The sequence below is a fragment of the Trichosurus vulpecula genome, chromosome 1 (assembly GCF_011100635.1).
Source record: "Trichosurus vulpecula isolate mTriVul1 chromosome 1, mTriVul1.pri, whole genome shotgun sequence".
Lineage (NCBI taxonomy): Eukaryota > Metazoa > Chordata > Mammalia > Diprotodontia > Phalangeridae > Trichosurus > Trichosurus vulpecula.
Window position 1 is genome coordinate 172,976,314 of NC_050573.1, and position 280,585 is coordinate 173,256,898.

Sequence of the window (280,585 nt, forward strand, 5' to 3'; positions counted from 1 at the left end):
AACAAATTATTAGCAAGCCTATCTTTCCACAGCCCAGCCAACATAGGCTATTGCAATTTTTTGTTGTTGTCTTTGTTAATTTTCAGGGCGTGAGGTGAAACCTCATGGTTGTTTTGATGTACATTTCTCTTATTATTAGTGATTGGGAGCATTCTTTCATGTCATCGTGAATATTTTGCAATTCTTTTGAGAACTATTCATATCCTTTGACCACTTATCTACTGGACATGGTTATTAGTCATATATATTTATTGCTTACATAACATAGATACCAAACTCTTATCAGAGAATTTTTTTCCCATTTGACCACTTCCTGTCTTATCTTATGTGCATTAATTTTGTCTATACATAAGCTTTTTAGTTTCATATAATCTAAATTATAATCTTTTGTAATTACCTGTAGCTCACATCTCTTACTCATAGCTGTGTGAGGTATATGATCTTCTCTAATTTTTTAATAGTCTGATAATTAATATTAATGTCACATATTCATTTAAAATGTATTGTGAAATATGGCATAAGGTTTAATTTCTGCCAGACTGCTTTCCAGTTTTCAGAACAGTTTTTCTTGAGTTGGACTCTTGCCCCAGTAGCAAGGATCTTTGGGTTTATCAAACACGAGGTTGCTGCGCTCTTTTGCTTCTGTATGTTGTGTGCCTAATCTGTCACATTGATCAATCTCTTTATTACCCAGTACCAAATTGTTTTGGCAATTACAGTTTTGAGGTATAGTTTGAGATCTGGTACTGCTAGGCTCCCATCTTCTCTTCCCATTTCCTCCCATTGATTCCCTTGATATTCTTTTGGCCTTCTGTTCTTCCAGATAAATTGTGTTATTTTTTCTAGGCCTATAAAGCAATTTTTTGGTAGTTTGGTATGGTATTGAATAAGTAAATTAACTTAGGTATTATTGTCATTTTTATTACATTGGCTCAGCATATTGAGGTACTATTGATAGAGCTGTGAATTGGTCTAACTATTCTGGAAAGCAATTTGGAATTATGCCCCAAAGTTTACTAAACAGTACATGCCCTTGACCCAGCTGATACCACTACTAGGCCTCCAAAGAGATCAAAGAAAGAGGAAAAGGCTCTTTATGTGCAAAAATGTTTATGGAGGCTCTTTTTGTGGTATCAAAGAATTAAAAACTAAGATGTTGACCATCAATTGGGAAATGACAAATTTATGGTATCAGCATATACTGGGATATCATTATGGGTATAATGGGATATAGAGGCAGCTAAGTGGTGCAGTAGACAGAATAGTGGGCTTGGAATGAGGAAGACTCATCTTCCTGAGTTCAAATCTAGCCTCAGACACTTACTAACTCTGTGACCCCGGGCAAGTCACTTAGCCCTGCTTACCTCAGTTTCCTCATCTGTAAAAGGAGCTGGAGAGGGAAATGGCAAACCATTCCAGTATCTTTGCCAAGAAAACCTCACATGGGATCACAACAAGCCAGACATGACTGAAATAACTCAATAACAATAACATACTGGGATATTATTGAGGGTAACCAACAGGCCTCAAATTTAATCCTGAGTTAGGGGGATATCTACCCTAAGCATGTGAAGACTTACCCTAGTGGAATGGGCAGATGAGAACAATTTTTTCCAATGACCATGCTAAAGCAGGCTCTGTGGAATGCTTAGAGCTTGATCAGACATCGAAAATGCCAAGGTCATTCACTGTATCCCGGGCCATGGCTGGTCATCTTGATTTTTTCCTGTCACTGCACTTTGATGACTCTGGAAGAAAGAGTGAGGCTAACTACTTTGTGCAACTCTGCCTCACTTAAATCCAATTCATGTCCAAGTCAAGACATCACCTCTGATGTCACAGGTCCTCCTCGAAAATGAAGGACAAACAACATTGTGCTGTAAGATATGGAGATGGTTTCAGAAAGACTTGGGAAGATTTGTCTGAATCAATGCATAGCAGAGTGAGCAGAAGCAATTTATGCCACAATATTGCAAAAATGAACAATTCCGAAAGGCTTAAGAGCTCTGATCAATGAAATGATTCCAGAGGACTACTGAACACCACCCACCATCTTACAGAGAGATAATAGATTAATATGAAAAATGAGAAGTGAATTTTTGGAGGTGGCCAGTGGGGGATATTTTGCTTGACTATATAATGCAAGGTTCCTCCTTTCTGTCATCTCTCCCTTCTTCCATCCTTCCCTTTTCTTTACTTCCTTCCACCCTTTATTCCTTCATTTCCCCCCCCCCCCCCTTCCCTTTCTTCTTCTCTCCTTCTGGTGGGGAAGGTGGGAAGGAGAGGAAGAAATAAGTGCTATTTCTGAGCCACTCTGAGGAACAGTGCCCATACTTCTGGGAACATGACCGTGATCAGAACTGCAGAACTGGTAGCTCACTTTCAACTAAATGAAAGCAGGGATCATACAATTTTTGTCTTTAAATCTCCAACACCTTGCACTGTATGTAGCACATTGTAAACATTTAATAAATGCTTGTCAATTGATTGACTCTCCCATTATTGATGTATCTGAAATAGTTCTTTGATGAGGCAGGAGATCGGTGTATTCAAGAATGCCTCGTGTGAGGTAGAGGTTCGATAATCACTTTCATAATACTAATAGCTAGCATTTATATAGCACTTTAAGGTTTGCTAAGTACTTTATGTGTTATTTGATCCTCATAACCACCCTGGGAGGTAGATGCTATTATTATCCCATTTTACAGATGAGGAAATTGAGCCTGAGGGAGGTTAAGTGACTTGCCCAGGGTCACACAGTTAAGTACCTGAGGCAAGAATTGAACTCCTTCCCTAGAAAATGTAGAATTATAAGCTGCCTCAGAAAAGTCATATAGGGTAGCATTTGCATTGTCCTTTCTTTTGAACATCTTACTCAGTAGCTTATATCTATCCAGTAACTCCAAAGAAGTTTTCAGGATCTTTGTAGTTATGACCAAAGTGTAATAAAGTGCTCTTCCCCAAACTGTACTCAGCGTGGGTTTACGTTTATTCTTGTGCGTGTCTTCTAACATTAGGAGGCCATTTCATAGTTCATTGTCATGTCACTAGGGTGACCACTAGTCTTTTAGCCTGTTGGGCATACTGGCTAGACTCAGCTGGCATTGCCAATATAGAAAATACATGCTTCCACACACCATCATGGACAAATCCCTAAAATGTAACCCTGTGTCTGAGACTCTAACATGGTTTGTTTTTTCTTGCTCCTCAACTTGACATTTTTCAATCTCAGAGAATTTCAGATATAGTATCTATTTTGGGGTGGAGATGGTACTGAGAGAAGAAGGCAATAGATAAAAAAGTGGGAGTGATTTTTCAAACTCTTCCTCTGCATCTTTACTATTAGAGCCCCATCAATGACTGTCTTAAGTGGTATTCAGTGTAATGGATGTGGGCACAGTACAAATTGGAATGAAAAAGAACCTACTACATAAAAGCTCATGCTAAGATGGAGTAAGTCTGTTTTCAGATATTATCCATAAATCCCCACTGAAATAAAATGGAAAAACTTGAATGATTTTCTCCTTGTACTGTCTTATATTAACTTTAATACATCAATATTACATATATTATTTGGGCACTTTACTATGGAAACAGTCTGTTCATGGGATGGCTGTATGACTGGCAATATTTAGTCTTCAGTTTTGGTGACTTTAAGTCTTTTCTCTTTGCTTCTAAGATATTGTATACCTATAAAAAAGGAAAAAAAGTCAGTATTTCTCGATTTCTATTTTTTTTTAAACTATCAAAGGCAGACACTGAACAGTTCACTAATTTATTATGCATGGAAATGGGCACAGTGAGAGCATGGCTGGATGATATCCCTTGTAACATAAAAACTTTCTGTTAAGGTCTTTTTCAACCTCCTTTTCTATCAGTACTTGCTAACAAGAAGCAAAATTGCTTTGAGTTTCATGACCCTAATTACCAGTTACTGGAAATATCAAAGAGCTAGAAAATGACCACATGACTGCCATGAAGATGGAAAAGGAATAGAAGACGGAACCTTGGGCAGCTCATCAACAGAATCATTAACCTCAGCAAAACTGGGTGTTGATAGGATTTGATGCTCCATCAAAATTCAATAATGAAGAAATTTTTTTTTTTACTTTTTAAAAATTATTTATTTAGCATTTTATTTTTCCCCAGTTACATGTAAAAATAATTTTAGACATTCATTTTCAAAATTTTTGGTTCTGAACTCTCTCCCTCTGTCCCCACCACCCCTTGCTGAGAGGGCAAGCAATTGGGGCCCTCTGATTCCAGATCTAACCCTCTATACTTACTCTTTCAGAGTCCAGGGTGTCAATGGTGGATGGGATGTACAATATCACTGATGCTTGCTTGTAGAGAGAATAGAGCATCCCCATCCTCCCTGGGATGGGGGGCTACACTCCCTCCCCCATCCTAACCCTTTCCTTATGGTCACCCAATTCAATGAGGAAATTTCTACTGTAGGAGGCAATATGTTGTACTGGAAAGGTCACAAGATTAGAAGTTAGGAGAGAGTGATTCTTGTTGTAGTTGGGCCTCATTTTCCTCATATCTGAAATTACATGTTGTACTTATTTCTGTGTATAGAAAATAGGCTTTTGTAGATGGACAATACCTTAGAGGTTATCTAGTCCAAAATGCTCACTGTATGGATGAAAAAACTGAAGCCCAGAGAATCTATTATGGATTGCCCACTTTGTCTTCTAACTTCCAAATGGAAATGGTTTAGTCTTATACTAAATCTAGAAATGTGCATATATTTTACTTCATTTCTCTCATTCTTGTCATACACAAAACACAAAAATAGCATATCACACTTGTGAAGAGATAGCTTTTGGATTTCTCTAGTTCCTTTGCAAGTGTATGTATTGTGTCTTTAATTAAACTGTAAACTCCTCAAGGGTAATGACCTTATTTTCTGCTTTTATTTTTGTTTCCAGCAAAAAAGTGTTGGTCACTTCAGAGACTTAATATATTTGTTTAACAAGCATAAGCTTCTATTTGAAAACATAGCTAAATATCAATTGGCTAACTCTTACTAGGATACATTTTTAAAGAATATAAAAGATACATTGGATTTGTATAATACCAAGATCATTATACTTGCTGACTAAATTTATAATATTCCTTAATTATTTAAAGAATTCAGACTACAAATACTGTAGGCTGACCTATTTTTATAGCCAGCCTGCTTATATCCAAGAAATTCAAGGGATATGAGGTATAAATATGTAGAACACTGAAAATTATTTTTAAAGTTTTTTTAAAGTATAGATTGTATAATTGATCTAATTTCTTACAAATTACACTTACAGGTACAGCATGACTATATACCAATAACTTCTACTGAAACTTCTACTGTGGAGGTAAACCTGTGTTTTTAGGAGTTGTGTGCTTAGCAGAGTACACTAAGAGCCTGCTGATATGTTGTTGCCTATTATGTTTAAGGAGCAGTCCAGTTACCATTGGGGTGCTCAGCATCCTCAAGGTAGCTACTCATTCAGTAGCAATAGCTCTAAAACATCATCTATTAAGTCCAAGAGGAATCAGTAGAAGATAATAGATTTAAAGGCAGACAGGACCTTAGATGAGGACACTGAGGCTGAGATGTTAAGTGACTTGCCCAAAGTCACACAGCTAGTAAGTGTCTAAGGCAGGACTTGACCTTGGGTCTTCCTAATGCTCCTCTGTCCACGGGCTAAGATGGAATCATGGATCCTTAATTGTAGAAGTATATGAGTATCTCAACAAATTAAATGTTCTAGGGTTGGAATTAGAAAGCTATAAAGCTAGGTTTTTTTTTTCTTAGTTAAATCTTATTTTACATTCACAAAGGTCTGCATTTACTCCCTCCTACTTTCTTTCCTCTACTCCTCCTGCCTCAATTAGAAAATAATAAAAATAAAGTCCCTGTTATAGACATGTATAGTCAAGGAAAACAAATTCCCACATTAGCCCTGTCCAATGGGGTTATATCTCAAACTGCACTCTAAGTCCATCCCCTCTCTATCAGGAAGTGGACAGCATGTTTCATTATGAGTCCTCTGGAATTGTGTTCATCAGATTTCCTAATTCTTTCAAAGTTGTGTATCTTTACAGTGTTGTTATTATTATATAAATTATCCTCCTGGTTCTGCTCACTTCGTTTTGCATCAGTTCACACAAATCTTCCCAGGTTTCTCATCCTCTTCCTCATTTCTTGCAGCATAATAGTATTTCATCATATTCATATATATCATAACTTGTTCTGTCATACCTCAAATTCATGGGTATCACCCAGCTTTCCAATTCTTTGCCACCACAAAAAGAGCTATCGTAAATATTTTTGTACACATAGATCCATTTCCTCCTTTTTTTTTTGTTTCTTTGGGATATAAAACTAGTAGTGGCTGGGTCAAAGGGTATACATAGTTTAATAGCTTTTGGAGCATAGTTCTGAATTGCCTTCTAGAATGGCTAGACCAGTTCACAATTCCACCAACAGTAATAATTAAGTTTTAAAAAATTATTAATGATAATGGGTAATCAGAATGGTTCACATCTCTTACATATACTGTGTTTCAAATGGACTTAGTTTCAATCTCTTCTTTTAATAGCTGCTAACCAGTAGTGAAATGAAATGATGTGAGATTTCTTTTCACTATTTATTCTCTGTTGAAAATGATATGAATGAAAGGGAAGAAAGATGAAGGAGGAGGAAAAAGTCAGCCATTTGAATAAACTAGATTGCTAATTCCTAAATAATAAAGAATTGGCTAAGTCATTGGATAAGAGAGCTTTTTTTAAAAAAAATTTAAATTAATTTGTTACATTTTAAGTTCTAAATTGTCTCCCTTCCTCTCTTTCCACCCCACTCTAGAGAAGACCACCATTTGATACAGATTTATAAATGTAAAAGCATATTATGTGCACTTCTATTTATCAGTTCATTGTTTGGAGGTGGATAGGATCTTCTTTCATAGGTCTAATAGGCAAGCTTTTAGAAGTTCTGGAGATTCAGCATTCCTTTCTGAGTCAGATCTAGGGCAAGGATGTTTATTCTGGACAGATATACACAGTGTCAGGAGAACTAGGAATTTCTGTGCTCCAGTGTTTGAAGAAGTGTGGCATAATGGGTAGAATGTCAGATGTGGAGTCAGGAAGACCTCTAATACTTAGCAATGGTTTGACTACTGATGATTAGTGTAAGCTCTTAACCTCAGTTTCCTGATCTGTAAAGCTGGGGGAGAAAAATAGCTGTAGTATCTATCTATCTCAGAGGGTTGTCTTGAGACTCAGGTAAGATGACATATGGAAAGACCTTTGTAAATGACATAAAAATGAGCTATTATAGTCATGAGTGGACAGAGGGGATGAAGGAGGTAAAGCTAATCATTTCCTATGGCCCTGAGTCTGAACACCTAGATTGTCTAAATAAGCCTGCTTATGATTCTTGAGCCTTACTCTCTCCTTGTAAGAGAAACCTCATTTAGTACTAAAACACCACTTAGTTTAATCACTTAAGTGAGACTGAAAAAAGTGAATTTCTACATTATGGAGATGCTATTTTTCCACAGAGACTTAGAGCTCTCATCAGAATATAACCTGGATATCTCTAGTCAAACTTTATATTTCCTACAATTTCAAGTGGAGAATTGATGCAATGCTGAATAGTTACTATTTTCTAACCACTAAATCATGTGCCAAAGCTGGAATTCCAGATACAAAGCTTGAAATATCCTTTATGACAAAACTGTGTTATAAATATTAATAATGCAGTAATACCAAGTATCAAAATGTTTTGTGATAAAAATTCAAGATGCTGGCTGGATAATAACATATTAAGACAAATTCCCTGGGCTCCTCAAAGGCAAATTCATGTCAGACCCTGAAGAAGAGCTCTCTATGAATTTACTCCAGGGGGAAAGTTTATCTTGGATCTGTGCAATTTTAGTGTTGCGGTGTGATTTCCTTAACTGTTCCTTTGTGTCCTGCACTGACCTAAAAACTGGTTTCACACAAGTGGTTTAATATAGGATAGGATAGTGACTGGTCATCTGATTTCATTGGTACAAAACTCCTGGGTAAGGAAACTTCCTCTACCAATGCAAGTCAGCCCATTCTATGTCTGTCTGTCTGTCTGTCTCCCCCTCCCTCTCCTTCCCTTCTTCTCTCTCTCTCTCTCTCTCTCTCTCTCTCTCTCTCTCTCTCTCTCTCTCTCTCTCTCTCTCTCTTTCTCTGTCTGTCTGTCTTTCACAAAACTTTAAACCTAGTTCACTCTGAAGCTCATAGATTAGACCACAATAGGTCCCTGCCCAAGCTCCACTTACTGGCTGTATTTTGGGCCCTCCTGGCTTAGAGTGAATGTCAATGGTAACTGTTTCTCTTTGTAACAGCAATCTCGAGGGTCTTTCCCTTCCAGCATGATTTTTTTTTCTTTTTTTCTAATTAAAGGGGCCATACCTTAACTCACTTCTTAAAGAGGCCTATTCGCTGAATGGGTGTTGCATCACTCAAAGTGAGAACCTGAAAAGACCTTAGCCTAAAAGGGCCGGGTCTCCCATTGCATCCTGTGTCATCTCCAGTCATCCTGAAGAATATCTGGTTACTGGATTCAGATGGTTCTGGAGGAGAAAGTGAGGCTGGTGACCTTGCATAGCCCTCCCTCACTCAAATCAAAGTCAACTGCAAGTCATGTCACCATTTGCCTGATGTCATGGTCCTCTTTGAAAACGAAGGGCAAACACAACCTGTGAGTAGACTGAGCTGTCTGAAGGGGGACTCAGCTAGTTGGGTAATCAGCTTGTTCTCTTCTCGTTCTTCTCTCCAAAGGAAGGTAAATTTTGATGGCCAGAAGCTGCCTACTTGACTTTGGGTTTACTGGCTAGATTTCATTCTTTCTTTCTTTCTCTCTGTCTTTCTTTCTCTCTGCCCTTCTCTCTTTCTCTCTTCCTTCCTTCTTTCCTTCCTTCCTTCCTTCCTTCCTTCCTTCCTTCCTTCCTTCCTTCCTTCCTTCCTTCCTTCCTTCCTTTCTTCCTTCCTTCCTTCCTTCCTTCCTTCCTTCCTTCCTTCCTTCCTTCCTTCCTTCCTTCCTTCCTTCCTTCCTTTCTCCCAGTCTTAAAGGGCAGTCTAGAGCATTCAAAATTTAGGTGACACGTCCAGGCCCACACAGCCAGAAGTGTCAGAAGTGGGACTTTAGCTCTTATCTTCCTGGCTTCAAAACCTGTTCCCTTATGCCACAGTGCCATGGAAAGCAATGGGAAAGCTATTACAGAAGACTGGGACTCATCCTAGAGCCTCCATAATTCCTGGAGCATTCATTTCCAGGGTTTCAGGTTAAGTTCAGAAAGGCTGCCACAGACCCAAGAGTTCTGTTGCAAACTCTGCCTAGTTGTTACAACAATTTGGCTAGCAGATGCAGTGCGGGGTGAAAGACCAAGACGAGCCCAACAACAAGAATGCTACCAGCACAGATTCTTTTGATCTGCTTTACTAAGGAAAGCAACGTTAAGGCGTTAACAATCTTACTTTAATACAACATATACATATAAACTCAGTTCAGGAGGAAAAGCCAGCAACCTGAACTTCAGAGCAAATACAAACAAATTACAAACATACACAACATAAACAGACCAAATCAAATCCATAGTTAGCAAAAAGTATCAACATCTGGGTTCACAAGCCGGGAGGCTCTTAACAACAGCTGGCCCAGAGTCATGTGCCACTCCTCCAGTGGCTCAGAGACTCCAGCAAACAACTCTGTTCTCTCTTTTTATACAATCTTTAGGTGTCATCACATGTCATCTGAGTGACCAGAACTTAGGTGCATACTATTGGCTCTGGTATTAGCAACTCCCCTCAGGGCCCTGGGGGCTTCCCACCTCTCTCAAACTAGTGAACTAGTTTGCTAACCAGCCTGGGGCTTTGCACCTAGTAAGACTCAATCAAAAACACTTAATTAACTTAGCATTCTAAAACAGTAAGAAAATCCCACCTTAATTACCAATACACTAGTGCAGGACTTGAATGGCATGATTTATACAGTCATATGTTCCTGTCATTTTTGGGTGCATTTCTCTGTCTGGTGTATGGTCTGGAATAGAGTTGGAGCAGAACCAGCTATGGGTTCTATAAAGAACTCTAGGAAATGCAACAAAGGCCTGGTATCCTAATCTCAAAATTTCCTCTGTTGCTTTGGTGTAGAGAAGTTTTAGTGAGCGACAACTTGAAGCCACCAATCACTGGAAGAAATCTGGTCCAGAGGACAGAATGGGAGGGGATAATGAAGAGAGAGAGGGATTTAGAGAAAACTGAGCTGACTTACTGAAATGCAGACTTTCTTAAGTGTAGGAGCTCAGATCTAATCATGGGATTGTCACATTATATGGATATTTAGTGAAATTCTTTTAAATGATAAAATAATGCATGAAAATTGCTTTGTAAATCTCAGTGCTACATACATGTCAACTAATTTTATTAATGTATTGAATAAATTACTAAAGTACTGTCAGGTATAATACTTATTAATATTATTAATAATAACATGTTGACTCACCGCAGTCATGGACTTTGGCTGTTTTTCTAAACCTTTTGTTCTGTAAGAGATAAAAAGGCAAATCACAAAGGGTTTGTAACAATGAATATAATGGAAATTTTGGCTATCACAATGCCTTGCACTAGTAGGTCCTTATTAAGTGATGTTGAACTGATTCATTTGTTGAACTTTTTTTTCTCACTTTCAAGGAAACATTCAACAGCCTATTATAAAAACACAATTTTAAATGACTAAGATAAAAAGCTTCCCTGAATAATGTGTGGCCTGGTATCACTGAAGTGAAGTACCAGTATTAAATTAGATTATCTTCACAAGTTTAGACCTTTCTGTAGATTTTTTTCTTAGGAAATGAGTAAAAGCTAAAAATATAAGGCTGTTTAAGCTTTCTTTTATCATCTGCTACCCACATTTAATATCTATGCCGCATCTATATGATCGGGTCACAGAAGCAGTGTTATAGAAATATTACAACTCATGAACCAGGTATAGTCAGAAATCTTGATCACATAATACTGTTTTCTTAAGGAAATGAGATGTTCTCTGGGTTTTTGGTTCTTTTTGTTGGGGAGGGGAGCTAGTCTTGTGCACTGTCTCTTTAGTATCATTTTGGTGTCCCCTTCATGAATTACTCCCTCAACTCATACTCCAAGGTTGAGGGTGGCTGCTATCTCAAAGTTTAAGGGTACTCTGTGGGTCTGTACTTCTAAAATTATAGTTCATAAGCCCCCATCGGTCTTATTTCCTTTTAACAGTTAGTCAGTAGACACAATTAGTTAAAAACAAAGGCATTTACTAAGATGATATCATAAGAACAACAGTAACAAAACATTGAGGCATACTCTATTTCAACTGTAGTAGGAGGGGTAGGCACACACTTAAAGAGTACATCGATGGTAGGGAATACATGTTGATAAGGCAACTCGCCTCTGGCACTGCAGGATCCTGATGTCCTTTCTTTTATGGTGAATTCATGCATCCCTTGGGCACAGCATATTTACTGGGGACATTACTTAGCTGGATTCCCAGGGTCTTTTGTTCCCCACAGCTTGATTCCTGACTGTCGGGTCTAGTTTTCCTTTGAATCCATGGTTAGCTCTCTTCTCTACTGCCAAAGGTCTCATTCCCTAGAGGCATCTCCACTGATTGTTCCTTCTGTCTGCTGGGTGAAGGGTGTTCTACTGGGAAAGTAGCTCTAATGCAGGGGTTTTTAACCTAGGGTCTGAGAACCTTGTAAAAAATATGACTACATTTCAATATAAATTTTTTTCTTTGTAATCCCATGTATTTTATGCATTTAAAAACGTTATTTGGAGAAGAGGCCTATAGGCTTTGGCAGATTGTCAAAGGGGTCTGCTTTATTTGGCCCCATGGCTTGGACTAAAGCAAATACCCAAGTTTGAAAAATTTCTGTAAAAGTTGGTACTCAGGGAAATGACACAATGATGAGCTTTATATTGTTACATGGTGCAGCAAACAGGCAAACAAAAAACATACACATTATTTATATGGAAATATAAATAGACACATTATTACCACAGAAGCAAAAAACTTACCCAATGTGAAGGGGTGGGAGACATGTCATAGAAGAAACATGCTAAAAACTGGTGTTCAGGTGGCAAGATTATATACTCTAAGAATAGGCTTGGTTGAGAACAGGTAATTGGTACCAGATATAGGAGGGATAGTTCTAATTAGATCTAGACATGGTAGAAAAGTTCTCAGGGTCTCTTATTGATACCAGGCTTAGGTGAAGCTTGGGGAGGAGAAGTTTCTTTATTGAGACTACAAACTGGTAGGAAGACTATCTAAGGCAGGCAGTCAAAGAAGAATGACTCAAGGCCCCCGCAATAGGTCAAGAGTCCCATCTAATCAAAAAGGTGCAAGCTTTATCTGCCGAAAACAGAATTAACAGTGCAAAAATACAAATTGTCTGTTTTGCCCCTATGCTGCTATAGGCATTAGAACCATTTAGCCTAAGTGACTCCATGTTAGAGTCTTATCATTATACTCTGACCTCAAACTATAACCATAACATCAAACAAAAATATCAAAAAAATGTAAATTTTATAATTATCACTGGGTCCCTAACATAAATATATTAAGAACCCTTTCTCTAGTGGGAAAGCACTGTGGTTAATGTTGGGGTCAAAGAGGGAGGAGAGGGAAAAGCAGAGAGAGCCTCTCTCAAGAGCCAGGTTCTTTCTCCACAGCTGGCTCTCCTTGGGACACCCTGGGGTCACACTTCTGGTTTGACTGTCTCCAGAGCTTGCAGGATATCTTTTTGAAGGCCACTCAGTTTGTGGCCAGTATTCATCCAGCTAATGGCAAGCTGCTCTTTCACACTTCATAACAGGTAATGGGGTAGAGATGATGTTTTTATACTTTTAACATGTTAACACTTTGTCTCTTACCTGCCCTTTCAGTGATTTCATCAACTAGGCTGGGGAGGAAATCAAGTGATCAGAATATCCCCACCAATTTCTTCCAGTTATATTGTGAATAGATTTATAGAATTGTAAGGTACTTTAAAAGGTCTTAGGACCATAGATTTAAAGTTTGAACTTTAGATGTCATCTAGTCCAACTCCATCTTTGATAAGTGAGGAAACAGGCCACGATAAATAACTTGTCCAAGGTCACATAGGTAGACAAAATGCACAGAATTGCATTTTGAACCTGGGTCTTCTCACTGCAGATTAGTGCTTTAGTACTCTTTCATGTTTTAGGCAGGAATAAATCTCTGCAAACCAGCCCAGATGTGAAAGTCTATTCCACTTTTAAAAATTTCTAGAGCAAAAGATTATACAACTTGCCCTAGCAAGCTATCTTATGTTGAATTAAAAAGTTTAAAAAAATCCTAGTTGACACATATTCTGGGGAGTATAAGAGGGATCCCTATAAGTACATTTTGGAACATTTAGTACATGACAATATGAGGTTCCACTCAATTCTAGGAGTCTGATTATATGAACCCTGCCAATGCAGAGGGACAGGTTTTCTTCTCACTCTTCCCCTTTGAGCTTTATAGGAACAAATAGGAAAAATCAACTCAGAAAAACAAGAATTGTTTTATCTTGATACAGAGCAAAAGAGCATTAGATTTGGAAAGAGGTCCTGGGTTCAGGTCTCAGCTCTATCACTTAATAGTTACTTGACTTTGGGCAAGTTATTTACCCCTTCTTGGTCTCAATTTCTTCAACTGTAAAATGAGAGGGTTGGATTAGTTGATGTGTAATATCTCCAAAACTATGGAACTCCAGGTACCTAAGAAAATGAGATTTAACCGTTTATGTCAAAACCTTATCACGAAACATCTTGCTGTCTGTTAATCTATTTTCTATACACAAAGATTTAGCTTATAATCTCTGCAATCTCCCATTGTTAAGGTTATCTTTTTTATTTGACACAAATGGAAAGCTTACCTTAAATTTGAAATTTGCACATTAGGCTTCTTAATGAAATCTTCCAACTGTCTGTTCCTCTTTTCCAAACTAAAAAAAAAAAAAAACCTGTGTCAGGTGAAATTGTGTTTCCATGTAATGTTTTGTTAGAGAAATAAAGAATATATTTTTATATGGCACTTCTTCCCATAAAGGAAACATGTGAATGTTATATACATATGACTACATATTTATATAAACCTTTGTTTATTTATATTTATGTACTTTTACATTTTGTACCTCTCACATGGTAGATAAAGTGACTGAAGAACTATGGATAGAATTTCACAATATTGTGCAGGAGGCTACTACAAAAAACATCCTAAAGAAAAAGAACAAGAAAGCAAAATGGCTATATGATGAGGCTTTACAAATAGCTAAGGAAAGAAGGAAAGGTAAAGGAGAATGGGAAAGATATTTCCACCTGGATGCAGAATTACAGAGAATAACAAGGAAAGATAAGGAGTTTTTCTTAAATGAGCAAAAGGCAAAGAAACAGAAGAAAACAACAGGATGGGAAAGACAAGAGATCTCGATGAAATTTAAGATTATTTTCATGCAAAAATGGGCACGATTAAAGACAAAAATGGTAGGGACTTAACAGAAGCAGAAGAGATTGTTAAGAAGAGGTGGCAAGAATACACAAAACTATACAAGAAAGATCTCAACATCACTGATAACCACAATGGTGTGGCTACTGGTCTACAGCCAGATATCTTGGAGAATGAAGTTGAGTGGGCCTCAGGAAGCAGTACTAACAATAAGGCTAGTGAAGTGAGGGAATTCCAGCTAAGCTATTTAAAATCCTAAAAGATGATGCTGTTAAGGTGCTGCACCCCCAACAAATTTGGAAAACTCAACACTGTTGGCCACTAGATTGGAGAAGATGAGTTTATATGTCAATCCTAAAGAAGGACAATGTCAAGGAATGTTCAAATTACAGAACAATTGCATTCATTTCACACAACAGCAAGGTTATGCTTAAGATTCTGCAAGTGAGACTTCAGCAATATGTAAACTGAGAACTATCAGAAGAGTAGGCTGGTTTTGGAAGAGGAGGAAGAACCAGAGACCAAATTGTCAACCTTTGCTGGATTGAGGAGAAAGCAAGGAAGTTCCAGAAAAATATTTACTTCTTCTTCATTGACTTCAGTGACTAAAGCTTTTGACTGTGTGGATCACAACAAAATGTGGCAAGGCCTTGAAGAGATGGAGGTACCAGATCATCTTACCTGTCTCCTGAGGAACCTGTATACAGGTCAAGAAGCAACAGTTAGAACTGAATATGGAACAATTTATTGGTTTAAGATTGGAAAAGGCTATATAGTATCACCTTATTTATTTAACTTGCATACAAAGTACATCATGTGAAATGCCAGGCTGGATGAATCAAAAGCCGCAATTAAGGCTGCAGGGAGAAATATCAACGACAGATGTGCAGATGATACCATTCTGATGGCAGAAAGTGAAGAAGAATTAAGAAGCCTCTTGATGAGGGTAAAAGAGGAGAGTGTAAAAGCTGGCTTGAAGCATGGCATTAAAAAAAACCAAACTATGATCTTGGCAACTGTTCCCATCACTTCCTGGCAACTAGAGGGAGAAGAAATGGAAGCAATATCAGATTTTACATTCTTGGGCTCAAAGATCACTGCAGATGGTGACTGCAGCCTTGAAATTAAAAAATGCTTGCTCCTTGGAAAGCTGCACCAAATCCAGATAGCACACTAAAAAGCAGAGATATCACCTTGCTGACACAGGTCTATATAGTCAAAGCTATGGGTTTTCCAGTACCAGTGTATGGCTATGAGAGTTGGACTATAAGGAAAGTTGAGTGCTGTAGAATAAATGCTTTTGAATTGTGGCGCTGGAGAAAAGCTTTGAGAGTCCCTTGGACAGCAAGGAAATACTTGAGTAAAGAAATGTTAATTGACTGTAAGTCAATACTTAAAGAAATTAATTCAGACTATTCACTGGAAGATCAAATACTGAAGCTGAAATACTGTGGCCACACAATGAGAAGATGGGACTCATTAGAAAAGACCCTGATATTGGGAAAGATTGAAGGCAAAAGGAAATGGGGACAGCAGAGGATGAAGTAGATAGATATTGTCATGGAAATCATGAACATGGTAAGGTATGATTGAATTTTGTTTCCACAGAAATATGAAAATATGATTTGAAGTCATACTGGTGGCTAATGTAGGAGGTAAAACTGCTTTTAGGGGACAGTAGAGGATGCTGACCACCTGAAAATCAGCATCTCTACTACCTTTCTTTGTTCTGAAAAGACCTTTGCTTCTCTCTCAAAAGAACTGCCAGGCCAGGTCTCATTCAGAAAGGATGAGGCCTATTAAACCACACATGGTATTAGATAATGGGACTTTTATTATTGATATCCTGGATGAGGCCTATTAAACCAGACATGGTATTAGATAATGGGACTTTTATTATTGATTATGTACAAACTCACCGATTTTAGTCAAATCTCTTAGCAATTGAGGAGCAACCTTTCTGATACAGACAAATGAGAGGAGACTAAAAATATTTTGGCTTGGCATTTCCTTTTGTAAAGAATAAAGTATATGAGGATGAGAAGGGAGGGGAGGAATTTAAATGTGGAGATGAGAAGATGTGATAGGGGATGGTTTGGGAACCCTGAAGTGCCTACCAATGGGAGGCAGGAGGAAAATTTGAGTTGGGAACAACATAAAAGGTGTTGTTGCCATTTGAGCAAGCGTAGTCTCCATTAGGGAGGTGCCCATTCACTGGGAATGTAGGATAATTGGTTAAAATAAAATGAGAACTTTCCTGGCTTCATAATGATTATTGTTTTGTTTAGAATGAGCACATTTCTCACAGAAGTTAGACTTTAAGAGATAGTGGAGGGAGGATAGAAGGGCTTGGGGTGCTATGGGCCGGATCAGATAGGACTGAATGACTGAACAACAGCATCAACAACCTCTTGTGTACTTTGGCATTCTATTTTATATGATATTTTTGTGTACATCTCCTATGTGAGAGGAGCCCTGCTATATTTTGATCTCTAAAAATAATTGAAATAAATACAAAAGCTATCACTAAAATTGACTAAAAAAAGAATATACTGAATCATTTGAGGTAGCAAGAGAGTTTTAAAAAACCCATTTGGCTAGAGGTTGGTCAGAGATTATGGTGCTCTAAGGATGGTGGTACTAGGTTCCCTCTTGTATTTACTTCCAGTGAAATATCCCTAACTATATGTTCCAATGGTACTATTGGATCTGGTTTCAAGCTTATAGAAGGGCACCCTTAGAAAGGAAGAGAAAGCTTAAGATAGGCATGTGTAAACTCCCTGAGGGCAGGGACCATTTCGTTGTCTTTGCATTCTGTGTATCTAGCACAGTTACTGAGATAATGCTTGGCGATTGGCTGATAAGACTATTTTGGCATAAACCTTGATTGATTCTGGGGCCTCAGGAAATTATACTTCCTACAACTTAGCAAAGCAGTAGTATGTGATCTCACAGATGAAGGAGGGTTGGTGTGGTAGGAAACCATATTACTGACCTAGCAGGTGGAGTGGGGTATGGCCTTCTCAAGTGTGGTGGTCAGGCTGTAGTGGTTCAGGGAAAACAATCCCTGCTGTGCCTGCGATTGATGTGTTTTCTCTGAACCTGGCCCACAGAAGTAAATCTTCAGACACATCCAAGACACCTTCTGTATGAGCTATGGTCTTGTAATGATGAAAGGGAAAATGTTTCTCACTCCTAACATTCCTTGGCATGATACAAAGAGAAATGTTGTGGTCATTGTATAAATTGTTCTCTTGGTTCTGCTTACTTTACTTTGTATATACAAGTTGGGCATGGGGGACGGCTTGTGGAAAGGCATTGAAACTTAGTGCATCAGCACCCAGAAGCCCTTCTGGTATGAGGCAAAAAAGACACCTGATCAAAGAGAAGACAGAGAATGCCTCACATCCACAGAACACACTAAGGCAGATCATGAAGTCCTTTACACAGAGAGGACAAGTGACTCAGGAAAAGGCTTCTCCTCATTACCTACTCAGTATGAAAAACAAGGTGAGAGAGAACTTTCCAGGCCCTGGCAGCTCCCTACCAGGGGTACACTGCAAGGTGGAGTCATCTGGCAGCCAGTGGGCTGGAGGGGTGGGGAAAAAGAGAGGTCTTAAGAGGGGAAGTCATCAGGGCAGGGCAGTTGACTTGTGGGTCAGGAAGGCAGCAATTGTAGCCAATAATCCTGACAGAGGCCTCCATCTCTTTTCCCTCTGAGGCTGCCATCTATGGTCAGTTTATAAAACATACTCAAGGCAAGACTTCTGGACTGAGGTTCTGAAACTAGACCTTAACTACCATGTTAACAGGGAGGAGAATGAGAACACTGGGGGAAGAATCTGCAGCAGAAAAGTGAAGGCCTAGGAAGTCAGGGTGGTGATCCGGTTGTCATTGCCTGTCTGTATGCGCCTTACTATGCTGTGTTTCCTAAGAAAGTGAGCAGCGTTATGAGCTGCTGGAGGACCTATGCCCAGGCTACAAGAGGGCTGGACAGTGATGCTGCTGTGGCACAAGCTAACAGCTCCCCATTCTAGGTCCCTGACAATACTTTCTGAGCCCTGACCTTTTCTTTCAGGCAGGTCTGTGCCAAAAGTCTCAGGGCCCTGGTATTCAGATCTAGCTATGCTCTGACATATGCCTATGAAATGGAAGGATGGGGCACATCATGCTGTGTAGCCTGGTCCTCCAACCACAGTACACAGGTAAAATCAGGTCATGTCAAAGGAAACTTTATGAACTCTGTATTGACTTTTTCATTGCCTACAAGGCCCAGCCCAGTCTGTTGCAGTTTCAACTCTGCCAACCCAGGTATGAGATTTAGACTCTGCCCACTCAGTTCAGCTTCCTTTTAGTGTTATTTTCATTGACATTATCATAATCATTACATGGTATTGTTCTCTTGGTTCCACCTAACATCATTACATCAATTCTTACAAGTCATCTCATGTTTCCTCCTATTCATTGTTTCTTGCAATGCACTCAGATGACAACCATGAAACCAGTGCAGATGCCCAGCACTCATGATACGACAGAGTGTATGTAGAGAAGTAATACCCAACAGAAACAATACAACACCCAGAAGAGAGCAGAGATGCATTGCCTGACCCAATGTCCAGCAAAGGATACTGGCAGCCCTGCTGCACAGTAGGTGTATGCTGGCCTGGCCATTTGTACTCCATATATATGCCCTGGCCACATGAGTTCCTAGTGTGTGTCCTCTTGGGTATATTTCCTAGCCATATTATTCCCATATGCTTGTCCTCCAGGAGCGCTTCCTGGTCACAAGAATTCTCTGTTCCCTGCCCCACTGGAATTATGGTAGGTAACTTGTGGGAGAGATACCCCATGCATGCACAAAGTAATCCCATTTGTATTGTCTCTGTCTGTTATTCTCTGTTGGGCTTCAGCTATTCAGTCTTTTTAGGGCCACCTGTTACTCTCTGCTATCATCTTCTAAGTTTGCAGTAGCTAATAAGCCTCTCCCCACACCAGGAGGCAACTACAACTTGTTAAATGCGTGGTTTAAGATTATGAGTACACACCCAGCCAGGTGACCAGCAAAAGCTAGCAGAAAATGCCAGTCTAAAACGAAGTCTATTCTTTTGATCTTTTTCTACTGGTACTGAATTAGACAACTATCTGACTTAGGGTTAGGCAATTTCTTTAACAACTGTTAAATCCCTTATTGCCAGTCTGCATCCTCAAAACCCATTTTGGGACTCCACCCCAAAAATCTCCACCTCCTTCCCTCTCCCTCAACCCCAGAAGCAATAAGGGGACTGTGATGAAAATCTGCCCCACATGATTGATATACAAACAAATCTAGGGATAAGAACAGAAGATCAAAGCAAAGCCACTGGCTGTTCCACATTTCCTGCCATTTCTGCCTCATCTGTCAACAATAAAAGCTCCAACTTTTTGAAACATTCCATCTAATCTTCCTACACTGGTTTAGTTTCTTCCAAACCTTAGATAGACCACAATCCTATTCTAAAATATGGTGCATTTCCTCTTTTAAAGAGTGTAAGAAAACTAACTCATCAGCAACTGAATGATCTAAAGGTATTAGTGACTACTTAAAACAGCAAAACTTAAATTTGTTTTGTCAACTTACTGTGCAATCTGGAAGTGAGACATCTCAAGCCTTTGGTCAGCACACTCTATGATCTCCTCATATGATGTTACCTTTAAAAAAATAAAGTTTAATATTAAAAAACAAGCCAAAGGTAGTAGAAATTTAGGCAGACTTAGAGAACTAAAGCAAACACATTTGTTGTTTGATAATTGTTAATTTGGTTATTATAGTTTGTTGAATGCTAAGGATATTTTGTAAGATTTTATTTATTTTAGTTGATTATGTTTGTTGATGGTTAAAAAAATAAATTAACGGGTTTCTTGCTGGATCCTAGTAAATATTTCCAGAAAAAGTGTTAACAAAGGGGTTTGAATACATACCTCCTCCTCACTCTCCCTCTCATTATTTTTTTTTCTCCATATCACACTCCTAGTTATAGGATTTGGACTGTGGTATCTGCTTACAGCCATTATCTGCCTCCTCAGATCTGGCACCTTGGTTATAGAATCATAGACTCTTGGGAGAGAAGAAACTTCAGAGGGCATCACCTAGTTCAACCCATACTTTGACAGAAATCTTCTGTCTCTGGCAAAAGGTAATCAAACTCTGAAGACCTCCAGTGATAGACACTACACTCCCTTCCCAGTATGTCCAGTCCAGTTTTGAGACAGCTCTACTTGCTAGGGAGTTTGTTCTTACAGTGAACTGAAATCTGTCCCTTTTTTTTGCAGATTCCTTTTATGGTCCCTAGTTCACCCAGTCATACAACAAACAGTTATTAAGTACTTGACACATGATGCTGGAGAGGCAAAGATGCTGGACAGATGCTGGAGAGGCAAAGACAAAAAAATCCCAAACTGTCTTTGCCCTCAGGGAGTTTCCATTCTATTTGGATAAACAACATGTATGTAGAAAATTAGGTTTACAAATATACAAAGTAGCTTTCTTGTGGGGAGAGGGAGGGCACTTAAGCTGGACTCTGAAGAAAACTAAAGATTTTATGAGGGAGAGGTGAGAAGCAAATGCATTCCAGGTACTGCAAAAGCACTGAAGATAGGAGATAGAATGGGACAAATTAAAAAACAAATAGCCTGGTCATAATCAGTGACATAGTGAAATTTGATGGAACTAGATGTAACACTACCAAGATGAATTCTCAAGCTATGAGGTAAATTATCTGCAGGATATTTTTTTGCATGGCACACCTGCATGGTGGCCATACTAATATCTTAAAGGATTCACAGCTTTAAGAGCCTAACTCCTGAAGAATCCCATTCTTTTAGTATTTATGAAATCTCCACTAATAGGGAGGGGGAACACTAGAAAGGAGACCAATTAGGAAGAGATTATTGCAAGAATCTGGAAGAGGAAGGATGAAGACCTGAACTATGGGGGTAGCTGTGTGAGTAGAGGGAAGGGCACAGATATAAGATACACTGTGGAGATAGAATTTGTAATTGATTGATTGTGAAGGGTAAGGGAGAGGGAAGAGTCCAGGATAATCCAAGGGAATTGGAAGGATGGTGGTATCCTCAACAGAAATAGAGAAGTTAGGAAGAAAGGAAGGTTTGGGAGAGGAGGTGGGGAAGATAATTATGTACTTTAGATTCAAGGAGAATGAATCTAATGTCTCATGTCCAGACTTCAAATCATAGAATCTTAGAGATGCAAAGGCTGTGAAGTACTTAAAAACAGCCATCAGGCCACCCCTTGTCTTCTCCATGCTAAAACATCCTCAGTTCTTCTAATCAGTCCTCATGGAATTGTCTCCATCCCACTCACCACCCTGGTCATCCTCCCCCAGGATGTGTTCTAACTTTTCAGTGTTGTTTCTAAAATGTGCCTAGAACGAAATATAATACTCTAGATGTACTGTAGGACTATCACCTCCCTTGTTCTGAACATCTGGCCTCCCTTAAGGCAGCCTAAGAATGCACTCCCTTTGTTTCCTGCAATATTGCCTTGGGATGGGCAGGCATGGATGGGCCATCATTTGTATAACTGAAGGGAACTCCCAAATAGTCCATTTGAGCCTCAGAATATGTTGCACTGTTGATTTATGTTGAGCTTCCAGTCTATTATGATTCCCAGATGATTTTCAAGAGGATTATCCCTTTGCTTGATTGATCCCTGATCCACTGATTCTCCAAACAAGTTTGTGGGACAGGATCAGGACTTCTCAGGATTTCTTGAATGACTAGGAAAGCTTCAACCTGGGGAATTTTTTCAAACCAGTTACAATCATACTAGTTCCAAAAGAGTTTGATGATAATCCAGCTCACAGGAGATTACCAGTAAGCTCCCCAAGAGAGACCCCTTTTTGTAGAGTTCCTGGAGGAATTCTAGCAAACTTTTAACAAAACTCCTCCAAAACGAAGATGGCAACTGGTGGAACAGAAAGCTTTTGGAAGTGTACAGGGCCAGCTTATCTTAGATACTTAGTCAATACTGGCCTGGAACAAGCTGGCATTTTTTTTTTTCAGTTTGTGGAAGGCTTGGTCACTTGGATTCACTCTGGAATGAACTCATGTAGGTAGAATAAGTTGGACAAAGCTGATCCAGCATGTCCATGGACTGAAGGCCTCCAGGCATTCAGAAGTGAATGGCTGTTTGAGAAAACAATGTCTGAAAATAAAATTTGGAAAGACAGCCTTCTGGAAAGGACAGAGCATACCTACCAAAGGTTGTTAGAATGTGTTTTCCTGAAGTCTTGCCAATTTTATTTTAAAAACATTTTAAACTGAAAAGGGAGGGAGAGGAAGAAAAATGGCTATGTATGTCAACCAAGGTAGATACCATAGGTTGTTGTTGTTCATCCTTTGTTTTCAAAAAGGACCAATGACATCAGGAGGCTGATATCTTGACTTGCAAGTTAATTGGATTTAAGTAAGGCAGAGCTGTGCAAAGTCATCAGGCTTGGTCTCTCCTCCAGAGTCATCGGAGTCTTGTGGCAAGACATAGGTCAAGGTGATTGGTGATGGCCCAAAGACACCACAAAGAAGCAACCATGGGAGACTAGCATTATACCAGACGTCCACTAGAGATAAAATTTAAGAATGGAGCCTGTCATAAAACTCATAGTCTTAAATAGCTATATGAAATTTCATAAAGTATAAGTAACAAGCAAGGTGAACCATATTCTAAAGGCACACTTGACTTCATAGGTATTGCTAAGATTTGGAGAGAAAAGACCTATGACTGGAATATGGCACTGTAAGAGTATAGCTTATTGAAAAGGAACAGAATAGGTAAAAGGTAGGACAGTAGATATATAATGATAGATGGATGTATATGCATGTGTGTGTGTGTGTGTGTGTATTATATCTCCCCAGGACAGACTCCTTTTTTGAGAGTTCCTGGAGGAATTCTAGTAAACTTTTGACAAACCTCTCCAAACTGATGGGTGGACTAGGTTAGTTTGTCTTAGATCCTTAGTCAATACTGGCCTAAAACAAGCTGGTCAGTATTGGCTATTACACAGACACAGATATAAACATGTATGCTTGGGTATGTATGTGTGGGCGCATGTGAGCGCATATGTATATAATGTGTATATGTATACATGCATGTACATACATTTATAACTTAAGAGTTGCAGAGATATGTATAAGGCTAGGAGAGGTTAACATGCTCATGTTCACGCAGATCATGTCAGTAGTGGGACTTGAACCTAAGTCTTGACTCCAGATTCATCATGTTATTGCTTCACTATGCCCTTCTCTAGAACTATGTATTAAAAAGGGACACTTGTGTTCTGGAATCCAGGAACCAGAAAGGGGAAGATGGCAAGCATTTGGGTGAAAATCAAGGGAGAAAGAAGCAGAAGCAATATTACTTTGGAATTCTCAACAGGAATTTCCTGGACAGGAAAAAGAAATCTATGAGGAGCTTGGGAAATAGACTCCAAGCTTGACTCAGAGGAATGATGGGGTACTTCAGTTATCCAAACCATGCTGGAGCTCTGTCCTCAGCAGAGCAGATTATAAATTCTTGGTTTTCCATAATGATAATTTGATCATTCAAAAGTTGAAGTAACCAATAAGGGGGATATCTATTCTGGATATGATTCTCACCAAAAAAGAGGACTTGACTGCTGGAGTGGAAATGATGGAAATTCTGGGGATCAGTGACCACTTCATCTTAGCATTTGTGAAAGAGTAGGAAAGGAATGCTGAGCATAGTCTCATATGCACCATAGTGTTTAGGAGAGCAGATTTCAAAAAGTTTGAAGACAAGATAGGGAGGATCCCATGGCCTAGAGGAAGTCAGTGTAGGAAGTCAGTGCAGGAGGACTGGGAAGTGCTCCGAAATGAAATTCTGAAGACACAAAGAGCATCAGTTCCCCAGTGCATGGTGGAGTGAAAAAGAAAACAAGGTTTGGGGCCAGAAGGCCTAGCACCAAGTCCTAGCTCTGCTATCCATGAGGCCTTGGGCAAGTAGCTTAACTACCCTGAACTTGTTTTTTTTCCTGTACTTAATGAGGGACTAGATGCTTCTGAGGCCCCTCCAGTTCTAAATCTATAAAACTATGAAAAGGTCTGGTTGGCTGTAGAGGAGGAGGAAACTATGAAGAAGAGCAGTTAGACTTGTTTGGTTTTGCTCTAGCATTCAGACTAGGAGCAATGGGTGGAAATGGCAAAGACATAAATTTAGCTGACATTGAGAAGAACTTCCTAACAATCAGAGTTGTCCCAAAGTGGAATGGATTGTACTCAAGAGCAGATAGCTACCCTTAATGGGGGCATTCAAACAAGAGCTGGAGGACCACTTGCCAGATATGCTGTGGAAGGGAGTCTTCTTCAAGAATGGGTTGGAATTAATGGCCTCTGTGGTCTCTTCCAATCCCAAGGTTATATGTGAAAAGGAAGACATGTCTTGAGACATGTGGATGTGGATGCCCAGGGAACTCATTGACCTACTTAGATTGTTAAAAGGAAGATGAAAGCAAGGTCAGGGGGTACTATATGAAAACAAAAGTATGGTTTAGTGCTGTAAGAACAGAGTTAGGTCATGATCAATCTGTAAATTTGTTTCGCTTGATTGAATTGTTTCTTACAAGGGTTTTCTTTTTCTTTTCTAGTATGTGTTTGTGTGTGGGGAGGGAAAGAGGGAAGAGGGAGGAAAAAATAAAGGTTTTATATTTGAAAAAAACTAATTGAAAAAAGAAGTGTTAGGAGTGCTAAAGCTGAGAATGAATTGAGGAAATTCCTCTGGGGAAAGAGGAACTAGGAAAGGATAGGGTACCTTCTCAGGGTGGATGGGACAAAGATAACAAAGAAATGAAAAAAGGTAGAACTTATCTCCAATTTTACTAATTTTCTTTGCCAAGGAGAATGATTTCTGGTTTAAAAAGGATAAAGCAAAAAATGTCTAAAAGGGAGCTGGTATCTTAGATAAGTTGGGAGATGGTAAGAGATTACCTAGTAGGCCCTTGATAAGTTCAAATCCCCAGGCTCAGTTAACTATATCCTAGGGTTCTAAGAGATTCAGCAGCTGTGATTTCTGAGCCACTGTCAGTGGTCTATGAATAATCATGGAAAACAGGAGAATAACTGTCCAGCCTCTGACACATACTGGCTAGGTGACCCTGGGCAAGGTCACTTAAACTTTTGATGCCACAGGCAGTTTTCTTAGACCATAAACCACAAATTTGCTTTAGGAAGGGAAATTCTTTATCAGTATAAGAAGACTGGAGCAAGAAGTGTGTGTGGTTGGGGGTTGGCAAGGGTTAGGTTGGGGGTGAGGGAGTTATGATGGTAGGTTATAAAGGACTTTGAATGCTGAACAGGATTTTGTATTTGGTCATGAAGGTAATAGGGAGACACTGGAGTTTATTGAGTTTGGGAATGACATGGTCAGACCCATGCTTTGGGAAAATCACTTTGGCAGCTGAATGGAGGATAGGACTAATATTTCAGTGATTACCAGCTCCCTTGGATCTGGAAACTCCTAGGCCACTGAGTTCAAATGTTTGTTTTCTCTGAAGCTTCCTGAAACTTCACTGGACATCACCTTTGTGTAGGGAGACTGAATCCTGTTTCTCCCCAAGCTGTCTCCATAGTTATGCAAAACACTGATGGCAATCTTTGACAGACAGGAGATGTGACACATACAACCTATTTTTTTTTCCAGATCTAATCAGACCACACCATGAACAATTCACCTTGGACATGATCTGTTCTCCTCTATCCTTGGTTGTCCTAGGGTTTAGTGTTGGTAAGTTGGCATTCCATAGCTCTAGGATTGCATTAAACCACCAGGAACTGGCCTTCTCACCTTCATAATGCACCCAGCACTACTTCAATCTGGTGTCACTCACAGCCAGGCTCCTCTTGAAGACTGTCTAGGTCTCCCTGGTAATACTAGGACATCTAAGATGGTTTTAGTTCCTTGGAGGCCCAGGCCCTGCCTCCCTAGTGCTGGCAAAATTATGTGATTGAGCAAGTTTGGGGTGCCCAGATTCCCACCAAATGCCTGCACTACTCCCTAACCATGAAAGAACCGAGCCCTTCAGGAACTTCTCAGTACTAACCTGTGCTGGGGGTTCATCTGGCCATCCTTGTTCTCTGGGGGAACCCTGGTCCTATTTATTAAAAAAAAAAACAAAAAAAAGGGGGACTAAGAGTCTAGCATGATTACAGGGCACTAATCACCATCAGAGTGTGAGACTGGGTATTTCCTTCTGAGCCCACGTTTACTGTTCATTTATGAGATAACAAGTTTTCACAAAACCTGAACTTTGTTGATCTGCCACTCATATAAGTCATGGGTACAGGTGGAAAACAGTTAAAAACCCAACACAATTTCAGTATACTATGATACCCTCTAGCCTGTGTAACACTCCCACAGCCTTCCAGTGTTTCATGAACTCCACGGTTCATAACCTGTGTGTTCCTTAAGGATGTTTCCTGCTAGGGCCTGTCTACATACCTCAGTTCAGACCATGGATCCTACTTTATTTTCCATTTTTGGTCAGAAGGCAAAGTCATCTGTTGCGATGACATACTTAAATACTTTGGATATCTTGAACGGTCCATTCACTTCATCTAAACCAATTTAGCTCATCTGTAGCACCATCATATCTTTGCTAATGTAGAAAAAGGCCAGTTTGACTGGGAGGAGATGAGACTTTTGTAGCACATTGTCAAGTGTCAGGAAGCAGACCTAGACCCTCAGGCCAAACCTTTGAGTAGAAGATCCCAACAAGCCCCAAATCCTGGGACTTAGGGGATAATATTAAAGATTTGTCTTAGTACTTTTTCAACTTGACAAGCATCCTTATGGACTTGCTAAAGAAATAGTGCTGTTTCTGAAGGTCTCTGGAAGCTGAGGAGTTATTGGTGGGGCTCAAATTCCTTTTTATTCCAGCTCTGACTTGCCCCAACTAGTTCTGGCAGCCTCTCATATGTTAGTATGGGCCATCCTCTTACAATTATTTCAGCTGTGGCCACTCCATACATTAATAAAATATGTTTTCAGACATATTGTAGATGATTTAGATGTTCCCTACTAAAACAGGAGGTTAAGGCAGCTAGATGGTGCAGTAGAGTGCCAGGCCAGGAGTCAGGAAGACCTGTTCAAATCCGACTTCAGACACTAACTAGCTGTGTGACCCTGAGTAAGTCACTTAACCTCTCTTTGCCTCAGTTTCCTTATCTGTGAAATAATAGCACTTACCTCCCAGGGCTGTTGTGAAGCTCAAATGAGACAATAATTTTATAGTGCTTAGCACAGTGTCACATAGTGAGCACTATATAAATGTTAGCTATTAGTATTATTATTATTAATTGTCTGAAGTGAGATCATGAATAACTCCATGGCAATCTACGAAGCATTTTATGTTCATAGATTAAAAGATTTTTAAAAAATCTACCTGCTAAGTTACTTCCTGGGGATAATGTGTTCCATGTCGTGAGATTAAAGAAGCCAATGTAATACATAGCATAATTTATAGGAGATTAAGGATTTTATATATTAAAAAAGACCATACCTTATTTGTTAGGTTTCCTAAATGTTTTTGATACTCATCATTTTCTTCAATGAGTTTGTTGCACTGGTCTTCTTTAGACTCCAATAGATTTCCCAATTTGCTAATCTAAAGAAACATCAGTAGAAATTCTGAATTGAAAACCATATGTGATTATTAAAAATAAGAATAGCAAAATGCTTATCGTTCTGTCTCACAAACTGAGATATACCACCCAGGTTGTGTTTGTCCTTCGTTTTTGAAGAGGACCATGACATCACCCAGTTATTGAAATAGCAGTAGAAGCTTTTAAAAAAAAGCAGGAATAAAAGATAAAGATGCTTTTATTTTACTTCATTTAGGAGATAAAGAAATTGGCTGAATAAACTAATGGAGTGTGGTTTTATTTACCCCCTTTTTATGGTTCAGAATGAATGAGGCTAAAACGGAAATTCACTGAGGCTCAGCGTCAAAATATTCTGACAATGTGGAAAACATCAGGGGAAAAAAAAACTTCTCTAAAATGTATGTGGAATCATTTAGTGAATAAGTCCTCACTGGAACCAACAATTCAATTTAACATAGCTTTTAAGCACCTACTAAGTACAAATCCTCATGTGCAAAAAGCCATTTTCCACAAGGGATCCTCTTTCTGGGAAATTCTGTGATAGGCAAAGACATCCTGGATGATAGCAATTAGTTATTGGTATTAAGGTATAAATAAGCAGAAACTCTCTTCTCTTCAAAAATAACTACTTCCACCTCCATCTTTTTCTTGATGTTCATACCATGAAATCACTTTGCAGAGAGATTTTTAAAAGTCAGTCATTCCATAACAGAGAAGCATCAGGTAGCAGAGAGAGGGGTGGCCAAGAAGCCCTGGTTTCTGCCTGGCTTCTTATACAAATGTATCAGCTTGAACGAGAACGAAACCCTTAGTCTCTCAGTGCCCCCAAGCAACTCTTCCAAGACTTTAAATTACCAATGATCTGCAAAGGTGGAGGGAATTTCTAAACACCAAGAGTTTAGGAGTTGAATATCTAGATCAAAACCAAAAAAATTCCATAAACATGAAAAAAAACCCATCAGACCAAATGATGAGAATCTGGACAAAGTTGGTAGTGGTGGAAGATGGGATTTGAGAGCTATTGAGGAGCCAGAATCAATGGAATTTAGGAAATGATTTGATATAGTGGGTAATGAAAAAGAATGAGTAAAAGAGATTGGGTCAGGATATACATAAAGGGAAAGTATAGGTTTTGGGGGAAAGATGACAAATTAGGTTTTATATAATGTGTCCCACATAACCAATGGGGGTTCTTTTGGTGTTTTTGGCCAGTCTGTGTGTTGCTCCCTTTCAGGACCTCAGGCAGTTAAAGCCATTTCCCCCTTAGCTCGCTGCAGTGGGAAGTTCTTGGTTTTGTGTCTAGGGAATGTGTGTTAGTGTTTCCAGCAAACAGATCATTTACCTATCTGGATGCTCTCCCTTACACTAACAACTTCCATTTGTTAGATGCACGACTGTGCATAACTGATTCATCTCTAACAAATTCATTAGTTTATATAGCATATAATCATATTACACGAAGGTTGTAAAAGTGGAAGCATTATTCACATGTAACATAGACATAAAATATACATTCTTTTGGATCTCTGGACTCATCCCCTTCCAAAGACAGATAGCCTTTCTGTCTGTGTCCTCAACCCCAATTACTGCCACTTGTGTTGAGCTCTGGGGCTCAGAACAATAGGGATCCGTATCTGTTCAGAATTATCTTAGCTTCTTGTAAACCTGAAGCTGGATGTGTGTGCTTAATTACAGGATGATCAAAAGTGTTATAAAAACTTGGGGTTCCTTTCCTGGTTGCAACTATATGGACAAACAGGATGCTGTAGGGTGGGGGTCCCTGGTGGCTGTCACAAGTCTTGACTCATGTTCATATTAGTCTTCTCTTTTGATCTGTGTAGCCCCAGGAACAGTCTTATCCGATCTCTCCATGAGGGAATAGCTGTTTGCTGTTGTCAGTCCCATGAGTTCAATGATAATTTCTATGCAGATGACTTCCAAATCCCAGATCAAGTCTCATCCTAAACTTCTGGCCTATCGGACACTCAGGCTGTGATTCCAACCCTATGTTCTACTGGATAGCCAAATCTACCACACTTTCAAACTTCCCTATTTCTGTTGAACACACCATCATCCTACGTTTGAGCCATTCTTAATCTTCCCTCTCATTCAACAGTCCCATATCCAATCATTTGCCAAGACTTGTCAATTCTACCTCCACAACATTTCTCATATCCTTCTCTTTACTCATATAGCTACAACCCTAGTTCAAGTTCTCATCACTCCTTACTTCAGTGGTCTCCTCATTGGACTTCTGGCTTCTAGTCTGTCCCTCCTTCCTACTCACTGTCCCAAGGCAGCTAAGTGTCTACTGTGTGCTACGTGCTTTAAAAATATCTTGTTTGATCCTCACAACAGCTCTGAGAAAGTAAGTGCTGTTGTTGTCCCCATCTTACAGTTGATGATATTGAGGCAAATATAGATAAGTGAATAGGGACACACACACACACACACACACGCACACGCACGTGCACGCACACCTCCAGTATTTGAGGCTGGATTTGAACTCAAGTCTTCCTGACTTGAGGCTCAGCACCTAAAAATGCTTACTCCTTTCCCCGTACCCCCTCTCCTATGCCAAAGTAATCATCCTAAACCATAACTGACCCTTGGCCTCAGACACTTCATAGCTGCGTGACCCCAGACAAATCATTTCACCTGTTTGTTTCCTCAGCTGTACAATGGGTATAACAATAGGATCACATAAGGTAATATCTACAAAGGACTTGGAACGTTGCCTTGGCACATAAGCTAATCAATGCTCATTCCCTGCCTCCTTCCCTCCTTCCGTCACTTCCTTCCTTGTCACCCCCTCCTCCCACTTCTTTTCAAGAACCTTCAGTAACTCCCTGTTGCCTCTAGGAAACGCTTTGGCTTGGCATTTAGATCCCTTCACAATATGGCTCCAGCCTAGCTTTCCAAGTTTACTGCCTTCATTCCTTACTCTCCATTCCAGTCAAGCTAACCTCGACATTCCATCTCTGCCCTTCATCTCTCCGCACAAGCTGCCCTCCATTCCTGTCCTTTCTTCTGCCTCTTAGATTCCCTGCTTCCCTTCTGCTCCTATACTAACTTCCTGCAGGGAGCTTGTGCTTATCCCCCTACTCCAAATGTCAGTGCTCTCTCTCCCCCCTCCTCAAATGATTAGGCATATACTTATTCTCTAGGCCCAGGCAACACAGGGCATTTTTATTCCACTGTTTCTAGTACAATATCCATGAGGAGCTGGGACCATTTGCACTCTTACTCAAGCTGCTGAAAAGTCCTGGAGGAAGTCATATAGACATGCTGACTTGGTACGCTAGAATTTCATATTATGTAATCTCATTTGGAACCTCATTGCTAGAAGAAAACAATTTTTTTTCATGACTGACTCATGATCCCTGCAGTTGCAAACTTTCATTTCCAAGCCTTGAGTTCTTTGTGTCATCCCCAAGCCCTTCTCAGACAACATGACTGCCTCCCCTCCCAACAGAGAAAATGAGGGCTATCTACTGTGAGATCTTTCTTCTGTCCTGTTCCACACATTGGAGCCCCCACATCATTTCCTATTCCAGCTTTGTTCTGTACTTTAAGAAAGAGGGGCCTCTTCTTGCCAAGGCTATCCCTTTTAGTTTTGCCTTTCAATTAATGTCCTATTCTGACCATCATCCATCTCCAGGCCCCTCAGCATTAGTGGGAATCCCTTAAGGTTTTGTTCTGGGCTTTCATCTCTCCCTATACTTTCTCCTTGTGTGACCTTATCAGCTGCCATGATTTCAATTATCTATATATATATATAACTCGCACATCTATATATTCAGAATACTCTCTCCCCTGAAATCTTGTTTCATATCACCAACTGCCTCTTGTACATCTCTACCTCCATGTCTCATCAATAGCTCAAATGCATAATGTCTAAAACAGAACTCACCCTCTTCCCATAACCCTGTCTCCTTGCTAAACTTCTCTATTTTTATTAAGGGCTTCTTTACCTTCCAAGTCACCCAGGTTCATTAACCTTGGGAGTCAACTTTGACTCTTCCCTTTCATATAAACCCTTCCCCACCCCATGCAATTATTTATCCATCTTACTGATGGATCCATACATCTCCTGCATCTGTCTTCTCTCCACTCACAAATTCACAATGCTAGTTCAAACCTGTGTGCCAGTTCCCTCCTCTCTCTAATCCATTCTTTACACAGCTGCCAAAACATTCTTCCTAAGGCACAGGTCTAGCATATCATTCCAAATGCTCAAAAACTTTCAGTTACTCTGTTTCCTTTAGGATGAGACCATGATTTCATTGGAATAAGACTTCCCAAATGAGGAAATCCCTTATACAAAACAGATTAGCACTTTCTCTTCAATTTGGTCACAGAATGTTGCTTAGAGCACTCTACCTCTAGATCAGAGGTTCTTAATCTTTTTTTGTATCCTGGACTCTTTTGGGAGTCTGGTGGAGTCCACAGATTCCTCACAATAATGTTGTTTTTTAAAAAATCATAACTTAAGGAAATTCTAAATTTCAGTTTGAGGTTAGGGAAAATAAAAATGTATTTCCCCCCCCATCCAAGTTTACAGACTCCCTGAACTATATCTACAATCCTGAGGCCCCTAGGTTTAGAACTTCTAAAGATCTGAGATTCTAGAATAAAATACAAATGCCTCAGCTTGACTTTTAAGGCCCTTCATGACCTCTGTATATAACCTACCTTTCTAGTCTTATTTTACATTATTACCTTCCATATACTCTACATTCTAGCCCAAACTGCACTATTACTTCTTTCTTGTGCTCAGCACTCCTTCCATTTCCCTCCTTTATTCATTCCCATCATCCCTCCATGCCTGGGATTCACTCCCTTGTCATCGCTACCATTCAGAATCCTCATGTTTTTTAAGGCTCAGTTCAAGTACTACACCCTCCTTGCAGCTTTACCTGATTTCCCTCAGTTGTTAGTGTTCTTTTTCTCCCTCCTCAAATTCTTTTGTGTTAATTTATACAGATATTCTCTTCACCTCCTCTACAGACCCACCCCAAACCCATGTAAACTCCTTAAAGGTAAAAATATTTAATTTTTTTCTTTGTATCTCAACATCTAGAATAGTGCCTTGTACACAATTGATGCCTAATAAATATCTATTGAGTTGAATTGGATTGGATCTTCTGTTCATTTCCCCCACCCCTTACTAGCCCAGCATTTTAATCAATATAGTAGTCTGTTTTTAACACTTTTGAGTGAAGCTTGTATCCGTGACGTTAAGATTTCAGCAGACTACTACTGATTTTTAAGCTCTCTTGTTCTGTTAAGTGTTGACAGAGGGGAGAGGCTAAGATGATTATTAAGAAATGCAGCTGTCTAGATGTGGCTTACAGAGAGGCAAGAATAGATATCTCTAGCATCTCCTCCCCCCACTCTTCTCCAAGAGAGACTTAGATTCCTGTCAAGAAATGGAGGAGGTTGAGGACACCAGAGGCCGACCCTCTACTCTCTTCAGACAGAGTGGGATACCAGGCTAGAATTATATCTGTCTGCTCCCTTATAGATTGTTAGCCTAGGGGATATAATTTTTTAGGTTCAAGCTGTCTGATTACTGTTCCCTTAATAGGAAAGGAGGGCCCTAAGCTTTATATTGAAGGATTGACTTCCTTCCTACCACATACCATTTGAACACACATACACACACGCACAGAACAAAGAGCAAAGAAACCCATTTATCCAAGTTGATAACAAAGTGGAAATCAGATAAAGTTTACATGTTAGCATATACACCAGATAATAGGGATTGAAGGAGGCCCTCTGTCAGAAGTGAGTATCTCAGCATAACCAAAAGAGAGAGTCACAGATCTCACCTAAAGGGAAATTCCCCTTAGTCTCTAGTGTAGTAAGCTAAGGCTAGGGACATGATGGAGATCGTTGGCTTCTTTCTAGTCTTTTTCTTCCTTCAGCGATCTGAAGAGAGGGTAGCATTGCACATCCCTCTCAAAGCTGGAAGCCAGAGGAGCCCAAAAAGATGCAAGAGACTGGATGTCCCTTCTCTTCCATTCTCACCAACCCTGCCTCACCCATCATGCAAGCACAAGGCACTGATGATCTTCACAGAGGAGGAGGGTTTGATATCAGTGGGCTTTGGTATCTGTAGTGCTGCTTGAGCTATATTTCTATCTGAGGGTGAAGGACTTCTTGACTCCTACAATGTGGTAAGAGGTGAGGGCCTGAGGGCCACCTGTTTTCCCCTTCCCTCACCCTCGGGCTTTGTGGCCTGAGAGATGGGCCTGGGGTTTTGGCCTTTTAGTTTGTGCTTTTCCTTTCCTCCAGTCAATCCAACAGCAATATCCTATGGAGCACAAGTGAGGACTCCCTAGGTAGTGTTGGCTTTGCATGTGAACTTGGTGGGACTGATGCTATATAGGAACTGAACTCAACTGTAAGCCTAATTTTCTTCCCCTCTCAGAGACAGAGTTAAAATAAAGGACTAGTGCAGAATCTAATATGCTTCAGTGGAAGTAAAAGAGGTAGGGGTAACAATCATGATCTCTGACAAAATAAAAGCAAAAAGTATTTGCCCTCGAGGTACAGAAAGAAACTTTTGTTTGTTCTTGCTATATCTTTTAAGTAAACATTCCTTTATAAAGCCTAATATGTTTTTAGGTGGCTAAATGGGACTCAGATACTAAATGATGGGCCTCTCAAAATGGGGTAGGGATATAGTTGGTGTGGGCTGAAGCCAATGGTTGAGGAGAAAGATCTTCCCAACTCCTTAAAGGTACTGGAGAACTCTGGAGGTGGGGAAAGGAAATGTATCAGACCTGGGCTAAAATCAATTAGGATGAAATATTTAATCTTTATCTCATTCTTTTAATTTTTTGTTCTATGATGAATATAATTATTAGTACATGTACATAATTTATGAATAAGTAAATATATATACTCGGGGATGTGTGTTAAGAGTTTGAAGACCACTGTCCTAGAGAGGATGCTACGACTGGTGTGAGGGAGCCATTCAGACGAAGTTCAATGAGAAGCAGCTGGAAGACCATGCAGGCGTGGCACCACCAGGCTTTTAAAAAAAACCATGCTCATCTCTGCAGAAAAACCAAGTTTGACCAATTATGTGCACTCGGCAGCCTCAAATTAAAACACATCAGCCTCTCACCCAAACCACAGTCCTCTTCTCCTCAGGCTCTGTTTGATGCTTCTAAGGCAGACTGCATCTTCAGCCTCGGCCTCTTGGTAGATCCTGGAAGTCCTTTGGCTGCAGCTTTTTCTCCCACCCCAGGCCTGGAGACTTCATGAAGTGATGTAAGTCTCATTCTATGGACAGCCCATCCCTGGACCCACCCATGGGTGGAATCAGGAAAAAGAATACACTAAGTAGATTTTTTGAGATTTCTTGCACTGATGATTCTTGTGGTCATTTTGGTGGTCTTTCTCCCCTTGGTTGTCTTACACTGAATTAAAAAACAGCATCAGCTTTTCTTTCATAGAGTTAGAGCTGAAAGGGCCTTAGAGATTGTCTAGTCCCATTTCCTTCATTTTGATTCATTTATTGTCATTGCTGATATTTCTAGATAATAATCAGATTGCCCCAAAAGGGAAGGGGCAAACTAATATTAAGGGACTACTGCATAACTCCTTTTTAAATTGTTAACACTTAGTCATCTTCATAAAGAAATCTTTATGTGTAACTATTTTTAACATATGTGCCTATTTGTAGGGGCTACTCTGAAGGAATTATGAAGCCAAGACAGCAAAAACAATGTAGTTCCCATAACCAGATGGATAGGTGTTCCCAAAGCAGCAGTACCTAGCCATTGTGGGAGAAAGGGACACAGCTTTATTAAATGTTGATAATCCTTATTTCTCTGGAATGCTGGGATAGAGCCTCAATCGACTGTCAGGTAAGAATCAAGAACAAAGATGAATAAAAAGAGAAGGCTTTAAGCTTAAGGAAAAAAGAACTGAGTATACACTGTATACATAAGAGGAAATGGAAGGAAAAATGGATGGACAAAGAATCTTGATAAGGATAGATATATATTATATGTTGAAATTAGTTGGGATAAAAATAGCTGCCAAGTTACTGAGTTTACTTGGTTGTATGGATGTTCAATGTTGTTTTAAAAACATTTAGCTAAAAACAAAGGGCTTAATAAATTTTACTAAAAATTACATTCATTACCCATTTCTGAGCAAAGCGCTGTACTAAGGGTTGGCAATGCAAAAATGAAAAAGATAGTTTTTTTCCTTAAGGAACTTACAGTCTAGTAGGGAATATAAGCTTCATGCACAAATATTTATTATGTGCATGCACATTATATGTGTATTATTTTATGTACAAATGTAAAAATGCTTTTAAGAGGTACAAAGAGCCACATGAGATTCCTAGAAAGGAAAAATGATCCAAAGAAGTCAGGGTGTCTGAGAGTCAGAATGAGAGCAGGAACATAGCTTTTAATAATTTCTTTGATATTTCTTAAAGCTAGGCTCATAGCAAGGACTGAAGAAATATTTGTAGACTGACCACAGTGGTTTAATAAGGCATCATGTTATTTCATTAATGTGCATGGCTGAATAGTGTACAGTTTACACATACATACACACATTCACACAAATATATTCTCTCTCTATGTAAATATACACATATAATTCTAATCTTATCTTTACATGATAGATTTATTAAAAACAAAAACATCTGGTCAATTCTCATTTTCCATCTCTCATATCAGATTGTTCAACATATTCTAGATGACTTTGTGCTTTCTAAGGACAACACAACTCCTTTCTATCACCAGAGTAGAATTTTTCTGTTAGCTAATCTCCAATAGAACTAATAGTAAAAGATTTCCTAATTTATGGAAAAGGTAATATTTACTTTAGGGACAAAGCAAATAATTATTGCCTTTAAGTCCAAAGATTAAGAACGACTCTTAAAAGTTAGTTTCCTGTAATAGAACAAAGAGCACAATACAAATCTCTTTGAAGAAATTAATTTTAGAAATCTTCTATTCTACAAAATAGAAATGATTTTGTGGTAAAATTAGAACTGATTAAAATTAAATCACTGGGGTTAGAAGCAAAATAGACTTTTGAGGAGGGACAGGATGAAAAGAGAGGGAGAGAGAAGAAGAAACAGAAAATAATGGAGGGAAATACACAGTTAGTAATCATAACTGTGAATGGGATAAGCTCACCCATAAAATGGAAGTATATAGCAGAATGCATTAGAAGCTAGAATCCAACAAGATATGGTTAAGAAGAGACACACTTGAAAGAGGAAGACACGCACAGAGTTAAAATAAAGGGCTAGAGCAGAATCTAATATGCTTCCGTGGAAGTAAAAAAGGTAGGGGTAACGATCATGATCTCTGACAAAACAAAAGCAAAAACAGCCCTAATTAAGAGATAATCAGGGAAACTACATTTTGCTAAAAGGTACTATAGACAATGAAGTAATATCAAAAAAAATTTATAGCAAGTTACTTTGGTAAAGGCCTCATTTCTCAAATATATACTGAGTACAGAACTGAGTCAAATTTATAAAAATAAGAGCCATTTCCCAACTGATAAATGGTCAAAGTATATAAACAGGCAGTTTTCAGAAGAAATTAAAGCTATCTATAGTCACATGAAAAAATGCTATAAATCACTATTGATTAGAGAAATGCGAATTTAATAAAACAACCTCACGTCTGTCAGAAATGTCAAATGATGGAGAGGATGAGGGAAAAACAGGTACCCTAATGAAATGCTCCTGGAGCAGTGAACTGGTCCAACCATTCTGGAGAATAATTTGGAGCAATGCCCAAAGGGTTATAAAACTGTGCATACCCTTTGACCTAGCAATACCACTACTAGGTCGGTATCCCGAAGAGATCAAAGGAAAAGGAAAAGCACCTACATCTATGAAAATATTTATAGTAGCTCTTTTTGTGGTGGCAAAGAATTGGAAATTGAAGAGATGCTCACCAATTGGGAAATGGCTGAACAAGTTATGGCATACGATTGTGATAAGAGTACTATTGTGCTATAAGAAATGATGAGAGGAATGGTTTCAGAAAAACATGGCAAGACACATAGGAACTGATACAAAGGGAAGTGAGAAGAACCAAAGATCACTGGGCATAGTAACAGCAATGTTGTAATGGTGATCAACTGTGAAGGATAGCTACTCTGATCAATACAACGATCCAAGACAATTTCAAAGGGCTCATGATGAAAAAATTCTGTCTGCCGTCAGAGACAGAACTGATGAACTCTGAATGCAAATTGAAATATAATTTTCTCATTTTATTTTTCTTGCTTTTTAAAAAAAATATGCCTAATATGGAAATGTTTTGCATGATTTCACATGTATAACTGATATAATATAGTTTGCCTTCTCAGTGGCTGAGTTCAAAAAAATTTTATTTATATTTTTAATATTTTATTTTTTCCAATTACATGTAAAAACAATTTTAACATTCATTTTTTAAGATTCTGAGTTCCAAATTCTTTCTCCTTTCCAACTTTACCCCCTCCCTAAGACAGCAAGCAGTTTGATATGTTATACAAGTGCAGTTATGCAAATCATATTTCCATATTAGTCATGCTATGAAAGAAAACAGGCCCCCCTCCCCCAAAAAACCCCAGTAACAAAATTTAAAAACAGTATGCTTTGATTTGCATTCAGTTCTTTCTCTGAAGGTAGATAGCATTTTTCATCTTAAGTCCTTTGGAAGTGTCACGGATCTTTCTATTGCTGAGAATAGCTAAGTCATTAAAAAGAAAAGAATATTAAAAATAAATAATTTTTAAAAATGAAATCACCGAAAGCAACCCGTATTTGGATAAAAATATAATGAAGCAGAGCCTATGTATAACAGACATACTTTTACTTGAATTAGGGTAACCTCCAGCTTAATAACAAAATCAGATTTATCAGGGACATACCAATATGTTGCCACCATATAAAACCAACAACACTATTTACAGTAGTAGTGAAGGTTAGGGAAAAAAAAAAAACAATCCCAAGTTGAAAGAGTAACTTTCACTAATTAGAAGGTAACTATTCAATTCTATGAGATCTGTTAGCAAAACAAAAAAAGGCAAAAAAACCCCAAACAGAGCCCAAAAACTTGAGTTTGGGGGCTTTTTTTGGTTTGCTAACCAGATTTCACATAATTGAACATGCTGACTTTACTATTTAGTTTTTCTAGAAGAAAAAATAAAAGGAAGCAGGTGACTTGAGAAAGCAAAATGTATTGACATTAAACAAAGCAGCCCAAACCTTGAACATCACTGGAAAAATAAACACAAAACTCAATTTTCCATTTGCTTAAAATAATCTAGGTTACTGAAGAAGCTAATGTTCTTCATGTTAAAATGGTTTGAATGTTATTTTCCTATTGACTTCCTACAGAGCTATCCAACCCTGCTTTGGCTGTACATATGGGAGTTTGTTCTTTTGTTCTTGTGAAAAAAATAGGTGGAATCTTCTAGAGATCACCTTTGACTGAAATATAATTCTGAGTGTTTTACATTGACATCTGACAAACTTTCTAAATTTAAAAATACTTTATTTACTGGCTTGAGCCTGCCTTTAGAATTTCTGCTTAGTTTTCTGGTTCTTAGTTTATATGTTATAACTGTGGTTAGAGGGATGGATGTTCAACACTGCTCTCTGACAACATACTGCCCGTGTGACCCTAGGCAAATCACTTAACTTAGAAGGGTTCTCAGCAACTAAGACTGAATTGCAGAGTAAATGCTAATCTGTCCTGTAGAGGGAATTTCCTCACCTGGGAGTCCCCTATGCCACCAGAATCATAAATTTAATCCTCATCCTAGAATTTGGGTCAGGAGATTAACCCATCAACAACACTAAAGAAGTACCTGATAAGCACAGCTGTTTTCCTAGTGAAAGAGTGCAGGATTTAGGAGAAGGGAACCTGTGCTCTTTTTCTGGTTTTGCCACTAGCCACTCAAATGATTTTGATGAAGTCGTTTTCCTGGCTTCAAACTTAAGTTTCCTCAGTCTGTAAATTGAATCGTGATGCTGATGAGCTGTATCAAGGTTTAGCTGTAGGAGAAGGGAGGCCTATAGCCCAGAGTCAGGCCCCTGCACCAGGGAGCTAAGGAGGAAGGTGGGGCTAGAGGGAGATGCCGTGGCAATGGGCCACCAGAGACTAGAGTTATGCTATGTGGTGGCCTTTAGCCTGCAGACCACCAGGTAGGGTTGGGGACAGCGGCTGCCTGAGGATGAAGTGCAATACCTTGAAGAGGACTCCTGTCTTTTTGCCTCCCCCTCCCACTTTCACCCCTTCCGCCGAGGAAGACTCAATTACTTCTCAATAGTTTAAAGCCCTGTCTTGGGATCCAAGTTTAATCTAGTACTGAAATTCTATGATTTACTTTGATTGCAATCAATATTTAAATAAAGCTATCTGATTACAAGAGGAGAGATCAATGAAGCCTCAGGATACACAGTATTTTTTTTCTTTTAAAGATTAACATAAAGCATATTTTTTTAAAATATAGTATAGTAGTACACTAGGTAGTAGATGGAAATCTGGTGCTTTCTACTTATTCAATAACATTCCAATAGTCAATTTTTCTAACAATGTTCACAATCAGTTGTGAGCTTTATAGCTATAACTTCTCTGAACCTGAGGCTCTGGGATTATATAGACCTGGGTCAATCTTGGAACTTTTCAAAAATCATACTTATTTTGCTCATGCCCCTACCCAGAGTTGCTCCTGAGGACATAAGACTTTAGCTCATGTCTTAGTTTATATGAAAAAGGAAAGGGCCTCTCAGTTCTAATGCAAATATTTAGGCTAACATATCATTGAATATAGGACTGGCCTTATTTAATCAACAAAAAAATGCAAAAAGTCACACTTGAATCCTATAAAGAGTCAAGGCAACTCCCATAATCTCTCTACTAGATTTCCATCTCTTGCAGGGACAAAAATAGTACATTTAAATTATAGTTCTGCCCAGGGGTGGGGATGGGGTAGGGGTGTGTGAGGTGTAAAGCATTGAGGTTTGCAAAACAGTCCATCTGTCTTTCTGAATCTGCCACAGGTTGAATTGTTCCTATATATTGTAATCTGTTTCTTGCTTTTCCTTGGCTATAGATCCTATTTGGTCCAGAAACTCCCCTGCCTCCTCCATGTCTCTGTCACTGACATTCCACTGATGCTAGTATCCTTGCAGCTCTTGGTAGGGTCCATGAAGTTCATACTGTTCCACCACTGCCTCTGTCTGCTGACATTTCTTGGGTTACCTGGTTCTCTGGTTGGCTTTAACACAGAACTGAGTCCTAATCTCTATGAATAATCCTCATTTCTCCCTCCCTCATCAGCTCTCTGGCACCATCTGTTGTCCCCTTTTCCTCCCTCTTAAAAACCAAATTTGAGGATACAGTCCATTTATTAAACACCTAATATGTGTCAGGCACTGTGCTAAGCATTGGGGATACAAAAAGAGGCAAAAATCCCTGCCCTCCAGGAACTCACAATCAAATGGGGGAAGATAACATGAAACCACATTATACAAAGCAAGCTATATACAGGATAAATTGGAAATGATTAATAGAGAGAAGGCACTAGAATAAAGAATAATATAGGGAAGTCTCTTTAAACATATTTATTACACATCTGTTATGTGCAAGGCGCTGTGTTAGTATGGAAGCACATTTAAATAACATAGAACAATAAAGGGAAGGTTTTCAACAAAAGATGAGATTTTACTTGGGAAGCCAGGAAGTCAGTAGGTGTAGATGAAGAAGAAGAGCATTTCAGGCATGGGGGACAGTCAGAGAGAATGTCTGGAGCCAAGAGATGAAGTGTCTTGTTTGTGAAACAGCCAGGAGGCCAGTGTAGGTGGATCAAAAAGTATGTTTTGGGAAGTAAGGTGTTAAGAAAACTGGAAAGGGAGGTTGGGGTTAGGTTATAAAGGGCTTTGAATGCTAACCAGAGCATTTTTTTATTTGCTCCCAGATACAATAGGGAGCCACTGAAGTTTATTAAGGTGACATTGTTAGACCCGAGTTTTAAGAAAATCGCTTTAATGGCTGGATGGAGGATGGACTGCAGTAGGGACATGCCTGAGGCAGGCAGACCTACCAGTAGGCTATTACAAGAATCCAGGCATGGTGATGGGGACCTGTACTTGAGTGGTGGCAGTGCCAGAGGACAGAAGGGAGCATGTTGGAGGGAAGTCGCAAAGATGAAATTAGCAGGCCTTGGCAACAGATTGCATATGGAGGATGAGAGATCATGAGGAGTCCAGGATGATTCCAGGTTGTGAGCTTGAAGGACTGGGAGGCTAACAGAGAAGGTAGTGTTTCAACAATCTGGCTAGCAGTTGTTGTGGGGGTGAAAGACCAACACAAGCCCAACAACAAGAATGCTGCCAGCATAGGTTCTTTTGATCTGCTTTACTAAGGAAAGCAACATTAAGGGGTTAACAATCTTATTTCAATCCAACATACAAACATCACTCACTTAGTTCAGGGGGAAAAGCCAGCACTCTGAACTTCAGAGCAAAATACAAACAAATTACAAACATCAACAGACAGACCTTATCTGATTCAAATCCCAATACATAGTTACCAGAGTTTAACAAAGTCCCAACATCCGGTTTATGAGCTGCCTGGAGTCTCAGCATCAGCAAACCACCAAGAGTGAGAGCCCTGAGCAAATAGTTCTGTCTTCTCTTCTTATACCATTTCAGACATCATCAAACATCATCTGAATGACCAGAACTTAGGCTGCTATGATTGGCTCTGGAGTTAGCAACTCCCCTTAGGACCCTGGAAGCTTCACACCCACATAGGCTTAGCACCTAGTAATTAGGGGTTTGGGGCAAACTTAGGAGCAAAGATCTAATCAGGCCTCCCTTAGTTAGCCCCACCTTGGGCCCCACCTTAGTTACCAATCCACACCCACATAGGTTTAGCACCTAATAGGGGTTTGGGCTTGGGGCTTAGCACCTAGTAAGACTCAATGAAATACACTGAATTAATCAAAGGAAACAAAAGCCAAACTCTTCAAGGATCCCCAATATAGGTAGGAGGGTTTAGGAGAAAAAATAATGACATGTTGAATTTAGGATGTCTACTGGATATTCAGTTGAAGATGTCTGAAAGGCAGTTGGAGATGTGAGGCTGGAGGTCAGCACAGAGGTTGGGGCAGGAAAGGTAGACTTGAGAGTCATCAGCATAGAGAGGGTAATTCAATCCATGGGAGCTCACGAGAACACCAAGTGAAGGAGTACAGAGGGAGAAGAGGGCCCAGGACAGAGCCCTGTGGGACACCTATGGTTAGAAGGCATGATCTGTATGAGGATCCAGGAAAGGAGACAGAGAAGGAACAGTTATTTCCCATGGTATTTGATGCTTATTATATTCAGTGTGCTCCAATTCTCTTGCAAAAGGTATTTATGATACCTGTGTATGAGGCTTTGGTGTAGTCCAAAGTCTGGCCTCTTTAATTTCTTAACCCTGAGCCATATTTTCTCTCTTCTTTTTCAACACCAGGTCTTCCTATTTTACCCAGGCTGGAAGTACAGTGGCCACTAATGGGCCCCATCCCACTGCTGATTGGCATGGAAGCCTTAACCAATTCTGTTTATGGCCTAGGATGGTTCCCCTCTCCTAGGCAGCATGATGCCACCCTCTTCCCTACTCCTGGACATAACACCCTAGATACGCTTTAGCCTTTCTGCAGCTCAGAACTCAAGTAATCCACCAGCCTCAGCCTCTCCCACTAGTAGAACTACAGGTCTATGCCACCTCTCTGGGTCCAAGCCATGTTTTCAAACATTTTTCATTGAACTTCGTTGTGTCCACCTTTGGTTTGAAGTCACTGAAGATAAGTAATAATAAAAGCTAAACATGCAAACTTCAGTGTTTTTCTTCTTTAGGCTAATGAGACTTGTTGCTATTAAACTTGTCACCATCATGACATTGATAAATATGGATTGAATTAATAGAATTTTGGAGAAACAGAAAACATATTGGAGTTGATAATTTTTTTTTTAAGATTTGTTACTCTATAACAAGGGTAGGGAACCTGCTGCCTCAAAGACCACATGTAGCCCTCTAGGTCCTCAAGTGTGACCCTCTGAACAAAAAGGATTTGTTCTGTGAAGTTTGAATTCAGTCAAGGGGCCACACTTGAGGACCTAGAGGTCTTGAGGCAGCAGGTTCCCCACCTCTGCTCTATAATGCTTAAATGATAGTAACATGTAGTTTTTCTTACCAGGGAATTAAGCTCTCCATTTAGATTATGGTACTGATCTAGTTTGGTGCTTAGTAAGTCAGGAACATTTGTATAATTTTCGAATTCTTCTGAATCAGTATCTCTGTCCTAAAAATAAATATATTAATGTTCAGTCACAATATTTCTTTCTTTCAGCAAATTCTATTTAGTTTAAACATATTTATTAAACAACCACTGTATGTACTGTGTTAGTTTGGAAGCATATTTAAAAAAACTCCTTTTTGGTTTCTCCAGAAATAGGAATAAATGTTTCTACAGTCTAAAAACCTTTCTGTGCTCATCCCTTTAGTAAGTGGATAGTAGGTCAAGGAAAAAAAAAGTCTTTCCTGTGGAAACTATCAAGGGTAGTCATCAAAAATCAGGACCTAAAAATACCTCTTATGAAGGTGCTTTATCAGTACCTTCTCTGAAGTGACAGTATAATGATCCACCTTTCTCCATTTAGAAAAGATTACATATTGATCAGAGAATAGTCCCTTTGATTTCTCCAGGAGAACACTTGAGGGGAGTAGTCAAGCAGGAATGGAGCAGTTCTAGTCAAAGATTAAGTGACTATTCTTAATATTGTTCTAGAATGTTAACCTCACCCCCAAACATATTTTAACACTGTGACTTTTTTCTTCAAGATTTCTAAAAATGTTCCCTCCAACTGTCTTGGGGTAGAGAGAGGGCCAGTTTGGACATTTCACTCTTTAAGTTAGAAATGCTTGGAATTAGAATAATGATAAGCTAAATAAAATTATTTCTAGCAGTCTTCTACCTACAACATGATATATAGTATTAATATTTTTGACATTGGAGATACAAAGTTGAAAAACCCCTTTTACATGAATTTTTGCCCAGCTATGTATCTGCCAGTCTGTGACTGAGATCTCTATTCAACAATCACCTACTATGTGAAAGGCAATGGTACTGGATATGCAAAGACAGATAAAATTAGACCGTGCTCTCAAAGAATTTGTAATCAAAGATGAGGAAAAAAGGCAAATGACTAAGGCAGTACGGTATAGGGAAAGGAAAGGTTCAGGTAAAGTGCCATCATCAACATCACAGCAGCTGACATTTATATAATGCTCACTATGTGTCAGGCACTGTGCTAAGTGCTTTACAATTATTATCTTATTTGATCCTCAAAACCTCCCTGGGAGGTGGGTGCTACTATTATTTTTATTTTATAGGTTAAGGAAACTGAGGAAGACAGAGGTTAAGTGACTTGCCCAGGGTCAAACAGCTAACAAATATTTGAGGTGACAGGTGATACAGTGGATAGTGCACTGGGATTGGAATTAGGAAGACCTGAGTTCAAATCCAGCCTCAGATACTTACTAGCTGAGTGACCCTGGGCAAGTCACTTAACGCTATTTGCCTCAATTTTCTCATCTATAAAGTAAGCTGAGAAAAAAATGGCAAACCACTCCAGTATCTTTGCCAAGAAAACCCCAACTGGGGTCACAAAAAATCAGACACGACTAAAAGGATCCAACAAAAACAATTTCCTGACTCCAGGCCTAGTGGTCCAACCACTGCATCCCTAAGCTGCCCCATAAGAATAAAAGCTATAGAGCTATTCATACCTTTTGACCCAATGACCCCATTACTATGATGAGACTATAAAGATGTTAACAAAAAGGAGTGGGAGGGGAACACTTTCCTTACAACCTAATACTTCTTGTATCTTTTAACCTTGCTTCTAGTTTTGTGACATCCCTGTGAGCACCCGAAGGCAAGCTCTCACTTCTCTTTTACACCCAACTGCTCCCTCTATGGTATGCTCTCCAAGTATCCAGCTATGCTCCTCAGGTGGGACACACTTTGGCTCATCTGCTTTTCCTAAAAGGTGATTCTCAGAACTGAACCCCAAACTCAAAGTACAGCCTGACTAGGGCAGAGTACAGCAAGAGTGCATTACTTCTCTCCTCCTAGACATTACACCTTTCTTACTAGAGCCTAGGAGAGCGCTAGGTGTTCTGGTTTTGGCTACAGCATCTTAACACTGACTCATACTGAGATTGTAGTCCATTAAGAGGCAGCATGGGGGAGGGTAGTGGATAAAGTGTTGGGCTTGGAATCAGGGAGACCTCACTTCAGGTCTAGCCTCAGAGACTTTGTAGCTGTGTGATCCTGGGCAAGTCACTCAACTTCTGTTTGCCTCATTTTCTCCATCCATAAAATAAGGATAGCACCTGTGCAGGACTGTTGTGAGGATTAAATGAGATAATTTGTAAAAGGCTTAGCAGAGTTTCTGGCACCCTGTCTCCTCACTCTCCCTCTGACCCCAACAGGAATGAATTTTTTTCACAGAAAATATTGTTTAGCTATGTCTTCTACCATCCTGTGCTTTTGAAGTCAGTATTTTGAATGTAAATATGATGTTTTATGCCTCTTGAATTTAATCTTATTCAATTCAGCCCAGTGTTTTAGTCCAGTGGTGTCAGATTCAAATAGAAATCAATCCCTGTGGGTTGTACAGTGACTTAGAAAACCATAACTTAACATTATCTATGTTGAACTGTATTTGTATTTATTTTGTTAGACATCTCCCAATTACATTTTAGTCTGGTTCTAGTGTACTCAAGAGTTTTGTGGACTGCAGTGAGTTGGACATCTCTGTTCCAGTCTATCTAGATCTTTTTGGATCTAGACTCTCATATAATGTTATGGGGTCCTGATTGGGGAAGAGGCCATAAAACACAATAAGAAGTGAAAGCCATAAGCTAAAACTCTGTGAAAGGTGGAAGCCCAGACATGGTGACTTGTTAAAAATCATAATTCAGATCCTGGGTCATAACTTAGTGTGACCAGGCAATAACCATAACATGGACACAGAGTGATCACTTCATGAACAGCAAATGTGACTAGTACACAAACCTGTGTTTGGGCATTTGCCCAATAACATTGGCTTAACGCCCAACCTTGGAAATGAGCTCATTAATAAGCAGAAACCCAAAATATCCACTAATCAGTAGCAATGTGCTTTATAGCTCCACCTCCCCTTAAATGATTTCTATAACTGCCACTGGGCTTTCCAGGGGTCTTTGCAGGGAATCAATTCATTATTGAGACTGTTTTCATTTGGCAGCCACCCGAGACTGGCCCCTATTGTAAGTAATCCATTATGATTATTAAAACCATTTATTAAACTCTGTATTTCATCATAATTGAGCCCTTGGCCTCTTTTTCTGGTACCAAATCAGCTCCTCTGATTGGAGAAGCCGAGAACATCCCAGTGCAGGGGGGCATCAGCCCTTGGAAAGGATGAGAGCTCCCCAGTCCTACAATACGTATTAGCTATCCATTCATGCTTCATGTTGTCTGCAAGTTGAATAAACATGCCATCTGTGTCTGCATACAAGTCTTTGATTAAAAGGTTGAATAACATAAGGCTAAATACAGATCCCTGGAGCATACCCCTAGAGACCATTTTCCAAGCTAACACTGACCTATAAATAACTATTCTGTGTCATTCAATGCAAACCCAGATCTACGTCTCTATCACCCAGTTGTATCTCTCCAACTTACATATGGGCATACAATAAAAAACACTGTCAAATGCTTTGCTGAAATTTAAGTATAATACAGCATCTCTCCACCCCCACCCCCTTTCCCACCTTCTTATTACTTCTTGATAAAAAATGAGGTTAGTCTGACATAGTTTGTCCTTGATGAATCCATGCTACCACTCTGAGATCACTGCTTCCTTAGGTACTCACAAACCATTACCTTAATAATGTGTTCTAGAACTTTCCCAGGAAGAGAAGTTAAACTCCCTCAGCTATGAAGCTTGTAGAATCTACCCTTTCCCATTTCTAAAAAAAATTGGGACAATATTTACCCATTTCTAGTCTTGTAATAGCTGTCCCATTTTCCAAGAGATGTCTAAGTCTACCAAGAGTGGTTCAGCAATCACACTTGTTAATACTCCTTAAGATATACTTTGTGCCTAGTAACTTGAACACACTGATCCTATCTCATTCACCTTATGTTTCCACTACCTCCTTTCCATTTTTGTCCTAGTCTTTCCACTGATCACTCTCTTTAGGAGAGAAAACAGAAATGAAATAAAAGGTAGGTCGATTGGTCATTATAGTTCTCTTGAACATTAGCCCCATTCTTTTATTTAATCTTTTTATAATCAACAAAGGTAAAAAAAAAATCCCTTTCTTTGTTCAAGTATTGAGCACCACCTCCACTCATTCTGGGATTCACAATTCTTTTTTTTAAAATTTATTTATTTAATATATTTTGTTTTCAGCATTGATTTTCACAAGAGTTTGAATTACAAATTTTCTCCCCATTTCTACCCTCCCCCCCACTCCAAGATGGTGTATATTCTGGTTGCCCTTTTCCCCAGTCAGCCCTCCCTTCTGTTACCCCACTCCCCTCCCATCCCCTTTTCCCTTCCTTTCTTGTAGGGCAAGATAAATTTCTAGGCCCCATTGCCTGTGTATCTTATTTTCTAGTTGCATGCAAAAACTTTTTTTTTGTTGTTTTTGAACATCTGTTTTTAAAACTTTGAGTTCCAAATTCTCTCCCCTCTTCCCTTCCCACCCACCCTCCCTAAGAAGTCAAGCAATTCAACATAGGCCACATGGGTATCATTATGTATAACCCTTCCACAATACTTATGTTGTGAAAGACTAACTATATTTTGCTCCTTCCCAACCCATCCCCCTTTATTGAATTTTCTCCCTTAACTTCGAAAGTGTTTGTTTTTGATTACCTCCACCCCCATCTGTCCTCCCCTCCATTCTATCCCCATTCTATCTCTCCCTATCTCCCTCTCTCAATATATTTCTCTCTCATCCCTTAATTTGATTTTCTTTTAGATATCTTCCCTTCATCTTCAACTCACCCTGTGTCCTCTCTCTCTCTCCACATACATATATACATACATACACATTCACTTATATAAACATATATATATATATATATATATATATATATACATAAACACACACACACACACACACACATGCATATTCCCTTCAGCTACCCTAATACTGAGGTCTCATGAATCATACACATCATTTTTCCATGTAGGAATGTACACAAAACAGTTCAACTTTAGTAAGTCCCTTGCAATTTCTGTTTCTTGATTACCTTTTCATGCTTCTTTTGATTCTTGTGTTTGAAAGTCAAATTTTCTATTCAGTTCTGGTCTTTTCACTGTGAAAGCTTGAAAGTCCTCTATTTTATTGAAAATCCATATTTTGCCTTGGAGCATGATACTCAGTTTTGCTGGGTAGGTGATTCTTGGTTTTAATCCTAGCTCCATTGACCTCTGGAATATCGTATTCCAAGCCCTTCGATCTCTTAATGTAGAGGCTGCCAGATCTGGGGTTATTCTGATTGTGTTTCCACAATACTCAAATTGTTTCTTTCTGGCTGCTTGCAGTATTTTCTCCTTGATCTGGGAGCTCTGGAATTTGGTGACAATATTCCTAGGAGATTACTTTTTGGGATCTATTTGGAGGCAATCGATGGATTCTTTCAATTTCTATTTTGCCCTGTGGCTCTAGAATATCAGGGCAGTTCTCCTTGATAATTTCTTGGAAGATGATATCTAGGGGGATTCACAATTCTTACAGGACTGGGATATTCTTTGGTATTCATCCTCCATGTTCTTTATAGAAGTTTTTGAAATGTGGATTTGTTCACGAGTTCCCTGTGTCTACATAATGGACTCTTTAGGTAGTTAATTTTTTTTTTCTCTCTCATCCGATTATTTCTGCTTATGTCTTTAGAATTTAATTCTTGAGGGCTTCCCATTCCTCGAGTCAACTACCTCTTCAAAATATTAAACCATTTGATCTCTCTACCTCCTCTGAATCCTTTGATGTATGCTCTCCTCAAATCTAAGTGACATCAGATTATGCAGTTTTCCTTTCTTCTATATCAAGACTTCTAGGATAGGTTCCACAACATGGCCAGAATCAAGTCCAAAATAGCAGTTAATTTTAAAAAATTCTTCCACCTTTTGAAGGATGAAATCATCATTAAAGTATGTCACAAGGTGAACAGCTGCTATTGTTATACCAAGAGCGAGTGAGACACACTACAGAGTATAAGTTTTAAATGGAGAATTTATTAGCTGGTGACCATTTGGGGTTCCATCCAAATCAGAATGGCCCCGAGTTGGGGTGAAGAAATAGTATTTATAGAAAATACAGGGTACAATGGTTAATTATCTCTTGAAATTTTCGGGCCAGGTCACAGGGTGGTGGGTGGTCCGGGGAAACAGGAACAAAGGTCCTGACAGATCAAATATTTTGACAGGCTATTGTTAAGTGGGATAATCTTATCTATTGACATTCCTTGGTGGAGTCACAGAGCCCCAGGGACATTTGCTAAATGCCAAAAGGTCTGAGTCCATTCTTTATTATGCAAACTGGGGTTTCTCAGGGGTCTCCTTAGCAATAACTGATTTTCCCAGTACCACACTATGATTTTGGCAGTGGTATTAGATATCCAGATAATTCTGCCCCTCCCCCATACACTACAGTGTTTCCATAGCAGGTTTGTGATGTTTCCTGAACTCCCCATCTAATTCCTCCTTTTTGTCCTGATAGTTTACAGTGTACTCCTAACAATAATACTGCTTCTTTTTCCAGGTCTTTTGATTCTTATCCAAAGGCTCTCCACCATGTTCCCCCCTCTCAAGTTCTTGGATTTCTTTACATGATTAAAAATTTTTAATAGAAAATGTTATTCCTCCACCTCTTCTTAATATATTCTGTTCCTAGACTTACACGAGCTGATGCAAAGTGAAGTGAGCAGAACCAGGAGAATATTGTTCACAGTAACAGCAATATTGCATAATGAAGAAGTGTGAATGACTTTGTTATTCTCAGGAATACAATACTCCAGGACAGTCCCAAAAGGTTCTCGAGGAAACATGCTATCTACCTTCAGAGAAAAAGACTGATACTGTCTGAATATAGACTGAAGCATGCTATTTTTCCTCTCTTTCTTTCCTTCCTTCCTTCCCTTCCTTTCTTTCTTCTGGTTCAAGTCTTGTACAAAATGACTAATAAGGAAATGTTTTAATGATTGTACATGTATAACCTATATGAGATTGCTTACTGTCTCAGGAAGTGGGGAGGGGAAAGAGGGAGGGAAGGATAGATTTTGGAACTCTAAATTTTAAAACAAATTGTAAAAAAAAATGGTTTTAACATGTAATTGGGGGAAATATTATTTAAAAAATAAAGTGAAATAATATACGATATATAGTTCCTTTTAAAAAAATTCAACATTTTGTTTTCTGATTCACATTCTCTCCCTTCTGTCTTTCCTCATTCCCACTGAGAAAACAAACCTCCTTCCTCACCAGTCTCCCAGTGGTACAGTGAATCTGTATACTGAGTCCATCACCTCTCTATTTAGAGGTCTGTATCAATTTCATTGTGAGTCCTGTAGAACTGTAGTTGGTTATTGTGTTGATCAGAGTTCTTAAGTCTTTCCAAGTTATCTTTATTTGTGTTATTGTATAAATTGTTCTCCTGGTTCTGTTCACTTCACTCTGCATCAGTTCATACAAGTCTTTCCAGGTTTCTCTGAAACCATTCCTCTTCATTTCTTATGGCATGATAGTATTTTATCACATTAATATCCCTACTACAACATGTTCAGCCATTCCCTAATTGATGGGCATGCCCTCATCTTCCATTTTTTTGCCACCACATAAAGAGCAGCCATTTTTTATTGCTTCTTGGAGTGTCTTCTGTGAATTATTAACCTTCTGCTTTACTATGTTTCTTTTTATGCTATACCTTTTTGTTACCCCTCTGTAGTACTAGGATTGTCAGATCTATGTGGCTGTTTTCTCTCTCTTCCTTCCTTTTTAATATAAAGTTCTCTTGAAGAGATTTACAAGAAACCAGGAAAATATTTTTGCTGGCATTTGTCTGGGTATATTTGATCCCTTTTTAAAAAATTGTCATCCCTATATTTTAAGCTGTGGTCTAGAAATCCAAATCCTGTTCTCAAACATCATATTTTAAATCCATTGTTCATTTCCCAAATATGGCTTTTTACCTCTTTGGAATCCCATATCTTTAATAACAAACACTGATGAAAACACCACTGGTGCTCTTGCAGGCTTCAGTTTTTTGTCCATGACTCTATGATCCTTAACAATACTTTGTTACGCTCTACTGCTGGTATCATTTGTTCTCACATGAATCACTAGAAATGGGTGGCAGCCATCAGGTTTGGCAGTTCTTGGGAGGGACGTCATCATATTCAGACATAGAAGAGAGCAAATGTCTCTGTTACTTATGTCAGGTGAACAAATACTCTTCAGCAGGAAGTAATCAAACACTGATGTTTCTTCTTTTTCTTTTGGCCATTATTGGACTTCTCACATTGTGGTACCTGTGGATCCACAGTCTTATTCTGTGAAATATAAGAACCTACTTCCTATGGAGAGGAGCCCAGCTTCCCTTATCACAAAAAGACCGTCATGCTGGAAATGTTCAATGTTTCTTTTTCATGGGGGCAAACTGCCTATTTGTGAGACATGAAGCTGTCCAGTACTTCATGGAGGAGGATGCAATATTTTGGGCTTTGAATAAAAAAGAGAGGAACTTCAAATAGATGGAGATGTTGGGGTACAGAGATGGGAGGTGGGAGTAGAAATCAATTCGTACAAGGTTTATCAGTGGAGTCATTTTTGAAAATGTGCGAGACAGAACATAAGTATTAGACATACCTCAAAAAACTTCTCTTGAAAAGCTTTTTCATTAGCAATTAACTGTCTAAAGGTTGAGATTCTTTCCTTATGTTTCAGTAGCTAGGAAGAATTAGAGACAATTTATATTATAAAAGGAAGAGAAATAAAAATCATTCTATGTTCTTATTATCTTTACTGTACACTACCGGATGTCACAGGAAGAATCTTTAAGTATCTATGATTAAAGATAACATAAGTGTCTCCATGAAAGATGAGATTATATTTTTAAAGTAAATTCATGAGAGGTCAATAAGGATCTCTGAATATAATATTAAAACAGGCTTAATTCAAAATTATTACCTTCAATATTTGGAATCCCAATTAATTCTAATGGCATAAAGTTTTATCAAAATTAAATCAATATATGCAAAATTACTTTTATTATCTCACTAGTCTTAGTGAGCCTGAACTAGGCTTCTGAACTAGCCTGAACTAGGCTTCTCTCTCCATTCAGACCAATCTGAGAAGGACGATTTCTCTGAAATCCCATGTTTTCTCCTCTAAGCCCTTTCTTTCTATATTTCAGTTACAAGACACAAAAAACTGCCCCAGAATTCCAGGCATATGTCTTCTCTTTTTCTCAATTCAGATCATTCATTTTCCTTTGGTGAAGGGCCCAACTGTCATGAATCTAAGTACCCAACTTGAATATATTTAGGCAGTGTTGTGGCCCACATTCCTTGCTATATATTTTATCAGTAAGGCAATAAACACAATATCAATGGTAATTGTGAATATGCCTATGCAGTTCTGTATCGCAAAGTATGAGAGACTCTCCATAAAGAAGGTAGAAGAAGTATAACATTTATTCGGATACCAGAGAACCATATCCCATAGCCAAATGTTCAGCTCCCACAGCCAGTTAACCCACTTCATCATAACAGCAAGGAACCCAAAACACGATATCACAACCTGGAACCTTGCCATCCCAAAACCTCTCCAACCCCCTGCTGGGGTCTTCCCAAAGACAAACTCACAGTACAGCTAAGTCTGCCTGTTCAGTTTTAACCATCACAATGGTAGCCATTAGAAGCCATAACTGCTCTCTCTCTCTCTCTCCATTTCCTGTCACATAACTTCCTTTTCCTGTCAGGAAGCTCCTCCCACCACATGTGACTTAGGCTTCCTGTGACATAAGCAGGTCACATGGTCTATTAATGACTGGGAAATATCTTCAAATCTAAATTACTACTACATGTATGTACCTCAGATTCAAAATGATGCATCTCTCAGATCTACCTCTCCAGTGTTATAATTCTATAATGCTCATTTTGAACATATACTTCTGTCAGGAGGCAGAAGGCACTACTTCACATAGTGATTCCCTTGACTCTACCCTCAAATCTCTGCTTTTGTCAACTGAAGAATGCTTGACTGTCAAACCAAAAACATAGACATTGATGAAATAACTGTGTTGGCAACCAAAAATGGGCTCCTTAGCACTTAGTCAACAAGTGCCCTTGACTAATTTGGCTTTTTCCCCTGAACTGAATACTGTTTGTATGTTGGACTGGAGTAAGCTTGTCGGCCCCTTCACCTTGCTTCCCTTGCTTAAGCTGATGGAAAGAACCTGTGCTTTCCCGGTCAACCCCTTCACCTTGCTTAGGCTGATGGAAAGAACCTGTGCTTTCCCGGTCAACCCCTTCACCTTGCTTAGGCTGATGGAAAGAACCTGTGCTTTCCTGGTCAACCCCTTCACCTTGCTTAAGCAGATTGAAAGAACCTGTGCTTTCCCCGGCGTACCTTACCCCCCCCCCCCCCCCCCCCTGCAGAAGCCGGATGGTTAAAAGCAGCTCCCGTTGGAGCCAGAGGCTGCTATAGCCACAGCCACAGCCACAGCTGAAGCAGGAGCTGCCAGTGGCAGAGCTGACCTACGGGAGGAAGCTGAACAAAGACTTCAGGCCAGTGGGTAATCTTTTTACCATAGAGGGGGAAGCATGATTTTGCTTTACGCAATCATGCTTCTCTGTAGCCTCCTGGTTACTCTTTCAAGGCGTACTTATTGGGCCTGGAAGCTTTTGATCAATATATCAAAATGGGGTTGCTGGTTCATGGGTTGGTTACTGTGGAGCCTAAATAAATGTTTTGATTCTTCTGCCTTCTACTTTGAGAGTTTCTTATATCCGGCGGTTCCGAACCTTTCAGACATGTTTATGATCCTCTTTGAGATTATAAACTCTGCCCTCCTAATACAATAAGTGTAGTAGATGAAGTTACCTTGTACTTATAAGAAGTAGATTTAATATTACTTAAATGGGTGAGGTTTTTGAATCAATAAACACTCTTGTAAAGGGCCTAGGAAAGCTCTAGAGTTCTAAGAATTACTTCTTTGAAAACAAAAATTATTCAAATATTAGTGTCTCTTCATGCCTTTATATATGGCCTTATTCTTTGACTAAACAAGAGGGTTATTATTGCTAAAGTTTAAGTCACCATACCTCTTTTTCCAAACTTTTTTTCTTAAAGTTGAAACACTTCATTTTTTTGTAAACATTCTCACTGTCCTGCAAATGTTCAATATTAGGACTATCTGTATCCTGAGAAGAATAACAAGATTAAAATTGGAGAAGCTAGACCAACTAGAGTTTTCAATAAAAACCAACTTCAGCCACTTATCCTAAGGCATCTCAGAAAGTGTTGTGTGGAAGGAATTCATATGGCTTTATATTTATAAACTAGTCCTTGGAGGGAAGTAGAGACTCACCCAAAATGCAACAGGGAGATATACATGGTGGACATAAACAGTCTGCAATGCATTACAAACAAGAAGTGGGGTAAAGGATGTCACTGAAGAATGATTTAGAATGTAAGATTGAAAAAAAAGATAGAGAGGATGGGTTAGTCACATGGAAAGGCTAGGTGGCACAGTGGCTAGAATGCTAGGCTTGGAGCCATGAAAACTCATCTTCCTGAGTTCAAATCTGGCCTTAGACACATACTAGCCGTGTGACCCTGGGCAAGTTGCTTAACCTTGGTTGCCTCAGTTTCCTCATCTGTAAAGTGAGCTGGAGAAGAAAATGGCAAACCACCCCAGTACCTATTCCAAGAAAACCCCAGATGGAGTCGGACATGACCGAAGTAGCTGTACAAAATCATACAAAGTAAAAAAAGAAGAAAAAAGGAATTTGGTTACACTGTAAGCAGGAACAATTTGACATCTCTATCTATTCTGTAATTGCTATTTCAATAGCAGAGGCATGCCAGGGTATTTAAAGGCTTCAGAACAAAATCCAACGTGGAGCACTTGGGCCTGGCCACACCAGGACGTTCATCTCTATTCTCTTCTCCTAATTACTTGCATTATTATATACCTCACAACCATTTGGGGCCTCATAAATATAAAGTTCTAGCACAAGAGCCTAGGGACAGATCAAAATGAATTTATTGGTACCAAAGAGTTGTGGCTCACAACAGTCTGTTGTAATTACAATAGATAGTGTTAATGAACAAGGAAATGTGCAGGAAAGTAAAGGAATAGAGGAAAAGGGGACCGGGTTAATCCACACCCTACTTAATCAGTCCATTAAAAATTGACTGTTGTCATTAGAGGGGTAATGACCTAAGGCCAAGAAATATTAGACAGTGGGAGAGCTTTAAGTAATTCTGGAATCTGAAGATATTTAATGTAAGTTTTAGGCATTACATCTGGTTATATTTTTGCCAGTCTTTTTCTCTGCCTTACCATGCTTGGTTTTTGCAAACTTTCTGAATGTTTTATTTACCTCACAGGTAAGCAGTCCCATCATCAGAGCCATTAAATCGTGCATCTTCGATACAAACTGAGAAGTTTTTTTCATATATGGTGAATTCAAACTTTCTTCTTCAAAAGGTGGGCAGTTCAGGAACACATTTGAGTGCATTATTTTCATGTCCTGTGGTGGACACATTCAAATTTGTCTTGTTAAAAGCTGAGAGCCTGCTTTTTTTTTTTTTAATGAAAGTCCTAAATTTTAAAAAAGCAAATCACCTAAAAATGCAGGGTTAAAAAAGAGAAACTAAAAGCAGCTTCTCTTTGGCAATGAAATTTTTGGTTAGCCAGCAGAGGTCAGAATTAAGCTCTAGTTTTCTCTAAACAAACAAACAAAGAACCAAAGAGAAAATTATATAGTGTACTTCTATAGAAAAAAGCTTCATTCATTCAAAATTGGTCACTTAACCAAGTTTGCCTTAGTTTCCTCATCTGTAAAATGAGCTAGAGAAGAAAATGGCACACCACTCTATTTAGTATCTTTGCCAAGAAAAAAAAACCCCCAAACCCAAACAAGGTCATGAAGAGTCAGATATGACTGAAAAATAACTTAAAAACAACAGTATTACTGAGACTCATAAATGCTGGCCTGGTCTGGGGTTATGGTACAAATTTTGGAGCAAAATTGAGGAATTTATGTCTGTTTTCATACTGAAATATCACAATTAATAAGTATTTGATATTATATATGTATCATATTACATATATATCTATATATACACATATAAATTTCTTACTTAACTTTTTTTTTTTATTTTTCCCAATTGCATGTAAAAACAATTTTTAACATTTGTTTTTTTTTAATTTGAGTTTCAAATTCTCTCCCTTTCTCTTTCCCCTACTCCCTCCCTGAGATGGTAAGCAATTTGATATAGGTTATACATGTGCAATCATGCAAGACATATTTTCACATTAATCATGTTATGAAAGAAAACACAGACACCCCCCACAAAAAATAAAGTAAAAAATAGTATGCTTCAATCTGCATTCAGACTCCATTGGTTCTTTTTCTGGAGGTAGATAGCACTTTTCATCATGAGTCCTTTGGAATTATCTTGGATCATTGTATTGCTGAGAATAGCTAAGTCTTATTTAACATTTTAGAGATGAAAATTGCTAGCATCAACATTTTTTCACAAAACCCCTATTCACACTACATGGAACACCAAGATTCCACAGAACAGTTTGTGAAACATTAATCTATTTTTAAAAAATTAAAAGTTGAACTGATGCCAGCTACTATAGATACTAAAAAGTAATTAAGTCACATACACACATATTAAACTATATCCATTTAGGGAGTTGGAGTTGTAATTTTCCAATACAGATAAACAAGTAGTCTTTAACTTATAATATTTTAATAGACTCACCAGTGGCATTGAGAAATTAAGCAACTTGCCCACCATCACACAGACATATCAGAGGCAAAATTTGAACCAAACCCTTTCTGACTTTAAGGATTACCCTCTAACTATATTCTCTCTCTAATATAACCTATTTGGTAGCTATGTAACAAGAATGGTCAAGGAAATCCTCTAATCCACTAGATTGGGTCCGAGCTGCAATGATTCAGACTTAGCAAAGTTTTTGGTAGTGTTTGATTCTTCTGTGGTCATGAAGACTCAGACACAATATACCATGAATTGTCTCCAAAATTCTAAAAATTAAGTTTGGTTTGCAATATTTCATGGTACTGATAATTCTGAAAAACTGATACAGGGTGTTAATTTCATCTTGCCTTACCAACAACTTCATCACTTAATTTTATTGTTAAAAAATGTGGGCAGCTAGGTGGTGCAGTGAGTAGAGCACTGGCCCTGGAGTCAGGAGTACCTGAGTTCAAATCCAGCCTCAGACACTTGACACATTTACTAGCTGTGTGACCTTGGCCAAGTCACTTAACCCCAATTGCCTTGCCTTCCCCCCTGCAAAAAATAAAAATGTGGTTGTCCTGTGTACGTGCTGCTCCTCCCCATTCCTCCCACCTCAGGACAGAAGTTCCATGAGAGTGGGGATTGCTTCCTTTTTGTCTTTGTGATCCTAGGGCCAAAGCAGCATGCCTTGCCCACTGTGTTTAATAAAGACTTTATAAGTCAATGTGATAAGGGATGAAAAACAGAACTACTGGTTTAAAATACAACAACAAACTTTCTCAAAAGCACTCTAAGTTACTGGAGGTGACTCAATCATGAAAATTCCAATTTCTTTGGGTTAAATATATCAATGGAAATAAGCCTGGGATCATGAAAGGCTCTTCTCTTAACATAGGTGCCCACATACCTGAAGAAACCTCCCCAACATGTGTATCTTCCATTCTAATTCTCTTTCTTTTTTCTTTAATACTTCTTTCTGCAAACAAATGCATCTGTTAGTTTCATGTCATTTGGTATTACTGATATGTTCTAGAATTTTCCCAGGAATTAAAGTCAAATTCATTGGCCTATAGTTTGCAGAATCTTCTTCCTTTTCTATGTGATTCTGAGATTTTTGAATATGGGAACAATGATTCCATTTATAGAAATAGATAAATCAGAAAAAAGAGAAGAGTTAGGGGAAAAGTTTAACTTTAGGCAAAAAGTTTAACTTTAGGCAAAAAGTTTAACTTTTTTGCAAGACTGCAAAAGTATAACCTACATCAAACTTGAGTTTGAGATGTTGCTAGACTATACAAGTAGAGATGCTCATCAAGTAATCAGAAGTGCAAATCTGAAGCTTAGGAGAGGGGTTGGGGCTAGAGCTATGGATTTGGGACTTACCCATAATGAAGTAATAGCTGAAGCTGGAGGAGCATCACTGGTTGCCAAGGAAGAAAGTGTAGAGACCTTTAGGGAGTGGCAGGGGAATGAGGAACAAAAGAAGACAGAGAGGAGGAGGAGACCCAGGAAAGAGTGGTGTCAGATGTCAAGTAGGTTAAGAATTTGAAAACACTCAGACAAGTCAAGGAGGAGGACTGACAAAAGGCTACTGGATTGGTGAGAAAGTAAGGTTGGGGCTAGGGGGAAACCAGATACAGTAATGGGTCAAAGGAACAGAGTTCTAAGATGAAATGGCCCACCAAAGGATACAGCCTAGGTCAGGAGATAAATGAGGCAAGGAAAGGGATGATGGACTGGAATGGAGATCACAAGGAGGGTGAAGACCAAGTTCAGCAGGGAGTGGTCTAAATGGAGAAGTAGAGGTCTTGGTAGCAGAGAAAAGAAATTCAGAATTCCAGAATTAAAACAATAGTTCCAAGTGATGATGAGGTCCAGGGTATGACAGTGCTGTAGTGGAGCGAAAGCAAAGATCACCAGAATTAAAGATTGAGAAACTGAGGCCAGCATATTGGCCAGGTTGATGTAGAGTCATACCAAGAAATGGGGTGAAAAGTAGAACTGTGAACTACATGCTAAAGTCACCGAGAGAGGCGGGAATGTTGTCATTGTTGGTTTTGGTTGTTCAGTCATGTGCAACTCTATGTGACTCCACCGATTTTTGTCCATGGGGTTTTCTTGGCAAAGATACTGGAGTGGTTTGCTATTTCCTTCTCCAATGTGCCCCATTTTACAGATGAGGAACTGAGTCAAACAGAGGTTAAGTGACTTGCCTAGGGTCACACAGCTAATAAATGTCTGAGGCTAGACTGGAATTCAGATCTTCCTGACTCCAAGTCCGATGCTCTATCTACTACAGCACCTAGCTATCAATGTTGGTAGACAATGGCAAACTAATAATAATACTAAAGAAAAGGTGGTATGGACATAGAATTCACAAAATATGAGGTGACTGGGTAATATATGTCAAATAACTACCTGGAAATAACAAGATGCATGCTGATTTCCATTCTTCTCTCATCTGGGTTAGGGAGTGGAAGTTGAAACAACCTCTACTAATGAGGATAACAAGGAAGGTGACATCATCAGGAGAAATACAGGATTTTATTAAGCTAAGACACAGAAATCCTATTTCTGGAAAAGGCTGAAACTGCGATGTATTTTGCCTATAATAGAATGGACATTCTATAGGTCACAATTAAAGATCAAAAGAGGGTTAAAATAGGTCTGAAGAGGAGTAGGACTGATTGTGGAATTAAAAATTCAAAGCTAAGAACTATGAAGCCATTTATATGAAACTACTCATATGAAGGAGATGCGTGACAAAATCTAAAGAATAATCAGCTGGTATTCTGTGAGGCCTACCTCACAGTGAGGCTGATATATTGCTATTAAAACTATAACATGTAATGCTTTATACACAAATAAAATCTTATATGATTGAAGCATGAATGACATCAAACTATGAGTAATCCTATTTCAATTTTATGATAACCAATAATGTTCCTGCAGGCTCTGATTACCTATAAGCAGTTGAAAACTCATGAATTTTGGCATTAGGAATTTTGAACTTAGACCAATACCTTTGCAAAGTCTGACTCCATTATTTCCTCCAGCTGTTGCTTCCACTGAGCGGTCTCAAGTTTCCAGTTATAATTTTGCTCCTCACTCCTTGCAATTTGCTGCTGAAGTTTTGCATTCTCATTTTTTACCTTATTGATCTGCTGCTGTAACATGGCATTCTTAGCCCTTTCATTCTCAGAACTTGACTGCAAAACTTTAACTTGAGCAACCAATTTGCTAAGACTGCACTTCAGTTCCTGCCTTTCTTGCATCTTGATCTCCTCGTGTCTCTGGAATTCTATTTGGAGTAATTCCCTAGTGGAAGTTGCTTTGTCCAGTTCTCCTCTGAGACTCTGTAACCTCCCAATTTCTTCTTTCTTGTTTAAGGTTTTGTCCATTTCCAAACAATAATTTATGGATTTATTCTTTAGCTCTAATTCATTCTTATGTTTCTCCTGAAGAACAACATAATCTTTTTTCATCTTTTTAAGCTCTAATATTAAAGTGTTCTTTTCAAACACAGATTCCTCAAGCTGTTTTTGTATTTCATTTGAAACCTTCTGCAAATTCTTCAAGGAGTTTTCAATATCATTTTTTTCTAGGATAACTCTGTACTTGTCTTCAATAAGCTCTTCAACATTCTTCTTCAGTTTATTTATGATGTCAACAAATAACTGTTGTTTGGAAATTTTCATTTGTAGCTCTTTGACATTATTCTCTAAGTGGAAGTTACTATACTCTAATTCTGTTATTTTACTTTGCTGCTTATGGTTATCTTGTTTTAATGTATTTATGACATCATTCAAATCTATATGCTCCTCCTCTAGGGGCTGCAGACTTTCAAAACCATGCTTTGTATCTTGGGGACTAAAGTCTTCCACGGATGCCTCACTCCAAGTGCTGGTGTCAGTGAAATAAATTAGGAAATTCTCATGGCGGTTTGGAGACTCTGCCCTTACTTCCTTCGGACAAATGTTTGACTTCTCAGGAGCTTCCCTAGCATTCTGGGATTCCCTTGGATTAACGAAAATCTATTTTTAATTGAGAAAGCAAGAGAGAAAAAGTGAAACAATCACTATCTCCATTAATATCCTACTACTCAAAATGGAAAGATTTTAGCTGAAAGATCATTAGTTTTATGCATTAGTGTGCAAATGTTTGTCACTACCATTTAATATGAGAGAGACTGTGCATTTAGCACTCGTACCTTCATCTCTAAGATCCAGGAGATCAATATTGCCTGAAGAGTAAAATTATCTGTTTTACAGGAGCACTGCTAACTGTTCACATCCCCATAATTTCTCAGGACATACAGCCTTTCAGACTCTGCTGTTTTTCTTGTCTTCAAATAAATTAAATTAATTTACCAATCAATAAATCTACTAATAAAAAATAAAAAACATGAAAAAAGTTATCTTTTAAAAAACTGCCAATTAAAACTATTGGGTCCCTATGTCAGGATAATATCACTACTCTAATTTTATCATTATTAGAGTGTCACAGGATTTGAAGACCTTGAAAGACTGTAGCTATAACATAAAATATTCAAATAAAAACAGCATAGGCTGATGCAGTTAAAAAAGAACCTGGAGATCTTTGTAAAAGATGTATGAAGAAAAATAGTGCTGTATGACTGTATAGGGTTTGGTGGGTCTCAGCCCTTCATTTAACAGATAGGGAGACTGAGTTATTAAGAGACAGTTAATTCTGAAGGGATTAACACCAGTCCTAAACAGGCACATGTAACAGGCTTTGTCTTATACAATTCAACAAAAAGCACCTTAAAAAATACACCACTGGGGGAAAAAAGTTAAATCAAAGCTTTCCTTGGCCTGCCATTGGTGAAAATGAAAGACTGCTTACATTTCTAACTTGAAGGCGGTTGCTGTGATTTTCCCCATCTAACTGATGACGAATAATGTTACTCATTCTGTTTTTTTGGTCACATCTATTTGACTGCATCAGATCTTGAACAAAGTCTTTGGTTTTGTCCAGAGGGAATGGCAGTTGTAGAGTGCTGTTATCTCCTGAGTTCTTTGTGTGTTCAACATATTTCTCAGCATCAATCTGTTGGGATGGATGGAGAGATTAGGAACTTTCATGGAAAAAACACACAATAAAACAGCTATTTTGCCTGGCACATAGGTAGTAAAGGTCTAAAGGTAACAGATAAATCTTATTCTTTTCTTTAAAGATGTTGGCTTTATTAAAGCAAGTTAATTTCTCCCTGTGAAGTGCTACATTTTATAAATTTCAGGGTCAACTCTAGGAAGATAGATTTTTCTTCTTCTTTTTCTTTTCCAGGTACCCTGAGACATCAACAAATACTAACTAATAATATTAATAATAAGGTTGCCCCTACGTTGAATCTTGATTTTGGTGGCATTATGGCATCCAGTTGGAGGTTAAGATATCCATTCTAAAATGCTAAGATTTCAGAAGGGCCATTTCTCTTTACAAAAATGTATCCTACCCTCCAGAGTTATCCTCTTTTTAATATCTTAAGGTGTCCAATGCTTACTTGGTCCAATTTAATAAAAGTACCAATTTCTACTGCACGGTACCATACACAACTATGTAAATTAGCATGGCAACTTAGAATTAAGGTTGAAAAGAAACTAAACTGAGTCTGAAACAAATGAAGCTATAGACAAGAAATAAGCTCGATAAAAACAGAAAATACCATCCATAACACCAGTAGGGATATTCACTGTCATCACTATGACAAAGAGAGGGGTGGTGAACATCTGGGATTTGTTAGAACAGTAAGTTCCATAGAGGAAGAGAGTAGCTGAGTCTGTGTTTAAGACATTTATTTTTTTTTTACCATTCCTGTGATTATAATGACATAATACTACTTATATTGTTGTACTGTAAACCTATACATAAAAACAAACGATAAATGTTTTAGTAATTTGTTGCTTTTATTTTCTACATCATTAATCTTATCACCTTGGCTTTGTGAATAGCAGTCTGGTCAAACCCTTCTTTAAGAAGTGATTCCCCAACCTCTGTGCACACGTTTTTCTCATACAAGAAGCTCAAGGTTTTCTTGAGGTTTATGGAGGTGTCTTTAATAATACTGTCAAACAATGACTCTTCTGTTATTGGGAGAGGCACTGCAAATTCATCGTAGACTTTCAGAAGTGGACTTTTGGGAGAGTTTACCAGAGTTTCTTCGGTATACACATCTTTTTTGATAAAAAATGTTAATACGTCATTTTGCTCTGGATTTTTTTCCTTTTTTACACTGCTGTGACTGGCAGAATCACAACATTGGCTTTGTAGTGCTGGTTGCCTTGTAGAAGATAACTGTTCACCATCATCTTGAAGTGGTTCACTTTCATTATTTAGAGCTTCTGTCCGATGGAATTTGCAAACAGATTCAAATCCTCCTTGAGTGATAGTTTTGGTATTGTTTGGAGATATTAGTACAGTCTGTAAATGGTCTTCAAGACTGTTACCTTATTGAAATGGGAAAAAGAGGGAAAAAATCAGAATCATCCCATTGATTGAAATAGATTTTCTTTTAGAGTTAGAAGTAACATTAGCACTTCGTTGTCATTGTTGTAGTGCATGTTCATGTACTGCTTCACAGTTTACAAAGTGCTTTCCTCACAACAATCCTGTTAAGTAGAGCTAGGATTATCCTATATTAACTCATATCAAGGAATAAAACGTGTTAGGGGTTTGAGAGCTACGTATTATTTTAGCTAAATTAATGGTCAATTTGTGTCATGATAGTTTTTTTTAGTGCAGCTCAAAATGCCAAATGATATGTCACAGGAGAGCTGGCCACATTGGACAGATCAAATTCCATTAGACACAAAAAAGGATCATCCATGTTCTTTTTGTCATTTTGGAGTTCAGTTGCTTTCTTAGACAAGGAGACAATCTGACTTCATAGTATCATTGAGACTTAGTGGGATGTAATGCAAGCATTTATTAAGCACATACCCATGTGCCATGCTGGGGATGAAAAGCGAAAACAAAATAGTCCTTGTCCTCAAGGAAACATGAACATAGATAAATGAGTACAAAATATATTCAAGGTAAATACAAAGTAATTTTGGGCAGGTGGGGAGCAGGGCATGAACAATCTGGAATGAGGATGGGCCTAGCTTGAGTGGCACCATAGAGGAAGCTCAGGCTTCTAAGAAATGAAGATGAGGAGGGAATATATTCCAGGCACAGGGGACAGTTTATGCAAAGGCATGGTTGTTGTGTTGTGTTTGTACTTCATTCTTGAAGAGGACCATGATGTCAGGGGGATGATGACATGACTTGCAGTTGACTTTGATTTGAGTGAGGGAGGGCTGTGCAAGGTCACCAGCCTCACTTTCTCCTCCAGAGTCATCTGGGTCCAGCGGCTCGATATTCACCAGGATGACTGGAGATGGCCCAGGATGTGATGGGAGATCATGCAAAGGCATGGAAGTAGGAAGTGGAATGTAGAGAAAATGGCCAAGTAGCCAGTTGTGTTGGAATGTGGAATGTGTGAAGGACAGTGATTTGCAGCCAATCTGGAAAGGTAAGTTGGAGACAAATTATAAAGAACTTTAAATTCCAAAGAGAGGCATTTGTGTTTTATTCTGGGGGAAACTGGGAGTCACTGGGGCTCCCAGAGTAGTAGCGATGTGGTGGGACCTGGACTTTAAAAGGAGGATCAATCTGGCAGCTGGGTGGAAGACGAATTAGAGAAGAAAGAGAATGGAGGCAGGGATTAGTGTATTCAGCTAGAGCAGGGCTGTCCAAAATGTAGCCGTGGTGTGATTTATGCGGCCCGCCTACAAGCATAGAAATTTATATTAATGCTTTAGTAAATGAAGCCGAGCTACCGCAGAGCTCTCACCAAAATGGCAAATCAAAATATATTGTCTATTGTTTCAATAAAAACCTAAGGTTGGACAGCCCTGAGCAAGAGGATAGGTGACGAGGTCTTGAACTAGGGTGGTTATGACGTTAGTGAGGAGAAGGGGACAGACTGAAGGAGTAGAGGTGGAGTCAAAAAGGTTCAGCAACTGATAGGGTACAAAGTGAGGGAGAATGAACTATGTCTATGGAATTTGTTGTTTAGTCATTCGGTTGTGTCAGACTTTTTATGACCCCTTGTGGGCTTTTTTTTTTTGGAGGGGGGAAGGCAGGGCAATTGGAGTTAAATGACTTGCCCAAGGTCACACAGCTAGTAAGTGTCAAGTGTCTGAGGCTAGATTTGAACTCAGGACCTTCTGACTCCAGGGCCAGTGCTCTACTGACTGCACCACCTAGCTGCCCCCTTGTGGGATTTTCTTGGCAAAGATACTGGAGTGGTTTGCCATTTCCTTCTCCAGCTCATTTTATAGATGAGGAAACTGAGGCTAACAGGGTTAAGTGACTTGCTCAGGGCTAGGGTTAGTAGACAGCTAGTAAGTGTCTGAGGTCAGATTTTGAACCCAGGAAGATGAGTCTTCCTGACTGCAGGTCCAGTGCCCTATCCACTGCCTATTGCTGAGGAGTATGCCATATTAAAAACAGAACAGATGAAGTGGGGGAAAAGCAACATTGAAAATTATGAAGATATACTCAGTTGAGGAAAACCAGGACTCATAGGTAAAGATTAATGGAAATAGGTTATAGGAGTATATTATAGAACAAGAAAATAGGTGAGGAGTTTTGAAATAGGTCACAAGACTGGTACTGAAGTGTAACATGATAATAATGGGACACTTCAATCATACAGACATCTTTTGGAGTTCTCCATCAATGGCATGGCAGCTGATACATTTTGAATTCCCATAATAATTTTATTCTCCAAAAAGAAGAGACAAGTGACAAGAACTAACAATTTGGACCTGATTATAACCAACAAGGAAAAGCTGCTTTAGTAGAAGTGATGGAAATCTTGGGCACAGCGTTGGGGGAGTGGAAGAAAGTGACCACTTTATTCTAGGATTTGTGACAAGAGGAGAGTGAAGCTGGACATGGTCTGACATGTACCCCAGATATGGGGAAAACAGATTTCAAAGGATTAAGAGAAAGGAGAGGTAGGATCTAATGGTCCCAAATTACACATCCCAAGTCAGCCCAAGAGGAAGTGGGAAGTAATTGAAAGAATTGGTAGATATGATTGCTTGAGGACTCCAAAGAATCATAATCTGAAAAGATCAGGACAGGAAAGATTAGCGGGCTAAATCTAACAAGATCATTTTAATAGAGAAGAGTATAAGGCGCTACACTTGGATCCAACAAGCACAAGGAGGGAAAGGCATAGTTTGATCACAAGACATCTGAAAAAGACCTGGGGGTTTTAAGTGAACTACAAGCTTAATATGAGTCACTAGTGACTCGCACATACTAAGTGCTTAATAAATGTTATTGACTAATGACTGCCTGGCCAAAAAAGCTTATGTGAACACAGCCTACATTAAGATACAAAGCAGCCATAACTAGGGAAGTGACGGTCTCATTGTACTCTGTGCTGTTCAGATCATATGTGGATCAACTGTCTCAAATTATAGTTGCCACATATGATGAGCTATCCGGAGTAGAGTGAGAAGGATGGAGAGAGGTCTATAGAGTAGTGGTATCAAAATCAGAAACAGGGGCCACTAAACCACAAGCAAGGATTCCTGCAGGCGCATACTAACTTAGAAAACCACATATTAACATCATCTATGTTTTATTTATTTTGTTAAATATTTCCAAATGCTGAGGCAGCCAACACTTGGGAGTGCTGCAGACTACAATTTGCCTGCATTCCATGACACTTCTGCTCTAGAGCATGCCATCATTTCCAACCCACCTGCCCTCCTAGACTTGCCACATATTCTAGAATCTTATCATCCTATAAGATGACAACATCTTTGAAACTCCTGTTTCCTCTGCCCCTAGGGCCCCTCCTTCCTTCTGACTGGAGAGGATGGAGGGTTGAAAGTGAGGACTTCCTCCCAGATCCTCCATTTAAGGAGGGTGCTCTAGACAACCATCTCATCATTTCCACTCCTCTGGACATCATTTTGCCCTTCATCATACCCTTCACCTCCATTTTTCTGCTTCTTTTGAGTGTTGTCTTCTATCTTTAGAACATGGACTATCATTTGTCTTTCTTTGTATCCTCAATGCTTAGCAAAAGTGCCTGGCACATATTAGGCACTTAATAAATGTTTACTGACTGACTGACAGGAGTAGTACTAACATGGTAGAAGGAACCAAGAACCAAGAAGAAAAGATTCAAGGTGCACAGGATTGTGTCCTTCAAGTATGTAATAGGTAACCACATGGAAAAGAGATCAGCCTTATTTGTCTAGTGCCTAGAGTAAAGAGCTAAGAGTGATAAAAAGAAATTGTAGAGGTCCAGATTTTGTACAAAAAAGAACTCCAACAATTAGAGCTATCTACATTATAATGGACTGCCATTGGAAGGTGGTAGGTTCCCCCTTATTAAGAGTTCTCCCAGCAAGGGTTTGATAACAACTTGACAGGATGGTGTTGAGGGAATTTTTGATCATATGAGAGTTAGGTTAGATGACTTCTGAGGTCCTTTCCAACTCTGAGATTCTGTGAGCTCCCTCTGTTTTATTTCTAACCCCGACCCCCATGCCCCAATTTAACACAACCTATTTCTATAAACATAAGCTTTGCATATTAAGGACTTCTAGCATTAAGTGGAGGTCAGATCAATATTCATCCCTGAAGTTGCTTTATCCAACATCTCCTAGGCTTTTGCCTCATATCTAACAAAACCCCTAAAGAAACATGGGCATGCATATGAAGGGGTGTGTGTGCATGCACATGCACACACAGACAGTTCTAACTCTAGCATGTCCCCTTTTCAGGTTGGTTCAGTCATCTGTCATGGGAAGATCTATATGTAAGTCTTGACTCTCAAGCCAACACCTTGATTATATCCCAACATTGACATGTGCTATAAGAAATGAAAATTTATGGATGAGACCACATGAAAACACTATGTAATCCATAAGGCCCTACACAAATATAAAGAATTATAATTATTATGACCAACATATATCATGATGTGACTAGTACCCGAAGAGTGATAAATGATAAAATAGTGAAGAAAAATAAAAATGGAATAATTTCATTTGCCTATATAAAAAAGTAGGTAGAGGAAATGTTTCATTAAATCTATTAATGTCCATTAAAACACTTAAAACACCATATATGTGAGCTGTCTCAGAGTAAGGGACATCAGAGTTTTTCTGCTTTTTATATCATTACTGAAGATATATATACCTACCATGTTTTAAGTTGTCTAGTGTGGCGTAATCATCTTTGTAAACTGTATACGTGGGGTCTTTTTCCCTGTGTACTTTGTTTATTTCATCCTATAAGCACAAAAAACAGGAACTAATAAAGATTCTTCCAAAAAAAAACCCCACCGAAAAAACACTGTCATCACCATCACACCCTAAAAATACCTATAGTTTTCTGTTTTTCAGTCTGTAGGAGATTAGAGTGAGTTATCCCTACAGGAGAGTGGGTTATCCAGGCCACAGCCATAAGATGACATATTTTAAATCCCTTTTAACAGAGCCAATTCTATATATGTTGTGACATTAAACAGAAAAACCCAATGCCAAAGACCTTGAAATACTATTAATTTAGTTCTGCAGGTCAAACTATGTGGCCATGAGTACAGACATACAGCAATGAACAATAAGGGTGCCTTTATACACTAGAGCAGATATGGTTGTCCTTTTTTGTCCAACATCAGCAATTTAATAGGTGAAAGGCTACATGATGTCATGGAGAAAAACTCCCCTGAACTTGGAGCTAGAAGACATGAGTTCAAATTCTACCTCTGCCATTTATTAGGCATGTGACTTTGGGCAAGGCACTTAATTAAGCCCATTTTCTCTTCTGAGGTGTATCAATGAGGACGATAACAATTGTAGTAACCACTTCACAGGGTTGCTATGAGTAAAATACCATGAAAACTTAAAGTGCTACATAAATGAGAGAGAGAGAGAGAGAGAGAGAGAGAGAGAGAGAGAGAGAGAGAGAAAGACTATTCTAGAGTAAAACCTGATTTTACTACATTGAAATTTGTGATGATTAATATAAGTACTGGACTCTTTTTTCATACTCTCTTTGAAGAAAGCAAATTAAGAGCATAAGTAAGACTAAAAGAGAAATGTATAAAGTAGTTAAGAGAGAACGCTGTTTTGGGGCACCCTAATGTATTTTAAAAACAATAATTCATTTATCAAAATTGATATGCTGGTCTTATATATCTGAGCTTCGTTCATTAAAGTAGTCTACTAAGGGCCTGTAGTAGGTAATATAGTTTTAGTTAATTGTTTTTGTTTTCATTTTTCAGTACTGTCCAACTCTTCATGACTGCTTGTAGGGTTTTCTTGGCAGGGATATTGGAATGCTTTGCCATTTCCTTCTCCAGTTTACTTTATAATGAGGAAATTGAGGCAAACAGGGGTAAGTGAATTGCCCAGGGTCATGTGGTTAATAAGTGTCTGAGGCCAGATTTGAACTCAGGAAGATGACTATTCCTGACTCCAAGCCCAGGACTCTATCCACCATGCCACCTAGCTACCCTACACAATAACACTAGTCTTAGTCTAGTGCTAGTTAACTGTAGTTACTTAACTTTATAAACCCACATTTTATTTTTTAAGATCTACAATTTAGGCCTCATGCTAATTTAGAACAGTGTTCCTCCTAATAAGACCAAGTCAGTAATATCTTGCCATGTCTTATTTTACAAAATATAGCAAACATAATAGATGTTCAGCGTTGACTTGTAAAGGCCTGTTTTACACAAATTGTTTGGAAATCTGTTTCTCAAGGTCTTCTTCATTCAATTAAAATTTGTATTTCTGTTCTTTTGGCCACTAAGTTCATCACACTTAAATACTTCAAGGATCCCTGATTTTGCTGGTATAAGTGTCCCTCCAACGAGGCAGACTACAACATTTCCACAATTTTGTAGATCATTTTTGAGAGTTGCTATGGACTAGAAATTGATCACTTCAAAGTCAACCTTGTGATGGGCTTCTCCAATCTTAGCTTGTCTGGTCCTCAGGCAACAAGACATACATAACGTCTATTAATGGGCCAGAGGGCTTCTCCAATCTTAGCTTGTCTGGTCCTCAGGCAACAAGACATATATAACGTCTATTAATGGGCCAGAAGCCTTCCTAGCTAGGTAGGGTCTGTGAAAGCTTGCATTCTGCTGGCAAGGCTCACATGAGCTAATGTAGACAAAGTGTTTTATAATCTTAAAGGGTTATATAAATGTCAGCTGTTAACAGTCTTCAGAAACTCAAGGTAACCTCCATACTAGTAGGAGACACTGGAGAGGACCTTGGTTGAGGTGATGCTGCATTTTCAAGGCTTAACTAGCAGGATATGAGTTCCTCATAATGGAAAATGACTGAATTATGAAGTTCAGAAGACCTCCTCTAGATGGAAAGGACTTTTATAAATTCGAACCTAGTACACTGCGCCTTTGAACTTGACACTTCTGCTTGACAACCAAACATATTCTGAATAACAATCATGAAGCTCTTTTGATATTAACATAAATTTTTTTGAATGAGAAAACTCAAACTAGAAACTAGGAATTTCCTGAAGGATAAAAATGGAATCATTTACACTCAGAATTCTCCTAGCATTAGAATGGAATAATTTCTATATTAATTATGGTTTAGACTGGATAATTTATTACTTATTTAGCTTTTGTCTCTTAAGATGCTGCACTCTAAATGAAAGGTGAACTCATCAATGAACACACCGATGATGATTCTGCAGTGAGATAGAATGCTGAGATTAGAGTCAGGATACAACTGGGTGAGAATCGTGACTCTTAACACTTAGAAAGCTGTGCGATCACTGGTTCTCAGTCTCCCTCATCTGTAAAATGCAGATAATACCATCTGTAGTACCTATTTCACAAGATTATTGTGAAGAGCAAGTGAGATAATGTTTGTGAAATGATGTGTAAGCCTTAAAGCCCTACACTAATCATTTTTCTGCCACTAACTAGCTGTGTGAACATGGGCAATTCACTTGATCTGACACTCAGACTTATCCCTGCATTCCCTTTCTTTTCTTCTATTGTGTCTTTGAGGATGATTTCATGTGTAAAACAGCTGTCAGTTCAGTATGAATTTGCATCCACCGGAATTCATGAGTGATGCACACCTGAGTTAAGTCTGAAGTTATAGAATTGCTTTCCAAACACAAATAAGAATCTGAGTGGGTTAAGTCTTCAGAAAGAGTGCGGATGTTAGTGTCATCTGCTTCTGATGGGATTTCTAGTTGCTCATTAGGAGTATCCTCTTCAAAATATTCAGCCTCTGTAGGTAATGACCAATATTTTCGATTGTCATCATTTCTAAGTGTTGAACGACGGAAGGCCCCTAAAGTAACATGATATAATATTTTAATGCCAACTAGCATTAGCATATACCAAATATAGTAGAAAGAAGCTAATCTTCCCATCTTTCCAGTGGTGGGATTCAGCTGCTTCACACTGGTTTGGTAGAACTGGTACCTAATTTTAGGCTGAGTTCTGCGAACCAGTTGTTAGCTGGTGGCAGGGCCTGCGCTTACCACATCAGCAGCAGGGGTGGTGCCTCAGCTGGGTTCTGTAGAGAACCAGTTGTTAATTCATTTGAATCCCACCACTGCATCTTTCCTACACATTAAGAAAGCAGCAAATGGCACATTTTTGGGATATGTCATTTAGACAAAGTAGTTGACAAAGTTAAATGCTATTTCTAAAAACAAATTTCTCTTTACATACGTATGTGTATATAGCATAGTAATCACATATGATGGTAAAATTTGTTTGGACACAATCTTCAATAAAAAAGATTACAGGCATAGCAGTTAATTAGTCAAGTGGCTCCTATAAGCTTTGGGGGCCTTGGAAATTGAGGGCAAGCCAAAAGACCAGACCAGATGTCACATAGTAGAGGTCTCTTTTTGTTCTGCTACTTCAACAAAGGATATTTACAGAATCTTATCAGAGATACCGAAGGCTCCATAAAATACCAATTCTGGCTATTTCTATTTAGATACCTCAACCTCAGTGTGTCCAAAACCAACTTCCCATTTCTCCCCTAAAAATAACACTTAACCCTCCCAACTTCCCTATCTTTGTCAATGGCAATACCATTCATTCTTCCAGTTACCTGGGCTTGAAAACTTAAGAGGGAGTGTTTACTATTTTTCCATTACACATCTGTTGTTTGTTGTTCACTTGTTTCAGTCATGTCCAACTCGTTGTGACCCCATTTGAGGTTTTCTTGGCAAAGCTATTAGAGTGGTTTGCCATTTCCTTCTCCAGCTCGTTTTACAGATGAAGAAACAGGTAAACAGGGTTAAGCGACTTGCCCAGGGTCACAAAGCTAGTAAGTATCTGAGGCCAATTTGAACTCTGGAAGATGAATACTCCTGACTCCAGACCTGGCACTCTATCCACTGCACCACCTAGCATGTATTTATTTAGTCACAAATTCCTGTTAGCTATTCTTTAAAAACAGCAATTCTTTTAAAATAGTTCCTTTATTTATACAACTATGCCTCCTTAGTCTCCCTTCCATCCCACTAATCTACAATCTAATCATCATATGCCCAGATTACTGCAACAGGGTACTTTAATTTAGGTTTTCCTCCCATCCCAACCTGTCCCACACCATTTCCACACTTGTCATTGTATTCTAAGAGGGGTAGACTAGTCCTATGGGGGCAGTCCTTGGAGCATGAACAGATATTCTTGGCCTACTTCCAGCTATCTTGAGGAACTTTAGGAAGTTACTTCTACCTGGATAGGCCAGTTTACCCCCATCACACTTAAATACCACTTAATAGGTGGTATTATCCCCTACTCAAAAACTGACAGTGGCTTCTGATTTCCTACCATGGTACCACATATCTCCCTGGCCTGGTTTTTAAGCCCTCCTAACTGGCCAACTCAACTTCTCATTATGCTCCAACACATATCTCTGCTCTTTCACAAAAGAGCTTCCTTGGTGTTCTATTAATAGAATATGTCCTGGTCATCCTTGCCTCCAGGACTTTCTTAGCTCATGTTATAGGATATCCTGGGAAAGTCTCTTCTTTTTCATATACCCATTCCTTGAAGCCTATTTCAGTCTCTTTCACCTTTATGAAGATTTTCCTGCCTATTTACTTCTTCCTTAAGTCTTCCGCCTCTGGAATTCTATAATGTGTATACTCTGTGCCACACAATCTAAAGGTTAATTAATACTCTTTTATACTGATCAGAGTCCAAGTTGTAAAGTATCTCAGTGGCCATCAAGTCCAATCTACAAATGAGAATGGCTTTTAATAAATAAAAGCATTTATATGGTACTTCACATTTTGCAAAGCTCTTTACAAATCTTTCCCCATCTTATTCTCACAATAACCCTGGGGGGTAGGTTCTATTATTTCAGTTTTATAGTTGAAGAAACTGTGGCAGATAAAAATGAAATGATTTGTTCAGGTTCACACAGCTAGTAAATGGCTGGGGCTAAATTTGAACTCTAGAGTCTGACTCCAGGTCCAGCTTTCTATCCAAAAAGCAAACACCCCACTCATTGTGATATATCTGACAAGTGATCATCTAACCTTTGCTTGAAGACCACAAAGAAGGGGGGCAGGACATTATCTCAAGGCAGCCCATTCTACTCCTGAACACCTCTAGTTTTTCCTGTCATTAAACCTAGAGTTTTCTCTTTGAAACTACCCCCACTCACTGCTCTTGGTTCTGCCCTTGACAGTCAAACAGAATACAGCCCTTCCTTCATATACTTGAAGACAGCGGATGATGCAGAGTGCCTGACACTTGATAAACTAATGAGGGAACACATAATTGATACTCACATACAAAGGCAGAAGCCCCTTGCCCTCAGGGGTTGATAGCCCGATGGGAGAGTTAATGCATGGAGAAGGGCAAAAGCAAGGGAGGATATTTTGGTCTGAGAAATAAGAGGAATAATGACAGAACCACTACCGACAAGCCCATTCCTGAAGAAACAGCAGCATCCACTGATTTTCCCCGGGCTTTTCCATCAATCAATCAATAATCTATTATTGCTAGGCACTGTGCTAAGCAAGTACTTTTGCTCCCATCCTGCCTTAACCAGGGCCTTGCCCTGCATCTTTAATCCTTCGCTGTGCTAGTTTTTTCTTATCTGCTCTAAATCATGTTCAGATCTCCCAATCCTAAAAACAAACAACCTTGACCCTTCTCCCCCATCTAATCTATTTACTAAATTTTCATTTCATTAAAAATATTTTCTGAATCTGCCTCTTCCACTTCTCTATCCTATCCCTACCTTTCCTCAACCTGTGCAATTCAGTGTCTAACTTCTACTAAACCTGTTCTCTCAAAATTCACCAAATAATCACCAAGTCAGACAAACAGCTTTTGTCTTCATCTTCTTTCACCTTCTGCAGTGCTGGATACTGCTGCAGTCCCTGCCTTTTTTCTCCCTTGATTTCTCCAGACTTCATATTCTCTTCATTTCTTCTCCTGCTTTTTTAACCGCTCCTTCTTTGTCTCCTTTGCTGGTTATCCTCTTCCTGACCCTTTACCATGGGTGTTCTCAAAGGTTCTGTCCTTGGCACCTCTCTTCCCTTACACCCTTTCCCTTAGCAATTTCACTCACCCCCATAACTTTATCATATCTAAGCAAATGAACCCCAAATCTAAATCTCAATCCTTGACCTTTCTTCCTAGCATTAGAAGTATTATTTACTAGGACACCTCCATCAAGAAACCTACTAATACCTCAAACTCAACACGTTCCAAACAGAGCTTTTTATTTCTTTCTAAAAACTGTTTCTCCTCTGACTTCATTCTCCTCCATATTTAAAAACTTTAGTTCTGAATGATAGCTCATTAATTTCCCCCTACTGCTCACCTGCAAAAGATTCCTAACTGGTCTTCTACTTTCATTTCTCCTCCAGTTGGTCCTTTAATTTAAAAGATTTATTAAGTACTTACTTCACTATCATTCTAACAAATGGCTCATTCCCGGCCGCCTACAAACTGGTTTTCCCCATTCTTAAAAAACAACAGTCCTCACGTGATCCTTACTACCATTCCCGCCACTTACCTTCCTTTATCTTTTCTCCTTTACACAAACTCCAAAAAAAAAAAAAGTCTATCTTTTGGCTTCCAACTTTGATGCTCAACTGAAACCAGTCTCCAAAATTACCAATGATTTTTTTCTGATTATATTAAATTTTATTTATTAATTTTTCAATAACATTTTATTTTTCCCTAGTTACATGCAAAAGCAATCCTCAACATTGGTTTTTAAAACTTTTGAGTTCCAAATTCTCTCCCCTCCTCCCTCCCTAACCGCACCCCCCCCATGAGAAGGCAAGCAATTTGATATAGGTTATACATGTGTAGTCATGCAAAACATATCCATAATAGTCATGTTGTGAAAGAAAACATAGTCAAAAAAACCTCAAGAAAAATAAAGTAAAAAAAGTATGCTTCAATGTGTATTCAGACACTATTAGTTCTTTTTCTGGGGATGGATAGCATCATAAGTACTTCAGAGTTGTCTTGGATAGCTATATTGCTGAGAATAGCTAAGTCACTCACAGCAGATCATCTGACAATATATTGCTGTTATTTTGTACACAGGACATTTCACTTTGCATCAGCCTATGCAAATCTTTCCAGGTTTTTCTGAGAGCAGCCTGTTCATCATTTCCTATAGTACAATAGTATCCCATTATAATCATTCACCACAACTTGTTCAGCCATTTACAAATTGATAGGCTTCCCCTCAATTTCTAATTCTTGGCCCCCAGAAAAGAGCTGCTATAAATATTTTTGTACATATAGGTCCTTTTCCTTTTTGTTTTTTTTAATCTCTTTTGAGATACAGACCTAATAGTGGCATTGCTAGGTCAAAGGGTATTCATGGTTTTATAGCCCTTTGGGCATAATTCCAATTTATTCTACAGAATTGTTGAGTCAGTTCACAACTCCACCAACCATGCATTAATGTCTCATTTTTCCCATATCCCCTCCAACATTTGTCATTTTTCTTTGTCTTATTTGCCAATCTAATAGGTATGAGGTAGTACATTAAAATTGTTTTAATTTGCATTTCTTCAATCAATCATGAGAGTATTTTTCATTTGGCTACAGATAGCTTTACTTCATTTAAAAACTGATATCTTTTGATCATTTATCAATTGGGGAATGGCTCCCATTTTTATAAATTTGACTCAGTTCTCTATATGTTTGAGAAATGAAGCCTTTATCAGAGAAACTTGCTTCAAAATTTTTTTCAGTTACTACTGCTAACTGTATTTCCCTCCATCCTATTCCTCCTCTCGTCTATTCTATTCCCTCATTTTTCACCCTGTCCCTCCTTGAAAGTGTTTTGCTTCTGACTATCCCTCTCCCAATCTGCTCTCCCTTCTATCACCCCCCTCCACTTCCCTTCTTCTCTTCCTACTTTTCTGCAGGGTAAGATAGATTTCTAGATCCAATTGAGTGTGTGTGTTATTCCCTCTTTGAGCTAATTTTGATGAGAGTTTGATGAGTTCACTCACTCTCCCTTGCCTCCCCCCTCTTTCTCTCCAATATAAAAGATTTTTCATGCCTCTTTTATGTGAGATAATTTACCCCATTCCACATCTCTTTCTCTTTCTCCCAGTACATTCTGGGGCAACCCCCACTACTCTCCAGCTATCTGTAAGGGGAATTTGACCTTTAGTAAAGAGTCCCATAATATCAAAACTTAATTCTATGACTGTTTTATTTCATTTCCATAAAGATGTATTTCCTATTGTAACTTATCTACTATTGAATCTCATTAAAATATCTATTCACTAAATCTATAAGTAATTTAGGCTTAAGGGAACATTTATGCTAGCTTAACTCTTCCTAAGGAAACTTAATCCTTCAGTCAAACTAAGATAAATCAAAGTAATCAATATTCACTGATTTAGAGGTCATCTTTTTCATGGGTTTTTGTGGTAATGATTTCTCCTGATTCTCTTTCTCCCTGTATGACCAGCCCTTCTCAATCTCTTTTTCTTGATCATCATCCATCTTCTCATTCCCTAACTCTGGGTATAACAGAAAGCTTAATCCTGTCCCCTCTTTTCTTTTATTCTCTCTTTACATGCCGTACATATGACTTGACTTCATCAGCTCCCAGGGCATTAATTATCATCTTTATGCAAATGCCTCTCAAATCTACATATCCAGTTCTAATCTCTTTCTCTACTTGTCCTATATCAACAGCTCCCTAAAAAACTTTTCAAGCTGTATATGTCATAAGTATCTTAAAGTCACCATGTCCAAAACAAAACTCCTTTTCTCCCAAATCCATGCCTCTTTTGAACTTCTTTATTTCTATTGAGGGTATCACCATCCTTCTAGTCACACCCAGGTTTGCAAACTCAGCATCACCCTTGACTCCTTATGGTACCAAATCCTACATATCCACTGACTTGCCCTCTACATGTCTTGCTCTGGCCACTTTACTCACATCACTACCCTCCTCCACTCACCACATCATCTCTTGCATCCTGAGTTATCGTGTGCCTTGGGTCCCTTCCCTCTTTCAAACCCATTCTCCACTGTGCTGCCAGAGTGCTTTCCTTAAGCACAAGTCTGATGCTGTCACACTCCCAATAAATGAACTCCAGTTACTCCCTATCACCTCTAATATGAATTGCTTTGTCTAGTATTTAAAGCCCTTAACAGCCTAGCTCCACCCTCCCTTGCTGGCCTTGTTACACATAACACTCCTTTTATGCATTCTATGGTCCAGCCAAACAGGCCTTCTTGGTGCTCCTCACACAAGACATTCCATCTCCTCTGTACTTACACTATTTCTCATAACCATGAATGACAACATCAACAATAACAATAATAGCTAACATTCCTAAAGCACCTTAAGGTTTTCAAAGCAATGTCTATGTTAACTCATTGGAACTCCCTCCTCACTTTGACCTCTTTGGCATCTCTTGAGCAAATGCAAGAAGGCAGAAGTTGGGATGACAATTTGGGGAACAGTCCAATTAGATCTGAACATCAAGTACATGAAAGGGAGTAATGTTGAATAGGATGGAAAGGTGGGTTGGAGTCAGATTTTGGAAGGCTAGGATCCCATGCCAAGGCCATCCCACTCTTTTTACTGGTAGTGATGGGGTGCTTAGGTGATCATGCTTGGGCCCCAATTCCAAGATCACATTTCTCCCTAGCTTCAAAACACTATCCCTGAGAGTTTTCTCCTCAGCCCAAGGACACTATGCCTAGCAATAACTCATGAGTGGGCCCCAGTAAGACACACTACCTTTCCCACAACTACTTCTGAGTAGGCCCCAGTAAAACAAACTACCTTTCCCCATCACAAAAACAAACCAACCTCTGAAGAAATTCTCTTGTAAAAACAAGACTATCTTGTAACCACAGAATTCTCATGTGTTGATTCCCAAAGTTATCATATTCAATCCAGAGGTCAAGCTATAGACATCAACCCTCAAAACTATCTTGCTGCAGACATAACAGACCAAAAATACACCCCTGAGAAACCCCCTCCCCTAGTTTCCAGTAGTGAATGATGCCTATGACCAAGATTGTAAATTATCACCTAATTAGCATATCTGCCAGATAATCCGCTACTTTTCCTATATAAGCTTTAGCATCATTCTTGTTAAATGGCAAGTTCCTTAGGGAGCTCTGCCCACCATATTGGCATAACAATAAACAATAACAATAAACCTTTGCCACCTTGACTTCAAGAATGCTGGAGTCTGTGAATTCATTCCAAATGACCCTCTCCTGCACTTCAGTCCTTGAGAGGTCCCCTGAACCCCTTAAATTGCATCATTAGGAGACATCCTCTTTTCCAGAATTTAGGCCCAGGAAGCAAGCTGTGCCCTGAGCTTGGCATAGCAACAATCCTTTGTGCTCACCCTCTGGATGAACTCAGCCTCAGCAAAATCCCAGAGTTGTTTCATACCAGCACCAGGTGGTGTCTGAGCTCAGACAAGCACCTGGAGTACACATGTTCTAATCATGAAGTCCTGCTATGAGTCAAACTTGTCTGGTTGTTGCTGTCAGGGCTGCAGCTCACTGAGTAGCCACTAGTATGTGTATTGAGATTTGTTCACACTAAAGCAGGTCTCCAATAGAGGAGCCCCGCCCCCTGCCCCCCGCCCTGGCACATTTCTAGTTTCTTTCTTTCAACAGCATAAAGAAAGCTTTTTGCTTATAACCACTGTTAGCTCTCTGGTTTTACTTTATTTTGGTTTTTAGAGTTAACTGTGGTTTTGATAACTTGTATGAGCTGTCTGGTTTTTGTCTTTTTTTTTTTTTTTAGAGTTAACAGCAGTTGCAGAGCTGCTGTGGCTCTTTGGTCATTTGTCATCAAAGGGTTGACAGCTGGTGTCAGAAGTGGGATCAGAAAGGGTTAATTTTTCCTGCCCTACCCCAGTTCTACCCGTACAAGGCTTATAGGAGCCCTTTGAGCTCCACTTGATTTTCACTTGGAGGGTGGCAATGAGTAATTTTTCCTTCTTTGATTCCTGAGCTCCTGCCTGTTCCCTCGGAGGACTGAAACTCCGGTTGTCACAACCAAAGAGATGATTTGTCCAATCTCTTCTTGGTGAAGTCTTTTGGTTTCTTGGCTTTTGTTTCTCTTTGGCTGTAATATGGAAAACCTGGTAACTAAGAGTGGACCATCAAGAAATACTATGGCTGTAGGGCATACGCATTTAGTTCATGGAACAGACAGTAATTGGCATCATTCGACATTGTTGGCCAACTTGGGGTTTCTATGATCGGGTTTTAACAAATGGCTACTGGAAACCACCAAATAAGATGCTTTTTGTAACTTAGATTCCCTTAAGAAAAGCTTAGATAGAATTATCCTGTCTATATGTCTGTCTTAACATTTTGTTTGTGTTTGGGTAAATGTAGGAAAATCTTTGTCTGTGTTGTTCATATATTATGTTACCTTGAAAGATTTAAAATGTAGCCAGCCAGAAAAACTGCCAAGGGTGGTAGCCAAAGAGTTCAGAACGCTGGGAGAGATTAATGAACTTTCATACTTGTAGCAATTGTCCCAGTAAGTAACTCCCACTTGAGGCTTTCCAAGGAAGATTAGGTTATGAGGTAAAAAAAAAAGAGAAAGAAAAAAAGAAAAAAAACCCGCAAAACACTTTTTATGTCATTTCAACTTTGGCCTTGTTGGAATTACAGAAATAGTTAGATAATCAAAGTTTGTAGAATTGTTAAAAACATTTAAGCAGATTAAGGAGTTTAGAGATTAATCATTTTAAGATGGCTGGGGAGAACTCCTGGGATTTTGGGTAATTCCAGAAACTCACTACCTTCTAAAATATCCTAGTAAGTTCTGGGGTACCACTCTAGAATTTAAGAAAAAATAAGAATTAAATTTTATGTTTTTAAAATAAAATGGCACTTAGATAATTCCCCTCTCCCCGCCCCCCCCCATTAAGGTGAACAGCCTCATTGTTACAAGGTAATGAAGGAAGGCAGTTAGTTTGGAAGTAATCCCAGAGGAAAGAAAAAAAAAAATAGGTAAATGGTTTGCACTTTGTGGCAAACTCTTGTTAACCCTTCCTTAACCACTAAAAGAGAAAGGATTGCTTAAATGAAAGATCTCTTGTGACTCCCCCAGTTCAGAAACTCTTTCCCTCTCTTTGTTAATCCTTGTCATCTCAGATCAGGTTCCCAAATAAAAGTATTGAAAGAAAAAAATGCTGGAAAAATGTAAGGAAACTTCAATTATGTTCCACTTGTAGAAATTTATTAGCTGTGTAATCTTAAGCAAGTTATCTTATCTCTGTTTTCCCCAGTTTCCTGATCTGTAAAGAGAAAAGTAATAATGTTATCCACTTTCCAGGGTTGTTGTGAGGATCAAAATAATATAATGATTATAAAGTGCTTAACACAGTGACTAGCATGTTCTAAGCACTATATTTTTATTATTATTGAATGTAATTATTCTATAACAGAACTCTAAAGTGGGTTAAAATGTCAAAGGTGATAAGATTAATGATTTTTATATGCAATAATTTAGAAACACAATTGATACCATCTGAAGATTTGTTTCATATTTTAAATAAATGATATTGTTTGTGACATTATTGTATTTCCAAATTCTCTTCTATTGTGAAATTTGAGAGACCAATGTAACAGAAATGCTGTTAAACAAAACAAAATTCCTTTTAATCTGGATGTTGTTAGATTATGAATTGGGCTTTTAAAAGGATGTGATAAAAATTAGATATTAGAAAACTGTTAAATATTTAATAAGGTATATTTTGTTATAAAACATTAATAATAATGTTTATTATAATAGTGAGTTTTTTTGGAAAATTCTTGGCTATTATGAAGGTATATAGGGTGGTTTAAAGATGTAGCTTCAACGTATTAATGATGAGTCAATTATTAGGTATTTGCTGTATGTCTGAAGCTCTAGAATGTGGGCAATTTTAATTTATAAGTAAAGGATGAATGAAATATTAAATGTTAGGGAAACATCAGGAAAGATATTCAAGGCCTAAGTTGTAAATTTTGCTATTTAAGGTAAAAATTCTTGGGACTGTAATTTACTTTTGTTTTGAACTTTGATTACAGGGATGGCTGTCTGAATTGTCACGAAGCCAATGTAGAAATGCCATGTACTGCATGTGCTGCACTCTGGAAACTGCTGGATGTCTGTGCCTGAGAAAAGTTTGGGGGATAATAGTTCATTTGCAGTAACCAGAGCTTCAATCCCCCAAGGGAGCAGAGCTTGACCAAAAGACAAGAGCTCAGGAATCAGAGAAGGAAAGATTACCCGCTGTCACTCTCCAAAGTTTGGCCTGGTCTAAGGCGGCTCCTCCTGACTTTATTTCCCCATTGTGCTATTTCCTTTCTGAAAAGGAAATCTCCCCACCTGGCTAATCCTGAGCCTTGCTTTTATCGCTCCATGACCACATGACTGGCTGTCAAATATGACTCATGTCTGGAATCAAACAGAGCTAAGGAAGTTTTTCCTAATTATATATGACATTGTTATAACTATGTCCCTCCTTTTCCTTTTATAGCAAATTTCTATAATCAAGAAGTTTTGTAAGAACAATATTAAATTTATTAAATAACAGAGTGATAATGGAACATCTCTGAGTTACTATTATAGGATCCAAGTATGAACATCCTAAAATTTTAACCTGTATTTGTGGTCAAATTATAATACAGGGATGATATTCTCCTAAAGTGGAAATGATTAGACAAATAAGACAAAGATGTAAAAGTTTTCTAAATAAATGGAATAGTAAAATTTGAGAAAGCAACATGATTAGATTGTTTTCTCTAAGAACTATATACAGATGTATATGACTAGCTTCCAAATATATTTATTATGGAAATTCAGGCGTTGAGTATGCTTTTAGTAATAAGTTCTCAAAATTGGATGAAGGATTTTATACATAAATTGGTACAGAAAGTGAAATTATTTTCCCATTCTAAAGTATTTGATAATTTTAAAAAGGCAGAAGAATTCATTTTATGGTTGGACGCTTACACATTAAAAAAAAGATTCTTATATCTTACTTCAGGTACAGGATTTAGATAAGGATAAAAATGGGGTGTAGGGTATGTTCAGAGAAGACTAGTACCTCTGGTGTGATGGCTGCCAAGCCCTTTTCAGGGATGCTTTCCACCTTTGGTGTCCACCTGTTCTACCCATCTCTCACCTGTGGCTCCAAGAAGCAGGTGCAGTGGCCACACCCTAGCAAACCATTTCAGCAGACAGTTAAACCAGGGGTTTCAAACCCACTGGTGAATTAGGGCAGTATCTACCCCAAGCATGTGAAGACTTCTCCTAGTAGAGTGGGTGGATGAGAACAATTTGTTTCAACGGCCACAAAGGCAGCTGAAGCAGGCACTGTGGAACGCTTGGAGCTTGGTTAGACATCGAAGATGCCAAGGTCATCCGCTGCATCTTGACTCATCACCAGTTGTCTTGATTCTGTCCTGCCACTGGACTGTGATGACTTTGGAGGAGAGAGGGAGGCTGATGAAGCAGCAGTGGGATTCGGCAGCCCCCAGGTGTCCGAGCAGCCTTTTAAGGATCACGCTGCTCACCTCCTGGCGTGAGGAAGGGGCTAGAAAAGGTGCCCTAAAAATTGTCTGCTTACCCAACCCTGGTCTGACTACTGTGGCAGGCAGGGAATCCCACTCTGCAGTCGAAACACACAAAAAAAATGTCCAAAAATGTCTGTGAAGATGATTCCATTTACCATTGGCACACGGAATGTGTGTACACTTATAGACAAAACAAAATCCAGTAGACCTGAAAGACAAACAGCTCTTGTTGTAAGAGAACTCAGCAGATATCACATCCAAACAGCCCTGAGTGAAACAAGGCTGGCAAATGAAGGCCAGCTTGCTGAATTTGGAGCTGGATACATGTTTTTCTGGAGTGGATGCAGTAAAGGGGAGCATTCGTGAAACTGGTGTAGGTTTTGCAATTAAAACTAATCTAGTCAACAAGGTTGTATGCCTACCAAAAGGAGTGAATGACAGGCTGATGACAATGAGATTGCCACTTGCACAAAAACATATCACCATCATCAGTGCCTATGCTGCCACCATGTCGAACCCTGATGAGGCCAAAGAAAAATTTTATGAAGACCTTAGACCCTTATCATCAATGTGCCAAAAGGAGATAAGCTTGTAATTCTGGGTGACTTTAATGCTATTGTAGGCTCAGACTATCAGACTTGGCAGGGAGGAATGGAATTGAAAATAGCAACAGCAATGGTCACTTACAACTTAAGACCTGTGCACCCCATGACCCTCTCATTATGAACACTGTCTTCCATTTACCTAAACGCAATAAAACTTCGTGGATGCACCCTTGCTGCAAACATTGGCATTTCATAGACTATGTGATTGTGAGGAGAAGAAACAGGATGTGAGAGTGATGAAGGCAAAGTATGGTGCAGAGTGCTGGACTGATCACAGACTTATTCTTTCCAAGTTAAATATTTGCATTCAACAAAAGCGGCAACCCCAACGCAAAATGACCAGAAGAATCAATGTCAACAAATTAGAGCTCTTCTCTGAGTGGGAACAGTTTGTTGCTAACTTGGAGGGAAAGTTGAGCGAACACACAGTTGGCAACAGTGGCACAGAAAAGGAGTGGGCAGCTTTCAGAGATTTGGTATATAACACTGCATTTGCTCCTCTGGGTCAGAACACTGGCAAACACCAAGACTGATTTGATGAAAATGATGGGGAAATTCGGAAGCTGCTAAATAAAAAAAAACGAGAACTCCACAGAGCTTACCAGCAGGATAGTTCATCCATCTCTAAGAAGGCAGCATTTAATTCCATCAAAAGTAAAGTACAAACAAAGCTTAGAGAGATGCAGGATTCTTGGCTCAGCGAAGGCAGATGAAATTCAGTTTTATGCTGATAGTAACAATCCAAAGCACTTTTATGATGCCCCAAAGGCTATTCATGGGCCAAAGACCTATGGTGCATCTCAACTACTCAGTGCTGACAAAGCCACATTGATTAGTGATAAGGATATGATCCTAGAGAGATGGGCTGCACAATTCCATATTGTTCTCAACAGACCATCACTAATCAATGCTGAGGCCACTGACTGTTTACCTCAGGTTGAAGTCAATCCTTCCCTGGTTGAAGCTTCAACTGAAGAAGAGGTTTTGAATGCCAGCAGGCTCCTTTCATGTGGCAAAGCACCTGGCGCTGATTCTATTTCAGCTGAGATTTACAAGGTAGGGGGTCTGTTGCTCATACAAAAGCTGACTGAAATTTTCCAGATTATATGGCAAGAGGAGGTTATCCTCCAGGAGTTCAAGGATGTCTCCACTGTCCACCTCTATAGAGGTAAAAGAAATAGATCGTCTTGTGACAATCACAGGGAGGTCTCTCTCTTAGTCATTGCTGGCAAGATTCTTGCCAGAGTTCTCCTTAATAGGCTGATCCTTCCTCTGGAAGATAATCATCTACCTGAGAGCCAGTGTGGTTCAGAAAGGGCTGAGGAGCAGTCGATATGGTCTTTGCTGCCTGACAACTCCAGGAGAATGCCAGGAGCTGACAGAGGTCTGTATATGACGTTTGTATATCTGACCAAGGCCTTTGATACTATTAGTTGTGAGGGCTTATGGAAAATTATATCAAAATTTGGTTGCCCAGAGAAGTTGACCAGCATTGTATGTCAATTTCATGACAGCATGTTTGCCCGGGTTCCAGATAATGGACAATGCTCTCATGCCTTCCCAGTCACCAGTGGAGCGAAACAAGGCTGTATGCTTGCTCCCATGTTTTTTAGCTGATGTTTTTAGCCATGTTTTCAAATGCTTTCAATGAGGATGAACATGGCATCAAGGTCACCTACTGTACTGATGGTTAATTCTTCAACTTGTAAAGGCTACAAGCCAAGACCAAAGTGTTGGAGGGAGTGTTGGTGCATGACTTTGTTTACAGATGATTGTGCCCTCAATGCAGCCTCTGAAGGTGAGACGCAACAAAGTATGGATCACTTCTCTGCTGCTTGTGCTAATTTTGGCCTAACAATTAACACCAAGAAAACTCAGGTGCTCCATCAGTCACCACCACACCATCCATATGTGGAACCATCAGTTACAGTAAATGGAGAAGTTTTAAATACTGTGGATAAGTTCACTTACCTTGGTAGTGTACTTTCCAGGGATGTACACATTCATAATGAGGTTGGCACATACATTATCAGAGCTAGCTCAGTGTTTAGGAGGGCACCGAAAGTATTTGAGAGAAGAAGTATTGGACCGACTACCAAACTGAAAGTCTACAGAGCTGTGGTACTGACCTCATTGTTCTATGCCTGTGAAACCTGGCCAATATACCAGCACCATTCCCGGAAACTGAATCGCTTCCATTTGAAATGTCTTAGGAAGATTCTGATGATCACCTGGCAGGATAAGGTACCAGACATTGAGGTCCTTACTCGAATTAAACTGCCAAGCATTCAAATTCTGCTTCAGAGAGTGCAACTACAATGGCCTAGCCACACTGTTAAAATGCAAAATATATGCTTGCTAAAAAGACTTTTATGGAGAACTCACATAGGCAAGTGTTCACGTGGTAGTCAGAAGAAGCGATACAAAGACACTCTCAAGGTCTCTCTTAAGAACTTTGGAATTGATTATGTAACATGGGAGACACTGGCACAGGACCGCTCAGCATGGTATGCCCACATCAGAGAAAGTGCTGTGCTCTATGAGCAAAGCAAAACTGAAACAGCTCAAAGGAAATGCAGGATGTGCAAATTTAGAGAATCCATCCTTAATGTTCACATGGACTATTTGTGCCCAACCTGTGGTAGAGCATCCCGAGCTCTTACTTGTCTGATCAGCCACAGTTGAACACATTGAAGCTTGACTCTAGCATAGCGATGTCATTTTGGTCCTTTTCAAGAACAAAGGACAACGACCAACCAACCAAGGACAGAAACAGCAAATGGCATATAAATTGAAATTCTCTGAAGTTTCAAAATTGGAGAACCAAATTTATGTTATTATATTAAATTATATTATGTCAGAATTATCTAGGAAACTCTAAATTTGGAACTGGAGAAGCCAAGCCCCCTCCAGAGCTATCCTGAGAATAAAACCTACTCTCTAAGAAAAGATATATAGGGACTAGATAACTATATGAGACATCTGGGACTCAAATGTGCTGATTAAATGGATACTGCGAATGGGTCACTAGGATACAAGGAGACTTGATGTTAGTTAATATTGGTGATAATTATTGTATGCTTTGATCTTTTGTTTCATGATGTTTTTAAGTTTTCTTGGTTATCCTGTTGACACATGAATCTCTTCAAAACTAATCCATTGTGAGCTCTCTAAATAGTCTGATCTGTAACCTGACTTAATGTAATTATGATTATGAATTATGAAAAACTTTATAGATTTAACTTATAGTAGATTGAGGGGATTGGGACAGCAAGTGATTAATAGTGAGAATTGAGTGAACCACACTGACTCCATCTTGTGACTCAATCCTGTAACTAACTTAGTACCTATTCAATTATGGGTCTAATCCAACTTGTCTTGTGAAAAAACTTTATTAAATTGTGGCAATTGGCAGAAAACTTTATTGCACTGTTTGAAAATAGCCCTGCACGGCTGGGAAATTGGACCATCTCTATGTGCTGTTTAGAGACCCTTAACCAAGGATCTATGTTATGCTGACCAGAAACTCAGATCCAAAGGTTGAAACAAGGAATTATCTCACAGTTGTACATCTCAACCAACCCATATGTCTTATCTGAAAACTGGCCCCATACTGGTCAATCAATCATTACTTCTAAGGGACCCTATCAGGTCCTTCTGACTACTCCCACAGCTGCCAAACTTGTGGGAGCAAACTCCTGTTTCAACAATTCATCTAGCAGCTACTGTGACTGTGTAAAACCAACAACAACCAGCACACAGAATGCTGCAAGCCCAGGTTCTTTTGATCTGCTTTACTAAGGAAAGCAAAGTTAAGGGGTTAACAATCTTACTTTAATCCAGCATACAAATATCATTCATTTAGTTCAGGGGAAAAAGCCAGCACCCTGAACTTCAGAGCAAACACAGATTACAAACATCAGCAGAGAGATCTTGTCTGATTCAAATCTCAATGTACAGTTACCAGTTTAACAAAGTCTGAACATTGGGGTTTTCTTCAAAGTCGGGGAGCTCATAACGACGGCTTGCCCAGAGTCACGCACCATTACTGCTGTGGCTCAGAGCTCTGAAAAAAGAAAGCCAATCTCTGGTTTTATATATCTTGTTCAGGGTCAAAGGTGAGTAACACATGCGATGCATCCACGTGACCTAAAACCGTCACAAAAATGCGACTTAAACCCATGTGGTCTAAAAGCCTCTGATATCACAAACATGTCACTCAAACCCATGTAAACTAGGCTTTCCCTTGAGGCAAGGAGGTCATCAAAGACTCCTAATTTAATCAAGGAAACACAGGCCAAACTCTTCAAGGGCACTTGGTTGAATAAGTGCTAAGAGCCCATCTTGATCTCCAACACAACTCCTAGATCACCTGAAGAATGCCCCTGCTCCTTACTGGATGGCAGAACCTCTGGAGACCTCAAGGCTCATTTAGTATGGCTCTAGAAGTAGCCAACACCCAGATGAGACAGCTGTCCCAAGAATCCACAGAAGGGCTGAGTATACTATCCTAGTTTTTTCTTTTCCCTTTTGTTATGTGTCCAACCACCAAGGCCCTGACTTACGTGTGTGTTGGCATTTTCTCTCTCTACATTCTTGGCCCTCCTTCCTGGGGCACACATCCCCAATAGATCCCCCTCAAGGAACTAAACTGAGATAAAAATGCTGTTCCATCATTGCTAAGGGGAGGGGCTAACAAATGTTGGATTTGCCACCTTAAGCCCTAAGCTCACCAACCTAAGCCTACAGCTGTCCCTCAACTCAACATCTCCTCCTGGCCCAACTGGCCTCTTGTGACATCTGGGCTTATACCTGCCTCTCCTTTATTGGCCAGACCCCCTCCCTTTGGCCAAAAGGGGAAAATGTCAGGATCCCCATGCTAAGCCCACCCCTCTCTTCTTACTATTAGGAGACACCTGGTTTTCCAGAGCTAAGGCCCAGCGAGCAAGCTGTGCCCTGAGCTTGGCATAACAACAACCCTTTGTGCTCACCCTCTGGATGAACTCAGCCACAGCAAAATCCCAGAGTTGTTTCACACCAGATGGTGTCTGAACTCAGACAAGCACCTGGAGTACACATGTTCTAATCATGAAGTCCTGCTATGAGTCAAACTTGTCTGGTTGTTGCTGTCAGGGCTGCAGCTCACTGAGTAGCCACTATTGTGTGTATTGAGATTTGTTCACACTAAAGCTGGTCTCCAATAGAGGAGACCCCCCAACAATGTGTCTAATTTCTTTTTTTCAACAGCATAAAGAAAGTTTTTTGCTTATAACCATTGTCAGCTCTTTGATTTTATTTTGTTTTTAGTTAGCCGTGGTTTTGATAACCTGTGTGAGCTCTCTGATTTTTTTAGAGTTAATAGCAGTTGCAGACCAGCTTTGGCTCTTTGGTCATTTGTTATCAGGGTTGAAATCTTGAACTTCAAGCTAAGGGGCTTGTGTTTTATAAGCAATCCTGTATCTTCAAGATATTTTGCCCTCTTGGGCAAAATCCTCCCCAGCCTGGCACTGTTTTCTATCTCCAGTCTTATCACAACTTTATGGTCACTGTACTCCATCCAAACTTGGCTACTGACTACTCCTACCTCCCAAAATGCTAACTTCCTGCAGTCTTCACTTTTGCTGAAGCTATTCCCCACTCCTAGAAAGGATACACAACTCCCCACCTCTGCTTTCTCACTTCCCGTTTGCATCCCCCAAGCACCCACAGTACTTACTTGGCACTTCTCTTGGGCATTTAATTCATACGTAATATCCTATTAGTTATTTGTGTAGCTATCTTATTTAAATGTTTTACTGTTGTTTGCTAGTTAGTGGGCTCCATGAGGCTGAAGCTTATCTCATTTAGTCTTTTTATCTATCCTTTTTATCTGATCAAATAAGATCAATCAGCAAACATTTATTATGCTTGTATGACATGCTAAGCACTGTGCTAGACATAGGGATATAAAGACAAAAAAAGAAGAGAAAGAAACAACTTCTGTCTTCAAGAAGCTTACAATCTCCCAGGGGTGACAATATGTACAAATATAAGTATACATTAAACATATACAGAATAAACAAAAAATAAACACAAGTTGGTTAAATACAAGGTAGGTAGGTAGAGCAACAGAACTTGGTGGGACAGCAGAATCAGCAAAGGCTTTGTGCAGAAGGTAGTGCTTGAGTTATATCTTGGTGGGAGTGAGGGATTCTACAAGGCAAAGGTAAGGGTGGAGTGCCAATGCAAAGGGAGAGATGGGATCTAGAGTACCATGTGTGATGGACAGACAGAAGGCCAGCTTAGCTGTACCTCAGAGGGCAGGAAGGGAAGTAATAGATAAGAAGTCTGGAAAAAGAGGTTGGATACAGGTTCTAAAAAGTATTCAAAGCCAGATAATTTTATATTTTATTCTAAAGGCAACAAATAGAGAACTTTTGGAGTTTATTGAGGAGAGCAACATGTTTAGAGCTTCACTTTTAAAAAAATCAGTTTGGAAGTTGCACGGAAAATGGATTGGCCTAAGGAGAGACTAAGGCAGGGAGACCAATCAGGACATCATTCCAAAGGTTCAGGCATATGGTGGAAAGCCTTAAATAAGGTGGTGTCTGTGTAAGAAGAAAGAACGGGATGGATACAAAAGATATCATGGAGATAAAAATGTTAAGACTTGGCAAATGACTGATATGTAGGATGAAACAGAGAAGTTGAGGATAACATCAACATTATAAACCTGTATGACTGGAAGAATGGCAGTAACTAGAACTGGCGAATTTAGTGGACCAATGAGTTCAAGGACAAAGATGATGAATTTTGTTTTGGACATGATGAAGATACTTAAAGGACATTCCTTTGGAAATATCCAATAGGCAGTTGGTGATTGCAAACTAGACCTCAGGGGGCAGCTAGGTGGCACAGTGAGTAGAGCACTGGCCCTGGAGTCAAGAGGAACTGAGTTCAAATCTGGCCTCAGACACCTGACACACTTAATAGGTGTGTGGCCTTGGGCAAGTCACTTAACCCCCAATGCCTTTCCTTCTCCCCTCCAAAAAAACAAACAAAAAAACTACGCCTCAGAAGAAAACCTAGGGCTTGATCTATAGATCTAGGAGTCAAACAATCAATCAACATTTATTAAGCCCCTACTATATGCCAGACACTGCTCAGTACTGGGCAAAAGGGAAAAAGATTGTCCCTATCCTCAAGGACTTACAATCTCACGGGAGAGACAACATAAAAAAAATATACAAAGCAAGTACAAAGTACAAAAGTAAAAAGCATATGCAGGTGTCAGGACTGCCAAGCCAACACCATTCCTCTTCTTTTTTTTTTTTTTTGAATTTATTTTTAGTTTTCAACATTCATTTCCACAAGATTTTAAGCTACAAATTTTCTCCCCAAGGTGGCATGTACTCTGATTGCCCCTTTCCCCAGTCTGCCCTCCCTTCTATCACCCCACTCCTCCCCCCCTTATCCCCTTACTTTCTTGTAGGGAAAGATAGATTTCTAAACCCCATTGCCTGTATATCTTATTTCCCAGTTGCATGTAAAAACAATTTTTTCTAACATTTGTTTTATTTAAAACTTTTGAGTTCCAAATTTTCTCCCTTCTTCCCTCCCCAACCCTCCTTGAGAAGGCAAGCAATTCAATATAGGTTATACACATATCATTATGCAAAACACTTCCATAATAGTCATGCTGTAAAAGACTAACTGTATTTTCCTCCATCCTATCCTGTCCCCCTTTTATTCAATTTTCTCCCTTGACCCTGTCCCTTTTCAAAAGTGTTTGCTTTTGACTACCTCCTTCCCCAATCTGCCCTCCCTTCTATCACCCCCCCCCCTTCTTATCTCCTTCCCCTCTACTTTCCTGTAGGGTAAGATACCCTATTGAGTGTGTATGTTATTTCCTCCTTAAGTCAAATCTGAAGAGAGCAAGATTCACTCATTCCCTTTCACCTGTCCCCTCTTCTCTTCCATTATAACAGCTTTTTCTTGCCACTTTTATGTGAGATAATTTACCCCATTCTATCTCTCCCTTTCTCCTTCTCCCAATATATTCCTCTCTCACCCCTTAATTTTATTTTTTTAGATATCATCCCTTCATATTCAACTCACCCTGTGCCCTCTGTGTGTATATATATATATATATGTATATTCCCTTCAATTACCCTAATATTGAGAAAGGTCTCATGAGTTACAAATGTCATCCTTCCATGTAGGAATATAAACAAAACAGTTCAATATTAGTAAGTTCCTTATGATTTCTCTTTCCTGTTTACCTTTTCATCCTTCTCTTGATTCTTGTATTTGAAAGTCAAATGTTCTATTCAGCTCTGTTTTTTTCATCAAGAATGCTTGAAAGTCTTCTATTTCATTGAAAACTCATATATTGCCTTGAAGTATTATGCTCAGTTTTGCTGGGTAGGTGATTCTTGATTTTAATCCTAGCTCCTTTGACCTCTGGAATATCATATGCTGATCCCTTAATGTAGAAACTGCTAGATCTTGTGTTATCCTAATTGTGTTTCCACAGTACTAGAATTGTTTCTTTCTGGCTGCTTGCAATAGTTTCTCCTTGACCTAGGAGCTTTGGAATTTGACTACAATATTCCTAGGAGTTTTCTTTTTGGGATCTTTTTCAGGAGGTGATCAGTGGATTCTTTCAATTTGTATTTTACCCTCTGGTTCTAGAATATTAGGGCAATTTTTCTTGATAATTTCTTGAAAGATGATGTCTAGGTTCTTTTTTTTTTTTGATCATGGCTTTCAGGTAGTCCAATAATTTTAAAATTATCTCTCCTGGATCTATCCTCCAGGTCAGTGGTTTTTCCAACAAGATATTTCACATTGTTTTCCATTTTTTCATTCTTTTGGTTCTGTTTTATGATTTCTTGCTTTCTCATAAAGTCACATGCTTCCACTTGCTCCATTTTAATTTTTAAGGCAGCATTTTCTTCAGTGATCTTTTGGACCTCCTTTTCCATTTGGCTAATTCTGCCTTTTAAGGCATTCTTCTCCTCATTGGCTTTTTGGAGCTCTTTTTGGCATTTGAGTTAGTCTATTTTTTAAGACGTTATTTTCTTCAGTATTTGGGGGGGGGTCTCCTTCAACAAGGTGTTGATTCATTTTTCATGATTTTCTTGTATCACCCTCATTTCTCATCCCAATTTTTCCTCTACTTCTCTTACTTGCTTTTCCAAATCCTTTTCGAGCTTCCATGACCTGAGACCAATTCATATTTTTTTTTGGAGGCTTTTGATGTAGGATCTTTGACTTTGTTGACTTCTTCTAGCTGTATGTTTTGATTTTCTTTGTCATCAAAGTAAGATTCTATAGCTTGAGTTCTTTTATGTTGTCTGCTCATTTTTCCAGCCAATTACTTGACTTTTGTGCTTTTGTCAGGGTATAACTGCTTTCAGAATAGAGAGTGCTTTGTCCCAAGCTTCAGGGGTTTTGCACTGCTATTTTCAGAGCTACTTCTATTCTGAGGTGGTATGATACTCCTCTCCTGGCCTGTGCTCTGGTCTGTGAGTGTAAGTACTCCTTTTTGCCATGTAACTACTAGGACTCCCTCTCCACAGGGACCACAAGCTCTGCCACCCCAGCGCTCCTCCTCCCCCAAAGAACTGCCAACCAGGACTGATACTCAGATCCAAGCAGGGCAAAGCAAGAGATCCCTGCAGTCCTGCTCCGATCAGCTGCTTAATTCCCCCCACCATCTGTGGGGATGGAACTTTGGAAGCAGCCGCTGCAGCTGCAGACACCTCCCTCGCTCTAGGGCTGAGGCCAGACCTCTCACTTCTCTCACCCAGGTCTAACAGTTTTCCTACTGACCTGCTCAGTTGTCTTTGGTGTTTGTGGGTTGAGGAGTCTAGAAACTGCCAGAGCTGCCAGTGATTCAGGGCCCTGAGGCCTGCTCCACCAAGTCTACTCTGCTTCCCTCTACACCCTTCCCAGTGACCATCCAAGCCGTCTTCGGCTGGAGACTTGTTTCACTCTGTCATTTCATGGGTTCTGTAGCTCTAGAATTTGTTCAGAGTCATTTTTCACCAGTGTTTGGAGGGATTTGGGGGAGAGCTCAAGCAAGTCTCTCTTTTCACATCGCCATCCTGCCTCCGCCCTCCCTTTCTTACTATTAGGAGAAACCTTGTTTTCCAGATCTAAGGCCCAGCAAGCAATCTATGCCCTGAGTTTGGCACAACAAGAATCCTTTGTGTTTGTCCTCTGGATGAAATCTGTTGCAGCTAAATCACAGAACTGGATCAAACCAGCCCCAGGTGGTCTCTGAGCTCAGACAAGCACCTGCATGAACCACACTCTGTTCATGAAGCCCTACAATGCATAGACTTTTCGCTACTAGGCAAACTTGCCTCACTGCTTAGGTTACACCTCATTGCCTGGTTCTCTGTCTAGCCATAACTATACGTATCAAGATGGCTTAGCGTTGATCCCTTGGGTCTCCTCAATCTTAGAGGAGACCCTGGCATGCATGTTTAGTTTCCCTCCTCCAATTAAAGAAGGCTTTTTGCTTATAGCCTTTCTGAGCACTTTCATTTTATTTATCAGAGTCAGTAGTTGGTGTATAACCTCCATGAGCTCTTTGGTATTTTCAGAATTAACAGTTGATTTGTAACCTTTGTGGCTCTTTGGTCATTTTCAGGTGATACAGGATAAATAGGAAATAATTAACAGAGATGGGGGGAGGCACTGGAATCAAGATGAGTTGGGGAAGGTTTCTGGTAAGAGGTGTGATTTTACTTGGGTCTTAAAGGAACTCAGGGAGGTCAGGAGTTGGAATAGAGGAGAGAGAGTGTTCCAGGTATGGGGGACAGTCAGAGAAATACCTGGAGCTGAAAGGTGGAGCCAGGAGGTCAATGTCATTGGATCAAAGAGTACATGGTGGGGAATAAAGTGTAAGAAGACTGGAAGGTAGGAGGGGACTAGGTTACGAATGGCTTTAAATGCCAAAAAGAACATTTGTTATTTGCTCTTGGAGGTAATAGGAAGGCACTGGAGTTTACTGAGTTGGTCAGTCAGATCTCCACTTTAGGAAATTTACTTGGGTAGCTGAATGGAGAACAGATTGGAGCAGGGAGACACTTGAGGCAGGTAGACCCACCAACAGGCTACTGCAATGATCAAGGCATGAGGTGATGAGAGCCTGTACCAGAGTGGCAGTGTCAGAGGAGAGAAGGGGGTTTATTTGAAAGATGTTGTGAGAAGGCCTTGGCAACAACTTGGATGTGGAAGGCGAGAGATAGTGAGGAATCCAGGATAATCCCTAGTTTGTGTGTAGGGGCCTGTAACCTTGTGTTCTTGAGTTGTCCTATTTTACAGAGATTAAGGCCCCCTGAACAAACATAACAGTGATTTTTTGCAATTGGACTTTGTTAAGCTCTCAGTGTGCCCTTGAAGCTGAGTCAGCTACAAACCTGGCTCCAATCAATCTAACCCAGACTGATAAACTGTTTGTGCAGCTTAGACCCATTCAGATAAGCAGAATATCCTCTTTCCATGAGGAGACGGGGAGGTTGAGCTTATGCCATTCTGCTCCCTTTTCCTACTGCCCCCTTTCCCCTCCTATGTAACTATCCTTTGAGAGGTGATTGCCTTTCTCTCCTCCCATGAGACCTCCTCTTTCTGCTGTAACCCTTACACACCCAAAGCCTTGCCTGCCTCCTTTGAACTCTGTACAAGAAGGGACCCAGCATGAGTGTTTCTGCTTTCCCTTGTAAAAAAATATGTTACAATTTGTCTTTTAGGGTTTTGACTATAGGTGAACAGTTGTGAGCCTAAGGCATTGTGAAGGTGTTGCCCTCTATAATAATAGGGAAGGCAGTAGGAAGGCAAATAAGCTGCATAGTAGATATGAGTGCTGGGCCTAGAGTCAGTCAGCTGAATCTTCCTGAATTCAATTCTGACCTCAGAAACTTACTATCTGTGTGACCCTGGGCAAGTCACTTAACTGTTTGCCTCAGTTTCCTCATCTGCAAATGAGCTGGAGAGAGAAATGGCAAACCACCCCAATATCTTTGCCAAGAAAACTCCAAATGGGGTCACACAGAGCTGGACATGAATGAACAACCAAGGAGAGCAGGGTTTAGGGAGAAGAAAATGAATTCTGTTTTGGATACATTGAATTTAAAATGTCTACTGGAATCCAATATTAGATGTCTGAAAAGCAGTTGGAAATGCAAGACTGGAGAACATCAAAGAGATTTAGGAAAGTTGGGTAAATTTGAGAATCATCAGCATAGGAATTGTAATTAAATTCATAGGAACTGATGAGCTCTCCAATAATTAAGCTCATGAGAGCTAATGATGTCACCAAGCAAGAAAAGAGAAAAAAGCCAAGCCCAAACATTATCATAGTTAGGAGTATATGCACTTTTCAGAATTTGGACATAGCTGATAATTCAGCAAAGGAAGTGGTGGTCAGGTGAGTAACATGTAGGAGAACCGGGAGGAAGCAGTGCCTTGAAAACTAAGAAAAGAGAGAATATATAGGAACATAAGAGGGTCAACACACTCCAAATGCATCTGACAGGTCAAGAAGAATGGAGAGTGAGGGAACATCACAATTAACATTGGCAGCTTTGGAGACAGCAGCTTTGATTGGGAGATGAGGCTCAAAACTAGATTGCAAAGGGTAAGATAATGCATGTGAAACACTCAGCACTGGCCCCTTAAACCTGTATCAAGGTGAGTGAGGCATTCAAAGCTTGCTGAATTTTTTAAAAGTGTTCTAGTCTAACAATTTTGCTTGAGGACCCAAATTTTTAGTTACCCTCGGCATCTGTCCACTCTTCACAGTGCAGCAAGCCACACACACTCTTTCTTCCTCTCTCTCCCAACCTGATCAAAACTCTTAAAACAAACTATAGAGCCTGAGTTAGGCTTACTTCCCCTCCCCCTGCCCCATTTTCTGTTTCCGTTTTATTTCCTGAGCTTCAGTAACACATTCCTCCCAACCCTGCCTTTTTTTTTTTTTACCAGTTATATATCTGAATTCATTTACTCCAACACTCTTCTTTTAAAAATCCAAACGTTACATTAATGCTTCTTTAAGAAAATAAATGTGCATCTCCCCCCCCCGCCCCGCCTCCCCTTAACTCTCCTCTATCCCTCAATCTGTCCTTCGAGGTAAACAACGTACAGTTAATTTAAAAAAACAAACAGACCCAACATAATTGGCCACGACGGAGAACTTTGCAATAAACCGCATTCGGCACCGGTAGCACACCACCCCTTTCCGGAGAGGCGAAATACATCCCTGCTCTTAACGTAGAGTTAAAGAGGTGGCTCTGCACTTACAGGAAAACACTAGAAGATTCATTTCATTTTTCAAAGCTCTTTCACATTTCTCTTTTGTTGGTCACCAAAGCCCCCCAACAGTTTTTAAAAATGCTCATGTGCTCACTTTTGGGCTCCATTGAGCGTTCCTGGGTCTGCGGCCCGGGTCTAGAGCTTCGTTCCTCCCGCACGGCCTCCCGTGTGGGGGAAGAGATACGAGGGAGCTCTTACTCCCACAGATGGCTTTGGGAAATGAAGGCGGTTGGGAGCCAGGCAGAACGAACGTTCCATTGTTGTGACGTCTACCCGCGTTTAGCCAATCCCAGAGGAGAGAACAAGCCTTAGGCAGTCAGTCTAGCCCCTGCCCCTCTCTCCGCGGGTCTCCCGAAGCCGAGGGCGTGGATTGGTTGCAGCTGTACGGGAAGGGGGCGGAGCAAACGGCCGGGCTTGTCTACGTAGGGATATTCCACACGTGCTAATTTATTTGCTCCTGCCGAGGTTACTTAAGTAGCTAACTTCCCGTCAGCAAGGACTTGCCCCAAAGCTGGACGTAGTTAAAGGAATTGTCGTTTATCTTCGCTATCAGTAGCTAACCCGTGGCGTTGTTTCGGGGCTTTACCGTTTGTCCCTTCCGGCTCACCGTACTTCGTGAGTTCCAGCCGTTCTGCTCTACGTGGGGAGGACGCGGCCTGCGTGAAAGAGTCGGATGAGCCGGCGACCACGTGGGCCGTGGGGTGTTCTCGGGGTGTGGTGCCCGGGAGGAGTGGCTCGAGGACCCTCGGAACCCGGAGCAACTGCAACCTCCTGTCTCACCCCCATCCAGGCCCGTTGGGCGTGCACGTCCAGCTTCCGCCATGAATTACCGGGAGCTGCTCATGAGCCGGGCCGTCCCGGGACAGTTCGATGATGCAGACTCCTCTGACAGGTAAGAGGACCCCTGCGGCGTGCGTGCGTGGGGCTTGGGCCCCATTTTCCCCCCGCTTCGCGCCTTCAGCAGCTGTGAGTATCTAGATGCAGCCTCGCTACCCACCCCGCTTTGAGCTCTTTCACAGCCCGGGGTCCTGTCAACCTACCCTCTTGAGTTCTTGGGAACTGGTAGTGTCTTTGTGATCAAAGCACATCATTTCAAGTGTTTCACTGAGTTAATTTATTTTAATTAAGTTTCTTCGAGGAGGAAAAATCTATTTTTCACTTCGTCCCATCCTTCTGCCCCCCAACAAAATAAAGACATCTGCATAGTCAAGCAAAACAACTTCTGCATTGGACTTGTCCAAAATAAATACAGGCTGTCCCAAAAGTCTTCGTGCAGTTTTAAAACTTTGGAATATCCTGTATATTCATTCATTTTGCACCCTAATTTCATTCCCTCTCTTTCAGGAGATAAGCAGCATATTTCATCATGAGGCCTCTGACATTGTTTCACTTTTTTTTTTTTTTGCATGACCCTCAAGTGCAATTTTCAAAGACTACATTGGTATTTCATTGATGTGCCTAGGATTGCAGTGTTGTCATAAGCACAATAGCGTGTATGTACATTGATTCTAAATGTCTCAAAATATAGCATATCGTGCCCTTTTTTAAACAACATTAAAGTTTTCAGTTAACAATAAATCTTTGTTTTTCTTTCACCTACCTCCCCTCCCCCATGAGGGAAAAAACCCCAGAACCTTTGTGATAAATATGCATAGTGAAACAAAGTAAATCCCTTTCTTGGCCAGAAATATGCGTCTTACTCTGCATCCTGAGTTAAGCTTACAGTTTAAGTTTAGTTGTTCTTTTAAAAAATTAACTTTGATCAAGTTTTTGTTTCTTTGTATTAAATATCGCTTATTAAATGGAAGTACAAATGCCTTAAATTTCCTAATTACTTGAGATTCACACACCTGTGGCATTTTTGAGGTGTTACCTTAGATTGCATGTAATGCTACCTGAAAAATTATTGTTTTTAGTGGAAGTATGGCCAGCATGGAAACAAACCAAGAGGAGGAAGATGCATCTAAAAATTCTCACCAGACTTTGAATGAGGTTGATGAAGAAATTCAGGAAGATGATTATGAAGATTATGATGATGATGATGATGATGATTGGGACTGGGATGATGAAGTTGGGAAAATTACTAAGGGCTCTTCTTCAACTGGAGGGAGTAACCCACAGGTATTTTACAAATGAGTTTTTGACACCTTTCTAGTATGTACCTATTTCCTCTTAATACCAGCTTTCGGATCTACTATATTGCTCTAAAACAAGATCAGTTAGCCTTTTTTTTTTCTGTCATGGTCCACTTTGACAGTCAGGTGAAGTCTGGATCCCTTTTCAGAATAATGTTTGGTTGCCTACAGTCATAATCAGAGGAAATGATAAAATTCAGTTAAAAGGTTAGTGAAAATAAAGATGTAATTTTCTTCCCATCCAAATTCACTGACCCTCTGAAATGTAGATTCTGCTCTAGAACTTAAAAAGATTGTCTTAGAGTGATCTTCTCTTCTTGCTAATTCATTTTTCTCCATATCTGTATTTTGTTTTTTAACGTTCCATTCATTTACAAATACAGCCTTCCCTTGAAACAAAGAAGAGAAGGGAAAAAAAAAAACAGTTCAGCAAAGCCACCTTATTTACAGTGTATGACAGAATATGCAAGCTTTCACACCCACAGCCCCCTACCTTTCCCACATTGTTTGGTTTTCATGCTGATTTTTGAAAGGTGAGGTGTTACGTACTTTGGATTATAGATCTGCAACTGGAAGGAGCCCATCTATTTAAGACGCCTTGTTTTACAAGAGGTAAAGTCTCGCTCGAGGTCATTCAAGCAGCAAATCTAGATGATGACGATGGTGAACTTAGAGAGCCCAATCCAATGTTCTTGCTACTGGACTGCACTACCTCCATTTATGGCATGTAGTGGTGAAGGTCTAGAAAAATAAGGGATTCCATGTACTTAATTTGTGTAAATTAAAATCTGATGTTTATGGAGCTATAAAAGGAGAACTTAATCTAAAACTACACCTTATTTGCAGAAGTAGGGAACTGTAATTGTATGCTTTTCTTTTTTTCTTTTATTCTCTGTGACAAGAGATGGCTTTCTGGTAATTGGGGAGAAACATTTGGAAATCAAGACATGTAAAAAAATCTAAAGGAAAATTAAAAGTAAGATTTCTGTAACAGAGTAGGAAAAAATAATCTTACCTATGCAGTATGGTATAATAGAAAGAGGTCAGGACTTGGAATCTGGAGAGACTTGGATTAGAATACTGCCTCTGTGATCATGGGCAAAGTCCTTAATTTGACTCTGAGCCTCAGTTTTGTCAACTGTGAAATGGAAATAATTCCTGTAGTGCATTCCTTATAGCATTGTTAAGAAGATATGCACACGCACTCACACTCTTTTAATAATCTTAAAAGTGCTTATGTAAATGTCAATTATAAAAATAACTTGGGCTAAGCAGAGTTGAGTACTTAACCAGGATAATTTATTATTATACATGTGGTTACAGTTGATAAGTTTGTGCTTATATTTGTTAATTGTAGAAGTTTCAGGCCCAAAACTCTCCTTTTTAACTTTTTTCTCTGTTCATTTGTGACATATATGTTTCGTGTGATGTTTTTCCTCTTCAGGGCATCATTTCCTTCAATTTTTATTGGATACTTAGTAAGTGCTTAGTGTGTCAGCGTTGAGGAAACAAAGGAAGGTGAAATGGTCTCTTTGCTCTAGGAGCTCACATTTCAGTGGCTGAGATATATCCCCACCAGTCTATGTGATACATAATGTTTTTCCTCTTTGGGGCATTGTTTCATTTTTATTGGATAGTTTGTAAGCTCTTATTACGTGTTTTCTCTGTGCTGGGTACTGGGAGAAAACAAAGGAAGGAAAATTAGTCTCTGTGCTGTAGGAGTTCATATTCTAATGACTAAGATAATATAAATAATTAGGTCCATACAACATATATACAGAGTAGATGGGATACAGTCTGACTAAGGAGGATGTTAGCATCTGGGAGAGATGAGGAAAGACCTCTTGCAGAAGGTGAGATTTGAGTTGAGTCTTGAAGGAAAAACCGGGGAAACTAAGAGGTGAGGTGAGGTGGGATGGGGGTAGAGGGCAGTACAGTAGCACAGAGATGAAAGTGGAAGTGTAAGTGGGCCAGTGTTTGAGCCACTGAGTATATGAAGTGGGGTAAAGTGTAGGAAAAAGGCAGCTTATGAAGGGCTTTAGATGCTGGAGGAGCTTGTTATTGGATCCTGGAAGCAATAGGGAGCCATTGGAGCTCATGGAGCAGGGGGATCAACATGATCACATCTATGCTTTAGAAGGATCACCTTGGCTGCTGAGTGGAGAATAGATTGGGATGGGGAGGGACCTGAGGCAGGGAGACAGATTAAAAAAAATATTGCAGAGGTGAGGGAGAGGTGGTGAAGGCCTGAGCTAGGGTTATAATTGTGAGTGGGGAGAATGGGCTGTCTGAGAGATTTTGAAGGTAGAAGTAACCAGATTTGGCAATAGATTGTGTTCCAGAGGGATACAAAAGTGAAGAGTCAAAGATGAAGCCAAGGTTGTAATTGAGAGGATGGTGGCACCCTTAACAGTAACGGGGGAGTGTGGAAGGGGTATTTTGGGGGGGGGGGTGTCTCTTTTGACCATGTTGACATTAAGAGAACTACAGGACATCAAGTTCTAAATGTCCAAGATGCAATTAGTGATGAGGGTCTGTAGCTTATGAGAGAGACTAGGGGCCGGACATACATGTATTGGGGAATCATCTGCATAGAGATAATTAAGCGTGTGAAAGCTGATAGGTCACCATGGGTGGCATAGAGCAAAAAAAAAGAGGACCGGTGATTGAGCCTTGGAACAGAGGTCATCCACAGTTAGTGGGCATGACCTAGGCAAAGAAACCAGCAGAGGAGCCAGGAGAACTGTAAGAGAACAGTGTCATAAGCATCTAGAAGGGAGAGAGAATCGAGGAGGTCATCAACAACGTCAGATGCTACAGAGGGGTTAAGAAGAATGAGATTTGAGAAGATTTGGCCATTATGAGCTTAGTGGCAACTTTAAAGAGGGCAACTTCAGTTGAATGATGAGGAAACAGCTAGCATCTATATAGTTTTAAGGTTTGCAAAGTGCTTTCTATGTGTTACCTCATTTAATCATCACAATTACTCTGGTGAGTTAGGTTGTTGCTCTTATCACCATTTATAGAAGAGGAAACAGATGCTAGAAGATGCTAAATGATTTGCCTAGGGTCACACTACTAGTCAGTGCTTGAGGTCAGAAACCAGATTGCATAGGGCCTAGAAGAGAATGAGAGAAGAGGAATGGGAAGTGAGATGCAGGACAATGGCTAGAGTGACGGTTGGATTAAGCAATGCTTTTTTTTTAAAGGATGAGAGACAGGAGTATTTTTGTAGCTGGCTGGGAAGCAGCTAGTAGATCTGGGTGGAGGGGGAGGGGAGGGGAGGAAGAGGAAGGATTAACAGGAGAGGTTGAGGTCAAAAGTGCCCAGAGAAGAGTTGGCCTTCGAAAGGAGCAAGGCCACAGTGAAGCAGAAAATAGTTAAAGGGAATGCTGAATGATGTTACATGAGGAGGAGGAGAAAGGGACTCTAGGTAGATGGCCTCAATCTTTTGGTGGTGTGAGAGGGTTGAAGGGATGTGGGGTTTGGAATAGTTGTTGTGGAAAGTGGGGTACTGAATGAATTAAGAAGAATGGAATGGTGTTTTGCTGCAGCCAAGAGCCAGTTGAGATTATGTAACAAATTTGTAGCAAGCTCAGCCAACACAGATTTCATGCTCTGCTCCACCTCTGTTTGGCAGTATGTGAATAGGAGGAAAGGAATGATGGAAGTGATCCGTGGTGGGGTTTGGTAAGGCACGAATGGTAGAAGGAGAGCGTGGAAGAAGCGGTGGGAAGTGAGAAGTATTCCCACTTTCAACGACTTGTTTAAGGAATTCAGAGTTAAATTGTTCGTTGGTCATATCTCTTTATTATTCATTCCCAGTGCTTCATCCCATCCCTCAACCCCTCATCCCAAATTCTAATTTTAGCTCTGAGTTAGTGGTCTGACTGTACACAGCAGATTCAGTAATGATTCTCACATGAATAACTCACCTTTTCCTTTCTACTAAAATGCGTGTTTCATTTGTATGGTGTCATTTGGTACTTACCATATCTAGTATCTTTCCCCCAAAGAATATGTTCATGGATTTAGAGGCATGAGGCTTCTGTGTAGTCTGTAAGTCTCTAGCCTCTCATTTCTTTTTTCCTGAACTGTGCATTCCCATATTTTTCCCCAGCCTCGTCTTTCCCTATTTTTTTGGGAAGTCCCCAAATATCAGTATATGTTGATTTGACTTGGAAGGTCCTATCAACTCTTTTGTAGAATCTCTACCATTCCTCCTTAATAACCAATATTGGTACATAAACTGATACTATTTTCATAGGTGTCTGCTGCAAATACATGATGGCCAAGTGTCTGATGAAAGTGTTTCTTGTATTTAGGTATATGCTAAAATTTACTCCACCAGCTCCTTTCTTTGACTTGGCAAGGAATACCAATGATCCCTCCTTCCATTTAGCTGCAGCTTCTTTCTTTTGGTTTTGTTTATAGCAAGAATATCAAAATTGATGTGATTCAGTTCCTCCAGAAAAAAATATATCTACTTGTTGATCATTGGATAAGGATATCACACTTTGTGAGGTTGAAGTTTGGTGATCCCCAAACTGTAATTCTTAGCACCCTCTACTTGCTTCCTCTTACCACTGTACCACCATTACAGAATTAGAACAGGGCTAAATAGGACTGGGGGCCATTTTTAATATTTCTTTGACTCACAGACAATAGAAATGGTATAAACACCAATTATAATAATTTCATCAAGGAATTTAATCAATGTAAATTAATACAGTAGTGAGACCAAGAGAGCCTCTGTCTGCAAGTCTCTGAGTTGTCAATTGGAGATAGATGGCTATGAAAGGCAACATCAGGTTAGAATATAAATCCATCTTATAAATCCATACAAAGAAGGATGACAAACAGTTATGAGCAGTGTCATCTTAAAAAGCAGAGAGAAGCAACAGGTAACAACCATTTTAAAGAAAACTTGGCAAGATGTCCAATTAAGCAATCATCCGAAGGCCATTCAGGAAAGAAAATTAAAGGAGGACTACCAATAAAAATAAAATGCAAAAGATTTGCAGAAACAGTTTTAATGAAGTTCTCCATCGAGGAAAATGAAGCTACTGCATTTGGACCCCAATATCAATCCCTGAGGTGCTTGCAGGGGAGATAGAGAGAGCACCAGAAGACAGTAAAAACACAAAAAGTATTTGGAATGGATCAAGTACATAAAGAGGCAGTACAATTGTGAGTCAGTCAAAAAACTAAGTGCTGGGGATACAAAGAAAAGCAAAAAAAAAAATGCGTGTGTGTATCACACACATACCTGCTCATAAAAGAGCTCATAGTCTAATGGAGGAGACAATATTTAAATAAATATGTTTAAATGAGATAGATAGAGGATAAATATAGGAGAAAGTCTCAGAGGGAAGGGACTAAGATTGAGAAGGACTGGGAAAAGTTTCTTATGGAAGGTGGGACTATAGATAAAATTTGAAGGAAGCCACGGCAGCCTGGAGGTGGTGGAGATGAGGAGGGAGAGAATCCTAGGCATGGGGGGGATAGCCAAAGAAAATACTTTGAATCGGCAATCTACTGTTTGATTAACCCAGAGACTCCAGCTTCTGGGATAAGAACTCACTGACAAAAACTTCTGAGAAAACTGGAAAATAGTATGGCAGAAACTGGGCATAGACCAATGTCTGACACTGTATACCAGAATAAAGTCCAAACGGGTACACTATCTAGGTATAAAGGCTGATGCTATAAACAGATTAGGGGAGCAAGGAATAGTTTATCTGTCAGATTTATGGGTAATGGAGAAATTTATGACCAAACAAGAGTTAGAGAACATTATAAAATGCAAAATGGATAGTTTTGATTACATTAAATTGAAAAGTTTTTATATAAACAAAGCCAATGCAACCAAGATTAGGAGGGAAGCAGAAAACTGGGGAAGAATTTTTACAACTAGTATCTCTGATAAAGGCCTCATTTCTAAAATATATAGAGAACTGAGTCAAATTTACAAGATACAAGTCATTCCCCAGTTGATAAAAGGTTAAAGGATATGAACAGGCAGTTTTCAGAGGAGGATAAAGAGAGGATAAAGCTATCTATAGTCATATGAAAAAATGCTCTAAATCACTATTGATTAAAGAAATGCAAATCAAAACTCTGAGGTACCACATCACACTTATCAGATTGGCTAACATGACAAAACAGGAAAATGGTAAATGCTGGAGATGTGGGAAAATCGGAACACTAATGCATTGTTGGTAGAGTCGTGAACTGATTCAACCATTCTGGAGAGCAATTTGGAATTATGCCCAAAGGGCTATAAAAATGTGCATACCCTTACCCTTTGACCCAGCAGTAGCACTAACAGGACTGTATCCCAAAGAGATCATAAAAATGGGAAAAGGTCTCACATGTACAAAAATATTTATAGCAGCTCTTTGTGGTGGCCAATAACTGGAAATCAAGGGGATGCCCATCAATTGGGGAATGGCGGAACAAGTTGTGCAGTTAGACTTCAGAAAAACCTGCAAAGACTTATACGAACTGATGCTGAGTGAAGTCAGCAGAACCAGGAGAACATTGTGCACAATAACAGCCACACTGTTCAAGGACTGATTTTGATAGACTTAGCCCTTCTTAGCAATTCGAGGACCTAAAACTTTTTCAAAGGACTCATGATGGAAAATGCCATTCACAGCCAGAGAAAGAACTGTGGAGTCAGAATGCAGAGTGAAGCAGACTCTTTTCTCTTGTTTTCTTTCTCATGGTTTCTCCTATTTGTTATTATTGTATGCGGCATGACTGATGAATAGGAACATATGTATAGAGCACATATTGGATTGCATGCCTTCTTGGGGAGTGAGGGGGAGAAAATTTAGAACTTGTGGAACTGAATGTAGAAAACTGAAAATAAGTGTAAAAAAATACTTTGAATTCGGATATGGTATATCTTGTGTGAGGAGCAGCAAGGAAGAAGGCAGTGAGGTGTGAGACTAGGAAGGTATGAATGGACCAGGTTATGAATGGCTTTGGAAGCCAAATTGAGATTTTTATATTTGGTATGCAAATAATAGGGATGTGTCTAAAAGAGAGGGAAGTTAGAAGGTATCTGAAAGGAGTGATGATACCAAAGACATAAACCTTGAATCGTGTTAATACTGGAAAAGGTAACCAAGAAAACATCAGTTAAGTACTGACCTATATTCCTACTCTCCCATCTATGGAAAATCTTTGAGAGTTTTATATGAATATATAGACATATACATAGCTGTATATGTACACACATAAATTAAGAACTTCTTTAACGAAGGTATTATTAGGAAACAAAACAGGCATTTTCAAGTGACGATCAACATTCAACCACATCTTTGCTATCTCATAGTTAACTGAAATGTAAGGAATGTATCAGCCAACTGTGCTATTTGTTAACTATGAAAAAACATTTGATTTGGTAGAACACATACACCATCATATTAGTTTTTCTACAGAAAAATGTCTCTTAGTCTTACATTATGATTCAGGTTTCCTTGGAAATTGTGATAACAGTAATAACTTTTCAATGAGAAGATGTCAGCTGAAGCATAAAACAGTGAGGTGTATTCTTACCAAAGATTCCCCACTGTAATGATGGGAAGAGATAAAAGTGCAGTATCCATCTCTGATGATGAGGTGTCCCAGATGGTCCTGTTTGCAGATGGCATTGGGCTGACCGCATCATCCCCCAGGGTATTGCAAAGCCTCCTGAAAGAGATCTGTAATCAGTGGAAGAAGTTTGGCCTTGTCGATACATACAGGAAAGACTAAGTTGATGAAGAATGTCTTTTTGAAGAATGAACGAAGAATGCTCAGAATAAAGAATTTCAGCAACTCTATAGAAATTGCCCAGCAGTGTGTATGTAGTCAGATAGACGGTGGAATCAGATTTGAAAAGGAGGGGAAGAGAGGACTGAATGACTTCTAGGGAACTGGAAGCTTTTTTAGTAACCCCAAGCTTCATAAAAAAGCAAAGACCCACCTTTTTGGTATTCATATTTTATTGGCATTGCTTTATGGCAGCATTGAGTTATGGAACCACACCACTGTCTCCAAAGAACTAAAGATGAGTATCAGAGTGATGCGATACTGACAGGCAGGCTGTTATACATAACCAGTAGTAACTTCAAAGAGGAACAGGAATAGAGGGTGTCAGAGGAATTGTATGGTAAGAAAATGAGATGGGTTGGTCACAAGATGAAAGCAAGAGATAAATGGGTAAACAACCAAAGTACTTCACTGATACTGATATTTCAGCATGATGTTGAAAAAAAGCAAGAAAGGCCCTTGGCATGGTAAGATTCTGTTTCCTGTGGTGAACTTTTAGTTCAACATGGATAAGACTTTCACAGACTAGGTTGCCATCAATAGGTTGTGATCTGCATTGATGAAACTTACTCCTGAATTGGTGAGCTCATAGATGCATTTGAATATTTACTGTTCTGGGCTCTATTTAGGGAATTTCCCTCAGGAAAGATGAGATGGCAGAAAATCAGTTTTACTTGAGAATTTCAGAAAGAGTTTGTGCTGAGAGAAGGTTGAAGCGTTTGGCGTAGCCCTGGTGGCATTCTACAAAATGGTGTTTCTGAGATGCTCATTGTCTAATGAATTAAGCTGATCCATCTTTGTCATTTGGGATAAATGCTCTTTTCTAAAAGTTTAGCTAGATAAGCCCATCAAGTAAGAAAAAAATTTGCTGAAATTGAATTCAACTCCTTCATGGTAGTAGGGAAATACTATGACATGGATAGCTGAAAGCCTCTGATTATCTAAAAATCCTCATTACACATTAGTTTCAACCTCCTCCTCGTTCTTTAAAGATTCTTAAGGAAAGTTCACTGATGGTTCGCTACCCTTTCCATATATATATGCCACAAAATGTAGGTACAGATATAAGTCCTAATAAATGAATATTCCACTCTACTAGTGTTATGAGCAAGTTTTCCACATCTCTTCTAGGCTAACCGACAGCCCAGTCACTTCAGCTCAGCAAAAATGTCAACTCCAGCGGACAAGGCCTTAAGAAAATTTGAGAATAAAATTAACCTAGGTGAGTTTGTAAATGCCTGAGAGATGAATTCAAATGACACTAACTGGTTACACAGAAATAAGACATTATAATTAAGGACAGACAGAAAGAATTTCCACCCTTTTCTGTTTCCTCAGATATGATAGAAACATGTAGTTTTGAAATAATAAAGCTTCACCTATTATAGTTAGTCTGTACGTGTAAAAGGGTCTGATTTAATGGAGTAGTAATAAGGGCTTAACCTTTTGCAACTGAATTGAGAATGCAAGAATGTTAGAATTCAGTTTTTATTATCTTTCATGTCTGTTTTTCCTCAAACATTAGGCTGATTAGCAGTATTTAATTAAACATCACAATTACCTGTTGAACTTCTCACTGTCTCAGATGCTAACTAGAACTCTTAGATTGTTTTCTATCTTTTAAAAATGCCATATGATCTTGCTCATTGCTCAGAAATAGATTAATAGAGTTTCCTTTGGCTAGTCCTTTGGTTTTAGCATTGAGTGGAAGTTGAAGTTCTTCCTAGAAATCAGACTGTTATGTTGATTTATTTATGTTTGTGGTCTGATTTGAAGCAGCTTTAGTTTAACTTATGGAAGTCTAGTGATTCAGATACAGATAAGATCATTGGCTAGGTATCTTGGATTGTTTGACCAGTTTCAGACACAGGGACAAAATAGAAAAGTCACTTGTTTTTTTCTAAATTAAAACTTTTTTGTGTGTGCTCACCTCTCATTTTTCTTTTAGATAAACTTAATCTTGCTGATTCTGTTATAAATAAGGTCACTGAAAAGACTAGACAAAAGGAGGCAGATATGTAAGTAGTATTTTGAGAACTTTCTAATTTATTGTAATAGATTCAAGCTTTTGAGTTTCTGAAATGCTTTCCTTTTGTTGGCTTAGGGGTAATCAATCTTCCCTTCCCATCTCTTCCTTTCCCCCAGAATATATTGTTTAATTACAAGATAAGACTCCACTTTTCCCATTCTTCATGTTACCATTTCAAAATAGACTACCTTAAGATTATGTGTAAAAATGCTATATATGGATATAGATAGACATAGATACATACTAATCTCTCTCTATATATATGTATATATATTGATGTCAGAAAAACTCAAACTTTTATTTTGTCCAACTAGGAAGAACTATTAGCAAATTCATCAGTTAGGATAATATTTGTAGTTCAGTTATAAAGGATATGACCTTACTAGCTTAAATAAACGGATCATAAATTCTTTGATGCCAGGCAAATAAATATTTTGCCTAGAACCCAGCCCAGTATTTGTGAATATAAGTTATGTGCTTAGTTAATTTTTTAAAGTTTGAATAAGACTTTGACATTTCATAAGGCTATCATGTGAAAAGTGTTGAATAAGGGCCAGGAAATGCATACGATCTGTGTATTCATACACAATTGTTGTATATTCTTAATTACATGTAATAATCATAGGTCTAGAGTTGGAAGGATGTCAGTGTTCATCTAGTATACCTCCGTGATAATAGCTAGCATTAATTAGCCTTCTAAGATTTGGAAAGCACTTAACCTGTGTTCTTTCATTTGATCCTCACACCCAATCCTGTGAGGTGGGTGATATTATCTCTACTTTACACTTAAGGCAACTGAGGCTGAGAGAGGTTGAGATCTGCCCAGGGTCACACAGCTAATAAGTGCTTGAGGCAGAATTTGGATTCTGAGACCACCAAACTCAGGCTCCACCTGGCTACCTCCACTTACCTGTGTGATCTTGGACAAGTCACATAAATTTCCTGGGCCTTAGTTTCTTCTTCCATAAAATGAGGCAGCTGGGGGAACATATGAATGATCACAAGTTTGTACTAACCAATCATTACAGTTAGTGATAGAAGCAGTTTTCTAGCTAGAAGAGTGTAAGAAAGGCCCTTTTAATTCCATTTGCTAATTGTTGTTTCCTTTTTCGTACTTCAGCGTGAGTTTGTTTCATACGCGTGCCATGTGCATGGGTAAAGTCAATGGGTATGCTGGATTGGAAAGAATAGAGATTTTAGAGTCAGAAAACCTGATTTTTAGTCAGTCAGTAACCATTATGAAGGGCCAACCGTGTGCCAGGTACTCCCAAGCCCTGGGGATACCAATGGGCATATGCCCTCCAGCTGCTCACAGTCTTAACCTGTATGACCATCACCTCTTTGGGCTTCAGTTTTGTTGTCAGTATGATGAGGTTGAACAAGATGATCTATAAAAGCCCTTTTCTGCTCTAAGAACCCTTGTACTCTTAGGACTAAAGACTGGATAGTATCTTGGCTAGGAAGAATATTTACATCTTGTTTCTATAACTAGTTGTTACAAGAAGTTCAACCCTGATTTAGGATCATGGGTTTCTAGTGAAATGTCGTAATGTTTGTCATAAATGTTTGAATTTCACAAAGGAGATCTAGTTGACACTTGAATTTATTTTATAAATCCTGTTATTCATTAAATTACCATGACAATAATTGACATGGAACATTTTATAGTTATGAAGGTATTTGTACACACTATTATTTTGGATCTGCATAATAAACTCAAAAGGTAGAAGAAGTATCAGCATCTTTGTTTTACAGATGACAAAGCCTAACAGAGATTAAGGGACTGAAAGAAGAGTGTGGCATGCCACTACTTAGCAGCAGACCTGGGGTGTGGAGGCAGGCTTTCTGAGTTGAAGTCCCTGTGTTCTTCCTACTCTGCAAATCAAAGTATTTTTTTTAAGTAGGAAGTGAAACTAAGAGACTGACGTCCAAGATTGTTGTTCATCCTTTGTTCTCAAAGAGGACCAATGATATCAGAAGGGTGATGTCTTGACTTGCAAGTGAATTGAATTTAAGTGAGGCAAGACTGTGCAGAGTCATCAGCCTCGGTCTCTCCTCCAGAGTTGTCTGAGTCCGGTGGCAAGACATAGGTCTGGGTGACTGGCAATGGCCCAGGATGCAGTAGGGGACCTTGGTCTTTTTAAGCTAAGGTCTTTCCCAGGTCTCAGTTTGTCTGAGGGTACACCCATTCCATGAACTGAAATGGAAAAAAGTGGAGTTTTTCTGTCCCCTTATTGAGTCCTACAGCCATGAAATAAAAACATTCTGTGAATTAAATGATAGTGTTGACATTGATGGAACACCTCAGAATTTACAGAGCACCATATCTCACTTTGAACCTAATAGAGGAATTATGCCCATTTTATAGATAAGAAAAGTAGATTCAATGAGTTAAATGATTGTAAGGGTTAGTGGCAGGTTTTGAGCTTGGTAACTTCAAGTCTAGTACTGTATCTCCTGCAGGCGAACACTTTTTAAAATCACCTGCTCTTAATAATGTTATGTACTATTTGTAAAAAGCCCTGATGTTTCTACAAGTTCTAGCTACTTGATTTCCTTAAAGCTTTTTGCTTTAAGGAAGATGAGTCAGGATTTCTCTTGGCTGTGGGGTGAGCTTTTTTCTTTTTTCTCAGAATTCCTGCCTTTGTGGGCTTCTAAGATTCCATCTAGAGCTGGAGAGGACCGTAGAGACCATCCATTTCAACCATTTTGCTTAGAAGTGATGAGACCAAGTCACAGAGAACTGAAGTGACTTGCCCGAAGTTACATAGGGGACAAGTGACAAAGCTGGGATTAGAACTAGGGTCCTGTGACTCAAAGTTCAGTCCTTTCCCTCTGCTCCTTGTAAGAGAGTGATGGTGAAGGGAAGTATTAGAAGGCAAACTGAAGGTAGGTAGACATGTACAAACTGAGCTAAGAATAAGAGAAATAGGAGGTCAGTATCCTGGGAGGAGGAGAACTTGGAAATAAGAGAAACGAGTCTGCCTATGGATAAGGACGCTGCTTGGGTTTTTTAGTGAAGTAATGTAGTCATTTGTGCTTCTGTTTTATTTAGGTTTTATTTCATTAAAATATACAACTATTTATGACATCACATGTATGTTCATGTATCTCTTTTGCTTTTGGCTAGGTATCGGGTTAAAGATAAGGCTGACAGAGCAACTGTGGAACAGGTATATTTTAAAAATGTTTTTAATGAATATTTCTGCTATTTTCTTTTTTGAAATAAATTTTTATTGATAGTTTTTTAAAAAAAATCACTAACATTTTTCCTAGTATTCCTTTTCCTCCCCTCCTAGAGGACTAGGCTACCCTATATGACAAATGATGTTTTTTAAAGAAAAAAATCAGCAAAACTAATCAGTATATCACAGAATTCTGAAAATATATGCAATGTGTCCCATACTTGTATACCTCCCACTTCTGCCAAGAGGTGGGGTAGAAATGTCTTGCATGTTTTCTTTGGAGCCATGCCTGTTCTTTGCAATTTTGTAACATTCACTTTTGATGTGTGCGTGTGTGTGTGTGTGTGTGTGTGTGTGTGTGTGTGTGGGGTGGTTCTTAACATTCACGTTGTAATCATTGTTTTCGTGACTTTGCTTATTTCACACTTTCTATGTTAAATCATGTTCGTCACAGCACAGTGATATTTCATTATATTCACGTACCATGATTTGCTTAGGCATCCACCAGTCAGTGGACATTTTTGTTTCTAATTTTTGTTATCACCAAGAGTGTCACTGTAAATATTTTGGGAATTTCTTATCAATGGCCTCTTTTGGTATGAGCCTATTAGCGGAATCTCTGGCCAAATGGCATGAACGTTTTACTTACGTTATTTGCATAATTCCAGTTGCTTTCCAAAATGGTTGTGCTGATTCATAGCTCCACCAAGAGTGGAATGGTATGCCTGTCTTATTCTAACGTTGACTCTTCCCCATCTTTTGCCAGTAGAATCAATTTTCAGGGAATGGGTTGAGACCTCAGTTGTTTTGATTTGCATTGCGCTTGTTAATGATTTGGAATATTCTTTGAGAACTGTTTGTTCATACCCTTTGATCATTTACATCTTGGGAAGTGAGTTTTGGTTTTATGGTTTACACATACACATCTCTGTGCAGTTTTAAGCTCTAGTGGCTTAAAACCACACTAAGATTTTGGGACATCCTGTATACTCACATACATATATATGTTAAAGGTTTGGTACTCAAGATACACAAATAATTACTCAGAAAAAAAGATTCAAATTTTTTTTCTCATTTCACCACTTCTCTTCTTATCCATTATTTTTTTCCAGAAGCTTCCTCATTTACATGTGATCATTTATCTATTTTATCTTTTGCGATACTCTTTATCCTTTATTTGGTTAAAACTGTATTTCCTACCCATTGCTGTGAAAGATATATGCTCTATTTCTCTTTCGATTTTGTTCTTTATGACATCCTTAATGTTAACGACATGTATCCATTTAAAATATATTGGGGAATGTGGTATAACGTAGAGTCAGCTAGGTGGCTCGGTGGATAGAGTGCTGAGCCTGGAGTTAGGAAGACCTGAATTCAAATGCAGCCTCAGGTACTTAGTAGCTGTGTATGCAAGTCACTTAATCTCTGTTAGCCTTAATCCCCTGAAGAAGAAAATGGCAAAGCACTCCAGTATCTTTGCAGAGAAAACCCCATTCAGGGTCATGAGGAGCCAGACAACCGAATGACTAAACAACAACAACAGTTGATCTAAGCCTAATTTTTGCTATCCAGCTTACCTAGTATTTTTTCTCAAATAATTCTTTAAGTAATGTTTTCTGGTTATTGAACAGTGTGTTATTGAGCTACATTGTTTCCAATTCTACCTGGTTTAATCTGTTCTATTGATATTGATCTCTTTAACCAGTGCCAATGGTCTTGGTGGGAGATGATTTATAATATGGCTTGAGGTCTGGAAGAGATATTTCCCCCTTCATCCTTACATCTCTCTATTATCTCCCTTGATATCCTGTAACTTTTAATTTTCCAAATGAATTTTATGATTGTTTTATTGAGTTCTATAAAGTGTCCCTTTGATAATTTGATTGGTATAGTAGTAAAAGTGTAAATTAATTTTGGTAGTATTGTAATTTTTATTATATTTTCACCACCTTCCAACCATCAAAAGATTTCCCTTTTTCTTTCCCTCACTTTGCCTCCATATTCATTCTCCTATAGGCCTTCTTCCTGAGAGAACACAGGAGTCGTTTTCCCTTCATTATTAACCACTGACTTGATTAGGGTCCATAACATTTCCCTTTATCATCTTTCCCCTCCCCTCTCCTTTTATGTGTTCTCCCATTTTTCAGGTTAGTCACACACACACACACACACACACACACACACACACACACACACACAAATTGATTTCACTTGTAGGTGGGATGTTGAGACATAGTCTATGATGTTTCCTACAGTTACCACTTTATATTTGACTTAGCTCTTACCCTTGTTCACTTGTGTATTTTTACAAAGAAATCTTTCAATGGTTTCCCTTTATTTTATTGTTTTTGTAGTTAACTCCACAGCTGTCTTTGTCTTCTTACTATTTATCCCTTGGGGATGTAATTAACTTTGTTGCCTCGGTTGTTGTATTAATTTACTTTTCTTGTTTTTCTGTTTTCTGGAATGTTTGCAAAGCAATCTGGTTTTCTTGTACCGTTATTACACATTCTTCTTTTTTTATTGAACTTTCACTATTCACTAATGAATTGGCTCAGGTTTTCTGGGTATGTCACTCTGCATTTCATCTTAAGTTCCTTTGCTCTTTGGAACACGCTCCATTCCTTCCTGCTGTTTCTGGTTGGTACAGTGTAGTCTTGTCATAGTCAAATTTCCTTTCCTTTATATTTGAAGAGTTGCTCTTGATTGCTTGCAGAATTTATCATTGAAATGATTAAATTTAATCAGAATATTCAGCATATTTATTTTCTAGAGACAATCTGTAGATTCTTTTGATTGGTACTGTGTTTCTTGGTTTCTGCATTCAGAAGTTATGGACATTTTTCTTGTATTTCTTGCATGTTCAAGTTTTTTGACTTGTGTGCTTGTAAGAGATGAATGATGCTTCAGTTGTTCTTAAGTATCCTATCTTCTAGGTCAATATGTTTTGCTCGTATAGAGATCATGTTTTCTTTTATCATTTTTGCTTTTTGCCTTTCTTCCTAATTGCTTTTCACTTTTGTGTATTGGCATTCTCTATCCACTGCGCTCTCATTTTGTTTGTTTGGTGAGGTTTGCCAGTGTGGATTCAAATTTTTCTATTCTACCAATTATTTTTCTTGTATATATCGTAAATTCTGCTTTTATAATTCTTATTTCTCTTTTAAGCAGTTTGGGAATATCCTTTTGTGTGTCTATGCTTTCTTGGGAATTCACTAGGTCCTCCTTGATATTGATATATTTTCTTGTCTTGTAATATTTTTTCAAAGATGTTAATACTCATTTAGGTGATGTGGAGGCCATCTTCCTTGCTGTTAATGTTGTTCCTTTTGGTATATCTGCTTTTGCTCATGGTCTTCCTCCTTTCTTCCTCCTGAGATCTTTGGTAATTGTTTTTTGATTTATATTCTTCTATTCCTCACGTTATGGTTCCTTCCTCTTTGTCATCAAAGCCTTCTGAGTGTTGATGTTGGGCCTCTAAGCTGTCTCAGCCTCTTCCTGCGCTTGGGCAGTTCACATTTCATTGGCTTTTGGTCTCTGGCCCAGTGACTTGTGGGGGATAGAACTTTTGTCGTTGTTGCTCAGTTGTGACTGACTCTTCATGACCCTATCTATGGCTCATAGCATGCCAGGCCCTTCTGTCCTCCATTATGTCTTAAAGTCTGTCCAAGTTCATGTTCATTCTTTCCATAACACTATTTCTCCGTCTCATCCTCTGTTATCCCCCTTTTCCTTTTGCCTTCAATCTTTCCCAAGATCAGGGTCTTTTCTAGTGAATCCCATCTTCTCATTATGTGGCCACAGTATTTAAGCTTCAGCTTCAGTATTTGACCTTCCAGTAAATAGCCTGAAATAATTTCTTTAAGTATTGATCTTCCTGTCTAAGGGACTCTCAGGTCTTCCCCAGAGCCACAATTCAAAAGCGTCAGATCTGCAGCACTCAGCTTTCCTTATATCCCAACTCTCACAGCTATACTTTGCTACTGAAAAAACTATAGTTTTGACTATATAGACCTTTTGATGTCTCTGTTTTTTAGTATGCTTTCCTGATTTGCTATAGCTTTCCTTCCAAGGGGCAAGCCTCTTCATTTCATGGCTGCAGTTTCTGTCTGCAGTGATCTTTGAGCCTAAGAATATGAAATCTGACACTACTTCCATTTCTTTTCCCTCTATTTGCCAGGAAGTAATGGGACCAGTTGCCAAGATCTTCATTTTTTTTTTTTTTAACATTAAGCTTCAAGCCAGCTTTTACACTTTACTCTTTCACCCTTATTAAGAGGCTTCTCAATTCTTCACTTTCTGCCACCAGAGTGATATCATCTTTGTATCTGAGATTGTTGACATTTCTCCCTGTCATTTTAATTCTGGCTTCTGATTCACCCAGTCTAGCATTTCATATGATGTACTGTGCATATAAGTTAAGTAAATAGGGTAACAATACACAGGCTTGTTGTTCTCCTTTTCCAATCCTAAACCATTCAGTTGTTCTGTGTTTGGTTCTAACTGTTACTTCTCTGCCTGAATACAAGTTGTACAGGAGACAGATAAGATGATCTGATACTTGAGGGATAGAACTAATTCAGTTCAATTCATTAAACCTTTATTAAGTGCCTACCATGAGTCAGGCCCTGTACTAAGCCCTGGGGATACAAATTAAAAAAAAGTAAAGATAGTTTCTGCCCTCAGGGAGTTTACAATATAATAGGGAAAGATAACCAAAAAAAGGAAGCTGAAAAATGGGGGAGGTGGGGAGCCACCAGGAGGTTCCCAGCATTGGGGCAGTGATGATTCATGGAGTACAAAATCAAACAGAGCTGCTGATTGAAAGTGAAGTTACCTGGAAAGTTCTGAAAGTCCAGAGCCCTCTAAGAAGGAATGCTTTGGGAGTTGTTTACTATTGTACCTTAGAGCCCTCCAGTCAGAGAGGAGAGGCTACTGGGGGAGCTTGAAAGGTGAATTGGCCCATTTAATGACAGTCCTCTTTGCTTCTAGTCTGGTGGATCCACACCCATACTGGCATCCTGCTTCACTTTCCTCTGTTCCTAAATTTTTTGAGCACTGTTGTAGTACAGACCACTGCTGTGCTGCAGATTCCAACCAGACCTGCTGTGGGTAGGGGGGTGCTAAGTGAGTGGGTTAAGGATTAGCCTTCTGCTTCTGTATTTTTGTTGGAATTCTAACACTGTAGAGACAGCTGAAATTGCTTTATCTCCTGTGCTTAAGTCTTATTTTGGAGAGGTGTGAGGATCAGAGTCTGATCCTCCATCTTCTTGGTTACATAAACACATTACCTGGAAATCCTCTCCAGTTTTCTTTAGGTTTCACTTAGATTTTCTTCTGCTTGATGCAATAAAATTGCAATTTGTTTTTATAGTTCTGTAAGGAGATGGTAACTAGGTGGGGATGTGGTGGCTCAATCTGGAAATGAGGGATGTCTGATCTTTCCCCAAGTGGAAGTTCTTTGGAAGAACTCATTAATGAGAGCAGGGCCGCCCAGGAATGAAGTCAGGAGGGAGTTGAAGTATAGTGACTAAGTCTGAAGAATCAGATTTGCCTAGTCTGGGGCTCTTCCCAAAAATGGAGATTCTGGGAAGAATTTATCAGTGGGAAAAAGAACCCACAGGAGTGGAGTCGGGAGGCAGCTGAGAAAGGGTGTTTAAGACTACAGAATCAGAGATGGCTTATCTAGGGTCCTTCCCGAAAATGAAGGTTCTGGGGAGACCTCACCATAATGACAGACAAACTGATTAAATCACAATGGCCATAGAACATTGTGCACGTTAATATTTGTTGAGTAAATGCATAGAAAGTATTTGACTATAATAGTTGCCTAGAGGGATGATGGGGGAGGGGCAGATTAGGCAAAGGTGCCTCTGAGTTCTCTCCGGCTGTCCTGGGCACTCTGATTTTATGGAAAAGCCCTATATCTGCCCACCCGATTTCCTAGTTTCACCTTATCAACTCCTTTGATGAATGGATAAATTTTGATCTCTATGACTGAATAGGAACATTCACTTTCTGATTATTCTGGTCCTGGCCTCACTTTATATCTAGATAAATTTGAGGAAGTAAAGGTGGTGTAAGAATTAATCTTATTTTATTTTCCCAGTATAGAAATATGGTTTATTTCAGTTCTTCATGCAGTTTTAACAACATGATATTTGAGCCTAGGTAAATACAGTGTTTTTGATGTCTTAATTTTCTCCATTTTTTCTTGAAGGTGCTAGATTCAAGAACTCGAATAACTTTGTTCAAGATGTTAAGCAGAGGAGTCATATCACAGATCAATGGTTGCATCAGCACAGGAAAAGAAGTAAGCTTTGTCTTTGGAAAGTTAAATGTTAATGTAGTTTTTTCCCCGTGGAAACTGAATGAACTTTGTTTTTAGGATGAAATGTTTATTTACCAAGTGGCAAAAATTGGCCTCATTGATAGGTACAAGCAGAGAGACAGCTGTACACATGAATGATGCTCTTATGCTGCCCCAGTCACCATTCCAAAATAAGGTGCTGATCGGGTAGCCAACCCTTCAAAGTGTCATATACTCGTTGCTGTCATCTGACTGACAAACACCTAAGTACCTGATTCCTACTCAAGCCATCTACTAGGGGATAGGAATTAGAATATTTCCCATGAGGGACTTTCTTCTCCCTTTTTCTGCACATATGAGAGGAAGCAAAGTCATAATTTTTGTCCTTTTTTTAAAAGGATAAAACTACTTCTCTGGGGAAGTAGCTCACAATGAAATTTGTTTTGCAAGTCTACTGTAGGAATGTCTGTTGATGATAAAAGCTCTTTTGGATTCAACATGTAAAGGAAATAAGCCACCTCTAAGCATTTATGCAAGTTGAATGTTATCTAGTTGAATGAGGAGGTGGGGTGGGTATATTAGTTCCTTTTTAGAAAGTATAATATTTTACTCTATTTTAATTTCCCTCCATTTTCGTAAATTCACTGTACATTTAGTTCCCACTATGGTACCCAGGGACAAGACAAAGTGAAATACTCATGCCCTTTGTAAACTAGGGATAGATTTGGAAATACCAACCTGGACAGAAAAGCAAAGCTCTTTATTAATAACTGTAAAACAAATCAGTGCATTTCAGGTGGGATCCACATTTCTAGCTCCTAGTTGCCATTATCGTACTGAATTTTCATGAGACCCTATATGTTTGTTTATTCTGCCTCCAGGAAGTCAGTTTAAGTATTTGAATGCCCTGTCTGTGCTTAGTCCCGTGCTAGGTGTCATAGGACTTGAGAAAGAAGCGTGAGACCTGCCATTACTGTCAAGGAGCTTATCTTCTTTTCAGGAAAAAATGTAGACTTATAGAACAAAGAATAAAAGAGATGCCATGCATAATAAAGTTCTAAACGTTATTTGATAGCATTGTTTGGGATGGATAATGAGGACTTTGAATGGTCAAGAAGAGGTGAGTCACAGAAAAGGAAATATTCTTATTTCTCATTAAGTTAATCCCTCTACTGATGCTATTCATCCTGTTCTGCTTATGTCCAGGATCTTGTTTCAGCAGTCCTCCCCTTTATCAAAGATTCTTTTCAACTCTAAATATATGTTCCTACAATTGTTTATGTCTCCCTCTCCATTGACTTCTTTCCATTTATAGACCCATTCAGGTCTTCCTAACCCTAAAAAAAAAAGCCCTTACCTTCTATCCCATCCAGATAGTTCTTTCCTTTTCTTTACTGGTTAACTCCTTTAAAAATTGTTTTCACCTGGAACATCTATAATATCAGTCTCTCACCCCTTTGCAAACTGTCTTCCACTTTTAGCATTCCTATGTTTTTGTTGTTTGCTTATTTTTTTTATTCTGAACTTTACACTAAGCAAGATGAGCCTTTCCCTGTAGGAAGCAGAAGAGGATTGTACATGATGCTGTAGGTCTTTTTGATGAACAACTTTCAAGTATATAATAAATTCAACATTTTATTTTCAAAGTTTTCCTGCTTGTGTGTGTTTCCTACAGACCTTCATTCTATTCCTCTTCTGTGCATTTCTTTAACTGCTTCAATGAGCTTCATACTTTTTCTTTCTCTTTTTTTTTCATTTTGGTAACTGACCTCTCTTCTTTCTCCTTCTCCCAGTCAAAATGAAAACAAAACTTTTGAACAAAATGAATACCTATATCGGCCATGTTTAAAAATGTCTAATTCTGTACTTTGAATTTATAACCTTGTTGTCATGATGTAGGTGATATATTTGACCACTGGGCCTTTGGAATTGTGGTTAGTCATTGCATTTATTGGCGTTAAGTCTTTAAAAGTTTTTTTCCTTTTCAATGTTGTTTTTATTGTATAAATAGTTCTCCAGGTTTCTGTTCATGTCGCTGCATTGGTTCGCACAAACCTTCCTGGGTTTGTCTGAAATCAGTCTCTTTTGTCATTTCGTATGGTACCATACCATAGCATACATTCATATACCTTAATTTATTCTGCCTTTCCCCAGTCATTGGGCTTACTTTCTAGTTCTTTGCTATGAGCTGCTATAAATTTTTTTTTAAACATAATGAGTTCTTTGACTTTTCCTTTGATTTCTTTGAGGAGTAGGCTCAATGGTATCACTTGATCAAAGGCTATGTACAGTTGAGTGATGGGTTTTTTTTTTTTTAGTATAGTTCCACATTTCTTCCTAGAATGGCTAGACCATTTCACAGCTCTATCAATAATATATTGATGTGTCTTTTTTACCTTAGTCCCTCCAAAAATTACATCTTTTCTCTTATTTCTCTATCTGATGGGTAAGAGGTAGAACCTCAGATTTGTTTTAATATGCAGTTTTTAAAATTGAGACTTGGAGCAATTTTTATATAACTTTTCATAATTTCTTCCTATGAGAATTGCCTACTCATATCTTTTGACCATTTACCCATTGGGAAATGGGCATCATTCTTATAGATTTGAATCCATTTTTTATGTCTTGGATATTAGACCTTTATCAGAAAAACTTGGTATAGAGATTTTTTTTCCAGTTAACTTTGCATTCTGATTTTAATTACATTGATTTTGTTTGTACAAAAACTTTTATATAATCAAAGTTGCCCATTTTATTTTCTGTGATCCTTTCTATATACTGGTCATGAATTTTTCTCCTGTCTGCATTTGGAAAAAGCATTTCCTTCTTTGCTTCTCTAATTTGTTTATGATATGACCTTTTATATCTAGGTCAGGTGCCATTTGGAGATGTGAGATGTTGGTCTAAACTCAGTTTCTGCTGGGCTGCTTTCCAGTTTTCCCAACAGTTCTTGTCTGGTTGTGAATCTGTTGATTTTTTTCTCCTGTCCCTTTTCTCTCTGCTTTGTTCCTAGTGCTGTCACCTAGGATAGTCCTTCATTATCACCTTCCTGGATTATTTTGCAGTATTTTCTTGGCATTTGTTTCCATTTCTACTCTACCTTTTCTAATCCATCCCTCTATTGCTCCAAGAGTAATCTTTCTCAGGTACCAACTAGTTGTCACTCCTCTGCTCCTTAGTGCCCACCAAATAAAATGTAAACTCCTTTGCTTGGCGTTTAAGGCCTTCCTTCTCTCATTACCAGCCAAACTGAGTTCCTGCCCTCTTTTGAATGTGCCTTATGTTTTCTCAGTACTTTGCCTTTGTTTATGCTGTCTCCTATGACTGGAATGCTCTTCTTTCTCCCTCTTTGCCTCTCAAGTTCCTCTGCATTTTTTAAAACATAAGTCATTATCACCTCCTCCATAAACCTTCCACAATCGTCCTTGTTGATAATGACCACCGCCTTCAGCCTTTGCTTTGTTTTTACATCTAATTCATTTATTTGGTAATGTGGTTTTATTATAGTCATTTGTATTTTTTTTCCATGAAGTCAGGGTCTGCGTCTTAACCTCAGATGATATTCCTTTTGAGATCCCAGCACAATGCCCTGCACAACTAGATGCCTAATTTTAGAATGAATGAGCAAATAGATTTAAATGTCTTTTTATCATATATTCCAATTTAAATGTCAGTAGGTGTAATAATGCATGTTCGTTTTTAAATGGTACAGTTTATATTTGCATATTGAATTTCTACACCATATTCCAAAAGAGTTAATTATTTTCCATCTTTGAGAGCAGAGTATTCACAAAACATTTAAGTGTTCTCAGTTATTTCACACAGAATCTCAATCATGTACGTTTTGCTTTGGATTACATTAGGCTAATGTGTATCATGCCAGCACAACAGATGGAGAGAACAGAGCAATCAAGATTTATAAAACTTCAATTTTGGTGTTCAAAGATAGGGATAAGTATGTAAGTGGGGAATTCAGGTGAGTTTTAATTACAGTTTATTTCATTTTGGTTGTGTACATCAAATATCGGAATGTGCCTATACATTTTAAGATGGAACTGTTTTGAGTTAGTTATATTTTTCAGGTTTCGTCATGGCTATTGTAAAGGAAACCCCAGGAAAATGGTGCAAACTTGGGCAGAAAAGGAAATGAGGAATTTAATAAGGTAACAGTTTTATTTCTTGTGTTTATCACTTGTGCATAGCTATATATATATATATATATATATATATATATATATATATATATATCCATGTGTGAGAATCTGCCCATACCTTTTTACAAATGAACATTTTGACCCAGATACAGAGAATATTTCAAGACCATTAAGAACAGTTAGATCCATTGACTATGCTCAGTAAAGTGATCTTTGACTAAACGGGAAGTAATGTTGCTGTGTCTCAAACTTTCAGACTTTCAGAGCCATCAGAGTAAAGGTTTCATGGTCTGAATGTGTCAAGTGCTTTCTAATGAGTTTAATTTAATTTGCTTGTCAGAGGGCCACATTTCCATGACCTCATTTGAGGTCGTTGGTATTTGAGTTTGTAGACTTAGCAACAGGAGACTCAGTGAGAGACAACTTACTTTATTTATTATCCATGGCAGTGAAGAGGAACATTAGCATGGATGATTAAAAACTTGGATAAAGTCAAACCTTAACCCCAATTCAGCCAAAGGAGAAGAGAACCTGTTTATCTTTTTTTTTTTTTTTTAATAAAGACTAGTCTGTCGGGTTCTTTTGTCTAACAGTTGGCCTCACTTTACGTAATTGCTACCAGGTGAGACTGGTACCTGACGTAGATGGTATACGCCTAGTGTTCAGCTTTTCTTGACAAGTTAAGATTTCAGTCCTAATGAAAGCTCTGAATTATGCTTACATTAAAAATATACTTGTAATTATAAACATCTGGACAGAAACTAAATTACCATACTTTCTAGGATCCTAGGATCATAGAGTTAGAGCTGGAAGGAGCCTCAAAAGTCATCTCATACCCTTTCCTCATTTAGAGATAAACTGAGGCCCGGAAAAGTTAAGTGACTTGTTTGAGGTCACACGGCTAGTAAGTAACAGAGCTAGAGTTTTTACACAGGTCCCCTGACAAAATCCGTGTTCTTTCCACATAGTCATCAAGAAATAGCAATGAATAGTTGAGTGCTGAGGCTTGGAGTCAGGAAGGCCGAGATTCACATCTTGCCTCTGACACTTAAGCTTTGTGACCATGGACATGCTTGACCTCTCAGACCTTCACCTGTAGTAGCCACTACACAGGGTTACTATGAGGGTCAGGGGAGGAATTACCGTTAGAAGAAGAGTTGGGAAAAGTTGGCCGTAAGATTATAAAGCTGGGTGACTAAAAGAAATTTGGAGTAACCATTGGTTTTGAGGGGGTAAGGACAAGAAGTCCTATCTTAAACCTGTGAAGTCTGGCATACTTATGGGAGGTCCAGGTAGTGATATCCAGCAGGCAATTGGAGGTGCTAGAATCAAGCTCAGGAAGAAATGAGTGCTGGGGATATGTGAAATTTGAAGTCATCTGCATGAGATAATTAGACCTATGAGGGCTGATGAAATCACCCAGAGAGAGAAAAGAAGCAGGGCCATGGTAGAGTGCCAAGGTATATTGAGAAGGATCAGTCAGGCAGGGGAGAGTAGAAATCGGGGAAGAACACTGGCCCATAAACTCAGGGAAGAGAGGTTATCCAGACAGTCTCCAGGGTTGAGTGCTATGGAGCAGTCAAAGAGAATGAAGACTTGGAAAAGGCCATAAGATTTGGCAATAAGAGATCATTAACCTAAGAGAGGTGCATTTAATCGATGATCTATACTTAAGTTTCTAATTTAAAAGTAATTTTTGAACATTACTGGATTATTAATTTTCAAAATTTTTATATTTAGATGGTATAGTCTTTCATATCTGTTTAAGCTAAGAGTTCTTAACCTGGGGTCCATGAATTAAAAAAAAAAAGTTTATAACTGTATTCCATTTACTTATAACTGTATTCTTTTATAATCCTGTGTATTTTATTTTACACATTTTTATAACACTACTCAGAAGGGATCCGTAGGTTTTATTAGACAGCCATTGGAGTCCATGACACACAAAAAAATTAAGGACCCCTTTATAATTGTATAGTATAGCATAATTGTATGGTAGCAAAGTTAATTAAATTTGCTTTTAAGAGATCAGTGCCTGAAAAAGCAGTTTGTCCAGTGATGGGGTTGGAAGCCTGGTTGCAAGGAGTTAAAGAGTGACGGTGAGAAATTAAAGCTATGGAAAGCTCTTCCCCTCCTCTCCCCTCCTCAAGTTGGATGTGAGAGAGAGGTAAGGTATAGGGTGATAATTTGAGAGAAGTTCAGGATCAGATGAAGGTTTTTTTTGGTGGTTTTTTTTTGCTGTTTGGCAGGGCAGTCGGGGTTAAGTGACTTGCCCAAGGTCACACAGCTGGTAAGTGTGTGTCAAGTGTCTGAGGCTGGGTTTGAACTCAGGTCCTCCTGACTCCAGGGCCGGTGCTCTACTCACTGAGCCACCTAACTGCCCCGAAAGTTTTTTTTTAAGGATTGGGGTGATCTGGGCATGTTTATAAGTAACAGGAAGGAGCAATGGGAAATTAGGGAGAAAATAGATTATTGCAGGGGCCGACTGTTGGATGAGGGGAGAGGGGATGGGATAAAGGACACCAGCGGAGGGATTGGCTTTTGAATAGAAAAGGGCCACCTCTTCCTCTCTAAGACTGATGCAAGTGAGCTAAGAATGAAGAATAATTTTGAGGAGATTTGAAGTATAGAACTGGGAAGAAGAAATAAGTTTGAGATTTCAGATTTCATTTTAAAGTAAAGAATGTGGCAAATCCACTTATTGAGAGGGAGGAAAGTGGGAAGAAAAGAAGGGTTATGGGGGCATAAGGAGAGAAGAGGTTTGGAATAGATGTTGAGGAGAATTTGATAGTTTATCAAGAAAAGTAAGTGTATAGTTCTCTAACAGCTCTTTGACTCAGAATGGAGAAAACATTCTTTTTATTAAAGGATCTATTATGTAGTTCTCTTTCCTTATTGCTTACTTTCTTCTTCCATAATAACCAATTTTTGCCCAGTAAAACAATCTAAAATTCAAACAGATGCCATACCTTACTTAAGGCATGACTCTTGGTTGAACTCTTGGTTCAACTCAGTTGAAAAACCAAACAAACTTTTTCATAATACTACACTTCCGTTTTTATATACAGGGTGGTGGCTATTAGAAACATATAACATTGGATCCTCTCCTCTTGAGGGTGAAATAAGCCTTTATTGGTATCTTATTGGTCTACAGTATTTGACCTTAAGATCATTCTAAAATCTTCCATCCTCTAGATAGTATTTATTCACTAGGTACAAATCCTACCATTTGTAGAAACATTTCCCCAAACTTGGAAAACCGAATATACTGATTTCCAATTATATCTAATATAATTTGTGATGATAGCTGGGAGAGGAACTGGGCTGTAGTGGAAAGCTTGTTGTAATTGTAATCAGGAAGACCTAGGCTCAGATAAAACTAGAGGACATTGACCTTGAGCTTCTTTTCACCATAGAGCCCTTCCTAATGCTCAAAAACTCCTGGCATCATCCTTCATTCTCTCTTCATTTATTCTGTTCTCTGGTAAAGAGATGGTCCTTCCCTCACTAGAACAAACCCTTGATTCCTTTCCCTCTCATCTCTTGTGTTAGATTATTCCCCACAATCAAAAAAATTCCTGTTACGGATAGCCCAGATCAGCATGTGCTGTCCCCAGTTTCTGCCAGCCTTCTTATTCTCCTTTGCTAACTTGGAAATCTGGCTCACTGCCTCTTGGACATTTCAAATTTCAAGGGATCTTAAACTCAACATGTTCAGAACATAGTTCATTTCTTTTCCTCTTCAACCTACCCTTCTTCCTAAACTCCCTATTTATGTTGAAGGTACTGCCATCCTCCTAGTGATTCATGATTGAAACCCAAGACTCGTTCTTCACTCTTTTAGTCTCCCTTACCCCTTCATGTCCAGTTCATTGCCAAATCTTACCAGTTCTGTCTGGCCTCTCTCATTTCATCCCCTTCTCTTCACTCAACACAGCCACTGCACTAGTTCAGGGCCTCATCTCCTCTTGCTTGGACTGTTGCATCAGCTTAACTGGTCTCACCACAGCTCATCTTTCCCTTCTCCACACCGCGGTCAACGTGATCTACGTGTGCCACAGCAGAGGCCTGGCCATGTCAACCTCCTGTTTGAAAGGCACACCCCTCCTCCCTCCCTCTTCAACCCCTCACCCCCTCTCCATTGCCTCCAAGATCCAATACAAACTCGTCTTTGGCATTTACTGTTCTTCACCGTCTGGTGCCTGCCTTCTGTCTCAGACTCCTCTAACTTCATGTCGTCTGCAGTCTGGCCAGACTGGCTTGCTTACTGGCTGTGCCTTGTATGAGACACACTATTTCCTGTTCTGTTTTCATGCATTTGCATAGACTGCCTCCTGTGCCTGCAAAGAACTCACCGTCACTTCTTAGAAATCCTTGAGGTTCATCTCCAACGTGAAGCTCTCCCCTGATTTCTGTACTTTCTTCTCCCATCACCCTTTGCAAAATTACTTTATATTAACTTTGTATACATTTTGAGTGTACTTCCAGGAAGTTCTCTTTCACCCCCTTCCCTTGCACTACCCCCCCGGCCAATGTCTGGCAGAGACGGTCTAATTTTTTGGCTTTGTATCCCTGGTTCCTGTCAGTGCCAGATTTAGTCAGTCCCATTTCTGACACTACCGATGTGAACATGGTTAAGTTACTTATCTCTCCATGTTTGTAAAAGGGGAATAGTAATAATCTGGATAGTACTTAATCTATAGGGTTGTCCTAAGGATCAAACAGGGGGAGGTATGTAAACACTTTGCAAATGTGTTATACAGGCCAGCTGTTACTATTATTAGCTACTGATAGTGTTTCTCTATAAGTAAACAAATACTCAATTTTTCTGGCCAACTAACCCATGTGTGGGTTATTTACTGTATATTTAAATTTTCAACTTAGTATTCTTTGATCTGTTATAATGTTACAGATTAAACACAGCAAAGATACCTTGCCCAGAACCTATCATGCTAAAACATCATGTTCTTGTTATGAGCTTCATTGGTAAAGACGACATGTAAGTATACTTAAAACCAGCATTTATGTATTTCAGACATTTCAAAAAACACTTAACTTCCCAGTTGATAAGTACTTATTGTCATTTTTACGTTTAAATGGTATTGTGTTCTTTTAAATCTCTTTAAAACAGGTGTTCTTAACCTGGCATCTTTGTCCTTTTTTTAAAAAAATATTTTGATCACTGTATTTCAGCATTATTGATTTTTTTAAAATCCTATTATACATTTAAAACCATTATTCTGAGAATGGATCCATAGGATTTCTGGGGAGGTCCATGACACACGGAGTTGAGACCCTCTACTTTAAGTTATGAATTCAAGAATTGTTCTATGGTAACAAAGATAATTCTGTCTTTAAAAATGCAACTTATAATGTACCAAATTTTGTGAATATAGCTCCTGTTGGTGGAAGCAATTTATTTTTTTGAGCAGGTTGTAGTTATTATAAGATGAATTCTTATGATAGAGAAGACTCACTGAAATAATGTCATTGATCTGTGATGGTGTCTTATGTCTTTTTTTTTTTAATTGAGGCCTGCTCCGCTTTTGAAAAATGCCCAGTTATCAGAATCCAAGGCTCGGGAGTTATATCTTCAAGTTATTCAGTACATGAGGAGAATGTATCAGGATGCCAGGCTTGTCCATGCAGATCTCAGTGAATTTAACATGCTGTAAGTTGTATCCCTTAAACTATTGTGACTTAAGGCTTTGTTTGTGGAGGTGGTCTCTTATGATATATGAAGCTTGGAAGTCTCATTCATTCTTCAAGCTTCACTTCAGTCAGACAGGTATTGATTTAAAAACTTGCTGTCTGTCAATAAACAATCATTCATTAAGAATCTACATATACAGAGAACTGGAGACACAGATGCAAAGAATTAAAATCCCTCCTTTCTGGAACATTACATTATAATGGGAGACATAACCACATATACAAGTACATAGCGAATGTATACAACATAACTAAATACAAGCTGAAGCAGGCACTCACAAATGGGGCTCAGGCAGGGCTTCACATAAAGGATAGTGTTTGAGTGGTGTATTAAAGGGAGGGATTCTGTGAGGTAAAGTTGAGGAGGGAGGGCGTACATGTTAGGCATGAATAGCCAATGAAAAGGCATGGTGGGCAATGGAGTGACATCTTTGAGAAACAGAGAAAGCCTGTTTGGCTGAATTAGAGAGTGTGAGTGAGGGAATAAGGTACACCGAAGCTAGAAAGATAGGTAAGGGCCTTGTTGTAAATGGCTTTAAAAACTGAATCAAGTTTACATTTTGTCACAAAGGCAAGGTACCGGAATGGAATTAGGGAAGTGACATGGTTAGATTTGTGCTAAGGAAAATCACTTTGGCAGTGGTGTGGTGCCGAGACGTCAAAACTTAAAGGCTTTAAGCAGCAGGCACAACTCCCACTCCTGTGTCTGAACCAGATTAAAATGTAATTGGGAAATTTCTATTGAATTTGGCACCACTGATGTGGAAGATGGATTGGAATGGGCAGAGAGACCACTTGGGAGGTTCTTACAGTAGTCTAGTCAAGAGGTGTTGAAAGGCCTGAATTAAGGTGGGCACTGTATGAGAAACAAGAAGGGGGCGGGGATGGAGTTGAGGGATGCTGTGAGGTAGAAATTGCAACACATACCACCTGATGGAGGAGTTGAAGATAACACCAAGGCTATGAATCTTGGAGATGAGAAGAGGGATAGGTTTTAGGGGAAAGATTAATGAGTGGTGTTTTGGGACATCTTGAATTTTATATATCTCTGGGATTTCCAGTTTGAAATGGCCAGTAGGCAATTAGTGATGGAGGACTGCAACTCCAGAGAGACTTCAGCTGAAGGCTGGAGATATGTAGGTGTAGGGGTCATCTGCATATGATGATCAAACCATAGTTGCTGATAAGGTTACCTAGAGAAAATGGAATGAGGGAAAAGAAAAGGCCCCAGGACAGCGCCTTGGAGAATACCCACAGTCAGAGAATTTGATATGGATGACACTTTGGCAGCTACCTCTTCCCTCTGAGACAAAAAAAAAAAAACCAAACAAAAAAGCCCCCACCACTCCACTAGATGCTAACATCCCCACTCAAATATCATCCTACGGCCCTCAGCCAAACTCAGAAAAAGTAGCCCTCACTCACTGCTCCTACCTCCTTTCCTCTCACAATCACTTTTCAACCCTTTGCAAACTGTCTAGAAAAGACCGAAAAGGAGATATCAGGAGGAAAAACAGGAGAGAGAGTGTCATTAAAAGCCCAGAAAGGAGACAGTATCCAGGAGCAGGTGATCAGTTGTGAGGTCAAGAAGGATGTGGACAGCGAAGACGCTCAAAGTTGTTTATTAAGAAATTGTTGTTAATTTTGGAAAGAATAGTTTCAGTTGAGTGAGGTCTGAAGACAGCTTGCAAAGGGTTGAAAAGTGATTGTGAGAGGAAAGGAGGTAGCAGTGAGTGAGTTTGGCTGAGAGCCGTAGGATGATATTTGAGTGGGGATGTTAGCGTCTAGTGGAGTGGTGTGGGCTTTTTGGTTTTTTTTGTCTCAGAGGGAAGAGGCAGCTGCCAAAGGCTTTTGAGCAGGTGAATGATGTGGTCATACTTATGTCATAGGAAAATTTCTGGCAGTAGTATATATGGAAGATGTACTACAGAGAGGAGAGATTGTGATCAATTGGGACTATTGCAGTAGGCCAGAGAAGAGCTAAGAAAGGTCCAGTTAGATTGGTGATGTTGTTGTGAGTGAAGAGGAGGAGTGTCTTCTGTGGAAGTAGAATTGACAGTTCTTGGAAATTGAGAGCATATGGGAGGTATAAGAGAAGAGGGATGGTTGAGCCTAGGATGACTTCAGACCTGGATGAACTTAATTGTTAATACCCTCAGGTAAAGCAGAGTTTGAAGAAGGACTGAGTTTGGGAGAAAAGATGTTTGGTTTCGGACACGTGTTTGAAATTCTGATTGGACATCTCTATAGAGATGTCAAGAAGGCAGTTGACAGTTTGGATCTGAAGTTCAGAAGATAGATTAGGGATAGATTTATAGATTTGTGAATCATACTAAATAGCACTTTAGTATCTGGAAAGATGCATAGAAAAACCTACAGCTAGAAAAATCACGCGATTCCTTCCTATGTTTCTATTCCCTTTGATCCCTAAGGTACCGAAATGGAGAAGTATACATCATTGATGTATCCCAGTCTGTGGAGCATGATCACCCACATGCCTTGGAATTCCTGAGGAAAGACTGTGCCAATGTCAATGGTAAGTGGAAATTGGAATTTTCTGTTTTCTTGGCTCTCCCCATGTGGGAATAAAACTCTACCACTAGGGTATGGGGGAAAGAATGTTTTGAGTGATGATGCTTAAGTTTCTTTTTCTGGGAGATCATTACATTTCTATACATGAATGGGTAGAGTAATTTAAGTATCTTGTGTCTTTGTTTCTCCTGAAGATAGTTACTAAGTTTTTTTCTTTCCAAAGATTTTTTTTTTAAACATGGTGTTGCTGTGATGACCGTACGGGAGCTCTTTGAATTTATCACAGATCCTTCTATCACAAAGGACAACATGGATGATTACCTCTTAAAGGCAAGTTGTAGGAAATTGTCTGGAAGTTTAAAAAAAAAGTTAGAATTTGCCTAGTACTTATTATGTAGCCAGAGGTGGTCTGTGCATGTTTAATTCCTTCTTTTATAAAGAAAATGACAACTTCCTAAATAATCTCAAAAATGAGTAATCAAATGTAGTAAGAAATAGATGTATATAATTGTAACTTTGAAACTTACTATTTCCAACATCTAGACACCATTCACAGGCATTGTCAAACTCGATTTCACATACAGGGAAACCAAGGTACTCTGTAGCACAACTGGTGAGTGGGAGAGAGAGATCTGCTAACCGATCATTTAGGCAGATGGAGCTGGAAGAGAAGTTTCATTTGCCATTTTGTACACGGAATTAATATAATAATAATGTAATACTCATCATTCTGTGATGGAGAGGTGTTCACTACCACTAGGGGTCACTAAATCCTTTGATTCTGAAGGCCAAAGTATTTTACCTATTTGGCCTCTGGTTCAGAGGGAAAAAGAGTGAAGAGAGAAATGATATTGGAATTAGCAAGTTGGAGTACAAAGGAGTCATTTTTGCATATGTTTTGAAAGGCCATGGAAATAGCAGCCCAAAGGACAGAGGAACAAAGATCCAATCAAGATCATGTGGATGAAGAAGTAAGCTTTTTAATTTATCATCTTGTCTTCACCTTAGAAAATATTAGATTTGAAAAAAAAAGAAAATATTAGATTTGAAATAATCTTCATTATTTAAGATATATAAATTTAGCAGATAAGAAGTTGTACTTTGAATTTTGGCATCACTTGGAACTTTAAAACTCCAGAAGTAATGTTTCTTTTGCATTTAAAGTACTTATAAACTTAAACAGTTGTTTTTAATGTGCTGTGCGATATAATTGGTTATGCTATTCCCAGCAGCGACATAAGGCCATAATCAAACTTTGCAGATGGCAGATAATAACTGGCATGTTAGGTGTATGTGATTCAGGTGGGGGAGAGGGGAACATGGTGGTGGGAAATGTGAATTTAGAAGAATTCTTTAAATTTCCACTTGAATATTGGATATTACACTATGTGCAACTTTAGAATATTTAGGTAACCCTCCTTTTTTCTTTTACTAAGCTTTAACATTATGGAAATATGGTAAGGACACTTCCAGTTGCCTAAAAAGAGAATGATACATACTTATGCCAGACTGAAACACCTACATAGTATAGTTTAATGAACAAGGGTTCTAAGGTCACTCTGTGATGAATAACATTCATGGTTTTGTTTTCTCTTTATTGTGACCAGGTATTTAAGCGAGCTTATATTCCTAGAACCTTGAATGAAGTTAAAAATTATGAAAGGGATGTGGATATAATGATGAAGATGAAAGAAGAAGACATGGCCTTGAATGTACAGCAGGATAATGTAAGTAGGCAGGATGGCAGCTCACAGGACAGGGACTTAGAATTCCAGGACTGTAACATTGATATTGGGATCAAGTTTAGCATTTATGTTACAGACTTTCTGTTACATTAAGACATGTACAAGATGCTTTAGTAGACACAGACAAGGTAGTGTGCCCTCTATAGAATCTATAACAGTGGAACCTTTGTCTTTAATGGTCTTTCACTAGGTCTGGTAATGAATCCATTTGTTCTTATTAACCTCTTTTCTTCCAATTACAAATTTCATAAGGGCAAGCACTACATTGTCTTCTTATTGCATTGTGCTCCTTCTCCCTCCATGTTTAGGACACAATAGTGATCAATGAATGTTTTGTATGATGAAAGAAAAAAAGCCCATTGATTTTAATTTAAGATGAATTTGGACCAGATAAAGAGCAGTAAGGTTAAACCACAATTTAGCATTTAATTATATGTTATATACCTTGCTCATCATATTTACCATGTATGTTAGTCTTGTATACTCATCTCCTGTAAATTCCTTGAGGGGCAGAGATTATTATAGAAGAATAGGACTCCCCTTCATTCAGACTACCCTCTCCCTGCATCATGAATCCCTTCCACAACATTTCTGACAAATAGTCATCAAATTCCTTCTTAAAGTTACCCCCTAGACAAGCATATTTGGATAACCATAATTGTTAAGAAATTTTTCCCTGTGCTGTGCCAGAAGCTGCTTCCCTGTAGCTTCAACCCGTTGATCTAGCTTTCCAGGGATTAATGGATCTAATTCCCATCACTTTTCAAGTGTCTGAAAACTGTTGTTTCTCTCTTAAGTCTTCTTTTTCAGTTCGTCTAGCTCTTCTTGTGGTAGGATTTTTAATACCTTTGCCATTTGGATTTCTCTTTCCTGGTTGCTTGTCTTTTTTATAAAATGTAACACCAAAACTGGGCATGCTACTTTAGATATGATCTAGCCAAGAAAAAATATGGTGGTACCGTGAATCACTTCCCTCAATAAGGGCACTGCTTTTACATTTTGGCTACCACTTCATTGCTAATTCATATGAAGGCTGTGGTCTTCTAAAATCCATAGGGTTTTTCTGTATGAAATATTTTCTAGCCATAGTTTTCAAGTCTTGTACTTGTCCAGTTGGGTAGATGAAATTACACTTACCACTATTAAATTTCACCTCAGCTTTAACCAACTATTTCAGATTGTTGAGGTTCTTTTAGATTCTTGCATTCAGTGCATTTGCTGTTCTTCCCAGATTTGTGTTATTTGAGAATTTGAGAAGTATTTTGTCTCTCCCTACATTCAAATCTTTGTTTAGCATATACTACTTCATAGTATCCCATGATATCTTTCACATAGGTGCTCCATAAATACTTATTGTTTGGTTGATTTGAAAAAAATAGGGTAGGTTTATTTATTGGGACAGATAAATGTATTTTCACTTCCATGGTTTAGAGCAGAGATGTCAAACCAGAGGCAGCTGCTATAAATGGGTTAAAATGTAATGGAGAAATATTTATCAAAATAAATAAAAATGCAATAGAATATAATGTTAACGTGTGGTTTTCTAGGTCAATATGCAGCCTACAAGGGTCCTTATGTAAGGTCTAGAGGCCCCAGTTTCTGTCTGAGTTTGACATCTTTGATTTTAGATAATGCTTTGGAGGAGATAAACAGCTGTTTTATGCTTCTGTTGATTTATCTTAACTTTTTCCATTGAATTACCATTGCTTTTTTTTCTTCTGCCAGATTTTGTATCAGACTGTGACAGGATTGAAGAAAGACTTGTCAGGAGTTCAGAAGGTAAGAATATGTACTGCTTTTTATACATGTGAAAGTCCTTTGAAGTGTATAAAACATTACAGATTTGTTAGAATCATTACAGAATTTATGTACAGAATTTAGTAGAATTAGTCAATGTGATAATTAGAGAACTCCACTGGAAATTTAAAATTAAATTAAAATTTAAAAATTATTAAACTAAAAAATTTTTAAAAATAAAATTAAAATTGAAATTTTAAATTATAAATACTTTCTAAGTCTTCAGACCTTTCAGGAAAGGCAACCAAAAATGTCTGTTCCTTTTTTCTTGTATTAAGATTCTTCCTAGAACTGAAAGGTGGGGATTTCTGAATTTGTAGTTTCCCTGTCCCTGAATTGTTTTGTGAACAATTTACTTTCTGTGCCTCTGTTTTCTGTGAAGTGGAAATAGCAGTGGCAGTTAACCTTATAGATCAGTTTATTCTTCCACTGAAGTCCTCTTTTGATGCCTTATCATAGCAAAGAAGGATTTGAGGGAGGGGAGGAGGCAGACCTTGGGTTCTCAAAAGCTATACCAGCAGACAACAAACTCTGGTGAACCCTAACCAAGTTGGAAAGACTTATTCCTCACCAGAAGGTTGGTATAGGATGGTGAATGTTTATAGCCATGGCAACCTACCAAGACCATGTGTTGGGGGGTCTATATCAGTGGAGGGAACCCCACATGGATTAAAAAAAACAAACCCTGTATCCTTGAGGTATCATCTTGTTACCTTTTGTAGTGTCATTGCAGATTTTAAAGTTTGTTAACATAAAAAGATTGTTGAAATCTGTAGACTCAAACCAGGATGCACTTGCCAGTGTGGACAGGTGTGAACTTGCCTAAGGGGGGGTAGTGGTGGAGTTGAGCTCATTGGCTGGCCATGGGTGGTTCTCTGTTGCTCTGGGGAGCCTCTCATCCTTCCCATGGAAAACAGAGCCCGTGGCTTGGCTTCGCTCTTTAGGAGGGCTGGAATTAAGTAATTCTAATTTGTGTATTTTAGCCCAGAATAAAAGCAGTCTAGATGTCTTTTTATCTCCTTAATTAGAGGCCTACCATGGACATTGTAAGATTTCCTTCCTGGAAATCTAGCAGGGTGTTGCTGATTTTTCTTTTAAACTTCAGTATGGGAAAAGGTGAATGAGCGATTCCAAGGTGCTGCATTCTGAGGCCACAAAGAGCTAGTTCTCTAGGCAAGATGGGCTTTGCATTCCAAAGCATGTTAGGTTTTGTTGCAGTGATGGGGAAAACCACTAAGGTATTTTGTGATCAGTTCTTTCATAATCAGAAAGTACCCTTACAGTTTTTTTATGCATTAAAAAGGAAATATTAATAGCAATGTAAAACTTCCTCATGTAATAAATCATTTTTTTTTAAAAATGGTTTGATTTTGACATTGCCTTCTTTTTCTCAACCCCAAATATCTGTAGAATTGTTTTCACAAAAATGTAAATTTTCTGACTATTAATAACTGCTCTTTGGAGATGGTTGTTTATTTATCTTTTTATATTTCTGAAGTGTGCTTGCATTTGCGACCTCCACCTGAGGATAGTTACTGTCCAAGGATGTCTTAGTTACCACTGATAGTCCAGAGAAGTCCTCAGGTTATCTAGAGTTTCTGGCAGTAATAAAAAATAGCAACCACCTCATTGACTTTTCTTTAAAAAAAAAATAGTATCAGCTTTCCAGAAATTGTGTGTGTGTGTGTGTGTGTGTGTGTGTGTGTGTGTGTGAGAGAGAGAGAGAGAGAGAGAGAGAGAGAGAGTGTGTGTGTAATTATTTACTCATTTTATTTTTTCCTCTAGTGAGTGGGTTCCAGGACAGTGACATCGGGGAGATAGTTGAGAACCACTGTAGAGTGAAGAGAGTATCTTCTGAAATTTTTTTGATGGTTTGTCTTCTCACCTTTATCACACATGATATAAAAGGCAGTACCCAGCCCCATTGTATGTGTCTTTGAGCCTGACTCTAATGGGTACCTTCCCAGCTTCCTTCCAGATTTCATGTTTTCAGAATTGGAACAAAGGCAAAGAAAGGCAAATGTTCAGAGTATGCTTGTAAAATTGTTTGTTTTAAATTCCATAATTTCTTTTGCACCAACATATCTCTGATGTGAACATGGAATAATTTGTCTTAGTGTAACTTGATTCTATGATGCCATCAAGGTCCCTGCACTCCTGGAAAAGCAAAGCAAGGAGGAGGTGGATTCTGATTCAGATGATGCTAGTAGTTCTGAAGATGCTGACTCTGAAGGGCACGGAGATCAGCCTCATCCCAGGAATCATTCCACTGACCCTGAAATGGACAAAAAGGTCAGTTTGTGGCTTTTCCTCTCTACAGGTCTGCAGTCTGATGATTTGAGCAATTTGTTCAGGTCCAGGATGGGTGGTATAAATAAAAAAGCCCTAGACTTGGAGTCAGGAAACCTGGATTCAGATCTTGGCTGTAGTACTTAGCAGCTGTGAGATCTTGGGCAAGCCTTGTCATTTCCCTGTGTCTCAATTCCCCCCTTTCTAAAACATAATGGCCCTTGTCCTGCTTTGATGGGCTGTGTGACATGATTTGTCATTCAGGCTTTGTGATGAGTTTGTGAAAGCAGGTTGCTTCTTTTTTTGCCTCACAGATATCGTATGGTATTTTTGTTTCATTGGTCATGGAATATTGTGCATTATAGTTATTTGTCTGTGCATTAGCCCTCTACTAGACTGAAGCTCAAGGAGATTGGCCTCTCTCAGCACAGAGTTCCGATCAGTTATTATGGGAATGTTAATCAGTGTTTGTTGAATTGAAACTCTTGACAAGTAGGTTTTATCCTTGTTCCAGTCCATAAATGTGGCCTTTGCTTTAGGTGTCAGTGTTATTTATAGATTCCTCTTCTGCCAGGACCTTCCTGGGCATTGCTTGAAGATAGCTCACAGTCACCGTAAAGTATGGCGTACACCTATTTAAGATACTCAACTTGCTAATAGTACATGTTACCAAAATGAAAAATATATTTTGTTTTGCAACTTTGAGTTTTTGTGAGGAAGTACAACTTGGAGGGGTATAATTTGTAAGTCTTTAATAAATAAGAATTTTTATTACAAAAACTGCTTGTAACCAATTTTAAATGGCTTTTACAGGAAAGAAAGAAGATGGTCAAGGAGGCTCAGAGAGAGAAGAGAAAAAACAAAATCCCCAAGCATGTGAAAAAACGCAAAGAGAAGATAGCCAAGATGAAGAAAGGCAGATAGAAGCCCGGCCTTGTTACTGAAGCCATGGACCTCCACCTGCTCTGCTTCTTGCCAGATTCTGACGTAGGATGGAGTTCGAAGAGGAACTGTTAATTTTATAACATTCTGAACCAAGCAGGATTGATGGCAGTTTCTTGGAAGAGTCATTAGTGTGGGGTTTTCGTGTAATTATGTAAAAAGTTTTTGGCTGCATTGTCTAGGCTTGGTCTCTGGCTTTTGGAGTTGACAAAAGAATTATTTAAGCTGGTATTTTAATAAAGAAACTGTATTTAAAAATTTTTTATGATTTTCTTTAAAAATAAAGTTTTAGAAGGTCAATCAAGATTTTTAAAAAGTAGTAAACCAAGGGGCAGCATCAGATCTGAGTAGCCTCAGAGTTCAGAAGATCTGGGTTCAATTGCTGAATGACACATTACCTGTCTGTGTGACTCTGGACAAGTCGCTTAACCTTTTATTGCATCTGGCAATTCCCAAAGACTATAGTTGTAGAACATTTGCCAGTCTGCATTGGGGAAGGGAATTCCCTTATCAGGAATTCCTTCCAACAAAGATATCATAGAATTAGACCTCCAAAGCAGTACTCTTTAACATTTTTTTTCAAAATAGGACCATGCTGGCTAGTTCATTGGGATACTAGTTAGCCTACCAAGAAGAACTCTCTACTGAGTCTTTATAATCTGGATTTTCTTACTTTGCCCAGTTTTTGGTGAGGAAGTTGGGTTTCTTGATGACTTTCAGGGAAAAGAGATTGTGGAGACTGGAGAAATGTCTTTCCTGTTGTGTCCAGCATATTACACACTGGGAAGAGTACTCAGCTATGCCAGAAATTAAACACTTTGGGAAGTAATATTAAACCAACTATTAATGGTTTATAGAGTTCAAAGAAAAGTTAATGTGTTTTAGGCTGTCCTTCAGAGGTTTTGTTTTACTCTACTTCCAAGCTAATTGTTAATTACCTGGTTCATTTCTGCTTCTCCAGTGTTAGGGGCTTTTGCACTCAGTTTGATCTGTGATTAAGGCTACATAAGCTATGAGGTAAGGAATGGCCTCTTTTACCTAGTTCAAAAAAAAATCTATCTGGGAGGGGAAGATCCTCAGGATTCCTGGCCAAAACAAGAACGAATTGCTATTTACACTCACTCTCAACCATCAGGGCCCAAACAATGACCAAGCAAGGCTTGGACTGGGAACTATTGTTGGTCAATCCATGAGAAGCCAGAGTGATTTGGGTTTAAGGTGTGGTCCTTGAGAAAGATATCTAGCCGTAAACCCCAAGGTATCTTGCGAGGTTTCAGTGATCAAAATGAACATTCCTTTAGGCAGAGCACCTGCTGGTAAAGATATGATACCCCATGTGGGCAGAGGTCCCAGGTCCTTAGACGAAGCCATTGTTTGTCTCATTTCTTATCTAGCCTTAATCACTGGGCCATGCCTCAGTCAAATTGAGACCTGAGAATGACCTTAAAAAGGCCAAGGTCTCCCACTGCATCCAGGGCCATCTCCAGTCGTCCTGATCTATATCTTGCCACTGGACCCAGATGTCTCTGGAGGAGAGGGTGAGGCTGGTGACTGTGTACGATCCTCTGTCACTTAAATTCAATTTACCTGCAAGTCACAGTATCACCCTCCTGATGCCATCGGTCTTCTTTGAGAACAAAGGATAAACAACAACTTTTGCGCTCAAATTGTTCTGCCTCTTGGACACTTTATTGTTGCATTTAGAACTTCTGATAATTTTAGACTTCAGTACCAAAAGCAGTCAAGCATTTATTAAATACTTGCTACATGCCAGACATTATAGTCATGTGCTGATGATGCACAGACAAAAGGAAAATTGTGTATCTGTGTGTGAGATGTACACAGACAGAAAGATACAAGGTAATTTGAGTGGAAGGTCACTGGCTGCAAGGGTAGGATCAGTGGAGCCTTGAAGGAAACTAAATTTTAAAAGGTGGAGGTGAGTACGAAGTATTCCAGGCATTCATTCAGTAAACATTTATTAAGCCCCTGCTATCTGCCAAGGCTGGTGCTAAGTGCTGAAGAAACAAGGAGTCAGACAGTCCGTGCCCTCAAGGAGCTTCCAGTCTAATGGAAGAGGCATGCAAACATATACAAAGCAAGCTATGTACAGGATAAATAGGAAATAATTTACAGAGGGAAGGCACTGGAATTAAGAGGGGCTGGAGGAGGCTTCCTGTAGCAGGTGAAATTTTAGTTAGGACTTTCAGTTAGAAAGGTCTAGTCAGAATGCAAGAGGGAAGAGTATTCTGGTGATATTCATGGTGATAGCCAGAGAAAATAGCTGTACCGAAGAGATAAGTATCACTGGATGGAAGAGTATGTGTTGGGGGAGTAAGGTGTAAGAAGACTAGAAAGACTGGAGGGGGTTAGGCATGGAGAGAGCAAGTTTTGTATATGAGGAACACTTAAGAATGAATGCAGTGTGGCTAGACCCTAGTGTATGTGAAGTAATGTGGAGTAATGTATAATAAGGCTGGAAAGGTAGATTGGCTCAGATTGCGAAGGATTTTAAATGTCAAATAGAATTTTTTATTTTTAAGAGTGCGAAGGCAGGGCAACTGGAGTTAAGTGACTTGCCCAATGTCACACAGCTAGTAAGCAAATAGAATTTTACATTTGATTCTTTTTGTAATTGGGAACTACTAGAATATGAGTAGGGGAATGATACAGATAGGCACTTTAGGAAAAATCACTTTAGCAGCTGGGTAGAATTGGATATGAGAGGCTTGAGGCAGGAAGTCCATTTGCCTTCCAACTGCCACCTACTGGGCAGTCAAGCCATCCTACCTAAAGCAGCAAGGTGCCCTGAGGGAGACAGGTAGCATATGCCAGGCAAGTAGCATTCCTCACCCCCACCCCCAATATTTTTCTATAAATAGGTCATTTTCCCCTTTGATTTCTTTGGGATGCAGACTTCGTAGTGGTATTTCTGGGTTGAAAGGTATGCACAGTTTAAAGCCCTTTGGATATATAATTCCAAATTGTTCTCCAGAGTGGTTGGACTAGTTCACAACTCCACCCAGTGGTTCATTAGTGTCCCTTTTCTTTCATATTGTCCCCATCGTGTGTTATTTCCCTTTTTGGTCATGTTAACCAATCTGATAGGTGTGAGGTTGGTATCTCAGAGATGTTTTAATTTGCATTTGTCTAATCGTTGTGAAGGGCAGTGAGGTAGCACAATGGACAGAGTTGATGGACCTGGAATTAGGAAGACTCATTTTCCTGAGTTCAAATGTGACCTCAGATACTTATTAGCTGGATGACTCTAGGTAAGTCACTTAACCCTGTTTGCCTCAGTTTCCTTATCTGTAAAATGAGCTGGAGAAGGAAATGGCAAACCATTCCAATAGCTTTGCCAAAGAAAACCCCAAATGGGGCCATGAAGAGTTGGTGAAAATTCAAAAACAACAACAAAATCAATAGTGATTTAGAGCATTTTTTTTTTTTTTGCTTTTTGGCAGGGCAATTGGGGTTAAGTGACTTGCCCAAGGTCACACAGCTAGTACTTGTGTCAAGTGTCTGAGGCCAGATTTGAACTCAGGTCCTCCTGACTCCAGGGCCGGTGCTCTACTGACTGCGCCACCTAGCTGCCCCTAGAGCATTTTTTTATATGACTTGATACATTTGGTTTCTTTTTCTGAAAACTCCCTATTGATAACCTTTGACCATTTGTCAACTGGGGAAAGGCTCTTATTTTCATAAATTTGGCTCAGTTCCCTATGTTTTTGAGAACCAAGACCTTTATCACAAAAACTTGCTGTATTTTTTTCTCAGTTTCCTGTTTTCCTTCTAATTTTGGCTGCATTAGTTTTGTTTGTGCAAAAGCTTTTTGATTTTATGTAATCAAAATTATCCATTTTAATTCCCGTAATCCTCTCTATCTCTTGTTTCATCACAAACTATTCCCTATCCATAGATCTGATGTGTACATTGTTCCATGCTTCCCCTAATTTACTTTCATATTACCTTTTATGTCTAAATCATTTGTCCATTTTGACCTTATATTGGCATGAGTCTATGCCTAGTTTCTGCCAAACTGATTTCCAGTTTACACAGCAATTTTTGTCAAATGTTGAGTTCTCACCCTAAAAGCTTGGATCTTTGGGTTTATCAAATACTAGATTACTATAGTCATTTACTACTGTATATTGTACACTTATCTATTCTACTGATCCATCACTCTATTATTTAGCCAGTACCAAATTGTTTTGATGATTACCACTTTGTAATATACTTTGAAATCTGGAACTGCTAGGCTGCCTTCCTTTTCATCTGGTCCTGGGGATTTTTTCTTAGGGAGTTCATTGATGGCTTGTTCCATTTCTTAGTTTCTAAAACAGGGTTATTTAAGTATTCTATTTCCTCTTCTGTTAATCTGGGCAGTTTATATTTTTGTAAATATTCATCCATTTCATTCAATAGTAGTTTTACTGGTATATAATTGAGCAAAATAACTGCTAATAATTGCTTTAATTTCATCTTCATTGGCGGTGCATTTACCCTTCTCATTTTTGATACTACTCATTTGGTTTTCCTTTTTTGTTAATCATATTACCCCCTTTTTTTTTGTATTTTATTGATTTTTTTCTTAAAACTAGCTCCTAGTCTTATTTTTTAAAAATTTGTTTATTTTTAGTTTTCAACATTTACTTCCATAAGATTTTGAGTTCCAGATTCTCTCCGTCTCTACTTTCTCCCCTCCCCAAGACAGCCTGTAATTTGATATAGGCTCCACATATACATTCATATTGAACCTCTTTGCATATTAGTTGTGTTGCAAAGAAGGATTAGAAGCAATGAGAGAAACCACAAGAAAAAAGGAACGAGAGAGCAAATACCCTCAAAAAAAAAAAGAGCAAATAATATGCTTTGATCTACATTCAGACTCCATAGTTCTTTTTCTGGATGTGGACAGCATTTTCAGTCATGAGTCTTTTGGAGTTGTCTTAGATCTTTGCATTGCTTAGAAGAGCTAAGTGTATCAAAGTCAGTCATCTCACAATGTGGCTGTTACTGTGTACAATGTTCTCCTGTTTCTGCTCACTTCACTCAGCATCAGTTTATTCAAGTCTTTCCAGGTTTTTCTAAAGTATGCCTGCTCATCATTTCTTATAGCACAATAGTATTTCATTATCTTCATATACCACAACTTGCTCAGCCATTTCCCCAACTGATTGGCAGCCCCTCAATTTCCAATTCTTTGCCACCACAAAAAGAGCTGCCATAAATATTTTTGTACATGTGGGTCCTTTTCCCATTTGTATGATCTCTTTAGGATACAGCCCTAGAAGTGCTATTGCTGGATCAAAGGGTATGCAAATTTTTATAGCCCTTTGGGCATAATTCCAAATTGCTCTCCAGAATGGTTGAATCAGTTCATGACTCTACCAACAATTCATTACTGTTCCAATTTTCCCACATCTCCAGCATTTATCATTTTCCTGTTTTGTCATGTTAGCCAATCTGATAAGTGTGACGTGGTACCTAGGAGTTGTTTTGATTTGCATTTCGCTAATCAATAGTGATTTAGAGCATTTTTTCATGACTATAGATAGCTTTAATTTCTTCATCTGAAAACTGTCCGTATCCTTTGACCATTTATCAATTGGGGAATGACTTGTATTCTCATAAATTTAACTCAGTTCTCTATATATTTTAGAAATGAGGCTTTATCAGAGATGGTGATTTTAAAAATTCTTTTCCAGTTTTCTGCTTCCCTCCTAATCTTGGTTGCATTGGCTTCGTGCAAAACCTTTTCAATTTAATGTAATCAAAATTATCCATTTTGCATTTCATAATGTTTTCTATCCTTTGATCATAAATTCTTCTATTCTCCATAAATCTGACAGGTAAACTATTCCTTGCTCTCCTAATTTGCTTTATAGTATCAGCCTTTGTATCTAAATCATTTTGACCTTATTTTGGCATACGATTTATTTTGGGATAAGATGTTGGTCTATACCTAGTTTCTGCCATACTATTTTCCAGTTTTCCCAGCATTTTTTGTCAAATAGTGAGTTCTTTTTTTTTTAATTAATTTTTTTGAGGGGGGAAGGCAGGGCAGTTGGGGTTAAGTGACTTGCCCAAGATCGTACAGCTAGTAAGTGTGTCAAGTGTCTGAGGCTAGATTTGAACTCAGATCCTCCTGACTCCAGGGCCGGTGCTCCGAATAGTGAGTTATTATCCCAGAAGTAGGAGTCTTTGGGTTTATCAAATAGTAGGTTACTGTTGTCATTGACTACTGTGTCTTGTGTACCTAACCTATTCCACTGATCCACCACTTTGTTTCTTAGCCAGCACCAAGTAGTTTTGATGATTGCTGCTTTATAATACAGTTTATGGTGAGGCTACCTTCTCTAGCATTTCTTTTCATTAACTCCTTTGATATTCTGAACCTTTTGTTCTTCCAGATGAATTTTGTTATTATTTTTTCTAGCTGCATAAAATAATTTTTGGTAGTTTGGTATGGTATTGAATAAGTAAATTAATTTAGATAGAATTGTCATTTTTATTATATTAGCTCAGCCCACCCATGAGCAACTGATGTTTTTCCAATTAAAGTGTTTTGTAATTGTGTTCAGATAGTTCCTGCATAACAAGTTTTATTTATTAGTGCAGTGGCTTGTTTACTTTCAATTTTATTAATCTCTCACTTGATTTTTGGAATTTCCATTTTGGTGTTTGGGGATTTAAAATTTGTGCTTTTCCCAGTTCTTTTAGTTGCATGCCCAATTCATTGATTGACTCTTTTTCTCTTTTATTGATGTAAGTGTTTAGAGGTATAAATTTTCACCTAAGTACTGCTTTGGCTGCATCCCACAAATTTTGGAATGTTGTCTCGTTGTTGTCATTCTCTTTAATGAAACTTATTATTTCTGTAATTTGTTCTTTGACCCACTCATTCTTTAAGATAGATTATTTAGTTTCCAGTTAACTTTTAATCTCTGCTTTCATGGCCCTTTATTAATGTAATTTTTTTTATTGCATTAAGGTATAAAAAGGTGCATTTAATATTTCTGCTTTTCTGCATTTGCTTGTGTTGGTTTTATGCCCTAATACATGGTTAATTTTTGCGAAGGTGCTATGTACAGTTGGGGAAAAGGCATACTTCTTTATACTCCTTTCTGTTCCCATTTAGTTTTCTCCAGTGGTCTGTCATTTCTAACTTTTCTAAGATTCTATTCATCTCCTTCACTTCCTTCTTATTCTTATGGTTAGATTTATCTAGCTCTGAAAGGGGAAAGTTGAGGTCTACCACTAGTATAGTTTTACTGGTTTTTTCCTCCAGAAATTCATTTAACTTTTCTCTTAAGAATTTGGATGCTCTGCCATTTGGTGCAGATGTGCATAATAATAATATTACTTCACCATCTATGGTTCTTTTTATCAAGATGTGGTTTCTTGGCTTAGCTCTTTTAATTAGGACTATTTTTGCTTTTGCTTTGAGATTGTGATTGCTACCCCTATCTTTTTTACTTTTGCTGAAGCATAATAGATTTTGATGTAACCCCTTGTTTTAACTCTGTGTGCGTGTGTGTGTGTGTGTGTGTTTCAAGTGTGTTTTTTGTAAATAACTTTATTGGATTCTGGTTTCTAATCCACTCTGCTATTGAACTTCCATTTTATAAGTGAGCTTCTCCCATCCCCATTCCCAGTTATGTTTACTAACTATGCATTTTCCTCCATCCTATTTTCTTCTGTTTATCTTTCTCTCTTTTTATCTTGTCTGTCCTCTAAAGTTTGGCTTCTGATCACCATATTTTTTTTTATCTGCCCTCCCTTTAATCATGTGCCTCGCCTCTCCTCGCGTGCCGCCCCCCTCCCCCCGCCTTCTTCTTCTCTGTTGGGTAAGATAGATTTCTTTACCAATGGAATATATATACACACATATATATGTATATACACATATATACATATATATACACACATATATGTATGTGTGTGTATATATATGTATACATATATATTTTTTCCTTTTTTGAACCAATTAATATGTGAATAAAGTTCAAGCATTGCCTGTCCCTGTTTCAATAATCCACCTAGCAGCTGTGGGGTTGAAAGACCAACACAAGGCCAACAACAAGCACACTACCAGCACACTGCAAACACCCGGGTTCTTTTTATCTGCTTTACTAAGGAAAGCAACATTAAGGCATTGACAAGTTTACTTTAATTCAGCATACAAATATCATTCACTTAGTTCAGGGAAAAAAGTCAGCACCCTGAACTTCAGAGCAAAATACAAACAAATTACAAACATCAACAGACAGACCCAATATAATTCATAGTTACCAACATCTAGGTTCAGCCTGGGAGCTCATAACAAGGGCTGGCCCAGAGTCACGCAGGCCACCACTGCTGTGGGTAAGAGCTCCAAAAAAGAGGAAGCGAACCCCTGGTTTTATATCTTTTTCAGGGTCAGGGGTGAGTCACTCATGTGACTCACCCATGTGACCTAGAATCGTCACAGCGACTTAAACCCACGTGGTCTAAAAGCCTCTGATGTCCCAAATGTGTCATTCAAACTCATGTAAACTAGGCCTTCCCCTGAGGCAAGGAGGCCACCAAGGACTCCCAAATCTAATGAAGGAAACAAAGGCCAAACTCTTCAAGTGCAGTTGGGTGAACTGAGTGCTAAGAACCCATTTTGTTAACCAACGTGGTCCCCCTAATCCCCACCGTTTCCCCCTCCACTGGAAAAGCTCTTGTTGTGTGTCTCTTTCATGTGAGATAAATTTGCCTATTCTTCTCCCTTCCCCCTTTTCTCAGGGCATCCCTCTTTCTTGCCTATCCATTTTTTAACATTCCAACATAATCAACTCATTCCTGTACCCTCTTTCTATGTAGAATCCTTTTAGCTGTCCTAATAACGATAAAGTTCTTAGAATATACGTGTATCATCTTTCCATATAGAAAGGTAAACAGTTTAAAGTTATTAAGTCCCTGATGATTTCCCTTTCCTGTTTACCTTTTTATGCTTCTCTTGAGTCTTGTATTTGAAAGTCACATTTTCTATTCAGCTCTGGTCTATTCATCAGAAATGCTTGAAAGTCCTCTATTTCATTGAATATCCATTTTCCCTCTGAAGGATTATGGTTAGTTTTGCTGATTATGCTTAGGTTTTTCTTGGTTGTAATCCTAGCTCTTTTGCCCTCCAGAATACCATATTCCAAGCCCTCCAATCCTTTAATTTAGAAACTACAAAATCTTGTGTTATCCTGACCGTGGCTCCATAATATTTGAATTGTTTCTTTTGGCCGCTTGCAATATTTTCTCCTTGACCCAGGAGCTCTGGAATTTGGTTATAATATTCTTGGGAGTTTTTATTTTGGGATCTCTTTAAGGAGGTGATTGGTGGATTCTTTCAGTTTCCATTTTACCCTCTGGTTCTATAATATCAGGGCAGTTTTCTTTGATAATTTCTTGAAAGATGCTGTCTAGTGCTGAGTGAAGTGAGCAGAACCAGGAGGACATAGTACATAGTAACAGGAACATTGTGTGATGATCAACTTTGATAGACTTAGCTCTTCTCAGCAATACAGTGATGTAAGACAATTCCAAAAGACTCGTGATGGAAAATGCTATCCACATCCAGAGAAAGAACTATGGAATCTGAATGTAGATCAAAGAATACTATTTTCTCTTTTTTTCTTTCTTGTGGTTTTTCCCTTTTGTTCTGATCCTTCTTTCACAACATGACTAATATAGAAATATGTTTAATGTGATTGTACATGTATAGCATATATCAGATTGCTTGCCATCTTGGGGAGGGGACGAGGGAGGGGGGGAGGGCACGAGGGAGGGAGGGAGGGAGAAAAAAATTTGAAACTTAAAATCTTATAAAAGTGAATGCTTAAAACTATATTTACATGTAAGTGGAAAAAATAAGATACTGTTAAGTGGGTAAAAAAATTTAAAAAAAAGATATTGTCTAGCCTTGTTTTTTTGTTGTTGTTGTTAATAGCTGTCATGTAGTCCAATAATTCTTAAATTATCTCTCCTTGATCTGTTTTCCAGGTCAGTTGTTTTTCTAATGAGATATTTCACATTTTCTTCTATTTTGTTCATTTTTTTTCAATTTTGTTTTATTGTTTCTTGATATCTCATGGAGTCATTAGCTTCCATTTGCCCAATTCTAATTTTTAAGGAATTTTTTTTCAACATACTTTTCCTTTTCCAATTGGCCAATTCTACTTTTTAAGGAGTTCTTTTCTTCAGTTAATTTTTGTACCTCTTTTTCCATCTATCCAATTCTGCTTTTTAAGGAGTTATCTTCAGTGGATTTTTGTGCCTTTTTTTTTTAACCATTTGGCCTATTCTCTTTTTTAAGGTGTTATTTATTTACTTCAGTATTAGTTGTTGACTTTTTTCATGATTTTCTTGTGTCATTCTCATCTCTTCCCAATTTTCTCTCTACCTCTCTTACTTGATTTTCAGAATCGTTTTTGAGCTCTTCCATGGCCTGAGATCAATTCATATTTTGCTTTGAGGCTTTAGACGTAGGAGTTTTGACTTTGTTATCTTCTTCTGAGTTTGTGTTTTGATCTTCCCTGTTGCCATAGTAACTTTCTATAGTCAGGACATTTTTCTAATGTTTTCTCATTTTCCCAGCCTTTCTTGGACTTTTAACTCCATGCTAAAGTGAGGTTCTGCTTCCAGAGTGGAGAGGCCACTGTCTGAAGCTTCAGGTTTTTTTGTATAGCTGTTTTCAGAGATAATTCTGGAGACTTGTAAGTTTTCGGTTTTTCCAAGGTAGTATGATCTAGGGAGAGGTGCGTTTGCTACTCTCGTGGTCTGTGCTCTGGTCTGTGAGTGAACATAAGCACTCTTTTCCACCCTGAAACTGTGACCAGGGTCCAGGGTTGCAAGTTCTGGTGTACTAGTGCTCCTCCTTGCCCTGGGACTGAGACCCAAGACTGCAACCCAGATCCAAGTATGGACAATGCAGCAGTCATGCTTCCAGTGACAGCAAAGGGACTCCTGTAATCTTCTGACCAGTTGTATGATCCCCTTACCATCTTTGGCTTGAGAGCTTATTTCTCCAATTTTCTTGTTTGTCTTTTAACAAATTGTTAATTGTCTTTTCATATTTTCTTCCTTTGCTTGTATTTCTTGATCTAATTTTTCCCCTACCACCTTTATTCGATTTTGAAAAGCATTTTTTTTTAGCTCTTCCAGCAATTCTTGTTAGGCTTGTGTCAGATTCACATTTTTCTTTGAGACTTTGCTTGTAGGGTTTTTTTTTTTAATTTCATTGTCTTCTACCAGAATAAAGTCAAAATGGGTTCATGATTTAGGAGTAAAAGCTGATACTATAAGTAATTTGGGAGAGCAAGGAATAGTTTACTTATCAGATTTGTGGAAAAGAAAAGAATTCATGACCCAACAAGAGATAGAGAGCATTACAAAATGCAAAATGGATAATTTTGATTATGTTAAATTGAAATATTTTTGTACAAAAAAGCCAATGCAACAAAAATTAGGAGGGAAGCAGAAAATTGGGAGAAAATCTTTGCAACTAGTATCTCTGATAAAGGCCTCATTTCTAAAATATACAGGGAACTGAGCCAAATATATAGGAATACAAGCCATTCCCCAATTGAGAAATGGTCAAAGGATATGAACAGGCAGTTTTCAGAGGAAGAAATTGAAGCTATCTATAGGCATATGAAAAAATGCTCTGGATCACTACTGATTAGAGAAATGCAAATCAAAACAACTCTTAGATACCACATCTCTCCTGTAAGATTGGCTAAAATAACAAAGCAGGAGGATGATAAATGCTGGAGAGGATGTGGGAAAATTGGAACATTGTTACATTGCTGGTGGAGTTGTGAGATGATCCAGCCATTTTGGAGAGTAATTTGGAGCTACACCCAAAGAGCCATAGGAATGTTCATACCCTTTGACCCAGCAATACCACTTCTAGGGTTGTATCCCAAAGAAATCACACAAGAGGGGAAGGGACCCATATGTACAAAGATATTTATAGCGGCTCTTTTTGTGGTAGCCAAGAATTGGAAATCAAAGGGATGCCCATCAATTGGGGAATGGCCGAACAAGCTGTGGTATATGAAGGTAATGGAATACTATTGTGCCATAAGAAATGGGGATGATACGGACTTCATAACAACCTGGAAAAACCTACACGACATAATGCTGAGTGAGCGGAGCAGAGCCAGGAGAACATTGAACACAGCCACAGATATATGGATTCCGTGAGGACCAACCCTGACAGACTTTGCTCTTCTCAGCAACACAAGGTGCAAGGACAACTCCAAGGAACTCACAATGGAGAATGATATCTACACCCAGAGAAAGAACTGTGAAGTTTGAATGCAGATTGAGGCACACTACATGCTCGCCTTTTTTCTTCTCTTTTGTTTTTGTTTTTGGGTTTTTTTTTTTTTGGTTCTGTTTCTTCTTTCTCATGATTCATTACATTGGTCATAATTCTTCTCCACAACTTGACTAGTGTATAAATTAATTCAATGCGAAGTTATACATGGTAGTTATATGAGATTCCATGCCGTCTTGGGGAGGGAGGGGCGAAAATCTGGAACTCAAAATTATATAGAACCATGTGTTGTAAACTAAAAATAAAAAAAAAATAAAAAAAAATTTCATTGGATTCTGAGTTTGTGCCTTGATCACCAAAGTAGCTTTTTATGATCAGTTTCTTTTCTTTTCCTTTATTCTATGTTTGTTTCCTCATATTTCTAGCCTATTTCTTGATTTGGAGCTCTGTGTTAATGTTGGGCCCTGTTCCTGACATGAGGGGTTGGAGGACACTGTCTCACATGTCAGGCTTTTTTGCACTACAGTTTTTAGAGCTAGTTTTGGGGGTTCAGGAGTTTTCCATGCTGCCAATGCAGATCTGGGGAGATGTATGGTTTTTTTGGTCTCCACTCTAGTCCAAGAAGGGCCCCTGATCCCTTGGGATTGCACTAGATACTGATCCTGATGGTCCTCCTCCCTTGGGATTGGAAACAATACTCTTCCTCAGAGTACTCAGACTCAGCCCCTGATCTCTTGGGGCTGGAAGTGATACTGCCCCTCAGGACTTCCACTCCCTCTTGACCAAAAGTAAACTTTTGACCCAGAAGTGGAGTAACCCAGGTAGTGGAGTTGCCAATCAGCATCTCATCATGCGTCCAGTGTTAGCACAGGAATTACCTGTAATCTCTTCTGACCAGTTGCCAGATCCCCTTACTATCTCTGGCTTGAGAGTTTCTGAAGCTGCTGCTTCTGTCATGAACACCTAGTTCCATCATCCATGTAGGCTACAGCCCAGCCTCCACCCCCATGTCACAGATCTCTTTTTGACCTCCTAAGTTTGGCTTGAGCTGGAAGAATGTCTCAGTCTGACCTTTGGTTGGCTCTGCCACTCCAGAATTTGATATGAGGCATTATTTCAAAGTTGTTTGGAGGGGAATGTTGGGACAGCTCAGCTAAGTACTTTCTCTACTTTGCCATCTTGGCTCCACCCCTGGAATTTTACCACTTGCTTTTTGAAAAAACAAAGTATATCACGAATTCCATACTTTAATTTCAGAACAATTCTGCTCTTCTGTGCTTCCTTTGGTACACTTCTGTGCATGTAGAAAAATAGTTTGATGACCTTTTTGCATCACTATTTTGCCCCTCCACCATGTCCAGAAGTGTGGCATTGTCTCTGTCAGGAGATGAGTAATATTTCATCAGAGGTCCTCTGGAGACTGTAATGCCAAGCAGGGTGGGACTTTTTGCTGTTTTTTTGTTATGTGCTTCTCAGCACTGAGGTAATCAAGTGCCTTTGACTGAATCTTGACTTTGTTTGAATCAAGAGCCTTTGATTGAATTAGAAGTCTTTGATGACCTGTTTAAATCACAGGAAGGCCTAGGTCACATGGGTTTGAGTCACATGGTTGTGATTCCCTCTGACCCTAAAGAAGTGTATATATACTCCGAGGTTAGCATTTTTGGGGGGTGTTTCACTCACTGGAAGAGTGGCCGCATGGTTTGGCCAGACAAGACTCTGGGTAGCCGTTGAGAGCCCCCTTGGCTTTGAAAACCCAGATGTTGGTGCTTCTCTCTCTGGTAACTACGTACCCTGATTTGGTCAGACAGAAAGAAGCCTGTTTGTTGGTTTCTGTTATTCTCTCTGCTCGTAGCTCCTGTTTGTAATTTCTGTTTGTGTTTTCTCTGAAGTTCAGGGTGCTGACTTTTTCCCCTGAACTAAGTGAATGATTATATTAGGAAGGCAGAATTTATGATTTCAAAGAGAATCTCATATGTGCCTAAAAGGTCCGGAACCGCAAGATATAAGGAATTCTCTAGGCAGAAGGCAGGAGAACTAAAGCATGTATTTACACTCCACAATAACAAGCCCACAAACCAGCATCCCCATTTTGATATTTTCATCAAAAGCTTCCAGGCCCAATAAGTCCGCCTTATAAGAGTAACCAAAAGGCCACAGAGAAGCGAGATGGTATAAGGCAAAATCGTATACATGCTTCCCCTCTACGGTAAGAAGATTACCCACTAGCCTCTAGTCAGCTCTGCTACCGGCAGCTCAGCTTCGGCTGTAGGTGTCTCTGGCTCCAACCGGAAAAGGAAAGGAGGATCTTCAAGCTGTCCTCTCCCCTCTTATAGAGTTTTTGACATCATCAAGCGCCGCCTGAACGACCAGGGCCGATTGGTTCTTGACTTGGCCCCTCCCCCAGCGTAGACCACGTTAACACACCTCCCCTCAGCCAGCGCCACGACTCATCACACAGGAAGCTCTGGTCCTGCCCCGGAAGAGCAAGCCCCAGAGTCCAGGGAAGCTCAACGAGGCGAGCTGAGTCATTCAAAGAAAACAAAGTCCATTCTGGCTACACTCCACCCCTCACAATGTTCTAGGATGCACAATCCAATCATAATTCAAATTAAATTATATATCCTAGAACATTGTGATCCAATTATGCAGGAAACTAAAACATATCATTCACAATAAAGCAAAACATATCATTCAGTGACATTCCCAAATATTGGTTTACGATTCAAATGTGATCCACCCCTAGATCCCAGCCAGATAATCTCTTCAATCAATCATCCCAAAATAATTATTAATAATTCAAATGTCCACCCCTAGATCTTCGTATCCATTACATAGGATCAATAATATCATAACAATAAAACAATATAGCAAGGATAACACAAAATAAGTACACAGAACACTATCATCATCCCCCCCCTCAAACAATTGGGGCTCAAAATCTTGGGGTAAGGGGTGAAGGTCTCATTTTCCATAGCTTCTTCTTGCTGAAATTGGATGTAGAGGTGTCCCTGCCCCAAAGAGTCCAATTCCAGAGTTCAGTTCTTTAGCGAGCTGGCAGGAATTCCAAGAATGCTATGTGCTTAGGCAGTCACCGGAAACTGCAGGGTGCTTAAACCTGCAGGAGACAGAACTAGCGACAAGGTTAACTAAAACAGAGAACAAAAAGAGTAGGCAAGTATGGGCTATTATCCTTTAAATAAAATCATCTCCAGTTTAGTTGAAATTTCGGTTATGCAGAGATCCAATATCAGAGCCAAACTCAGATGGGAAATGTTTCTTTTTAAACGGAACACAATGAGGAAACTAAGCCAAGAAGATCCCACCCTAGATGGAGACCAGGATTGTCCTCCCAGCCGTTCCCCAGATGTACAAGGGAAACCAGGAGGATCCCATCCTAGATAGACTAGGATTGTTCTCCCAGCCTTTCCCCAGATGTACAAGCTTTCATCCATTAATCACACAAAGTCACCTTCCCTCTGAGTGGCTTGTGTCAATTACCAGCATCAGCCATACCTGTGGGGACCATGAATCCAATATTATAGCCCTATTCACAGTAAAATATATGGTTCAGGGGCACAATTTGGTAATTATCTTCCCCTGAATAGACAACTGTTACAGTGTTGTTCTTCCCATGGGCTATGACTTCTGCAGCCTTTGGAATATCATCTGGCTTCCGTTTTACCCATACCTTAGCTCCCAACTTTATTCTATCAATGGAGCAAGCCCCTTTTGCCCCTCTAGTAGTTATTTTGGGAGGAGGGTCAGTTTGCACAAAGGGTATTTTTTCACAGGGGATAATAATCACTTGAACTATCCTATCATTCCTACCAAATTGTACAGGTTTTTCACCCAAATTCTGGAGTGTCACAACAATTTCTTTTTGATAATTCGAATCTATCACTCCAGCCAATACATGTACTCCTTGAGCTGCTAATCCTGGTTTAGGTAATATCTGTCCAAAATGATTCTTGGGGATTCTCATACATACTCCAGTAGGGGTTTTTCTTATCTCTTTCCTATTCAACCTAAAATTCTCTATACAATGTAAATCATATCCTGCCGAACCAGGTGTTCCTGGACATGGTAGGGGAACATCTTCCCTCACAGTCCAAAATTCAATATTTTGGATCTCACATGTTTGCTGTTCTCTAATCTGCAAATTTGGGGTCATCATTCTGGCTAGAGGTGTACTCCCCCCTAAGGGCCTATTATTCAAATTACGTAAGGCAATAGACAAATTATCCTTCCAATGTCGATATGAATTATTAGAGCTTAATTTTCTCAGCTGTTCTTTCAACAATCCATTCATTCTTTCAATCAGCCCAGATGCTTGTGGGTAATATGGAATATGATATATCCATTCTATATTGTTCAACACACAATATCTTTTCACTTCTTTGCCCTTGAAATGTGACCCATTGTCACTTTGAATCTGCATTGGGGTTCCATAGTATAAACTTACAATATCTAGGGTTTTACAGGTGTTTTTCTGAGTTGCGTCCTTATAAGGACAAGCCACTAGTACACCTGAATAGGTGTCAACACACGTACATACATATTTACATCCTTTATCCTGGGGTAGTGGGCCAATATAATCTATCTGCCAAATTTGGGCTGGAACTTTTCCCCTTGCTATTTCTCCAGTTACTATCCTAGGAAGAGTTCGTTCTTTTTCTAATTGACATATACAACACCCCTCTGTTATTTGTTTTAACAACGCATGAGAGATACTGATACCCCGATCCTGTGCCCATCGGTGGGTGGCCTGGACCCCTAAATGGCCGGCGGTCTGGTGGACCCATCTTGCTAAGGCTGAGTCATCAGTTGGAGTTGGAGTAGGGACAATACATTCAGTGGCAATCTTTGCTAGTCGATCCGCGTGTGCATTGTACTCACGCTCTGGTGTGGTCAGGGTCGCGTGAGCATCAACATGAAAAACTGACAAATCCGTAACCAAAGACATGTCCCATATATTTTCCCATAACTCTTTACCCCAAACTTGTTTGCCATGAATCTCCCAATTCTGATTCCTCCATATAGGCATCCAAGTAGCTAATCTGTTAGCTACCACCCATGAATCAGTAAATATATGACACTGTCCTCCCTTCTCCATTCTGATGGCCTGATGTACTGCCATCAGTTCAGCATATTGGCTACTTCCCCCTATCCCAGAACTTTCCAGAGTTCGCCTAGTACAGGGGTTATAGGCTACTGCTTTCCAATGTCTCTTCTGTCCTAAATATTTTGCTGTCCCGTCAGTAAACCAAGCGTGTTTCTTCTGTTCTACACTTAGTCCATCATACCCATTATTCCATTTCACTAAGGATGGCACCATCTGTTGCTTAGATTCAATGGGTTTTTCATTTCTCTCAGTGCCAATGTTTGCCACCGATTCATGTAAAGCAGAAACTCCACTTTTGCCTGCTCTGGACCTATTCTGAATATACCACTTCCATTTGATTATGCTTGCCTCTTGTGCATGTCCAATTCTGTGAGAAGCTGGGGTACTCATTACCCAAGTCATAATTGGAATTCCAGGCCTTAATATCACTTCATGACCCAGGGTTAGTTGCTCAGTTTCTACTAAAGCCCAATATGCAGCTAACAGCTGCTTCTCAAAAGGTGTATACTGCACTCCAGATGAGGGCAGTTTCCTTGACCAAAAGCCTAAAGGTACACTTCGGCTCTGTTGTTTTTGCCACAGACTCCAATTTGCATAGTCATCTTGTACAGTCACTTGTAACTCCACTGGCCCATTTTGCATAGGCCATAAGTCTAGAGCTAATTGTATAGCAGCCTTTGCTTCCTCAAAAGCTCTACTTTGTTCAAGGCCCCAATCGAATTCATATTTCTTTCTGGTGACTTTATACAAGGGTTTTAAAATCTGTCCCAAATGTGGGATGTGGTGTCTCCAATAACCAAATAGCCCTATGAACTTTTGGGCCTCTTTCTTATTAGTAGGGGTGGGAAAATCCTGAATTTTTTGTCGAGCTTGTGGGAGAATTTCTCGCAATCCTCTATTCCACTGTATCCCCAAGAATTTTACAGTTTGAGCTGGCCCCTGAACCTTTGCGGGGTTGATTTTGCATCCTTTGCTTTTCATATGGTCAATTAATAATGCTAAACTCTCCTCCACCTCCTTTATATTCTCTCCCTGTATCATGATGTCATCTATGTAATGTGTAAGCTGTACACCAGGTAGCTTTAATTCATCCAAATGCTCAGCTACAATCCTGTGGCAAATAGTTGGGCTATGAATATATCCTTGTGGCAGGCGTGTAAATGTATACTGTCGGCCTTGCCAAGTAAAAGCAAACTGGTTCCATTGCTTGGGGTCTATTGGGATCATAAAGAAGGCATTGGCCAAATCAATAACTGCATACCAAGTCCCTTCATGTTTTTGTATTCTCTCTATTAAAGTAACCGTGTCTGGAACAGCAGCATACAAGGGAGGAGTCACTTTGTTCAGCTGTCTATAATCTACTGTCATCCTCCATGTCCCATCTGACTTTCGGACTGGCCAGACAGGGTTGTTCCATTGAGTAGTTGTAGGGACTAACACTCCTGCCTCAACACATTCTCTTATAGTGTTGGCAATTTCATCTTGCCCACCTGGCACACGATATTGCCTCAAAGTAATTACTTCAGAAGGTTTGGGCAAAGTGATTGGATCCATCTTGATTTTCCCCACTAAGACTGCATTAATGCCTATTTTCCTCACAGCAAATTGGTATTTCCCTTCAGGTAAATTTAAAGTCATACCCTTCAAAATGTCTATTCCAATGATGTATTCAGGAATAGGCACAATAACCACACTATATTCTTTCTTGGGCAACTGTCCAATTTTCATCATCAATTTAACTTGTCTGGCTGATATTTCAGTCCCTCCTAGTCCTGTGATGGTAATAGGAGTTCCATGGCTGAATTTGTCTGGATTCCCATAGATAAGGGTGGCCTCGGCCCCAGTGTCTATTAATGCCCTAGTTACTGTACTTGACCCATTTTTCCAATATATGGTCAAGTTAATGTGAGGTCTGCAATCCAGCTTACGTATTTCCTTAATTTGGGCTGGGGCCTGGCCTGTTTCCTAGTATTTCCTAGCATGTGATTCACTTGGGTATGAAGGTTCAACATCTGTAGCATTTGCAGGAGCAGTTCTGATTTCCCTATCTCTCCTGTTATCGAGTCCTTTATCTCGGTACATCCTGTACAATTCATTGGTTGGAATGCCGTCTATCATTTCAAAACCTACCCCTGCTCTCAATAGAGCAGTGAACATTTCTTTTCTTGTCACTCCAGTTTGGCGCCAAGTTTGCTGGCTGTTCACCCTTCTCTCTCGAGGAGATCTGTCCCTTCCCCAGTCTCCTAAGTCATGTAACTGTAAAATCTTATTTATCACCTCTGTAAGATGGGTCCCTACTTCCCCAAGTAACAGATTCAAAATTAGTTGTTTATAAGCAGGGGGAGCTGTCCTAATTATTAAATTCCTATGAGGGATTCCTATGGGATCATTGTAATATTTGTCTGCAGTTCCTGTCATAATAGCAGTCTTCATTACCTCCTCCTTTAGTCTCATGATACAATCTTTAAGTGAATACCAGGGTCTGTGCTCAGTGGGCCACATAGAATCATTAGTATATCTCTTATTGCATCCCGCAGCAGCTAATGCCAACAGGGTTGTCCTGCTAGCATCATCTCCTCGCTGATGATGTTCCCTAAAAGCTTGCTGAACTAGAGGATCGTGGCTGATACCTATGAATCTCATACAGTCCCTCTTATCTACTAATATTCCACCGGCCCCTTGATCACTGAGCCTTACCATCCAAGATATTAATGGTTCTCCTACTCTTTGGCTGAATCTGCTCAAAATATCTGTGACCTCTTGTGGTGAGAAATCTTCCTGAAATTCCCTCGTAACTAAATTGCCACCTCTGGTTTCTGTCCTCCTCCTCTCTACGGGACAAACGCTTGTCTGAGTATTTAACCATCTCCCATTCTCTGTGCAAGGGATGTCCTGAACCCTAGTAGCGTTTTCTGTCTCAGCCCCTAACACTGTCTCATTTTCCCCCCACTCGCTTCCCCTGCCACCATGGCAAGGACAAAGCAGGTAGTCAGGCTTGGTCTGGGCTGAGTTGGGATGCACTCTTGGCTTATTTGGCCTCCTGTTGCTCCTAGCCACATTAATAGAAAAGTTCTCATCTGAGTCAGTGGGTTCTTGAGCAGCAATTTGTTCTCCTGCTATCTGAGATTCCCCTTCTTGCTGTGGGGTAGGAGTGCCCCCATCTCTTTCACTTAATCTCAATCTTTCATATACTAGCCGGTAGGCTGATAACACTATCCAGCTTTGCCTAGATAGTGATGCCCCTGACTGAATCCCAACCTCTTGTAAACACCTTTCCAAATCCTTAGGATCTCTTCTCTGTAGCCTTGGTTCCCAGTTTTCACAGGGTCCGGCTTTTTTAGCCAATTCCTTTGCTAAGGAGGAATAAAATGGATCCTCCCACCCTGGGATATTCATCTCTTCCTCTGAAGTTCTTCTGCTTCTGAACAGAGATCTTATATCTAGCGATCCCATCCACCTCGTCACCAAATATATTAGGAAGGCAGAATTTATGATTTCAAAGAGAATCTCATATGTGCCTAAAAGGTCCGGAACCGCAAGATATAAGGAATTCTCTAGGCAGAAGGCACGTATTTACACTCCACAATAACAAGCCCACAAACCAGCGTCCCCATTTTGATATTTTCATCAAAAGCTTCCAGGCCCAATAAGTCCGCCTTATAAGGGTAACCAAAAGGCCACATAGAAGCGAGATGGTATAAGGCAAAATCGTATACATGCTTCCCCTCTACGGTAAGAAGATTACCCACTAGCCTCTAGTCAGCTCTGCTACCGGCAGCTCAGCTTCGGCTGTAGGTGTCTCTGGCTCCAACCGGAAAAGGAAAGGAGGATCTTCAAGCTGTCCTCTCCCCTCTTATAGAGTTTTTGACATCATCAAGCGCCGCCTGAACGACCAGGGCCGGTTGGTTCTTGACTCGGCCCCTCCCCCAGCGTAGACCACGTTAACACACCTCCCCTCAGCCAGCGCCACGACTCATCACACAGGAAGCTCTGGTCCTGCCCCGGAAGAGCAAACCCCAGAGTCCAGGGAAGCTCAACGAGGCGAGCTGAGTCATTCAAAGAAAACAAAGTCCATTCTGGCTACAATGATATATGTATGTTTAATTAAAGTAAGATTGTAAACCCCTTAAAGTTGTTTTCTTTAGAAAAGCAGATCAAAGAACCTGTGCTAGCAGCCCTCCTGTGTGCTGGTATTATTGGTCTCACACAGCCACAGTAGTGGCAGGTAGCATTGATGTTACAGAGACATAGCTGGTTATTAAAGTGAGAGTTTGCGCATCTTTCAAAGTTGTTTTTCTTTACAATGTCCTTGCATAAATTGATGTTTCTGCTTCCTTCATTCTGCATCATAATATTCAATTACATACCACAATTTGTTAAGTTATTCCCCAATTGATGGGCACCCCATTAAGTTCTCTACCTTCTAATACTTTCCACTCTCTCCTCCTTTTCTTCCCTACTACCTCCACCCTACCTTTCCAAATTTAGTTCCCACCAACCAACATGTACCCTGCCTTCTGGTTAGACAAGTATTCACTTTTATAGCCCCTTGACATTTTATCCAGTATGTTGTGAGGGTTATAAGAGTTGCTCAGGGTGAAAAAAATGGTAGCTCCCTGAAAAGCATGAAGCAGCCTGCCAGTAAGGGCTACAGAACCAGCTTAATCAGACAACAGTAAGACTGATTGTGCTTCGCAGCTCTACAAAATTGTTTTGCTTAAAGAATGGAAAAACGAGCTTTGACAGGCCTGTAGTTGCACAACTGTGCTTCTTAGCATCTATCCTGAATTTTAAAACCACACCTATGGTGCTTTTAAACTAAGAAAGTCTTTTTGACTTCAGAGTCATGTCAGAAAGACAAGCAAGAAAATTGAGCAATGTAAAATGCTTTAAGGTGTTTAGGACCCCTAATATGAAGGTCACCAAATGCTTTCCTGTGTTATACTGTTGTCGAGTCATTCTTCAGCTGTATCCTACTCTTCCCGGATCCACTTGGGCTTTTCTTGGCAAAGACACTGGAGTGGTTTGCCATTTCCTTCTCCAGCTTATTTTACAGATGAGGAAACTGAGGCAAACAGGGTTAAGTGGTTTGCCCAGGGTCACATAGCTAGTATGTATCTGAGGCCGGATTTGAACTTGGGAAGATGAATCTTCCTGACTCTAAGCTAGCTACTCTTTCCCAGCTTAGTTGTCCCAAGGCTAAATGTTAAGTATCTCTAAATGAGTTCCACTCTGGTGTAATGGAGACCCAGTGGATCTGGAGTCAGAGGGCCTAGGTTCAAATTCTGAATTTGCTGCTTGGAATCCCTGTGGCCATTTTACCACTTTGGGCTTCCATTTCCTCACCTGTAAAGTAAGAGCTTTAGGAGAGATGATCTCTGAGGCTTCTTCCAGCTGCAAATCCTGTCATCTTGACAGATGCAATGACAGAAGAGGGGAGAAGGAGAGGAAGAACAGGACAAGGAGGAGATAAAGAGAAATGAAAACTGGTACAGGTTGTTAGAAGACTATTGGTACCAATTGCTACTAAAGACAAAATGAGGACTGAGTCACACAGAAGACTCGAGGCTGGGCTCTTCTACAATGGCTTCTAATAACTTACTGCCCTCCCACCCAAGTGTTCTGATCTAGAGACACTGGGCTTCCTACTGTTCCTGGAACAAAGACACTCCATCTACTTTTGTTGTTTTATTGTTCAGTCATGTCAAACTCTCTGTAACCCCATTTGGGGTTTTCTTGGCAAAGATACTGGAGTGGTTTGCCATTTCTTTCTTCAGCTCATTTTACAGATGAGTAAACTGAGGCAAACAGGGTTACATGATATGCCCAGGGTCACATAGCTGGTAAGTGACTGAGGTCAGATTTGAACTCGGGAAGATGAGTTTTCCTGACTTCTTGCCCGGCACTCTATCTACTGAGCCATGTAGCTGCCCATCCATCTACTAACTGAGCATTTTAACTGGCTCAAAAATGTGAAGTTCAGAATGTTAAGTAATGGAATCCTAAGGAAAGTCTGTAAAATGGGAGCATCTAACCAGCGAACAGAACCCACCAGTACAGGAGGGACAGCAAGGTCTACTCTGGCAGTTTCAGTCCTAACAAGAATAGGAAGGCATGGCATCAACAGTGTCACTGCATGCCTGGAACTCTCTCCCTCATCTCCCCTTTCTATCTTCCCTGGCTTCAGTGTTCAGGGAGGACTGGCACATCTGGTGTGAGGGACGCTCATCTACCTTTGGTGTCCACCTTCACCCACCTCTCATCTGGGGTTCCAAGAAGCTGTAACGTGCACAGCAGCTACATGGTAAAACCTTTTCTGCAGGCAGTATAAACCAGGCTAAACCAACAGGACTCAAACCCATTGGTGAATTATGGGGGTGTCTGCCCCAAGCATGTGAAGACTCCCCACCATGGAATGAATAGATGAAAACAATTTGTTCCAGTGGCCGTAAAGGCGGCTGAAGCAGGCAGTGGAGTAGGTGCGTAGAGCTTGGGCAGACATCAAAGATGCCAAGGTCATAACCTGCATCTGGGTCACCTTGACTTTTGACTTGCCACTGGACTTTCATGACTCAAGAAGAGAGATTGAGTCTGATAACTGTGCACTCTGCCTCACTTAAATCCAATTTGTGCACAAGTCAAGACATCACCCCATAATATCACTGGTCCTCTTTGAAATGAAGGATGAACAGCAAAGTCCTACTTTTTGCAAGAAACCTTTCCCTGGCCTTCATCTTAGTGGTCTCCTCTCTGAGACTCCCAAATTTATGTTTTTTTGTACCTAGTTGTTTGCATGTTGTCTTCCCCATTAGACTGTAAGCTCTTTGAGAGTAGGGACATTTATTTACTCATTCATTCATTCATTCATTGCCTTTCTTTGTATCCCCTGCATTTAGCATAGTGTCAGACCTAAGATACTGGCTTCATTAGCCACAGTGCTCTTTCCAAATGACCCTACCATTTAAAAACAAATAATGACAAATAAAGACAAACACATAATGGGAAAAAATTCAATGGCCTTTACCTTAAAATATGGGAAAGATAGTTCATATGTGCTTTGCAATTATTGTAGGCCTCCTGTGCTGGACCACAGTGCTTAACAAGAGGGAATACTGAACCATGAATCATACATTCAAAACCAAACATCACTGGAAGATGAAAATACCAGAGGACTTTTAAGTCAGCAGCATGTGTTTGCAAACATCAATATTTTCTAAAAATCCCACCCATGCCTGTTTATACTGTAGGAGTCCTCCACAATGTGCTGGGGGAGTTGATCTTTTGGCATTGCATGGATACCAATGGCACCTACATGCTAGCCATCATTTCTTCACTTTTGCTATGTAGCTAGCCTCTTCCTTTTTCCTAACTTTCTTTGATGACATTCTTTATACTACTTCTGTGAAATTCCTGAGTGGGTTGAATAAGCATAGGTTGAGATAGTGACAATTTCCAGCAGCATCCAGAATATAAACTGTTCTAAGAAGTTGGTAGGATTTTTTTCCCATAATGCAGATCTGTCCTGACAGTGTCCCTAGTGCTGGTGAAGGGTTTACTTTTGCAGTTTTGGGGTTTGATGTTACCCAATACTCACTCCAACACCAATGGGGAATATTTAAATCTCCCTTAGATGTTCACTTAACATCTATAGGCAATTGAAAGATGGGTAACCAGACACTTTAATCAGGAAGTCACCAGCACTGAATGATGACACAGCTTGCTGTGGATTCTCTCAAGCAGTCAAGATTCTGTTTTCCTTATTTTGCACTGTTGATGGAATGATTTAAAAGAAACCTCTCCAGCTCTGTGTGATCCTCTTGTCATCAGTTTTCTGAGGGGAATATTCTTATGTTGACTAGTGAATTTGAAGCAGTAATTATTTAAAAAGTCATAGACTCCCTTAGAAAAGAAGCAGAGAAGGCTTCTATGAGAAGAACCAGTTTTTTTCAGTATACCCTTTATTTTGTCTTGAGCAATTTTATGATCTTGCAGTGATTTTTAGTCCTCTAGAGGGCAATGTTCTTTGAGGTTTCATAATCCATTTATCTTGCAAGGACGTGTGAATGGTAGTGTGTGATCTGTTACTAGAGTTTTAAGTCTACATAAGGATCTATCTAGTGTTGTCCTTAGAACTAGACAGGATTTTTTTTGTTTCTCTTCTTGTGTATTGTCCTTGACTTCTGTGTATTTGTATTCTCAGTTCATTGTTCTCTCTTGTTTCTTTGGTGAAACTTGTAGATCCAAGTTTTTCTATTCTGTTAATTATTTTTGCTGTGCAGATAGTAAATTCCACCCATATCTTTCTCATTTCTATTTTAAACCATTCAGGATCAGCATGTTGTGGTTTCATGTTCTCAAATACCACAGGGTTCTCCATCTTGTTAAGTATTGAGTCATTTTCCTTGGTTTTGCAATATTTATTCATTGATGCTTCAACTCAGCTTACTAGCTCTGGAAGCCATATTTCCTTCTGCTGTTACTGTCTTTCCTCTTGATTTAGGTGCTAAAGTTAAAAATCTTTGAATTTTCTTCTTCCTGAAATCTTTGGTAATTTCACTTTCTCTTCCCCGCCCCTCTTATTCCCCCACCCCCATTACTCCGATGGTGGTTTCCCTAGGGGTTGGCTCTTAAAATGTCACAGCCTCCTGCCACTCTGTTCTTTGGTTCTCTTGGCATCGCACAGCTACAAATGGAGCCTACAATCTATCCATCAGCTCTCCACTTTTGCTATACAACTAGCCCCTCTTTTTCTGGTCCTAACTTTCCTAGATGACATCCTTTACCCCACTTCTCCTGTGAAATCCCTGAGCGAGTTGAATAAGCATAGATTGAGATAGTGACAATTTCCAGACAAGTATCCCAAATATAAACTATGGTTCATAGTTTACCAGATTAGATCTCTGCTTGAAGTAACTTTTGGAGGGACAGAACTGGCCCCAGCTGGATGCTGGGCTCTTTCCCTCAGGCTTAGTGGAGTGCCAAACAGCATTTCCCCTCACCCCCAACACACACACACCTGGTATCTCAGTTCCATGTCCTGTACTGCTCCTTCTGTTCCTCAGCTCTCTGTTCGGCACCAGCAGTTTAAGGAACTGCCGAGCTGGTGCCATGGAGGTTGATTTCTGTAGTTTGGGTCTCTGAAGCTCTGGGAGGAAGGACAGGTGGGGATGGGGTTGAGCCCTATTTCAAAGTCAGACAGGTGTCTTTACTCTTTCCCTGTGTACCTCCACTCCCCTGCAAAGATCTGTTGCAGCGCAGAACATTGTGGCTGAGGCCCTGGCTGTCTGTTGTGGTCCCAGCAATCCTTAGTAGCCTGGAGCCAAGATCTCCATGGCACTGGAAAGAGGGTGGCACCACCAGCGTGTTCTGCCTTTATGTCCAGTCCTTGAGTCAGTTAGTATAGCCATGCTGCCAGACACATGATGGGAGATGGGGGAGGGGTTGTTGAACGAGCTCAAGGCAGGTCATGGTTTGTTGTTTGTTTTTTTCTTACCTTTTTTGGATTCTGTGTGTCCTAGACCATGGTGTCAGCTAAAGTTGCTTTATCTTTGGTGCCTAATTTTTGGTTTGGAGAGGTTAGAGCAGTTTGGGGCATCAGAGAAAATGTCTAGTTTTCCGTCTTGTTGATCACACAAGTCAGAAGTCCTAGACAGGAAGGACTGCACTGAGTCACCCTGAACAGATGGAGTTGGTTCTATTTATTCCTCAGTAACACTTTCTAGTAGGTCATATCCAGTGTAATCAGAAGGCACCAACTCAAATTCCTCTTGCTGTAATTCAAACCAATCGATTCTAAGGAGAAATAGTGAATGGTTCTGCATTATGGCAGATTGGAAAGGGCAGTGTCAGAGGACCTGGGTTTGAATCCTCCCTCTAACACTTAATATTTGCTTGACTTTGGGTAAAATCATTTAATCTCCTCAGGCCTCAGTTTCTTCATATATAGAATAAAGAGTTTAGTTTACATGGGTTCAAAGGCTCCTTTAGATCTATTAGGCCCCTCCAAGAGTAGAAATAATTTCATTCTTTCTCTTTGTATTTCCATCCCCCAGCACAGTACTTTGAGCTTAATAATTGTTTTTTTTTTGACTAATTTTCCCCATGATCATTTTTTAAAATTGAAGCTTTATTTTCATCCATCTTTGTTCCTGACCGAAACAAGTTTAGCTACGAGTTTGCCTAGGGCCTTGCTTTTTTTTTTAAGCTTTTAGTCATTTTCATGGGTTTTTATATCTCATTTAAAATATGAAATTAATAATTATACTAATCTGAGACTGCTGAATATGATGGAAATGAACTTGGAATTCCTCCTACTTGTATATAACTTCATATATGATTCTTGACCAAAAGGGATGGGAAGAAGATAAATTCTATTTAAAAAAATCTCATATTACACTGTGCACTCAGTGATTTATAGGAGGATGTGTACAAGGATCCTGCAGGATGGCAGGCATGGATGGTTTGTTGATTCTGTACCCTGTTGGAGGAAATAGCCAAAGAGTCCATTGGAGCGTTTGAATACTCCGAGCCCACTGTCTCAGAGAATTCCCCAAAGAGAGTTCTTCCCTTCCCTTTAAAGGAGTTTATTCTTTCTCTTCCTTCCCTGACCCCTTAAAACCCCCAAACATATACCCTTCATTCCAGTGTTTCTTATACCTAAGACAGGAGATGGTAAAACAGTCAGAAGACAGAAACTACTTGTGTCTATCCTAGTCAGTCTCTTGCAGGATGCCATTTTTATTTCCAAGAACTCCATTCCAGGAGGCTATAAGCAGCAGAAGAGGAATTCCTAGCCAAATTTGTTTAAAGACAAAGAAGGCACAAAGAAGTTACCATGGGGGAAAGCTGAGCTTTTTAAAAGAATCAGCTTTTTAATTAAATGAGACAACTTGTACAACTTTTTGCAAATCTTAAAGGGCCATGTAAATGTTAGCTATTGTTAAATGGCTGGGTTTTCCTGCAGCATTTAGATTCCTTTTGCATTTTCAGTTTTGATTTCATTTCTAATTAACATAGTTATGCCAGTGCATTCCTAATGAAGAGGAAGTTACTGAGGGGGTTGTTTTCAGTCTTTGGGAAATTGTGTTGACTATATTTGGAAAGAATAAGTTGTGAAAGTGCAGCGTTGCCCTGGTACTGCTGAAATGTGCCTGAACTACTGTTTTAACTGCATTTCTCATTATATTTCAGTTGCATTTATACATGTGAGCAACAGATTGCTTTCTTTTAGGATTAGATGAGCAACCACTTAAATGGGAGAAAATTGGCTAGAATTTGACAATCTAGACTCCCAGGGCCTGGTTGTCCTTATGCCCGACATGATTTGTTATTTGGTGGCCCTCTAGAGGGCATAACTGTCTCCCAAAATATATTCCCTACCTAGGCTGTACTTTAACACATGAAAAAGATTTTTGTCACATAATGGGAAAACCCAAAGAACTCAGTAGCACTGAAGCTTGGGGGATTTTCAGAAAACTATATGATTGAGACCCAAACCAGTTCTGCTACTGAGTCAGAGATGTGGGAGGAGTGTACCTAGTTTAAGAAACCACTACCTATTTTGCTCACCAACTTGTGAGGCCAGGCTAATGTAGATCACACCCAGAAGTATCTAGGACCTAAAGAGATCTCATCTTTCCCAGTCTGGGTGGAAGGTGCTAGGTGACTGCTACTTTTGCCTCTTGAGTATTTATTGGGGATGATACTCTCTAGTCGACCCTTAAGGAGCTCTCTTTCCATCCAGGAGGGAAGGTAGGTAGGGCCGAGGTTGTGCAACTGAGGTCCTTTTGAGGGCCTGTTAAAGATCTTGAGGTATGAAGAGCAATCAAAGGCCAAGGATTCTTATATGGGGCTGTTCAAATGCCAAGACAATCAACCACTTTATGTGCAGTCTTTCTATTCAGGGACAAACGCAGTTATCTACCTCCCTGCTATTAAGATGTATAAATCTTCTTTGGCCAGTATGGACATGTGGTCACTGACCTGATTATTTCCCTGGAAATAACTTCCACGCTTTCTCGACGGATTGTTGTTCAGTCATTCAGTCCTGTCTGACTCTTTGTGACCCCATGGACCGTAACACACTAATACTGTCCATAGGGTTTTCTTGGCGAAGATACTGGAATGGTTTTGCCATTTGCTTCTCTAATGGATTCCTTCTAGATGGATTAGGGAAAGGGCAACAATATGTGCCTTTTGAATTCTGATTAGCCAGTGAAAAAACCACCGTCACCAAAATTTCGGGAAACAGACACTGGACAATAATTAGATTTCTCTAGTGTTTGCCTAAAATGCCTTTGGCTCTCTGTGAATCTGAAATCATAGGACAGTTGATTTCGAACTAGAAGGGGCCCTAGAGGTCATCTAGTCCAACCCTCTCATCTTATAGAAAAGTGAGACCCAGATGAAGGAATTGAGTTTCCTTGGGTCAGGGATTCTTTTTTTTTTTTTGGAGGGGGGAAGGCAAGGCAGTTGGGGTTAAGTGACTTACCCAAGGTCACACAGCTAGTGGGTCATGTGTCTGAGGTTGGATTTGAACTCAGATCCTCCTGACTCCAAGACAGGTGCTCTATTCACTGCACCACCTAGTTGCCCCTAGGTCAGGGATTCTTAAACATGACATGGACCTCTTTGGTAATCTAGAGAAACCCTTCTAAAATAATGTTTTTAAATGCATAAAATAGATAGGGTTTCCAAAGGAAACAAATCATATTGAAGTGGTTAATCAAAATATTTTTAAAATACAAGTTCATAGACCTTAAGTTAAGACCCCCTGCCCTGGGTCAAAAATGCCCAGTCTAAGATCCAGGTTACCTGACGCCAAATCCAAAATTCTGTCCTGTGTACCAAATGGTCTAGGGTGGAATGCTGTCCCCCATAGGTGGTGAGGGCAAAAGGAACAGGAGTACTGGAACATAAAGAGGGGATTTTGTTGGGGGCAGGGGGGAAGAGAGACAGTCTTCCACAATCTAGCAAAACTTCCATGGAAGTTACCACAGGAAAACTGGCTCAGAGGAAACTGGGCCCCAGAGAAGTAGGGGAGCCAACCCTTTCACCACAGCAAGGGATAATAACCAAATAACATGAACAGTCATGCAGAAGAGATGGCCCCATAAATTAAAATCCATACCTGGGATCTAGGATGGTGAAACAATAAACAGAAAGGAAAAACAAAATCCAGAGTGAGTCTCTAGGACAAGATAAGGCATCTTGGTAATATGGAAAGAACAATGGATTTGGAGTCTGAGCTGGTTGTTCTCTCGTGTCTGACTATTCATGACCCACTTGGGTTTTTCTTGGCAAAGATACTAGAGCAGCTTGCCATTTCTTCTCCAGCTCATTTTACAGACAAGAAACTGAGGCAAACAGGGTTAAGTGACTTGCCTAACGTCACAGCCGGTAAATATTTGAAGCCAGATTTGAACTTAAGAAGATGGCTCACCCCAGTCCCAGTACTCTAGCTACTGCGTCACCTAGCTGCCCAGAATCTGAGGATCTGGGTTCAAATCCTAGCTGTGTGACCTTGAAAAAGTCATTTAACCTCTGTTAGTTTCTTCATCACTAAAATGGGGGAGTGAGAACTAGGTGTTTGATAGTAGGTTTCTTCCAGCTTATTCAAAGAAGAGAGCTCAGTATTTGTCTTGTTGGTGAGGTATTTCAGCAGCCTCCATTTTCCCAACTGAAGGGGGACTTCTGTCTTTTGGGGCCCTCTCCTTTCCACCTCTCTACCTTTTGTGCCAACCCTGAGCACTACTCAACATGAACACAACTAGAAGTCTGTTTGCTCAGGTTCACTTTTCCTTTTGGGAAGAGTATGAGACTTGGCATGTTTAGAGAGTCCTTTGGATCCTGGAGTCTGGGTATGGGGTGGGGCTCCTGTTTCGGCTGACTAGGACGCCTGAGGCACTGTTTGCAGCTGGCTACAGCTGAAATCATCACCCAGCAGCTGCTTTGCAATGGAAAAACTATGTGTCTCAAAACAATAAAGCCTCATAAAGACAGAAGAGAGGTCAGGCTGGCTGACCGGGCTGAGTGTGAATGGGGGTGGGAACTTGGTTCGGTTGTTCCCAGTGGCTTCCAGGAATGTTGATGGGCCAGTGCCAGCCTATGGCTTTCCCTATGAGAGAAGGGCATTGCAACAAGCCCCGGCTAGCTTGGGGTTGCCCACTAAGTGGGTAGGGGTTGAGACGTGATGAAGTCAGTTTGCTCTTGAATTTGGCAGTCTGGCCACACTCTCTGCTTCAGAACAACTCCATGAAGCAACTAAACATTTTTTCGTAGAGCCTAAAGGTACCTTTGTTCATACTGTTGCCTCCACTTGGGGGATAATAATATGAATAACCGGCATTTCCATAGCCCTTGAAGGTTTGCAAAATGCTTCACAGATATTTCACTTGAACCTCACAAGAACCCTAGGAGGTAGGTGCCATTATCATTCCAATTTTTCAGATGGGGAAATTGAGGCAGACTTGAACGGGATCGCCTAGCTAATGTCTGAATCTGCATTTGAGTTCAGGTCTTCCTGACTCCAGGTACAACACTCTGTCTGTCTACTGTATTATACGGCTGCCCTGTGTGTATGGGTGTCAGGGAAGACTAGCACCACCACTGTGAGGGCTGCCGAACGCTTTTCCGGGCTGCTTTCTACCTTTGGTGTCCACCTGTCACCCAGCTCTCACACGTGGCTTCAAGAAGCTGTCGAATGCTCGTCAGCCATGCCCAGGTAAACTGTGTAGGAGCAAGCTAGAATTTCAGTAGCTAAAAGAAACATGAGATGCACAAATTCAGACATTTCCATTTCAAATGTTCGTACAAACTATTTGTACCCGACCTGTGACAGCGCCTTCTGAGCTCCTACTGGTCTGATCAGCCGCGATTGGACACACTAACCTTTGACCTCGATGTAGTGACGTCATTTTGGTCCTCTTGGAGAATGAAAGATAGCAATCAACCCAGCTGGTCCGGATGGGGACTGGACCAGTGCTCTAATCTGAATAGGGAATTCCCGGAAAAGAAATTTCCTCTACCATTGCAGATTCTAGTCTTAAAGCATAGCTTGGGGCATTAAGAGTTTAAATGACCTGCTTAAGGGACCAGCATGAATCTGGAGGACTAGAATTCCAATCTCCTAGGCTCTAAGACCAGATCTCTATCCACTTCACTGGGTTGTGTTAAAATAATTGGAAGGGGGGAGGGAGATGCATATGAGCCCACCCTCCCCAAGGTAGCCATTTATGGGCTTGTTTGCAACACAATCACGCCTACTCTTCTATCTCAACATTTCTCTACTCTACCCCCAGTCCTAGGGTCTAAGCTCCTAATCTTCCCTACCCCACCCCCCAGCCAGGTGTTAACCCCTCAGGGCAGTTATGACCTAACCCCTACCAGAGTACCTACCCACAGCAACACAGGGCAGGTGCCTTTGGGAAAATCCACCTCCCATTTCAAGATACCCACACCTTTGCCCCAAAGGAATGAATGAATAAATGCATGTGAGTGAATGAAAAAGTATTTCTTTAACACTATATGCTTAGCGCCATGCTAAGATCTGTATACACAAATAGGAAAATAAGACAGTCTCTAATGGGGGAGGCAACTCATATGGGACATTTCAGGTGTAAGTTAGATGTAAAGTTCCCAATGGTTCTCGGGGTGCTGCAGCAAAGTGTATGGTAAGGCATTTTTAAAAATATCATTTCCATGAATAAAGTCACATCCGTTTTTGACACTGAACCATCTGACAGTCCTGAAGACTTTGTTTTCTGGGTCTTTATTAGTGGGGGCTGCTGAGGAAGTGGGAGCGGTAGCACCTGCAGAGGCAGTTGCCAGGTCTCCCCAAGAGTCACCTCATGGCTGTAGTAATTGCCCCTCAGAAGGCAGACTCTTTGATCTGGGGTAGTGACTGATAAGTAAGAGCCTCGCCTCCCCGATTTTTATTTTGGTGGGAGAGAATGACTCACACAGGATGCGGAGAGTTGGATGGGTGATTACGACATTATGTTACAGTGTCCCCCAAACCCACCTCTCTTCCAAACTTCCCTATTATCACTGAGGGCATCGCCATCCTTCCAGGCACTCAGATTCACAACCCAGGTATCATCCTTAACTCCTTTATCCTAATATACCGTCAATTGCCAAATCTCGTTTCTATCTCGACATTTCTTGGATCAGTCCCTTCTCTTACTCACGTAGCCAGGCTTCCATCTTCTCTCACCTGGACAATTGCAATGGACTTCTAACTTTTCTCCAGGCCTAAAGCCTTTCTCCTGTCCTATCTATCCTGTCTATACAACTGCCAAAGTGATTTTCTTAAAGCTCAGGTCTGACCGTCTTTATCACATCCTCATGACTACTTTTGTGTACATTTTATGATGTCCATAGTTATTAGTATAGGGTAGCTAGGAGGTGCAGACTACTGGACTTAGAATCAGGAAGTCTGATCTTTATGAGTTCAAATCTGGCCTCAGGCACTTATGAGCTGTGTGACCCTGGGCAAGTCACTTAATCCTGTTTGCCTCAGTTTCTTCATCTGTAAAATGAACCAGAGAAGGAAATGGCAAGGCACTTCAGTTTCTTTGCCAAGATGATCCCAAATGGGGTCATGAAGGGGCAAAAATGACTGAAAAACAACTGAAATATTAGAGATGGAGCTAGTCTTTTGTTATTTCTCTAACTTACCTTGCTTTGGAATTATTTTGTTCCTTAAGAATTTATGATCAGTATATAGTTGGATAGAAAAGATGTAATAAATGCTGAAACCATACCCGAGAAGTAATAAAAATCTTGGCACCTGGGCTGTCTTAAACCCTCCTAATGCAGCGTTAAGCTTTGCCAAGAAAGAACAAATAAATTTTATGAATTGGCGTGTTTTTCTACAAGAATTTGGAAATTCATCAAATGTAGACTTGGATGACAGGTAAGCTAAGGAGCCGGTCTTGTATCGTAGGAAGTATGAATGGTACTTTGTAAGTCTGTTGGCAGACCCACTAGTTAAGGGAAGGGAAAGATTAATCTTTTAAGTTTTATCGTAACAATAATGATGCCTGTGGGCTGCTAGGTGGCCCAGTGGATGGAGTGCCGGGCCCGGGGCCAGGAAGACTCATCTTCCCAAGTTCAAATCTGGCCTCAGACACTTACTAGCTGTGTGACCCTGGGCAAGTCACTTAACCCTGTTGGTCTCAGTCTCCTCATCTTTAAAATGAGCTAGAAAAGGAAATGGCAAACCTCTCCAGGATCTTTGCCAAGAAAACCCCAAAATGGCATCACAAAGAGTTGGACGAGACTAAAGGACTGAATAACAACAATGCTGCTTATAGGAAATTGCCTTGAAGGTACAGATGAAGACTGAGAATGGAACACGTAGAGGAGAGGGATGAAAATAAGTCGTGGGAGAAGGTAAGAGAGGCTCAGGCAAGAGAGATTTTGCCGGGGGTGTCTGTGTGAAGGGGAACCCCTGACTCATCAAGAAGCACTTCAAATCCCAAACCCATTCTGGCACATGGATTTTATTTGGGGTGTAACCCGGTTATTTAGAACAATTGCCTTTGGCTTCTTAGAGGTGGAAATGGTAGAAAACAGCTTTGATGTTTGGTTCTCATCTTATTCCAGTAATGTGGCCTAATTAATGATTTGTAGCTCTCTCTCAAATTCCTGGTTTGATAAATTCTCATGGGTTAGAAGATCTGCTTTCTCTATTGCCTTTAAAATTACTTTTTTTAAAAACCTGATCAGTATAGGTTGATTTTTGGGAAAGTTATCTTACGAAGTTCAAGATGTATTTTGGTGCCAATTTTATTCTTCTAAATACATTTAAAGGTAGTCATTAAAAAATGAGTCATCGTTGTATAGAAAAGAATACTGGATTTGTGATCAGAAGACCTAGGTTTGAATTGCCGTTCATACAGTTACTACCCATGTGAAGGTAATATTTACCTTATCTATCTAGTAAGAGTTTTTGTGTAGAAAGGACTTTGTAAACTGTAAAGTGCCATCTGTGAGTAGGTATTGAATTGTTTTTCCTAGAAAGGAACCTCCATCTCCAGAGATTGTGTTTCATCCATTTTTTTGTTTCTCTCCTGGCATCTATTATCCATATAAATGCTTCTGTACGTACGTTTTTGTTGTTGTTCAGTTATATCAAACTCTTCATGACCCAGTGGACCATCGCCTCCAATGCGGTCCGTGAGGTTGCCGTGAGGCAAAGATACTGGAGCAGTTTGCCATTTCCTTCTCCATCTATACATACAGAAGGTGTTTAATAAACGCTTATTGAGTTGGATTACTGTATTGTTTTAAGATGCCAAAATACCATTCCAGTTCTAGAATTAGCATTGGTAGAAAGCAGGCTTTATTTATAGATGCTTTTTTCACATTTTCTACCATCACCATTTCACATAATTATAGTAAAGTTTCCAAGAAGCATTTACTGGACAAATTCAATACATGGATAAAATGAATCTTTCTAGAAAAGCAGTGGCTTAGAAATGCTATTTTTTGGTTTATAGACTATCTAAATTTCATATTTGCATACTACTATATTTTGGGACCAAATACAATGCAAAGTTTAACAGAATTAGTTTGTTGCAGTTAAGACAACACGAATTCACTGCTCAAGAGAACTTGTATTTCCTTGGCATATGTAAAGATTATGTCTCCACCACTTCTACAACATTGGTTCAAGTCCCACACTTCTCTGGGCATAACATGCTATCTTCTTAATTGATGAGGGAAAAAAGGAAAGTGCCAAATTTTAGTTTTCTTTATGCCCTATACTTCATCCTTTCTTAGGGATGAGAGATATCTTTTTTTTTCTTTTGTTAAAAAAATTCCTCATTTTTATTATGAAATAAACAAACATGGACATTTCAATACAAATAATAACAGCTGGTATTTATATGCTTTACAAATATCTTGTTTTAGCCTAACAACAATCCTGGCAGGTAGGTGATATTATTTCTCCCATTTTGTAGTTGAGGAAACTGAGGTAGGCAGACATGATGAGAACTGTCCAAGGTCACACGACTTAGCAAATATCTGAGGCCACACTTGAACTCCAGACCTTCCTGACTCCAAGTCCAGTGCTCTACCCAATGCGCAGCCTAGCTTCCTTTTTCTATTACAGAAAAAAAGGATGGTATATGAAACTATGAATTTCTGTACAGTTTTAAAAGTATTTTTAAATTTAAAGACAGCTAGGTGGTGTAGTGAATAGAGCACTGGGCCTGGAGGCAGGAAGACTCATCTTCCTGAGTTCAAATCTGGCCTCAGACACTTACTAGCTATGTGACCCGGGGCAAGTCATGTAACCTTATTTGCCTCAGTTTCTGCATCTGTAAAATAAGCTGGAGAAGGAAATGGCAAACCACTGGTGTCTTTGCCAAGAAAATCCCCAAAAATGGGTCACAAAGAGTTAGACATGACTGAACAACAAAATATTAAATTTTACAGAATAGTAACAAAACTGCCCTGCATATCTATAGCTACCCCCCATCCCCCTTTATTCTTCTATGTCTCCTTTTGAACTTCCTTCTGGAAAGACAATATTTTTTTCTGATGCAGAAGTCAGATGAGTATGTTGGTGTTGGATGATGACATAGCACCAACTTTTTTATTCATTTAAGAAGCAATTGAAAACTGTAAAAAAAGAAATGGGGATGCCTGTTAATTGGAGAATGGCTGAGCAAGTTGTGGTATATGATTGTGATGGAATTCTGCTGTGCTGTAAGAAATGATGAGCTCACTGATCTTTGAAAAAACATGGATAGACTTGCAGGAGATAATGAAGAATGAAATGAGCAAAACCAAGAAAATGTTGTTTGCAGTCACAGCAGTATTGTTTCAAGAACAACTTTAGGTGACTAAATCATTTTGGCTATTATGAATACCCAAATTAACCACAAAGGACCTATGAAAGAAGATGCTATCTTCATTCAAAGAACTGATAAATAGAAGCATATATACAATGATTATGTGTATATTTGTATACTACACATAAATGCATATTTGTGCATGGACACATGCACGTGTGAGTATACATATTATATATATATATATACACACACATATACATATACATATAGACACGTACTTGTATGTGTCTAATGGTAGCCATCTCTAGGGCAGGAATAGGGGGTGGGGGAGGGAAAAAAAGGGAAAAAAGAAATTTACATGATAATTTTGTTATACATTTAAAAGGAATAGTGAGTTGTACATGACAAATTTGCAGTTTCATGTGCAATTATCTTTTTAAAAAAATATACCATGCTATGGAAATGTTTGTTTTATTCCATAAATTTTAAAAATTTTAAAAAGAAAACTCAAAGGGACTCAGAGATCTTCATTTTCACAGATGAACAAGTCACTGGAAGAAAGGATTCCTCAGAGATCTCAGGTGTCTATGAATGATAGATGGAAGGAGTTTTGCTGAAGGAGGGAAGTACCCATTTCAGTTTTGAGTTGGAGGGAGAGGCTTCTTTCCAGGTGAATTTTCTCAGAGGCAGTGAATGTAATGGACTTGACATTGGAAGAGCTATTTCTACTTTTGTGGGACTTTCCCCCTCGATCCTGGGAACTGAAAGTGCACTTCAAACACCAGCCCATTAATTCACTCACTGGAGGTGCTATCTATTCAATTCATTACCAAAGCATTCCAGTGAAGGAGATGACTGTTACCTATGTGACAAGATAAATTGAGGCTGAGGCTTGCTGAAATGGTTCAAGAATCAGGTACATTCATTACCAGTCTAGTCTTGGCGACCAAACAGGGCTTACAGCTGGATTTAGTGAAAATTTTCCTTTTCCCCCTTTTTTCTGTAAACGTCATTTTGTTGTTCAGTCATTTTCAGTGGTGTCTGAAGTGGTTTGCTATTTCCTTCTTCAGCTCATTTTATAGATGAAGAAATTGAGGCAAACAAGGTTTAGTGACTTGCCCAGAGTGACATGGTTAGTGTCTGAGGCCAGATTTGAACTCAGGAAGATGAGTCTTCTTGATTCCAGGCCCAGGACTATATCCTAGTTTTTTTCCAGTCATGTCCTACTCTTTATGACCCCATTTGGGTTTTCTTGGCAAAGATACTGGAGTGGTCTGCCATTTCCTTCTCCAGCTCATTTTACAGATGAGAAAACTGAGGCAAACAGGGTGAAGTGATTTGCCCAGGGCCACACAGCTAGTAAGTGTCTGAGGCCAGATTTGAACTCAGGAAGATGACTCCATGTCTGGCACTCTACTGTATCACCCAGCTGCCGTCCATTTCGCCTATTAAAAGTCATTCCCCATTCAAATCTTCTAGGCAGTCTCCACCCAGAGACAACCCCACCCCTTCTAGTAGAATGGACACCTTCCATTCTCCACTGAGACATGCTGGGAGCGTGGTCTGGATTCCCTGGAGGGGAAGGCAGGACAAGCAAAACTGTGTATCTCTGTCAATTGTCCTTAATCCTGCTGTACTTTCCTCCCAGCTCAGCAGCTTTTCTCTCTTGTAGGGAAAGCCTGAGGGCTGCTTGGGGCACAGGTGTAGCCCTACAAGCTGCCTTAATTGCTGAGCGAGAAGTTGCCTGGGGAATCCTGGGACCTGGTTGGAGAGGTGCCTGGCCTCCCTGAGAAGAGCTGGACTCTGAGCCGTGCATTACTTTGCACATTGTGTTGGATTTATTATGTATGCATACACCCAGCTCAGGGTGAATCATCTAAAAAGACAAAGAGAGAAGCTTCCCGTAGAATAGGAACCTTTGCTCCCTCACCCACCTGCATTTTAATTTGTTTTAATTGGGAAATCAAACACCTATGCTAGGGAAGAATGCTATAAAACTCTACCCTGTACTGAAAAGTGTGTTTCAACAGTCTTTCTGTAGCAATCAACAGCATTTATAAGGCACTGGGGATACAGAGACCGAGACAAAACTCCTGCCCTCAGGAGTTTCCATTCTGTTGAGAGAAACCAAGTATGTGTCTACATGTATATACATGTATGGGTGTGAATATATACTTATGAACACATTCACATACATGTGCAAAATACATATATACAGAACGAATACAACTATACGTGGGGTGGTCGTTGTGCAGTCGTGTCTGACTCTTTGTGACCCCATGGACCGTATCTCACCAATGCTGTCCATGGAGTTTTCTCGGCAAAGATACTGGAGTGGTTTGCCACTTCCTTCTCCAGTGGCTTAAGGCAAATAGAAGTTCAGTGACTTCTGACAAGATCATCATGTTACTGCTCCATCTGGAACTCAAAAGTTGACAATGTAAGTTTGAAGTGAAAGTGAAATGTCAGCACAGTAGTCCCACAAAGTACTTTTACCTTTGGGAGAGACTATAATTATGGTGATGGGTTATTGTTTTATGTTTTAAGTATTTGTTAATGTGCCGTTAATGAATCTTTTGGGTTTTTTTTAAGCATTACTTTTGTGGTACAGAAAATTAATAGCCACTGGTATGCAAGAACCATCTCCTACCGGTTCTAGGGAGCTAATTCTTACATTTTCAATGTAAGTATTTGATACCTCTGAAATCAGCTAATGCAACATATCAGGGCTTGACTTATTATTTTGTTGATTGTTTAGACTTAAGAAAGTGAAGGAAAAAGATATTAATAATGCACAACCTTAAAAGTATGCCTGGGTACATTTTTCCCTCTCTGGAGAACAGATTGTTAAACATTTACACAGCACATCCCTGTAAATAGCTGTCCTATACTTGATATCTGATCAGTTGTTCATCCTTCATTTTTGAAGAGGACCAATGGCATCATGGTGTTGGTGTCAGGATACAGAGTGTTCGGCTGTGGCTGATCAGTCCAACATGAGTTCGAAGGGCTCTACCACAGGTCAAGCAAAATAGTCCATTAGAACATTTGGGATACAGATGTCTCTGGATCTGTGTAGTTCACACCCTTTGTGCTACTACAATTCTGCTTTGCTCAGGGAGTCCGTTACCTTCTTTGATTCAGGCACACCGTACTGGGTGGTCCTGTGCCAGAGTCTCCCATGTCTCATAATTGATATTAAAGTTCTTCAGAAAGACTTGTGAGAGTGTCCTTGTACAGCTTCTTCTGACCACTGTGTGAGTGCTTGCTTTGTGGGAGTTCTCCATAAATAGTCTTTTAAATAAGTGTTTATATGGCATTCAAACAACATGGCCAGCCCATCAGAGTAGTGGTCACTGCATTAGAGTTTGAATGCTTCACAGTTCAGCTCTAGAGAGGACTTCAGTGTCTGATACCTTATCATGCCAGGTAATCTTCAGAATCTTCCTAAGACAATTCAGGTGGAAGTTTTTTCAACCATCATCATCATCAGACCATCATCAATCAATGCTGAAGCCAATGCTGTATGCCTCAGGTTGTAGTCAACCCCTCTCTAGATGAACTTCCAACTGAAGAGATATTGATCAGTCTCCTGCTGAGTGGCAAAGTACCTGGTGTTTATTCCATCCCAGCAGAGATCTACAAGGCAGGGGGTCCACTGCAGAAGCTGACTGAAATCTTCCAGATTGTGTGGCAAAAGGAAGTTATCATCCAGGAGATCAAGGATCCCTCCATTGTCCTTCCCTATAAAGGAAAAGGAAACAGGCTGTCATTTGACAATCACAGGAGGCATTTCTTTCTTAGTCATTGCTGGAAAGATTCTTGCCAGAGTCCTCATTAATTGGCTGATCCTTTACCTGGAAGATGATCATCTGCCCAAGGGCCAGTGTGGCTTCAGAAAGGGCTGAGGAATGGTTGATATGGTGTTTGCTGCCTGACAACTCCAGGAGAAATGCCAGGAGCAGATCAGAGGTCTGTACACAACTTTCGTTGACCTGACCAAGGTTGTCTGGAGAAGTTCATTAGTATTGTAAGCCAGACATGTTCACACTGGTTCTGGATGAAGGATGATGATCGCATGCTTTCCCAATAACCAATGGAGTGAAGCAGAGCTGTGTGCCTAGTCCCATGCTTTTTAGCATGGTATTTTCCACAATCTTGTCAGATGCCTTCAAGGAGGACAAGCACATTATCAACATCAGCGGGAGGGAGAGTTGGTGTGTGACTTTCTGTTCAAAGATGATTATGCACTCAGTGCAGTTTCTGAGGTTGAAATGCAAGAGAGTATGGATTGATTCTCTGCCCCTTGTGCTAACCAACACCAAGAAAACTTGAAGTCTATTTTGCATAGTGAGCATCTTATCCAGAACGGGTCCTGTTAATCCATTTTGGGGAGACAATAACATGAACTATATCTAAACTTTGTTTTATCAATTTTCTCTGGAATTCTACTTTGAGATAGAGGCACAATAAGCTAGAGAATGTGAGAAAATCCTGACTTTCATCTTTGAGACCAGACTGCCCCCAAATCCTTTGTGAGTCCAGAGCCTGAGATCTTTGTGGGAGGAGAGCCACTCAGGCCATAGGTCCACAGTTTGGGAGCTTGTCTGGAATTTGACAGGTTTATTCCAATCAACCACCAGAGTTTAATCTCCATAGGGGGATGAGGGGAGTCCTAATTGTGTTCAGGGCTCATCTGGGTTGGTTTAATTTCTTTTTGATCTAGCTTACTTATCCTATGAATTCAGACCTCCATTTGAGGTCTGTAAAAGCCTAATGCTTGGAGAGAACTATGAGTGGCAGGGAGTCCTAGAGAGATTTGTTTTTTTAACCTTCAGTTGGATTGCTATACAAAGTCGATTCACTGGAGAAATGAATGAGCTTCTCTATGTGCTGGAGGTACCCATGGAAGGAATTATCACCCAGAAAGGTGGCATTCTCATTTGAGGTTGTGGGGGTGACCTCAAGTCAACCAGAGGTTCCCTAATACCTGTTGGGAGCACAGTTGGGACCTGCCTGTTTTCCTGGTTGATTGTGATGTTTCTCTACAACAAACCCTTTATGTGTGAGTTCAACTCTCCTTTGTCCAGGTCCAAAGACAATGAGATTCATGTGTGAGCTCACTTCCCCGCCCCTTCCTTCAAATTTGTATAGCCTTTTTCTTAAGCATTCTGATTATGTGAAATATTGTTTCATTCCCTTCTTCCCTTTTCTCCCCTAGTGTTTTCCCTTTTTTCCCTCCTGTTTGTTTCTTCACTTTAGGTCATCAAAGCAGAACAAAACCACCACCAGGCCTTCTCTTTGATATATTTAATTCCCTCTATAACCCTTGAAGACGTAGGGCTTCTGAGGAATACTTATTTCTCTTCCCTCTTTTATAATGCGAACATTTCCTCCTCACAAAAAGTTTCTTCCAATTACTCCCATGTATTTACTTTTCTGGGTTTCTCTTGATTCTTGTTTTTGAATTCCAAAGATTTTGTCCAGTTTATGTGCAAGTATGAGAAATACTTTTTGTTATTCAGTCATGTCTGACTCTTAGTGACCCCTTTTGGGGTTTTCTTGGCAAAGACACTGGAGTGGTTTGCCATTTCCTTCTCCAGCTCTTTTTACACATGAGGAAACTGAGGCAAACAGGATTAAGTGACTTGTCCAGGGTCACACAGCTAGTAAATCTCTGAGGCTGGATTTGAACTCAAGAAGATGAGTATTCCTGATTCCCAGCCCGGTGCTCTGTCTACTGAGCCACCCAACTGCTGTTGGCTGGGATAGCGGGCCCCTATTTGGTCTCAGTTTGTACTCTGCCTGGGCTCTACTCCTTAGTGGTCATCGTCTTCTGGGTGTCTCCTTCTGCCTGTCTGGGTTGGATGAAGGCATGCGCGCGTGCGCGCACACACACACCCACACACACACACACATGCTGTAGTTATTCTCTTCATTTCTCAACCATCATGTGATTGTTTTCTCTTTTATGAAGTACACGTGGATCTGGGCAGTTCTGCTTCTGCTCACTCTACCATCTTGAAGGGAAGTCTCCCTTCAGCTCTTATCCAAGATTCTGTTTTTATTTTAGCCTAAGAAAGGCAGCAGGGTTCAGAAGAACTGAGTGCTAGATTTGGAGGGAGAGGCCCCAGATTCAAATCCCTGTTCTTCTACTCATTGCCTGGGTGACTTTAGGTAGGTCATTTCACTTCTCAGCTATAAAAGAACAGGTTTGGCCTTCATGGCCTCTAAATTCTCTTCTTGCTCTAAATCTGTGAGTTTTAATTCTCATGTTACTCATGTCTCAGCATCTTGATGAAGAACCCCCGTGAAGCCTGGACGCAGACAGGGCAGCTGCCTTATCTTTTGTTTGAGCAATTCTGGTTTTGTTTACTTGGAGAGCAAGGAAAAGTTCCCTAGAGAGAATTTTTTTTTTTAAATTTATGTGTGCCTGTGGGAGTGTGCTTTTTATAACTTCCTGCCTCCTTTTTCTCCAGATTTGGCCTGCCAGGCCAAAACACTGTCCAGTTGCTGATCATTCTAATAACTATTCTCTCTGCTGCCTATAGGAAAAGGAGCATTCAAATACAGCTGCAGCTGCCAGTTTCATATTTTTTTTTTCAGGAGGAATTATTTACCTTTAAGGTAATACATCATGTATCAGTAATACAGAGGCAGAAGGAAAGAAAAAAGGTGGAAAGGGTTGGAATGAGTGGGTAGAAAATAGATGATCAACAAAAGAGAGAGGAGGAATGATTTGGGGAAGGGGGCAGGGAGCAAAGAGGTGTGTTCATTACAGCAAATCTGCAAGAGAAGGAAAGATGGAACAATAGCAAATGAGAATCCAATTAAAATGTAAAGACTCTCATGATGATGGAATGGGATGGAAAAGGAAAAAATACTTGGCAAATGCTTTTGCTTTTTACTTTAGGGTCAGGGTTTTATAGATCTGTGTTTCATATGTTTAAGGTATATGAATAGTAGTCATGTAAAATGTCTCCCTCTCCTTCCCACATATCATCTTTCTTCTTTTCCACTTATTCTTTACCTCTCGTGGATGCCTTTTTCTTTCCTTAGCCCTCGGTTTTTGGGAGGCTCATCTGTTATTGGGAGGCTCATCACTCGATGTGTTAGCCAGCCTTGGAACAATAATGATATTGATAATGATATTAGCTAGCATTTATATAACACTTGAAGGTTGGCAAAGTACTTTACGAATATGATCTCATATTATCCTCACAGCAACCTTGGGAGGTAAGCGCTATCATGATCTCCATTATACAGTTGAGAAAACTGAGGCTGACAGCGGTTAAGTGACTTGTTCACGGTCACACAACTAGTATCTGAGGTGGGATTTGAACTTGAGTTTTCCTGACTCTAGGTCTAGCACTCTATCCACTATACTACCTAATCAGTGTGATTGCAAATATTGCATTTCTACGTTTTTATTCAACAAGCATTATTAAGCACCTACTCTATGCTTTGGCAATGTGCTGGGTGCTGAGAGGGGCAAGAATTTAGTAAGCACCTACTATATGCCTGGCATTGTGTGCTAAGAACTTTACAAATATTATCCCTTTTTACCTTCACAGTCACCCTGGGAGATTCAAGTGCCTGGGATTCAAAGACAAGCAGGAAACTGTCCTTGCCCTCAAGGAGCTTATATTCTACTGGAAGGAAACAGCATGTATACATATAAGTAAATATGATACAGATTAAGGGGTGGTAAGAATGCCAGCAATGGGATGAATCAAGAAAAATTTTCTCACCTTTGGGTCTTTACTATGTGTGGGGCAGCCCTAGAACTTGGTGGTGTTGGAAGTTTTCAACTTCCAGGATCCTGAGACATTTTTAAGCGCTTTATTTGAAGCAACTAATTAGGTTCTGATCTACTTTTTGCTTCCCTGCAAGTTTTAACCTGCATTTCTTTGATTATTGTAGAAGTTGAGCATTTTTGGAAGTGATTATTAATAGATTATGTTTTCTGCAGATTAAAATAATTTGTACCAAATACCACCTCATACACCATCAGATTGGCTAAGTTGATAAAAAAAAGGAAATGACAAATGCTGGAGGGGCTGGAGGAAAAAAGGTATATTAATGCATGTTTGGTGAAGCTGTGAACTAGTCCAATCATTCTGGAAAGAAATTTGGAACTTTGAACAACAAGCTATTAAACTGAGCATAACCTCTGTCCCAATGATAGCTATACTATGTCTATACCCCATATGGAAAAGAACCCTTACGGATAAAATTTTTTCTAGCAGTTTTTTGTGGTAACAAAGAATTAGAAACTTAGGAGATGCTTAGCAATTGGGTAATCAGTTGGCTGCACAAGTTATGATACATGAATATGGTAGAATACTGTTGTCCTGTAAGAAATGATGAAAGAGATGATTTCAGAAAAATATGTATGGGATAGAGGATTGTGGGAAGATGGCAGAATAAGGCAGGAAATTACCTGGCTCTTCCCAATTCTCCTCCCTTCCCCAGTAACTTAAAATAGCTCCTCAAGATGAATTTGAGAGTGGCAGAAATAATTAAAAGATGGAATAAAGCAGTTGTTCAGCCTAAGACATGATGGGAGGTATTAGGAAAGATCTGAACTATTGGGGTGGTGGTCTGCCTCCACTCTTGGGAGTGAAGTGCTAATGCTACAGTGCTCTATGTGGGGTCCACACAAATTGGCTCAACACTGTGCCAGGCTGTGGCTACAGGCAAGGAAGAGAAAGCACAGGCTGCTGGTGAGTGTGGAGGCCCTTCTGGTTCTGGTCACTGGCAGGAGAGCAAAGTCCCTGGTTTCTGTTCCAGGGCAGAGGGGCTTACTTACAGCTGCTGGAGCTCAGTGGTGTATTCTGGGAAGCAGGGAGTGAGAGGCTTTGCAGTGCATGGCAGCATTGCTGGGCACCCTGGTCATTGTTCAGAACAGAGAGAAGTACCTGAGGTCACTCATAGACCAAAGCATGAGTGGGAGGATCAGTGACCACACTCGGCCTTGGATCATAGCACATTAGAAGAACCAAAAAATCAAAGACCCTGAGATAGAGCTCAGAAAACAGCATGGAAAATCTGAAGCCTAAGACACTATCCCCCACACCCCAGGAGTAGAGCCCAACTCTAACAAAAATTAACAGCCAAGAAATAGAACATTAAAAAAGAGTAAATGACAGAGAAATAACTTGACCACAGATAGTTACTATGATGAGAGAGGAGATCAGAGTTCAAAGTCAGAAGAAGAAAATGAAATCAAATGAACTGCTTGTAAAGCTTCAGAGAAAAATGCAAAATGGTCACAAGCCCAAAACAAGTTGTTGGAAGAGCTAAAAAGGACTTTAAAAATCAATAAGAGAGGTAGAAGAAAAATTGGGAAAAGAAATAAAAGTAATGGAGGAAAATTGTGAAAAGAAAGCCAACCAATTAGAAAAAGATCCAAAAACTTATGGAGAAAATAACTCCATAAAAATTAGAATTGAACAAGGGGAAGCTAATGACTTCATAAGACATCAAAAATAAAACAAAATCAAAAGAATAAAAAAGAAATAGAAGAGAACATGAAATATCTCATGGAAACACAACTGAATTGGAAAACAGATCAAGAAGAAATAATCTAAGAATTATTGGACTACTGAAAGTCATGATCAAAAAAGAGTCTAGACATCATATTTTAAGAAATTATTAGGGAAAATTTCCCAGAAGTTTTAGAACTAGAGTGTAAAATGAAAATTGAAAAAACTCTACCAATCACCACCTGAAAAATCTCAAAGTGAAAACTCGTAGAAGCATTTCAAAGGCTCCCAGGTCAAAGAGAAAATATTACAAGCAATACTTTTAGCAAAGGTTATATGAAATAAACCCACACAAACCATCAGCATTTCTATATATCACCACCAAAGCCCTGCAAGAAGAGATATTTCATTTAAAATAACCATAGACAATATAAAATATTTGGGAGTACAGCTGCCAAGACAAATCCAGGAACTATATGGACATAATTATAAAGCACTTTTTATATAAATTCAGATTGAAATAGTTGGAGAAATATTAATTGTTCACAGGTGAGGTCAGCCAATGTAATAAAAATGACAATTCTACCTAACCTATTTATTGAGTGCCATTCTAATTAAACTACCAAGAATTATTTTGTTAAGCTAGAAAAAATCATAAATAAATGTCATTTGGAACAACAAAAGGCCAAGAATATCAAAAGAATTAATAAAAATGTAAAGGAAGGAGTCTAGCAGTACTAGATCTCAAATTGCTATTATCAAAACTATCTGGTATTGGCTAAGAAATAGAATGGTGGATCAACGGAATAGATTAGATACACAATACACAGTAGTAAATGGCCATAGTAATCTAGTGTTTGATAGACCCAAGCTTTTGGAACAAGAACTTGGTAAGAATTTGGTAAAAATTGCTGGGAAAACTGGAAAGCAGTCTGGCAGAGACTTGGTATAGACCAATACCTTATACCGTTTACCAAGATAAAATCAAAAGTGATACATGACCTGGATGTAAAGGGAGATAGCATAAGTAAATTAGAAGATCATGGAACATATGACCTAGCAGATTTATGGATAGGAGAAAAATTTGTAAGAGGTAGAGAGCATTGTGGGATGTAAAATGGATGATTTTGATTACATTAAATGAAAAGGTTTTTGTATAAATAAAACCAACATAGGCAAGATTAGAAGAAAAGCAGAAAATTGGTGAAAAAAATTTTATAGACAGTTTCTCAGATAAAGGTCTCCTACCTCAAATATATAGAGAACTGAGTCAAATTTATAAGAATATGAGTCATTCCCCAATTGATCAATGGTCAAAGGATACGAACAGGCAGTTTTTGGAATAAGAAAGCAAAGCTTTCTTTGCTTTCACATGAAAACGTGAACTAGATCATTATTGATTGGAGAAATGCAAATTAAGGCAACTTTAAGATACCATCTCAAACCTATCAGATTGGCTAAAATGATAGAAGGAGAAAATGACAAATGTTGGAGGGGATGTGGAAAAATTGGGAAATTGTTGGTGGAACTGAAGTGATCCAAGCAGTCTGGAGAGCAATTTGGAATTATGCCCAAAGAGTTATAAAACTGAGTATACTTTTTGGCCTAGCAATACCAATATTAGGTCTGTTTCCCCAAGGTGATAAGGAAAATAACCAATATATTCAAAAATATTTATAGCGACTCTCTTTGTAGTAGCAAAGAACTGGAAATTGAGGGGATGCCCATCAATATTGGGGAGAATGGCTGAATAAGTTGTAGTATATTATTGTGATGGAATACTACTGTGATGTAAGGAAAATGAGCAGTTTGATTTTAGAAAAACATAGAAAGACTTGAATGAAATAATGAAGAATAAAATGAGCAGAACCATGAGAACACTGTATACAGTAATAGCAATCTTTTTTTTTTGGAGGGGGGAAAGCAGGGCAATTGGGGTTAGGTGACTTGCCCAAGGTCACACAGCTAGTAAGTGTGTCAAGTGTCTGAGGCCGAATTTGAACTCAGGTCCTCCTGACTCCAGGGCTGGTGCTCTACTCACTTCAGCACCTTGCTGCCCCAGTAATGGCAATCTTGTTTGAAGAGTAAATGTAATGACTAAACTATTCTGAATAATATGAATATTTAAATCAACTATGAAGGAAAATGTTTTCCACCTCCAGAGAAAGAACTGATATGTGGAAGTATGCATCGTGTGGTTCCACATGTTGTTATCATTGTTTGTTCTTGATGGCTTGGAATGCAATGGATGCCCTTGACACCTTGGATGTCTGATCAAGCTGTAAGCTCTCTATAGCACCTACTTCAGCTGCCTTCATGAAAGCTGGGACAAATCATTCTCATCTGCCCATTCTGGCCGAGGGAAGTCTTTACATGATTGGGGCACACATCCCCCTGATTCACTGATGGGTTTGAGGCCTCTTGGTTACCTTCAACCTGGTTTAGCCAAGATGGTTTTACTGGGCTGTGGCCATTCAGCATGTTACAGCTTCTTGAAGTCACAGGTGGGAGTTGGGTGATGAGTGGACACCAAAGATGAATGAACAGCTCTGAAAAGAGCTCAGCAGGTCCTCACACCAGAGGTGCTGGTCCTCCTTGAACACCCCATACATTCCACATATATTATTCAGAACCAAAAAATATATATTTTTAGAAATTTGTATGAACTTATACAGAGTGAAGTGAGAAGAACCAGGAGAACAATTTATTCAATAACAACCATATTGTAAGGACAGTGAACTCTGAAAGACTTAGGAGCTCTGATCAACAAAATGACCTACCACAGTTCCAAAGGACTCACAATGAAACATGTTATACATCTCCATATGGAGAAGTGACAGACTCAGAGTACAAGTCAAAGAACATGTCCCCTTCCTTCCTTCCTTCCTCCCTCCCTCCCTTCCTTCCTTCCTTCCTTCCTTCCTTCCTTCCTTCCTTCCTTCCTTCTTTCCTCCTTTCCTTCCTCCCCCCCCCCCCCTTTTCAAGGCTAATGAGGGAGTTCATTTTGAAATACTATGCATATTTGTAATGGCCTTTTTTTGGGAGGTCTTCTTAATGGGTAAAGGAAGGAGAAAGGGAGGAGAACTGAGAATAAAATAAAATTGAAACTTAAAAAACCTCCCAGGCAACTTGTGTTTTTCCTTTTAAAAATTGTCAATTCATATCCTTTGACAGATCTATTGGAGTCTGGAAGTTGAGTTTGTATATTTTTAACAGTTTATATATATTATATAATATTTGCCATAAATATTTCCCCAGCCTATTTTTTTATTACATTGCTTTTATGTTACACTGAAATTTTTAATTTTTTATGTTTTGTGAGAAATAATTTCTCTCCCTCTGATCCTAGACGCCTATTCTGGAAGCAACCAATAGGCTGACATGCCACTTTCACTTACCTTTTGGAGATCTTTCAAGAAGCAACCTGGGGATAATTTGTATAACCTGTCCCACATTGTGGAAGAAGACAGGGGTCAGAAAAGCAAATGGAACAGGACAGTACCCCCTCTGAACTCCATAGTCTTAGTCAGGAGAGCCAATGTGAGCATAAGTTTTAATATATAGATTCTGGGGTGGGAGGAGACAGTCTACAAGAAGTAGAAAACAAGGACCTTTTTGAGCATATCAAGGAAGATGTGTTCCTATAACCATCTGAAGAGATTCTTTGTACCAGTTTGAGGAATAAGGCATGAAACAAAAGAAGGTTTAATTAAACCAAAAGGAGGCTCAGCCTATAGAACTTGAGCTCAAGGGATCTATCAGCCTCACTCTTCCCTTCCTATTAGCAGGGATAATAGGCCATCGCATCTGGTTCATTTGTTTTTCTATATAAATGTTATTATTATTTGAACCTATGTTCTTTGTGCTTCATTTTTGAAGAGGACCAATGACATCACAGGGTTTGTCTTGATTTGTGTGTGAATTGCATTGAAGTGAGGCAGAGTCACACAGAGTCATCAGCCTTACTCTCTCTTCCTGAGATATCAAAGTCCAGTGGCAAGACAAAAGTCAGGATGACTTGCAATATCTCAGGATGCAGTGGATGACCTTGGCCTCTTTGATGTCTGACCAAGCTCTGAGAACTCCACAGTGCCTGCTTCAGCTGCCTTCATGGCTGTTAGAACAAATTGTTCTTATCTGCCCATTTCATGGGGGAAGTCTTCACGTGTTTGGGGTAGACACCCCTCTAACTCAAGGACGGTTTAGAGGCCTGTGGGTTACCCTGAACCTGATTTAGCCTATCTGCCCAGACAGTTTTACCAGCGTGTGGCTGCTGCTCATGTTACAGCTTCTTGGAGCCACAGGTGAGAGCTGGGTGACAGGTGGGCATCAAAGGCAAATGAGCAGCCCTGAAAAAGGCTCAGTACACCTTCACATCAGAGCTGCTAGTCCTCCCTGAATGCCCTATATACACCATGATTTGATCCAATCCCATTAAGAAATGCCTTGGTATTCTGATTAGTATTCTACTAAATATGTAAATTTATTTTGGGACCATTGCCATTTTTACTCTTTTTAATCAGACCCATCCACAAATATTGAATGTTCCTATGATTATTTAGGTCTTTCTTTTTTGCAGGCATTATAGTTTTACAATTTTCCTTATAAAGTCAAGTGTACATGTAGTTAAATTAACAATGTTTATTGCTTCCTCGCTACTGTCTTCCCTTCTCCCCACCCCCAACCCCACTTAACAAAACAAAAACAAACAACTTATTTGCAGTCTATTCACTGAAGCCATGATTATTAACTTGTTGGTTGAGGATATATACCAGAGCATGCATTTCTCTTGATACTCAAAGAAATCACAAAATCTCAGAGCTGGAAGGGATTTCAGAGGTCTTCTAGTCCAACTTATACTTGAGCAGAAATCTGTAAACTATCCCTAACCAGTTTACCATACTGGTTCCTTGAGAAGCATCAGGGATAAGGGACTTTATAGCTCCCGAAAAGTCCGTTATATGTGTGGACAGCTCTAATTCATACAGAAATACTTTGAGTAACACTCTGGGATCCAGTAGGAGATTTATAGAATCTCAGATCTTATGGCTTTTTAAAAAAAATTCTAGATTATTTTTTTAAATTTTGGAGGGGGGAAGGCAGGGCAATCAGGGTTAAGTGACTTGCCCAAGGTCACACAGCTAGTAAGTGTGTCAAGTGTCTGAGGCCGGATTTGAGCTCAGGTCCTCCTGCCTCCAGGGCCGGTGCTCTAGTCACTGCACCACCTAGCTGCCCCAGTGGGCAACCATTTAATAAAGGTATGATTCTTTAAAGGAAACAGCTCATTCAGCTTGGATTTGAAATCCCTCAAATCTCCCACGGCCTTTTCATCTTATAGAAGTGAACAACAGGGCTATCAGAGCCTTTCTCCTCCAGACACTACTGTATTAATTGACAAGAAACATTATCAGGAGACTGGGTACATTCCTTTCTGATGCTCCCATTGCCTTTATCTACTGGCCTTTCTCTAAGCACCTCTGGGGTTACAGCTTTCCTCATCATGATTTTCCCCAGGGCAATAGAAGAAGAGTGGTTCCAAAGGAACACCCCCTTAATTTCTGCATTTCAACTATGTCAAAGTTTACTTGTACAACTGGGATAGTGTCTATAGTGTTAGACTCATCTTCAGGAAGTCCTGAGTTTAAATATTCAAATCCTTCCTCAGACTCTTACCAGTTGTGTGACCTTGAAGAAGTCACTTAATCTCTCTTGGCTTTAATTTCTTTATCTGTAAAATAATATAATGATAATAATAATAGCACCTAGCTTCATCTACATTAATGTTAGTTATTATTACTAGTTCTTCAGGCATAAAAGGTCCATCATAAATGATATCTGAAACAGAATGAAATTAACTCGGGAATATGGAATAATTATGAAGGTCGACAAAGTCCCCATTGTTCTCATTTCTGAAAACCAACCTTTGACTTTTTATTTTTATTTTTTAATTTTTTTAAAGAACTGAGAGGATTTATTTGAGAACAGAGGATCAATTGAATTTGTAGGGCATTGGTATCCCTCACCTCATTTTCCTGTAACTCTTTTTTTAATTTATTTTTTATTTTTGGTTTACAACACTCAGTTCCACAAGTTTTTGAGTTTCAAATTTTCTCCCCCACTCTCCCCACTCTTCCCCCCCAAGATGGCATGGAATCCGATATAAGTTCTACATATACCTTTGTATTAACATATTTACACAATAGTCAAGTTGTAAAGAAGAATAACCTTTTGCTTTTTTTTTTTTTACAATTTTATCATTTTTATTTAATATTTTAGTTTTCAACACTGATATCCACAAGATTTTGAGTTACAAATTTTCTCCCCATTTCTACCCTCCCCCCATTCCAAGATGGCATATATTCTGATTGTCTCATTCCCCATTCAGCCCTACCTTCTGTTACCCCATTCCCCCCCATCCCCTTTCCCCTTACTTTCTTGTAGGGCAGGATAGATGTCTATGCCCCGTTCCCTATATATCTTGTTTCCCAGTTGCATGCCAAAACAACTTTTTTTTTTGAGCATCTGCTTTTAAAAATTTGTGTTCTAAATTCTCTCCCCTCTTCCCTTCCCTCCCACCCTCCCTAGGAAGGCAAGCAATTCAACACAGGTCACACATGTATCATTATATAAAACACTTCCACAATACTCATGTCATGAAAGGTTAACTATATTTCCTTCCATCCTACCCCATCTCCCTTTATTCAATTTTCTCCCTTGACCCTGTCCCTTTTCAAAAGTGTTTGCTTTTGATTACCTCTTCCCCCTATCTGCCCTCCCTTCTATCATCCCCCCTTTTTTTATCCCCTTCCCCTTACTTTCCGGTGGAGTAAGATACCCAATTGAGTGTGTATGTTATTCCCTCCTCAAGTCGAATCCAATGAGAGCAAGATTCACTCACTGCCCCTCACATGCCCCCTTTTCCATTCCAACAGAACTGCTTTTTCTTGCCATTTTTATGTGAGATAATTTACCCCATTCTATTTCTCCCTTTCTCCCTCTCTCAATATATTCCTCTCTCACTGCTTAATTTTATTTTATTTTTTAGATATCATCCCTTCATATTTAACTCACCCTGTGCCCTCTGTCTACGTATATGTATATTCCCTTCAACTACCCTAATACTGAGAAAAGTCTCATGAATTACACACATCATCTTTCCATGTAGGAATGTAAGCAAAACAGTTCCACTTTAGTAAGTCCCTTATGATTTCTCTTTCTTGTTTACCTTTTCATGCTTCTCTTGATTCTTGTATTTGAAAGTCAAATTTTCTATTCAGCTTTGGTCTTTTCATTGAGAAAGCTTGGAAGTCTTCTACTTTATTGAAAATCCGTATTTTGCCTTGGAGCATTATATTCAGTTTTGCTGGGTAGGTTGATTCTTGGTTTTAATCCTAGCTCCTTTGATCTCCAGAATATTATATTCCAAGCTCTTCAGTCCCTTAATGTAGAAGCTGCTAGATCTTGTGTTATCCTGATTGTGTTTCCACAATACTCAAATTGTTTCTTTCTGGCTGCTTTCAGTATTTTCTCCTTGACCTGGAAACTCTGGAATTTGGCAAAATATTCCTAGGAGTTTTCTTTTGGGGATCTTTTTCAGGAGGCTATCGGTGGATTCTTTCAAGTTCTATTTTACCCTCCGGTTCTAAAATATCAGGGCAGTTTTCCTTGATAATTTCTTGAAAGATGATATCTAAGCTCTTTTTGTGATCATGGCTTTCAGGTAATCCAATAATTTTAAAATTATCTCTCCTGGATGTATTTTCCAGGTCAGTGTTTTTTCCAATGAGATATTTTACATTGTCTTCCATTTTTTCATTCCTTTGATTTTGTTTTATAATATCTTGATTTCTCATCAAGTCACTAGCTTCCACTTGCTCCAATCTAATTTTTAAGGTAGTATTTTCTTCAGTGGTCTTTTGGACCTCCTTTTCCATTTGGCTAATTCTGCCTTTCAAGGCATTCTTCTCATTGGCTTTTTGGAGCTCTTTTGCCATTTGAGTTAGTCTATTTTTTAAGGTGTTATTTTCTTCAGTATTTTTTTGGGTCTCCTTTAGCAAGTCATTGACTTGTTTTTCATGGTTTTCTTGCATCACTCTCATTTCTCATCCCAATTTTTCCTCTACTTCTCTAACTTGCTTTTCCACATCCTTTTTGAGCTCTTCCATGGCCTAAGACCAATTCATATTTTTCTTAGAGGCTTTTGATGTACGCTTTTTGACTTTGTTGACTTCTTCTGGCTGTATGTTTTGATCTTCTTTGTCAACAAAAAAGGAATCTAGAGTTCGAGTTTGAGTCTGAGTTTGTTTTCACTGCCTGTTCATGTTCCCAGCCAACTACTTGACCCTTGAGCTTTTCATCAGGGTATGACTGGTTGTAGAGTAGAGAGTACTTTGTCCCAAGCTTTAGGGTCCAAGCACTGCTGTTTTCAGAGCTACTTCTACTCCACCATCACCCCAGGCTCTGTCACAACAGTGCTCCTCCTCTCCCAAGAACCAGCAACCAGGACCACAATCCAGATCCAAGCAGGACACAGCAAGAGAATCTGCCTCTGTGCCCACAAAGCACTCCTTGCACTCCCACTCTGATTCGCAGGTAGATTCCTCCCAGTGTGTGAGTCAGGGACTCGGGAAGCAGCTGACATTGTAGCTCTGGAAGCAGCCTCAGGAACTTCCTGCTGCTGCCACCACCACCACTGTACCACCTCCGCCACCCCCAGGGCTGGTGACTGGACCACTGTAAACTCGATTCCACAGTTTCCCACTAACCTACTCTTTGGCATTTGTGTGTTGAGAAGTCTAGTAACTGCCACAGCTCAATCATTCATGGCCCTAAGACCTGTTCCGGCAGCTGACTCCAGGTCTGGTCTGTCCTGGCATGGCCCACGCTGGGCTGTGCTCCGCTCTCAGCACCATGCAATAGACCCTTCCCAGCAACCATCCAGGCTCTCCTGGGCTGGAAACCTGTTTCGCTCTGGTATTTCATGGGTTCTGTAGCTTTAGAATTTGTTCAGAGCCACTTTTTACAGGTGTTGGGAGGCATTTGGGGGAGAGCTTAAGCAAGTCCCTGCTTTCCAGCTGCCATCTTGGCTCCGCCCCCCAACCTTTTGCTTTTCAAAAGCAAATCATGATGGAAACTTCAGAGCTATGAGGCCTGCTAATGTGAGCATCAGGAGTTCACAGAACTAGCTCTGATGCTCAGATGCTGGTGTCCCACTTAAGTAGTTCATATATTTTGCAGTTGGAATGGGACAAGTTACTTTATATCATCTGTTTTGAATTATTGTAGAAGAGAGGGATGTTTTTAAAGGATCAATATGTGGTAATGGAGAAAAAAGATGGAAATAGTCAATGGTGAAGGGTCATCTAGAAGGCAGGGATGTTAATATGCATGGGGTGTTCTAGGAGGACTAGCACCTCTGGTGTGAGGACTTGCTTCGCCCTTTTCAGGGCTGCTCATCTACCTGTGGTGTCCACTCATCACCCAGCTCTCACCTGTGGCTCCCAGGAGCTGTAGCATGTGCAGTGATCATGCTCTGGTAAAGTCTCAGCCACACAGGCTAAGCCAGGTTGAGGGAAACTGACAGGCCTCAGTTTGTGAGGTAGAGGGATATCTACCCCAAGCATGTGAAGACTTCCCCCAGTGGAATGCGGAAATGAGAACAGCTTATTCCAAAGACCATGAAGGTGGCTGAAGTAGGCGCTGTGGAGAGCTTAGAGCTTGGTCAGATATCAAAGATGCCAAGGTTATCCACAGTATCTGAGGCCATCACCAGTCCTCTTGGCTTTTGTTTTGATACTGGACTTTGATGACTCTGGAAGAGAGTGAAACTGGCGACTTCATGCAACTCTGACTCACTTAAAACCAACTCATGAGAAAGTCTGATGATGTCACTGGTCCTCTTACAAATGAAGGACAAACAACACCATAGAACCACTGTGCATTGGTCCAACCATTTTGGAAAACAATTTAGAATTATGTGGGAAAAGTGGCTGCCCTTTGATTCTGAGGTCCCATTCCTGCAAGGAGATCAAAGACAGAAAGAAAGGTCCCATGTGGTCCCATATATTCATAGCAGCACCCTTTTTGTGGTTTGAAAACAACTGGAGATAAAATGGATGGCTCTCCATTGTGGAAAGTTCTAAATCAAATCATGGTACATGTATGTAATGTACATTAATGCAACAGAATTATTATTATGCTGTAAGAAACAATGACTATCAGGAATTCAGAGAAACATGGGAAGATTTATATTAGTTGCTACAAAGTAAAGTAAGCAGGACATAATATGTACAATAACTATAAGATATAAATGAAAAAAGTGATATAATTAAATAATATTTGTAAAGCACTTTGCAATAGTAAGTGCTAAGTAGCTGCTACTGCTGCTGAGGATAATGATGAAACTGAACCTTACATATTTATAATGCCCAATTTTGGCCCCCTGGAGAATACATGACAAAATATACCTCCTTTTTCATAATGATATGGGGGACTATGAGTGTGGAATGTTGCGTTTTTGCCAGGCATGCTACATGTATTGATTTTATTTATTTATTTATTTTTTGCAGAACTGGTTTCCCCTCCCCCCCAATATTTGTTACAAGGAAAGGTTCATCATGGAAGGGAGAAGCGGGGATATTTTTGGAAATGAGTGTGATATAAAATAAAAAGGCATAAATAAAACTTCTAAAAACTCATTACAGCAAAATCTGAATTTGTATAGCAAATTAGGTGAAGGTGTACAAGTATATCTGTTCAATTTTCCAGATAGTCTGGGATACTTTTAACTTGACAGCACTGTGTTGGATCTGGCATTCCAGAGAAAAGAAACCCTAGCTGCTTATCAGGGATTCCAGGGCAATGTGTGTGAAGGGGATGTGGGGGAGGGAGAGAGTGAGGAGGAATAGCATTGCAGAGGTGAAAGGTCATGACACACTATGATAAGTATGTAAGGTAAAACCTTTCACGTGCCTGGAATGTGTACTTGAGAATAGTTACTCATTGGCTGGTTGGTTCCCTCATCATCCACAAATAACCCCTATTGATCTCTCTTTGTTTAAGCCATTGCTTTGGAATGTCACTTAGCAAATGGTTACTCCATGCTGCCCTTTAAAGGAATAGTCTACATTCACTCTGCTTACTCTAATGAGAAGTGATAAATTTTCTCTGACCTATATAGGTCTTTTAAACAACCACAAACTAGGAAACTGGAATGATGTCACAACATTTGTGTAGTTTTCAAATTAGTCTGTAAGACAGAAGTGAGATATGTCTGTTATCTTTTGAGAACAATTGATTTCTGGAAACTCTTATCCATAGCAGCACAGCTTTTAGAAAGATGAAATTCTTCTAGGAAGGGGTTAAATAAAAGAGAAAATTTCTTGTGAAAATTTCTAAATCCTATTTAGAGGATAAAAGATTTAGAAATGTAGGATTTAGAACCTTCAACATTCTTCATTCCAACTTTCTTATTTTACAGCTGAGGCAATCGATAGCCTGAGAAGTTAAAGTGACTTATCTCAAGTCACATGGAGTGGAAAGGAGGAGAGCTAAGATTTTAGCCCAGTTCCCATCAGTCTATAGCTAGAGCTCCCTCCCCTACACTGCAATACCTCTTCTGAATGTCCTTGAGCTGGTTAGAAGCATAAACACTATATTACTGGATTACTATTTTAACACTTTTTGCCAAAAGTGTTGCTTCCATGTCCCTAATAAGAGTTAGATCTGGGGAGCCTGAAGAAAGGGAGGAGAGGACAGAAAAAGGAAGAATGAGTCTCAAAGAGTCTTAAATTTTAATTGCATTGATGATTTATTTGACCTTCCTGGTATTTTAGTCTCTTCAAATTTGAAATGGCCATACCTGATCTTTCATGAAGATTTATGAGTTAGTGCTTATAAAGTGCTTTGAGATCCATAGATAAAAGGCCTTGGGCAAGCCCCAAATGTTATCATGCTGTTTGTTCTGTGCTTAGTGTGTGTGTGTGTGCTTAGTGTGTATGTGTCTGTATGGGTGTTGTGGGGGGTGGGGGGAATGGGGGAGTTGGTTCCCTGATTCAGCTGAACTACAGCCAAGCACACTACCTTCTTTTATCTCAGTCCTGGCTTTTTTGCGTTTATATGGAGGAAGAGACAGGGAGGGAACAAGGGTGGGGAGGCTGAGATAAAGCAGGTTTGTTTAGGGAATGAGTCAGAGGAAGCTCAGCTAGAGTGTTTTATTTGGGGCTGAAGGATAAATTGCTCATCAGGACTTCAAGTTACTCCCACTGAGAAGGGCATGAGTTTCTCACAACTTATCCAATCTGTGAAGTTAGTTATCAGTGGGGAACAGGGAACCCCTAATCACTTGAAGCTCCGTTTTGAAATGTCTAATTGATTATTGCGTTATTGATTAGCAAGCCAGCTATTCAAAAAGTGGTCATTTTTAATGGTAAAGGTATCTTTTTATTTTTATATTTTAGTTCCAAATTTTCTCCCTCCATCCTACCCCTTCCCTCTCCCTGAGAAGGCAAGCATTTTAATAAAGACTGTACATGTACAATCATGCAAAACATATTTTCATATTAGCCATGTTGCTAAAGAAAACACAGATAGAAAAAAACCAATCCAAAAAAATAAAGAAAATAACAAAAGTATGCTTTAATTTGCATTCAGACCACATCAGTTCTTTCTCTAGAGGTAGATAGCATTTTTCATCATAAGTCCTTCAGAATTGTCTTAGATCATTGTATAGCTGAGAATAGCTAAGTCATCATACAATGTTGCTGTTACTGTGTACAATGTTCTGGTTCTGCTCACTTCACTTTGCGTCAGTTTATATGAGACTTTCCAAGTTTTTCTGGAAAAAAATGGCAAAGGTATCACAGCTGTATCTCAATTACATTTTGAACTTTGAACTGCATCGCAAACTAGAAATGTGGATAATTGAGCAACTGCCTCCAGTCCCTTTATGAAAAAGTGGTTAACAGAGTATAGCCCTCTGAGCAAAAAATGTCAAATCATATGAAATAACTTAGGTATAGTATTGTGCAAACATTAAAGTGCTATATAAATATTAGTTTTTACTATAATTATAGGTATGCACTACTTTAGGAAAACCAAACAAGCAAAAATCTGAACTTAAAAAATAGATGAAAAATATCGAGAGTTTTGCTTTTCAAAAGGTATCATCACCTCCCCCACTCTAACTAGCAGCAATTTAAATTTAATTCCATTCACAAAAGATCAATTTCTACCAAATATTTTAGGATTGCATCTCTTGTATAAAGTGAAATATGTCTTTGGTATTCATTGAAAGTCAATCTTCTACTCTGTCCTTTGTTAGGTAGCTATATCTCTGGTAAAGAGGTTAGTAAACCAGAATTATTACTTGAGGTCCCCTAGAATTCATATTCTCATATTTTGATAACAGCCTTCCAAAATTTCCCAACCTAAGATTTTACAGCTAGGGTAACTTTTATTGTTTTCTAGTACACCAGCTTCCCTAGCAAGTGGAGATCTAATTTCTCTCTAATTGTGTAAAGAAGTAGAAAATGTCTCAAATACAGCTTGGAATGTGGAGCAACAATCCCTCAATAAATAAATAAATAATTGGCGAAAGAATAGGAATGATAAGTTTTCAAAAGAAATGTTATGTATCAACAGCCATTTGAAAGATTGTTCCAAATCACTACTAATAAGAGAAATGAACATTAAAACAACTCTGAACTATCACTTTACATATCCAGCAAATTGACAAAGATGACAAAAAGAAGAAATGTTGAGCTTGGAGGGGCAGCAGGACCTGTACGCTAATAAACTGGACCATTTTATAGCTCTACCAATAACCATATTTTGGAAAACAATTTAAAAGTATGCAACAAAAGTCAACAAACTGTTTTTTTGTCCTTTGACCCAGAGATCCCACTGCTGGGCTATATTTCTTGGAGTTCAAAGACAAAAAACAAGGGTTCCATATATGCTAAAAGATTCATAGCAGCACTTTTTATATTAGAGACAAAGAAGGTACCCATGGATTGAAGAAAGGCTGAACACACTGGTATATTAGTGTAATGGATTACTTAAGAAATAATGAAATAAGAAATAATGAATATAGTGAATTCAAAGAAATATGAATGAAAAAACATGTGTTAAACCCTAATTATGAGGCAAACATTATGCTAAGTACTGGAGATACAAATAGAAAAAGAGAGGCCTTCAAGGAGATTACATTCTAATGGGGGAGATAGAAACACACACACACACACACACACACACACACACACACACAGAGCTATGGTGGCCAGGGAAAGCCACCTTGGTCCAGAAAATTATAGAGATGGTGAGTGGGAACATAATGGAGTAGATTGACAGAACCCATCCAGGTAAATGGCAAAGTTGAGCTTATCATAGTTCATGGTTCCAGAATTGGAGGATGGTAGGGCTGGAGGATAGGCAGTTGTTAAGGTATGGAAGAAGATACCAAAAAGGAGGGATTGAAGTGAAGCATGGTGGTGCCTTTCCTAAAATAGTAGTCAGGAGAGCAGGGATCCAGTGTAAAAGTTCCTCCAGGGATTGTTCTCTGGTATTGCTACAAGGTGATTGGTGAAGAGTTTATGGAGGAGGTGGCCAGAGAGGAGGGAGTGAAATGAAGTAGGTTGGGGATATTATGCCATAGTGGTCTGAGAGGTAGTCACCAATCAGAAGAGCTGGGTCCAGGGCAGAAGTTCTTCCAGGGCACAGTTTCTGGTATAAGCAACCTGATAGTTGGTGAGGTTATGAAGGGGGGCAGGGGTAGCTAGGAAGGAGGGAAGACATATCAGCTGATGCAGAAGGAAGTAAGCAAATCCAGGAAAATAGAATACATAATGACTACAACAATGTTAATTTTTAAAAATTAAGCTGTATATCAAAATGAATGATCTTGGACCTGGAAAAGAGATAAAGAACTCCTTTTCTTGAAGAAGTGAGAGACTTTGGGTGAGACATTTTGTTTAAGTTGTCAGACAAAGTTGTTTTGTTAATTGGTTTTGCTTAATTGTTTTCTCTGTTACAAGATAAGGCTCACTGTATGTTATCTCAAAATTACTATAGTGTAAAAACAAAAGACATTAATAAAAATCCTTTAAAAATATGAAAAACTGTCTCAAATTACTTCTAATAAATGAACCACAAACTTAAACAACTCTGAATGTTCACTTCACACACCTTAAAGTGGCAAAGATGTCATACTTTTTGACTAGTTACATGATTTTTGCTGTTAAAGGGAGCTCCTGATAAGAAACTTGACCACTCTTTCTTTCTGTAACTTGCTGTCTTAAGTTGTCTGGGGAACTAAGACTTTAAGTGACCTGTCTGGTTCACACAGTCTGTATGACACATTAGGAGCCAGGTCTTCCTGATTCTAAGGCTAGCTTTCTAGCCACTATGAGCCACTGCTTTTCAGGATAAATGATAAATAATAGAAATGGTCAATGTTGGAGAAGTTGTGGAAAGAAAGACACAACACGTTTTTGGTGGAGCTGTGAACTGTCATTAAACTGTACATACCCTTTGTCCCAGTGATCCAACAACTGGGTATATGCCACAAAGAGGACAACCAAATGACAAACCTCATATATACCTGGATGTTCCTAGTAATATTTTGTAGTAAAAAAAGAGAAAAAGGAAGGAAGGAAGGAAGGAAGGAAGAAGGTATGAAGGAAGGAAGGAAGGAAAGAAGGAAGGAAGACTGTCCCCAAAACTAACAACTACAAGAAAACTGAGATGAAACTCTCCCTCTGCCCAGAAGTGCTGAACCCATCATCCTAGGGGCATCTGACTCAGTTACAAGGTGAGGTGGGTTGTGGGTATGCCTGGAGTGGGGATGATGTAGAAATGAGTGTACCTGGGGTGGGAGGGATTTTCCCAATAGTACCGATTCAGAGGCTTCTATGAATGCCTGGGTAGCAAATTAGGTTATAACTATCTTGAGAGACCCAAGCTTAGAAAGGGGAAGCTGGGAGCTTGCATAGCTATGTAGGGAGAATAGTGTGGCTTTGTTGAATTTTAAAGGTAGCTGTGGTTGTGTTGGAAATAAACCCCAAGATGGACGATTTCAGGGAGGACGCAGCAACTCAAGCTTCTTACCTATTGATTGGTTGATCCCTCCTCTCCCCAAACCCTGCCCCCTCTTCTACTTTAGGGACCACTGCTCCAATAAATGATGAATATAAGGAATTCAGAGAAACGTACAAAGGCATGTGGAACTAATAAAGAACAAAGTGAGTAGAATAAGAAGGCCCAATCTTTAAGTAAATAAATAAGGCAAAAGAAAATAAAAAGAAAGTGGAGCACTTCTGAGCAGTAATGTGTGAGCAAGAGTCCCATTTCCTGGTTTTGTTGTGGTTGTTACTGTTTTGGGACTCACAGAGTGTCTCACAAGATGCAAAGGCAGAGATGGGTTTTCATTTTCAGTATAGATCTCATTGCCTTATCTCTCTCCCCAAAGCCACCCTTCTTCCCAACTTCTCTCTTAGTGTTAAGTACACCACCATTTTTCCATCACTTGGTTTCTTAGCCTTAGCAAATGGCTGTTATGGAAGAAGCCAGTGGGAGATGTTGGATTCTGTGTCTCACTATAATTATAGACTGGCTGTATGAATTTGGGCAAGCCCCATTCTCTATTGGTAAAATGCTCCCTGTTTCACCTGAATGAGGTATTCTTCATGTAAAAACACTTGGAGCTCCCACCAGTGAAGAACCCATAAAATTATTAGTAAGTATTATCATCACTAATGTCATTAGAAGTACCTCTAGACAACTTTGGGTAAATTGAATGAGAAGCATAAAATTCATTCTAATTTGCTGAAGTTCATCTTTACTCCAGGCAAAGGATGACCAAGTCCTCCTGGGTCTACAACTACACCACATGAATGAACTGCTTGCTATGGTTCATTTCACCTGGTCATAGTCTGGGTCACAATTTGATTACTGTTGTCATTATCTCTACTTGAAGTGTGGAATGTTTTCTGGTAATTTGGCATAACATTGCTCAAAGGTCCATTGACACTGCTTTTTAATTGGGTGATAATAACAGGTTTTGTTATTACTATCATTGTCATCTTTGCTGAATCACAGAATGTCAGAGCTGGAAGGGACATTGGAGATCATCTAGTTCAACCTTGTTTTATTCCGTATTCCTCTGCCCCCATCCCTAGGAAACAGACAGAGGGAGCTTAGCTGGTACAGTTTAGAAAGGTAGTGCTAGGCAGGATCTGGCCACAGCTTTATCACTGCTTTATTTCTTTTATATTTATTTCATTTGTTTTTTTTTTTTGTTACATTTTGAGTGTATGGTGGCCAGGGAAGCCACTTTGGTCCAGAAAATTATAGAGATGGTGAGTAGGAACATAATGGAGTAGATTGACACAGCCCATCCAGGCACAATGGCAAAGTTGTTTCCTTCCCTTCCTCCCAACCCCACATTAGATGATATCTGCTTCTATGTAGCAGTTCTGTCTCTGGAGGTGGATAGCATTTTCCTTCCTAAGTTCTTTGTAGTTGATTGAATGTTCGTACTACTTAGAATAGCTTAGTCATTCATGGTTACTCCCCCTCCCTCCCCTTCCCTATCCCCAAGAAGGCATGCATTCTGATATAGGCTCTACATAAACATTCACATCAAACATATTTTCACATTAGTCATGTTGCAAAGAAGAATTATAATCAATGGAATGAACCACGAGAAAGAAGAAACAAAACAAAACAAAAAAAGAGAGAGCAAATAGTGTGCTTCAATCTGCATTGACACTCTGTAGTTCTTTCTCTGGATGTAGATAACGTTTTCCATCATGAGCCTTTTGGAGTTGTCTGAGAACCTTGCATTGCTGAGAAGAGCCAATTCTATTAAAGTTAGTCTTCCCACGATATGGCTGTAACTATGTACAAAGTTCTCCTGGCTCTACTCCCCTCACTCCTGCTCGTCTTTTCTTACAGCACAGTGGTATTCTATCACCATCATATACCACAACCTATTCAGCAATTCTCCCACTGATGGACATCCCCTCAATTTCCAGTTCTTTGCCACTACAAAAAGAGCTGCTGTGAATATTTGAGAACATATAGGTTCTTTTCCTTTTTCCCTGATCACCTTAGAAAACCGACCTCATAGTGGTATTGCTAGGTCAAAGGGTATAATTGTTCTCCAATCACTCTTAATTTTTCATTTCTGGTGTATAATGTATTCACAGGGCTTGGAGCAGAACAAGCTGATGCTCCAGACTAACAGAGAAAACTGAGGACACCTCCATGTACTACAAAACTGATACAGAGGGAGGCTACCAAGGACTATAGACCATGGACACCAAAGCTGTACTTTTGTTCCTAACCTCATTTGGTCTGTCTACAGCTCTCACATACACACTCAACTCAATTCTCATGACAAGGACACTTTTTTCACCATTATTTCCATAGACTCTCACCAGATGATTTCTTACCACCAAGAACAAGCCAGTTTGATCCAAGATTTGTATGGGCTACCTTTCTATGGTCTAGCTACCTTGAATAATCTGCACTCATTTCAAGTGTTTCCTTAGTCCTGGAGAACATCCCAGGAAAATCTCCCATGCCCAGCAAAAGACGTCACCTGTTTTTTCTTAAACATCTTCTTTTGGTGTCACATTCTCCCAACTAGACTACCATATTTGAATAATGAGGAAACTGAGGCCCTTTGTTAATAATGACTTTTTATTGTGCTCTCCTGATAATATAACTCTCTATTTAGATTTGTTTTTTAAAGGGATGCTTTTCCTTTTTCTGAGTTTTTGGGTGCATTAGAGATTGTAGAGTAAAGAAAGCATATATATATACATACACTATATATGTATATATAATATATATATATGTATGTGTATATATTTTTTTCTGAAGGAAGCAGCATGGTTTGGAGATAATTAAAACTAAAGTCAAAATATCTTGGGCATAAATCCTACCTCCACCATTTTGTGACCCTAGATATGTGACAACTTCTCTGGGCCTCTGCTTCCTCGTCTATAAGGTAAGGGAAATAATACTTTGAAGAGTAAGTCTGGCATAGTGAATGGCTGAATGGCATAGTGAAAAAGCTGGCTTCAGAGGGAGGAAGACTTAAGTTGAAGTCCTTTCTCTCATATATCCAGTAGGGATGTGTGACCCTGGGCAAGTCACTTAACATTTCACTGTCCCAGGCAGCTCTCTAAGACTATAAATTGCAGAGTTGGTGCTGAGATCTGTACTAGTAAAGGAAGTTTCTTCATTGGGAATTCCCTATAATAATGAAATCACAGGCGCAGTCCAATAAAATGAACACATAATTCTATCAGTACTATCAGTATTACCTACTACATGGGGTTGTTGTGAGGGCAAAAAGAGATAATGTAAATAAAAAGCTTTGTAGCTGTTTAAATATATTATTTTATTATTGCAATACAAGTAATTGACAGATGGCAAAATCTTCACATGTGCTGATTTGATAAAACTGACGTTTGCTAATGAGAGGGATTCCAATGGCATATTTGTTTTTTGGAGGCAATCAGGGTTAAGTGGCTTGCCTAGGGTCAGACAGGTAGTAAGTGTCTGAGGTCACATTTGAACTCGTCTTCCTGACTCCAGGGCCGATGCTCTATCCACTGTGCCACCCAGCTGCCTTGTCATGAGTATTTTTAAAAAAGGAACAATTCCTGTACCATAGCCACAGATAATTATTCTCGGTTTCCCCAGATATCTTATTTTCTGTACCTTCTTCAGCTGTGAATTAATCTGCTTGTTAAACACAAGCAGCTGTCCTATGGAAAAATGTAATCCAGGACAGAGTCCTCACAAGGGAGCGCTTATGAATGAGGTTCCATTCGATGGCTTACCTTCTTCGAGTGTGGTGGGAAGTGTAGAACACTGTAGCCCCATTTGGGAAAGATGGATCCTGGGGAAGGGAGAAAGGCTTGTGCATGGATTGGAGCAACAGGAGAGAATGAGGACATCTAAGAGAGCAAAATTCAGCTGTAGGGAAAGAAAGGGGCCCAGACTTAGAATGAGGCTTCTGTAACTCCCATGATTCAGTAGTTCTGATTTTCCATGGCCTTATAATTTTACCTTATCCTCAAGTTTCATTAGAGATTAGAGTTTACAGTTGTTTGTTTTTAGACACAGGGAATGGTCATAGGCAGCAAGGCTTGTCACCAAATGTTTGTACTTTGAAGAAAGAAAGAGTGTTGTTCCTTCATTCTCAAAGAGAACTAATGACATCACCAGGGTGATGTCTTGACTTGTGTGTGAGAGAAAGAGTGTACTCCTAAGACAAAACCTCAGGATTCATCATAAGTGGCCCTTTTCTCCCAGGCACTGGAAAGCTTGTCTTAGTTTTCTGCGACCTTCCAGAATGAAACTAATGTCTTCTGGAATTTCAGTATTTTCTCCACAAACATAAATAACTCAATAAGTTTGTCATCTTTTAAAAAGGACCTGGAGGGGCAGCTAGATGGCACAGTGAGTAGAGCACCGGCCCTGGAGTCAGGAGGATTTGAGTTCAAATTCGGCCTCAGACACTTGACACACTTACTAGCTGTGTGACCTTGGGCAAGTCATTTAACACCAATTGCCCTGCCTTCCCCCCTCCAAAACAAACAAATAAAATGGATCGGAAAATCCTAGACACTGACAATCCTGACACCAGGAGCCCTCTGGAAGGAGAGATGAAATTGCTGATTTTGTGGAAAGTGTGAACAAAACAGGGGACATGGAGTTGGTAGACTGGCTTTCTGATCTGATTTTTAGAGCTGTAACTTTTAGTCTACTAAATTTGTGTGTGTTTGTGCATGCGTGCATGCATGTGTGTGTGTGTGTGTGTGTGTAGATCCTTATATAGTCAAGCATTTATTGATTGCTTACTATGTACCAAGCACTGTGCTAATTCATCTTTGATTACAGCCACAGGAGGGCAGAGAGACTTGAGGGAAAGAACATTACATCATGCCAGGTCTCCTGCCTATTCTTCAAATGAGGGGTGGGAGTGGGGAAGAGGAGGAGAAACACCATTCCATTGAACACCTTTGTTCTCTCAAGTCCCTTTCCTTTTCTTTTATCACTGAACTTGCCCTGCCAAGCTTCAGCTTTGGATTTCTCCTTCCTTCTGCTACCCTTTCTCCTACTCATGTGCTGCTTGTACACATGGTCATAGAGTACCAAAGCAAACATTCCAGTGCCTCCGAGAAATGGGCCACTTCTGTTGCATGTGAAGCTGGAGAAAATAATGAAAGCATGCTGACTGGGACCACCATAAAGTAATTACATAATCTCAACTGGGCCTTCACTGCAGCAAGGCAATCTTTCTATACTTCCCTAATTAATTTACTATCCCACTGTCCTCAGTGGCTCTTCCAAACCTTTTCATCCCTCTTCAAACCTCCCATGGTACTCCCTCCCCTCACTCTCTCAACTGAGAGCTTTGCCTCATTTTTCACTGAAAAAATATTCTTCTCTCTTTCCCTTCTTTTTCATCTCGCATCCTCCCTTATGCCTTCTGACATAATCTCCTTTGCCCCTGTCTTATATGAAGATGCAGCCTTTCTCTTTACCCAGGCAAACCCTGGGTAAGGTAACAAACAATCCCATTCTATCTCATGTCCTCCAACAAATTTCCACCTCTGTCATCCCCACTCTTTCACTAATGTTCAATTTCTTCTTGTCTATTGCTTCATTCCTTACTGCCTTCAAATATGTCCTTGTCTCCTCCATCCTCAACAAAGCCCTCCCTAGATCCATCCACCCCCATTAGCTATCATCCCATTATCTCTTCTCCATTTTAAGCTAGATTCCCTGAGAAGGCCATCTGCAGAGGTGCTTCTTCTTCCTTCCCTCTCATTCTCTTCTTAATTCTCTGCCATCTTCCTTCCAATCTCATCATTCAACACGAACCGTTCTCTTCAAAGTTACCGATGGTCTCTTGTTGCTGGATTTAATGGCTTTTTTTTCAGTCTTCATCCTTCTTGACCTCTTGAAAGGCTTCAATTACACCCTTTTTCTTGTTACTCCCTTTTCTCTAGTTTTTCATGACTCTTCTGATTCTCCTCCTTCCACCTGACTACTCTTCAGTTTCCTGGAGTCTGGATCTTTGTCCAGTTTACACCAACTAAAGGTGGGTGTCCTTCAGAGGTCTGTCCTGAGCCCTATTCTCTTCTATCTCTATACTATGTTGCTTGTTCATCTCATCAGTTCCCATGGCTGTGATTATCATCTGTATGCTAATGATTCTACTTATTCAGCCCTAACTTTTCTTCTGATTTCCAGTCTTACAGCTCCAGCTGACTATTGGCATCTCAAACTGAATGTCCTATAGAAATCTTAAACTCAACATGTCTAAAACTGAACTATTCATCTTCCCCCCCATTCCAAACCTTCCTCTCTTCTTAACTTCCCTATTACTATTGAGGGTGCCACTATCTTCCCAGGAGATGTCATCTTTGACTCCTCAGTCTCTCTCACCTCCTACATCCAATTGGTTGCCAATGCCTGATTTTATCTTCCTAACAGCTCTTTCATATCTTTCTCCTTTCTGACATTGCCACCACTTTATCACCTCACACCTGGATTATTGTAATAGTCTGCTGGCTTGGTTTTCCTGCCTCAAATCTTTCCCCATTCTAGTCCATCCTTCACTAGGCTGTCAAAATAATCTTCCTAAGTCACAGGCCTTATCATGTGCCTCCCCTTCCCCATTCAATAAACTCCCATGACTCCTTAATACCTCCATGACCAAATATGAAGTCTTCTGTTTGGCATTCAAAGCCCTTCACAACCTGGCCCCCTCCTACCTTTCCAGCCTTCATATATCTCATTCCCTTCCCCCACACTTGCCTTTTATACTCTGTAATCCAATGATGCTGGCCTCTTTTTTGTTTCTCAAACAAGACCCTCCCTCTCCACTCAGGGGATTTTTACTGGTTGTCCCCCATGTCTGGAATTCTCTCCCTCCTCATCTCTGCTTCCTGATTTCCCTGGCTTCCTTCAAGTCGCTGCTAAAATCCCACCTTCTATAAGAAACCTTTCCTGATTTCCTTTTAATTTAGAGCTTTCCTTCTGTTGATTATCTCTAATTAACCTGTATATATTTTGTTGTTGGGATTTGTTCTGTAAGTTTGGATTCAGTCAAAAGGCTGCACTTGAGAACCTAGAGGGTTACATGTGACCTTGAGGCCATAGATTCTCCACCCCTGGTAAGGAATGGGGGAGGTGAAGGTAGAGGTGAAGGTATTGAAGGTATTGTGGATTATCTACCTACCTTAAATTTGGTGCTTCCCTTTAATCTTTGTCCTAAGCCTTTGCTTACTTTTCCTTGCTCTGAAATGTGATAAAACTTGATTAACAGAAACCCAAATTGTCTGTTGTATTTTTACTTAATGCTCACCTATATAGATAAGAGAGACATGTAAATTTACTGGTTTTGAGAGATGAGGCATTTGGTTCAGACACGAGAGGCTAAACATGTAGTTTGGAGCCAATAGATCAAAGTGGGGGGCTCATATTGGACTACTGCAAAAAGTGCCCAAAGTATGTCCAACTAAGATATCCCTAGAAATTCTCCTTTTCTTTAATTGAATAAAAGCAAATCATGAGTCCAGAAGCAGACTGAGGGCTGGAAGGGAACAGCACTTTTAGTCTGAGAAGCAGTTTGCTCCTTTAATGGGCTTCAAAAGAAAGCTAAACTCTGCATGTGGAGGGAGAACAGAGGGAGAACAGACTGATGGCTCCAACAGAGCATGTGCAGTTGGCCTGGTGGTGGCACAATGACAACCCAACTGTGTCACCAGGTCCTAATCTCCCTCATGAACTTCCCCGGATGGCTAGGCTTGAATTATGGAGAGTAGCACCCTTTAAGTGTTCCTCTTATTATTTTGAATAAAAGCCAAAGCCAAAGGCTTTGATTTGAAGCCTGCATCAATCAGTCTTTATAGAATAATGGAAGGAAATGTGAAATACTGCTTGTATCTTTAGGAATGTGGGATGATCAGGTTTGATTACTGTATTGGTTGCCTGGCTTAGAAAGCATTCTGATGAATGTTGTCATTCATCCTTTTTTAAGAGAGCAATGAGAGTAAATAACAGACCTATGAGTTTTTTTCCTTTTCAGGTCATCCTGAGTTTTGTATAAACTTCAGTTTGGTGCAAGAGGGTTTGGAGGTCTAGTGGGGCAACTTAGTGTTTGGTCAAGTAATCAGTCATTGTGAATACTGAGGAGAGGGAGAATAGAGACCAAGAATTAGTGTGGGCAAAAGCCTTGATTTGCAATGCAGCATATTATTTGCAAATTCAGATGTCAGAAGGAAAGCAATCCAATTATCCTGCTGGGACAAGGTAAAGCAGTGGATATAGATTCCATCTGTTCTTCATTTGGGGGTGATGAGCCAAAGATCTTTCCTTGGAGGACAAAAAAAACAGGCATGTCAGAACCATGATATCCCTGAGTGCCATGAATCCTGGCACCTCACATGCCAGGTTGTTAAGCACACCCCTTACCTAGTAGGTTCGTGCCTGCTCTTGCAGCACTGCTGATTCCCTATCTGCCAAGAGAACATTGGGCCACCCATGCTTGTGCATATGTCCATGATAGACTTCTTGGAAGCAGGCCTGGTAATAAAATAGCTTCACCCAGCAGTAAAACCAGAATGGAGAGGTACCTGTAGCTTTATCAGGTAGTAGGTACTACAAGAAGCAAGAGATAGTTTATATCCTTTACTGTCGATCTTTGAATAGCTGATTACTTCAGCTCCTTGAAATCATCATAGGGCATGAGAACTGAATTTGGATTGTATTTGTACCATGATCATCTTATAGGACTAGAATCCAAAGGGCATTGTTATCCCAGCAGCAATGGGTGATTTCCCCTGTCTCTTTCTCTTATGTGTACTTGTGTGTTCTAAACATAGCTAGGGACTTCAGGCCTAGCTCAGGACTGGGTTGTCTTTCTGCCCACAGTTCTTAGAGACAAACACACTATTGTTGAGCGCCATTCATCTATGTTTGCTCTTGGTGCGGACTGTATCTGGGGTTGAAGGGTAGTCTTGTATTAATGGACATGCCAACAACTTGTTGGTCTGTGTAAAGGTTTGGTTCACAAACTGGTTTGAAGCATAGAAATCTGAAACCTTGCCTTTACTTGATAATAGGTAAGATCAAAATGGGGGAACCAATCACCTGTAACCCATACAAATTGGAGGCCCTAGTCATGAACAACTTGGACTAGCAGTCTACTAATTCAGATTGTTTCAAATAGGGAGAGGTAAAGAATCTCAGTGGATAAAGAGGAGGATGATGGTCATTAAAAATAAGATTTATTATATCTGTTGTTTTTATATCACAGTCACTTCTGGATATACCCTCCCCCTCCCCCTGAATCCTCCCTTGTAAGAAAGAAAAACAGTTAAGCAAAAACAACTGATACTGTGCCTGTCTGAGATTGTGCTCAATATTCTGCTGCTGGGGTCTTCAGTGGTATAATTCATCATATCCTTTTCAGGATTAAGTGGTTATTACAATGAATCAAATTTTGGCTTCCTTTACATGACTGTAGTCATTGTATATCTTGTTCTGCTTATTTTTTTCTGTAATTAGTTCATATAGATTTTCCTATATTTCTCTAAATTCTTTATACTCATTTCTAACTGCACAAAATGTTCAATCATATTTAGCTATCAATTTATTTAGCCATTCCCTAATTGATAGGTACCATTTTTGTGTCTAGTTCTTTGTTACCTTAAAAATTGATGCATTGAATATTTTGGTATATGTTAGATATTTCTGCCCTTACCTTTCTTGAAATCTATATGTAGTAATAGGATTTCTGAGTCAAACGGTTTTTAATAATTACATTACCTTTTTTCTTTTTTATATTTTATTTCACTAAATATTTCCTAAATATATGTAAAAATTTTAACATTCATTTAAAAATTTTGAGTTTCAAATTATCTCCCTCCCTCCCATCTTTGAGAAGGTAAGCAACATGATGTAGATTATACATGTGAAGTCACACAAAACATATTTCCAGATCAGCCTTGTTGCAAAAGAAAACACACACACACACACACACACACACACACACACATACACACACAAATAAAGAAAAATAAAGAAAGTTTTAAAAAAGTATGCTTCAATCTGCACTCAGAGTTCATCAGTTCTCTCTCTGAAGGCAGATAGCATTTTTCATCATGGGTACTTTGGAACTGTCTTGGATCATTGCCTTGATCAAAGCAGCTAAATCTTTCACAGTTGATCATCCTTACAATATTGCTGTTACTGTGAACAATGTTCTCTTGGTTCTGCTCATTTCATTCTACATCAGTTCATATAAGTCTTCCCAGGCTTTTTGGAAACCACCTCCCTAATCATATCTTATAGCACAACAGTAGTCCAGTTAGGTGGCTCAGCGGATAAAGTACTGGGCTTGGAGTCAGGAAGACTCATCTTGAGTTCAAATCCAGCCACAGAGAGTTATTAGCTGTGTGATCCTGAGTAAGTCACTTAACCCTTGTTTGCCTCAGTTCCTCATCTGTAAAAATAAGCTGGAGAAGGAAATGGCAAACCACTGCAGTATCTTTGCCAAGAAAACACCCAAAAGGAGTCACAAAGAGTCAGACATGACTAAAAATGACTGAATAACAACAAATTCCATCACAATCATGTATCATAACTTGTTCAGCCATCCACCAATTGATGGACATCTCTTCAATTTCCAATTCTTTGTCACCACACAAAGAACTGCTATAAATATTTTGTACAAAAATAGTCCTTTTGCTTTTTCTTTGATCTCTTTGGGATACAGACCTTGTAGTGATATCACTGGGTCAAAGGATATGTATAGTTTTATAGCCTTTTCGGCATAGTTCCAAAGTGTTCTCAAGAATGGGTGGATTAGTTCACAGTATAGTTGCAAATGGAATGGATTATATGTATATATATATGTATGCATATATATATGTATATATATATATTTTTTTCTGAAATTGACCTCTCAAAGGTCAACTTAGATGATCTAGTTTTGAACCCAGGTCTTCCCAACTGGAAACAGCCAGGTTGTTTCTTACCATCATATAGTGCCACTCAAATTTGTTATAATTTTTTTTTTACCTCTCCTTCACTCTCTCCTTCCTTGGCTTCCATGATGCCACACTCTCGTGGTTCTCTTTTTGCCTTTCTTACTGCTTATTCTCTGCCTCATACAGTAACTCCGTTATCTCCTCCTGCAATCAACCAACCAATCAATAAACATTTATTAATCACCTACTATGTACCAGGCATGTGCTAAGTGCTGAGGATACAAAGAAGCAAAAGACAGTCCCTGCCCTCAAGGAACTCACAGTGAAATGAGGGAGACTATATAATACCTACTATGTGCCAGGTACTGTGCTAAGCATTTTTACAAATATTATCTCATTTGATCCTCACAACAAAAGACATGTCCTAAAGCATTCTACCAACCGTTTTTTTCCTTTAAATACTTTCTCCCTCAGGAATCTCATCTATTTTCATGGCTCTGCATCTCGCCTCTACATAGCTGACTCCCAAATCTATATTTCCAGCTCTATTCTCATCCTTTAGTTCCATTTACCATTTTCTGTTTACTCAGCATTGTTACTACTTCAAACTTAGGATGTCCAACATTGAACTCATCATCTTCCCTTCAAAATCTGCCTTTTCTCCTAATATTCCTGTTTCTGTTGACAGTGCGATGGCACTTCTTCCAGTCATCCAGGTGTGAAACCAAAGTATGTTTTTATCTCTACGTTCTCCTTCATCCCCAGCATCCCAACAGTTGCCTAGTCCTATGGATTTTCACCTCTCTACTGTCTTTTATAGTTGTCTACCCACATCTGTTCCAGATGCCATTATAGTTCTGGTCCTCATTATCTCTAGTCTAGATTAACAGGTCTCTTTGCTTATACCTAAATCTGAAATATTATTTTAGCCTCTCTCCTCTCCAAACCATCCCTCATACATCTGCCCAAGAAATTTTCCTACTGTCCAGTTCTGCTCATGATATTCTTCTACTCAAAAAACCTTTAATGGCTTCCTTGTTGCTCATCAGGAAAAGTACAGGATCTTAAACTTGTTATTCAAGAACCTTCACATCTGACTGCAATCTACTTTTCAAACCTTTACTTACAATGTTTCCAGAAATGTGCTGGTAAATGTTTAACAAAAGTCTCTCTGGGAAAAAAAATGTACCCGTGATATAACCTTCAAGTTTAGACAGCATTATTAACATTTTCTCCATGACTGTTTAAGTCTAGACAGTCAACAAAAATAATAAATTAAGCCCTAATTTCTAAGGTGTGAATGCTCACACTGATAATTTATAAATTCTCTCTCTCTCCCCTCTCTTTCTATCTCCTCTCTCTCTCTCCCTCCCCCTCTCTCTCCCTCCTCCTCTCCAAAATAATTTAATCAAACACCTCATTTTACAAATGAGGAAACTGAGGCACTGAGGGGGAAGTGACCTGCCTAAGTTCACAAAGCTTTCATCTTTTTTTACTCTACCCTATAGAAACTGTGTAAAGCCTTGAAATCCTTTAGAAAATGGTAAAAATGTAAGGACAAAGTAATTCAACAAATAAAATTAAATTTAACAGTCATTAAATACCTACTATATTCAAGGTACTTGGGGATAGGGTTTGGACCTGTAATTTCCCTGGTATGGGGAACTCCCTTTACCAAAGCAGAGTAGCACTTTTACCTAGACCATTGAGAGGTTAAAAACCCAGGGCCACATAGCTAATACTTGTGAAAATCAGGACTTGAACTCAGGTCTTCCTGACTCTAAGTTCAGTTTTCTCCCCACTATACCTTGCTACTTCTCAACATAGGAATACAACAACAAAAACCCTTAACAGTCCCATGTTAGTGACAGTAAACCTCAATTAATAGATCGTTCTCATCTTGGTCATCACTATATTGATGTTAGAAAATATAGGGTAGCTGATAAGAACTTACTTTTACATTAAAGATAAAGTCAGTATGTGAATTATAGGTGAAAAGATTGAATTTTAAGAAAATCCCTATTGGGCTAGTCGTATTTTCAATTTTTGTTGAATTAAATTGTGTGATGGGACAGGTAGGAATTGGGAAGGAGAAAGAAAGCTTCCGTATGATCTGTCCTTGTTTTTAATATGATCATTATGTGATAACCCCATAAAAAGATCTGTGGTATTCTATGAACAACTGGACTAAGTGTTAATTATCTTTCACCAATCTTCTTTAACAAAATGAACCAAGTATTCATACTGCAAGTAGCTGCTTGTGCTGGCAAGTATAGGATTACATTGTCATTGATGGGGAAAGGAGGTTTGCCTGCTTTCCACACCCATTCCTGAGTTACAAGACAGGAAAAAAAACCAAAAAAACTATTCTGGAAGTCTTCCATAAGACATTAAGGAAATGTCCTTTCCTGGGAGAGAGGCGGGTCCCTTTAAGACCAAGGTCTGATGAAACCTTAAAAAGGATAATTGAGGGATTAATTGCCCTGCAGGCATTTTCCTAGGTGGACTGGATCAGCAACTGTCAGGACTGTCAAGATATGTTTATATAAATACACATACCCAGGCATACACATGGTGAAAGTCTCAGAAACTCAGTTGCTGACAAAGCATTTTGTAGACTCCCTCAACCAGATGGGGCTGCAGAGCACCAAACACACCAGAAGGGAAACCTCTGGGATTGTTGTTCATTTTCACATGTGTCTGATTCTTCATGACCCCATTTGGGATTTTCTTGGCAAAGATACTGGAGTGGTTTACTATACCTTTCTCCAGCTTGTATTACAGATGAGGAAATGAGGCAGAATTAAGTCACTTATCCAGGGTTACACAGCTAATAAGTGTCTGAGGCTGGATTTGAACTCAAGAAGATGAGTCTTCCTGACTCCAGGTCCAGCACTTTATCCACAGCACCGCCTAGCTGCTCCAAACCTCTGGGGATGTCTTGTGTTTTCGTAGCCATCTGGGATTGGGGGATTGGGTCCTCTTTTCCAAGCATGTTGTATTTTTCAGAATCACCTAATCAATGATACTTCCAGCTTTAACATGTGGGTGTGGAATACTTTCTTGATTCAGAAATACCTCCCTGAAATGTATTCAACATCTCCTGTGGGTCTTATTGAAATTTTCCTCTCCATATAGCTAATCCAGATACCTTTCTGTAGGCGTATGGGCTAAATGGGCAGAACTAATGTAACATTCTGAACAGTGGATCTCTGAGCCATACTTCCACAGCCTCAGAAAATATTGGGCAGTGTAGGGTGCTGTGAAAATAATAGGGTGGTGTCATGCATGGTCTTGGGCTAGTCTCTGTTTTCAGGCATCTCTTTGGGTGGAGTGAAGTGTATGGCACAGCTTAGTTGTGTTCTCATGTGGATTTTCCAGGATTACTGTATTTTAAAAGGGTACACATATGTACTAAGCCAACCAAGGCATTGCCAATGAAAGTATTTACCTACATGGGGCTTTTCATAATTAGGTGCACTTTAAGTAAAGAGAATATTGCATTCTGCTACAGTCAGATGACATACATGGGGGAATATTTTTCCACTTTTGAGCACCATATTTGAAAAAAAAACACATATTAAAAAATGGAAGATCCAACCCAAGGTGTTAGAGCTAGAAGGAGAGTTAGAGCTCATCTTAAGGTCTTATCCTTTCATTTTGCAAATGAAGAAACTGAGGCACAAAGTGTTTAGGTGACTTTCCTAAGCTCATTAAGCACTTGCTTGTGAGAATGCAGAGGTGAGAGATGGAATGTTGAGGGAAACAGTGTTTGAATGGAATGTAAAGTGGGCTACATAATGTGAAATAAGGCTGTGAATGGGTAGGTTGGAGATAGATTCTGAAGGCTTTTAAATACTAGACTAAGAAGTTTCCATTTTATCTAAGAAGCAATAGGGAGCCACTAAAGTTTTCTCAGGCAGCTAGGTGATGCAGTAGATAGAATGCCAGGCATAGAGTCAGGAAGCCTCATTTCCCTGAGTTCAAATCCAGCTTCAGACATTTCCTAGCTGTGTGACCCTGGGCAAGTCACTGAACCCTGTTTGCCTCCACTTCCTCATCTGTAAAATGGGCTGGAGAAGGAAATGGCAAACCACTCCAGTATCTTTGTCAAGAAAACCTCCAAAAAGGTCAGAAAGAGCGGGAAGTGACTCAACAACAACAACAACAACAACGAAAGTTCCTGAGCAAAGGAATGCCGTGGACATTGTGACTTTGGGTGATTTTTTTGGAAGTCGTGCGGAAGTGCTGTTAAAAAGAGGGAAGACTAGATACCCATTAGGAGACTATTCTAATAACCAAGAGAATAGGTAATAAGTTCCTGAACTAGGGCAGTGGCTATGTGAATGCAGAAGAGGGGGTGGATGTGAATGAAATTGTGGCCATCAGTCAATGGAATCGGCAACTTATTGATATGGATGAAAGACTCATGGAGAGGGAAGAATCAAAATAAGTAAGATTGGAAGAAGGGTGATTTTTAGCAAGGGAGAGAACACGTATGGTTTTAAACATACTGAGTTTGAGATTTTTGAAAAGATTCAGGGGGAAACAGGTAGAAATGTCCACCAGTCAGTTAGTATTGTGGGAATGGAGTTCAGGAGAGAGATTAGAGCTGGTTCTGCAAAAGCAAGAGTGTGATTGGAGTACGCTCCATGGACCAAATGTGAGGATGGGCCTGCCTTCCCATGGGTCAGGCACCCAGGTTCCCTAGCCTCTTCTGAGCGCATGTGCTCATCCTGAAGGGTGTGGCATTTTTGAACAACATAGCAATCCCTTATTCCCTAAGAAGCAGGGGGAGGGATAGTCTGAAAAGGGATTGTTCACTGAACAGAAAGAATTGCCCACCCAGGACACTTTAAAGGAAGAAAAAACTTTCTCCCCAACTCAGACCAGTTTGTGAGGGCTCCATGAACCTTTTTCTCTTGGACATCCTTTTCTGAAACAGTCATAGCATAAGTGAAACAGTTTGAGTCTCTTCTATATCAGCAGGGTGTGGATCAACCTGAAGAAGAAGAGGGAATGAATGGTGGCTCTCTCCACGGGTACCTATGGCTGCTGGGATGCTAGAACATGCAAGCATCGAGGGGAGCCTAGGTTGGAATCTCAAGGCCCTAGATGCGCTTTTGCTTCATGTTTCTTTCCCTAAACATAAGGGAGGAGTTCATGAGAGATGGACTTTTTAGGGAATGGCTAGGATGACCACTTCATAAGAGGATGAACTCCAGTCTTGGCTTGGCTTACCAGAAAACATGTATGTACTTTGAGAGAGTTACTCAGATATTTCTGAGCTGAGGCAAAAGTGAAATGCCATTCAACCATAGCATTAAGTGTTCTGTTTTTTAAGTATCAATCCTCTGAAGGAGTATAAGAGGAGTTATAGATTACTGTTTTAAATTTTGATCAATGCACAATTAACTCCCTTTTGTGTTTTAAGTATTTCTTTTGTAATGGAGGAAATAAATAGCTGTCCTAGAGAGGCAACATGGAACAGTGAATAGAGAGCTGGCCTTGGAACCCAGAAGGAAGTGGCAGGAGGGGGGGGGGGGTCTGGAGCAAAGAATATACTAGAGATAGAAAGGTCTCCTAGCCAAAACTCTGGAAAGGGACAAATGGGCCTCTCTAGAACGGGAAAAAAAGCCAAGAAGAGTTTCTCCCTAAGGAGGGCTATAGCCCTCAACAGTCGCCACTGGATTGGCTATAGCAAATCTGGACAGCATCCTAAAAAGCGGAGACCTCACCTTGCTGACAAAGGTCTGTATAATCAAAGCTATGGTTTTTTCAGTAGCAATGTATGGCTATGAGAGCTGAACTATAAGGAAAACTGAGCTCTGCAGAATCAATGCTTTTGAATGGTGGTGCCAGAGAAGATTTTTGAGGGTCCCTTGGACAGCAAAGAGATCAAATCAGTCAATATTTAAAGAAATTAATTCAGGCTATTCACTGGAAAGTCAAACACTGAAACTGAAGCTTAAATACCTTGGCACACAATGAGAAGATGGGATTCATTAGAAAAGCCCCTGATGTTGGGAAAGAGTGAAGGCAAAAGGAAAAGGGTGATGAGGATGAGAAAAGAGGATGAGATGGATAGATAGTATCTTGGAAATAATGAGCATGAACTTGTACAGACTTCGGGAGATAGTGGAGGATAGAAGGACTTGGTGTGCTATGGTCCATTGGTTCACCAAGAGTCAGCCACGATTGAACAACTGAACAACAAAAAGGAGGCTACAGCTGGTCAGATGACTCAAGCAAATGTTTGCTTTAACTCTGGGCATCCAAAGATGAAAATGAAAGAGTCCCTGGCCTCAAGAAGATTGCACTCTATCCAAGGAGTCAACCTAGAAACATATATGTATAAACGTCATATATAGTAGGTAATATCAGGAGGCCACTAAAAGATGGGAGCAGGATTAAGAGAGATCTTAAGTAACACAGGAGGAGAATTTTGAAGAAAATTATAGATTCTGAAAGGTAGAGGTAAGGAGGGACCACACATCAGACACAGGAGACAACTTCTGGCAAGGCACAGATAAAGGAGATGAAGTGTTGTATGTGAGGAATGGACAGAAAGGAGAACAGTTTGTTTGGCTATAGACTACACAAAGGAGAGGAATATGTAATCAGCCTCGAAAGACAGACTGGAGCCTGATTGTAAAGTTGTTTTTTTTTAATGAGAGGAGTTTGTATTTTATCCTAGAAATAATAGAGAGCTACTGGAAATTATTGGGTGGGGAAGTGAAATGGTCAGGCCTATACTTCAGGAAAATCATTTGGCAGCTAGGTGGCATATGTATTTGAGAGGAGAAAGATTTGAGTCAAAGGGACCAATTTGGAGGGTACTGCAACAGTACCGTGAAAGGAGATGAGGGTCTGAATCAGCGTGATGGAATATGAGTATGAAGAAGGGAAAGATACAAGAGATGTTGTAGAGATAGAATAAACAAGACTTGGCAATGTATTGGCCGTGGGGAGATCAGGAAGAGTGAGGAGTAAGGATGACTCTGAGGTAATCGATATGAGTGACTGGAAGGACAGGTAGTTCCTTGAATAGAAATAAGGAAATCTGCAAGAGGAATGGATTTTGCTGTAGGGGTAAGGAGCAGGGGAGGGGAAGGATGATGCGTTCTGTTTGAACATGTTGAGTTTGAGTCACCTGTTAGACATCCAGTTTGAAACGTCCAAGAACAATAGCTAACGTTTATAAGGCACTTACTATGTGCCAGGCACTGTGCTAAGCACTTTACAAATATTGTGGTAGTTGATCCTCATTACAACCCTGAGAGGTAGGTGCTATTATTATCCCCATTCTACAGTTGAGGAAAATGAGGCAGAGAGCACTTAAGCGACTCATCCAAAGTTGCACAGCTAGTAAGTGTCTGAGTCTAGGTTAGAACTCAGGTCTTCCTAACTCCAGGACTGGTGTTCTATCCACTGTGACACAAAGCTATCCCCAATGAATAATATGTACGTATGCATGCATGTAGGGGTGTATATACACATAATAACCTATGCATATAAGTGTATATTTACACACAATACATATGCCCATATATCTGTATGGGAGTCATGTGCAGAGAGGATCACTGAACCCATGGGAGCTGATGAAGTCACCATGACAGATGGACAGCCCAAGTATTTCACCTATATCCACAAAATAGTAAGATACCAAGACAAAAGCTTTCCTAGGACAGAGGCCTGAGGTCTACCCACAGCAAAGGATACTGCTAAGAAGCAGTCAAACAGGTAGGAAAACCAAGAAGGAGCAGGAGCTCATGAAACTCAAGAGAGGAGACAGTATCCAGGAAGAGAACGTGGTCAATGGTGTTAAATACTTCAGAGATGTCAAGAACAGGGAGAACCTTTTTCTGCATTGTAAAGGATATACATACATACATACATATATAATATATTATATATGTATATATTATATGTATATATATATATATATAATATATATATATACCAACTCTTTGACTTTGAGCTAAAATAACATGGCAGATCACATTCTTCTCACAGGGAATAAAATAGCATGATTGTCAAGGACTTCAGCTAAAGCAGAAGCTGGAAGCAGAAATGAGCTCCAGACCCACGTGCCCAGTGAGGCTCACCTGGCAGTGCCCCACAGAGTATATGCAGCCAGAAGAGCAGCTCTTAATGGAGCAACATCCAGTAGATATGTCCAGTGGAGATCTAGCATATGCAGGAGAGACCAGTGGAGAGCAAGCCTGGCAAGAGCAGCTCAGTGACATCCCTAGAAGAGACCATCAGGGCTGTGAGTTGCCCCAGCCATATATATTTCCTATAAGTGTCCACACCTCCCACTGATGGTGTTTGTACTTGTGGAAAAGAGGTCTATGGGGCAAATATTTTATTGTTATTTTTCTTACCACTTCATTAAAGGCTTTTGCTTTGACCTAATTGTGGCAGCTAAGCAGTGCAGTAGATAGAAGGCTGAACCCAGAGTCAGGAAAACCCCAGTTCATATCCAGTCTCTGACTCTTACGACCTGTATGACCTTGGATAAACCACTTAATCACTATCTGCTTCAGTTTCTGCAACTGTAATATGGGGATAATAACAGCACCTACTCCCCAGGGTTGTTGTGAGGTTTAAATGAGATAATATTTGTAAACTGCTTAGCATGGTGCCTGGCACCTAGTAGATACTTAATAAGTGCTAGTGATGATGATGATGATGATGATGATGGTGATGATGATATCCTTTGTCTGACTGTTGAAAGTGTATACATCAGGGTAGGCTTGTGAGCTATGATTTTTAGTGCAAATTCACAGAACACATTGAACCTGAGGGAACTTTCTTTAGAGGAAACTTGAGAATTGGGAGAAGGTGCCGCAGTACTACAAAAGGATGGAAGGTGGTACATAGCTAAACCAATTATAGCTTCAAGACTATTGAAGAGAGAGGTGAGTGAGGGCAGAGCAGAAATGATGAATTGAGGAAACAGAGAGGGATGGAAGAACTGGAGGTGAAAAAAGTGATAGCTTTGAAATGAGTGAGTCAGAAGGAAAGATAGTAAGGCCAGAAGCTGTTCATCAGAAAGAGGAATAGGTGTATTCCCTGCTTTAGAGACCAAGTAGCTAGAGTCCCCAAGAAGCAACAGTGGGAAGAAGGGATAGCTATGATTATTGCAACTAAAAAAGATATAAGATACTCATATATATATATAGCATGGTTTTCCAGAAGTTGGTTTCCTTGCAATAGCCGCCCACCCAAACACATTTCCATCCCCCTTTTTTGTGAAATCTCCTATCCTTGTTTTCAATCTGTTCTTGATAATCATTTCAACAATAGTTCACTTGTATAAATGTAAACCTGGGAATTGATGAATCAATCATCTTATCTCATTTAAAGTAACTGACAAGATGTTTAGTCCATATATCTTTATCCAGTTGGTTGGTTGTTGTCCTTTCTCAACAAGAACCAAAAATAATATTACTGTATGTAAGGTTAAAGGGGAATAAGATCTTCCCTGTCCATCAATAGGCCTCATGTGGAGCCCATTAAGGGAAACTTGCTTGTAGGAAGGCTTATACACCTTTTGCTAATTAGGCACTGAGTCAGGAGGGTTGTGATGCCTTCTGGCTCTGAGCCTATTAGTTGAAAGAGTGTATATTCTGAGAGGTGAGCTTTTGCTTTGGGGGCTCACTTACAAGAAAGATCTTGTAATTCCCTGGTCGAGACTCTGGTAGCATGTTCAGAGCTCCCCAACTGCTCAGAGGTAAAGGCTCTTTTGATTCAGTGGTGGACGTAAAGTATATATAGCAGTATTATTTTGATTCAGGCAGTAGAGCCCTGTCTATTATGAATTTTAAGGGGTGGAAGATTTTCAACTTCTAATGGGTGTCCTAGCAGTATCCCTAGCACAGCAATGGCTGATAGTAGCATTCGCATCAGGAATCAAGGAGACAAACTAGACACAGTCAGAAATGGTAGCTTTAGGACTTTATGAGGAACCCAGCAGAAGAGTGAATATCATGAAGACTTCCACAAAAGGAGAAAAGAACTTCCATCCAATCAGGAGCTTTGAGTCACCCCTTTGTCACATGTCCCTTGTAAGCTTAAACTTACTTTCCTTTGGACTCTGTTATGTACTTATGGGATAGTGTGTTCCAGGCTTTTAGGGGACATTTTGTTCCAATTGTACATAGAATTGTATATACTACCTTAAGAAAAACTCTTTTATAAAAGTTAATTCATTCCAATTGGCTAATTGATGTAAACTAATAAACAATGGGAGTATATACCATAAAAGTTTGTAAGCAATAATATTTGAAAGAGAACCTAACACCTCAGTAAGTGGTCAGTATAAGAGTTCTAGGGTTACCCTAGAATCTTGAGGGGAGAATTAGCCAGCCACCATCAAGGGACCCAACCTGCTAGGGCAAATTAAATTTTAGGTTAGTAGTACCAAAACCAACACTCCATAAAAATTCTGGAAAGCAAGAGATACAGGATAATTTTCTTTTTATTTATTTCTTTTTAAGGTTTTCTAACCTTAATTATTTAAATAATTTAAGTTTTAAAATAATTTTAAAATATTTTAAAATAATATTTTGAATAAATATTTAAAATAATGTTTTATTTTTCCCAATTACACATAAAAACAATTTTTAATATTCACTTTTTAAAATTTTGAGTTCCAAATTTTTTTCCTCCCTCCCCATCCCACTCCCTGAAATGGTAAGCAATTGGATATAGCTTATACATGTGCAATCATGCAAAACATATTTCCATATTAGTCATGTAGTTAAAGAAGACACAGACCAAAAAAAAAGCTATGAAAAAAATAAAGTGAAAGATTGTATGTTTTGATCTGCGTTCAGACTCCATCAGTTCTTTCTCTGGATGTAGAGAGCATTTTTCATCACGAGTCCTTTGTGATTGTCTTAGATCGTTGTATTGTTGAGAACAGCTGAGTAACTCACAGTCGATCATTGTACAATATTGCTGCTACGGTGTACAATATTCTTCTAGATCCATTCACTTCATTTTGCATCAGTTCATGTAATTCTTTCCAGGTTTTTTGACGTGGGGTAATTTTCCCCAGGCTTAAAAAGACCCCAAAATAGCTGGCTTTGATGATGGTAAAAGTAGTTTGTAAATTGCATCCTATGAGGAAAGTGCCAACACTTCTGTTTGTCTGCCCTAAAGTTGAGAAGGCTTAAGAGTGCACCATTATAGCTATGTTCAAATATGTAGAGGGCTACTATATTAAAGAGTAAAGATATTTTTCTAGCATTGTTCCATAAGGCTTGTTCAGAACCAATGGGTAGAAGATGAATAGAGACAGGTTTCAGCTCAACATAAGATTGACAGCATAGAGAAGAGGAAAGAATGCTGAATCTAGAATCACATTTCCAAGTTTGCTCCACTACTTGTTATCTATTTGACATTGGACAAGTCATTTAACCTCTCTAAGCCTCAGTTTCCTTATCTGTAAAGTGAGGTGGTTGGACAAGATGACTTCTAAAGTCATCTTCCAGCTCTAAACCTACCATCTTATGATCCTTAGAGCTAGCTACTGAATAGAGTGCTCTCTAATGCAATAGATTACCCAGGTAGATCACGACTTCCCAATCTCTCTAGGTATTTGAGGACAGTCTGAATGGCCAACTGTCATGGATACTCTAGAAGAGTTTCCTCAATAAGTGGGAATTTGGATTAAATGAGGTGTAAGTTCCCCTCTGGTTCTAAGATTCTATAAGATAGCAAATGAGTTGAGAGCATGGACACTATAACATTCTTGGAGCGAGGCTGAGAATCTGGATGTATTCAGCATGTGCTTTCTCCTAAGGCTAGGTACCCACTACCAAAAGGGCATCTAAAAAATTAACGTGATTATCTATACAATTCAAAGCAAAAGTCTTCTCTGGCCTGCATTTTTCCAAATGCCATGGTTTGATGATTAAATTACCCTAAACAAGTATCCTAATTTTCTTACTTCTCACTGGAGACCCTTGCTCTACATTCCTTTGGTTGCTATAATTTGTTGCTCCCTTAAGAAAAGCCTTATGTTTTTAAAAATGAATATGAAATCTTTGCTTGTCCTTGTTCTCTCATTCTGTTTGGATATTCTTCCTGTTATCATTCAAGTCTAACATCCCAGGATTGAAGCCATTAGATCGACTCACAGCAGTGGTCACATGTACTATAATTCATGTCATAGCCTGCCTATTCACATGTTTTAGTGAGACTTTGATTTTAACTAATAGAGTGTTATATGAGACATTACAGCTCTATTTGATTAAGATGGTGCCAAGTTTCTAAGCCCTTTTCTTTTGCTAAATACCGAAGCAGTGATTCTCTGGGATGGAACACAAGGCTGGGATTCTGAAGTTCCTAGCTTCAATCCAGTCTCAGTGATGCCACTGATGTATTACAAGGCCTAGAAGGACACCACTTCCTAGATTTCAAGTTAGTCACCTGCAAATTAAAGGTAATTATACTCTTTCCCAAAGAAATATGTATGCATTAACTCAATAATGGGGGCAGAGGAGAACATTGTACACAGTAGCAGCAACATTATGCAATGATCAGCTCTGATCACTTTATTGCATTGTAGGATCCTGGAGGGCAGCTACTGTCTTTTGCCTCTTTTTTTATCCCTAGCACTTAGCACGTGCCTGGCACATGGTAGGCATTTAATACATGTTTATTGATTGATTACTCTCACTATTCTTCAAACTCTCCCTATCTATTGGGAGATTCCTACTGCCTATTAACACTCTTATGCTTTCTCTGTCCTCACTTGATCCATCTGTCACTGCTAGCTATCATCCTATATCTCTCTTCCTTTTTGTGGCTAAACTCCTGGAGAAGGCTGTCTAAAATAGTGGCCTCCACTTTTCTTCCTCTCACTGTCTGTAGTCTGTCTTCTGACTTTATCATTCAACCAAAATTGCTCTCACCAAAGTCACCAATGATCTCTTAGTCACCAAATCTAATGGCTTTTTCTCAATCCTCATCCTTCTTGACCTCTCTGCAGCCTCTGACACTGTGGGTCATCCTCTTCTTTATACTCTCTCCTCTTCAGATTTTAATGATATTTCTCTCTCCTGGTTCTCATCCTACCTGTGTATTCCTTTTCACTTTCGTTGGCTGGATCTTTGTTCAGGTAGCACCTTGTTAGTAAGTATCTGAGGCTAGATTTGAACTCAGGTCTTCCTGACTACAGGTCTAATGCTCCATCCACTGCACCACCTATTGCACTACTCATTCTTTTATTGGACAAGGATCTGAGTGGATTCAATTAAATTCAATAGATAGTTATGAAGGTACTTTGCCAGGTGCTGGGGATACAAGTACAAAAATAAAACTCTGATTATCCTCAAATAAATTACATTTTATTGGGGGACACAGTGGTTACTAAAATAGAAGCGTATATATATTTCATTAAATACTAATTATCTATGTTGCTTATCAAACTTAAGCAAAAATAACACAGAACAACATTTAAAGACATATAAGCAATTATACATAGATTTATGCCTTCTCTCAAATTCTACTTTTTACTAATATTTGCTTTGCTAAAGCTAGCCTTTCCCTTCTATTTCCTCACATAAAAATCAAGGAAATAAACTTTTAAATGGAAACCTAGCCTTTCTAATGTCTGAGATGATCTTCAATAGTGACTGATTCTCTCCAAACTGTAAGTCCTTTAATTCCAGAGCAGGTTTACTCTCTATAATATTTTACAATAAAACTTGACAAAAATGAACCTCAAAGATTCAGTGTGAGGAGGCTGAAATCCTTAGTCTGGTAACAGATCAGACTACCAAGACCTTAATTAATTCTTTTAAATAAATAAATTTGTATTTTATTGATCATAATAATCTCACCAAGCTATCCTCCATTACTTGCTGTCTCCATCTCATCCCCTTCCATCTGCTATAGAAGGTTATCTCTTTGATTACCCCCTTGCTGTGTATTACAGACTTAAGACCATTTTCTAGAAGCCATGGAATCCATGTGCGGCAGTATAGGGTAGAAGAAGGCAATATGTTGTAGGTTTTTAGCTTGCAAACTATAGACTTTTACAGAATTATAGCAAATGGTCCACAAATCCATTTGTGCAATGAGGCTTGTTGCTGTTCTATTTGGACCTCCCAAAATATGCAGCATTTCTCAGTATAACAAACAAATGTACCTCCTATAGATTGAATATTTCACATATACACACTGTATTTCACCGCATAATCATTGCAGATTTTATGCCAAATTTTTGCAAAAAATTGGGGCACGACTATTATGTGAAGCTTTTAAAAAATTGTGCTGGTATTACTTAAAATCATTTATTACTAAACTGTATCTCTGGCAGATGAACTGTATAGTTTAGCTAGTGCAGGAAGATGCGGGTCTTAGCATATCATGGGACTTAGTCACGGCAGCTTCGCCTGCCCACCTGCTCCCCTTGTGCCTTTGGCTCTTCATTGGGTTGAGTGACAATACTGTTAGTACTGCAGCCCTCTAAACAAACCATGCAAGTCGGCTTTCAGAAATATACTGACAATTTGTGTGTGCTGAGAATTCTAGGCTCAGGACCTAGAGATAAATATCCTAGAGAGGGCGTGAGAGATAAATGTGTATCCATATGCTACTGGTGAATACATACTACAGTGTTTACCTTTTAAGCATCATGACACACAGAATTATACCATGTGACAATTATATGATGAAAGGTTATAAACTATTTTTTGGATTGAAATACCAGGGTGCGACGATTATGCAGTGGCGATGATTATGTGGAGAAATACAGTATATATAAATTTTTCTAATGTAAAAGAAATGAGCAGAGAAAATGTTTGACTGGAAAAGAAAATAGGCTAGTCACGTAGTGAGAGACTGAGGGACGGACAGTCTATGTACTCCATTGGTGCCTATGTAATATCAAGAAATCTCAAAGACGGCCCCCAGCTGCCACCAAGAGAAAATTACTAGGAGGATGTGGACAATAGTAACACAGGATGTGAAAGCATGGATGGTTTTCAATGTAAAGGTTGGAGGGAGTACAGGCATTGATAAGACCACAGATTTGATGAAATATCAAATTTTCTTTCAAAAATAAGAATTCCAATTGTGCTAGGAAGGCAATTTCACCAATATAAGAAGTCCCTCCATACTCCCTCCAATTTAGATTATAGCCTTTTTATTGCTTAACATATAAGTCCTATGGAGCTATTTAAGGCACAGAAGGGTTAAGTGACTTACTTGGGGTCACAGAGGACATAAATGTCAAAGCTCTGTCTTGAATATAGTTACTTTTTTTTTTACTTTAAGCCTGGAACTCTCCCTTTGACATCAGAGATGTCAAATTCAAAGCCTAACAAAATAAATAAAAATACAAAAAGACATAGATAATGTGAGTGTCTGGTTTTCTAAGTCAATATGCAGCTCACAAGGATCCATTTCTATTTGAGTTTGATACCGCTGCACATCATACCATGCCTCCTCCCTCCATACCATATTCCTTCCTTCAGATCCATACCTTCTAGAAAATGGCCTTACAGCCATAGGACATAATAAAGATGTAGCTGGGAGAGTGCTTTGTACATAGTGGGTGCTCAATCACTGCTTAATGAATTGAATTGGTGAACATTTGTGAAGACATAATAATAATAGCTAGCATTTATATAGGGCTTTAAGGCTTGCAAAACACTCTACATATTTTTTGTCTCCTTTTATCCTCCCAACAACCTTAGGGGTTAGGTGCTATTATTTTCTGCATTTACAGATGAGGAAACTGAGGTTAGGTAACCTGCCCAGGGCCACACATAGCTAATAAGTGTCTGGGAAGTGTTTGAACTCTGGTCTTCCTGAGTCTAGGCCCAGATCTCTATCTACTTCACCACCTGGCTGCTACAATATAAAAGTATTTCTATTGTAATGTTCTAAAGCTAAATTTTCCAACCAAGAAAATTTAGTTTTTTTAATAGATATTTTGGAAGAATCCAGGACTTTACTTTCCTTTTTTATGGAATTGTAGAACCTTATAGTTCTAGGCAGCTAGGATGGAATGCTGGACCTGGAGTCAGGAAAACAAGAGTTTAAGTCCAGTCTCAGAAATACAGAGTTCGTAATTATAAGTGTGAAAAAATTTTACAAAAACTTTCTCTGATAAAGGCCTCATTTCTCAATATATAGGGAACTGAGCCAAATTTATAAAAAAAAAAGTAACAGCCATCTCCCAATAGATAAATGGTTAAAAGATATGAACAGGCAGTTTTCAGAAGAAGTAAGCAAAGCTATTATAGTCATATGAAAAATCCTCCAAATCACTACTGATTAGAGAAATGCAAATTAAAACAACTCCATGGTACTACATCATACCTATCAAATTGGCTAATATGACAGAAAAGGAAAATGACAAATGTTGGAGGGGGGTGTGGGAAAATTGAGACACTAATGCACTGTTGGTAGAGTTGTGAACTGATTCAATCATTCTGAAGAGCAATTTGGAACTATGCCCCAAAGGGCTATACCCTATACTATGCATACCCTTTAATCCAGCAATATTGATATTAGGTCTGTATCCCAAAGAGATAAAGACAAAAAAGAAAAAGAACCTGTGTATACAAAAATATTTATAGTAGCAATATAAGTGGTAGCAAAGAATTGGAAATTGAGGGGATGCCCATCTATTGGGTAATGGTGGAACAAGTTTTAGTATATGATTGTGATGGAATACCTTTGTCCTATATAAGTAATGATAAGCAGGAAGCTCTCAGAAAAGCCTGGAAAGACTTACAGAACTGATGCAAACTGAAGTGAGCAGAACCAGGAGAACATTGTACATAATAACTGCAATACTGTACGATCAATTGTGAATGACTTAGCTATTCTCAGCAATACAATGATCCAAGACAATTCTGAAAGACTTATGATGAAAAATCTATCCATCTCCAGAGAAAGAAGTGATGGAATCTGAATGCAGATCAAAACATACTTTTTAAAAACGTTCTTTATTTTTATTTTTGAGTCTCTGTTTTCTTTAACAACATGACTAATATGGAAATACATTTTGCATGACTGCACATATATGACCTATATCAAATTGCTTGCTGTTTCAGGGAGGGGGGAGGAAAAGGAGGGAAGGAAAGAACTTGGAACTCAAAATTTTAAAAAGTGAATGTTAAAAATTGTTTTTGGGGCAGCTGGGTGGCACAGTGAGTAGAGCACCAGCCCTGAAGTCAGGAGTACCTGAGTTCAAAACCAACCTCAGACACTTGACACATTTACTAGCTGTGTGACCTTGGGCAAGTCTCTTGACCCCAATTGCCCTGCCTTCCCCTCTGCAAAAAAAAATTGTTTTTACATGTAATTGAGGAGAAAAGAAAATATTAAATAAAAAATTTTTAAAAAATTCAACCTCAGACGCTTACTAGCATTACATAGCACTAGTAATCTTGGGCAAGTCACTTAACCACTATTTACCTCAGTTTCTTCAATTGTGAATGGGGATAATAATAACACCTACTTTGCATGGTTGTTGTAAGAATCAAAGAGATAGTATCAGTAAAGCAGTTAGCCAGGAGACTAACACATTCATTGCTGTTGTTGTTTTCCAGTTGTTCAGTCTTATCTAACTCCTCCAGACCTTGTCAGATACTAGAGTGGTTTGCCATTTCCTTCTCCAGTGGAGTAAGACAAGCAGAGGTCAAGTGACTTGCCCAGGGTCACACAGCTAAGGTGTATCTGAGGCTGGATTTGAACCAGGTCTTCCTAACTCCAGGCCCAGCACTCTGGCTGCCTTGCCTGGCACATAGTAGATGCTTAATAAAGACTTGTTCTCTTCCCCTTTCCCCCTTCACTTACAGTTGAGAGGAACATCAGAATATTCATCTAGTCTGACTTCCTGTCTAATGCTGGAATCTTATCCACAACATTCCCAACAAATTGCCATTTACTTGCCTGAAGACTTTCACTGATGGGCACTTCTTACCCCTTGAGTCAGCCTAATTCACAGCCTCCCTCACAGGGTTGTTGTGGAGATCAAATGAGGCAATATTTGTAAAGCACTCTGCAAAACTCTATATTAGTTCTAGTTATTGAAAAGATGCAAACAATGAAAAAATGCAGTCAAAAGGGCTTCACTCATCCCAGAGTTTTGTGAGGTTTGCTCTTTGTATTTGATAGTTCTTGCCAAGATTCAACCAGGGTGATAGTTTAGATTCAGTCAAAGGACTACACTTGAGGACCTAGAGGGCCTCACATGGCCTCAAGGCTGCAGGTTCCCCACCCCTGGATGGGAGTATATTTGGAAATGACTGTAATATAAAAACAAAAGTCTGGAGCATGAAAAATTCTAATTAGATGGAGGAGGAGGGAAAGTTGGAAATTCTGACTGGGACTCAGCATCTCCAAAGGGGACAATCCCCAAGTGTTCCACCATGGTAATGGGCCTAGATACCATTCCCTTTACGGTTATTAAGTTGGGGAAGGAGGTAATGAAAAAGAACAAGGAATAAACTTTGAGTATGGTATAGTGGAGAAACATTGTGTTAGCCATTCACTTATTCATTTAGACAGGTCTCTTCCATGCCTGAGATGGCTGTGGCTGTCTCTGAACCACTTTAAGCTTGCTAGTGCCACATTATCAGAGATAGTGTACAATTAAATAATATACAATGAATAAAATTTATTAAGCACCTACTGTATGCAAAGCACTATTCTGTCTGATGAATAGGATGCAAAATTAAGACATGGCCCATGCTCTCATGGAATATGTATTCTAGTATAGGGATGTGACATCTACATAAATTATTTTAATATGGAATAAATGCATTGAAGAAGAAATGCAGGGTGATTATCTAAGACATAAGTTCTACTCTGCTGCCTTAGTGTGGTATGGAGGTGACCCTAGAGTTGTTAAGGGCTAAATCAGCAGAGTGCAATCTTTATCAAGTCCTACCAAATTAGATAGGCTGCAATATTTGTTCGGACTTTCTATCTGTTTATCTTCAGAGGATCTGCCTAGCGAGGACCGAAGAGTTTTGTTGCCAGGTTGGAAGCAAGGCGAGCAAATTTTCTATCCATAGCAACTCCAGAAGATAATCTCCTCAGCCATGGAGGGGCCTCAGTCTAAAGAATTGAAGTAAGTGTATGAGATGCAAACAAAACACTACATTAAAACCTAGAGAGAGAAGTTGATACTGACCTTGCCGATCTGGGAGGACTTGAAGAGCCACATTTGAGTTCGGCTTTATAGGGTAGTTTGAGGCATTCTAAAATGAATAATAAGAGTAAAGGAATGGAGATGGGAACATGTACGACATGTAGGAGGAGAGAGTATTTGGAGGAGATTATGGAGCACAATCTTACCTCCTTTCTCCAATCAGACCATGTCCTACAATGGTCCATACTTTTCCCATTTTATAATTAAATGAAAGATGGAAAAAATAAGAGAACTCTGTTTATTGTTTGATGATTGTAAAAAAGCATTTAATTTGAGAAAGCAAGTTCTCTTCCAACAAGTTTCTCCCATATATACGTCAATAGCATTTAAGATTCTTTCAAAGACATTACAATAGAAACAATGCCGTTTCATGAGTTAAAAACATGGGTAAAAGATGTCATCATGGAAATGTATGCTTGGAGTACACTATAGATTAGTCACGTAGCAGGGGCAAGGGATCTTAGATGTTACAATGGTATTCTTGCTTTGTCAAGAGAAAGTAAGGAAAGCCTCCTGCATGCTGGGTGGACCCCTCTGGCAATTTTATGGGAAAACATGAGCAGACCTGGATGAGTTATTATCTGCATCGTTGGAAGGAATATCCAAGTTGATAAGATCACAAATACATTTGAGTATCTGAATATCAGTGTCATCATTTTGTGTACTTTGTGCATAGCCAAATCCATGAATATTTATTTTATCTCCCTTATTTATTAAAGAACAATTTTCTAATCATATAAATCTTTGAGATATCTTGTTAGTTTATCTTCCAGTTACTTTATTAATTTTGTAGTTAACTTGAATATAATTTTTCACATTTTCCCCTTTTTTGTTAGTACTGTATAGAAATGCTACTGTTTTACGGCTGTTGTATCTACTTTGCTATAAATATTGTCTCAATTTTTTCCCTGATTCTCTGGGATTTTCTAACTACATCAGTATTTTATCTTTTGTCTCCTCTTTCCTGATGTTTATAACTTTTGTTTTGTTCTTTTGTCTTATTATTATAATTAGTACTTCTAGAAGTAGATGAAATAATAGTGAGAAATGGAGCATCCTTGCTCTACCCCTGTTTGTACTGAGGAAGTTTCTCCACTGCAGAGAATGCTAGCTTTTGGTTTTAAATATATACTTTTAATCCTGTTAATGATGCTCCATTCCTTCATTCCTATAAGTTTTAGTAGAAATGAGTGCCTTTTCTGGGGAAATTCACAAATAGCAATTATAATTTTGAATGTAAAAGAGATGTTTATATCACTTCTCTTTGTGGTAGCAAAGAACTAGAAATTGCAGGCCTTTTTTTGATCAAACACTTTCTATATCTATTTGAAATAATTGTGGGTTTTTACTTGGTTGTTTACGTGAATAATTATTATGCATACTTAATGTTGAGCTATCCTTGCATCCCTAGCATGAATTCAACTTGATTATAGTGGATTATTTTCTGAAATGTTTCTGTAGTTTCTTTACAATGTTTTATTTAAATTTATAAAAATTAATATTTATTAGTGAAATTAATCTAAGGAAAATAGCCTTATCAGCTCTGTCTCTTCCTAGTGTGGATATCAGGGCTATATACATAGAAGGAGTTTGATAGGGTGCCTTCAGTCTCTATTTTTAAGAATAATTTTTGTAGTATAAGTATTAATTGCTCTTTAAATGTTTGACAGAATTCACTTATATGTCTATCTGGCATAAGACTATTCTTCCAACCCTTTTGGCAATTTGTTTATGATTTGCTTTGATTTCTTTTTTACAAGTATTAGGGTACTTAAAAGTTTTTAAAATTGTATTATTAGTTTGAGTATTTCATATTTTTGTAGACCTTTATTATTTTCCTTTGAATTCTCAGTCTTGCTGGTATAGAAATCTATATAGTAATTTCTGATAATTCTTTTTACTTTTTCTATATGAGATCACCTTGCTATTTTTTATTTGGTAGTTTGATTTTTCTCTCTTTTTTCCTTGATCAGGTTGGCTAATGGTTAATTGATTTTGTCTTTAAAAACCAATCTTTGTTTTATTAATTCTTTATTTTTTTATTTTTGAGTTTCTCTATTTTCTTTTGTATTTGTCGGTTTGTTTATTTGTTTGCTTCTAGTCTTTTAAATTGAAGGCTCAGTTCATCGGTCCCCTCTTTTTCTATTTTGCTGATCTAAATTTTCGGAGATACAATTTTTTTCTCTGTCAGTAATGTATTCATTATATTCCCAAAGTTTTGGTATTTTTTTCTAGTCATCATTGTCCTTAACATAATGATTTCTTTTTAGGCACATCATTTTTCAAGTTGTCAATACTTTCTAATTACCTACTTTAATCAGAATATCCCCTTCCATGCACTGATACTCAGTGTAGACTCATTTGCCAATGAGAAGATGTTACATATCCCTCTTATTCCCCATGTCAGTGATACTGGGCTCCTGTTTACAAACCTCTTCCCCAAGCTTGCTATTGTTTGCTCTCTCCTTCCCATCCATCTCAACTCTACCTAAGTATCCCATTTCCATTCTGCCCATCCCTTCTACTGTGTCCCATGGAATTCCTGGTCTATAACAAACTTCCATTCCTTTTAGACATCTTTCATCTTCCATCTATCTTCTTGCACTCATTGAGATCTGACTCTCCTTATATGATGCTGCCTCCTTGGCCATCTTTATCAGTATTGATTGCTCCTTCTCTTATATGCCAGACTCATTGATCCTAGTGTGGAGAAGAAGGAAGGTGGGAATATCCCTTGCTCCCCATTGCCACTTTCAGCTTTACCACCAACATTCAGCAATCTCTCTTCCTTTAAGGTTCACTCTATTCAAACATACTTCCCAATTCAGAGCCTGCTGGCTATTGTCTATCAGGAACCTTACATTCTCACTCCTTTCTCAATGAGTTAAGTGCCTGGCTCCTAGTGTCTCCCTCCACCCTAGCTCCTGATCTCATCCTAGGGGAAATCAATATATGTGTTGATGTTCTCTCAAATATCCTAGCCTCCTACTTCCTCAAACTACTCAACATTCATGACCTACTCCCCTTCTCTATCTTAGCTACATACAAGGGATGGTCATACCCTTGGTCTTGTCATCTCCTACGAGTGTTCCACTTCCATGTTCAAGAACTCTTAAATTCTTTTATTTGCTAGTAATCACCTATCATTCCACCTCTCCTCATGCCTTACTAATCCTTAGAGTGTCTTCCAAACCTTTGCCCCTCAGTACTTTTCCCCAGTCATCATCCCTGCTCTGAGTAGAGGTAAAGCACCCTGGCAACTGGTGAGACTGGGAGACCCATCAGAGCCATCAAATGTTCCATCAGCAACTGGACCCCTAATGCTGGTGACAGTATCAGTAAGGTCCATCAAGGGGCCAGCCCTGAGGAGTAACCTGATTGACTTATCCCTGTAAGGAGCCAGCCTAACTGAGAATGGGTAGACTTAACCACAGGCTCTGCCACACCCGGAAGAGAACTTCATGGAGAATCTGTAAAGCAAAAAAGGACTCCCAGGATCAGGAATTACCCTCACTTCCACGTGTGAGGGGGTGTTTTATAGCAACCACTTTAAGTTTGAATCCATTCTTCCCAGGGATTGAGTGCATGTTTAGAGGGGAGAGTTCACTTCTTGGTTTAGGAACATGATGTTGTCCTTTGGTCCTCGCTATACCTTTTCAACAAATATCACTTTGTAAAAGCTAATTGATGTTAATTGGTTAATTGATGTTGGGGAGATGTTAACTGGTTACATGGTATTGGGAAGCACCTTGATGGGGGATCATGAGCAATAGTACCAGAAAAACCCTGAGTCTCTTGGAATTATTCTTAGGACCCTGAGGGGAGCAGTAGTTATTCCCTCTGGGAATCTATCCAAGTGGGAGTTGGGAAGTCTCCCAGAGTTGTGGGGCATCTCTATATGTTCTCGCTTTGTGCCTTTATTAGCTCCAATGGATTCAATTATCTTCTCTATATGGATGACTCCAACATCTACGTCTTTCTCCAGATCCAAAGTCCTGCATCACAAACTGCTTACTAACCATTTTGAACAGGTTTGTAGGCAACTCATACACAAAATGTCCAAAACAGAACTCATTATCAAAACCAACCCCCTTTCTGAGATTTCCTATTATTATTGAGGGCACCACCATCCCCCGTTTACAACTTCAGTGTCTTCCTCTACTCCTCTTTCTCATTCCACCTGTCTAATCAGATGCTAAATTTTGTCATTGTTTTCTCTCCAACAACTTTCCCTCCATTTCCATAGCTACCGCCTTAGTTAAGGTCCTCCCCATCTTCTTTGTACTCTTGCAATAACCTGCTAATTGCCCTGCCTGACTAAAGTCTTTACCCACTCCAAACCATCTTCTCTATAGCTGCCAAAGTAATTTTCCTAAAAGGCAAGTCAGACCATGTTACTCTCATAGTTAACAAATCCTAGTGGCTTCCTATTACCTCTAGAATCAAACATAAACTTCCTTCTTTGGTATTTAAGCTCTTTACAACCTGGCTTCTTCCTACTTTTCCATTCCGTTCAACATTATTCCCCTGTATACTCTATAAGGAGCAGCCATATTAGCTTATTTGTCATTCCTTACACACTCCCATCTCTAAGCCTTTGCTCCTGCTATCCCCTGTGCCTGGAATGCTCTCTTGACACACCTCAGCCTCCTGGACATCCTGGTTTCCTTCAAGACTTAGTTCAAAAACTACTTACTACTGGAGATCTTTACTAGTTCATCCAGCTACTAGTGCCTTTCCCTCCAAGGTCACCTCATATATGCTTTGTCCATGTCTTATAAATACCTATCAATATATCTGTTGTCTCCTCTGTTAATGTAAGATCTTAAAGGGAAAGGGTCATTTTACTTTCCTCTTTGAATCCCTAGCATTTAGCACAGTGTCTAACACATAGCAGGCATTTAATGAATGGTGATTGAGTGATAGGCAAGAGAGACTATAGAAGTGGAGTAATGACAATAATGATGAGGATAATTCACATTTAAAAAGTGCTTTAAGGTTTGTAAAAAGCTTTATATGTAGATCTCATTTAATCCTAATAATAACCTTATAACATAGATGCTACAGATGAAAAAACTAAGGGTCAGAGAGGTTAAATGACTTGCCCAAGGTCTTACAGCTATAAGTATTAAACCCAAGTCATCTGGGTTTTAAGTCCAACTCCTTACCCACTATGACAAGCTGGGTATCACTTTTCTTTCCTGCTTTGAGGAACAAGCATCCATCATCATCGTCATCATCATCATCGTCAGCCATTTGTTAAGTGTCTATTATGTATAAATTGTGATGGATTTAAAGAGTGCTGATTGAGCTGCTTAGAAAGATGTCACTTGTTCTCTCTTGATTTAGTCTATAAAGTGAACTTACAAACAATGTGCTTTTCTCATAAAGATGTAGATCTATTTCCACAGAGGGTAGAGGAAGACCATTCACTCAAAAATGTTATCCCTCACAGGGAGTCCCCAAGCCTTTCCCCCAAGGGGAAAGCTTCCTCTTGAGAAGTAGGGCTATGCAACAATACCATAAATCTCTTCCTGATATTGCTATCATTAGGTTTTCAATGGCTGGAGCACTGTGGAACAGGTAAGACAGGACAGCAAACCACAGTGTCAAAGAGATATGTGCAGATCTGTGGCAGGAAAATAAGTACTTACCAGCAGAGGCAGTGTTGTAACTAGAGCAAGGCAATTAGGACCTTACTCCATGGGGCCAAAATCTGGCAGGGTAGTGTTGTCCAATATGATAGCCTACCACAATCTGGAGACCGCTGTTCCCATGCCTCATGCCTTGTGCTATTCCTGGCCTGTATTATGTGGTACAGCCTCACTGCCCTCAGCTGCCATCCACTAAAGTCTCATCTCTGTACTATCCTTCTCCTAAGAACCATCTTCTCTCAGTTAGTGAGAGGACAGGAACAAAATTCTCCAGTGAACAAGATCCCCTTCTCCTAGCACAACTGGAAGTGTGCTTGGGCTGTCCAAGTATTAGCTCTACCCTCCTGGCTCCACTCCAAACTGTTTTTGTCCCAGTCAAAAGATTCTTAGTTATGACTTTGATCAGTGCCCATCTTTTTTTTTTTTAGTTTTCAACATTAATGTTTATAAGATTTTGAGTTCCAAATTTTTCTGCTCCCTCTTCTTCCCCTCCCCATGATGGCATGCAATCTGATATAGGCTATACATGTACAATCATATTAAACATATTTCCATATTAGTCATGTTGTAAAAGAAGAATCAGAACATAAGAGAAAAACCACAAGAAAGAGGAAAAAAAGAGAATACAGCATGTTTCGATCTGCTTTCAGACTCCATAGTTCTTTCTCTGGATATGGATAGCATTTTCCATCATGAGTCTTTTGGAATTGTCTTACATAGTTGCATTGCTGAGAAGACTAAGTCTATCATAATTGATCCTCACACAATGTTGCTGTTATTGTGTACACTCTTCTCCTGGTTCTGCTCACTTCACTTTGCATCAGTCCATGTAAGTCTTTCCAGGTTTTTCTGAAATCAACCTGCTCATCATTTCTTATACAACACTAGTATTCCATTACATTCATATACTACAACCTGTTCAGCCATTCCCCAATGGATGAGCATCCCTCAATTTTCAATTCTTTGCTACCACAAAAAGAGCTGCTATAAAGATTTTTGTAAATGTGGGTCCTTTTCCCTTTTTTACGATCTCTTTGGGAGACAGACCTAGTAGCTCTATGAGCAGTGTCCATCTTGTAAGAATATTACAAGGTACTTCTGTTGCAAGAGCATAACTAATTTAGGCGAAATGTACCCTAGAAGATGAATTCATTCCTCTCATCTCTGTTATCTATCTTCTTACTGCTGTGGCTTTTGATTCATCTACTGCCTTCTATACATCCTTACCACTCGTGTCAACATTGTCACTTCAAACCCAACTCTGTCTCCGAGGATAAATGAATACAGGAACCACTCCCATGCCTGGATATGTAGCTACTTTCAATTTCAGCTTTTTCTCCCAGGATCCCTTACTCTTTCCTTCATTTGCTACTTATTCATTGACCTCATTTAAATGGGTCACAGCATCTGTCACATGACCTCAGTCATATTTCCACCCAAGACCTTCACCAGTCCTGTGCCTCCTACATCTCCAGATAAAGGTTGAAATTTCACCGTATTGGCCCCTGCTACTACTGGTAGGGACAGTCCACTCTAGGTGTTAAAGCACACTGAAACTCCTTGGAGGAAAAAATATAGATTTCCTGGACTTAATTTAAAAAAATAAAAAGGAGCCTAAGTTCAAAACTGACAGCCCCTCAATAGGTTAGGACTCTACTTGCAGGATTGTAGCAAAGAAAATGATACCCTTTTGGGAATACTCCCAGAAAAGCTAGTAAAATTTCTGAAAGTCTTTGTTTATCTACAGGATGGCCTGATGCCAGAAAATGAATAATTATATATTCAAGTAATATAGTGTATCATTAAAGATATGATGCTAATTGAATTTAGTTTGTTCTCTGCTAAGGCAGTCCCTTAGCAATTAATATCTGGAACCAGCTGTTTGTAAGTATAATGTGGCACACTATTAGACCAAGCCTGCACTTATGCAGAAGTGGGGCACTGTGGACCCTTTACCCCAGAGTTCCTTTTAATTTATAACTAATCTGCTTTACTAATCACATTTTGGCATTGGCCATTTAGTGAAGCACTTCCAGATCTCCAAGTGCAAAAGGATGTCTGTGGAGGCACTGGGTTTACTGGCAGCATGCAATGAGCAGTCACTCATGAGAACCAGTTAGTTTTCTATCCCTACCACAGGAGTAGAAGCATGCAAATAAAATTGCACTCACTATCAGAGAGAGCCAAGTAGGTTTGAAATAAAAATGGAGGCCCTATCCCTTTTTCCTTGTAACTTCTCTCCAAATGTGGAAATTGAACTCAAAGCTTTTCTAAATTTCTATTTCTAAATCTATTTCTCAAATGCCTTTCCTCCTTAACTGACCTCACTACATTCCATTCTCTGATAGGGTCCTAGGATCAAAGATTTAAAGGTGGAAGGAACTTTTGAGATCGATCATCCGGTCCAACCTCTCACTGGACTGATGAGGTCCAGGGATGGGAAATAGCCTTGCCTAACATCACAGAGGGAGTAAGGAGCAGGGGTAGGATTCGTACTTAGGTCCTCTGACTCCAAATCCAGTGCTCTTTCCACGGTACCATCTATCTTCCATTTGGTCTTTTTTTCTTTCTTTTTTATTTTTTTGTGAGGCAAACAGGGTTAAGTGACTTGCTCATGGTCACACAGTGAGTAAGTGCCAAGTATCTGAGACCAGATTTGAACTCAGGTTCTCCTGACTCCAGGGCTAGTGTGTCACCTAACTGTCACCCATTGTGTCATCTAACTGCCCCCTCTTTGGTCTTGCATTATTTTATGGATCAAGCTCCCAAATACCGGAGCATTTCAAAAGCTTTGTATTGGTAACTACTGAACAGAGAACCCAGCTCTTAAGTTAATTCCCAAAGACATCTGGGGGAGGGATCTAGGGTGGAGGTGTGAGAAAAGAAGGATGAATCAATGAAGCTTTGTCTGAGGACAATGGAAGGCTGAACTCATCTCAAGAGTTAGTGAACTGGCTTTTCAGCCTTATCCTAAATAATAAATTAGAAAGTTAAGTGAAGTATGGAACCTCTATTTCTAGAGAAGCTTTTCTTCAGTTCAATGGAGGATAATAGAACTGAGTGGGACTTTCATAGAATAGCAAGTCCTTGGGTTTATGTCAGTTGAGACAAGTAAATAAATACACATATGTATATATCAATATACATAGATTCACTTATATGTATATGAGTAAGTATACATATAGGACCAAAATTTTGATACTGGAGAGAAAGGAAGTGACATAAAATCATTGAATGTTAGAGCTAGAAATAACTTTAGAGTATGGTTCTCAAACTTTTTGGACCTTTTAATCTTCTTAAAAAGAATTGAGGACCCCTCCCCAAGAACTTTTGTTTATATGGTTTCTTTCTATTGATATTTGCTATATTTGAAGTGAAAATGTCTTAGTACTTTTATGAAAGGGTCTTAAGTACTCTTAAAGGACCTGGGACCACAAGTTGAGAACTGTTGCTGTCTTAGATATTCTTGGCATCCTGGTATATCTCAGGAGGCTGGGTAGCTAAGGTAAGACTGTCAGATCTATTGTGTTTCCTATAGTAAGCGCGACTACATTTTATTTTAGCATATTTACAATGAGGAAGCCTTCCCATTCCCTCCCCGCCCAGATCAATCCTGCATTAGGTCTCTATCTTGATTCACTGTCAGTGATCAACTGTTCAACCAACAGGTATTTTTTCTGCACTTCCCATGTGGGATGCAATATAGTCAGCCCTAGGATTACAAAGTCAAAAACAAAGCAGTCCCTACCCTCAAGGCTCTTACTTACTAGTGGGGGAAGCAATACATATACATATGAATATGTATCAAATATATACAAATGACTAAAGGTGGTTTTGAGAGAGCGGCTGAAGGGACCAGGAAAAGCTTCATGAAGAACCTAGTACTTGAGCTGAGTCTTGAAGGATGCTGGGGAGTCCCAGATGTAGAAGGGAGAAGGGAAAGCATTCTCCAGGCATAGGGGACAGCTAGCACAAAGGCAGGAGAGTTCGGAGACAGGGTACTGTATGTGAGTGGAACCCTAAGGATGCTGGTATGACTGAAACTCAGAATTTGAGGAGGAGAGTAAGGTGTAAAAAGACTGGAAAGGTAGGAAGGGGCCAGGTTATAAGGAGCTTTAAATGTCAAACTGAGGATTTTATATTGGATCCTGGAATCACTGGAATTGATTGAATAAAGTTCAGGCGAATTCACACCTTTGTTTTAGGAAAATCATTTTGGCCGGAGGAAGGCAAAGCTTACTACTCATTTTCCCAACAGCTACTTATCTTTTCCAAGAGAACCCCGAAATGGGGTCACAGAGAGATGGATGAGACTGAAATGACTCAACAACAACAACAAGAACTTATTCATTTTCCTCTCCTTGATAATGTGTTTCATCATCTCCTCCGACCTCTTCCTATAGGCTCTCTCTGGAAGCTGTTTTTCTCCTCAAAGGCCAAGCTGGCGCCTCCTGAGCCACTAGCAGCAGGCCCAGCCAGCCCAGCCCCATCTACAGTCAGGCTCTGCATCTGATCTGTATCACCCATCCTTATCCTACATACCTCTCAGGCACTTTAATAATAGCTTTGGCAGCAGACTGCCAGCAGTGTGGTCCAGGGATCCCTTTTATCTCCAGCAGCTCTACGGGGATTTCTTCCAACCCTCTGTTCCCACCAGCGTGGAATCCTCCTGAAGGGCAAAAACGTCTTTGCATTAAAAGGGACTGCAAGTGGTGATAGTGGGAAAAGTAGAAGTGAAAGAGAGTAATTGAGGCTGTAAACCAACAATCCTCTCTGTAGATTGAGAACAGGTGTGTGCTGGTCAATGTTTAACAATTGGCTCTCCAAGTGCACAATAGACTTTATTAACATTTTCTCCATCGATTTAAGACTAGGTAATCAACAAAACAATAAATCAAGTCCCAGTATATAGAGTTTGCCAATTTTCAAGGTGTAAATGCTCAAATTGAAAATTAACAATCGGGGGCAGCTAAGCAGCACAGTGAATAGAGCACCAGCTGGGGAGACAGGAGGATCTAAGTTTAAGTTTGTACTTAGATGCTTAATAGCTGTTTGACCCTGGGCAAGTCACTTAACCCTGAGTCAGACACTCGGGGTTAAGTGACTCTCCCCCCACAAAAAAGTGTGGTTCTAGGATTCCTTGGTGTCTGTAACACCCTGAAAAAAAAGAAAATTAAGAATCAGTTTTCAACAGCCTGTGGGAGCCAGCTCCAGTTTACCACTGGCTGAGAGTCTCTCTTCCCTGTTAGGGTGCCATTCTTTATTGAATCATGGCCTTATTCTGTTTTTCTGCTTAAAGGAGTGAGGATTTAGAGCTGAAAGGGAACTTGGAGGCATTCTAGTCCAACCTTCTCATATAAATGGGGAAACTGAGGCTCAAAGATAAGTGATTTATCCAAGGTCACCCTGCTAGTAATTACTAGAGTCAGGATTATAAACCCAGGTCTTTCTGGATGAAATCCCAGTACTTTACCCTTTATTTCCACTTTACTCTTTCCTGACTGGGGAAGGGGAAAAAGTCCTATATAAACACTTTTTATGCTTGTTCATTATCCATGTCTCCTTGGGGAATCTGTATCGGTTATGGACAAATTTGCATTTACTGAACACCTGCTGTATACACTGCACCTGTGTTAGGTGACAAAGCAGTGTGTTGCAGACTAACGAAAGAAGACTGAACTCAGAGTCAATGTGGTCTGAGTTCCAAGCCCAGGCCAGGTCTGACACAGTATGACTGTGGGTAAGTCATACAAATGTTCTGAGCCTTGTTTTCCTGAGTTTTAAAATGGGACTAGTAATACTTAAGCTAACAATTTGGTAAAATTGTGGAAAAGCACCTTGTAAGCCTTAAGAATGAAGACCTAGGGGGCAGCTAGGTGGTGCAGTGAGTAGAGCACCGGCCCTCAAGTCGGGAGGACCTGAGTTCAAATCCAGCTCATCCAGCCTCAGACATTTGTGACACACTTACTAGCTGTGTGACCTGGGGCAAGTCACTTAACACCAATTGCCCTGCCTTCCCCCCTGCAAAAAAAAAAAAAAGAATGAAGAACTATTTATTCTTATTGTTAAGTGCATGAAAGAGGTATAGAACCTAAGTACCTTACAATCTCTACAAGTGCAGTTGGGAGAGAATGGAGATGAGACTAACAGAACGAAGCTCTTAGAGCTGAAGATAGGTTACAAAGTGCTATATAGTGTTGTTGTTCAGACATTTCAGATTCTTCGTGATCTCATTTGGGGCTTTCTTGGCAAAAATACTGGAGAGGTCTGCCATTTCCTTCTCCAGATTATTTTTCAAACGAGGGAACTGCAGTAAACTGGATTAAGTGATTTGCTTACGGTCACACAGCTAGTAAGTGTCTGAGGCTGGATTTGAACTCTGGTCTTCCTAACTTCAGGCCCAGTGCTCTATCCATGTGCCACCTAGCTGCTCCAGGCTATGTAGTATAGTATAGACAATAAATGCAAAGAGTTCTGTGAAAAGTGTGATCATCCTCAGCTAACGTATTCTGGGAAGGTCCCATAGGAGTAGGTCTTATGGACTTTTAAGGAGAGATAAGATGGAGATCAGTGGAGGGAGGGAAGAAGATGGCATTCTGGGAGGGGGCATGCCATGAACAAAAGGAACCTAAACACGGTGGATATTAGGAGGGCAGCCTTACTAGAGTGGAGCAATCACATTGGGGGTGGGAAGGAAATCAAGTTGTTTGGGTAAGGTGGGGCCAAGTCATGGAGAGGGGGCCTTAATTCACAGGTGCCCTAGACCTTATGAGCTCATCTCATATGAACAGCTGTTCCCATTGCCTTTTGGTTTCCTAGAGGCCTCATTTGTTGCCCTGAGGAAAGTTGGAATGTAGTGTGCTCAGACAAATCAGGTGACTGAAGGTGTTTGGAACAGTCAGCAGACACACCCACCATTCTATAGTTTCTACTTCACTGTCACCACCCTATTGCTGAAATAGCCTCCTAACTGGTCTCTCTGCTTCCATGTTATCCCTCCCATGACTCTCTTGCACCCAAGTGAAGAAAAGGAATACCGATCCATCTTTCATTCCAATACCAGATTCACTGATCTAAAAAACACTTTCACCATGTCCCTTTTGTGAACCTAACTGCCAGTGGTATCAAACCCACTTTTAATCTAGCACTGAAAGACCTCATAACCTGGCCCCACCTTGCCTACCTAATGTTGTATCTCAGGAGAGTCCAAAAACAAAAGTTCCTTTTATGTAAACTATTCTCCTAATCCCAGTTCCAGCCCAGTCCCCAAAACACAGCCATCCCCTCTCTTACTGGTTCCAGCCCCTGGAATCGCCCTAGGCTGTGGTAGGTAACCTTTAGCATTATGTTGCCTGAACCAGGCCTCCACCTTACTTCCCAGCGATCAGTTCCAAATCACGTCGTCTGCAAAGCACCCCCTCCCTTCCAGTTCCCCTTTACATGTTGTCTTCTGTCATTAGAATGTAAGTTCTGCTCTTTCTGCCGGAGCTTCCCGTGGAGGGGCCGCTATCTCTTTCGCCGGCGCGATGCCTGCCCGCAGACCCCCTCGTGAAGCCTAAAATCGTCAAGAAGAAGACCAAGAAGTTCATCCGGCACCAGTCTGACAGATATGTCAAGATCAAGAGAAACTGGCGTAAACCAAGGGGCACTGACAACAGGGTGCGATGACGATTAGAGGGCCAGATCTTGATGCCCAATATTGGTTACGGAAACAATAAGAAGACAAAACACATGCTACCGAGTGGATTCAGGAAGTTTTTGGTGCACAACACCAAAGTGCTCGAGGTACTCCTGATGTGCAACAAATCTCACAGTGCTGAGATTGCTCAAATGTTTCCTCTAAGAATCGGAAAGCTACTGTTGAGAGCGGCTCAGCTCGCCATCAAGATCGCGGATCCAAATGCTGGACTGAGGAGTGAAGAAAACGAGTAAAAAGCTCCGCACATTTTTATTTGTGTTAAATAAATCCTCGAAATACTAAAAAAAAAAAAAAAAAAGAATGTAAGTTCTTTGATTCAGGGACAATCTTGTTGGCTTGCATTTGGATCCCCAAAGCTTAGCGCAGTACTTGACACTTAAGTTCTCAATAAATACGCCCTCTCTTTCTCTCTCTCTCTATGTCTCTGTCTTTTTCTCTGTTTCTCTGTCTCTCTAGTCTTCGATTTTACTCTTATGTCTTGCCTCACCTCACTTGCACCTCCCTACTCATTTATATCGATCCTTGAACGTCCAACACAAGGCTTCATTTTCGTGAAGCTTTCTCTGGCCGCTAATTTTCATTTATTTGTCCTTTCTCTGAACTCCAATTGAATTTACTATCTGATAACTCAGCACTCGATAATTTAGCACTCGATTTTTACTCTCATTGCTTTCCAGCTATTTCTAGAACACCTAACACTTGTCTATCCAAAATGATTGTAAATTCTTTGAGGAGAGGGATTTTTTTCCCCGGTAAACTTCCCCATTCACCCCAACCCCCACCTCATACTATTTTGCATAATGCTAGGGACCTAGAAACCATCTAAAAGTAGTTCTTTCTTTTCTAGTTTGCCAAACAAGTCCCCTCAGGGTCTCATGTGTATCTATAGTACAAAGATATTCAAGAACATGGACTAAATGACTTCTCATAGCCCCTCTCCATCCCTTGATGTTGTTCGGTTGTTTCAGTCATTTTCAACTCTTCATCGCCCCATTTGGGGTTTTCTTGGCAAAAGTACTGGAGAGGTTTGCCATGTCCTTCTCCAGCTCATTTTACAGATGAGGAAACTGAGGCAAACAGAGTTAAGTGACTTGCCCAGGGTCACACAGCTAGTAAGTGTCTGAGGCTGGATTTGAAATAAGATCTTCGCGACTCCAGTCTGGTGCTCTTTCCACATCACAATATAGCTACACCACAGTCACTTTGGGTTTCTGGGGGGAAAGACCATGGATTTAGGTTGTCAATTCACTGAACTAGGATCAGATTTAGCCCTGGAAGGGAAGTTGGAGAGGAGGAGATCACAGATCTAGAGCTGGAGGGACCTCATAGACCCTATGTCCATACACCCTCTAGTCCAACCCTCACATTTTACAGTTGAGGAAACCGAGGCTCAAAAAAAGGCAAAATGACTTGCCCAAGTCACACAGGTAGCAAAGAGCAGAGTTGGGATTTAAATCCAGGTTCTCTGGCTCCAGATTCAGCATCCATTCCATTCTATGAAGCTGGATGTGGGAAAGCTAAGTACTACCTGGGCACTCCTTTTATTTCTCTGGATCTCAGCTTTCCTGTTTATAAAATGAAGGGATTGAATTCCTCTTCCAGCTCTAAAATTCTGTGATTTTATGACTTCAACATTAGGTGCTTTTTTTTTCAATCAAAAGGATATACCCCAAATCCAATTGAGATGAAGCTCAAATAAGTATAAATTCCTTGGCATCTTGATTGGAACTGGCTCTCATCCACATTCAGAGTTATCTGTTTCTCTTTAATGGCAGTGCACAATTGCTCTTTGACCTGAGAGCTAAGTAATTCCAAGCAATAATGGCTAGATACCTGGGACCCCCAAACCCTAGGTGTCATTACAAAGCTGCTGCCATGACAATTCTGGTCAGGTGGAGTACATGACTAATCACAATGTGATTTCAACTTCTGTTTCCCAGAGTCCTTGGAAGCCAAGAGCGCCTGAGAAGAGTGAAGCTGCCAGAAGGTAGAAAGAAGGAGGCAGAGAAAGGGACACGCCTTTGGGTGGGGCCCTTCTTAAGTCTTAAGTAGGTGTGAGTCACTGGTGTCTGCAGTGTTAGGAAAGCCACACCTCTTTGCCCAAGTTCTCAATACCAGATGGAACATTTGCCTAAACCAAACTCCTCAGTCAAGTCAGAACTGGTTTCCCAACTGGCAATTCCTATTAAAATTAATTGAACTGAAATGAGCTGATCTCCCTCTTCCTGAATTTGTATCTTGATTTTATTTCTAAGTGTTTGCTAAATGTTAGGAAGGAAATACACACACACACACACACACACACACATATGTGAAAAGAAAGAGAAAGTAAGAAGTAAAATTTGATACCCAGAAGAATGGGATGGGTCAACAACTCCCTCTCCCCTAACTTTTAGAAGAGAAAGAGTAGGAGGAGTTCAGGAAAACAAAAACACTGGATTTAGAATCTGAAGACCTGGGCTTGCCCTTACCCTCCTCAACTCCAACTTTACCATTTACTGTGTAGCTTTGGGCCAGGCACTTGACCTCCCTTGGTCTCAGTTTCTTCAGTAAAACTGAAGTAGATACCTACCAGGGTCTTTTTTAAAACTCTAAAATCCCATGGTCCCCTGGTCACCTACTCAAGCCAAGTCCCCAAGTTGTGTAATATACCCCAAATGCTTGCTTGTATGAAAATCTAGTTTTCGTTCTTCATATTTATACAATATAGACTGTTTTCACTAGGAGTAAGAAAAACCAGAGGGAAGAGAGCTAGGATAAAGGTGGTCATTAGCAGATTTTCAGGTCCTTTCCTGGTGCTCCACTATACTGTGGGCTCTGTGAAAGTAACATCTGTGACATCTAAACTCTATAGCTTTAAGGAAGCACTTAGTAAATGCTTATTGTTTAAGAAGTAAGTGTGGTTCTGATGTCTGCACATATATAGCTGGAGTAAGACATGCCATTGGCCTTAGGCAGCTTAATTATTTTCAGTAGTCTTCTGATAACATGTCCATCAGAGTCCAACTGGGCAGGACTCCACATTTTCTGAGCTGACATCTATTTGAAGCAGTCTCTTATCATCAGAGAGTTAAAATGTGTGCTCAGTAAGAAATGGCAATGGGGACAGAGATACACTTGAGCTGCCTTGTTTCTGATCTGGAAAAAGCCCACGGTCATCAGAGAGACCTCTGGCTATCAAGCGTTTTATATAAATAAGTTATTATTGCTACCATTGCTATCATTATTCAGGGGATTGTTAAGGGTGGCACCATGGACAGAGCATGGGGGCTAGATTCCGGAAGATCTGAGTTCAAATCTGCTCTTAAATACTTGTTCGCTATTTGAACCTGGGCAAATCACTTAACCACTGTTTGCCTCAGTTTCCTCAACTGTAAAATGGAGATAATACTAGCATGTATCTGACAGTAAAAAGCACTTGGGGCAGTGCCTGGCACAGAGTAGGTGATACACAAATGCTTATTCCCTTTGCCTCCCCAATTACTCAGGTCCCACAAGAATTATAATTAAGGAGCCTCCTCTTCACCCCTGTCCCTGTGCCTACCTTACACAAAGTGCTGTGTATTGGGGGTGGGGGTATTTTTTCAGTTGTGAATTTAAAGGCACTTGCTTGTTGAGGTGGATTAATCTGATTCTGAAGTTAAAGAAACTGTTCTGTCCCTTGTATCTTCTTACCCTACCTGATATGAGAGTGAAGTTAGATAGATATTTACCCTAAGCAATTACGGTAAATAACTCAGGCTTAATGTAGACAGAACTCTGGATCTAAAGTCAAAAAGACTCGGGTTCAAATTCCATTTCTGCCACTACCATTACTACCAGTTTGCCCTTGTGCAAGCCACTTAGCCTCTTTGGGTCTCAGTTTCCTTATCTGTAAAATAGACCTTGAACTGACCTCTAAGATCCCTTATAATCCTATATTTATGATCCTATGACCCTTTGGGCAGAAAGCAAAAAAGAGTCCTCCCTGCCATCACAAGGACACTTGATGGGCTGAGAGCAAACCCAAGATTAGAAGAATGGACCAATGAGTTTAGATCAGATTGGGGATAAATCCCAATCCCAGACTGGGTGATAATCCATCTGAAGAAAAGTCATTCTCTTCTGAAGCCAGAAGGGGAGCCTACAAAGTTAGCACTGTTCAGGCCTGAGGGCCATAGGGAAATTCGAATGCCTTTGTGTGGTATGGATTTACGAATCCAAGAATTAAAAACAGAGGCATCTCAAGGTGAAAGTAGAAAGGAAAATTTATTATGATCCTGCAGGAAAGGGCAACTCCAGGCACCTCTCAGTGTCAGAGCACGCTGGACACAGAGAATTAGGGTGTTTACATAGGTCCCTAACCACAATTCCCCCTCCCAACCTCCTTCCTCTCAGCTTGCAGACGTAAGCTTTGAGGGTACAATCTGGACACAATAAATCTACTCAGTGACAATGGCAAAGAACAAATAGTGTGGTTATTTTTGACAAGCAGGTGATGGACATAACCTTCCCACCATTCTTATCCAATTCTCCCATCAATCTGAAGTGATAAATCTATCTTAATGACAATGACAATGAACAAATGGTTTGGTTATCTGTGACAGGCAGAAGCCAGTTGTTGGTTACCTCATCTTCACATCTGTGGCAAACTAGCCTTTCTCACCACCCTTGCTTCTGCAATGGATGTCTCCCATCACCCTTGCATCTGTGATGGATATCCCGCAGCACCCTTACACTTTGTCTCCCATCATTCTTATACCTAGCTGGTCTTGCACGTCTACATTGCACCTGGCTTTCCGGCTTTTCATCCATTTTTCTGCTGAGCTGAGGGTCCCTCATCCTGGGGTCAATACACAGGGGGTGAGCATCCTGTGTCCTATCCTTACTCTCAGAGGATTTTATGGTTGCTGACTTATTCACCTCAACCCTTCTTTCTTTCAGGCCTCTCGCCATTAGGTAAATACACAGGATATGAGCATCCTGTGTCCTGTTCTTATCCTTAGGGGCCTTATGGTCACTAGCTCGGCTTATAGAAAGGAAAACATCTAAGTAGAGAAATGGCTTTATAGAAAGGAAAATATCTAAGTAGAGAAATGGAACTTATTTCTATTTATTTAATTTGTCCCCTTTTATGAGAGGTCTTCATTCATTCCATACACCTTGGCTTGGCCTAAAGGAATTTTATCATATAATAACTTTGGAGGTTTAAGGTTACCTTGTCAGAGATTTGTTAGATTACTTTTATATGTATAATTCCTAATTATGCACCTTACTCCAGTGTATAAATTTTGAATTTGTATATTTTCTTTTCTCTTGTAAATAAACTCTTAACAAGTACCTTTGTATTCTGGAGTATGAGAATACATGGGGTGTAGAAGGGAAAGAAGTCAGTATGGATCTAGGAAAGGTTACAAAGAGGAAAAGGGAAAGGAAGGAGAGGTGAAGATAAGAAGGCAATAAGAGGGAAGAAATGCCTACTCCTGTAGGATTTGGAATTTCCTGACCTTTCTACATTTACATGATTAAATTCTAAAATAGATTCTGCATTTATCTTCTCTCTGTGACAAAAAGTTTTTAAGATTTAAGGTTTTAAAATTCTATTTTGAGTAGAAGAAAAAACAAATGGGGGGGCAGAAAATGCAATGTTTCTATATTCAGCTATTCACTGATGCCATCTGGGTCTGGGCCTGCTTCTTATCTTGCTCAACATCCAGAAGTTTGTTCAAACATGACTTTCCTTTTAACTTCAAAGTTAGAGGTACATATGAGGCAGTTTTGTGGTTTCAGGATCAAGGTGGGAATCAAGGTTTGGAAAAGCTACAATCATAGTTAACTATTTAAAAAATAATCACCCGCTCCTCTAAAAAGTCTCAAACCACACTTCCCACATATTCATCAAACTCAGGCCTGATCAAAACAGTTATGTCACCAAATGGACATTTTGGAGTGTCTGCAATAAGATGGAGCTACAGTAGGTTTGGAACACTAGAAATAACCTTAAAAATAGTACAGGCACCAGGAACACAAGTTTGCTTATGATTACATGATTGTTGGAGACCAACTTTAGACAAGTCCCTACATATAAGGATTCACAGTCAACCTCTCTTTAACTCTAAATTTGCTCAGGGTGTTTCATATGTGCATTCTACATAAGGTCTCAAGCACACATAGACTCAGAGTTCCTTGAGGGTGGGGCTGGGTCCTATTTCATCTTTATATTCCTAGCACCTAGCCCAGATCTCTGCCAAAAGTTGCGCTTGAGAAATGTGTATAGAATTGAAACTCACTTCTGAGCCCAGGAAGGCTTGTTACAGGTGCTACACAGGGCCTGATTGTTGGGACTGCAGCTTCCGTCAGTGGTCTTGGATCTAATCTTGCCAGGATGATAAATGGCCACCATCATCAGTCTTGCAAAATCCATAGCTGCTGATGAATGCACAAATGGACCTGCTGCACTTTCAAACGGTGTGACAAACCTGCTCCACCTTACCCTGAGCACTACATGAAACACAAATGCCTCTCACAAGCACCTCTCAAGTTTGAGCAAGTTTCTTTCTTTATTAAAGAGGAAGCAACGTGACTTGAACAAAACCAGCAAGGGAGAATACTACTTCGTGGACCAAATGCATAGCTGTGTGTGTCACTTCCCTAAAACACCTTACAGTATTTCTAAATGGTACTGGGCAGATTATTCTGTGAGCAATGAGCTCTGCTTCCCAAGAAAAGTGTTAGGAACACAATTTGAAATTAGTTCAGACTGATTCTGTGTGTGGCTGGATCTATTGAAGGTAGATCAGTCAATTAGCATTTTTTAAAAATGCCTACCATGTGCCAGACACTTTTTTTAATGATGGGGGTACAAAGAAAGGCAAAAGACAGTCTAATTGGGGAGACAACATGTAAACAACTACGTACAAACAAGTCATGTACAGGAAAAATAGGAAATAATTAACAGAGGGAAGGCACTAAGTTTTAGTTTATTATGTTTCAAGCATGTTCCTCTACTATCACTTCTATTTGGTTTCCACTTTCACCTTTGTCTCCTTGGGTATTTTTAGAAAGATATATCTTATTGGTCTTGTTTGCTATTTTGTTGGTTGTTGTTACTGTGGTTGACCCCATGGATATCTTTTTAGGTTTTTTTTCTGGGATAACTTATTTTGTTACCTCTGCTTTTCTTCATTGCTGTATTTGTTTGCCTTTCTTATACTTTTGCTGCCTATTGTGATTGCAAAGCAAATAATCTACTCGCCTGGCTTCTTTTGTAGGAATACTTTAAATGCTTCTTTTTTTTCAAAGATCTATTTTTTTTGTGAATAATTAAGTTCAGGTTTGCATTATATGTCCTTGGGTTGCAACTTGAACTCCTTTGTTCTCCGGAAAACATTGTTCCATTCCCTCCTATGGTTCTTAGTAGCTGCAGAATGGTCTTGTGTAAGTTGAATGTCCTTTCCCTTATATTTGAAAGTCTTTTTCCTGGTTGCTTGCAGAATTTGTTTTGTCATTGGAGTTTTTAAACTTAACCACTATGTGTCTTGGAGCTTGTAGCATAGGGTGGGTTTTGTTGTTGTTGTTGTTATTTTGAGGAAACCTGCAGATTCTTTTAATCAGCACTTTGTTTTCTATATTCAGAAGTTCTAGGGAGTTTTCTTGTATTATTTCTTGAATGATAGCATTCAGGTTTTTTGACTTGCCATGTTCTTCTGGGAGACCTATAATCTTTCAGTTGTGTCTGCACATCCTGTCTGAGAGAGTGATATATTTTGCTTTTAACATTGTTATGTAACATGACTGGGGGAATACCGATATTAAAAGATGGGTTTTATGGCAGAGATCAGCTTGGGAGCATTGAAAGTGTTGCATAGTTTCCCAAATGATGTCTGACCTGGTCTCATTACATGACTCCTCTAATTCAACAGAACTCATCCACTGAGGTATTATTAATAAGCCTAAAATGATATGCATGCTGAACTAACTCCATGACCTTGATTAGTGAAGAATAATTATTTATTATTAACATAATAACAAATATGGTCCCTACAACTTTGGAAAAATGCTTTACTGATGTCTTTTATTTTTACATTGCAGTAATTTTCCTTATTCCATATTGAATCCTTCCTTATAAAAAAGAAAAACAAAAGCATCCAATATGGTAACTCTAACAATATTCTATCCTAATAGTCTCCCATGTCTCTACCATAAAGTAAATATTTTTCATTATCTGTTCTGTAGGACATTGCTTATTTACAGGCATTACCACAAAGGAAAATAAGAAAATCAGTGGTTATGTGACAGTACAAACTGTCCAGGACTCAGATTTTTGACATGAAATGAGTTAAACTCAGTATATTTTATTTACACAGAGTTATTTCCTCATCATAATTATGACAACCTTTTTGTAGGTTCTGTGGACTTAGAATCATAAAACCAGACATGAAACTCGTCTACAATATCCTTGACAAGGTATAATCTAGCCTCTTCTTAAAGATATCCAGTAGGGTTATCAATCACCTCCCTTTTCTAAGAATTATCTTTTAAAAATTTATGCAACTTAAAAATTAGCTTTTTGGAGGGTGGAGTTGTCACATTCAGTGTTTACTCACCTTGAGCTAGAAATGCACTAAATCTTCTATACTCTTTAACCTCATGCTCTTCATCCTTTTCTTGTGTAATTGATTTTTTGTACCTATGAGCAAAACTTCACAGTTATCTACATTAAATTTATCTTACTATATTCATCCAGGTTTTAGACCCTGACTGTTATTTAAAATGTTAGCTATACCTCATCATTTTACATACGAAGAGACTGAGACCTAGAGATAAAAAATGACTTGTCTAAGGTCATTAAAGGTGTGGATAGAAGAGTTTGAGCTAGAACTCAAGTCCCCAGACTCCTAGCTCAGTACCCTTTCATTATGCCAGTGGCTGATGGATCCTCCTATATTACCCTTTCCACAAATTTTAATCTCTAGAGTGCCCCTACCACATACCCGCTCATCCTTGTTCCTTGGTTCTTTCTGTCTTTCTCATGTACTGCTCATGAATTCTATCCTTTTCTCCTTCTCTTCTCTCCCCATTTGGGTAGTAAAGGCCAAAAGATGGTTAGGTCTTTTTGCAAATAGCTTACAACTTGTAAATCATAAAATTAGTGTCTGAATGGGCTACTCTTTACAAATTCTGCTTGATGGAGAGTGGCTCAGTTTTTTTTTTAAGATGGGGCAGTAAATGTGTATCTTAGTATATGTATGTGTTCCTAAGAGGGAGGGGTTTTACAGCAGTTTTCTGGGTAGGGGGTAGTTGAAAAGCCTCCTTTCTAAAAATAGAAGAATGTTGTTTAGAACTATGACACACTTCCATGAAGTTCAGTCTACATTTTTGAATAAAGATGATGGTAGTGTTATACAAGATTTCTATACAAGACATCAAAGCTTTCTCTTGGCTAGTGCTAAAAGTTATCTAGGACAGGATTCCAATTGGGAATTATATAAGAAAAGTGACCGACCACCCATCCTTTAACCTAGCAGTCCCATTACTGATAACTATGGCAACTGGATGTAGAAAATATTATTGTGCAGTAAAATGACAAACATGAAGAATTCTCAGAAGTGTGGGAAGATTTATATGGAATGAAATAGGCAAAGGAAGAGAACAATATGGAAAATGACTACAATCATTCCTTGAACTATGAGTAATTGAAAAACCAGTAAAAAATATTCTGTAGAACAGATAATGAAACATATTTTCTTTATAATAGAAAGGTGGAGAACCATTTGGACAGAACATTGTATGCATAATTAGACAAAGTTATTGTACTGGATGTTGTTGCTTCATTGTTTTTCTTTGTCACAAGGTGGGGTTCAATCTGGAGTGGATATGGGAAATGACTACAATGTAAAGACAAAACACATTAATAAAACATTTTTAAGAAAAGTGAGAAAGACCATATATATTATCATGTTCAATATAACTGACTCTCTCATTACATTGTCTTTGTGGTCATTCACTCCCTGTGGCCTAGAATTTTGTCTTTTAAATGGTCAGCTTCTTTATGAGCTAATCACACACAGCTATTTTCTCTTTCTTTCTCTAACAGCTTACAGTGCTTTCTTGGAGTCAGAGACTCTTATTTTTACATATTTCTCCAAGGTTTCCCATTGTGTCTCATATGTAGTAAATAAGAATTTAAGAAATGTTTGTTGGGGGGTGGGGTGGAGCCAAAATGGCGGCTGGAAAACAGGGACTCACTTAAGCTCTCCCCCAAATCCCTCCAAACACCTGTAAAAAATGGCTCTGAACAAATGCTAGACCTACAGAATCCACAAAATAACAGAGGGAAACAGATCTCCAGCCCAGGACTGCCTGGATGGTCACTGGGAAGGGTCTATGGAACCATACTGGGAGTGGAACACAGCCCAGAGTGGGCCATGCAAGGACAGACCAGACTGGTAATAGATCAGGCAGAGCAGGCCTTAGGGCCATGAATCATTGAGATGTAGCAGTTGCCGGACTTATCAAACCACAAACATCAAAGAAAACTTAGCAGGTCAGTGGGAAAACTGCTGGATCTGGGTGAGAGAAGTACGCGGTCAGGCCCCAACCCCGGGGGCCATGGAGGTGGTGCAGTGACAGCAGCAGGAAGCTCCTACAGCTGCTTCCAGAGGTCCAGCTGTGGCTGCTTCCAGCTCCAGGCCCACCCAGTGGGAGGAATCAAGCAGCGGATCAGAGCAGGAGTGCAGGGAGTGCTTTACTGGCACAGAGGCAGGGTTCTTTTGCTTTTCCCTGCTTGGATCTGGGTCATGGTCCTGGTTGGCAGTTCTTGGGGGAGAAGGAGCACTGGTGTGGCAGATCTTGCTGTATAGAAGTAGCTTTGAAAACAGCAGTGCAAGACCCCTGAAGCTTGGGACAAAGCACTCTCCACTCTGAAGTCAGTCATACCCTGATGAAAAGCTCAAGAGTCAAGGAGTTGGCTGGGATCATGAGCAAGCAGCATAAAAACACTCATATTATAGATTCTTACTTTGGTGACAAAGAAGATCCAAACATACAGCCAGAAGAAGTCAAAAAAGTCAAAGAGCCTACATCAAAAGCCTCTAAGAAAAATATGAATTGGTCTCAGGCCATGGAAGAGCTCAAAAAGGATTTGGAAAGTAAGAGAAGTAGAGGAAAAATTGGGAAGAGAAATGAGAGTGATGCAAGAAAATCATGAAAAACAAGTCAACAACTTGCTAAAGGAGACCCAAAAAAATACTGAAGAAAATAACACCTTAAAAAAATAGACTAACTCAAATGGCAAAAGAGCTCCAAAAAGCCAATGAAGAGAAGAATTCCTTAAAAGGCAGAATTAGCCAAATGGAAAAGGAGGTCCAAAAGACCACTGAAGAAAATACTGCCTTAAAAATTAGATTGGAGCAAGTGGAAGCTAGTGATTTTATGAGAAATCAAGAAATTATAAAATAGAACCAAAACAATGACAAAATGGAAGACAATGTAAAATATCTCATTGGAAAAACCACTGACCCAGAAAATAGATCCAGGAGAGATAATTTAAAAATTATTGGACTACCTGAAAGCCATGATCAAAAAAAGAGCCTAGATATCATCTTTCAAGAAATTATCAAGGAAAACTGCCCTGATATTCTAGAACCAGAGGCTAAAGTAGAAATTGAAAGAATCCACTGATTGCCTCTTGAAAAAGATCCCCAAAAGAAAACTCCTAGTAATATTGTAGCCAAATTCCAGAGTTCCCAGGTCAAGGAGAAAATATTGCAAGTAGCCATAAGAAACAATTTGAGTACTGTGGAAACATAATCAGGATAATACAAGATCTAGCAGCTTCTACATTAAAGGATCGAAGGACTTGGAATATGATATTCCAGAGGTCAAAGGAGCTAGGATTAAAATCAAGAATCACCTACCCAGCAAAACTGAGTATAATACTCAAGGGCAAAATATGAATTTTCAATAAAATAGTGGACTTTCAACCTTTCTCAATGAAAAGACTAGAGCTGAATAGAGAATTTGACTTTCAAATGCAAGAATCAAGAGAAGCATGAAAAGGTAAACAGGAAAGAGAAATCACAAGGGACTCACTAAAGTTGAACTGTTTTGTTTACATTCCTAAATGAAAGCTGATATTTGTAACTCATGAAACCTTTCTCAGTATTAGGATAGTTGAAGGGAATGTGCATATATATAGAGAAAGGGCACAGGGTGAGTTGAATATTAAGGGATGATATCTAAAAATAAATAGATAAATACAATTAAGGGGTGAGAGAGGAATATATTGGGAGAAGGAGAAAGGGAGAGATAGAATGTGGTAAATTATCTCACATGAAAGTGGCAAGAAAAAGCAGTTCTGTTGGAAGGGAAAAGGGGACAGGTGAGAGGCAATGAATGAATCTTGCTCTCATCAGATATGACTTGAGGAGGGAATAATATACACAATCAGTTGGGTATCTTAGCCTACAGGAAAGTAGGGGGGAAGGGGATAAGAGAGGGGGGATGATAGAAGGGAGAGCAGATCAGGGGAGGAGGTAATCAAAAGCAAACACTTTTGAAAAAGGACAGAGTCAAGGGAGAAAACTGAATAAAGGGGGACAGGAGAGGATGGAGGGAAATATAGTTAGTCTTTCACAACATGACCATTATGGAAGTGTTTCGCATGATGATACATGTGTGGCCTATGTTGAATTGCTGGCCTTATCAAGCAGGGTGGGTGAGGAGGGAAGAAGGGAGAGAATTTGGAACTCAAAGTTCTAAAAACAAATGCTCAAAAAAAAGTTGTTTTTACATGCAACTGGGAAATAAGATATACAAGCAATGGATTATAGAAATCTATCTTGCCCTGCAAGAAAGTAAGGGAACAGGGGATAAGGAGGGCGAGGGGAGTGGGGTGACAGAAGGGAGGGCAGATTGGGGAAAGGGGCAATCAGAATATATGCCATCCTGGGGAGGGTAGAAATGGGGAGAAAATTTGTAACTCAAAATCTTGTGGAAATCAAAGTTGAAAACTAAAAAATATTAGATAATGAAACAATTTTAAAAAAAGAAGTGTTTGTTGAATTGGATTGAATCGTGGAGGTTGTTTTCAGGAGCATGATACAGTAGAATGATCAGAGTTAGAAGAGATGTATTGGAATCATGACTGTAATACTTACTGTCTATGTTACACCAAGCAAGTCACAACCTCTTGGAGTCTCAGTTTTCTCATTTGCTGAATGGGAATAATACCAGGAGTTACTGCAATAAAAGTATTTAAAAGTTTACTTTAATGTACAATGTAAGGGCCAAATATTCATGAGAAGAAAAATAAAGAGCCTTCTTACATTATGCTGAAGCTTTCATTTTATGGGTCAAATAATTTCTTCCAGGCATCTTGTTGGTGGATGCTCTGAAGTCATCTGTGCATAATGGAGATGAATGACCTATAGGGTTAAGCTGTGACAAAGAAAGAGACTACTGCCTTTTCTCAGAGGACAGATGATAATTCAAACAAATAGGTTCCTGGGTCTTTTCTCACATACATTAGAGGGGGTTGGGTTGTTAGGAGGTAGATTCCACATATCTGACATTGTTCATAATTGTAGAATCTCAATCAACTTTATAAAAATCTAGGCTTTTCTGGGCTTTGGATAACAAGATTATGGATTTAGAACTGGAAGCAACCCCTTCACTCACCATCTCTAGCTCCCGTTTTCAAAAGCCACCAGAGAATTTTCAGCAAATCGAAGGCTAGCAACTCTTATGATTTCATCAAGCTTGATTGAGGAACTTTTTAATAACTCCTGAAGAAGTAAACTTTGAACTTCTTTTGTTAGTTCTGAATGTGACACTCTCATATCTTCACCCTTCATAATCTTCAAATAGGTCACTTAGGGTGGCTATCTAATGTATGAAGCTAGAAGAGTCTAAAATGTTCTTTCTTCCAAACTCTTACAAAGAACTAATCTAGTTGCTATAGGATATATTAAGACTGTAGTTAGAAGGCACTGTCTGAGGCAGCTAGGCGGTGCAGTGAGTGGAGCAACGGCCATGGAGTCAGGAGGACCTGAGTTCAAAGCCGGCCTCAGACGCTTGACACACTTACTAGCTGTGTGACCTTGGGCAAGTCACTTAACTCCAATTGTCTTGCCTTCCCACCTCCAAAAAAAAAAAAAAGAAGGTGATGTCTGCCTTCAAAGAGCTTCTAGCTAGTTTGGGAGAAAAGATATCTGCGCTAAAAAGTTTAACAGCATAACAACATATGTGAAATCTTAGAGGCATTATATGATCAATTCAATTTAACAAACATTTGTTAAGAGCCTATTATGTGCAAATGTCAAATGAATAATGTAAACAATAAGTGCTCTGAATGCAGACAGGGAGAAACTTCTATGTGATGGGGTAGTGAAGGTAGGTTTTGAAGAATTGAGACTCAAACTGGACCTTGAAAGAAGTATAGGTTTGTATACATAGGAAGGAAGGCAGAAGGGATGTTCTTTTCTCTATCTGTTTTTAACCTTTCTGCAGCCTTTGACATTGTCGACCACCTTCTTCTCCTTGAAATTCTCTTCTTTTGATTTCCATGATACATCTCTATTCTAGTTCTCCTTCTAACCTACCTGACCATTTCTTTTCAGTCTCCTTTGCTAGATCTTCCAGGTTGGGCCCACTAATGGTGGGTGTTCCCTTGGGGTCTGTCCTGAGCCTTCTTTTCTTCTTCCTCAATACTATTTTGCCTGGTGATCTCATCATCTCCCATGTGTTCAATTATCATTTTTATTTTGATGATTCTCACATCTATTTATCCAACTCTAATCTCTCTCACTACCTCCAGTCTCACTTCTCCACGTGCCTATTCAACATCTTGAACTGGATGTCTCGTAGACATCTTAAACTCAACATATCCAAAACTAAGCTAAGGTTTTTTTCCTCCCAAATCCTTCCCTCTTCTTAGCTTCCCTGTTACTGGCAGGAGTACTACCACCCTCCCAAGTCACCCAGGCTCACAACCTAAGGGTCATCCCTGACTTCTTACTCTCATCCCTTATTTCTAATAACTTGTCAAGTCAGTTTGAGAATCATACAGTACCAGGAAGATTGGGAAAAGATCAATATGTTATCTTTCTCTTCGAAAAGAAAAAGTAAGAATTTGAGATTTGGCTTCATTTAAGTCCCGACTCTACCATTTAAATCTGTGTGGCTGGACTTTTGTTGAACAAGGTTTCGGACCACATGACCTCTACTGTCCTTTTGAGTGCTAAATCTGTGATACTCATAACTCATGTTTACATAGCAGCTATATGGAGTGTGCTGGGCCTATGGTCAGGAAGACCTAAATTCAAATTCAGACTGGTTGTGTAACTGTGAACAAGTCACTTAATCTTTGTCTGCCTCAGTTTCTTTATCTGAAAAATAGGAATAATATTAGCACCTACCTCCCAAGATTGTTGTGAGGATAAAATGGGATATGTTTGTAAAGCACTTTGCAAACCTTAAAGCACTGTACAAATACTAGCTATTATTATCATTACAGAGCACTCAGCAATTTACAAACTGCTTTCTTCACAACAACCCTGTAAGTCTGGTGTTGTTAGAGTCATTTTTCATTTGTGTCCAACTCTCCATGACCTCATTTTGGGTTTGTTTTTTTTTTTGGTAAAGATATATTTTACAGATGAGGAACTGAGACAAACAGAGTTAAGTGACTTACCTAGGGTCACACAGCTAGTAAGTGTCCGAGGCCACATTTGAACTCAGGCAGATGAGTCTTCCGGATTCCAGGCCTAGTGTCACCTAGCTGCCCTGTAAGTCGTGTATTACAAGTATTTTTGTCTCCATTTTACAGATGGAGGACACTGGGGTTTAGAGAGGTGAAATAATTTGCTGAAGGATGCAAAGCTTATAAAGACTCAGATCCAGGTCCTCTGACTCCATAGCCAGTGCTCTTTTGATAAAGGAAATGTAGCAGATGTGTTAATAGAGTCATGGTTGGACATCTGATAATGCAATCAGAGCTGTGTTGCCCCTGCCTTGATGTGTCAGAGCTGTGTAGGACATAGCCCCTGGCTTACGTTAGAAACCAGACAGACAAAGTAACAATTAAACCTTAAAATGTGCCAGATCAGAAGATGGCTGAATACGAAAGGTGTGAAATTGCTTGACTCTTTAATGAATGAACCTCAAGTGTACTTTAATTTAGTTTTTAAGTCTCTAAAATAAGATAACACTAATCAGTATCAAAGAATAATGGAATTTCCTGAAAGATTTCAATAGGTAAAGGATTTTGGCTCAGGTATATAAAATCATTGAATTATAGAGCTGGACAGGATCTCTGAGGCCATCTACTCTAACTGCTTCATTTTAAAATTTTTGACTAAGAGGAAGAGTCTCATTCAAGGCCACTCCATGAGTTAGGAAAAGAGTAAGGACCTGAACTCAAGTTAACATAGCAGAAAACATAGAAAAAGAACAAAGTGAAAACCAAAACTACTGTTAGTGTAGATGAGGCAGTGATTTTTTCTAAGGCACATTCTATTTAGTGCAGTTTATAACATGCTGCTAAAAACTCTCAGTTACTGAGAGAACATTTTCCTATTAAACTGAAGATAGAGTATTGGCCACCTGTAAATTGTGGAGAGTTCTAGGTGATTCAGCGGATAGAGTGCCAGGCCTGGAGTCAGGAAGACCTGAGTTCAAATCCAGCCTTAGACACTTACTAGCTGTGCGACCCTGGGCATGTCACTTAACCCTGCTTGCCTCATCTGTAAAATGAACTGGAGAAAGAAATGGCAAACTACTTCAGTATTTTTGCAAAGACAACCCCAAATGTAATCATGAAGAGTCAGATACAACTGAATAACAACACTCTCCCTGCAATGCTCCATGACAGCAAGTCATGAAACACCATGATTTGAAAAGAATCAAAAGAGCAGGTAACCCAAAGAGCAATGGAAATATTTACAAAGGATATAGTATATTACCAATAATGATTCATGCACAAAAATTATTTAAGAGATATCATAAAGGAAAGTATAACTCAAAAAGGAGATATGTGAGAATAGAAGATTTAACATATATCCTTCCTAGAGAATAGAGAAATGGGAGAAGTATGTGAAGAACATGCAAATGTTGTGAAATTTGGGTGCTTTGTCAATAGATTATACTACATGGTTTTTCTTTGTTGTAATAGGAGGTTTGTTGAGGGGGGGACACAGTAGGAAATGACTGTGAAGTAAAAGAAACACATCAATGAAAAGTCAAAAATAAAGAAGAAGGATGTTGGCAAGAGCTAAGAGATAGATACTTTGAGTGTTGCGCTAATTTTCACGAAATGTTAAAAGAACTAAATGCTGGCCTGCAGTTTGTTGGATATATCCTCTGCGTAAGACGGTTGGCAGGTCTTGGACAAGAACTGAGTAGGATAAGAAGGCATGGATGGGCCATGATCTACGTACCAGGGAGGGGAGGAGAGTCAGTATTCACATCTGTGAGATCATTGAGCCAAGCCATTTCAATCAGTGTCCCAAATAGGGGAGTGGTGGCTAACATTGTGAAGAAAAGAAGTAAAAAATCCAAAAGACCAGGAGTGATTAGAGAAGTGGTCAGAAATAAGCAAAATCAAGTTACTGTAAAAGAACATTTGGAGTTGTACCCTTACAATAGCATAGCAAAGCTATCTTAGTGCTCATCAGGTAAAGACCAACCATGCATGAGAATAGCAGAAAGGGACCAAGATATCATAGTGGTCCCAAATCTGACTATAGATCAATAATGAAAACTACTGGATAAAGTAATATGATAAGTGCAGTGTTTGTCAAACAAATCTAGCATGTGAGAACCACAAAGTAGCCTTTTTATGCCCACTTGCCCACTTTTTACTAGAATAGTTTGACTAACTTGGAGCTCCATGGATAAGCTCAGAGATGAAGACTATGAAAAGAATGCTAAGGAAAGCAAGATAAATGATTCCCTAGTTACAAAATGTGACAAGGGTTAAAATAATTTAACGTAAGCAGAATAAATGCTATAGCTAATTTCTAGTATGAATTTTAGTGTCTATAGCAAAAATGCTGACCTTGATCTGACCAGCTAAAGGAATTTTAGTGTCTGTAGCAAAAATGCTAACCTTGATCTGACCTTTCCTTTTCTCCTCTTCTACCATCCTTCCCTGGGAAGAATAAATAAATAGATTCAGAGCCACCCTATCAGAAGAGATTCTGGTTCTTCCTGGGAAGGGGATGTTAAAGGAAAACACTAGAGATATCAAGGGCAAGATAACATGATAAGCCCTAAAGTACTTAGTCTAAGGGTGTCTGTTTTCATTTTTATTTATCTATTCGTTTTTAAATTAGCAGGCCACGGGTGATTTTAGTTCTATTATCTGTTCGGCCCACATAAATTTAGTTGCGTAACTCATTATGTTCTTGTTCTGTGCTCTGTGTTACATGCTTCCATTATGGCTAGTAATTGATCCAAGATTCCTAGCATGACACATGGTGGCAGTGCATGATGGGCATGGAGGGCCAATGGTCAGATTCTCGATTTATTAGTTCATGGATTCCAGGTGTAAGCAGAGTGGGGGGAGAGGAGGTAGCAGAGATTAATGAGTGGAACTCCTAATCAGTTGAATCCTCCTGCCATCCAATGGATGGATGTAATAATAGGACATGATCTTTTGTCAGAAAGGAGTATTTCCCATGGAGCTAGTCATAAGCTCTGGTTTCTAGTTAGGGGCATGTATTTTGTTGGGATGACGGAGGTATTTGTGATTGGTCCCTGTGACTAAGGCCACTGAGAGCCAAGAAGATAGACTCTTATGAGTTAAGAAGATGGACTCCAATCAAGCTATAAAGCTATGGAAATCGTTCTGACCATGCTCTTGGCCCTTTTGGGACTTTTTCAGCACTCTCTCTCCTGTGACCTTCCCAAATAGTGACTTACTTTAGAAACACACGACAATGGAAATCAGTCCGTGTTTTCCCATGTAAAACTAGATGAGATCTTGAGTCTCTGGCTGCTTTGCTTTTGAAGGAAGGAAAGCAGGAAGAAAATAAGCATTTATTAAATGCTTACCATGTGCCAGGTGCTTTACAAATACTATCTCATTTGATCCCATTTTGCAGTTGAGGAAACTGAGGCAGACAGATTAAGTGACTTGCCCAGGATACACAGCTATTAAATGTCTTAAGTCAAATTTGAACTCAGGTCTTCCTGACTCCAAACACTGTACTCTATCTACTGTGCCACCTGTCTGACGGAACATTAATCCTCAAAAAAAAGATGTTTCCAGGGTTGGCAGTACTCTCATGAGTTGAGAGTTTCAAAGCTCTAAATTTTAGAATTAGCCAACCAAATAGAGGAGAGCTTCTCAGAGAAGATGGCCATTGTGAGGATCATCCTGTAGCTGAAGGACTATAGAAAGCCACACCCTGACTGGCCATGACATCTGGATCTTATAAATTCTAAGTCAGAGAAGGTTGGGGTGAATGTAAAATATCTCTATTATCATCCCGCAAAAGACCTTTATCATTCAGGGGTGAGTATAATGGCTGTAATGGGTTGTTTGAGATACTTTCTAATTTCTGTATTTGTTCTTTGAGTCTTTTGCATGTTAAGCATGTTCTGTGACACAGTACATAAACCACTCTCTGATATCTGTGGTAGAAGAGACCCTGTTACCCATATTTTGGGAAGATCCTAAACATGAGCCATACTTCAGTTTGTTATAGAAATTTCCTTGAAGTTTTACTTTGGGGTCAGGGGTCAGAAGAGAGAAAGACAGAAAGAGAGACAGAGACAGAGACAGAGAGAGAAAGAGAAAGATAGGATGAATCTGGTCCACATGAGCCCTGAGCAGAGTCACTTTTCCTTGTTTTCCCTTGACCACAGGTCACATAGGTAAACATTTTGCTAAAATTCTCAGGTGATCCCTATAACAGGTCCAGGAATATTAAATCTGGCTCATGGGCTACATGATGGACTCCTTGAATTTAACCTCTAGTTTTGTCATATCTACTATTCCTGCAGTAAATTTTGCTCTGCAAAATTATTAGAAAAAAAAATGATCAGCTTTCCTCTGATTTCACTGAGGATAAAATAAGAGGAAATAGGCCAAAATGAACCAAGAGGTATTTGGTTTATCTAAAAGAGATGACTCCTGACTCAGCAAATTGCTAAATGACTTGGATCAAGTGTGTCTTTTCTAACCCAGTAAGCCTTAAGACCTGAGTAGTTACTTTATGTCAGACAAGAGAAAACTTGTCCCTAAAGAAGAGAAAATTGTACAGGTGACCAGCCTCTCCAGGTTCATTTTGTCTAACTACTTTTCCTAATCTTATCAAAATCTCCCTTGGAAAAGTAATTTGGAAGGGAAGAGGATTCTCAGGACGTGGTAGAATGAGAGGCCACAAGGAAGCCTGCCTCCTCATTATCTACCTCAAAAATGACCATAAAAATGCTCCAAAGTAACAACATTGTTAAACATTCTCATAAGAAAATGAATCAGCAAACTGATTGATCTTGGATAGAAGAGAGCAGAATCAAAAGCAGCAAAAAGGAATTAGCAAAACAATGTTAGAAATAGCAAAAGAAACAACCGAAGAAAATTCGAGAAAGAAAATGAAATAGTTAATTATAACACATTAAAGTAAAAAGCCAAATGCAGCTAAAATACACTGAGGGATGATGCAGAATTAAATATCATATAGAGATTTTGAAAATAATAACAGGGTTGCACTGATAGCCGACTAACTTAGATTCAAACAAGAAAACATTTAGAGACATACTCAACTCTTGTCCGTTTCCTCCCATAAGTTCACCACCAAGGGGGCTAGCCTACATGCTAGGGGATTTACTCCTATCCTTTTGACATTTCAGACATACCAATGGAGCAGACAGATTGTCCATTGGTTATCTCTCATTCTTTTCATTTTTTTTCACTCGTGTATTTCTTTGTTTACATTTTTACACACTTTCATCATTCTTTATTTGTAATGTCTGTGCTTATACCCACCATGCACTCCATTGCCATCTGGGTAATATTCACTTTCAGTTCTTTGGTTGTTGTAGTGTCCTTGACTTTTGTTTCTCAAATGGCCCTCTATCTCCTCTTTCCATGTCTTTTCACTGGCAGTGAATTCCATGCCTGGAATTTTCTCCCTCTTCACTTTTTCCTCATAAAATCCCTCTCTTCCTGAAAGATACAAGTCAAGCACCATGTTCTATATGAAGCCTTTTTTTACTAGTGTCCTCTCTCCTTAACTACCTTGTATTTAACTACATTATATTTATGTTATATTTTGAATTTGATGTATTTCTATACTGAAATCTGTGTGGGATTTGTTCTGTGAAGTTTGGATTCAGTCAAAGGGTCACACTTGAGGACCTAAAGGGCCACAGGTGGCCTCAAGTCTGCAGGTTCTCTATCCCTAGTAAACATTTTCAATTTTCCTTTAACTGGTTTAAGCAAATAATTCCAATGACCAGGGTATTTTTTTTTCCTCTGCTTTGTGGGATTGATATTCTCTTAAGGGTTTACCTTCTGGGTGTTTCTTAAACCATTTTCTCATGGTATTTGGAATTTTCCTTGGTTTGGTCATGGGGTGAATGGTAGTGGTGGTGGTGGTGGTGGTGGTGGTGGTAGTAGTGGTGGTGGTAGTGGTGATGGTGGTGGTAGTAGTGGGGAATAGGGAGTTTATGTTTGGGTCTATCTCCACAGTGGCATAGGCATAGTCTGCCTGGTTCTAAGTATACTTGGAGAAGGAAATGGCAAATCACTCCAGTATCTTTGCCAAGAAAACCCTAAATGGGGTCATGAAGAGTCAGATACAACTGAAATGACTGAAGAACAACAAGTACCTCCACAACTTAGTGGTGTAGGAATGGCCTGCCTGGTCCTGAGTATAATAGGCCACACTGGCTCCTCCTTTAAGGGATTCCAGACATATTTTAGTTCCCTCTTACCATAGGACTCTGAGACCTTTTCATGCTCTAGGTTCTGTTGGGGGTGCTTCTTCCTTGCTGCAGAGCTCTGGGAGTACTCCCATGTTGGGTTCACACCACGAGCTTCTGGGATCATTTGGGATGGATTTTATCTAGGTCCTTTTTTTTTGCAGGTAAGCTCAAGCCACTGTTGTCACTCTGTATCCTACCTGGAATGCCCTGAGGCTACTATCTCTATTAGGTTAGACATTGGTTCAGATTTTGTTTCAAATGGGCTAGCCTTAGCTTCTGTTTTGTTCAGGCTCAGAGTGCCATGTTAGACCTGCCCAAAGAAATTGTCTTGTATCCATGAGATTCAGAGAAAGCTCAAACTAGAATCTGCCAGGCTCATCTGGGTGATACTCATCTGAGTGATACTTTCAGGGACTAATGGAATTTTCCTGAAAGCTCCAGGGGAAGCTTTTTGTCCTCAACTTGACTACTTGTCTATCCCAGGATCTCTGCAGGACTCTAGGGTTTCCTTTTTGGATTCTTGGGTTGGGTGGAAGAGTCTAGTGGTGATTCTATCTTTTAACGAAGTGGTGCCTCTCTAAGCTCCAACAGAGTATTCTTTGGGGAATCTGGGCTCTTCTGTATTTTAGCATCCCCTCATCATCCCATAATCTACACCCCGCCCCATGCCTATCCATTTGTCTACCCCTTCATACTCTGAAATAGATGATGGTACTTAAGTTGTAATTATTTTCATAGTAGTCTTTCAACAATTGCTTAATATGAGCATTGCCTCTCAAAACGACCAAATGTTTCGTGAAATTCTTGTTGTTTTTGGATGCAGGGCGAAAGAAATTATACCAGCCTCTCCAAGTAGAAACTGTGAGCCATCATTCCATTTAGATATAACTTTCTTCTTTTTTCTGATACTGTCTGTGGAAAAGGTCAAGGTTGATACAATTTAGTTCTTCCAGTATTATATCCATTCACTGGTCATTGGACAAGGATCTCACATTTAGACTGTGAACAGCTAAGATGAAGCTTAAAAGCAGTCTAAAAAACTATTTGTTTTAGCACCACTGGCCACCTTTTCCACCACTTTCTTACTATCACTACAGAAGCAGAAGGAAGCTAAGCACAGGGGTGAAATGAATCAACATCAGGACATATTTTTGGAACAGGAGCTGTTGAATGTGGATAGTGAATTAGGCCCAGAATTGAATAGGAGGAAAGAGAGTGGGCTAGGTTGCATTTGGGAAAGTCCATTGCTACCAAGCTACCCGCTAGTGTGAAGACTCTTCTCCCTCTGTCCTTCCCTTTTTAAAAAAACACAACTTGTCCATGTTGTGTGATTATGAATCTTAGAATACAACAATTTCTCAGGAATCAAAGCAAAAGGTGATCAAAAAGACAATAGAGCAAAAGTAGGCCTCACAGGGGCAGCTGGGTGGCACAGTGAGTAGAGCACTGGCCTTGGAGTCAGGAGGACCTGAATTCAAATCCGGCCTCAGACACTTGACACGTGTACTAGCTGTGTGACCTTGGGCAAGTCACTTAACCCCAATTGCCTTGCCAAAAAACAAAATGAAAAAAAAGTAGACCTCACCTTTTTCTCCCAGATTATACTGAGATTGTAAAGGATATCAGGAAAGAGGTAATTAGAAAAGGAGGTAGTCCAGGCATGAGGTGAGAGGAAGTATTAATAGACAGAGAGCTTGCATGCTCTACTGGCACCCAAGGAATATCACCAGACCCAGAGGAAGATCTCCAGCATGTTGGGTACATGCTCTGTGGAGGTTCTATGGAAAAACCATAGATGACTTGTGAGTTACATGGATTGAGGAAAGAACCAAGTGGACAAGATCATAGATCCATTGAGGTATTTAATATTTGGCTGCTCATGTTTGTTGTGATTGGTATTATGTTTATATAATTTTAAAAAGTACTTTGGACTGTCATAATCCTTCTTTCTTTTTGCTCTTTCTCATTATTCATCTCCTATCAGCCATAATTAACATTGTAGTTTGAAGGAAATTTTGGGGAAGATGAGGGTAGAAATGAATTTTAAATCCAATCCTACTGAACAACTTCATTAATCACAGAATCATAGCAATTTTGGTATTGGAAGCATTGAGTCATGAGAAGAATACCAGAATTTGTGTCAAGAGACATGGATTCTAGTCCCAGCTTTAAAATTTAACTAGTTATAGGTGGGGAGAAATTATTTGGCTTCTCAAAGCCTCAATTTCTTCATTGGTAGAGAAGATGTTAAGATAACACTTGTACTATCTGACTAATGATGTTATTGTAAAAAAAGTGGTTTGAGAAATGAAATGTTTCATAAATGAGCTTTTTGTTGTGTAGAACATGAGATCCTTGAAAGCAGGGATTGTCTCATTTTTCTATTTGCATCCACACTGCTTTGCACATAGTAGGTTTTCATAACTGTTTTACTCATTTGTTCAATCAATCATTTATTCATATAAGTGATTTGGAGGTTGCCTTTATCTAGAAACAGCACATGTAGTGAATAGAGATAGTCATGGACTTCTTCAGGAATAGAGAAAAATAATAGCTGGTATTTTTATAGTACTTTAAGATTTACAAAGTGTTAGATATATGTATATGCATACATATACATATATCTATCATCTATATATTTATATAGATGTATATATATGTATATATACATATACATATATATCTTATTTTCTCCTCACGATAACCCTGGGAGGTGGGCACTATTATTATGCCTATTTTACAGATGCGGAAACTGAGGCAGATAGGGGCTATGTGGATTGCCCATAGTCACATAGTTGTTAAGTGTCTGAGGACAGATTTGAACCCAGGTTTTTCCTGAATTCAGATCCAGGGCTCTATTCCTTGTACCACCTAGCTGAAGACCTGACTTCAAATCCTGGCTCAGGTTCGTTTAGCTTTATGACCCTGGCTAAGTCACAACCTCAGTGGTTGTGAACCTCAGTATCCTCATTAGTAAAACAGAGGTAATAATGACACCTGCCTCATGAGTTTGTTGTGAGGAGAAAGTGGGATGTCGTATGTAACTAAGCTTCTCACCTACGTGGAAGGAGACATGACTCCAGATTGGCAGAGAGAATGTCATACTGTATAAATAGCTGTTTTTGTTTTGGTTTGTTTTTTGGGGGGAGAGAGAGACATATGTGGTTCTAGACAGTCAACTGGAGAGATAGAAAAACTTCAAGCTGAAGACATATAAAGGAAGCCAGCTTCTCAACACTTCCTTTATTTCCAGTTTGCCTCCTAGACACTTGGGAAACTTTCTCTATGATGAGATTAAGCCTTTCCTCTTGTTTTGAGCTGAGATTTTATCTCACTTCCAGCAAAAGCATTCAATAGTCTTGTGTATTCTTTTATGTCTTTTACATCTTTTGATAAGAGTAACTTTTCTGATTTCTCTTTGCTGTTTGCTTGGGTAAATGGGATTCTACTAGCTACTACTTGTGATTGTTTTTTGTAATTGTGTCTTTTGTGGGAATGATTATCTGATGAATGTAAATTCAGAGCTACCAGAGCTCATACTCTGGACCAGAGAATGTTCAGCTTGGAAACTCTTAAATATCATACCCCTAGAACAAAGAGAAATATTTGAGGGAGATAAATATAATCCAGTCCAAAAACCCTTCTCAGAGACTAGAGAAAAGAGCATCTAGTCTCAGGGGACTCCTAGAGTCTGCCTGTTCCTCCTCACCCCCCACTCCCTATGCTAGCATGCTGGTTCTATGGTTACTCTGGACTTCTCTGTGGAGAGGGGTGGTCCAGATTCCAGAGGTATTTATCTATGCCATTCATGAGCTACACCTATACATTTATATAACCCACGAAGGCATAAAGATATATCTTACATGACCACATATATCTTAAATGTATATAAAGTACGTTGCAAAAATTAAGTGCCATATAAATACAGGCAATTATTATCAGACTTTCTATCTCATTCTGTAATCTCCTGTGAAAGACTTGACAGGCTCTTCATTAATGCTTCCAGCATCCGGAAATTGATGACCTCAAAAAATAGTCCATTCTCTTTTTAGAAAACTCTTAATTGTTAGAAAATGTTCTTATATAGGATTAAAATTTGTCTCTATGTAACTTGGACCCATTACTCCTTTGAAGACTCACAGAATAAGTTTAATTCTTCTTCCATGAAACTGCTATTCAAATCTTTGAATGCAAATAACACTCTCCCCATCTTTCTATGACGACTACGTGTAAGACAGGGTCCAAAAAACATTATCTTGACACTTTGTTTTTCACATGACAACCGCTAGAAACACTAATGAAGCCAAAAGGCAAAATGTGATAAGTTGCAGAGAAATTAACAAAATGGTCAAGAAATAATGAGTTGTGGTTGAACATAGCAGCACTGGATGAAGGCAACTTTAAGAAGATACAATGTAGGTAGTCAATGGAAGGGAGTCATGTGGAAGGTTAAAATATTGAAAGAGTCTAAGGAACAATTAAGAATCCAAGTGCATGGCTTGCACAAGCCCTTAGCAAAAGAAAGTGAAGGGCTATTTTAAGTAGTAGATAAAGGGGTATGTCCTGACTGGTACTTTGTAACTGTGAAACCTAGACTATGCCATTTCACTTTTTTGGAGTTGCTTCACCTACAAAATCATGATGATGAAACTACAGGAATCCAAGGTCCCTTCCAAGTCTACATTTATGAACCTAAGATTCTTCCTTCACAAACCTGAGTAGGTTGCACCTGGAAACCTGTCTTTGTTATTAATCAATTCATTCAGAATGAAGTCTGTGTGCCTACAAAATAATATGATTGTTTTATACAAGGTGTGATACTAAGATTAAAATAATAAGACATTAAATAAAACTTATTTAGTTTGGACTCGAAGGAGTGTTCAGTTTTGGAATGCCTCTGTGGAGGAGAAAACTTCATTCACAACGAGGAGACAAACCACAACAAGAAAACTAGTTTGATCACTTTACTTTATTGATCACATTTGACATTTATTGAGCACTTACTGTATGCTGAGGGAGGATACAAAAGCAATCAGGGTAAGACAGAGTTCCTGCCCTCCAGGAGTTTACAGTCTATTTGGGGAAATGATATAGGCACTAATGAAATAGCGAAGAAACAATTGAAGGAAGTCTGATATAAAAACAAATGTGAGAGTAATGACATTAAGTGATAAGCAGGAGATTAGAGAAAGGAGGTACACATTTGTACACAACAGGCCTTGTTGAGCAGATAGGATTTGAGCTGGACTTTAAGTGGAAGCATTCCAGACTGAGGAAACCAGATGAACAAAGGCTTGGAAGTGGGAATATGTATATTAATGGGATGGTGAAAAGATTGATAAGACTGGAGGGGAGGGGTTAAGCTAGAGAGTACTGGCATAAAAGATTGGTTAGATAGGTTTGGGATTGATTATAGAGGATCTAAAATGCCAGGTTGAGAAGTTTGAATTTTCTCCACTACATCACTGGAGAGAATTGAAGATTTTGGTGCAGATGAGGGACACAATGAAATCAGTGCTTGAGGAAGAACATTCTGGGGTAGCATGTGGGATGCACTTTTCAGGAATGATTGGAGCTAAGGAGATGTTAGGATGCCAGAATGTCTAGATTAGAGGAGTGGTAGTAGGTATATAAAGAAAGAGATGGATACAGGATAATTTTAGAGAAAATGAAGAGAATTTGGTAAGTGATTCTATTTTGAGACTGATATTAATAATTATTTATATAGTTCTTTAAAATTTACAAAGCATTTTACATCTATTATTTCATTTGGTTCTCACAACAACCATGTGAATTAGGTGTTAACACTATCCCCATTTTACAGATGAGAGAAACGTGGCTGAAAAGGGTTATGTGACTTTCCTAGGGTCACACAGCTAGTTAGTGTTTGAGGAAGAATTTGAACTCAGTTCTTCCTGACTCCAAATCTAGCACTCTGTCCTCTATGGAGGGAAAAAATTAAACATTGTGATCAAGTTTTAAATCCAGGTAGTCAAGAAAATGATGATGCTACTGACAAATGTACTGGTAATCAGGACAGGACTTTTTTGGTGCTCTCTTTTGAGTGCTAAGGCTATCAAGTGCCTTTAATGAGTCTTACCTTTGTTTGAATGGGGCAGGTAAAGTGGACCTCTTTTTGTTTTGGGGTGTTTCTCAGCGCTAAGGCAATCGGGAGTCATTGATTGGAAATAATGTATATGATGTGGTACTAGTGATTGAAGAACTTTCCCATACCCTGGATGGTGGGCCCTGAGGCCTCAGGATCCTGAACAGTATATGTATACTGGAAGGTTAGTGTTTGACTTTTGGGGGGCACACTCATTGAAAGAGTGTGAGTAACGAGACTCTGGGCAAGTCATGGAAGTAGCCCCCCACCCTGGCTTTGAAAACCCAGATGTTGGTGCTTCTCTTTTTGGTAACTATGTATGTGATTTGATCAGACAAGGTTTGTCTGTTGATCTGTTTGTAATTTCGGTTTGTATTTGCCCTGAAGTTCAGAGGGCTGATCTTTTCCCCTTGAACTAAGTGAATGATAAAGGTATGTTTAATTAGAGTGAGATTGTTAAACCCTTAAAGTTGCTTTCCTTAGAAAAGTAGATCAAAGGACCTATGCTGGCAGCCCTTCCGTGTTCTCTTGTTGTTGGTCTTACACTGCCACAGTACCTGCTAGCAACATTGTTGTTATAACAAATCAGGGACTTTGACTACAAATTTGCCTTTTGGGGGGGATGAATTTTAAAATTTTGAGCACCAGAAAAAATGGTAGTCAACTGGAAAGAGTGTAAAACTGAAATGATTAAGGGGATAAGACTGATGTCTAAATTTATAGAGTTGTAGGAATGAATGGAACCTTGGGAATCCATTTAGTCTATTTCCCTAATTCCAGGTGGGATAGCTACATCTTAGGATCTAGAAGAGACCTCAGAGGCTAGCTCATTCAACTCCCTTGCTTTATAGAGGAGAAAACTAAAGGCCAGTGATGTCAAATGACTTACCTAAGGTGATGCAATTTTTAAACATAAAGGGCAGGATTTGATTCCAAGGCCTCTGAATGCAGTCAGTGATCTTCTCCCTATATCAGCTCAATTCAATTTGGTATCTATCCTATTTTAACAACTTCTAAGAGGAAATTCCACCAAGGGAAACAGTTTCCCTTTATTCCTCATTCCAATGATTTAAAAACTTCACTTGTGGGAAATTCTTACTTCCCTTAGTAAGTATTCTCTGGGCCCACAAATCCAGAGCCAGGCTTGCTATATCTTCCCTTCAATGTTCTAAGGGTACCCCTGACTTATTGGGGCATCTTTTTTTACTATCTCAAGCCCCATTCTAGTTGGTGGTAGAGAAAAATCATAGTTCCCCTACTGTTGGTAGCCAACAATTTGTACTCAGATTCCATTGATCCAATTAATATAAATTAGGCTTTACAAAAGGATATTTTCTTCAAAGAATTGGCAAGAACATTTCTCTCTAACATCATAGGGGCTTATTCTCTCTTATACCACTTCAATGTCTGGGGCAAGTGGCCTCAGACTTAACACACTTTCTACATAGCATTGGTCCCACCAAATTCAGGTCCAGATGTGGAATTGCTGCCAGAAAAGCCTTCATCTCAGTTACACTGACTTGGTTCCCAAAGGTTACTCCTAGATCCTCCTGGGCATCAGTGCCAGGCTGGGTGCAAAACTTGTCATGAGAGGAATGACAAAAATGGTCAACACAGGTGAGTGCTGTAAGTGGGTCAAGAGGGATGAGGACAAGGAAGAAGCCATTGATTTGGCAAGTAGAAGGTCACTAGTAATCGTGGAGAAAGTTTCAGCAAAGTTTTGGGGTTAGAAGCCACGAGGTTTGAGGACAGAGTGGGTAGTTGGAAGCAGAAGTTACAAACCTGCAGTATTCTTCCTAGAGTTTTTTTCATGGAAAGGGAAAAGAGTTCTAGGATGAAGACTTGAGGGACTGATAGGTCAGGGAATGTCTGTTTTTTATTTTTTTTAAGGCTACAGGAGAATAGACCATGTTTGCAGGAAGAGGTGAAGGTGTCAGGAGAATGTGACAGAGAGAGAGAGAGAGTAAAAGAAGCATAGTAATATCTCCTTTGCCCATTTCACTGGGTTGTTGCTGTGTTGCTATGCACCTTCAAGGCAATAAATTATTATATTGTCGAATCCTGGTTAAAATTGGTTTTTAAAACTTAAAGAGATATTGTGGTTTTAGTAGACACATTCAGAATACAATTCTAAATACAATTTTAAAATAGATTTTTAATGACAACTGGGTGATTAGTATGTATTTTATCTTAACGTGATTTTGAGAAGTTCCTCTCTAATAATCAGAAAGATTAAAAAATGATCTAATTTCTATTGTATATTTACTTAGGGATTCATGCCATGGGAATATTGACTGCTTTTTCAGAAGGATAGTAATTCCAACAGTAAATCATTACATGTATTTCTTCTTAGTCAAAACAGCAAAATAAAGAGCTGTTAAGAGATGACAAATTGCTATCCCTGTTTTCCACGGTGGGAGAAGATGAGCTAAATTATTTGACTCCACCCGAAGCCAAACTGCTAAGTTGCTGAAACTTCTCCAGGAAGCTGACAATCAGGTTTAACAAGGTTTCTGTAGTTCCCCACACCCTTCTCTGCAAGACAGAACATTTCTTTGGCGCACTGAAACTGCTTTCCCTCGCTGGTTAGGACTTTCGCCTCTGAAATTTGAAAAGTTACTCCCTCATGTCAGTACGGGCTAAACTCTTCTTTCTGGAATAATCCAAGATAGTCACAAATGCTGGGATAAACATTAGTTCCTGACAGAGTTCTATTCCTGGAGATGACTCAATTTAGACTTTGTTTGCAGGAAATTTCCTTTCCATCTACTATCTCCTCATGCTCAGAGACTGAAATGAAAGTCAATAGCCAAAATGCAGAGAGAGAAATTTTTGGACATGGAACTAATCACACATACATATTATGTGTCATTGTGTAATGTGTATACATATATGGTAGCATGTCTCCTCCATTAGAATGTGAGCTCTTTGAGACAGGGACTGTGTTTTTGTCTTTTTCTTTCATCTATGGTGCTTATCATAGTGCCTATAACCTAGTAAGCACTTAATAAATGCTTGTTAATTGATTTCTCCAGTTTTTTTGTTTGTATGTTTTTGATAGAAGATGTAGTTTGGGGATGGAAAAGGAGGTGATAAAGAGAGACAGGGTCATTGAAAAACCCTTAAAAATGCACAGAAGAGAAAAGATAGAAGCACAGATAAGTAGGACAGTGTTTTGAAACTAACATGTGAAATTTATCATGTACCTTATATAAAATGGAGAGTCACAGTTCCATGTACCTTTTTTGTTCTTTTTGTGTTCTGCTTTGTATATGAAAATGCTCTCTTTTTTTGGTATTTAAGTTCAGAATAAAAAATTATTACTTTTTTTGTGAAGAAATTGGGGTTAAGTGACTTGCCCAGGGTCACACAGCTAGTAAGTATCAAGTGTCTGAGACTGCATTTGGATTCAAGTCTTCTTGACTCTAGGGCCAGTGCTCTATCTACTGCTTCACCCAGCTGCCCCTTAAAAAATTAATTTTTTAAAAAGAAATGAAACCTACACATGGAAAGTAGTTCATCTTTTTATACTAAAATAATCTTTTAGACCATTTACCTGGTTTTATTGAGATCACTGCCTTTATAACATATTATCTGTCCATTTACATTCTTTCTTCTGTGCATGAGGACATCTCTCTAGAAGTCATTGGTATGTTTCCTTATGAGACAGTGGGATCTCAAGCTCACAAAGGAGTTCCTGATTCCATTGGTTATTGGCCCCATTGTCTATGAGCCTCATAACTTAGATGGTCCAGAGAAAGCTGGAAGTTTTAGGAGAGCATGCTAAAAGGTGAAAACATGTGCAGAAAGGGTGTGGGTTGACATAGGTTGACTACTCCTCTTCCCACACTGGGCACCTATGCATTTCTGAATCTGGTTCAGTAATTGTTTTAAAGGCCCTAATCAGGATGATTGCTGGCTGCCTCACCATTGCCTCAGCCCTTCCCTTTCTCAGGAACGTCTCTATACAGTACTGTGCATACCAGTCTCTCACAGGACACCACCATTCCAATGAATCATTGCCCAATTGGGTGGAAACTTTGCTTTCTTGCTTGAGGCCCTGGATCTCATCAGTAGAGCTGTCGTGTTTTGGTGTTTAAGTTTGGAATTTTTTTAAAAAGTTAATTTTTAAAAGGAAGTGAAACCAGCACAATGAAAGCAATTTACCTTTTACACTGAAATAAATCTTTTAGACTTATGGTTTTTTAGGAAAAAACAGACACACACCTTTGGGCTCTTAGTTCAAAGCACTAATTTGTATTCTTATTTGACATCTATGTTCATGTTGAATTCATATGCCCCTAATTTCAGGAATAAAAAATAAAAAACCAACCAACTACCACCACCACCAAAACCAATTAATGTGACCGGTTATTTCCAAACCCAACATTAAAGGTATTTTACATACAGATTAGGGAAAAAAGAACTTAAGCTGCAAATAGCTATTCACCAGTTCTTACTGTGGGGGATGCCCTGCTAGTATCTGCTCAATATTGAGGCAGTATAGTAAGTAGAAAGAGCATTGAGCTTGGGGTCAGAATATAAGGAGCAGCTGGCCTCTTACCAGCCAGTGGTGTGACCTTGAACAAGGCAATCATGTGACTCTCTGAGAATCAGTATCTTCATCTGTAAAATGGAGAATAATAACACTTCTAGTAATATTTACTAGAATCAAATGAAATGATGTGTGCAAAGCGCTTTGTACTACTGAAGTTCTATATAGATGTGAGCTATTATTACACTATAGATGTGTATCTACCATTTTGTGTCCTGCTTTAGGTGACAAGATCACTGAAGACAGGGACTATGGTTTCTCTGTACTCATCCTTCCCATCACTAACACCTTCTTCCATTGTTCTCTATAGTGGTAAATATACATGCAATTCCGCCCCTCCCAATAGATAATCACTGATGTTGATAATAGTAATATTGGTTGATGGACATCCTAATTTCCTACAAATGGTGAAGCTCCTGGCTAATAGACCACTTTGATGATAAGAAAAAAAGTGAGGCTTATCCTGTGGAAAGAACATACACCAGTGTCCTGGACCTTCAGTATGTCAAATAAATTAATTTATATTAATGCTAAGTAAGTTCTGCCTCTATTTCTGACTTCATGTCATATACCCCTGATATTCAGCACTCTTAACGAACAGAATGTTTGGCTTTTCCATAGAATTTCAGATTAAAATGAAATAAGCTACATGAATACAAGTAGAACTACATGAGCTGAAGAGGAAAATCTGTGACCAGCTTTGCCATGATCATGACTATAAAACAATGAGATTGAATTTAGAATGTGCCTTATAGATATTCAGTCTCATCACTTTATAGTCACCTAAGCTATATGTTTCTACACAACTCAACATGCATCTATTAAATGTTCACTATGGAGCAGGCATGGTGCCAGGAGCTGGGGATACAAAGGCAAAAAATAAAACTCTCTGTCTTCAATAAACTTATATTTTACTCCAGGAATTCCAACAGGTATGAACCTAAGTAAATATAATGTGACTTTATGAGAAAAAATTCAAAACTTGTAGGGGACAAAGATCAGAAAAGGTTTCATAGAGGAGGCAGCACCTGTGCTGAGCCCCAAAAGATAACAATTTTATGAGGGAGAGGTGAGGAAGGAGGGAATTTCTGGCATAAGGGAGAACCTGAACAAAGGAGCATATAAGGGAGATTGTTGTTGTTTGTCCTTCCTTCTCAAAGAGGACCATGGCATCAGGAAGGTGATGCCATGACTTGCAAGTGAATTGGATTTAAGTGAGGGAGGACTGTGCAAAGTCATTAGCCTCACTCTCTCCTCCAGAGCCATCTGGGTTCAGTGGCGAGACACGGATCAGAACAACTGGAGATGCTCCCCCCACAAGGGAGATAGCATATTGAGTAAGGTGAATAGTAAATAAATCAGTTTGGCTGGGATGTAGGTTGTGTGGGAGGTGGAGCAGTAATGTGAAATGGAAGAAAATACAGATTAAAGCCAGATAGTGGAGGGCTTTAAAGGTCTAACTGAAGAGTTTATACTTTATCTTGGAGATCATAGAAGGTCATTGAAGGGTTTTAAATTGAAGAGTAATGGTTAGACCTAGGTCTTAGAAAGAGTGGCAATGGAAGAGAATGGAATCAGGGAGACCAATTGGGAGGCTATTATAATAGTCCATGACAGAAGGCCTGGCCTAGACTAGTAGCCATATGTTTTATTTTCTATTAATCTATGACTGAAGTGATTTATTTCATAGTGCTTGGTTTGTGAACTTTATGATGTCTCTTAAGATAGGCGTATATTTCTTAGCATTTTGTAAATGTAAGTTGTATTCTTCACTCTGGGGAATGTAAAAAATTGATTTTGTTCACTAGAAAAAAAAATATATATATCATATTTTTATGCACACACATACAAATATACATTATTCATGACTATTTTTGGTAGGACTATTATTGTTAGGATCTTTTGTGCACTGGAAATTTAACCTACTTCCCCTATAGTATATGAGCTAGCATTCATATGGAGAAGAATCCTGAGGGGGAAAACCACTGGGGTCTCCATATAGTCTTTGGTGCTCACTTGAGACAATAATCTAAGGCTATTCTTCTGGCACTGGCCAGACAATTTAAGTTGTAGAACTCCTCGAAAGACCCATATTCATGTTAATGGGCTACTATCCAGTATACCTTTGTGATTTTAGTTGTTTCTTGCTTTCTTTTGCTTTCACTGCCTAAAACCAGCCTGGGAGATCTCCCCCTGTTTCAACAATTATAATTCCATAGATAATTGTCCATCTGGGCCCCCAAAGTCTCATAACACCTGAGGTCAAAAATAATTCTCCACATCCCACTTGACAGCCAACCTTGAATAAATTGAGAAAGATTTTAATCACATTTCCTCATGCTCCTCAACCAATCACTGTACTCAGAGACCCAGAAACATAGATGGGGAAATGGAGTTAATTAATAGGTAATGAAAAGGATGGATTACCTCTAATATATGTCAGAGATGAAACTTCCTAGTCGAAAGTGAAATCCAGGAAGTCATCTTGGAGATGCTGCCAAATCATTGCACCACTCCATTCTGGATGCAGATTTGGAGGATCAGAGCAGCATTCTCCCCAACTCCCTAATCAGATGTAAAAAATAACCTCTAATGAATCTCTCTTGGACACATAAGTTGTAATGTGGGCTTCTTTCCTGCTAATGTTGACACTGAGTTACTACATAATCTTTTCTTTGGAGAGGCATTTGCTGCCAAATGTAGGAATTAAAATGGGTAGGGAAAAATTGTCTCCTCATTTT

General features: G+C 39.4%; 2 protein-coding genes across 2 annotated transcripts; one reads left to right on the forward strand and one right to left on the reverse strand.

Moving 5' to 3' along the window:
* Window positions 1-3,528: 3,528 nt before the first annotated feature.
* Window positions 3,529-99,150, reverse strand: CAGE1 (cancer antigen 1). Its single transcript, XM_036742522.1, has 18 exons — window positions 98,889-99,150; window positions 98,811-98,838; window positions 98,422-98,596; window positions 69,538-69,625; window positions 64,254-64,765; window positions 63,165-63,368; window positions 61,322-62,332; window positions 59,206-59,274; window positions 56,900-57,049; window positions 55,616-55,714; window positions 53,157-53,237; window positions 44,423-44,530; window positions 28,087-28,191; window positions 26,629-26,679; window positions 20,136-20,206; window positions 13,950-14,018; window positions 10,529-10,568; window positions 3,529-3,690 (listed from the first exon to the last, which is right to left on the reverse strand). The coding sequence occupies exons 1-18, from the start codon at window positions 99,148-99,150 to the stop codon at window positions 3,586-3,588; spliced, it is 3,228 nt and encodes a 1,075-aa protein (XP_036598417.1). The 3' UTR covers window positions 3,529-3,585.
* RIOK1 (RIO kinase 1) lies at window positions 98,744-139,239 on the forward strand. Its single transcript, XM_036742021.1, has 17 exons — window positions 98,744-99,219; window positions 100,244-100,448; window positions 109,418-109,508; window positions 110,235-110,304; window positions 113,446-113,488; window positions 119,721-119,813; window positions 123,674-123,786; window positions 123,893-123,973; window positions 128,877-128,963; window positions 129,498-129,635; window positions 132,109-132,212; window positions 132,432-132,538; window positions 133,114-133,179; window positions 133,816-133,935; window positions 135,679-135,732; window positions 137,896-138,042; window positions 138,853-139,239. The coding sequence occupies exons 1-17, from the start codon at window positions 99,149-99,151 to the stop codon at window positions 138,961-138,963; spliced, it is 1,701 nt and encodes a 566-aa protein (XP_036597916.1). The 5' UTR covers window positions 98,744-99,148; the 3' UTR covers window positions 138,964-139,239.
* The last annotated feature ends 141,346 nt before the right edge of the window (window positions 139,240-280,585 follow it).

Bases quoted from the DNA above. Each gene is read 5' to 3' on its own strand.
- RIOK1 (XM_036742021.1), top strand. From the start codon at position 99,149: ATGAATTACCGGGAGCTGCTCATGAGCCGGGCCGTCCCGGGACAGTTC. The intron at 99,220-100,243 runs GTAAGAGGACCC...TATTGTTTTTAG, and splicing joins GATGCAGACTCCTCTGACAG to TGGAAGTATGGCCAGCATGG. The intron at 128,964-129,497 runs GTAAGTATACTT...TTTTTAATTGAG, and splicing joins TTCATTGGTAAAGACGACAT to GCCTGCTCCGCTTTTGAAAA.
- CAGE1 (XM_036742522.1), bottom strand. From the start codon at position 99,150: ATGGCGGAAGCTGGACGTGCACGCCCAACGGGCCTGGATGGGGGTGAG. The intron at 63,369-64,253 runs GTGATAAGATTA...CCATCCCAACAG, and splicing joins CTGCTATTCACAAAGCCAAG to ATTGATGCTGAGAAATATGT. The intron at 20,207-26,628 runs GTTAGTACTGAG...ATTTTTTTAAAG, and splicing joins CAGATGAACCCCCAGCACAG to GTAACATCATATGAGGAGAT.